Consider the following 221,734-nt stretch of genomic DNA (forward strand, 5'->3'; position numbering starts at 1 on the left):
TGAAGGAAATGGATTTCAGTCATCTTGGTCAGGAGTGTAGGAAACGCTTCCCATGGCTCAGTGCCATGCACTGCCGTTTGTGTTTCTTTTATTGCATGAATTACGTAAGATTCTGAGCTCCCTAGCAAAACAGGGCTACCATCACGCAGCCGCTTTCGTGGGATGAAGCAGTCATTTCCCCCAAAGGCCTGCAATGCTATTAGATAAGACAGATAAAAGGACAAGAAAACAAAGGAAAAGAGAATGGAAGTGACTCACCTGTGGGCTATCAGCTACCAGTACACAGATAATGGTGGTGGGAGTCACAACAGCCTGTGACGCAGGGGTGCTGCAGCATTGCTCATCCCTTGGCACAGGGTGTCAACCCGGTGGGGGGAAAAATTACCTGGATGTCCTTAAGGCAGGAGAGCCCCAGTCCTTTAGAGAAAAACCTTCTTGCCAAGCCAGACGAGAGTTCAAATAAAAACCAGAAGCCACATCCCCATACAGTGCCTTTACTTACTGGTAGCATGTTGAAGGCTTTACTTGGACTTCTATGATTTTTATACTTCTGGTGCTCTGTGTAGGTGCAGCTTTATCCCTGAGATCAGGCAATGCTTTTCCCCATAACTATCAGCACCCTGCATAAGCTGTCGCTGCCCCAGTGCGGGCCTGACACAAGAAAGACTTTATCTGGTGCACAAATACAGATTTGACATTTTTTTCCAGCTCTGTTCAGGTCACTAATGAAAAGCCTAGGAAGTGAGCACACATGAAATCATTCCTTCCGTACAGGCAGACAGATGGAGAGAAATTCCACCCTGTTTCCACTCTTTTGTCTTCAGGGCATTTTTGGAATTTCCTTCAGGAAGTGAGGTTGTGACCCAAAGCCTTCCTTACTGAGCACGCTGCAGTTTCCCACAGTAAAGCTTGCACAGTGATGACATACACTATGAGAAGGTGAGCTTTATCTTCACACTCCAACTGCATCCTGTACAAGTGCCGTGAAACTTAAAAGCAAGACTGAGCAGGAATGGCAGCAAGAGAGGAAATGGAAGTCAGGCCTTGGGAAGAAGTCATGCGGCATGTATTCAAGCACACGGTCACAGCGTGTGCTGCTGCACCAGGTGGAGCTCCAACTGGTCTGCTTCTTAAGTATTTCCTGATATTGCAATAAGCTAAGAATTAAGGTTATGAATGGTGTAAGTGATTTAAGGTAATAATTTCACTTATTCTACTCCAGGTCATGGCAACATTGGCAGGCACCTATTTTTTTTCTGCTTGTATTCCAGTAGCAGTTGAAAAAAAAACAAAAAACAAAAAACAACATTTGTAGGCATGCTACTGTAAAGATTCTTCTAATGGCATTTCATTGATGCAGTGCACACCCACGAAAGATCACAGTATAGAATTCATTTTGTATCTTACATGACCTTGCCAGTGGCAGCATGCATCTTAGGTCTCTACTGACCAAAAAGACATTCACAAAAATAGCTTAATCCAGATCGTACTGAAATCAAGGAATAATTTCCATGAGTTCTGTCAACAACTTCCATCAACATTACCACACGCAGTGCAAAATCCCCACAGCAGTACCAAAGTACCAGTACTGTGATAACAGAATCTTTACAAAAATCAGTTTATTAATGTTTAGAAGTCAATAAAGCTATGTGCAAATTGAACAACAGAAGTCAGAAACATATTAAATACTATTTTTAAACCAGAAAAAAAAATCAATTTAATTGCACTGGAAGTTTTACTACAAAAGCAATAATTTTTATTTTATTTTATTTTTTTTACAAAATACCACTTCTAGGAGTTGTCCGTAACTGTAAATCAGTCAGTTGCTCTCAGCTATCCCAGATATACCACTTTTGTTATAGTAATACTCTAGGTGCGTGAAGACTCCTGTATCTCATTAACTTATTTACATTGTACACATTCAACCCCATTAGCACAGGTTAGAAAACCAGAGAAGTAAAAACGATACTGTAAAACAAATACATTCATTTTAACGACAGGCACTTCTCCCATGAAGCCACGAACTGATAAAATACAAACAGATTTCCTGCAATTATGAACATTAATAAAATGTGCCAAAATGTGTTGCATTTTTGTTATGGAAGTGCATTTATCTATAGTCATTTCACTTGAAATCTTACTTGTCTGAAACTCCAGGCTTTCCTTTCAGGCGATGTAACCAATCTTTACCTTTTGTCTTTGTCACATGACACTAACCTTTGCCTTCAGTTTTTAGCTCTTTTTAACCTCAGTAAAAATCCTGCTGCTGTCAACAGAATTTTATTCTATTAGATTTACTCTCTGTCATCTTTATGAGAAGTGACCTTTAGTTCTACCTCGCATTTTGTCACAATAATGCAGTTTATTTAATGCTATATAACAACATGGCAAACAACACGTGGGGCCAAATGCTGCTCTGAGCGATTCCATGAAATCTGACACAGTCATGGAATTGTTTAAGTGAGTGTAACTACAGAGCCTGCTCTTGGTCTTCAAATGTAATATGGACCACCAACAAAAATTCACAGCTATAATCTTGCTAAATAAAACTCCAACAGCTTTGGACTCTGCAAATAAAACCTTACTATTTAACTAAAAACTGTGGAAGGTGATGTCAAATTATGGTTGCCCTTGGTATAAATTATACCTGCATGATCTCTTTCCTTGTTACGTGTTAAACAAACACTTCTGACAAACTATACGAGCCACCACTAAACCCAGTACAGAAAGAGCTTTGTGTCAGTGGTTTGCTGCAAGTAAAGGAAAAATAACTTCACATTCTTCTCACAGGGAAAAAAAAAAAAAGAAAAAAAAAAAAGATTCATTCTCCCTTTGCCTCTTCCCCGACTCTCATTCTCTTGCACACACCAGGCATCACTTCCCCAAGGCATCAGTCTTTCAGAGTTACTAAGGAGATCTCAGGATATGAATGCGCCTGACAATCCTGAGCTGCCTCAGTGCAAAGACAAAACATGCTCCAGGGAAATGGATTTTTGAGCCAGAACAGCGTGTCCCATTTCTTGAACTCCAGCCTCGCAAGTGCACCATTGGCCTCGTTAGAACTAATGCTACTCGCTTCTCAGCCCAGCACTGCTGCAGCGAGCAGGAGGTGCCTCGGCTCCCAGTTTCAGAGGAAGGCTCTAAACACCTCCACGGTCACTCCTAAGAAGATGAGGTAACGTTGCCTGAAGACATGATGGTTTCAGGACGGTCGCCTTCCTCCTTCTGTGGGTGGGAGGAATTGTCGGACTTACTCCGGCTGAACTCCATCCCTCCGATGATCGGCCTCTTGAATTTAGTCCCCGAGTCTGTGGGGGGACATCTGCAGCAGCACAGAATCTTGATGAAAGCCCTCCGCATTTCTTTGTTAGTTAAGGTGTAGATGATAGGGTTCGTGGCTGAATTGAGCACGGCCAGCACTAAGAAATACTCTGCTTTATACAGGATGGGGCATGTCTTCACTCTACAGCCCACATCCAGTAAAAGCAGGATGAACAAGGGAGCCCAGCAAGCAATGAAGGCACTCAGGACTATGATCACTGTCTTGAGCAAGGCTAGTGACTTTTCTGAGCTCCTGGTAGCTTTGGTAATGTTTTTTCGAAATGTCAGCCTACGGCTCCTAGTCCTCACCATGGAGTAGATCCTGCAATAGAGGACAACAATAGATAGCAACAGGCCAGTGAAAACTGTGGTGCAAAAGAGAATATAGTGCTTGTGGTAGAGCGGCAGCACTGTGGAGCAGTTTGACAAGAGGCTGATGCAGTTCCAGCCCATGATCGGGAGTCCTCCGAGTATCACAGAGATAACCCAGCAGGCACTGATCAGCAGGAAAGAGCGGAAGCTGTTGCTGCCATTGTGGAGCTTCATCTTCAGCATGGTGATGTATCTCTCAATGGCGATGGCCAACAAGCTGAACACAGAAGCTGACAAGGCGACAAACATGCTGCCCTCCCTTACGAACCACTGGGAAGGGGTGAGGCTGTAAGTTTTGTGTCCGGAGAGCAAGAGGTTGGCAGTGTAAGCCACGCCAGCCAGCAAGTCCGAAAGAGCCAGGTTCCCAATGAAATAGTACATTGGTCTGTGAAATTTCTTGGTTTTCCAGATGGTGAGCAAGACAAAAATGTTCTCTAAGATTATAAAGCAGCAAATGATGATAAAAACCACCGACGTCACTTTTATTCCACTGTCCGCATTCTCATTTAGCTTTCCCGTGTAATTATAGTGCTCTTTGATGACATAGTTGACGTCGGTGTTGGCGAGACTGCTGACCACCCTCACTGGGGCGGTGGTGCCAGAGCTCATGGTGCCAACAAGACACAGAGCACAAACCCGTGGTGGCCTCGCAGCTCCCAGCGCTCCTGCACACGCTCACAAGCAGCAGTCCTGAGAACAAGAGGCAAAGCCCATGTTACGGGATGGCAAAAAAAGCATGTAACAAACCAGAAACGATGATCAGCTGATTTGATTGTTCGTCAGAATCACAAGTGCAATCACAGAAAAGGCAGTTTTTATTCATCTGTTACGATATGCTTAAAAGATAGTTAGGCATACTAAATAGCTAAAGCCAGTAAGACAACTTTACCTGTACAGGTAAAGCTGGAGTCAGCAGAGACCGCACTGCTGGACTTCTTCCAGCGTGAAAGACCTGAAAGCTGTCCAGCAGCAGGTTCCAGCCTAACTTACTCTTCAGCAGGAAACAGTGCACACACAACAGCAGAGATTTAAAAAGGGAAATGGGCTTGACTTGCTTTAACTGCAGACGCACAGAAGCCTGCAAAGATATTTTTCGACAGGAGAGCTCGATTTGCCTCTGTTCTGAAAGTCTGAACACGTTTCGGGAGGGGCCGGGAAGCAATTTACTGTGCTGAAGGTAATTCAGCCATGTGCGAGAGAGCATCCAGAGCTGTAAACAGGAGAGGTGCCCCGGCCGAGCAGTAGGGGCATGCGTTAGGGAGCTGGGAGAAGTTGAGAGAAACGAGACAAGTAAGTAAATAGCCCGCACAGCAACCTGTTCTGTGGGTCTGACACAAAGGAAAGGAAAAAAAGAACTTCGTGTTGCAAATAATTAGCATCGTATGCTTTGAAAATGAATACGATTAAGGAATGCAGATGTAGAGGGAACTCCCTTTACGTGCAGGCCCTTTCTAGTAGACACTTAAAAGGAATTTAAGGTGCGAAATCAGGTAGGAGAAGAAGATCGTTCAGAGCCATCAAATTACAGCCTATGCGGAGCAAAGCCGGAGGGGCGAGTCCGGCGGCACAGCTCCGCGCTCGGCTGCCGCCCGCTCCCGGCTCCCGCCCGCCCGCCCGCCGCAGCCCCGCAGCACGGCCGCCCGAAGCCCCCCTTCCCGCTCCGCCGCCCCGGGTCGTACCTCGCTCAGCCGCGCCGCGCCGCCCGCATGCAGCCTCCGCATCGTGAGTGCCGTTCAGCGACTCCAGCGGCCAGCTGGGGCTCGGCCGTTTTAATGTTCCTGCGGCGGAGGCTCTGCACCCTTCTTCTTCTTTAACCACTCCCCGCGTATGAGCTCTCCGCCAGCGGGACCTGCACGCTTTTATAGAGCCCGCGGCTGCGAGCGAGAAGGGCCGACGAGGCCGGCCCTAAAGAGGCGGGACCGGCGGAGCCGCCGCTCAGTCCCATCCCGTTCCGTCCCGCGGGACGTCTGCTCTCACTGCCCGGGGAGGCGGCGTTGCGGTCCCGCTCCCTCCCTGCCCTGCGCTGCCGTACCGCCGCCTTCCCCGCTCCGCAACCGGAGTGGCTCAGCACGGAGCGGCGGCACAGAGGACGCGCCTCGTGCCCCGGCTCCGCCCGGCGCCTGACGGACGCTTGAACGGCATTTAAGGAAAGCGCTGATGGTGCTTTCTCAGTCTTCCCACCTGGCCGAGCTCGGGGCACACGCAGGGCCCGGCAAGCGTGGGGTGGCACCGGCGCTCTTTGCGCCCTGGGGAGCCTGGCTGCAGCGGCACAGCCACACAGAACGGGGCCTCTGCACCGACTGAAGCCAGCACTCGCCCCTGGGTGAGGGCTCATTTTATGCCCCTTGCCACCACAAACACCACTATTTATTTGGCTTTCAGAGAATTCAAAAGGTTTTTGTAAAGAGAAGTAAGTTTAAAATTTATTATTTTTTTTTTTAAACAGCAGTAGCAGTGCCATTATATAAAGACTGAGAAAGAAGCATGTTCAGGTTTTCTAACTCCTCCAAAAGCACCCACCTCAGTGTATGTGACTCTTGGTTACCTTGAGTTGCTCTTAGTGCAGAAACTTTCCTTCTCCTTTCGTACTTTGTTCTTTTTAATTCCAAATTGAAATGCAAAATAATATCACAATGGATCAGAGCACAACGTATCAGGTCTCTTAGTCCATGGCACCACACATCAGTAAGCAGCAGCAGTCATTACAGGGAAGCAGCTCTCCTCTGAAAGAAGCAAGGGCAGTGCTGCCCTGGGAAGAGTCCCCCTCTTCTTACATTTATGTGAATCCTCATGCTTCAGTTGCTCCACGCCTCTCCCAGAATGACTCAATAAATTACACTGGCAAACAGACGTCGACTCTCCACCACCAAGCTAGAAACTTGAAAAGATCTTCAGCCTCCTGAGAGCCTGGAGGAAAAAGTACAGCCGTTAAATTACAACTGTCAGAAAAGGCATGCAAGATAAATCATGCTCGAGGTTGACATATGCATCCCCTGCAACTGCCTGACATACCCTAGATACTGCAAAGCTTTCCCCCTTACTTAGCTAATCTATAGAAAATACTAAATAAAAGCGCATTTCTTAGGCACTCTCCTCTAGGAAATTTTTCTCTCATAATTTTAAGCAAGAGGGACATAATAAAGGAACACGCTTTAATTAAAGGACAGAGTGACTCAGGGTTTCAACAGCCAGATGTACAAGCTTTCATGTTTGAGTTATTGGTAAAGCAGCTGAGAGGGCTGCAGCCCAAAGAAGTGATGTCCAACAAATTATTTGTCAGAGGTTGTGTGAAATGGCTTGGCAATTTCAGTTTGACTCTAAACAGCTGAGCATCTGTATTACAAAAAGCACTGTTAAAATTAGATGATCACACACATCTGTAGCCACGTTGACACTTAGCAGTAAGGATGCTGAAATAGCACTTTGTCCTTTCCAGGCAAAAGTAGCTAAAGCAGCTGATTTTGCTCTGAGGGCTTTGTAAAACTTCAATTCATGCAGGTTCATGCGGTTCAGCTGCACAGATTTTAGCCTCCTCGCATAGACTGAATCACACAAACAGGTAAATTCCAGCTGTTCCAACCAACTCTAACAAAAGCACACTGATAGATGTTCATTGAGGAGATTTTTGCCAGGATTATACTTCATTCCAATCAACAGAGCAAGAATTCTTGTCTCAATACCTTCCATTTGCCAGATCCAACGTGAAGGAAACTTGCATTTCCACAAAATATATAAAAGAAATCCAGAGTATATAACGCCTTTGAAAACTGAGATTGTCTTCAGTCAGAGAAAAAGAGATGGGACAATATGATGAACATATGCTCTGTTATACTTAAGTTTCTTTGATGAACAAAAAGTCTTGTTTTACATACCCACTGGCTGCCTGCAATAAGCAGTGTTCTTGTGAAACTACAGGAACTCAGTGTGGTGGGCACTCCAGAATCCTGGCTATTTCACAGGGCAGTGGTGATAGGATAGCCCCAAGGAATCTCCATACATTTAGTTTCAGTGTCTTAACCCAAATCCCACAACAATCTGATGCAAGTCTAACTGATCATTTTATGACAATGAAACCAAAGAAAGCCATGCGTGCACATCTGACAGACTAATCAGTCCCAAGAAAAGGCACTGATATGATCCTTCACAAATTACACAATTTGTGGTGGAAGACTGTGCTGACAGCTGTCAGCACCTACTCATCCCACCGGCATGGGGAGCAACACTGGGAATTTCAGAATACTTTATGAGTACTTTATTTAAAAAGAAATACAAAGTAAGGAGCCTGAAAATAATAATAAAAAAAAAAACTTATCAATGAAATAATCTCCAGCATTATCCCTGGTAATTGTTAATTGAGGAAAAGGAAACAATGCCATCTTGCAGAAAAATGCAATATGGGCTATTCCCAAAGCCTGTGTCAGCAGCCTCTGACACCAGCAGAAGATAGCATTTTCACAGCGCTGGCACCACAGGACGACTCTCAATTGCAACAGATGAGTGTGTGAACATCACCCATCCTGAAAAGAGACAAGAAATCCCCACAAGACAGATTTCCAAAGGATTTTTCCCCAACACAACACCCTTATGCACCTTTGAAAATCTTAATCTATATATGCAGAAATCCTTTTATTCACCCTGACCATAGCTTGGACCACAAAACAGAGGCATTCCTCTATGACGTGCCAGGTCAAGAATGGAGATCCTCAGAATGGAATAGTTTTGCTTACTAAGGAAGTACAAAGAGTGGGCAGCAGAATCCCCCAAGTTCCCTTGACCAGAGGAAACACATAAATCAGCGTAAGAAGCAAGGCATTACTTCAGATCCAGAGTTTTGATGCAGAGCTGGAACAAACATACTCTATTTTGGATACATTTGTAAATGTTTACATCATACAAGTGAGAAGAGAATGCTATTCTTACTACATGGCCTATCACCTGCATGCTGAGATTATGATTCCTAAGAAATATCATAACTGAATTATTAATCTGAATGAAGTTAATGTGGCATAAATTTAGTACAGAGTATGAAAGCAAGGCCATCTTTGTACCATCTTTGATATCGTGAAGCAAGCTTGGTCAGAATCACCTCAAATATAACATTATACAACTGTTTCTTAAGCAGTGCAGACAACCTTCTGAATTAGGATATCTATGCTACTTTCAGCTCTGTAAGTTTTATCTCAAAGCCAGGTAACTTCTCAGAACTAAGAGATAAAACACCGGTGACAATAACATAAAGTGCAGGTAGAAATGACAAGAACTACTTTTCATAAGGACAAAAGTACCTACTCACTCCAATTTCTGTTAGTCACCCAAACAGTTACATGTGTTCTGCACATTGTAGCCTGTTTCCATCTGTATCTTGAAGTAAATAATACTTCACAAAATCTGTCAGAGAAAAAAGCACAACTAACTTGCTCAAAGGGGTTAAAATAACACCTTAAATTATGTACATGCAGGTAAAGCAACTTAATTATAATATTTTGATATAGCTTAACCCACACTGGAAGAACATGCCAGACAGCTTTGAGAAAACAGACAAAATACTTTAAGTAAGCATATTTGCATCTGCAAGAAAGCAACAGAAAAACAGAATACAAAATGATTTCATTAGATGGTCGATATGGTAGTAAGCACAAGTTATTATTACCAATTTTTGATTGTTAATTGGTGTTGACTAGATACTTTGAGTATCCAACAACTTATCCTTCAGTTTAAAATGAATTAAAGTTCAAGTTCACCACTTGTGAAGTTTGAAAGAATCCGTTTTTAAGTTATGCTTTCAACAATAGCTAATAGATCATTTGCTTCCTGTTGATATTCATGATGTTCAAAAATTCCACATCTTCTTCGCTCTGATTAAAATCGAAAACCTGTGTTTGGAAACAAGCAAACAACAACAACAAAAAAAGCAGACAATGAGAACACTACAAAATGAGAAGCACAAATGTGCTAAGTAATAGCATTCCATAATTTTAAAAGTTTGTTTTTAAAGCACTTACCAATATTTTTAAAAGTTTGACATGTTCATTTGTGAGAATTTGTATTTTACTTCTAGATCATAAGGTAAAGCTTAATCCCAAGCAAAAAGACTTGAAGTTGTTGGTTGTCATTGCCCTTTACCACTTCACTATTACCACAAAATCCCAAGACACTAATGTATCTAACATGATACATAGTGTTTCGTATGTGTTAAAATGTAGCTGGAGTGACAGAGCAATGAAACTGTATACTGCAGCATTTAAAAAAAATTTTGCAATTTATTTTTTTTACTCCAGTAAAACAGATCAATCAAGGAAAATCCTGCTATATATTTTTTGCTCTGATAAACTAAAGACTTAATGGTCATGATAATGCAACTTAACGTGCTACTCTGAAGGAACAGATGTTCTGGCTGAAAAATATGCAGTTACTGGGTGGATTTCAAATATTAATGATTGGTAATATGGAGAAAAGCAGAAAAACAAAACCAAACCACTCATGATAATTTTCCAAATTATTCAATGGAACTTGCCCCTGGTTTATACAGTGTTCATGACAATCATGCAAAAATCTCAAAAACTTGAGATAAAAATAGATACTTGCTGTTTCCTTAATATACATATATTATATAAAGATAATACAAAATGGTCTTTTCTTTCTTATTTGATCATCAAGAAAGTCAATTTATACCACAGTGGATGTATGACCCTCACAGTTCTGTCTTCTACCAACTTCACACTACACCCAAAGCCAGCGATTTACCACAGTCATCTTGGCAGCAGCAACTTATGGGTACTCAATGGGACTAGTCCAGGAAAACCATTTGGGAAGAACAAGTTCACAGAACAAACAAAACCAAAACAAAATAACAATCCTGGCTCTTTTTGTTACCAGGAAATAGAATAATTGTAACATTCCCCCGGTCCTCCTCCCATTTTCACAGACAAGATACGAACTTCACAGTAAATCATTATACCAGGATTCTGAAACCTCATATAAAAAGTCCTGGAAATATATTTTGCTGCAGAAAAAAAAAAAAAAAAAAATAGAGCAATCATTAATAGGACGATATCCCTACTAACTTGCTCTTGAATTTCTTACTGGTATTTCAAACTAGAGAATGGTTCTCAAAGGGCTCTGGTAAACAAAATCCATACAGAGATCACAGAAGATGAATCCTGGGTATTATGTACCGAGATTTGGCACAAACTAAAATCTGTGCAAGGTTGCTTAGAGAAGTCCATCCCACATAATGTTGGCATGTCTACCATGAGTTAGCAATGATAACAGACCATGGGAAACAGTATCTGAATCATTGATTTAAATTCATTTAAGGCTTTGCACTCCTCCTTTTTCAGTGGGTAGGCCCTTACAGAAAGTTACTACTATCCTCTAATGTCCTGGCAGTTGTAGTTTGTCCTGTGTAATGCTGTAGACAAATAAGCACTGATTAAGGACGAAGACTGCATCAAATATATCAGAAGCATGGCACAGGCTCACTTTAATGCAGTGCAAATACTTGATGTCTCCTTTCAGAAGCACAGACATCTTGTTGGAAGCTGCAAAAAGTGCCAAAAGGCAAGTCCAAAAAAAGACTCCCAACATAGCTAGGTTGGCTTTTCTGTTACTTACACCCAACTCTCTGTAGTCAGAGGTGTGTTCCTCTGAGCTCCAAAGCTTTGGCAACAATGTGGCAATGTGGAGGGAGTTAACTGTTTGCATTCAGTTAGTATCAGCAAGAGCTACTCCACTTTTGTCCCTTTTAACCTTGTAAGGTTAACATCAGCTTTCCTCTCAGTGTCCTATTTTATCAAGAAAATCATCTGGTGTCAAACGCAGCACAAAAAGAGGTGCAGATACTAATGCAACCTACTTGGCTTAGTGGCTCTGTGAGCTTACCAGTGTTGCTTCTTTACTGCATGTGCTAATCGAAAGAATAACGTATTCTGGGGGGACAAGTACAGTAGAAACACTTCTGCACCCCGACAAAAATAAAATCCTGAAGCACCCACTTAACAAAAACATTGCCATCACTTTCCAATTTAACATTGTGAGGTGCCTTAATAATCAGAGACATAAAAAATGAAATTCAGAAACAGGCTAGAAAATTAGAGATGGAGCCACTGCGAGCCAGACCAAAGCTACTTGGCTGCACACAAAATGGCCTCACCCTTCCACCAACTTCCCGTTTATTTTTTTCCTTTCCTTGTTTGTTTAAAAGAGTTCCCCTGTGCTACGGTTTAACCCAGCAGGCAGCTCAGCACCATCAGTCCATTCACTCACTGCCCAGCCTTGGGATGGGAGAAAAGGTAAAACTCATGAGTGGGGATAAAGACAGCTTGACAGGACAGAAAAGGAAGGGAAAATACAGTAATATATTTTCATATTACTAAAATGTAGCAATAGCGTTCAAAGACATTCAAAACAAGCAGTCCACAATGCAGTGAGTGGTGCCCAGCCAGTCCCTGAGCAGAGCAGACCCCCAGCCAACACCCTCAGTTTTATTGTTCATCACCATGCCACATGGTATGGGACATCCCTTTGGTCAGTTGTCCTGTGTCCCTACCAGCTCCTTGTGCCCCTGCAGCTTTTTCTGGCAGGGCACTGTGAGAACCAACAAGTCCTTGACTTAGTATAAGCACTGCCCAGCAACAACTAAAACATCAGAGTGTTATCGACTTCATTCTCATCCTAACTCCAAAACAAAGCACCACGCCAGCTGCTAGGAAGAAAATTAACTCTATTCCAGCTGAAACCAGAACACCTTCTATTAACAGTTATAGTGCTCCTCCTAAGAAGGCTGACTGCGCTTAGGTAGATAATACTGATAAATTGTTATCTTTTAAGTAATTATCTCAACTAGAGAGGATTGCCTCAATCAGTTACAACTGTAAAAAATGTACATAATACGGAAGAAAAAGGGCCTTCCATTTTCAGATATATTTCCCTGTTCCTGCTGTCAAGATGGTTAGCTGCAGTGATAAAAGACATGCACTGCTGTATCTAAAAAAATGGTCATTGTATGAAGGTAAAAGTTCTCTGGAGAAAACACGTCTTATGCGTGTACAGACAAAAGGAGGAATTTCAGCCCTGGGGATGAATGGGCATGGTATCACTTGAAGAATACACTCTAGGGATGAATTCTGAGCTTAAAAAACAAACAAACAAACCCACCTTTCAAACACGACTACCTCCAGGGTACTAAACAAAGAAGAAACAGACAAAAAAAAAAATGGAGTTAAGCTACCTAATTTTGTGTTCCACACTTCTATATCTCTACGGTTGGATAGATTTTGCTTCTGTTAGAGAACATTACTCCTCACTCCTACCCTTAAATCTCACTACTGTTCATTTTCCAATTTTTTATTGGTTATCTACACTGTTATCAAAGTTGGCAGTACTTCAGAAATGTTCATTTACATGATGTTACATGGACTTATTCTGTAGCAGCTCTTGCTTAAAAAGAAAACTTAACATCATCTTTAATGTCAAAGCAGTTATACAGAGGAGCATGAAACATCAGTCCACTGAGACTGTCTTTTCAGCAATCTGAACAAAATTGAATGAGAATTTGCTCAATGCTCCTAAATTAACTAAACCTAAGATTTGTGAAGCTGTAGTCAAAGGAAGAAGCTCTAATGATACATTTCAAGCACACAGGAGATAACAGGATTCCAGCCTCCTGGAGGAATTATAGCTTCTGGCTGAAAACAATGGGGATCAGTGATGGCACAACGTGCAAAAGAGCACACCTCACCTAGGAGAAAGATAACACAGATCACCTGAGTCCTAGCACTTCAATAGCTTGTGGTACGTCCAATTACATTCCGTACATCGTCATACCTAAACTCTGCTCAAGTTCTAAAGCAACTACCTGGTATCAAAGAAATCAGTAGAATAGTTTACAATAAATCAATAAAAATCCTGGGAAAAAAAGTCCTGAAATAACAATAATCAAGTCTGAACATAAAGGATTAGATTGAAACTGCTCCTTCACAAGTATGCTTATATAGTAATACTGTTTTTATTTGATGATTCACTGTACTGTTTAGGTAACATTACCTAGATAGAGAAAATTCTGGCTTGACTTTCTAGCAAAAGCTGATCCAAAAGCAAGAGCACATTCTCTTTGACAGATGGAACAATAAAGCCATCCTCATTGTAGCCCTTAGCTTCATCTATGTGTGAACCTGACTGTATAAGCAGTGCATCTTTTCTGGAAGAACATGTTGTACAGTTATCAGTGAGGCCAGCTTATTCTACAGTATCTTGGTTTTTTTAAGTAATAAATAATACAATAATGATTCAAGGGGCAAATTCAGTCAGTTTTTCTCTCAAAAGTTTACCAGTAATTGGTAAACAGTAGGTTTGTCTATACCTCAGTCAAGTTGTGTAGCAGCTCTGCTTTGAAGAAAAACACTGCAGGCTCGGGTACACGCCTGTTGTAAGCCATTTCTTGATAAAAAGTAAGGAGCTTTGTTTCACAATATGACTAAAGCTGAACAGCACTGGGAAAACTGCCTCAGGAAGTTCACTCACAATATAAATCATAGTCAGACTTTCCATACCTTTCTAGACACAGGAACTCTTAAAATATCAATGTGACTAGAAGCTCAATACTTAGTGGACAAAATACTTAGCAGATGTTCTTCTTAAAACAGATTTGTAAACTACATACACCTGTACCTACTTCTCTTTACACGCATACGTATTTTATAACAAAATCAGAGAAACAGTCCGTTAATGAAATCTCGTAGACAAATGAAAAGTGATAGATAACCTAATTTTCACTTTTTTAGTGAGAATGAAACTGTAGAATTTCCAGTAAGAGAAAAAGATCCATAACAACAAAGATGCCTCTGGTTCTTACTCTGGTTCCTGCTCAACTCTTACCCATGCAGTAGTACACAGATTTCTCTCGAGGTATTCTTACTTTGTTACAACTACAGGCCTGTAAGTAACATGCATAGAACTCTCTAGGTCAATGTAATTATCAAGCAATAAAACATACAAAATTCTTTCCTCTGATGTTAATATATTGCTTATTGCAGTGAGATCACATTCTTGATGGAGCTTTACACAGTATACTGCACACCATAAACACTATAACAGTTGTATTAACATTTTTTTCCACTCAGCTTTTTCTTCTGTGAATACTGCAACCTTCTAACAAAGTACCTGAAAAATTAATTTACAGCTAACACCTGTACCATATGCTAATAGGTAGCATTTTTTTCTACATTTAAAGAAGCGATATCTCCTTATGTTCTTGCTTTACTGGCCCGAGGCAAGGTGATGTCATTAACAGAAAGTTTTGCATGGGCTTCACTGAATTATGGATCAGGATTTTATACGCAGATTTAAGATCTCAGTACACAAACACTACCCTCAAAAAATCTTATCTGTTGCCACTCTTAAGGATTTCAGAAGTGTTATTATTAATATCAGACTTTAAGCTCACAATTATATTCTTATTGCAACCTTCACTTAATTTAAATTACATGGTGTGACTCAGTGATCACAGACAAAGGGAAAAGTTCAAACCTTCATTCACACAATAAGGCTTGGGTCCCAGGAAACATGTCTCCCATCGTGCATTCCATTTAGAATTTCAACATCATCTTCTGCTATTGTAAAATCAAATACCTGTGGGAATGCATATATAGTTAACACTATGAATACAGAAGCAATCAATAGCATTTCTATCATTTAAAACAAGACTCATTTAAGTTTGAAGGCAATATATATATAATTCTAATCTTCTGGAAATTATTTTTGTATTTTGTCATAGACAAACATCATTCTCTGTGAGAATGATAGGCTCCACTTGGCTCCTTTACTCTTTTTGTGACTCATTTTCATTTGTAGTTGGTTTTTGCAGCACTCTGGCCTCAAGCAAGGGTCCAAGAAAATAGTAGTATCTAAGGTCTCTTCCGCCAAGGAGAGTTATTAGAAGGTATTAGTACTTTTACGAAGCTAGCAAACCAAAGGCTTTATCATGGGTCAATTAATACAGAAAAAGACAGAGTTCTACAGTTTTTTAGTACTGATACTAACTTGAAAGCAACCATCTGTCTTCATGTACAGGTTCTTAGAGCCACAGGCTTCTCCTGTGGTGAGATCTGCAACACGCATGATGGTGACAGTGTTTTCTTAGCAGTTGTATTACTGGGACAATATCACTTCAGAACTGAATTTGCTTTCGGTTGCTCCGTCATAAAAAGATCCTGCAGCATCTGAACTGCTTCCAAATGAACTCCCCCCATCCTGCATTATCCAGCAATTGCTGCCTGCTCTTTGTAATCAAATTTCAGTCCTCAAGCTTTTCCAACCTAAACCATGGACAAATCACAGAACTATAAATACTATATACTATATGTTCAGGGTTCACTGAGGTCCACCTTTCCCCATTTTGACTAGAAATTGTAGAGACTCAGACCAACACATTGGCACATGGGGTTGGAGAAGACAGATTTGTCATAAATGTCAGATATCTGCAATTCCTTACTCTCTCTCCTCTATGATATGAGTTTTGCTGCAATACAATCCCTCAGTTGCATTAAATGAATTGGTGGGGTCATAGAGTTAACTCTGTAAAACACATAATTAATCTGGATTTAAAATACTGCAGGGAAAAAAGAATATAAAAGAGGAAGAAGAAATTTTTGTTTCTTCTCTCTGATTTGGTTCACAACACAGTGCCACAAACAGCTGTGCTTGTACCACAGTCACAGAGTGGATGTCAGAATAAATAGTCAGGGCAGGAGCTACATAAGAAGACATAGCACCAGGAGAAAGCCTCACTGCATGTCTGATAATTCACACTTAAAGCACATACAGTGAATTTAGCGACAGTCAGAAGGTTGCTGTCTTCTTGCTAAGTTTTTTCCCCAATTTGCCAAACAGTTCGTATTCCTAACAGACTTTCAGAAGAACAGTGTGTTTATGGTTTGATGTGTTAATGGTTTTATGTGCTTATGGTTTTCCCCCACCCTTACCCCCCCCCCCCCCTCGAGAAAGCTTTCATATTACAGAAATGAGGAGGAAGTTAATTAAAAACATTTAGTATAAAGGGAGAAAAAAAAAAAAAAAGGGAGGGGACAGGAGATACTGCTAATCCTCATTCCTTTCCCACTTCTTTGTGCACCCTCCGCATACTGGGCCCTTCTCTGCATGCAAGTCAGTGCAAGAAGGTAGGGGAAGAGTCAACTCTGACAGGATTGCAACTTCCTTCAGAAGTATATGGGATATCTCCAAAGGAGTTTTGTAGCTTTCATGTAATGCGTTTGTACTATGCATAGCATACACATTCCTTCATTTGAATCTATGAACCTATCACAAGAAAGAACCATAGCCAGTCCACAATTTTCTACAATAGATCAAGTAATAGATAAAAATATTCATAACAAAAACTCAACTATGAAAGTTGACTGTTCAGTATTCAGTATCCAGGAAGTCAGCGGATATCTTTCTTGTACATACTGATCAAATCTCCAGTTGATTTCTGACATTGTGAATGATATGCCCTAACTACAGGACAGTGGGCAGGTAAATCCAAATTCTAAAAACAGTTCAGACGTCAGTTGGACTTCAGTGTGTAACCAAATTTTACCTTGCAATTTTCCTGAATCCTTTCTGCTCTTGTGGACTTTGGAATAGTCACAATTCCATTCTGGAAAACATAATTCTTCTCATTATTCAAGCTTACATAATTTCAAAGAAAATCTCTCTCCAAATCCTTTCAAGACATTCCTCATGCTTTCTCAGGTTTTCCTCTCATTTTTCAGAGGACATTGTCATTTCCATAGGCTTTTTGTAATTGCAGTTGTATGCAGTGCATTAACTTCCAACACACATTATATAGTTTAAATTACTTCAATGCATTATTTCACTGCTTAGCACTTGTGTTGAGTAAGAGAAATCGAACAATGCTCCTTACCGTTTTTAAAATTTAGTTTAAAAACATCTCTTCTATTACAAATTTCTTTCATTCGCTACAATCAGATTATTTTCATATTTAAAGCAATGCCTTGTTTTGTGTAATACATCTTTCTGTACAGCACAACTAGATCATAGATCAACATACTAAAGGCAAAAAAAATTCAGTATATATTCTGGTTTGATGAACAAAACCCACTATACAGTTTGGTTTTTTTCTTCTGAGAGAGGGTTTTTATTACCACTCTCCATTACCTGTATACTCCACCGTATGCAAATCTGTGCTGGAGTTTTGCCATATTTCTTTGCCAGCTGAATGATACTAGGATGAGTGAGTGCTTCCCCTTTGGCTAAAGGACAGTAGCCTTCAAAAACAATCTCTCTGCTCCTACAATAGTCCACCAGCTCCTGAGGTCTTTGGAAAGGGTGATATTCAACCTTAGATAAACAGAAAAAAGCTTTTAGTAAAAACCTTCTAAGTACATTTAGCAGAAAACATTGTCATTGATAAATGAAAATATTTTTGCCCTCTTGCTTTAAAAGTGCAACATGAGTGAAGTCACTAGTAATGGGACATATATGGAAGCAATTAGTTTTAGAAGATGTGAAGGATATTAATCCACTTAAAACATTTTCCCTTTAATTGGCACAGTAGTTTGCTATGTATTTTATGTTTACCCTAGAAATAAGGTATTTGGAGCAGTTATCTTCCCTACCTGCAGTTGGACCTGTACTCCTGTTCTGCTCAGTGTTTGAGAAATACATGCAAACGCATACTGGGAGTCAGGTCATTTTTATGGGTGATTTGATACTCTTTCCCAAAAAGACTGCCTTAATGTCTTCTTGACTAATGATCTTTTTTGAGTTGCACAGGCAAAGAGAGGAGGTGGAGCTTCCTTTTGCAAGACACAAACCAAAAGAATTTGTCTAGGATGAGGGCCTGACCTCTGAAGCAGTGTGTTGGCATAGACTATACAGGGAAAATCCTGTATTCCATGAGCGGTGTCACCAACATATGGAGGAAGGAGTCATGCTGCGGAATGAACTGTGCAGGAGACCCTTGGTAGGAAGGAAGATCACAAATTGCCAAGAACCAGTTAAGAGAAGAAAAGCAACAAGCTGCAAGGGTATCTACTGGAAAAAAAAGTTATTAGAAAGGAAGAATCTCAAGTCACTTTCTGGGTTTTTAATAAAAGCTAAAACCAAACCTGGGTAACAGCAGTCCCTTACTCCTTTTACTTAAAAAATATTTCACAGCTTATACATGGTAAGAAACATACCTTCCTCTGAACTCAGATAAAAATGGGTGGCATTGACTTTTAAATAATAAAATACATAATCATGTGATGTGGCTTTAGCTCAGCAGCTGTCACCACTGTTCCAGTGATCTAATTCTTGCGCATTTTGAAGAAAAGTACTCTCCTGAACAATTAACACATGGAATCTGGAAAATTTCTTCTGCCATAAAAGGACAAATGAACATATCCTGTTTCTCATCTTTAGTACATGTTGTCTTTTCAGACAACAATAGGCAGAACAATAGGCTGGCGGTCATTCAACATACACTAAGAAAAAACCGTGCCTCTGGAAGGCTGGGCTGAGTCAGCCTAACACTGCTATGATCTAAATTACTAGGTGGACTCAGGAACAAGGTTCAAGCAGCAGACACATCCATGTCTTCAACCTTTGATGTTTCTTGACCTCCAAGTAGCCTTTGCATTTCGTGTTTATATTTAAAAGACGGGTGTTTAGGTCATACAGTTAGTCACTTGTTTGCAGCTGAGCTGACTAGAAAATATTCTCATCGTTTATTACGCAAAACGGAGGGGAAAAAAAGAATGAGCAAGCAGTTCCTTTCAAAACACTGATTAACAAAACCCAAAGCAAGTCTTATCTTCTAGTTCCTTATGCGACTGAACTGTAAGACTGAGCATCTTAGAGCAACACCAGGTACTCTCCCAGGTAAGTATTATTTTACACTGGTAATTAGATACAGATATACAGTATCTTCAAATGCATTAACACACCATGACTATTGGGATCTAATAAAAAACTTGTTAAGTACTGGCTAGAGGGTGTATTACTCAGCTATTTAAACAGAAATAAGCATTTTTAGAGAGGTTCTTTGCAATTAAGTGCAATAAATAGTACAGCCTTGAAAATACTAAATAAATACATATTTTTTTCTACAAATAAATACTGAAAAACCTGAAGCATCTCTATAGCATCAGGTGAGTTATTCAGCACTTATTGCTAATACACATGCAGTCAAAATTTAGTCACTTGTCTAATATGGGTTCAAAGCAGCACAGTTCCAGGCTGTACCTTAAGATTTAAAACCATGACAGTACGTTGAGATGTTCCCTGTTTCTCAAGTAGGCTTTACAGCAACAACCACGGGAACATGCATGGGAACATTTTACTTTGTGCCTTTTGCTGAAGAGACTTCCACATTTCACGCACTGAATTCTGTCACGTTTTTTGTCACACTCAGTTGTGTACTGATAGGAGCAAGTATTTTTCTTCTTAAAAGTGTGACTAAAATAATCAAGTGCATAAAATGAAATAATTACTTCTGTTTTTTTTGTTTTTTTTTTTTATTTTTATTTTTATTTTGAAACCTTTCTGAAAGACTCTAGCAGCATCTGAATGCAAGGCACCAGCATCCTGAGCCAGAGGAGACATAGGGCGGGGGGCCAGCATGTGCTTCCCCTCAAAATAATAATTCCTACTTCCTGGCCTGCCCCACCCTTGCTATTTCAGTCATCGAACTTCTCCGGCAAGGGATGTCCATCAAGTAGCTTAGAGAAAGATCTTGATCTATTCTGGCACTCTACCCTGAGTGATTTGTGTGTATAATCCGTCATACTTAATAGAAGAGTTTGCAGATCACATTACTGAACTCTTAACAGCTGCAATTTGGTCACTGCAAAAAAAGCACAGATTTTTACAACAGTCATGCTGCAATGGGAGAAAAGTTAAGCCTAACAGCAATCCTGATGCAGAGACCTAGACTCTCAGTAAGATCCATATGACAGTACACAAGCCTTACTCCTTCCACACCACTGCAGATCTTCTCATGTGGATCTTTTCCTGCATCTGGATTCCACCCAGCTTCTCAAGCAGAATGCATAGACTAAAAATTATTTTTCCTTTAAAAAAGTGAAATTTCAGCCCAGAATTGAGTTTTCTTCATAAAGGAACAGTTCAAGTCAGTCTATATACAAATGCCTGAAAATCATAGCATCAAATCCTAAAATGTATGTCTACCTTGTAAAAATTCACATACTCTGGCTTAATATCAGCAGTGACACTAACAATATTTAAGCGTTTCTGAGGTCACACCACAGCTAACTGAACTTCCATAGAAGTAAAAAAAAAAAAAAAAAAAAAAAACAACCGATGAGCACCCTTACACAGAATTTGGAGAAGATCCATTTTGTTTCAGTTTATTTATTGCATTAAATGTACAAATAAATTATATATTTTTGAAGGCACAAAGAGCCTTTGGGGAGAAAGCATTTTCCTTGAAAATAAATACAATCTTAGCACAGCCAGGTCAACTACAAATCCAGGAATACAAGCCTGTAACTTGTTTCATTCTACACTGTTAGAACAAAATATTTAGCATAGAACATTTGACAGTACTTTTAGTAGTAGGCTGCAAATTTAAAAGCGGCTTGCTCACTACTATATCAGAAAGCATTTATTCTTGAAAAGGCTGGTCTTTCCTACTTTGGTAAAGAACATCACGATAGTGTGTTGGTTTTTTGGGTTGTTTTTTTTTTCCACGAACCAAGAAGTAGCATTGCTTACAACTCAATTGGTATAAAAGAAACACTGCTGACCACCACATAAAGACAGCAAAAGTCAAACACAGAACTTCATTTCTCCTGTCTTCCTACTTCTTTCTCTTCACAGACAAATAACTTTCAGTTTTAATACCATAAGAACCGCTGGAATTGCATGAATACCCTAAATTCTTTATGATAATTTAAAATAGCTAAACAGAAGCGATTTTCCTTCATTCATGCTTTGAATATCTAGAATTTCAATATCATCGCTTGCAAATGTTTTGTATTTAGAAATAAGTTCGCTGAAAGAGTAGGCTATCTTGTGTGTATACACAGCAAAGTTCTTCGGTATCACAAATACTGGGCAATAAAGTTAGAACTAATAATAGCACTTGCTTCTATAGTGCTTCAGTGATCTCTTCATCAGACTCAGCAACTGAAGTTCCAACACTGAGCAAGGAACAGTATTAAATATTCTTTTGAAGATTCCATAGACCTGATAGTTGACAATTAATGCCATAATGAAAGTGTTAGAAGTTGAGCAGTTTGCTGCAGCAGTAGAGACATTTTTTATTTGGAAGTGCTGTGCACCGCTTTAAAAAAAATGACTACTTGAATACAGAGGGAGAAATGGGATAGACATGGGCACAGACACACACACTCAACACTGATCTTTCAGAACCACTACTGTTTCAACTTTTTGACTCCTCTTTCATCCACAAAACAAAAGACGCCATCAAAAATACATCAAGAGGTAACTTCTCTTCTGTTAGCAATGAGACCGGTAATGCTGACATTGTAGGTAAGAGGAAATTTGCAAAACAATACCATAATTATACATTTTAATTTGTAGAGATTTGGTGGGACACTGAAAAGCTACTCTTATTTAACACAGTAACAATGTCTGTTGAGCTCCAGAGTCAAGTTCGAAGAGGTCTATTTCTGAAAAGATGACACAACTCAACCTTGGCAAATTTACCCATTCTTAAACAGGCACAACCTGGTGCCTGGTTTATTTTGAATAACTGAACTTAAGTATTTCCCTTCTTTTTAAGTACATTTTATATTACTCACAATTGTCCCTTAGTAGCCTTCTGCCTAGTGATCAACAAAAAATAGAGACGTTATGTTCTGTCACACTCTGAGCAATCTTTTTATGCCTGTTTCGAACTTCACACAATAAAAACCTGCCAAAAAAAACTCAACACCTGCTAAAAAGGAAAAAGCGTGTGTCTGTACCTCAGCCATTCCAGTTCCCAGTTCTATGTTTGCAGAAGTGCACTTTCACTAGCAGCAAGTGGTAGGAGTTGGAGCAGCTGACAGTGTCCTGAAAGTCCGCTCATATGTAGGTGACAATTTAGTGCATCTCCTCATTAATGAGAGAGCAAATGTACCAGCACACTTGCATGGATATAGGATCACCTCAGTGTTGCTTTGAGAAATATTTAGTATTCAAACACAGGATCTCCAAAACCTTGTTTACTCTGGAGACACTAAATGTTTAGTGCTACTTGAAATGTTTTTTCCTCAACTGCTTTATCATCAAAAACTGACGCACTGACCATTTGTTTGGGCCTTAAATCCAGTCACTGACAAGTAGCTGGGAGAACATGGGGGAATGAAAGGACGAAAAGGATGAAGAATTTTTTTTCCCCAGTTCAAATCACCTTCCTGAGTGGTTTCCAATGCATGTATAGAAATGAAACAAAGGAAATTGCAGGACTAAGGCTAGTTATGTTTAGTCTTCCAGGCACCAGGATGACGAGGAGTGGGTTATTAACCCAAAACCATAACTAGATTCCTAAATCTATTTCTATTTCTCTACTCACCTGATTAACATGTGGGGTAACCACACAATCTTCCTGTAGTTGCTCAAGATGACTGATAAGGAAGTTGCTTACGCCAATTGATCTACACACACCTAACAAGAGAAACAGAAAAAAAAAGTTTTGGGATGATTCTGCTTGGGAGGATTGCTTGAAAAATATCATTTTCAAAAGACAAAAATATTTGTACATATCATTTCTGTACAGCAAAACACTGCAACGTAACACAGAGAAACACCACCAAAACGTACTTTGACAGCATTATCTGAAAGCATGGTTCTGTCAGTCACACTAGGAAATCATTTTATAATCTAAACACACTGGAAACTCCCCAGTGTATAAAAACTCTGGGCTAAATTCTGGGAAAGGCTCCTGCAGTATAAGCAAAGAACAATTGGATCTCACCAGAATGAAAAGAAGGAAATGGTGTTCTGAACAGCCTGCCAAAACTAAAGAAAAGTGGAACATTTTGCAGAAGACTAATAAGGTGTGAGCAACAAAACACAAGGACACACAGTTCAAATGAACTACATAACCCTGCTTTTATTTCTACTAGCTTATTACCGAGATGTTACATAAAACTCAGAATAAAAACTTGAAGTAATATCTATCAAGAACCAAGAAATTAAAATGCGTAGGAAGTAGAATGTGCAGTAGAATTAGAACAGCCAGGTTTCTCAGCCTGACGTGCCAATCAAAATACAACGGCATGAGTGTTATAAAGGCTTTTTTCTTTTTTTGAAATAAACCTCACATGTGCATGCATGTGAATTAATTAAGTGTTGACAGTTCTGAAGTTAACATCTTCCTTCAAACCCCAGGTATGATAAAGTACAACCCCCAGTACAGGCCTGCTACCACACTTCAAACCTGACTACTGTTTGACATGTTGGCCCTCTTCTGCACTAAACACAGCTCACAGGGAAATCACGTGCAGCCGGGCTAGCAGCAGTTTCCTTAGGATGCAAGTTCTGCAGAGTATTAATCAGACTCAATTCCTTAGTAAATGAATTTACTGACTGGATTCACTTTCAATCTGCAACTCTGCAGACGGAAAGTCTGCCTCAAGTTGTGTGCACATAGGAGTCCAATCCAACACTGCTCCCAGCTGATTCTATACAACACATAGCATGTCTTTATGCATGTCCTCTTGCATACAAATATCTGTAGCCACAAAAAGAAAGGAATTAAGCCAAAAGTTATAGTCATTGGCTAACTTCAGACACCTCATGTGAAAGGAATGATTTCTGGACTGAAATTCTCTTTATTCTGCAGTTTGAACTGCCCAGTTTTGAGGTCAGCTGAGAAGTATATGGAGTTGCCTTGATATGGAAGTTCAAATACAGACACACAAAAAGCAACAATTAATGTAACTGAAATGCAGGAATACAACAAAAAGGAAGAATGCTGCTTGATCCAGAATGAAGTTAATGAAAACACTGGAGGAAAATATATAACTATTCCTAAATGTTAGTTAGTAAACCATTCAGAAGATGTGTACATGTTTTATGTATTAAAAAATAACACACTAGTTACTGGTGAGTTCTTGGCATTTTTAAAAATCAAAAGGTTGGATTTACTTAAGCAAAATAAATAATTTTTTCTTGGCTTATCCTACGAAATTATTTAAGTAAAACAATTACAGTAAGTAAAGTTATAGGTAAAGTTACAGTTTACTGCTAGTTATTAAAAACATGCTGTTAAAACCCTTAAAAATAAAATTCGCACTACCACATACAAATATAGGCAATTTGACTACTCTGTTTTCACATATTTTAGCAGTGAAAGCAGACAGACTGCACAGCAGCAATACCTGCACACATACCATTGCTTTTTAAATGTTTTTTCCTTTGTAGAATACAAAAAGGAGAAAAAATACACGAGCAACTAAATACTAGGCAGCTATCACTTGCAGAAATAAACACTGTTCAGGACGCATAAAATAAAGTTATAATCTGCATTAGAGCAATTTATATAATCTGTACGTAATCTGCCAGAAGGAGCTAACTCAAGCTTTTGATTTCTACTGACAAATTAGCCTGCAGCATCAACATTAATAAACCATTTTGACAGAGAAGTGAGAAAAACATTTACGTTTTTAACACAATGGTGAACCAAAATATTATACACTATTGTTGAAAGCTAAGGAGTTAAAAAAGCATGCTGTTAATTTCCCCTTAAGAATAAGGCTTTTATTTCAGGCAGAATTATAACAAAAAATCTCTTAGATAAAAGATGAAAGCTCTTACTAAACTTGTCCATTCCCACAAAAAAAATCATTGCTTTTTTTTTTTTATACAATATTTTTTAAGATGTTTTGCTTCCAACTGACTCTGAGTAGGAGACTTTAAAGCCTGTCCCATATTCTCCTTGCATTCACTGGTAGGAGGTTTTTGGTTAGAGTTCCCATCAAGAAATTTCATATTAGTTATGCTTTGTTTTAAACCTTAGTTACATTTACTTAAACCGATATTAAGACTCTCCTATGTTTAGTTGCAAAGGCTAAATTCCAAACTGCCAAGAAAAATGAATATTTTCCCATAGAGCAGAAAAATGACTAGAATTTTCATGTTTTTGTGGAAACAGCACTTTACCACCTTTTTAAAGGGATAACAATTGAACCATTTCACATCAATTAAACATAGGTATTTTGTTTTGGTAAAATTAGAACTCTTCATTTCAACTTCATTGCTTTGGGACTGGCTACAGTCTTATACATGAAAACTGAAGTGCTTTAACTTTGATATTAAATTACAAAATGAAATAAATATGAAAATGATTAAAGTCCAACTGTATTAAAAACTTTATTTCAGTGCACGCTGGAAGCATGAATTTGAAACAACGGAATCTCCTGAAAAATTGAAAGTCCAGATTTCAACCAACAAGCAACAGATTTTACTTCAGAGAATTTTTTCCATTCACCCGAATGAATACTACCACTTTAGCCCTAAATTGTCCAAATATGGGAAAGATTGCTTCAGAGAACAAGATTATAGAGAGAATTATTTCCACACTGGCACTTGCTGGATTCATTATTATAAATGGGGATGGATTGATGGTCGGACTAGACGATCTCAGTGTTTTTTTCCAACCTTAACTATTCTATTATTTTATGATTCTAATGAAGAACTAGAAAACAATGGGCACAAAAATGAAGATCTAAACCCATCACTTGTGATGATGTATAACAAGCAAGATCCTTGAAACGATTACATCAGCATTGTAACAACAAACAAATAATACATCCTGAGAAACTCAGTTGTATGTAAGAGTTCTTTCAGTATCTCAAAATATTTAAGAACAGGTAACAGATTTCTTTGTGTGTAATTATTGTGCTTTGCAAAATGCACAGTATGCTAAGGTTTGGAAGAAGCAGCGGAAGACTGCTCTCACTTATGGGAACATTCAAGTAGTGTAGAAGGTTCTCTCTCATCTCAGCCTTTCCCTGACAGGAACAAGGTGATGGTAACACATAGCGAAGAAAGCAAGAAGGACCAGAATGTATTTATATCAGCTAAGCCTTTAAGATGTAAAGATTTTTATGAGTACACTACAAAATTTGTAGAGTAGAATTTGTATTAGGTCACCTTTGTGCGAACAAGAAAAGGTGAAAAATGGGTTAGTTTACTAGAGAATTAAGTGTAAATGCACACTTGCATATATGAAAATATTTGCACATGTGCACCAATACATTCAGTTTTGCTGAAAGTGGAGACCAATAACAGTTTGTGTCACAGGTCTCAAAAGCATTACAATGCTCCTGAAATTGGGCAAAACAAGTACATCTTCTAAGCAGGCATTGTGTTGAAATACCATTTCAGTCAGCAGATTGTTTGGAAGTTCAACTTGTTTAATTTAATTTGCCCAAAAGTTCACTCTTCTGGGATAAAAGCTTACAATGCACTAGCTGCAATCCTCTCTAGAAAGTATCTTTCTAAAAGATACACTGCCTTATTTAGAAAGTGATAGAGCTTTGATTCAGGGAGAGAAAGTATCCTCTTCACCTGCTTTTGGGGCAATGAGTGGTTTAGTCCATTGGAAGAAGATTTTGACAAACTGTGAGGTGCAATAAGCAACAAGTTTGCAAATCTCCGTTAGCTTGTAAGGCTTAGTGAGGCTTTGCCCTGCTCTGTGACTCTGCAGAGACTTCAAAGCAATGATGATGCTTCTACAACTGCTAAAAATTGACTGACCAGTGCACAACGGTAGAACAAAAATTTTCAGCCAGTTTGCATAATTACCACGAGACTCTGAAAGACACATTAGAAAACATATCGGAAGGAAGAGAAGTAATATCTTTTCCATCGTGCACATAATAAACTTGGCCTCCACCATACAGGTAATTTTACCACAGTGTTACTCCCAGTCTTTCTATTAGAGTGGTGGTTCACAAGTAGTTGTGTTAAGCATAAAGCATTCTTAAAGGCAACCTAGAAAGTGACTGGATATTTTGTCTTTTACTTAATGTAACATCATCGGAGTTCTATGGACACTGCTGCTGGAGCACAGCAAGTTCCACACCAATACGCAAAGGAACTTCTTCACAGTGAGGGTGACAGAGCACTGGAATAGGCTGCCCAGGGAGGTTGTGGACTCTCCTTCTCTAGAGACATTCAAGACACTCCTGAATGCCTTCCTATATAGCCTTTGCAAGGGGGCTGGACTCGATCTCCAAAGGTCCCTTCCAGCCCCTATGATTCTGTGATTCTGCTAGCCTTGTAGCAATGAAGTATGAATACACAGTCTGGCATCACAACACTGTTTTAATGCAATAGTTAGCCCTATCTTTCCCAAGAACAATTATCAAACCTCTAAATACTCTCTGTAACAATAGCTGTACAAAGTTGAGGTCAAAAGGGTTCTTTAAAGGACAAAATTGGATACTGGATCTGCAGAGCCAATTTTCCTCCCCCTCCCTGCTCCCTACACCAGTGAGAGCAAGGGAGAATTCCCACAGCACGAACAGTGCCTGTTCTGTTACACGTCCTGTTCAAGCCACAGAATAAAAGCACAAAGATCCACTTTTCACAAGAGGTCAACTGTAGCAACTGTATCTTTATTACAGGAGGTTACGCAGGTTGGAAAAGCCCACAGTCTCTGTGATATATAGGTTAAGAATTCCTCCGTAGGCAAACAGCATTCCTTACAGAAACCATAAAGCACAGATTTCAGCACAGCTTGCTAAAGCAGTGCTGCAGGCTGAGTGTGTCCCACAAGCAGGGTGCAGGCCAAAGCCTTCACAAACAGCATAGGTGAGTTTTAAACAGATCCAGTCAGAATTAAGTTCTAAATCTGTGATACAAGCCTTGCTCCCGTTTCACAGACAGACACCAAAGGCTGGCCTAATTGCATACAGGAAGATTGTGGCAAAAGCGATGAGAAGACCCATTTCCTATCCATCACAACAGTACAGGAGCATTACCAGCCTTGAAGCAACTTGCCTGCTACTACAACTCCATCCTGCAGATCACCTCTGAATCACGATAAATTGAGAGGAAACAAACAAAAGTCAAATTCCAGTTCCTGCGACTGAAAAGTAATTATGAACATTTTGTTTACACAACAGTTCAGTTGTTATTAAGTGGCATAATGCAGCAATACGAGCTAAATGCATTTTCAGTCTCCAACTCTGGGCTGCTCATCCTCATCACTTCAGTGCAACATCATCTTAGTTACACTGACATGTTTTTTTCTTGAATTCCGTCACACAACAACTTACATTAAAAAATGCTGCCAAAGGCTGTCTGATTGTCTTCAAAACTGAATCAATTCCTTTGATGTATATTTCCCTCTCTTGTGCCAGTTTTAAGCAAGATCATACTGCGACTAGAACACAGCTTTAAAAAAGCCTGAAAATATGTTTTTATATTGAGAGCATTTCGAAGCATCTGTTAAAAGCAGCTGCTCGTGAACAGATGGGCAGACAGAGCTGTAAAAGCAACTTGGTACAGAAACAACCCCTTAAGGCAATATTGTCACCATACACTAGGCTGTGAAGATGTGATCAGAATTACCAGCAACTCAGCTGAATACATAATGGCAATCACACTATGCACACTCTTAAAATGAGCACTCTGAAAGTAGCATGAGCACAACATAAATTCGAAATAGGTTGTCCTCCCTGTGGCTATGAAGGCACAGTTTCCTAAACTGGGATACAAGCAATACCTTTTCCCCAAATAATGTACATTACTTCTTGAGACAAAATGATCTTTTGGATAAGGAATTTCCACTGAAATGTATTTCCCAAGGCTTCTTGTGTTCAGGTGGGAACCTCTATGCACTTCTGTGTATATGCACATGGAATGTATATAAACATATACATTTTCTTTCAGTAAGCTAAATAAAAAGATTCACCCTAAATTTATCAAAAATAGGCTTAATGTGCTAGTAGAAAAAAATACAAATAACACATTGCAATAAATCATGAAACAGAAGTCTGAGAGCTTATTTTTGCACTTAGAATTGCACATGAAGCTTGTTACTAAGAAGAGCAAAATATAACAAAAGGGAGTAGACATTTGTGCAAATTTAGATTTGTTCCTGCTTTCACATCTCCACCAAAATGCCTGATTCAATGGCAATTTCTTATTAAAATGCTGCATGTTATGAAGACTTCTTTGGGATTTTCAACATAAAAATGTGTTGTCATTTCTTTTTCTATACGTCTTTTATTGCAGTCTTATCTGATCAACAGGGTGTGGTGCGACCAACATCCTCACCAACGGCAACCACCTTCAAACCATGAAAACACATTTCTGAACTGTTTCAGATAACAACAAGCCCAGAGACATCTTTATCTGTGTAAAGAGAATGCAGTTCATAGTGTGAAATAGACGTCTTGCTAAGTAAATAATTTACTTAATAAAAACTTTAATGCAATTTGCACATACATGTCCTTCCACATGATTTCTACCAGCATGAACATTTGTAAAATAAGTATTTGTTGAACCAGAACATAAGTTGCACATGAGTTGTTCAACATAAGATGATATCAACATAGATATAAAATTATTTTTCAGTAAAATAAAAGCAGAATACCATCTAGGAATGTACTAGAAATCTGTGCCACCTACACAAAAATGTATTTGGCTTACTTACCTCCTACCCATACCTTTAAGAACTGATAGATAATGGAGAAGGAAAAAATGAAGACTGCACCGGTCTGTGCCCAGAAAGGAAAAGGACATGAACATTATTAAGAATGACTAGATTTCTTCTCTCACTTGGAATTACGTAGAACAACTTTTTTCTCAGTTACACTTCAATGCTAGGCTAAACAATTTCTGCTACTTTATGGCACTTTCTTAAAATCATACGCAAATACTACTAAAACTAACAAATTAACAGAATAATTATTTTCAAGAGTATCTGTCGCAGATGCATTAGAACATTAAGGAATTTCTGATGCAAGCATGAATATCTCAGTAAGCAAAAGCTTCACTGCTTAAACTATGCAGATAAGGAAAAATCAACTTTTAGAAAAATGGCATTCCCAATTACAGTCAAAAACTAGCCAGAGATCCACATTCTTCCCAGTATTTTTAGATGGAGGGACAAGTAATCATGTGCATGTGTGTATGAAAAGTTTTCAAGATGATGGGCTAACCACAATGCCAAACTCAAGGTCATTAAAGACACTGCATATGGAAGGGATTATTTTGCTAGAAACAGACCAATTACCAGTGAGCATACATAATGACTATTCATGATGTCAAAGCAGTTTGCCCACAATGCTTTCATCTACTGGCAGACAAATGATGCCTATACAGGAATGCTGCAGTTGTCAAGGGAATGTTTGACTCAATGTATGTATCTTGGAATGGATTCTGTAGGCAGTCTGGCCTCTGTCCTCAGGAATCAGAGAGGATAATTCCACAAAATGATAATGTATGAGACCACAAAAACTCAAACCATAGCCTTGTCATTACAAGAATCCTAGCTGACTTCAGCTGTTACAACAGGAAGACCCAGTTATTACACACAAATGTCTCACTGACCAAAATAAGGTTTTATTCTGCATTTTTCCTCAGCACTGCTACCCCATCGGTCTTCAAAGAAAAGATCTATGAGTTCTGTTGAACAAAGACATGTCTAGAATTCTCTGCCTCTCAGTACCAAACAACACATACAGACTTGATTATTCTCAGTGACATTATGACATACAATGACAGTTGACTGCCTCCTGTGAAACTCCTACAATCAAACTGGAGCAAATTAACAAATCACCATTCTTAAAACATATGTACAGATAAAATATATATTAATAATATGTTACATTTCCAGGCTTAATAGCATTGGAATAAAGTAATTCTTGACATTCAAGTTATAGAGTACTTAATCCTCTGTTAGTAGAAATCCATTTTAATAGCAAGATCTTTCCTAATGTGAATAAACTGCTAGCAGTTTGGTCTTATCACTATTTTTAAATGAATCTATTTAGCACTGGTAGAGCCTTTATTCTGTACCATCAGATACACACAGCAATTCAAAAAAAAAAAAAAAAAGTAAATAAAATGATAAGTATTATCCCACAATCAATTGTTTCTAATTGTCAGAATAAAGTAGCTGCAACAATTGTTCAGTGGAACTTGCTACCACTTCTCAGGATTAACAAGCTCAGGTGCAGAGTTCCAACCCCTACTTACTCTAAAGTTACTACTAAGCTACTACTTACACCAAGGGACAGCACAATTCTCACAGCACAATTCTTAACCTGAACGTGAATACCTCATGAATCAGGCACTATTATAACTCATTAACATAATGACTAACATATGGTTTAGGGAAATGTATCTACAATTAATAAATTTTGGTTCTTGATAAAGAATGAAAAAAAAGCTATCCGTTTGTTTGTACGTTATCCAAAACGTACTCACTTTTACTGATCAGGACTGGAGCACATCCTTCCCTAGGTTATTGTGGGAAAACAGCAAATTTAATCACCAAATCTTGTTATACAACATAATATTTACAAAATATATAGCAAACTAAAAGCATAACCTTGCCTTGTTTGTAGGGAAGAAATGCTAGAGAGAAGAAATGTATAAAATATAGGATAACAAGGGAGAGATGCCATTAGGACCATTAACAGACTCTAAGAAACATACTGAAGGATTTAGTCAGGAGAAAATGAGCAATGTCTGGTCTGGCACAGACTCTATAGCTCAGACAAACAAACAAAACAAACAACACAACACAGGATTGACCACGTTTCACACTCAACCCAGAGGGACTTAAAAACCTGAAGTTGGTAAAACTTGCATCTGTCGTAGTCTCCTTACAAAAACCTCACGAAAATCACCTGGGACTCTAGGAAGTTATTTACCCTGAAGTGAGATTGTAAGACAATTGCTCAGTTGCATTAGGACGTTGGACACTGGATTCAAGCACAATGGAGAGAGCAGTCAACACTTTCTTCCAAGTGTGCCTCTGATACCCCAGCCCTGAGGCAGCAACCGGGCTCCATTTAGCTTGCAAAAATTTGCCAGAATGCTGAATTCAAGGAGCACTTCCCAAAACTGCAGTATGGTAACCAACTAGCTAGAAAGCGCAACAAGACAAATACTGACAAACAATATTCAGATTCTTTCCTATTTTAAGTTGTTCCTATTTCCAGTTAAAATCAAATCAGGACAGGTGATTCTTTTTCAGGAATGTTAACCATCAATTACTTTTGATGAAATGTTAAGCCACAGTGGGGATTTCTGGCAGAAAGCAAAGGAGATCTCGCTCTTCTGTCACCCATACCCATTGCTTTCTCGTTATTAGAAGCTTCTGATGTTACAGATAAACCTCAAACTTTCCTTAAGAGAACACAGAGAAAGCACTACAAGGCACTGAAATATTATGAAAAAGTAAAGTTAAGGATGCCTACATGTTTCAGTGAAAGCACATGTAGCAGTTTTCATTTGCACACACTGCTTTCAAATAACAACAAACCTGTTATTTCTTCTTCAGCCAGAAGTATTTGGAAATTTTCTGAAGTTGGGCTTGTTCTAATCTGAGGAGTTTTGCTCAACTTTTCATTCAAGTTTTCTGCTCCCTAAAATATTTATTCCAGTAATACTGAAAAATATTTTAGATTTTTTTTAACCTATCACACAGAGATCTTTTTCACCTGAGGACTGGGTTTTAGCACATGCTGACCCAGAGAGATGCACAGACTCAAGAATCGTACTCTCTCCTAAACTGGCTGAGAAAGTATTTCGGTCCAAAATGCCTACAAGTTCTGTTGCCCTGGGTTTCAGCTGCTACTCAGTGACTGAATGAAAATGAACATGGTAGAATCCATCTTTGCTTACACAACCTAAAAAAACTCATATCTATAAACCTAAATGCATTTGACCATTGTGACTAATATAAAATGTATTGTAACTCAAAAAAAAAAAAAAAAAAAAAAAAAAAAAAAAAACAACCACCCAACCTGCAAGGACTTTTACAGACTCAAGTACTAATAACTTATTTACCTGCCTGCTAGGGTGATATAATAAAAGACTATTAATAATTTACATTACTTTAAAATCTTGTTTGCCTCAGGTAAGTGGAATTTTGTAGAATAAACATCAGCCAGGACTTAAATAGAGGTTGAAAGAATGAGATTTTCAAATATCTCCAATCAAAGTATCTGTGAATACAAAGAAGTCATTAAAGAAAAATCTTGTTACCTCAGCTGGACCAAAGACTTTGGTCAATATTGAGATTTTTTATCATCTTACCAGTCTCTTGCAGATATGCATTGTTAATCCCATAAAACAAACCAGCTTTTCCACAGAGAATTATGTTTAATGTCATTGCATTTTCAGAAACTCCTCAGTGTGGATACAGCTAGTTGCTAAACCCAGAAGCAAGTTGAATAACTTCAATCTTTTCTTCATGAATGGATTGAGAAATATTATTCATTTTTAAACAGACAATCCTTAAACCTGAAGTTTTTATTTTCTACTGTTGCTTTGCTTCAAGCTAGGCCCCAGTAAGCATGTCCTAAAAAAACAGTATTGTGAACAGGAACCAGTGACTACTTGCACCAAAGCTGCATTCAGTGAAAATGAAAAACTCACCCTTTAGCCTAAAACTCTTTTTTTCCCCTCAAGTAAGGATTTTGACCAAGTCATATATTCAATTTGTACTGAGGCTAACACGTTACTCACATAACACATAGCAAGTCACAAAAATATGCAGTAATCATTCAATCTTCAGCTGAAAGTCTAGTGGTTAACCATGCAAACAAATTATTTAACATTTTCCTCAGGAATCATTGCATTTCCATCTCCAGAGTGGTTAACTTTTGCATATCATTTCAGTAATAGTTTCTGGTTATGGTCAAACATGCAGAGTCTGCACCCCTTAAAACAGAACTGTGTAGGCTAATGTTCAAAGGCACTTGATTCAATCAGACTAACAAATCATCTACAGGTGAGGGTAAATTCACCTAGGGTAAAGTAGACCACCAGAGCTGGAATACTTAGGCTAAACAGTGAATCATGAGCCTACAGAATGCTTAAATTAAGAAAACGGTAGTGCAAAGTGACAAAGAAACGTAACTGCAAAATAAATAAATAAATACAACCTCAGTATCTATGAAGAGATACCATGCATAGGAACAAAAAATAAAAAAGAATTCAGTGTTTCCATTGTCTCACTGAAGATCACTGAATAGCTCAAAATCTTTTGCATTGAAATACAAAAGACATGAAATAAAAACATCACAAATATAAGCAAAAGCAGAATAAACACATCAGGATAGGAATAATAACAGCAAGTGAAAATGTAACTTAGTTGCAGCAAATCACGATGGCATACCCAGGCACAAATGATAAGTGTTAGCCTAAACACCCATCAGAAAGCAGTGGAAAAACAAAATAGCTTGCTGAATGATCCAATCCATCTTTGGACTTAAAATGCCTTCAAACATGAGGTTGGTGGTTGGTGCAGTATTTCTTTCAAAACTAAATGTTGTAATCCCTTACACAGCAAAAAAGTACTTTTTGCAACTTCCCTATGCTTAATATAAAAAGCAGAAACCAAAGATGTATCAAAGATTATTTACTTCTGTGCTTCCAAACGCAAACCAAAAACACTTCAAGGGTAGAAGTGCAAAAAGTGGGTTTGTTTATTACTCAGATAAAACTGATAAAAGACATACAGCATGCCATTGCAGGCTGTATGGGCAGCACTCTATTGCTACAATCACTGTTTCAGTATAGCTGGCAAATAGACAAACCTTCTTCTCACAGTCCACATAAATTCTTTGAAGATCCAAACACAGTGGGATCACATTGCCTAAGAAGTGCATGACAGGACCTTCTTTTACATTGTTTCTAAAAATACTGTTCATACTTCAGGAGCAAAATCCTCCCCTCAAACCTACATGATAAATTTTGCTTGGGGCAGCCTACTCTTCCTACTGATATGAACATAAACAGAAGATTACCGTGCACCAAAAAAAACCATATTGACAGAAACCTCAACCTGAGAGAATAGCTCCCTCCTCTGAAAGTTTTTGAAAAAGTTAAAATCAAAGAATTTACAGTTTAATATTTGTTCCTACCTATCCAGCTTGTTTTGTTGACATTTTCTGAAACACAAGTAGTCCTATAAAGTAGCATAGTACAAGATAAAGTGGAAAATGACATCCTAAAATAAATTTTAAAAGATCAAAACAAAATAAAACTTGGTAGTGCGATTTATACTGACAACAGAGGAAGCTACTACAAACACATTCTGCTGTAACATATACATTTCATCATAATCTGTAGAATTTTTCAAGGAAGTATGCACATCATTAATCTCACAGGCAAAACCTGGAATCATATTACTTAAAAGCAACATAAAACTCTCTTAGTTTATCAGAACGCTAATGATGCAATTTTCAAAGAGGCTCAAATATCATCCAAATATGAGCACACAGCTCAAATGATTTTTTTTTTTTAAACACCTTTCATTATAGATTTTCCAAAGCCAAAACGCATCGTAATTCCTTCTGCAAAGACAAGTTTTTAATTATTACATTACCTTTCTCATAAAGCTCCTCCATTGCTCTCCAGGTTTCAGCTCGAACCTCCTGATTGCTTTTACCTGGAACATGAGTATCAGGCCAGTGTATCAAATAAAGATCTGGAAAAGAAACGGTATCGAAGTCTACAAAAAAATGTCAAATCACACGAAGCAGCACGTTCCCTCCACAGAGGCTCCTAACATACTATTATCGAAACACAACTCCATGATCATTACTAAATACATCCACTCAGTTTTAATTAATTAAATCCTATAAGAATTTATTAGTAAGTAAAGGTGGCCGAAGTCGCACTTTTGCTTCAGGCTTAGGTCACTGTAACCAGAATTCCATGGTCACGTTAGTATAAGCTTTCAACATACAACAGGTCCCATTTAAATTAAAGGGCTTTTGGTCACTAGTTAATTAAGACTTGACTACCACTGCAGTGCTACCAGTCTTGAAGTTCAGAGAAGGTAAATGCTTAGCACACAATGTTGGCATCATCCTATGATGCTTATTGTAATTTAGGCTTTTTTTTTTTTTTTACAATAAAAAATACTTTGGAATTAGAAACATACACATTTAGGACTAGAAAGCATCTACTAGATCACAAAATACAGCACGTCTGAGTTCGTTGAAGTGGGGAAATGGTACCTTATCTCTGATACACAGCGTAAAATAGTCTTTCTGCCAGTCATGCACTAACCACCACAGCACAGTTAGACGTGGAAGAATAGCAGAATATAGCAATAAGCAGAAGATCTGCCACTGTATTTGAGTAAATTAAGCATAGCTATTTTAAACGAGGATCTGTGTACCTCCAATGCATGTCAGAAAACTTTCCATAACACTTCTGGAGTGCTAAGAACAACAAGCACATCACAAACCAAACTCTATTATTTCACCTTCATTCATACACACATTCACACCTGCACCCACACATTTTCTTTTGCTGAAGGTATTTCTTCCCCCAGGGGATTACAAGAACACAAACATTCTAATTTCAGAGGCAAGAAATTAGTTTATAATAATAATCAAAACAGCTTAATATTTCATTAATCAAGAATTGCATAGCTATCAGTGGCCGTTTTTAAGAACAGACTACATTTTTTATCTGCTGAGAATGACACGGACATAGATTTTGCTTTGTTGTAGAGGGATAAAGAAATACTCTGAGGTCTCTTACAATCATATTCTTAATAATCCTAACTCAAAATTGTAAGTGATGATTCACGGTATCAGGATGCTCTTAAGAAAATCACAATCGATTGCTGTATTTATCAGCTTTTTAAAGCATGCTTTACAGACAATCAAGTTATGGTGGTGCAGTATTAAATGAGGGCCTAAAGTTCAAATGTCAAAACACAGCTGCAGGAAAACTAACCTTCATATGAGAACAGCTTTCACACATTTAAAACAGAGCGGTTTTTGACTTTTTAGTGGTTGTGGCACCTACAACCAACACAGTTTCTATTAATTCAGAAGGAAAGGGACTTGTCACATTTAAAGGCCACAGAAATTTAAGTCTATGATTCTATTCAAATTGCTATTATATATATGTATATATAATGATCAGCATGAAGCAGCCTCCAAAACGTTCTGTATTAATTTATGATCTGAATTGGGTGTATTATCATCACTAGGATGCAAGAAATTATCAAGACATGGTACACCAAATGTGCTGATGCAACCAAGATTAGTCCAGTTCCAGCTGTAGATCTGCAATAGGTTAAATTTGGTTGAACCTGACAGAATCAGAATAGGCACCAGGAAAAAAATTGTTTATGAACTCAGTAACCCACAAATCACATTCAAGAAGTTACTTTGGAGGTTTGATCTAAATCCCAAGGAATGTATTCTGCTGCTGCCAAACCCATAAGATTTGCTGCCATTTCTTATTGGTTTACTGTGACTGCTAGTTGGAGTACCACATTTAGAAAACAGAAGAAGAATCTCTGTTATAACCAGCGCCCACAAATTAAAAAAATTATATCCAGTTTCTCATGGATATTTAATCTAGTGATTCAAACAAAAACGCTGGAACACTGCTTTCCTAATGCCATTTGCCCAAAAGCATCTATCAGAGAAGTTTTGTAACAGTATTTACATGGAACACTTTCTCTTAAAAAGCAGTGACTGCCTCCTATCAGTTTCACAGATTTATCCATTAGCATTATATCACTCTTTGGTGTAGGCTACATGGACTCTTCAGGACATGAGTGGAGCTTTCCTTGAGACAAAGACCTTCACTGCACAGTTGGCTGCCAGGCTCCTACAGATCTGCAGCTCTGAAGGTCTGCAAACAAAGGTGCAACTTCACAGATATGTTACCTAGGATCTTGCAAGTTTCTGTATGAATCAAGTATTCCTATGGAAATACTGTGAATATGTATTTGATTAATATATGATGAAATCAGGAAATCTAGAGTAATACTCTGCTCTGCATTCCATACTTCTAATTCAAGAAAAACTGCTGGCTTTAACAGATGCTTGAAACTAAATAATTTACTATCCTAAATAAGCCTAGACATGAATAGCCCTGCTATTACTACAATTTTTCTCAAACAAAAAGAGAGCGAGGGTATCTAAGTTTAGGTCTACAAGCTTATAACTTTATTTTCCAACCAGTCTTCTGCATTCTTTTTGTAAGTCTCAAAACGTTAAACAAAAAGCTCCTGGCTTTCTTTAATCACTTGAAAAGGTCACGTTTCAACATATTGCTACTTTCTGCTTGAAAACCCCTCCACAGTACCTTCCACTTGGGTCTTTTCAGACAGGAGGAACACAGAACCCTAAAGCAGGATGCTCTTTGCAAACCCATGAAACACTGTGGATTGTACCTCTCATAAGGGTCTACTTCACCAGCACATGTAGCACAGAACATAGAACTCAACTGCACCTCTTTCACACAACCACAGAATAATTATTACACAGCCTTTTCTGTCTTCCCCGCCCTCTTGTAAAGGTCACCATCCTTGTTGACAGATCCACAAATTTCACACAAAATATTCCCCAATTCATCACAGTTTATAAATTGTTAAGTTAAAACAAACTGAAGTCGGTATTGGGGCATATTGTGCAGGCACCTATAACACTCCTAAATTTGTCTTAGTAATGTGAGCAAAAGAAGTCTCAGAGCTGGACACAGAATAAGGTTCTGTTTATTCCAGACAAAGGATTCTCTCGTTTGATGACAATATTAGTGCACTTCTTGCTCCCACATTTTTGTCCCCTTCAGTTCCTGCTGAACAGCCATGTCCAAAGTGAGTTTTTGCATGAGCACAGACTTTAATCAGTCTACTTACTACCTAAGAAAATAAAAGCAAATTACTGAGAGAAATCACTGAGAAAGATTTCCTGGAAGTGAGTCAAATTTTCCTCTCATTGGCATTCAGCACCAGTGCCACAGCAAGCAGAGGAAAAAAGAAAGCAAACAAAACAAGTAGAAAGAAGAGAGAAAGAAACATGCTATTTCTTAATTTTAAGGACAGAGCTAGGGATTGAAACTTTGATCATGAAAATCCTCTTATAGTAACCTCTATTTGCACAAGACTGAGAAAGAAATATTAATTCATTCTGCTTTATTCTGTGGTTGTGCAGGAAGCTCAGGAATACATTTCCACGAGGAATGGAGCCAAAAATCTGCATATAAATATACAGATCTTTAACAGATACAGGTTTTGTTCCTACATCTTGCAAAGTATCAAGCTAAATAGCCAGTGAATACAAGTGCACAGGGTAAAGCAAAAGAAGGAAATATGTGTTTTCAGGACACTAACAGGTAATAGTTGATCAATTAATCCTTGTCAGCATAAACATTCTCTACAACAATGTCATTAGTTTAGATGAGTACTTTAAATTCACCTTCTATTTTCCTTCCATTGCTCTACCTAGCTAGGAAGAACTGAAAGCATTTTCAAAGACACAACTTACTTTTTATCAAGTACCACCACTCCTGGGATCTGTTACACATAATTGAGGCCCCTACTGCTGCTCACTGCCTGTCTAATACAATAGCAAGGATACCACATCTTTGACTATGAAAAGTTTGTGACCAGGGTGTATTTTAAAGCAAGTCTAATATGGTGGCAGACTGAGACTTCTGATCTTTTCCCCCAAAGTGTACTGCATCAACAGATGCAGATATCCAGAAATTTTACAAGTATCAATAGTCTCACAAAATAACTTTTAGAAAGGACTCCCATTCCCTGAGATGTAGCAGACCACAAGAACTTACACATTTTTCTTTCCTTATTAAAAAAATATCACAAATCTGTGAATTCTTGTTCTTCCACAGGTTTGTAGTGTTTTCAGCAAAAAATACAGCACTAATTTATTTAGTGAATACTCAAATTAACAATGAAATGTACTTTTACTAAAAAAACTGTACCTTTTTCCATTTTAAAAGATGTGCAACAAGGAAAAAATCTGTACCCTCAGTTATATATACACAAATTTCCTTTAGAACAGAAGAAATTTGTGAATGCGTAAATAAGGGCAGAGTTTGACTCTTATAATTTATCTGCAACATAACATTTTTTCCAGAACTCATTCATTTCTCATCTTTACTCACATAGCAGGTATAGCAAATAAGCTATATCAAAAATGCATACCAAGATATTCAACACCAAGCCTTTCACATGACTCCAAGCAGGCTTTTTTTGCGTTTTCATAGCCATAATCACTGTGCCACAGTTTCGTAGTTATCCAGAGGTCCTCCCGCTTCACACCACTTTCTTTGATAGCTTTTTGGAGGAGAGATTCACAGCCATATCTTTTTGCTGTGTCAATATGACGAATGCCGCACTGCTGTAATGCATGGACCACAGCATCATGGGAATAGCCACCTTGATGGGAAGTACCTAAAGGAAATCAGAAGTGAAAGATGAGCAACACTGTTCACATATTATTTTGTTTTATAAATATTGCTTCAGAAGGTTGTTATTGAATTGTCTCTTCACAACAGTAAAGAAATGGGAACTGGTGAGCAGCGTGCCAATCAGATCTCTAGGATGGGAAAGATGCTGATGCTGGTCAGAAGTAACTCCAACAAAATCAAAGATCAAGTGGGGTCATGGACTAGGATGAAGACCATAAAAGAAAACAGATACTTCATGGCAAATCCATATGTGACATTTAGTTTTCAAAGAAGAGCACAAGATTTTCAGATGAAAATATTAACAATTTGAAAATTTATATTTAACTTGAAAACAATTCACTTTGCAGAAAGCATATCCTGAAACATTTACTCTGTTGACCTCCTAGTAGCTTCAAGTAATTACTGCATTGTACAAACCCAGGCTGGGCCATACTGCAGGTGCAATTCACATAATGTCAAACTCAGAAATACCCAAAACAATGGAATCTTACACAAGAGTTAGAGAATGGCTATACAGGGAGTCTTGGTAACAAAGTACTGTAACTCTCATTGTGTAGGTATTCACTGGATGTACAAAAAAGTGTATTTTACTTGTCAAGGGGACGGAAGGAGGAGGAGACTCAGCAGGAAAAGCAGTCAGCAGGAGGACTGCCAGATAAAGAATTGGTTGAGAGCGTAGAGGACGGTATTTCTCCTTACCCTTTCCTGTTAGTTGTTTTCCTTGCCATGAGCCCCTCACCCACTCACCTCTACTCAGACTTCTCACAAACAGTATTTTCTACAGTTTGCTTGAGGAAATGCTCAGTCAGCCTAAGTCACTGACTAAAGCAAGCTGCTAAGATGATGACTTGTATTTAAAGGCCCAGATTCCAGAAGCATCAATAAGCATGCAGATGGTTACGGCATTAACGTCAGGAGGGCCCTGTGCAGTTGTGATGGATAACAGCACCAAGCTCTTGGGCCTCTGCTGAATACAGGAATCCAGGTCAAATAAAGTGAAATTTGTCTCCAACTGTTAATTCGCTCCTTCGCTCCACACATAGCATTTATTCCTGGATTAAGTACATCACGAAATTAACAAGTGTGTAAGTCCAACCAAACTATCAGAAAGAGTAAAGAAACACAACTATCTTAGGCTCACCCTTAGAATTTTCCATGCCTGGACTGAGAGAGGATGCCCATAGTAATGTGTGTGACTTCCTTGCACACACTGTGACAATGCATGCAAGAACAAGCACTTACGCTGTCGCAAGGCATATAAAACAAGCCAAGTCTCCTAAACGCTTACTGTTTTTTAAATTCCCAATCTTACATGTAAAGTCTATGTTATTTCTATAATCTGCTATATTAAGATATAATAAAAGTGCGTCCAGAGGAGGGTCACAAAGACAACTGGAACACCTCTCTTACGAAGACAGGCTGAGGGAGGTAGGCTTGATTAGCTTAGAGAAGGGAAAGCTATGGGGAAACTTCACTGGGCTTTCAAAACTTAAATGGAGCTTACAAGCAGAAGGGGGACCAACTTTTTACTGGTCTGATGGACAAGGACGAATGGCTTTTAACTAAAAGAGAGGAGATTTAAGTTAGATTTTTGGAGGAAAATCTTTACTCAGAGAGCGGTGAGGCCTTGGCATGGTCTGCCCAGAGCAGCTTGGATGTTCCATCCCCGGAAGTATTCAAGGCCAAATTGGATGGGGCCCTGGGCAGCCTGATCTAACTACTGGCAACCCCGCCCAGGTCAGGGGATTGATCTTTAAGGTCTCTTCCAACCCAAGCCATTCTATGATAATATGATCTAATCTGGCACACAAAGACTTAGGGGATCATGATATTCTACTCAGAACGGGACAATCCCTGATTCATACTTGATTACTAAACTTGGAGTACTGAATTCTTCACTGATTTCAGAGTGAAGAAACAACAGTACTATATTCCTACAATTTTGACACGTCTGATTTTAAACAAAGTTTAAGAGTTTTAAAAGACAGAAAACTTTAAAGCTCTTTTCTCCAGTAACTGACAGACACTGTAACTGGTTCAATTTCTGCATCATCTAGAGATCATTTCTCTGTAACTTGTTTTACACCAAAAAGGATAAATTAAATTGCACTTCCAAAACTGCTATTTCAAACTCTGAATAAGTGGTTTTAGATTAATGCAATGCTAATCTATATCCATTTCTATACATGTAATTTTTTTCAATATTTAGATACTAAAGGAATTTTATTGAAAAATTATATAACTAGAATTTTTAAAAATTACTACGCTTTTACATAAAAATCCCTTATAATAAGCTGGTGTTAGTGCCAAATAAATTAGGTTGTAATTATTATGCCTGTTTCTGGCTGAATGGACTTCTCCAAGCACAGAATGAATGGAGTTCATTTAGAGGTCTGGCAAATGGACTCAGCCTCTTTTCATGCATAATAGATTTCAGTAAGAACATTCAGGACAAACAGATTTTATTTTTTTTTTTTAACATTAACCCTTTTAAGGTAAGGGGAGAGAGCAGGAAAGAAGGGAAAAAAGGGAAAAGGAGAATATATCTGTTATCGTTCCCCATTCCATGATGCACACTTGCTTCAAGGAAAATAAAGTAACAAAGATTCACTTGAGGAAACGATCCCAACTGCTCCACCTGCAACAGTTCCAATTCACTACATAAATCAATGTTTAATAGTTTTCATTTAATTTTTTCCTCAAAAAGGAATCAGAATCAACTTTCCCTCTTACCTTCTGGAGGAGCATGCCTTCACACTCTCTGAGAAATATGAAGATATTATTTATCTAAACATATTACAAACTTCCTCTGATGTAAGTAACTACTGCTACTTGGAATCAGCAGAACCACTTAATTTAGGAGAGTCCATATTAATGAAACTACAGGCTGGATAGAGATCATTTCCCTGACATCAGTTTGCCGTACTAAATTAAAACCCAGCTGACAAACAGAACACCTAGAAAAATACCCATTCTTTTGTACTTATTTTTTTTAAATCTTTAAGTAGACCTTTCAGAAAAAGAAATCTAAAAAAAAAAAAATCATTTTATCAATGTTTACATACTCATTGTATGGATATGGCATTGTATACTATAATGAGCTTGAAATAATCTTGTTCTATTAATTTTATTTCTATTATTCCAACATTACATAACAATAGGGTCACAATCTATCTTTGTTGATGTGATATAATGAATTCATTCAAGTTTTGGTATCAGTACATTACTAACATCTGATGATAAAACATAAAGCATTACTTATATGCACAGCCAATGAATACAACACATTTCAAGGTTCACCGCTCATCCATTCACAGAACCGCACGCCCGTTCCATAGAGCGGCTCACGGACGGGCAGCCCTTACTCATCATCATTGCTTAATGCTATTGAAAGAGGCAGCCGCAGTCTTCCCTCCTTCTGTATTCATATGACCCCTGACAAACTGATTCAGACTGCTGAACAGACAAAAAGAAAACGTTCACTTTATAATCGCTAAGGGAGCTGAACACCTTCCAGACGAAAAACCAAAACAAAAATTTCAAGAGATGGGGAGAAAAACTGAGCAAGTAAAACAATGCCTGAGCAGCAGTAGCTACGTAAATAGATATACTTTTTTTTTTTTTTTTTTTAACTTTTAGATAAACCTTTCACTACTTTAAGAGTTGTATTCAAGCCAATCACAAAATAATCTGAAAGTCTTTCTCTGTGAACTTGCCTCCTCAACAAACACGTTATACTGCTGTTAAACACAAGTTTATCCTCATCCACGCGTAAGGGCACAGCTGAATAAAAACTGCAGAAGTAACTGCATTTTGTGAGGTTACAACCCCAAAGGCCCAGTGCAGTGCTGTAACTCTGACCAACAGGTGCTGCTGCATATGGTTTTGTGTGAATATGGTGCAAGAGGAGCTGGAGCAGTTGAAGCATGTGTCAAAGAGTCATCTTCAGCTCTGCATTCTACTCAGGCACCAAGGAACAGACCTCAAAAACACAGCCTGGCCATGGTGTAAGAGTAATAGAGAGCAGTAACACATTTATTGTGTGTGCAGGGAAAGGGAAGCCAGAATTGCTCGTTTTCGCTCTTCCTGAGAGGAAGGAAGAAATGGCAGTGAGCCATTGTTGACAGAAGTACTGGTCCCTTCCATCCCAAAGAGGGGCTGATTGTGAAGGAAATTCAGATCACCTACTGCTAAACTGAGGTACTTCTCTGATCACTGACACACTATTCATCTAGCCAGAACTTCAGAAAAGGAGTTACAAAAGCAGTTTTGCACAACACCTCCAACATTAAGCACATAAACTTTGCAAGCTGCCCCTATTTTCAGTGGGATACTACGGCTCCGAAATCACCACTTCACAAAAGTATCCCTGGCAATAAAAATACCATTCAGAAAAGGATTTTTTTCCCCCTGTAGTAATAATGATATTTCTAATGGAAAATGCCAACTATTTCAATCATGCAGCTGTCATACACAAGTATTCTTATCATTGAGAACTTCTCAATTAAATTCATACAGAAGGACAAATCAAAAACCTGACCTACACATTTGAAAGGCAGACTCTGAATGTGCAATTCATGTACAAATTTCATAAGCAGAGCAGCAGCACACATTTAAATGCCTTTCCAGACAGACTGCCAAATCTTGAAGCCTTTTCTTTCACTCCACACTTTCCCACCACCGTGAGAACTATTTCTCATTAACAACCAAATTGGTTTCAGATGCTCTGCTATAAGATGTTACCTTAGAAACCGTTTGGTAAAAGACTGTGGCTTCCTTCCATAGAAATCTCAAGCAGTGAAAAGACAGATTTTCTGGCATAAATCAAATCCAATTTCTAGGGTTCACTAAACCTTTTCTCCTCAGAATAATGTTTTGTGACTAGATCTTAGCAGTTAATAGTGCACGAAGAACTGCTGGTGTGAACCAGTTTTAAATGATTTTCATTCTCCTCCCTTTGTTAGCCCAACTGAAATTACTTCCAGCACTTATACCTTGATAGAATCTTCAGTTTCATAACTAATAAGGATGATATGTGCTACATATGGCACATACAGAGACTGACTACAAATATTCATGTTAGTTTCTTCCGTTCTAAAGCATTTTCCTCAATTACTGTCTGATACAGATCGCATGAGCTGACTGACAACACCAGACGTTTGAAGAAGGAAAATACCATCACCAATCTGTCATTTATTGTGTAGTATTTCCAAACAACTTCCACAAAGAAAAAATGATCAAAAGGAACAAAAAAGACACAGATATTAAGTCCATACATACTCTGTACCTGAGTTGAACATTTCCATTACAATACTCATTCCTGCTCTACCTATAGTTTTCTATACAATTTACAATAAGCATAATTAGCATATAATAGTACAGGAATAATAATACTAAAATTTGTAATTAACCACCTGGTTAATAATTCAAAACCACAAAATGTCATAAATATGATAGAAAAAAAGTATGAAGAGAACTGGAATTTATAGTTATCTATAGCTTACACCATAAAGTGGATGTAAACCAACTCATTACTGTAGAACCCTAATTGATGACTAATTTTTAACATCATAATAGTGCCCTTCATACCTACCAAACTGCTAAGTGAATAAAACACAACTGTGATCCATGGCAAGATCCCACTGCTGCAAAATGAGGACACTGACAGGTCTGAGCCTTGCAGTGTCCCACTGATACCTAAGGACATTCATGAGTTCGAAGGGCAGCAGCAACACAGTTATCTGAACTAAAAAGCTACGTAAACTTAAACTGAACAATAAAGAACATTTCTAATCAAATGCTTTTTATTCTTATCATCTAAGAATTTTAATTGCCTTTTCACAAAGTTCCCAAGACAAACAGCATCTCTGATAGCCCCTCCTCTCACACTGCATACTCAATCTTAGGTGTAAGAATGCAAAGCACACCCATTCAGGGACAAAGCTATGGAGCAGAGCTTAAGCTATGGAACTGGCATGAAGCCACAATGGTAGTGCCCCCCTTTCTCTCCTCTCTGCACCTGGCAATGAGGTTTTTGCATCTCCATCCACTGCAGGTACTTCGTGTAAACGTGAAAGGACTGAAGACAGCTCAGGAACCAGTCCCTGCCTCCCACACACTTGGAGGCACAAGGAACTACTGCACTTAGGTTACAGCAGCATGCGACTTCACTACTCAGTGCTGCCAGGACTGTGGATGCTAAGGAGCTCCAGCAAAGAAAACATCTGTGATAGATAAACTCTGCTACATGAAGGCTGAAAGACAAAAATTGGGCTTTTTTTTTTTTCTTTCAATAAGGTTTTGTATCATTCTTCTACATTACAGGAACACGGTGAAAGGCAGAAGTTTAATATGCTGGAGCTCATTTCTCTCTTCATTTCAACCAGGCTGCAAATAATTTGCTCATCTAATGAGCAATTAAAAATGTAAGATTTAAAAGTACAACCAGTAGGGCCTCCTGCAATTTCTTTACAACATCTTCCCTCAGAAAACCAGCCTTGGGATTGTGGCTCCAATGACTCTCAAGAATCTGCATACTTCATTGTTGAAATGTGGGCCTTCATTACAGTAATTATTGGCATACAATGCACTTAATTAACATTTAGGCCATCCATTTCTTTGGCATCACATGCACATCTTTAAGATCCACATTTGTCACAAAGTGACAGCCAGTAGGTTTCTTTCACCAGGAAGAGGTCACAGTTTTCTCCGTACTGGCTACAAACATCCACCCACATGGAATACAGCCACGTTTTGTACAAATGAGAGAAGTTAAATATATGGAGGCCCTCAAAGCTCAAGTACAACTTCTCAAAGTCAGACCTTCTGAAATCGTACATGAATTGAGACAGAAAGATATATAGACGTGGCATTCTGTTCATCACAAGAGGCTATTAAGGAAACTTGGTAACCATGGCTGAGAAGTTAATTCCTGACAGAATTAGAAAAAGAAGAGGAAAAAAAAAGGTTGAAACACAAAACAAAGGGAAGAAATAAACGGCCAATTCTTATTACGGAGTAAGATTAATACAGAGGAGAGCCATAGGTCTTGGTACCAGGACCACTGTTCCATAAATTTTCTGGAAAAAAGAGCCACAAAAAAAGAAAAGCAGTAAGAGTAGAGAACCAGAAGTGAAGGCTTGATTCTGCTGACATTAAACTGAAAAGCAAAAGCACAATCTCATTTGATTCCAGTCCCAACTGGGTCTTTTTTTGTCTACAGTTAAGACTAACAGTGACTACGAGCAACTTTACGGTTAATAATCAAGAAGCAAATAACTGCATTAGCAGCGTATAATGGAAGGAAATGTTAAAACGCTTTTACTCAGCATTACGATTCAGGTTACATTTAGAATTTTAAGGAAAAAAAAAACAACAAAGAAACTTGAGGTAATGAAAGGGGAGTAATGGGATTTTTCTCCAGGAAAACAAACAAACAGCACCATCAGAGCAAAAACAATCACCTCTCCTGGAAAAAACTGAGAATAATACTAATTCAATAAGTTTTCTATGGTTGTGATGCAAATAATGCAAAGACTTAAACACTGCAATCAGCAAAGGAAGCAAAAACTCGGTTTTACAATTCATTGTAGATAAAGCTACAGATGAACATCAGGAATCTCATATATGGAACATCTTGAATTCAGGACAGGAGAGATGCTTCCCCTTGAGTATGAAGGGATCACATGTGCGAGTATTATTCTCCTGAGTTGGTACAACAGAGGGACAAATCCGGTAAGAATGCAATTAAAGCAAGTTAGTAGTGCTATAAATTAACTCATGTCACATTATTCATTAGGACCGTTTTTCATTCTCTCTACCAGGCTTTGGCTATTTGACTGTAAGCTGCTCAGAGCTGCACCTGCCTGCTTTCCCAGTCGCAGCGCCTGGCATAATGGCACCATCCATTATTGAATTCTGTAACAAACACCGCTGCTGCAAGCAATAAAACACAGGCTGTGTGGCACGAGTAGGGCACAACACGTACAAAAACGTGGTTCTCATTATTGAGGGCGTTTTTCCCCTGAAACTTCTTCCCATACAAAACTGTAATTCATTTTGTATCTTGATAGGAGATCATGAGATCATCTTTTTTTTCCATCTCATCAAGTTGTAATTAATTCTAGCTTTTTCAAGGATTTACATGGGGAACAACTTGACAAGAAAACATTCTATGTATATTTTTGGTACTACTAACACATCTTGGCAGGAAATCACATGCTATTTGACCAAATCTCTGCTTACTTATTCCCTTGATTACTGTCCCTCCTTTTTGTTTACATAACAAACAAGAAAAAGTTCTAAATCATTTTGCTTTGCAATAAAAACTTAGCTGTAGTGCATACTTTTACAGAAAGGTAGGCTGCCTTAGAATAATCAGCAGGCATCTCAAGAAAGACTGCTTGTTTCACCACTGCCAGCAGCCGTGGAGCTGTATTGAGTCAGAAGAAAGACAACAAAGAATGGGAATAAGCAAGTAAGTAAATACAGATAGAATTTAGAGAAAGTACAGGTTTGGGCATACTGTTCCAAGGAACCTTCAGACTGACATCAGCTGTGCAGGCTGCATAACCTGTAGTGCTCAAATCCACCACTCTCACCAGAGGTTGTGAACTAATGCTTAACCTCCTGCTTTCCTGTCTCCCCTACTGCATAAAGCCTTGACAAACTCACTGCTCTTCTCCTACATGTTTGGAAGACCAAGGGAGCTGTGAAATGAAAATCAATTTGACAAACAAAAAGCTCAGTTAAAAAAAAAAAAGTAAATAAATCACCTTTTGATATCTGAAGCTTGAACAGAAAAAGCAGGTATTTGTGACAGAACGCTATTCTAGACTGCTGTGGCACTCTCTGAGGTAACGTTCTGCCTGAAAACACATGAGATGTCTCATACGCTGACTCTTGCTGCTATAAAAGGGGTTTCATCACTTGGAAATAACTTGCATATCTTTCTAATCAGCCTTACAGCTGGCATGACTGCATGGATAGCTGCAACTATCTTAACACAGCACAACTCTCTTTCTCTGGAGCTTTTAGAAAGATTATCTAGCAACAAAGGCAGCATGCATGTTTATCATCTCAAAGTCGACTTACTCACAGATAACAATTATGTCTGCATGCTTAGAAGGATAAGACAATCAAATCTTAAATCCTGCAGAAAATGCCACGCAGAAAATGCCTCCTTATTGAGGAAAGTTTTTCTCCACATTATTGCTAAGTAAGCGTCACAGGAACCAAGCCGAACCATGACAGTAAGTTTTCTGAGCTGCAAATATTAGTTAATTGCAGTGAAGTTGTAATAAAAATAAGCCAGTAATTTGTAGAAGAGTATTAAGTGGGAACACCTAGCATAGATCCATAGATCCCATTGTGTTGGGCTGCATATCTTGGTATTTAGGGTTGGCCATAAAAGTGAGCATGGGAAGTCTTGAACTTCTTCATTTTTTTACTTTTAAATCTGCAATGTTTTTCAGCATTTGTCAGGAAAGTCTTCAAATTACCTTACTGGTTCCTACATATTACAAGATGCTGAAAAAGCTACAGAATGTATAAGAAATTTGTCAAGTTTTACTCTGTCAGGACAAGAACAGAATTGAGGTCAAAGAACCAAACCTCTGGAAAGCCACAGCCTGCAAAAAGCACTGGGCCAGAAAATCTCAAATGTAATTGTCTGCCACGGCATTATCCACTTACTGCAGTTTGAGTTCAGGCCTGACAATCAGCTACTCAGTACTAACTGAAATGACTGAAGGACAGCAAGCAGCACGCCATTTGAAGACTTTTTTAGCCTGCTTTTCCCAGTCACCTAAGTCGTGCATTACAATTTCCAACGGAAAAGTGAAGTGTCTGTACTTAATTCTGAAACACAGTTCAGCAAATACTGAAACAGTGGCCATAAGAACTCCATTCTCTAAGAAGGATCATTTAAATGTTTCTTGTATCTGTAAAAAAATCTCTAAGTCAACTAAATTGATAAAAAGCAGTTCAACAAAGGAATTCAGTGAAAGAAAAAAAGTCACTCCTTACAAAACAGAACCTTTTGCTCGTTGTATAGGGACTATAAAAGGGGCAGCTACATCAAGCAAGCATAATAGATGCTAAACTAAAGAGTTCATGCCTTGGGTATATAATACCATATCCTCACAAGCACACATGTGCACACAGTACAAGCAGTTATCAACACGCTGTAGATTTTTGGACCCTTTTGCTGATGACAGTGAGCTGCTAGGACTTTTTAATTCTGCTTAAGCGATTTTGGTACTTGGAAATGAGCACTACCAGCTCTAGCTATCCATCCTGTGTTTATGGATGAAAAAAACAACTCCTGTAGACTTAAGAGGCTTAACATGCTCCTAAAGCCTCAGCTCTAACTTTGCCCTCCTTTACACTTACGAGAATCCTAAATCATTGTTCTGAAATCAGATAGGATAAAGCTGAAAAGGGCACAGAGGCCATCTTATTTTATAGCCCAGCTTGATACTTGTGTGAGTGATTAACAACTCCAACAAAGCACATAAGTGCCCCTGATGGGTGCGTTTATCTGAAATAATGGAGCTCCTGGGCTACCAAACCGACCTGCAATAGGAGTGCATCATCCAACACTGATAGGTAAGGGTCCTCGTGCTGCAGAGCGTGCTGTCGACGGAAAAGGCTTTTGGAAAGATTTCAGAGGCAGAATGAAATCCCCAAATGCCATGTAGAGGCTTCTAAAGAGAAAATAACTCCTTACACTTACAATAAATAAAAGCAACGTAAACCTGTGGCCCTTCTCTCACTTAACACCCTGGCCTCCTAAACCACAACTGGCATCACCTCAACAAATGCGACCCCACGGAAATCTCTTTTTCCACACATTCACAAGCTCTTAGAGGCCTGAGGGCTCTCCAGCCGCTCAGCACCACCGCTTCGCAGCAGCCCGAGGCGGCCGAGGAGGACACGTCCCTCCAGGGCGCCTCAGGGCCGGCAGGCAGGACTATCGGGAAGCGGGGGCCGCCGGGACCCGGCAGCGAACGGGCACCGCCGCAGAGCGCTGGAGGAACCGGGGCCCCGCGGCCGCCTCCCACCACATTACAGCGGCGGCGGGGCGCGGCACTTACCGAGCCCCAGCACCGGGATGCTGCGGCCGCTGCGGAGCAGCACCGCGGGGCAGCCGCTCGGCCCGCCAAGAGCCATGCCGCGCAAAGCAGCTCCCGGCGGCCTCTGCGGGCCGAGCGGAGCTGCGCGGAGGGGCGGGACGGCGGGAGGGGCGGTGCGGCTGCGGTACCCGCGTTCGTTCTTCTTCCGTGACAGGGGGCAGTGGAACCAGGCCCGGTACCTCTGACACCTCCCCCCCTCTCCCTCCCCCAGGCCAGCATGCTGTATCTGGTCGGGCTGGGGCTGGGCGACGCCAAGGACATCACGGTGAAGGGTCTGGAGGCGGTGCGGCGCTGCCGCAAGGTGTACCTGGAGGCCTACACGTCCGTGCTCACCGTGGGGAAGGAGGCGCTGGTAGGTCGGTGCCGCCGGCCCGTCTGCGTGCCGTATTGCCTGCACGGCGTCGGTAACGGGAAAAGTAACGGCGCGTCCTCGGAAACAGCACGCGCGCAGCATTTGCTCGCTGTGCTTATAGGAGGAATTGAGAGAAGAAGATAAAATCTGCCTTCCTACGGGTCGTGTTGGCGTTTCGACCCCAGTTTTCATCTCAGAGCACTAGCCACACGTACACAGCTTGAGATATTGGAGAGCTTGGCGACAAACATGTCTGCTCTTAATTAAAAATAAAGCAACGCACCAGAAAACACATCTGGGGCCTTGAGCCGCTGTCAGGCCGAGTTGCTGTGCTGCCTGCTGGCATCCCTTGTGTCTGGGTGGGCTGCAGGCAGGCCTGGGTAGCGCCCTGCTGAACAACCAGTGATAAAAGTGACGGCAGGGCTGTCTGTGGTGCCCCTGTGTGTGCTGCGATGCAGCTGGGCGCTCACGTTGGCTGCTCCATTCAGCACACTGAAGCGGGTTGAACTGAAGTGAATCCATCCCGAATGAGGTGTTTTTGCTGTTATTGGCTGGTTGGAAAATTGCAAAGCGAAAATGACCTTTTAAATACTTTGTCAAACCTGCATCTGCTGTCAAAAAAAGATTAGATTCCTCCTGTAGTTTATCTTGGTGGCCTGTCTAAAACTTTAATGAGAAGCCATTAGAACTTATCTAAACCAGCCTTCTGTGTTTTGATGCCACACCTCCTGTGAGCCTACGTTTTAGTTTAGGTCAAGAGACCTAAAGGCTTTTTAGATCTGCAATCAGTATGCTTTGATTTCCATTGTAGAGCAGTCTCAGAGCATCATTTCAAAAAGGGACTGAAGCCCAGTAGCTGAGGTCTGATATCCAGTGCTGTATCTGTTGGGTGGGTGTTGGAATGAAGCACTATTTCTGTTCTGTACGACTATGATGGTTCTTTCATTAATTGCTTATGGGCAAAGATGAAGCTAGTACTGATGACATTGGAGAAGTCAAGAGTAAAATCTTTCTGGACTATAACTGACTTACCAGTTTTATGTAGCCATTAGTATTTGTTATGCTGCCCAAATTTGCTGAGTGCTGTTCAGAACAAATAACCCTTTTTGATCTATGCCCTGGTAAAAAAAAAAAGCAAACAGAAAAACAACAGACTTAAATCACGTAAAGAGAATGTAAAAAGCATGGTGAAACTACTTAGGTAGACATATGCTCAGTGTGGTCAGGCAGCATGTTTCTGTAACTAACTGAGATTGATTCTAACATGTGAATGAGGTGTTTAAAACATAGGAAGAGACCCAGTGATTAGTGAGCTGCTGAAGAGAAGTGAATACAATCAAATACGTATTTACCCATGTATGTGGCAAAGTATTTCATACAAAGAACTGAAGATGAAGGATTGGTATGAATTTATTCCTTAAGTGTGGTTAGTTACAAAGTGCTAAGAAACATAAAAGCTGTAAAGATAAGGTTATGGTGTAGCTAGTGTCATATTTGTATCTGATTTGATGTCACCATTATAAGTAGCCTGAGCAGTTGGCTCTGAGCTGTGAGGAAGGATACCCTGCAATAGGATGACTGGTGTAATTACTAGGCCTGGAGCCCACCTACTAGCTGTAAATGTGGGTGTGATTGAGCTACGTTTCCAGCCAAGTCCTTACTGGAATAATATGATTAACAGTAATTTTTGTCAGCTTAAGAGCTGCATAACAGGAACCTCTAGCATGGGGAGGCACGGTTCTCCTAAGATGCGGGTAAAACAGCTAGGGATAATTGTCCCGTTCTCCTTTCTGGTATCCGTGACTAATTACACCAGGAGATACAAATACACTCCCAAGTGTCTTAATGCTTTTTCCTGTTTATTTTGATATCCAGGAGGAGTTTTATGGAAAAGAACTGATTTTGGCTGATCGAGAAACAGTGGAACAAGAAGCAGATAGCATTTTGAAAGACGCTGATGTTTGTGATGTCGCTTTTCTTGTAGTTGGTGATCCCTTTGGGTAAGCTGAAGCAACATTATAGTTATTGCTCTAACTTGATCGCTTTCTTCTTTCAAGAGGAAATGGCCATTCTGCATAGCCGTAATTCTTAATGAAGAAACAGATTTTTAGTCCAGAAGCACTTTTGACGTCTTCGTATACTTTAATTGCATACAAAATATACTTGCAGTTGTCTATGCTTTCATCTTTCTTTGGAGATTCCTCACCTAGACATCCTTTATACATATGAATGTGGGCCTTCTGGATTGTATAAATCTTTCCCTTAGCAGTCACATATTCTACCTTCTATAGAAAATATTTTGTTCCACGTTTTATCTGCTAGGGGAAAAGATTCAAGGTTATCACATAATCAAGAAATGTACTGTTTTGAGAAAGTGTTCTTTTAGTTGTGATTAGTACATCTAAACTGCAGCTGTAATTCTCAGTTGTTTTAAATTGAACACTGACTGTTGATTGTACTGTGCTTATGCTTTGATATATGCTAGTCTTTAAAATGACTTAGGTAGTTAAAAATGTCTCCTCAGTTTGGTTTATTAAGCCTTTTGTTTCCACCCTTTTACTGCTATTGAAAGGTATAGTGTTTTCCTATTACCAGGAGGATCTCCCTTCTGTCTTTTTGGTCAGGCATCATCAATCTGTAATGTCAAAACACACAGAAGAGCTTTTAGTCTCCAGCTGGTGATTCAAGATTTATACCATAGTGCTATGGGGCACAAGAAAAATCAAATCACTGTGCACCCTGTTTGTGAATGAAAAAACAGAGTTTATGAAAAATAGGAGCAGTGTACATATCTGTCAAAAGTGGCTATTTTCTGTAAACACAGGTTGAAGGGAATCGGCAACAGAATATTACATTACACTAGTATTTAGAGAAAGGGAATGCTGCATTTCAGAAATATTCATTACATTCCAGTGCATATTTAACATCAACATTAGAATTAGTGTGGAGCTGCATTGCCCGCACCTTTCTGCTGTGATCCTGCGACAGATGTAAGACACTACAAAACTCTACATCTGTTGAAATGGAATTGCTACTTGAAAGCGGCATCTTGATTTGCCATGTGTATCAGTAGTTTCAGTGAAGAAATATTTCAATTCTGATTAACTATAACATACTGCATCACTGTAGAAAATCGCCCTTTCTTAGAATGAGTTGCTACTGTTTTATTGCTTAAGGCCTTAGTATTGCAGCTAGAACTGCTTCTTTGCTTATGTATGGCTGTAAGGATTTAGGTCTTCAGGTTTTTTGGAAAGAAACCTGAATGTTTCTGTCCTAAGAGAAGCCATATGAGAGCTGGGTAGAAGCCATGTGACTGCAGCTGTTCTTAGAGTTTCAAGTATGTTTGCCAGTAAGAAGAGTACTTGGCCATCTTAGGAAACCTCAGGTGTCTGTGGTTAATGATTAGTGATGAAATCGTGCTTGTGTTGAGTTCTCGCTGTTATTCACAGCATTTCTCCTGCAGACATAGTAACAACCATGGATGTGCTAGCTAGCAGGAACCTGACACTTCTAGTATTGTACTGGAAAGCCCACCTTCATCTAGACTGTGCTAATATTTATGTTATTAGTACTCATAAAAATCTTAGTGGCATCTGTGACAGAAAAAATACCAGCATAGCCTTGGGTGCAGAGGGCTGACTCCATCAAACTTTTGCTGATGTTAGCTGAACGTTCCATGTGGGCACTTCTGCTTTTATCTGCAGTCATTATGGACAGATCTACTGGGAGAAAGTGCTGGCTGGAGCAAATTTCAGTGAATAAAGCCAGCTGATCCCTTGGTCATTTGATTTCCTAAATCCAGAGTCCTCTATTTTTTTTTCCTCCAGTTAAATTGATTTCTTTTTTTTAATGACTCATCCCTACAGCCTTACCAGCTGCTGCCACATTTGTGTTCCTGATCTGCTGATTGGTGGAAATTCGCAGACCAAAAGTAAGGGAAATTCTTTTAGAGTAACTGAACCAGGCCACGGTGAAAGCAGTTTTTCTATTTAAGTATTCCGATCAGCATGTGCTGTTTTTTCCTTTGGAATGGCCAGAAATGTGTGGTACATCTTTGCGATGAGATGGCTGAAGTCATTCAAATTTAGGCAGGGGGTAGGTGCATTTTCATATTTTATGTGGAAAACTGAGTGCCCATCATGTACGTAAACACTTGTACAAGCAAGACACCTTTAAAAATTATTGCAGTTCAAAAATGAGGTTAGCTGGATCTATCTTTACTCAATATCTTAGAAGGACTCTAATCCTGATTTTGTTACCTACCACCCCAGTGACTCTTGATTCAGGCACTGTAAGATGTTTTCTGTGGGGTTCTTTGAGCATTGTACACCCAGAGCCAAATTAAGTTCAGCTGTAACCTTAACTAGAACTTTTCTTAGTTACTTCAGAATAAACTTGATCGTTCAAGACTAGTAGACACCCTTAGTTTGAGAAGTCCTTTGGATTAAATATTTATAAAAGCTGATACAGACAAAATCAAGGCATTGAGCACAGTTCACCTCAGTTTGTTCAAAGTTCTTGTTTGAGAGAATTGCTTTCCTAGCATTTCCTAAGTGAGAGAAGGACTGGCTGTGCAGTGAGTGAGGAAACGCTGGGGTTTTGCTGAAGTCTATGCCAAACACAGCTGAAGTTTACAGTTCAACAGATGTCCAGCAGACAACTGTAGAAGACAAAGGACAATTGAAACTTTCATTTTCAAGTAGTTGCCAAAGCTACTTTAAAAAGCAACATTTGTTCTAGTGTTAAGAGTTTCACCAGAAAGCTGCAGGGAATGGTAACATACTGAGGCTTTTGGTGTTTTCAGCTGCTGAAGGCTACACATTAAAATGTTATGTGAGTTTTTACTTTCCCTAACAATTAGTCAAGTCATTCTTGGCCTTTTGGCACTTTTGCATTGTCCTTTTTGAGTAGAGTTTAACTTTATTTTCAAAACAAACCATTATGCTAGTAATCCTTGGTTACTCTGTCTTTTCAGGCTCTAATCCTTTTCCCCTTCTTACCACAGGGCTACAACACACAGTGATTTAGTGCTACGTGCAGTAAAGTTGGGAATCCCATACCAGGTCATTCATAATGCTTCAATAATGAATGCAGTGGGCTGCTGTGGTTTACAGGTAATATTTTTGTATATATGGTGTTCCACAACTGCTAAACATAGAATTGGTGAACTCCTCTGCTGTTGTAAGCACTGTGTGTTGCAATCTCAAGTTTGAAGATCTGTAGCAATTGTACACTTCTGTTGCCAGTTTGTTAACACTTCCTTTTCAGCATGCTACATGTCGCTTTTGATGTGCCCCTATGTGAATAGTAACACTTCTGTTCTCCTCTGCTCCTGCCTCAGGAAAACTGTGATATTTCAATTATTTGGCAGGTAAAGCTGTGACAGTGGGTCACCTTCACTGGTGCAGATTTTTATGAGCGCAACATGCAGGTTCTTGTTCATCACCGGTGAAATAGTTAATGGTGGTGACTAAGTTGAGAAATTAGAAGTGTTTTGTAACTGATAATTTGCTCTATCAAATAGTTTGATCTGTTGTATCTTTGCATGCTGTAATTTTAATGGAAATAAATAGGAGGCATTACTTTTGGAGCAACATACATAGCTCTTCCTACACAAAGTTTGCTTCTGCAGTTGAACTGTTGACAAATAGTTTCTGCTACCAGCTAACTTTCTCCTGCTCTGGGAAGGATGACACTCAAAGAGCACAGAGTAAGTTTCCCTCACAACTCCATTTTAGGCTTAGGAAGCAGGAGTATAGAACTTCTAAGTTAATTTAAAAAAGGAGATAAGAAAATTACCTGGGAATACACTGCAAACAGTTGTATGTTTTCTCACGTTTTGACGATTAGCTTAGTATTTCCTTAGCCCATGCTAAAAGACCACAAAGGAAAAGTGGTGTTATTCATTCTGGCAATAATCCTCTTTTCCATTCTGGCTTGGGAGGGACTGCTTTCTCATAAGTCAACATTCCCAGTGTTGTAAGAAGCATTTTAGGAAATAGCGATCATGTTGTGTTACCTGACAGGACTATAACCAGCTGTATGTTTAATTATTCACTGCACCTCACAGACAAAATCAGCAAGTGAGGGGTATCTTACAAAGAACAGCCTGTGATTTAGTTAGAGTCGTGGCAGAGATTTATGACTTCTTCCAACAGTCTGCATTCAGGTCTTCATGTTCTTGGCCATCTCCTGCCACCATTTCAGTTTTGGAGGTATTATGTTTCAAATGAAGTGTAACAGGGATTCCTCTTTTGCTTCACCACAGAAAAGGCTTGGCTTTTTTTTTTGTTTTAATCTGATTGTGATACAAAACCTCTTTCTTTCTTACTAGAGAAAAACAGGAAACACCTTTATAAGCTATTCTGAAAGCCATGTGCGTAGTGAGCTGTAACTGTTGATTAGTAAAATGCAACTACAGCCCAGGCTGTTCACAGAAGAACATGTCGTTTGTCACCAGAGTGATGTTTCTGTGCAGCCAACAGCATTCTGGCGGTTGTGCAGTTTTCCTGTACAACAGAATTACTGAAGTAGCTTATGTATAATAAGCTCTGTGACTCCATGTGTCACAAATATTGTTCAGCAGTCTCTGCGTATGTAAACATTATCCATACATAATGTGTGATAAGATCTGATGTTTTGTCCCATTTAAAGAGCACAAATCTATTTCTTGCCAACTTGTGATGAGTGAATGTCTATTTTGATTTTTATTTTTTTAATTTTTTGATCTTTTATTGTCTCTCTCAACTTGAAAGCAGATTATTCTCCTGCTGTACTATTTTAAGTGGTGTGTTCTTAGTTTGGAATTAGCAATAAATAATAGTTTTATTTTCAGACCTTATATCTAAGAAAGGTTTCTGTGAAAGGAAAGGATTAGCATCTTTCATTTTACTAGAAGCCCTGTTCTGTCTTCTAGGCTTTCAGTTACCATCCTTACAATCCCTTCCATTTCTTTCTTCATTTTAATCAAGAAGCTAGTTAAAAACATGTCTACCAAGGACACGTTTCTTTTGAGATATACCCACTTTCCACCTGAATAGCTTTGGAACAAACATCTGCAAGTCCCCTCCTGTCTTTCAGTGGCTCATCTTGATGACTTTTTGTCTGCAGTCCAGGTAGCACAATTACAGCCACAAAGTAGTTTTGCCTTTTAACTACTAGCTGATCATTCAAACAAAAAAGCAGTGCTTGCTGTGTTATCTTTGAGTCTGCTAAATAGGTGAATAAGCTTTCTGTATCAAGTAGAGAAGTATTACTTATAGGTCAGGGAGCTCAAGGATGTACTCATAGCTTGGTGTGCCCATAGTCAAATAGAAAACCTGTAGTAGTTGCAGGAGCGGAACCTCTGTGTTCCACCTCCACCCTCTCTCAGTGCCTTAATCTTCAAAAATACTTTTTGCTGTCATAGGAGGGGCTTTATGCAAAATACTTTTTATTCACTAACAGTTAAAATAAGCTATTTCCTATCACTAGTTTTTTTTTTTTTTTCTTGACTACCTGCTTCTGAGCCTTTTAGAAGCTGGCATTTGCTTCTCAAACCAACTAGTGTTAAGTCAGTGTTAATTACATGACTTTATTACTCACATTTGCTTTGCAACTTCATTTGTCACAGCAAATTTGTCACAGCAAATATAGCCCAGAAACATCCATTTACTCCAAACAGATTTTTGTCTCTGTTCAGTCATCCTTTTTTCTGATTAGTAACTCAAGAGACCTGGGTGAGAAAGTATTGCTTGATATTTCTGGGATGTGTCTAAGGAGCCTACCAAAGACAAAGGTGTGTTCCGTTGGAGGGGAAATCCTGTCCTGTCCAAGTTTGCTTGGAGTTTCTAAGTCTTTTAATAGTACACAGATGCCAGGTTTGGAAAATGTACCTTTATCCCTTGACATGTTTCCACATCTGAAGCTTTAAGAGTTGAGCTAGGCTGTAAGTGAAGAATTGCTTTGTCACCATCGCAGCTGATGCAGCAGTAGTTCTGCAAAAGATTCTGTCTGCATTTTGAAATATATTTTTCTTGGTTTTTCTGCAGCTCTTGCCCTACTGCCCTTTTTAATGTTATCTTGCATCTTCACTCCTGCTTGCTTTAGTGCATTTTGGAGGGGATGGGGAAAAACTTCCTTTTTTAATTTCCCTATTTAGTCTCACTTGTTCTTTTCATGCTCTGTATTTTTGTGGTGACTGTCAACACCAGTATTTTAAGTGAGGTCTGTTGATCTGGACAGCTTCAAGTTTCTGATGTCATTCAGCCTGGTCATTAATGAAGTTGTTCTTCAGTTTTCCTGAAATTATCTTTGCACGCAGACTTTCCAAGCTGAGATCATGGAACTGCACTTTTCCTCTCATAGTTTACTCTGGCCTTACAATTAGCAATCGATCCTGCTTATACAAACAAGTAAAAGAAGAAATATCATTCATAGAAAGGTTGAAGATACTAGTAGAACCAGAAGGTGCCTGACATTCTTTCATATATGTGTGTAAATAAAGTATAAAGCTATAGCTTGTTCCGAGCTGATGAAAGTGTGAATTGAATAGCTTTCTGCTGTATATCATGAGAAGCAGAAAGCTCGAGCAGACAGCCCATGGCCTAGGAGTACAGTTCTGGCTTCCCTTCCTGGCTTTAGTTAGTTGCGTTGCAAAAGTTAAGTCACAAAGCTTTGCTTAAGCCAATTACTGCTTGGGCAGGGGGAGGGGAGTTTCCAGACAGGTCTTTCAAAATGAGCTTTTGAAATAATTCTATGAAGGCTTTGAGCAGTAGTGAAAAGGTAAAAACATCAGTTTCCAAGCTGAGAGCAGCAAGTGTCTATCCAGCCATTTCAATGAGTCCCTTTGAAATTGTGTCACTTTTGTACTTGAGCAGAATGTGGGCACTGTAACAAACCTGTTTTGTGCAAATGTGATGCTTGAAATGTTTTAGCTTTCACAGAACAAATCCTGCCCACTCTCAAACCCCAGCTGTTTGATGTAGGGTGCAGCACACACAAGTCTGCTGTGAAACTTCATTTGCTGCTGCCTGTCTTTAAAGTTATGCCAGCAACCACGCAACTTGATTGTTTCACTGAAAACATTCAGAGCTGTTGTTTGTTGTCATAAACTCCTTCACAATCTCAAAATGTAACATGATAACACAGAGCTGTCTTATAATACATCTCAGCTGACAAATGCATGTCCCAGTTTTACAGTCCCAATCATAGAATCGTAGAAGCACAAGGTTGGAAAGGACCTACATCTAGTCCAACTGTCCTCCCATTACCATTGCTAGCATGACTGTGGGAAGTTTGGGTCCCTATTCAGTCTTTTGTGGTTAGTGAAGAGCATTTTTTACTTTCTGTGGGTTCTCGCATTAGTGTCCAGTTACCTGCTGTCTGCCTGGCTGAGATTGGTAACAGATGAATCCTTCAGGTAACAGTGCAATTCTGGGTATTTACTGCTATCTCTACAGCAAGGCTTGTATTTGCAGTTCAGTACTTTGTTCTAGATTTCAAGTGGTAAGTATTAGCGTGCAGCACAAGAAGCTGCATAGATATGGGGATAAAAACTCAAAAGTTAATGTTCTGATAAAATTATGTGTTGTTTCTTCAAAGCAAAGCAGGCTTGCTCTGATGACAGAATAGCGCCTATGCTTGCGTGTTTTACTGGCTGCAGAGATCAAATGCTAGATGAGTGACATTTTTCTGTCTATATAATTCCTTACAAGGTAATCAATAACAAGTAGTTAAATACAATAGGAGTATCTATTTATTGCTTCAGTTTCACATAGTTGATAGATTGTGAATCTGAAAGTTTCCAAAGTAGTATTTTCCCCTCTTTAAAGTTAAAAAAAAAATATAAAATCATGAATTAATGCTAGGTAATACATTATTTAAAAGCTTATTTAATACAAGTGTGTAAGTTGTGAAGGCATTTCTGTGAGGTTAATAACATATGCCCCATTCTATCCTGTTAGTCAAATTTATATCCAACTTGGTTCTAATATGGAACAGAGTAGTTAGAAAGACCTAACTGCCAATAAAATGCCAGACAACATTATGCCCATTTCTGCACATCCTATTGCTATAGGGCAGTAGTGGAAGTTCCTGTCTTTCGGAGTATTACAGCCAATAAGGGCTGCTTTATTTGCAAAAGGAGACCTGTTGCTTTTTGGGAAAAGACTGTGGTGGCTTTCAGTTGGCAGGCAGCAGGCTGGCTAGCTTCTCAGGTGGCTACTGCACATTTCAGCAACTTGTGATGGCTGAAGGTGCCGCCTCAACCATGAGATGAAAAGCTATCTTTGTTCCAGCTGCTCCTGCAGTGAAGTTCCAGCAGTTTTGCTTCAGTTTTGAAAGAAAATGGAGAGAACTGCAGCCATGTGAAAAATAGGCAAAAACAGCTTGCTCACTCTTTCTCTTTTCTTTTTATCTTTCCCTAGAGTTAAGTCCTGAAATAGTTAAGTTGTTACAGCAGGAGAAATTCATTTGGTTCAACCTATATTTAGTTTACTGGAAGAACCTTTAGGTTGTGAAATGTACACTGTGTGTTCTTGTCTTTGTTCTAGAATGAAATATTTAAAAGAGGAAACATTTGCAGTAATGTTCCAGGAATCTTTGAATAAAGGCTGTGCCTAATCAGTGTGAATGGTTAAACTTTGAGCTCTTAGTCCTTTGAAAACAAACAACTTACTGCTTTGATTCAAATTCCGCTCTGCCAGCATTCAAGTGTTAAAACCAGAACCTCATGCCACAGTAAAATAAGTGTGTATAGGGGAATCCCCGGATGGCAGGGTGCAGCCCAAGTCACTGCTGTGCAGGGCCCTCTTTCTCTGCTAACAGCACACCCAGTGCCTCCTGTAGTGGGCTAGGAAACGTTCCTCCCTACAGATTTAAACAGAAAGTGGAGAGGATAGTCTGTGTAACCACTGTTTTTCTGGTAGGCTCGAGCAGACAATGTTGGCATGCTGTAAAATCCATTTTGGTTGGCCTCATTCCTGAGCTGAATTAACCAAAATTGATGTGTGTTTTTGCCCATTTTCAAGTTTGTTACAAAAAATTCCAAGCCCAATTCTGCCTTAGGTTACATCTAATGTTCACTTTTGCATCACTGGAAACAATTGGCAAGAGTATTGCTTCCAATGTCTTCACCACGATTAGGGATTTACAGTAATAAATAGCAAGCAGCAAGTTGGCAAATAAAGGCAGGGAGCGTGTTTGACATAGAATCTGTCAGCACTTTCTTCTTACCATATGTGCATTAAAAAAAACTGTCACCTCTCTGATTCAGGCACAATCTGTCCCTGTCTTCAGATCTTCGTATCAACTGTCTGTTCAGACAATAACAGCATTTGCATGGTACAGCTCCCATCTGCAGGAAAGTGCTGCTTAAATAATAAATCCTACTCTATCATTTGAATCAAAGCTTGGGAAAACACTGCAAGTGCTGTAGGTTTGCATGAACTTGACTAGCTTTAATATATATTATATTAAAATAAGAAATGGTAATTAATAGTTTTGGTGCCAATCTTACTAAGTTTTGCCTTTGACAGACTTCAGAATTAAGTAAAAAAAAAAACAAACAAATAGAAAGTAGACAGAAAGTTACTGAATGTTGGAAAGGAGAATGCAAATACAGGTAAAAATTTTACAGTAGTTCATTAGTCACTCTTTAATTTGTCTTACTGTCAGAGATTAAAAGAACAGTGCCCCTCTGTTAATGAGAAGAAAAGACAGTGTTAAAAAACAAAAACCTTCTCTGCTGTGCTCAGGACTTCTCAAGTGTTTCCAATTGTCTGTTATTTTAATACTTTTTTTGTGTGCACTGTACTGATATTTTGATTGTGTATATGTGTTGGATTTGCTTTGTTTTACAGTTGTACAATTTTGGAGAGACAGTTTCTATAGTTTTCTGGACGGATACATGGAAGCCAGAAAGCTTCTTTGACAAGATCAAGAAGAACAGGCAGAATGGAATGCACACACTGTGCTTACTTGGTAAGCAGCAGCAGTCCCAGTTCCTTAGCTACCATCTTCCAGTGCCCCAAAAGGCATAAGATGAAGTCTTATTAAACAGAGGTTCTTAGATAACATATCTTTGAAAATATCTCTTGAATTGGAACTTCAATGTATGTTTACTTAGAATCAATGTAGCCACTATTCATGCTGCAGTGGCTAGAAATTTCTTAATTCCTCTTGAGAAAATCTATAAGAAATGATGCCTTTGTAGAAGACAAATAGGAACAGCAGGCCCGTATTTGTTGTAATGATCAGAGTGATTTTAAGCTAGATCTAGCTCAGGATCCAGCCGAGATGGCAATGACTAGCAGCCATCTTTTATTGACTTAATTAGGCCAGAGCTTGACACATCTGACTTTCTGGGGAGCTAAATGGTACTTATAACCGCATTTCTATTTTGTAAGTTGATATTCTCTTTCCTAAATTATCTCAGCTGATGATGTTTTGGCAAAAAGTGATTGTCATGTAAAAAGCTTCAGGACTGCAAAAAATCCTTGCTCAAAAACATCTGTGGTAACTGGAGGAATCCAGAACATGAATATGTGTAATCATCACTGCACATCAAACTTTTCAGTGCCTTGAAAGTTGGCTGTTTTCCAGCTTTGTAAAGTATCAGAATATTGGCAATTGTTCTAAGGAAGGGTGACTTCACAAGTGTTTGAAACAAGGACTATTCCAACCACAATATATTAAAACCAAGTATTATTCACATTTTTCATATAATCATTTCTATGTGCTCCCTTTTTTTTTTTTTTCCCCTAATGCAGTTTCCTAATGCAGTGTGTTAAAATATTGAAACAATAAAATTTAATTATAAAACTCATGTTTCAGGGACAGTTGTAATACCTGCATCTGATTGTAGCTAACTGCTGAAAACCACCAATCTCCAAGTTAATTGTGACATAAAAAAGATCAGCTTCAATACTCTTAAAATTTCAAAGAAACTTCACTTACATGAAAGCAATTTGATGAACTGTGCACTAATAATCTTGCAGCTTTGCATTTTAAACCATTTCTTCAGAGTCACCTTGGCTTACAACATGATTAAGCAATACTTTTAAAATCAAGATTAAAAAAAATGTATCCAGCTTTTACTACAATCTTATTTCTCAGGCATTTAAGTACAGATAACATCTGATGGTCACTTGGAGAGATCATGGTCAAGTGCAGTTTCATAAACTTGCAGATGTTCAGAGTCTTACCTGGCCCTTTTTCTTTGCCCAAATCCTCCTTTTTCCCATAAGAGAAAGATTGTTCTAAATTTTGATTGGGACAGCGAGGAAGTGCTAACGAAAGTTCAGTTCCTGCATGAAGGTGATGTAATCACTGTCGATCAGTTGTTCAGTTTCACCTTCTGTAACCACAACATATTTATAATTTCAAAGTAGTCACAATACCTTGATTTTGCCTAAGCATGCAAGCATTTAGTTATCCTGTGGGAAATACGCCTACCGTTTTTAATACTTAGCAATATTTTTTACTGATCTTATCTGCTCCAAAATTTGAGACACTATACGTTGTCTTTGAGCAAAATCACATGCATGAAATCACATTAATTTCTTTATAATTAACGTATGAAACAAAATGTAATCCATATTCCATTTTCCTTTAAGAACTAGAATGTTGCTATAAAGTTTATAGAATAATATCTTAAAGTAAGCTGTACAGCTACATAGAAAACTAACCAGGAATTTTGTAAGGAACCTGTGTTTTATATACTGTTTTGTTCTACAGATATTAAAGTGAAGGAGCAGTCTCTGGAGAATCTAATGAAGTGAGTCACAACTTCGAAAATATATGGAAACAAACAGTGGTACTTACAAGGTTTTTTCTGTATAAGGAACAAAGGCTCTTTATCTGAAGCCTCGTAACGAACTTACCTGTCTTCTCTTGCACTTCTCAGTGGTCATGGTTTTTTGTTTCCTTTAAGCAGTAGAATTTTTCTGTTTGTTACAATAGGAATTGGCTTTATTTTCAGTAAATGATTGAAGCTGCAGCAGTGTATAATCTTTGTTCCTGTGAGAAGCAGGTCAGAACGGGATAAGCTTTCTACCTGCCAGGTCAAGAGTTCTTTTACTGCTGTTCTGTCTCATCCTGAAGTAAATTAATATCATAAACAGTGTTCTGAATTCATTCTTCCTTACAGTGGCTAGAAGCAGAGTGAAGTATGGAATACGTACCACTGTTTTTTAGCAGTTAAATAAGCAACATATTGAAAGTTCTTTTAAGCTCATTTAACTGTATCTGGAAGCTCTTGTCACACCTTAATCATCTCTCTGCAATCTGTATGCTTTGACACGGAGAATATAAATAGTTACTTTCTACATATGCTGTACTCTGGTCTAAATTAATATTTGTGAAGTCTCATGCTATCATTGAGGTTTGTTTATTTTAGAGTTTCAAAATAAAATCTGTTTGAATCCATAGTTGGCAAAGAAAGAAGCATTTCATTTAAAAATATAATGCTAGTCTGTAATAATCTGTCTACAAGGCATTCAACAGGAAAACAGTAGTTTGCCCTTGAATTTAAGCCAAAGGCATCTTTCCGAAATGGTCACAAAACCTGCACATTGCTTCCAGCAACTCAATTTGTTTTTAAGTTTCAAGTGATTTAACAGATGGAGGCCCTGCTGTTTCACAGGTGTATGAGAGCACAAGAGTCTTCTGTCTTCCTTAAAAATTCCACACTTGTCTCCAGGCCAGTCTGAAAGCCCGGGCCTGTTTAAGTTTGATCTGCTGGTCCACAGACTTCATTTGAAATAAACTGTAAAAATACCAGAGACAAATAAATGATTTATATTTAAATTACTTTTCTTTCCCTGCAGAGGAAGGAAGATTTATGAGCCACCACGCTACATGAGTGTGAACCAAGCTGCAGAACAGCTTCTTGACATTATTCGGAATAGGAGACTCCAAGGAGAAGAACCAGGTACTACTATTGCAATGCTGTTATTTGCTGCTCCTCAGTTCTCACTTAGTGATGAGTCACTGAACTCTACTGCCTTCCTCTTCATCTTAGCATTTTCTTGATCTGCAACAGAACCAGAAGATGGATTTGGCAGAGCTTGAACAAAGTGCAGTTAATTGAGCTCAGATGAACTAACACTAGCAGCTCCAGGAGATTTAGTCAAAACCTCAGTATAGTAACTACTGTTGGCTGTCCAGTTTTAACTGCGAGCTCTTGATCCATTATAGTTGCAGAAGCCTGCATCCAAGCATTTTAGCTCAGTCAAGCTTCAGGAATCTTAGCTACATGTTTCTTAGACTGGTTACACTATACTGTGCACGAATCCCAGCATGAATCTGGGTTGCTCCAAAGTTGCAGGACTGTGATTTTAGCCTTGAATCCTTAAAGAGGATCCTTCTATTAAATTAAATCCTTCAAGAGCCTGCTAAGGAGTTGTTTATCAAGACCAGACATGAAATCAGAGCAGCTATGAAGATGACTCCCTTATGTCATAGTAGAAAAAATTAATAGAAATGTATCTGTACTCCTTTTAAAATGTTGTCATGATGAAAAGGAAACAGTACTTTCATTTTATCCTTTATGTAGAGTTAATCTGAAGCAGTAGTCTCCTGAATGAATTTCACTTACTGCTGCTGCCTTCCCTTTCCTGCTGTTAAATAGATCTGAGATACACTTTTTATTTGTAGAACAAGCTTCTTTTTAAACTACTCTGACGATTAACTGGAAACATGAGACAGTGGTGTTAAGGTTTTAACACTGAGTATTTTTTTCCTCTATTTAATAAATTATTCTTTCTAGTGACAGTTGGAACATGGTCCCTAGAAGAATTCTATAAGAATCAATTCTTGGATGTTCTTTCTTACAGAAATTACTGAAAACACAATTTGTGTTGGCCTTGCACGTGTTGGCGCTCCTGATCAGAAGATTGCTTCAGGCACACTGTATCAAATGTCTACAGTGGAGTTAGGTGGTCCACTCCATTCCATGATTGTTACAGGCACTATGCATCCTCTGGAATTAGAAATGCTTAAGCTTTTTTCTGTAGATGCTTCCAATTTTGAAAATAATGCATTTGAAAAGACCAGTTAAATAAAAATGCGTATTGAATTTTTCATTCTGTCATTAATTTCATGTCAGCACATAGTTATTCCTCTGAATATTTAGAGCTTGCTTAGATCAAATGAATTTAGATTGTATATAGCTGCAGGAGATAACACTGTAAGAACATGGACTTGCTTTAACCTGAGGCTACAAACTGCAAAATAAATCTGCTGGTATCAGTTTCTGACAAGTAAAGATATCTCCAGCAGTCTTTAAACCTTAAGAATACTTTGTTTAGTTCAGTTCCTTGGCATCTGCATCAGTCTCAGGCTGACGACTAAGATAAGGTGTGCAAATACAGAACTGCTGGACCAGATGTGTATGCAGCATCACTTCTGCTGTAATAGAAGAACCAAGCCTACAGCATGCATGATTTTAAGTGCATTTTAGATGTTAAATGTTGCTTTTCAACTATCCCACCAACTGAGTAGTTCTCCCATCAGTAGAAAAATTGTGCAAACCCTCTTAGTCTGTATTCATTTTTACACCTGGGAGAATGAATACAGATGAGAATACGTTTACAAGAATTCATTCTCCTGCCAGCTGGTACAAGAGAGGGAGAAACCGCACAGAATTTCTTATTTCTGGAGGTTGCCACTCAAAATAGATCTGGATTTCCTCATACATTAATGCTAGCATTTATCAAGTGTTAGACTCAAACTACAACAACCACAGTTGAATTATTATCAACCAAGAATTCTCTTCAGAATCAGCTAAGGGGTGATGGTTGCTATTCCAGCTGGTCATACATACTGTTGAAAAAAACCAGCAGACCTATATGCATTTTTTTTTTTTAACTGAAGATTTATTGGAAAGAAATTTGATCCCATATCTTCTCAGCAATATAGGACATTTAACATTTCATATAGACTGTATTCAAGTAGAAAAGATTACATTAAAAATTTCTAATATTGCACTTGGGACAAGTCATGGCTAAGCTACTACATCAGCATTCCAGAACAAAATCATATAGAGTCTTCAGAATTTTAGTGAGCTGCCTTGCATTATCATTTAGATTTTCTTTGCAGGTATTTTGATACTGTACTATTCAATCTAAGCTCATTGGAAAGAATGTTCTTGTAGTTGAAAGTTAAAGGCAAACAAGCTGTATGCAAGCAATATTTTATGCTACCCACAATGATTTTGGCAATTTCTTCATTCACATTATTCCACACTTCAGCCACAGTACTGAAGCAAATCATTCAACTCTTGTTGATCCTAGCACAGGCATGAAAGAAAGACTTCAATGCACATGGAAAATGAAATACACAACTCCTTTTACACATTTCTGCCCGATTTCCACATAGGCAGGAACATACTGTGTCTCACTGAAACAGACAGATTAACCAGTATTCACACGTAGTGAAACGCAGTCTTCACATACCAGAGACAAGAGTAGAATAACTGGCACCTTTTCACATTATAGCAGTCTCTGGCCAATGAAGTCCCAACATATATGGTCACTTCAAAAAAAGCCTGAATGGGGAAAGAAATCCAGAAGGGAATTCCAGCAAGTTGCAGATAGGGATTTTTCTAGAGGTGTACAGGATAAACTAACCACTAAATTGGTGTAAGGGATCAGAGAAATGAATTATTAAAAAAAAAAATTAAAATCCCTTATGACTTAGTCTTACAAACACACCTCAAAGGGAGAAGGTCCTCAGCAGTCATAGAAAGTGGCTGTCAGTGGCTGCTGGGGAAAACAGGACAGGGCTAATCAGTAACTAAAGCTGTCGTTCTGAACTGGCATTGAAATTATCTCATCACATGAGTTACGTTAGGATTTGAAAGCATCAAGGTTTCAGCAACTGAAATCTACATTCAGTCTGGGAAAAAAGTCATGAAGTTCCCAATTTGATTGCAGCTTAAATATTCAAGGGTGGAAAACTACAGTTCTGAGGCAGCTTCTCTCACCTTGTCTGTTTACCTTCCTGAAAAAGGTTCACTGACCAACAGAAAACAGACACTTTCCTTCCTCTACCTTTAAACTCAAATAAGAAATAAAAATGATGTTAAAAGTCACTAAGGTCTATCCTACTAGTAGCAGCACATTTCAATTTCTGTGTAAAAATAGCGTCCTCAGCTCTAATGAGATTAAGCTTGACTTTTAGTAAACAGTATTATGTAGAAATAGAGCCATTTATTCAATTTGCACTTTCTCTCTTGAGCAAATCAAGCTCTCTACAAGGGCCACATTTATCACTATGATGAGGGCATTTTAAGCACAGGCATTCTAGAGCAGTTTTTTTTCTTTTTTAAGACAGTCAAATCTTTCACAGTATGCTCTCAGCAAAGTAAAATATCATTTTGCTGTACATCGTGTAAAAATGCAATTTGCAGGATTGGACTTTGGTCCAGGTAGTTTTAAGTTACTATTTTCTTTCACAGATAAAAATATCACTTAGATCAGAAACCCTACATTAAAATTCAGGTACATGAAAATGTAAGGAAAGCATACTTTGAGAACTTGGCTCAAACTTCCATACTGTTTGCTATGAAAATCAGTTTTAGCAGATGATCTGCAGACACATCCATTGCTAGATATCAGGTACCCACACAAGTCTGCTTAAACAAGGTGATGTATCTATTAATGTGCTAGAAGCAAAACCTCTTATAAGTCAATTGCTACATAATCAGCAAATCAAAATAACTGAGTTTTGATATTCAAGACAAAAAAGGCTACACTTTCAGCTGCATGGTTTGTACTCTCCTAAAGCCTCAGCAAATAGCCCCTCAGTAGCTGGTAAAGAACCAAAACAGTCAAATATCATCACTAGCTGACACAGGGGAGCTAAATGTGAGTGCAGTTAGCTACTGGGACAGGCCATCTACTGTCTTTTGTAGAACCTTGCAATGCTCACCCTTCATCAGAAAGGCTAAGAAGGCTTAAAAGTCTATTTTGAGTCTGATCCCCCTTAATTAGCCTCAAAACTGTATTTCACAAAGGATGTATTTCTTATAAAACATCAAGTCCTCCTGAAAAATTAAGGTGGTACACTGTTTAGAAATCAAGCCCTCCAAAGCAGTAAAAAGATATAAAAAACTATTAAAATCAACATTGTGTAATTATAACCACCTTATAGGCTTTTGCATTTCATTTCCTATAATGAAAAATTTTGTAGATCTGTAACTTTAAAAAAAAAAAACGCAGAAACCAAATGCCACTTGGGTAGATGCTCACTTTGAGAATCTTCTGCAGTTGCAGTAGTATAGTAGTTTTCATTAAGACAACTAAAACAGTGACCAAGCCCTACAACTTGAGCAGCACTACAATGTACTTCAGCAAGTCCAGGAATACTCAGACTCCAAAGATGCTCTGAGCTGCTATAAAGATGATTTAAATCAAACTGAGCTCTTTGATCATGACAGTTGTAATGGAGCTGGCTAGTGCTTGCTTTTGAACATTGACTACGACATCAAGAAACAGTTGTCAAACACCAACCCGCAGTCTACATGCATCTCTACAAAATGATGTAACTTCCAGCTGTCTTCTAATTACCTTTTCAGTGGTCATACAGGCAAATTATATCTTCAACTGATAAAATCAAATTTGCTCAACAGATTCTTTCACCCTGCCCCAGCCCATGTAACTTCATCCTCCAGTCAGGACCTCCAAACAGCTGACAGAGCATCTGCAAGGTGAGATGCAAGCTGCCCGATACAGCACTCTGCACCTGCACCCTCTGGAGAAATGAGTAAGAACAGAAAGCAGCAATAAGGATAAAGAAGGCTCTGAGGACTGGAAGGGATCATAAAGTTTATAAGAGGTATGTGGTTTTTTACTGCTGTTATCCTTTACTCCCAGTTTTCAGTTGCAAGATCATCATATAACCCCAAGCTTTTCACAAAATCAACATTAACATTTCTGTATTTCATTAGGAGAATTCAGGTACCAACGATCTATCAATCTGGCAACCATCAGTATTTTCCCAGAAAGAGAGATCAAAGTTCAGATCCTAAACAGGAACAACAGAACGAGTACCAGAAACTTCCTCTTAACATGAATTTAGTAACATCAGTGGTAAACAAACCATTTCTGCAAAGCAGCCTTCAGTACCTTCCTACCACTTACTACAGAGACACTGCCGGCTTCTACAGGTGTTGGCTGCCACGTTACTCTGAATCAGGTACCTGAAGAACACTTAAAATCTATAACTGGCATTACTGGCTATGATTTACAAGACAAATGGCTGTCTTGTTTCCCTCTCCACAATGTTCTACTTGTGAAAATATCATGCCTTCTTACGAAACCTTCTCTTACTAATTTATCTACAACAGCATAGTGGAATTATCTGTAATATCAAGTATAGCAGATTGTTGTTGAAAACAATGCTCAGATTGGAAAAATGACTACAAAATACAGCTAATGTATCTGGAAAAAACAAACAACTTACTCCACTGAGAATGTTTTTTCCAATCAAAATACAAAAGGCTACAGTGAAACTGTAAAATAAACATGACTTTTCATCCTGGAAAAGCTTAATCTTGAATAACATGAAGAATGGCCTTCATTTCCATTTCAGGTATAACCTCCAGGAACACATCTTCAGTATTTGGAACGGCAAAAATTACCTCACCAAACACTTTAACAAGAATTACTACAAGCTGTTAAAGAGATTTAGACTTTCACAAAGATAGGGGTGTAATTTTGTCTGCTCTTTCTTACAGTTTGGAAAATAAAAAAAAAGCTTCATGCATTGATTCCATCAACCATGGAAACAATTCCCTCAGCTATCTGTTTTTTGGGTGACTATGGACATGGGTAGCATCACATAACATCTCATTACTCTCACAGTACAAAGAGACTAAGGATTGGAGTTAAATCTAAATCTTTGACTAAAATAGTTTCCACAAGAAATGTGCAACAAAATACCCAGCTTGTTTTGGATGTCTCTTTACAGTGGCTTTGCCTTTTACCTTCAGAATTTTTCCTGTTTGGTACAATGCAATAATAAGGGAAGTCTAACATCTACAGTTACGCAAGTATACGAAGTCCCCACATATATCACTAGTAAATAATCAGACTGCATACAAGATATATTTGTATAAGTAATAAAACACTTTGATGCTTCATATTTTATGCTGGCAAATACCTCTCATGATATAAAAGGCACTTTGAAAACCCAATATGGTTTGGTTCATTAAGTTTGCAAAGTACAAACAATTGTACAAACATACAATTATATCGAAGCATGTCAGCCATTGTGACATTATGTACAAAACAAGTTTCCAATTTTTGATAACACTGGTTTTATGGGAATGAGCAGTAGTTTCAGCAGCTTTACTAAAGACATTACAGAATTTCCAGTACCACCATTTTAGTCTCCTAGTGGAACAAATGTAATAAGTAAAAAATGTTCAAAAACTTACAAGTTTAGGGGGCCACAAAAGACAAGACCCAGAGTTCATAACATTCATTCCATATTTACTCCTCAGAAGTCAACTTCATCCATAGCCCAAAGACATAAGTCTATTCAGTCAATTCCAGGCCAGTGGTAGAGGCAGGCTCTGTCTTGGGAAGTGTCTTGTTTTATACCATTACAGTACAAAAAAACTTTGGTCCAACAGCACGATTTCAGAAGCTCACTACATGGCTGCGACATCAATTTGTACGTAAAGCTGTCTTACTCCTGCCTATGGAAATGAGGAGACAAAAGAAAACAAAAAAAACACCAAACAGTAAAGCCAAAGCAATTTAACTGTCCTGATAAACTGTCCACATCAGTAAGCTGCCCTACAAAAAGCCTCAGAATCCTCATTTTCTCTAACTCACCTTCCACATTCAGCAAGACATTTGTTGAGATGCCTAAAAATTTTGAAATCCATGCATTTTTTAGAGAGCACTGCGTGAAACACGTGGTTCTTTATATAGTAAAGAGGTGTATATGTCTAAGTGTAAATAACCAAATAACTGTCACAAAGAAGCCACACAAATTTTCTCTTGTACAAGTTTAACTGCCTGAAAATAAGCTGCTTACAGGGTTGTAAGGCAGAAATGGAGCAAAAGCACAAGACCATAACACAGGATTTGTGGTTTGAACCAGCTCTAGTCTTCTAAGATTTTAGCAAAAAACAACAATGGCTATCTATGCTGAATTGACTTGATATGAGATGCTAGAAAAACTTTAGGTAAAGGTATGCAAATCACTCCAAAATATTTATTTCTTTGGAAATTCTATTAAACTAGGCTTAGATTGACTCAATTATACCATCAATAAAAAAAGCATAAAAATAATTTATTAACTCATTTTAACCTCAATGTCAAGCGAGTGCTGTGATGGTCACAAGGTAAGCTTGAAAGACTAAGCCGAACACTGTTAAAGAACAGATTGTCCTCAAACATCTTCAACTTGCTTTTAGCTCAGCTGAGCTGCAAAAACAATCAGCAGTTATATCAAGACTGATAAAGGCCAATATTACTGAAGAGAAAAATCTACTTGCTCAAACTTATTATCATCAGTCAGGTAAAGAGAGCAACAGACCTCGCTCCCTCAGTTCATCTCCCAGATACACAGCTCTAAAACTGCAAAGCTACAAGATAGTGGAAGAGTGAATGAGTCACTAGGAAAGCACAATGCTTTAGAGACTTGAGATTTAAAATCAATTTTGAGTATACATGACAGAATGTTCTGCATAGTCCTTCCCAGAAACTATTCCTTAACAGTCTCAAAGTACATAGTCTGCAGAGAAAACCAGGCAGACTAATTTGTACCTGATTGATAATCTAGAGCAGTATATCATGGAATATCTCCAAAATGACCCAACTTTATTAATAAAATTACATTTTAGAATATCTGTAACAAATTCTTCACTGAAACTAGTATCACAAAAACAAATATTTGTATTTGTTTTTAATGAGTTCCCCATGACTATCAACTTTAAAACTTATGCACATTGTAGGGCTGTCTTCAGTGGCATTTCCCCTCAAAGTGTAGAAACTGAGTATGCTAGATGCGTGCAAATCCCTAAACTATTCATTCTGGAATTTTTAAGAGAGGAGAAAAATAATTAAATAAAATAAATAATAAAAAAATAACAAGTCATGCAATAATAGAATGGTTTAGGTTGGAAGGGATCTTATAGCCCATTTAGGTCAAACCCCCTGCCATAGGCTGGTTGCCACCCACCAGATCAGGCTGCCCAGGGCCCCATCCAACCTGGCCTTGAACGCCTCCAGGGATGGGGCATTTACAGCTTCTTTGGACAAAGTCCCTTTATTTTCTTGGTTCCTCATATTCACTCAAATATACAAGTTTCATCTTCATTCAGTATGGCTCAGAAAATTACTGTTATTTCCACTAAGTGGCATCAGAAGTTAATGCAAAGAGGTACAGAAATTCAACCTACTCTACACAGAATTTTGAAATCATTCTACACAGCTGGAGAAGAGAAGCTTTTCAACAGTTAGAATGATACAAAAGAAAATAAACCTTTTTCTTAATAAGAGTTGCAGTGTTCACCCCAGGTGACTCTGCTGATGAGATACATACCTGAGTAAAAATATTGTGAGTTTGGCTTAGAATCCACCTTCCATCAGCATCAGGAGCTACTAATAATTTCAAAGTCCCTATGTAAACATCAGTACAGAGGGTCCAGAAATGTGGATCATGTAAACTGTAAACTCCTTGCAACTGCTGCACCTAAACATAAAAGCAACTTTATTTTTTTTTTTTTCCCTGAAAATACATGGGCTTAATTCCTTATTACAGTCTTTGTGATTGTCAAGAATTGAAAGCAGATTCTATGTATGGGTCATAATTCTGTATCTTTCTATTTGTACACTGTACAACTATTTTATTGGAACCATTTCTGAAAACAGTGGTGTCCAAGAGAGAAAAGTCATTTATTTTGTTGAATGCCTTCTCAAACTCCCACAGCAATTTCTGCAAATGCAGTACTTTTCCCATTAAAAAAGTAGAGAGATTCTAACTCTTAACAGGAATGTATTAATATGCCTGTAAATATTTTGTGAGGGCTTAAGTTTATTCCATCAAAACCATTCTTCTTCCAATTTTAGTAAAAAGCCTTGATGTGGTCACTATAAACTCAGAACTTTTTGAGAAACAATGACACTCACTCTACAAGCACATTAATACAACGTACTTTGTAAGCTTGCAAAGGTGCTTCACATGTTCAGATTATGACACATTATAAGGTAAGTCAGCCAAAAGTAACAGGACAAATCAAATCCAGATTGACCTCCTTATACACACTTGTCAATGTTATTTTACCTGAATTTCATAAAGACAGAACTGGATTTTGAGAAACTACCCTGGACAAAAGAAAAACATCATGCACTAGCAGCACAAGTGACTGTGAGGAAAGACTTTGGGATCTCTTTTTCTAACCTAACATAGCACAAGTTGAGCTTAAGCTACATAATATTTAGGATTTCAGAAAAATAATTCATCTGGCATCTTCACTTCTACAATCTAGAGAGCCTTTTACAGGCTTTACTTGAAAAAAATAAAATAAAATTATAACATCCTCATGTACAGTTGAGGTTCACTAATTCAGCAGTTTCCTCATACACAAATATGGCCAAAGTAAGAGCTTACCCTCTGATAGCATTGAGGCAGGGCATTTTCCAGAGATGGGGGAGTTCGCTGCATCAAAATTCCAATTGATTCTTTTAGAAGTGGAACAATACTATAAAGAAAAAAAGGAAGTTAGCTACCATGACATTTTCAGAAGTTGCAGAACAAAGGAAGATAACATTCCTTAATGCTCTTGAATAGTTCTTTAGTTGTTTGATCAGAAGATGAGAAAGTTATCATGAAAACCTGCCACAGATAATAAAAGAATAGACAAATTCCAATGGTGTCAGCTAAAGGCAAGCTAATTTCTCCCTCAATTACCGAGAGACAATCAGTCAACAATCAAAAAATAACTGGTTTAAATGTGGGATTTGGGATGAAATTTAAGTGTCTTAAACATATATGACAAAGTAGCTGATAAGCACTGCTTAAAACCAAAACCTACTTCAATGGCATATCACTTACAGGCAACCATGAAAATATGCAACTGAAACTGTTTTTCTTTTGTGTCTGGTTTAAGACATATCTTTCTTATGAACTAAAATAATAAGGAGATCATAAAACAAAATTAGTATGCACCATTCCAGCTATACCAAAGATATTTTGTCAGAAACAGAATACTTAGCATATTCTTGACATGAACTAAGTGTAGGGTCTCATCTGACCTCAAAGATTTAACATTTGGAAGCAATTAGAGGTTCCCGCTTTACTGCATGGTCTTGCTTAATCAGCAAACTAAAAAGATAATACTTTTTTTTTTTTTTTTAAAGCCACCAGTAAGATCATATCCCAATTCTGTCACTGAAAGTTTACACTTAATAAGCATTCAGTATGTTGATTTTTGTTTAGGAGCAATCTATCATGCTTGATTCAGTAGAACATGCTAAAACATTATTTTAACTATCTATAGCCTAATCTCAAAACTTTTCTAATTTCAAGAGCATGCAAGTCACTCAACTCTCTACAGCAAAAGCAATGATACATTTAAGAAGCCATAAACCGAGTTTTTGTGTCTAAAACCGGCATCATGGCTGGAGTAAGCAGAGCAACGGGTTCCATTTCTGTCTTGAAGCAGTGCCAGCGTATGCAGCTTCCACTGCTCAGCTCACTCTTTGGATAATCCCTGGCTACGGTAGAACGGAGTCAGAGGTTGCATGGCTCTTGTGTAATGAACCACAGGGAGAATAAGCACCCTAACATTCAAGTCTCTCTGGAAATATACCTATTATTCCAGTCAAATTCACTGCCTGACATACTCCATGTGGCCTCATACAATTGTGCTGCTACTGAATCAGTTCCGAACTAGGAAGAAGCAGTTAGGGGCAGACTGGAGATACTTATACTGAACTTATCACCCAGACAAACGTTTAGAAATACATTAGCTATCAATCTGTCTAAAAAGAGCCTTAATTGGAGTGTCACATTCTATAGACAGTGTATTAACAGATGTATAGGAAAAAAAGAGTCTCTTATCAATCAAACCGTCTCACCAAATAACATCAAAGGAAGCTGGAGCTTCCAAGTAATCAATTGCTGAATTGTTTTCAGTTTGACACACTACTTAAAAAAAGCAGGATTGCTTCTTAATATAAGCCTCAAAAGACCAACACAGAAGTTCTGAATGCAAACTGACTTTTGATTACTGACTCCATTCCTATAACAACATGCTTCTACTAAACGCATCCAAAGATTTAAAATTCAGACACACCACATTTTTCTCCCAGAGGAAGGATAGAAGGAATGGACAATTAGGAGCTTGCCTTTTTATTGAAAAAGATGAATAAGGGTGAAAAAAATACCCATGAAAAAGTCTAGCCAAAATATGGCTGATTTGCATACATTTAAATTATTTCATAAAACTAATGTGCGTTATCTGGTGGAATGGAAAAGAATTAGCAAGACAGTCTACAGGAACTCAAGAGTAGCAGGTGAGGCACGTTAACTTAACCCATTCCAAAAAAGAATTTGGTCAGTGAAATTGGTTAATACATTCTGGAAAAGGATACACATTGAAAAGATGAAGCTAAAACCTCATTAAAGAGCAGTTCTGCTGAAGATATCTTTAAACTTACTACTTGCTTCATTCTGCAAACCTGGGTCTGTGCAACCAACACAGTGTGCAGAAGCACAAACGCTGTCTCTTCTTGCCAGGAAATGGGGAGCAGTTCTAAGCAGCACATTGAAATCAGTTACTCAAAGTCAACTATTGTAACAAAGAGGTGAATGGCGAAAGACAATCCACTGTATAGGTGGAGCAGTTTAAATGAGGGTCTTCCTGCGGACAAGATTTGATCCATTCCAGACTTCGCAATGGTTCCACACTAATGCCTTTAGAGAAATTTCCTGACCAAGTTTCTGAAAATAGTGATGCATTAATTATCTTTCTTTTATCAAGGCTTAATGAGAAACTCCAAAGCAGAGTGTTTAATTAAATGTCATCATCTTAGAAGTACAAAGAATACCGGCAAATCAGGGATTTGTTTGATACTGTAGGTGAAAGTCAGAACGGTCACAGCTTTCTCATTTAATTAGGAAGACGTTTATCTCTTGCAAAGCTGAAAAGGCCAGAAGACAGCAACGCTCCCACAAACACTCTTAGAGCGCACAAGGCCATATGCATATCTACAGCCAAAGGGACGCTTTCTCTCACCAGGTAACCTTTACTGTAAACAAAACTAATATGACAAAGTATAGAACCCATTTTTCTCAAGACTTTGATACTCCACTGTTTCATGCATAGTATTGCAGTAGAAAGCCTTTGATTAAAACCCAGAATTCCATCAGTCATTAGTCTGAAATACATGGAGCTGCTCCTCCAGCAACGTTTGCATTCCTATGCATGGGTGGTCTATAAGCTTTGCTACTAAAGCAGATACAATTTGCCAATTATCTCTTGTTACCAACACTTGAATTCAAAATATCATGTTATGTTATAAGACAATGGAACCTGAAAGAGGCTCAGTCCTCAGGATAGAAACATATCCTCTCCAAAAGCCATAATAGCTATTATAGGTGGCTGTTGTGTACAAAATGAGTTAATAGTACGAAAGCACGTTACACTTTCACAAACAATGTTACTGAGGAAATGAGAGGATTTAACACAGATAAGATAATACTAATCTGATAAATCCATCCTGCCACTATTCCACACTGCTTGATTAACAATGAAAGCATTACAATCTTGACTGACTTGCATCACAGCCGTTCCAGCCTAACACAGTTTGTGCCACTGCTTTTCTAAGCACACTTAGCAAGACTCTGGCACCAGCATAATCTTAAACAGCAAGACTGGAAGTAACTGAAGAGTAAAGTATCTCTTACAGTTATTGTCATCAGATCACAAACAGGAAACTCATTTAGTGCTCTCAGCACTGCAAAATAAACAGGATTCTTGAGAATTTTTTGTGTGGAAGATAAACAAACACTGCTAAGACCCAAGACCTGCTATAGTTCTTCAAATACTGTAGCTGAAAATCTACAGCTGGATTTCAAAATAATTTATTTCTAGTCACCATCCACATATGCAGAGCCAGGACTGGGAACCTATTTCTGATTTTTTTTTTTTTTTTTAATTAGGCCATGGTGAATTTTAACTAGCATGAAGGCTTTATTCAAAACAAAGATCACAAGTTTAATATTTTCTTTTCTAATCTGAAGTGTTATTAACAGCAATAAGGAAAGCATTGCCAAGTCTACCTAGTCTACCTTACTAATACCTGTAACCAGAACTAGAACCAGAGCTCTATGCAGTTGATTATAATGGAAATGGACAATTTAATATACGTGAAGTCATGCATGACAGCTTGGGAAGATAAACAAATATAAATAGTATTGTATTTTAACCGATCAACCAACAAACTCCTGTAGGAAAGGACAGCACGTCAGTGCTCTAATGCAACCATACTCAGAAGCAGCAAAATTTTACAGTTCCTATTAGTGGAAAGTCCTCAGACAGCATTAAAATTTTCAAGTAACAGTTCGATCAGAACGACTTTTCTATCGCTGACTTAAAACTACTCCTATTTTTTAAATTAAATCCACAAAGAAAAGATCATGATATTTTAAACAACCACAATACTAGTCTCACTTGCTGGCACACACAGATACTCCTACTCCATTCCACCTTACAGAAGTTGGCTTAACTACTAAGAGGGAGATTTCTCAGATGAATGGACCACTCTGCGCAAAAAAAAAAAAAAAAAAAAAAAAGCCAAACAAAACAAGACATCATTGACAAACATTCCTCTGAAAAAACAACTAACCTTTAGTCTAAAATCAAATCCCTCCTGGAGTCATTTATAGAGGTTGCAAATAGGCCCATAGATGCAGGCAGGAATCTGCACTAGATACTGACTCCTCACCCCTCTAAGACACCAAAAGCTAGAGCCAGCTCTTGCAACAATCAGCTTCAAGTCTTTTCCAAACACTTTTCCCCCCTCGCATTTTAACTTCCGGAAGATTTCAGTATAATCATTTTCCTAAATTAAATTTAGATGTCTTGAAAAAGATAAGGACAAAAGTATTATATATACTGGCAATAACCAGTTGGCCCCTAGTATTACAACAAAAGTTCACCTTACAGTAAAATCTGAAGAAACTTGAGTCAATTCTAGAACATATCACACACAGCATAGTGAAAGATAACGTAGAATAAACAATTGTTTTATGTCCTGAAGGATAAATGAAAACTACTAAAATAAAACAAAGGTTGACTCAAGCACTCAAAACATTAATTTGAAACTACAAGTCATCTTGACCACCTTGTTCAGTGCATTTCAAGCAAATTCATCAGTAATCAAGTCCGTTAGACTGCTTGAGAAATAAAATCTGCAATTAGACTTTGCTCCACTGCTGTGCCAAAACATGCCAGATCTGAAAGAAACGCAGATTTGCTTTTACTGACTGAATGCAACTGCACTGAGACTTAACACAGTAATCCTAGAGATCGTTTGCAGTGTTGTGGACCAACAGCCCAAGTCAAACATCACGTCTGATATCAGGTCAAAGGACACATCAAACAGTGGAACTTTCCAGCCTTTTTAACAGAGGACACAGACCACATAAGCCTTCCTAACTACACTACAAGACCTATTAATAGCTTTATTAAAAAACCCCTATTATGGAAGTTTCAGCCTTCTTCCAACCTCTGTATGAATGCAACAAAGAACTCTTCTCATTCATATGGTACTTTCTGATCAGCATTCCACATCTGCTTTGCTGTACACAAAGGTACACCCTCAAAGAACAAAGGGTATGGAGAACAGTCTTCTACCCAACCATTAACTCAGCAGAAGCTTCTTTCCCCACAGCAACTTGCACATTTTCTTTCCAATTTTTGGAGATCATAGTCACATAATTGACTTTTTCATTTAAATAATTGAATTTTTAATAATTTGTCCTTAATGAAATTACAGGAGGTTTAAGACAAGCTATTGAACTTATATTAGTGCAATAATTTAATAGCGATGTGGATTTTTGTGTGCATTTAGCACCTGAAGAATACTGGCCTACTCTGATAAATAGGGAGATTCACATCAATAACTCTGTGAACACTGCCATGCATATGGTATAAACATGCCATATATGGTATAAACATAAGCGTGTAGCTGCAGTTAATCAGATGATATTTACCATGGGTGAAGAGACAAAGGTCTTCAGTTATGTTCTACCTGGACTTGTGGCACTGTCCCCTGTGCCACCATTTGAACTGTTGCTAGAAATACCCCAGTAACATCATCACTGAATTTATTTTACTTTCTATTTTACGTTTGCTTCTCCAAACTCATGTGAATTGCTTCACGTTTACAGTGATCTTGGTAAGCATCAATAGGGAAAGCAAGGAACTACTTGAAGCATTTCCACTAAATCTTAAAAGGAGTAAGGATATCTCAGATTACAAATACAAACAGTTTTCTTCATGGAAAAAAAGTACCAGTCTTGATTCATCAGGGACAAGGGCAAATCCTGTGCCAGCAAGCTCGACTCTGCTGCACTGAAGCCATTCTGCTCCATTTACTAAAGGACATTAGCTTACATAAGTGTGTACTAAATACAGAAAGGAAGAGTTCTACAGCTTGAACCTGAAAAACACATCTGTAGTACTGTGCCTACAGTGTTAAAACATGCAGATTTAAGAGCAAAAGCAGTAGCTGTAGAAAAGGAAAAACAAGGCAGCTCTTTTAAGAACACACCAAGACAACCACACAGAACAGAGATAATGTGCTACTCAGAATAAAAGCAGGCATTGTAAAACCTAAGCATAATAGATAAACATGTTCTGAGCCGTTATTTGTGCTACTGTAACTAGCATTAAAACGACTACCAGATATCAACACTTACCTTACACCTATAAGTAATGCTATCAGCATTGAACAAATAGGATCTGCTATCATTAGACCATAGTTCTGCATCAATATAGCAGATATGATTACACCAATACTTCCAAGCGTGTCTGCAACAATGTGTAGAAATACACCTACAAGAGATTAATTAACATCAATTTAGCTTGGTATTCCTAAAGCTAATAGAATTATTTCAAAGATACTTTGAGGAAGAGAGTTGCAAGACCTAAGTAACATGATTTATACTACACTCTTCATTAATTCTTGATCAAATACATGAAGAGCAATCACAGGGTTTCAACATCCTTAAAAACATAAAACACTTGAAAAAACTATATTATTTTCTGCACATAGCATGTAGGGGTATTTCATGGCATGCCTATTAGCTTAAGCAGTGATCTACAATTAACACTTTTCATTCATTACTCACCTATATTATAGCAAAGAAACATTAAAAAAAATGAACCTGTAAGACTTTGAAAGATGCTTATGTTTCATCAACAGTAGAAGCTGCTTGGCAAAGAGACTGAAGACAAGTGATTTTGCGAATTACTTATTGCTGCAAAAATGTACAAGTTCGCTGTTATTTTGAAGAACGCTCAAGGTAAAGAGGAGGAATCAAACTTTGCAGCTAGTCAAAAATCAGTCTTTGGCGCCCCCTGCTGGCAATAACAGGAATCGCCATCACTCAGAAACAGCTGGCTGAATGCAATTCTCACGACTGTGATATTTCTCCCTCACAAAAAATGAACTCAGAACGATAAATCAGCATTCTACTAATTTTCTTAAGCCTTCTTTGTGCTGGGTCTGTAATTCCCCTCTTAGTAGCCCAGAGTGCCAGGCATTAGGTTTGTGACTGTTAATCACCAGCATTTTAGCTATTGCTGAATGATCCTTATATAGCATCAAGGCCTTCTGCTTCTCACTCTGCCCCCATTCAAGTAGGCAGGGACTGGGCATAACGCTGGAAGGGGACACAGCCAGGACAGCTGACCCAGACCAGCCAGAGAGATGTTCCATACTACATAACATCATGCTAATAACTAAACAGAATCTTTCTAAAGCAGTTGTTGGCTGGGAGACAGCAAGTGATTGCCTCTGCACCAAACTTTGTTTCCTACTTTTTTTCCCTCTTCATTTATTGAACTGTCTATACCACATTCCAAGCATATTTCTTGTTTATACTCTTTTGATGCTCTCCCCACTATCACTGCAGGGAAGGGGACAAAGGAGCAGGTGGATGCTTAGTTGGTAGACAGAGTGAACTCAGAAGAATACTAGAAAGTTAAAATAAATAGTCTTTTTTTTTTTTTTTAAACACTATGATTTAGTTAAAACATGCCTTTCACTTGGAAGTCAGTAAGTCAGTCTTCTCACATCCATCTGTGAGGTATACATACACAAATTGGTGAAGATATAAGCACTGGAAGAGGTGGAAAATGTTCCCTTGGAAGGACCACAAAGAAGCCAGAAAACCACTCAATGAAATAACACAGAACATACATCTGGATATGTCAGCTAATTACATTGTACAATTCTTTCCCTCTAATTTTTGAGCACTTAAAAATGAAAGCTCAAAACTGTCATAATCAATAGTTTATATCCTCTAGCTTGTAGGAGATTATGGACTCCAATTCTCCTTCAAGTGATTATAGCTTGAATGATCATCTTGTCTAAACCAAGTGTAATAGCTTGGTGAAATTTAAGGCTCCAGTACCCTGCAGAAATTATTATACTGACTTGCATTTTTCAAATACACTCTATCTTAATAATACCACTTTTTCCGTTTCTAGGACGTACACTACACCTTAGGTTTCTTCTTTCAACCACTCTTTCCTCATTTCTTATTTTTTTCATTTTTCAGCATCATGATAGAATAGAAGCTGAGCCCCAGCTTCTACAACCTCCCTTTTAAGCCGTGTTGACACAGCATCGTGTTTATACCTCAGTGAATGTCTCAGTCTTAGCTATGCACAGCGTATGCACTCATCTGTTCAAACACGGAAGGAGACTTGACAAAATAAGAAACAAGTAGCATTTATCCAGAGGCACCACCCTCTGAAATAGATGTGTCATGAACAGCCACTAGCAGAATAGGATTAAATAAATAAAGTGCTGGATTTATTCTCATCATACCTTGTAAGATCTGCTTGCTAGAACCAGTCATCCCTTCAAGAGAATGGTCATCTGCGAAGATAATATTCATAGTGGCATATTAACACATGCAAAGGCTCTCTTCTAGTGGTATATTCTGTTATGTCTTCCTTTCTGAAATGTCTTGCACAGACAAGCTGCTCACTATGACTACTTTTTGCTCTAGCTTTTGTTTTTTAATGCAACAGCTAAGTCTTAAAACATAGTTAAAGAAAGCACAGCTTCACACAACTGTATATTTTATTCATATAAAAATATATGGCGTATCTATGTGCAAATAGATCTTTTTTAAATCAACTTTTTTAAAAAACAAAAATTGAGAAATGAAATCATTCCAATATTTAGCAAAAGAAGCCACCTCAAGAATACCAGTCATACAAAGGAGCAAGCAAGAGCACAATCATATTTGGTACCAAGGAATATTTCAGTTAAGCCTTTGCCACAAGCATTTAAAACAAGATAAGACTTGAAGCCAAAAGTGAATAAAAAAAACTCCCTCATTCAAGCAGATCAATGCCTCTGTGGCAATGTATCAGAAAGAAAAAACTTTTTTTTTTTTTTTTTTTAAGAAAAAACATTGAAGGATATAAAGTGAGGATATAAAATAATTTATGCAGGAATTGATTTGAATATTAAATTGCACCAAATATATTCTTTGTTCCACTAGGAGAGGGCTGGGAGAGCAATGGCAACACCAAATTCATGTTTTCCAGCCATATTTCAGCATCATTAATTTTCTAACACAAATATCAACTGGAAGGCGTAAATAAAGGTTTTTCTGTACTCTATTTCAGCTCTGTCACAAACTGCTGTGCATATTCAGAGCAAAGAACAGCATATTCTTAGTTACTTAAGATTTTAGTTCACCGCTCAGTCAGAAAAGGTCAACAATGCAGTACAGCAGCGAGGCCTTAATTCACATTGTTTCAAACAGCCAGCAACCCCACTGTCTTTCTCCTGTAGTAAAGGTTAGTGAACATATTTTGTGTGGATGTCTGATCAGATTGTTTGCCTTTAAGGAAAAGTATAGCGAACATATAGATTACCTTTCTCATAACCAGCTTTAAAATAGATTACAAGTGCACAAGACAATAAAAAGATCTTCTATTTAAGATCATACTCCATACACAACAAATTAATCCCCAAGTACTCACAACAAAATTGCTCACTTGTCTTCCCCAATATTTTAATCTGTGAAGTCAACTGAGAACACTGGCATAGTAGGGTTTTTTTTATTGCTTTCATAAAAAATTGAAATAAAGCACTTAATATCTGATTTCATTATGTTGCTATAGCATGCGTGCTTTTATCTTTTGCCTGCATATAACAAAGATGAAGTCAAAAAATTTAGGTAGAATAAAAACCTATATAACAACACTTCATTGATCACAAGTGGCAATCCATTTCTCTGCATACTTATACCAATAAGCAGTCAGCAACCTCTCTTCTGTTCAGAAAAATCAGTAGTGTCAAATTTAAATTGAGTCAAGTGATGTCCTATGACATTAAGTACTTACCATGGCAATAATCCTGACCATGAGGGAGTCCATGGCTATGGCCATGATCATGAGTGTGTCCATGTTTATGGCTGTGACCATGACCTCTGTGACTGTGCCCATGGCTGAGACCTCCATTAAATAGAGAATGGCTGTGCTCATGCCCTATAAACAAATATCCGGGTATAAACACAAGTGCTGAACAGAAGTAAACTTACATTTGTTTCTCAGCTGCGTAAAGTCTATTCATCTTTTAGGTCACCTCAAGGCATGGCTTTAAACAAATTTGTTAAGATTAAAATTAACACAAGCTGTTTGAAATATAAACCTTTGTATGTAGCTGTATGAATTATATCTGATTCAAGAAGTTATTTTAATACAGCTTGAAAAACGTGCACAAATTTTGTTAGAGCACATTGAAAGCAGATAGAAAACTGAAACACTACTGTTCATACATTAAAACTTTAAGCTTCTTCTTTTAGTCTGTATCACAGTTCAGAAGTTAAGCTGGAACTGATATCAATTAGCTTTGCAGAAAAAAATAGAAATAACATTTACAAGAAACATTTACACAAATTTTGCATTTACAATTAAAAAACCATGAAGTTGAAAGTACCTGAATCTTCATCCCATATTAAAATTTGATTCAGACATCTTGTTAATTCTTTCTCCAGGAAAGACACCTCCTAACTACAGTTTAATTTTATTCAAAAGACACTCTGCAAGAGAAAAGATTCTCTTCCAAGAACGTGCAGTAGAATTCATGTTACAGAAAGCACATTATGGATTTCTAGGCCTTGCAGGTCAATGGGTGAGAAGCACATGAAAATGCATGAGAAGTACAGAGGTTACATACTAATGCTAGTGTTAAAATATGAAAATCGATATGCAACAAGTCATTTGGATAGGATTGCCACTAAAAAGAGTTAAAAACATAATACTGAGGCTCTCACTGATGGGTAACAGTGTCCTTGAATACAGGATGCTTCCAATCTAAAAAAAAAACAAAAAAACAAAAAAACAAACCAACTGAAAATTATAAATGTCCTACCAGAGCCATGTGAATGCCCATGACCTCCATGTTGAAAAACAAATATTCCTATAAGATTTACAATGAATCCCAGTATAGAAACTGGAAGAAGTCTCTCATGATGCACATCAGGAGGCTCCAGTGCCCTCTAGAAATAAAAACAAGAACCAATCACAGCATTTCAGTCTCATCACATTAGTAAAAGGCAGCGAGAAAGGTTGCTCCTGTATCTAAGCAGTTTCGTGCTTTCTTAAATAAGCAGATATACATAAAGACATAATTAGGAATTATTCAGGAATTCCACACACTAAATCTGACAACGCTGATGTAAATCAAAATGCTGTTTAAACAGCTACCATTAACATATGGGAAAAAAATGGGTTTATGTCACAAAACAATTCCAGACTGCCCTATACTCTTGTTCAGATCCCAGATCGTTAAGCAATGATTTCAGTAATTTTATCTCCAATAAATACACTCTACAAATAGAAACTGATAGTACAGTTCACCTCATTACATACCTCAACACCTTCAGAAAAAATAAAGAATGCTGTAAAGATGAGGAATAAACCATTTACAAAACCAGCGAGTACTTCTGCTCGAACATATCTGCAAAAAAACAAAAGCAACAGCAGATATCACCACATCCACTTAACAGTGGGAAATTAAAAAGTGAAACTTCAAAATTGAAGAATAATCTTCTACTTCTCAAACAGTTGTATTACACAAGAAATTCCTAAATAAGACAGAGTATATAAACTATAGCCAACTTATATGTAATGAACTATTTTCCATGTTGACCAAGAAATTCACAACTACAGCCAACTTCTACTCAGCTTCCATATTTGTAGTAGAAAACAACAGCTCCTGAGATCATTTGAAAGGTAACAGTAACAAAACAGAGAAGTGATAAGTGGAGTGAAAGCAAGACAAGTACAGAGAATTAAGCAAGCAGGATACTACCTTAAAACAACCCTAAGCCTTAACCCATCCATCTAACTTAAGTATTCTTCCTATTCCAGAGACCCAAACGCAAGAGCAGCAAGAGCTTGCCTCTGCAGCCATTATCTGGCCTAGATGAAAGAAGATTTACAATATTTCCCATTTAAGATAATCTGTGCAGGAAGTTACAGTATAAATACGTATTTTGAAACTACAAAATTTGGTTATGTCTCACATACTTAAGATGGCTGATGAAAAGTTTTGTTTAATATCAAAAAAGTCACATCTTAATTTGTTTCTGTTTTAGAAGGGGATTTTTAGTAAAGAAAAATAAACATTTTCTTACGTATTTGTCCAATTAAGAAAAACATCATTAGATTAATATGTAATTCCCAAGTAGGAAACACCAGACTTAATAAATGGTAGCTGTTCTCTCATATGTGGAACACTAGCTGTTTAAGGGCAGAGCAGTATGCCAAAGCAAATTCCTCCTAAACTAATTGCCAGATATACCAATTTGCACCTTGATTAAATAGTGCTTTGAGTCTCAAACTACATGATGCATGCTTATACAAGACAGATGAAGTTAAATGATGACATTCAGGTCAGAAACACTATGAGCAGCAGCAACCCACCTTACAGCTCAGCTGCTGTTAATCAGTATGACTGATTAATACCATTGTATCGCCAGCACTGTTTTATAGGCACAACTGAAACAAGAGCCCTTGAAACAGAACCAACTGCAACAATTATATCCACAAAGGATACCTGGAGGACAGCACAGCTGTGTTAATGGCAGCCACAGCTGTTAACAATAACTACACCTGCTGAATTCTGCTGGGTCTGCAAGGCGTGGTTTATAACCTCAGGTGCAGCATCTGCTAGACTTAAGGCTTTCAGAGATAACTTTCAGAAGAAGGTATAGGGCAACAGCAGTCTGCAATTCCCTGTGATACACCTCAGCTCACAGTGTGGGCAAATCCATGACACAGTTGTCTTGCTATACCAGTGCTGTGCACATGACAAAGCATAGCAACTTTGTGTTCTGTAACCTGGTTACCCTAGCACTATTGCGGAGCTCTTAGCAGTGAAATGTACTCATCAAAAGCAGCACCTCTACATTTTTTTCCTATTTCTAGAGAAATACTCACATTAAAGGTTTAAATAATTCACCTTAAAAAGCATACATTCAGTACAACTTTTCCATGCTCTGCAAAAAGAGGTTTTGTGCATGCATTAAGGTAACAGCCTGAAGTTTCTTACCCATATGAGAAAGCATCATTTGACCTCCACTTTGAAATAACTGAAGCTGCTAATCCAGCCAGTAGAGCAGTACAATCAAAAAACATATGAAAAGAATCTGATATTAAACCTAAACTGGAAAAGAACAGAAAAAATATGTTATGTTGGGCACAAGAAAATACAGAGTATTCAATCTTCTATGCACTAGAAGAATACACTGCTTCTAAGCCTCTGGCACAGAAGTTCTGCTAGCTCAGGGGACAGACCCACACGAGACAAATATAAGTATGCTGACAAAGGCAGTTTGTGTGCTAACAAACCTGCTTTTGTCAGCCTGGTGAGGCTACTTTGACAGAGTGCTTAGCAAGAAATCCATCTGGCATATGTTGGGATGATGGGTGGGAGGGAATTCCACTGACACAATTCAAAGCCCCAGAGGTAGATACAGCCACAAATAATAAACACTCTGCTTATTAATACCAAAATAACCGTAGAATGGTGGACAAGACATGTTCATCCGTTGTCTTTATGACAGAACTCCCCCACAAGGTGCACAGAACTACTGTAACATCTGAAAACCTTTGAAAAGTCTATCAAAGAACTTAAATTTAGAAAACAGCTTACAAAAAAGCCTCATTTTTATTACATACCTTCTAAAGAACTTTATCTATTGCACCCAGTTACAAAATATCTTTCTACTCTTTCAGCAAATACTTAGAATCCTTAGAAAGCTATTACAGATTTTTAGAACACCTACTATATATACACACAGCAAACAAGACTCTTTTCTAAACAAAATTTAAGTTCAATTTCTCTGTTCTAGTAGTTCTACTTCCTGGTCATAACCAGAACAAATTCCGCCTATCAGGACTATGATCAAGAGCGCGTATACCCAAGGACTGTAGATATTTGTATTACAATGAAAATTAAAAATAATAGCAATAATTAATCAAGCCAATGTCTCAGCTAAGCCACAACCTAAATGAACAAAGTTTTGAACATTCACAAAATGCAGCTCACTAGCAATGTCAGCAACACAAGTAACACAAGCTCTGACAGCTGCCAGAGAAATACTCCTTCAGAGCACAGATGGCTCTTAATAGAAGTTTGTTATCTACTGTGATCAAATCAAATCCATCTTTTTAATATTGGGGTTTTCCTCAAGTTACATTAAAGATCTGGGTTATCCTAGGAAAGCTTAGTCTAATATTTATTAGAGAACATAAAATAAAAGTTTATGCAGAGAAATAAAATAGTATTTAATAAGTGCCAATTTTAAAAGGCTCCACATGATGAGAAGCTATCTTTTCAAATTTTTAGTTTAATTCTCACCCACTGCTAAGGTTCATTTGAGCTATTTTCAATAAATGGCTCATTTCACCTCTCAATATCAGCTGGTCAGTGGATACCAATAGGCAATCAGCTGCTAAGGATCATCCCAAATCTGGACCAGAACCACAATAAAGTATAGAATATCAGCACAACACATCATTGAGATGTGCTATTTCAGCAAATAAAAAAGGTAAGGCTATGCAGTGACTGTCTTGGAAGGAGTTTAATACATTGATTTTCTTCTGAAGTCCCAGCTCTCTCCCTCTCCAACTTCCAGTAGCACCCATTTGTTGTTAGCTTCTGATTTATAGCTTGACCAAAATTACTGGTGGCATCAGTAGGTGGAGGGCAGCTAGATTCACACCGAAGTCAAACACAAAGTTATTAAAGAAACTTTGAATTATTAATAAGCCAAGCCTTTTAGCCTAACTGAAATAAATTTCAGAATTAAGTATTGCGGACAAAAGAGGCAAAAGCAAAAGCGGGTTTGGAGGACAGAGAGAACAAAAGTCTTGTTTTATATATATTTTTAAATATATATATATATATATATATATATAAATACACACTTCACATACACACACAAACACATACATCTGTGAGACACTTCAGAAAGGGAATGGTATGATTAAAATATCCATAGCTGGTACAGCAAGAGACATTAAATCATTCTGGAAAAAGAAGTTTAAAAGAAGATAAAAGTCTGGACATGTAGGAAGCAACAGAGTCTAATTCCTTAACAAATTCTTTAAGGGTGGGGGTGACAGCTTCCTCCCCTCCCCAAAACCAGGTGGCATCTCTAGGAAAACAACTCATTCTCAATTTCATACTAAAAAATACAGAAGATACAATGGGGAAAAAAAAAAAAAAAAAAAAAACCCAACACATGCAGGTAAAAGGTAATAAAAGGTAATTAGGGTGACTATAGGCATCAGTTTGCAATGCTAATGAAGTGCCTTTTTTTTTTTTTTAAATAGTCTCTTGGAAAAGAGGAGTGTCTAAGAACCAACTGCTAGCAAAAAAACAAACACCATACTAGCTCTATAGCCAGAAGTCATACAGCCAATAATCATGGCACTGTGCTCATACCTACATGACTTACCACAGGTACAAAACCAACACAGCTCCACCTCTTTCAAGACTTAAGCAAACATCTCAGAGCACACGGAAGCATGTGGATTTATCAACATTGGTCAGGACAAATTGCCTGCAATATGTTTCATTGCATGGCACAGTATTATAGGTACAGCAATAAGTGGTTCTGCTGCACAAAGGACAGGAAGCCTAGTAAAAGACCAATCTGACTGCATATGATTTTTTTTTTTTTTAAATGATCTGTAAATTAAAGAGACACAAATAGTTGGTGCATAGTGATTGCTAAGGTAAGCAAGTAATCCTGTTAACCATGACGGATAGAAGACATTGCATGTAAGTGAGGACACTTCCACATCTGAATAAGTAACACAAATACACGTGTAGTGGTTAATATCTTAGAATAACTCAAGCAGCAGATTTCAACTTTAAGCTCTAAGCTAGGAAAACATGGCATCCAAATCCATGATGAACATCTTTATGATCATCAAGATCTCAGAGAAGTAGTACGAGGATCATATAACTTACTGTTTTTGTCATTTAAGGAAAAAGAAAACAAGAAGTTAGAAATATATAAGAAATAACAATTAAAAGGGAAAAACAAAACTGAAGCAATTTTTAACTTGTTATCAACAATTTTTTGGGATTAAATCATAGATTAATTTTGAAATAAGAGTAACGGAAATAAAGAATTCACAATTACGTGCTTAAATTTAAATGGATAAAAGCCTATTTTTCAGAATCACAACCAAACAAAATCCATAGTCTGGCAGCCAAGAAAAGAATTAACTGAATAATCATGGCAGCTTTTAAATCTTGCCACCCACCTCATTAGCATCATGAAGGACACTGGAAAATACAAGTCAAGATCATCTTCAACACGCTTCTAACGCCTGCAGTATCAAGTATCACTTGTCATACTCAAGATAGGCCCAGACAGCACTGAAATAAAGGTGTGCTCTAAGACGATACTGAAAATAGCCTTCAGAAGCATTCCAGTTCTGCATTTCTCATGCAGACAGCCAAAGGAGCTATGCTCTCCAGATATGAGAATTAATTTTCCCTACATGGCTCTTTGTTTATTACATATCCATTCTTTCAAGACACAAACCATCCACTTTGACATAGAATGGTAGGCGTAGAAACGCCTCTCTATCAAGGAGATACCTGATAAAATGCTTTTTTGTTTAAGTCTAAAACATAGACTCAATGTAAAGATATCAGAAACTCTTTACTTGAAATATAAACAAGAGAACCAACTAATGAATATTCAAACCCTAATTTTTAACTTCCATACCAAATGAATCAATACATTCTCTCAATTCCAGTCAAGTCAATTCTTCAAATTTCGGACAAGTGTCATTTCAGTTTCTTACCTCTGATGCAGGACCTTTTCTGCTACAGATTTATTTCCTTGTTACACTATCAAAAAATATTTTGCTTAAAAGAAAGATCAAAAATTTTTATAAACGCATACTAAAATGGACAGACTGTGTACACAAAAGTCCACACACAATCTGCAAAGTGAATCAACAAAATCAAAACTAAGTATATCCAAGGTAGTCTGCGCAGTGTGGAGACAGTTTGTGCCCAAAACAAAGTAGTGTTCTCACGAGTGTGACAGCAGCAACGTCTGTAGTCAAGGTTAAGCATTTCATCATGTGGTTTGGGAGACATAGAAAAAGACAACAAGTGGAAGGGTTCAGCTGTTTCCAGATCTGCACACTGCTCTTGTAAGACTCCTGATCAGAAGTTCCAGCAATCTGTGCTTGCACTGCAACTTTTGATGAGGGTCCTCGGGTTCAATATACGACACATCGTTGGGCTTAACACACACCCACGGCAGATCCCTTAGACTCAGAAATACCACCATTAAACAACTCAATCAAAGAATCACATTGGATGAAGACGCTACATGATCTGTTCTCTGCTTGTACACCGCACAGCTGTGCAGAAGTTACTCTACATTTCCTGATTACGTGTTACTATAAGTTCTCCAGCAGCAATTTAATCGAATCCCTACTATCCTTCCCAACTCCGCAGATTTACATGCTCTGCGGAGCACCACTTCGCTATACCAGAATGCTTCAATCCTCATTTCTCACTCAGGGCCGAGGACGGTCAGTTCCCACCACCCAGCTCGCACTTCACAAACCGCCACCCCCAAAAGGAACCCGCGGAATCGGTTACAGCTCCCGGCTACCGACACTCACCCCACGGCCCGGCTTCTCCTCCCTTACGTCGTGCCCACGAGAAATCTCCTCAGCCGCCGACGCTCACCACCCGCACCGCGGGGCTCCGGACGGGAGAGCGGCGGCCCGTCCCGCCCGCGCAACTCCGAGCCCCGCGAGCCTCCCCGTCCCGCCCCGGCCCCGGCTCCGGCCCCGGCCCCGCCGAAAGGAGACGTGGCAGCGGCCCGCCGAGAGGCGCCGCTTCCTGTGCGCAGAGCCACCCCGCTCCGGGCCTCGCCGCCGGTACCTGTTACTCCAGATGCCGTACAGCAGCTCCACGAAGGCGAAGGAGAGATTGAGGCAGAGGAAGAAGAAGAGGTTGCGGGAGGTCTTGTCCGCCAGGATGGACCTAGCAGGGAACGTGCGAGGGTCACGGCCGGGTCGCCGCGAGGAAGCGGCCGAAGGCGCAGCCGCTCACCCGGCGGCCCCGGCATCACCCCCTCAGCCCTCCGCGGGGGTTCGATCGCGGGCCCGGTCCCCGCGGCGCCCCGCCCCGGCGCCTTTACCTGAACCATCCCGACACCTTCCTGAGCAGGTTGAGCCGTGGCGGCTTGTACTCATCATCCTTAATGGAGAGTGGCAGCATGGTGCCGGGCCGCGACGAGCGGGGCCGGCGACGGGCGGGGCGGGAGGAGGCCCGCGGGCGGCCTCGGCACTCGCTTCCGGTCTGCCGCCCCGCGCCTGCGCGGCCGTGGTGCCCGGCGCCGCGGCGGGGCGGAGCGTTTTTTGCTGAGGTGGCGGTACGCTCCGGCCGCCGCGGGGGAAGGCGGTGCGAAGGTCGCGGCGGCCGATTACAAAACTTATAAGCCGAACGCGTCCTCGCCACTTCCCCGCCGGCCGTCCTTCGGCGTTACGTTTACAATGCTTTCGATGCGCCGCGGTCCCCGCGCCCGCTGCTCCCGAACCGGCCGCCGCAGCGTCCCTACAGAAAGCGCCCGCCCCGCCCCGCGCTCCAGCGGGCTGCGCCCCCGCAGGCTGCGCCGCGGCCGAGTTCGCGGTGCCCACGGCGGCCGGCAGGAAGCGCGGGCCGCCCACAGGAAGCGGGCGCGGCGGCGCTGCCGTGGCGCTGCCGGCCGGGCCGTCCCTGAGTCACCGGAGCGGCCGAGCTGCGGCGCCGGGCCCGGCCGTGCGGGGCTCAGCGGGTAGGCGAGGCTGCGGGCGGCGGCGCTGCGGGAGGCTGCTGGGGCGGGCTGCGGTAACGCTCTCGGAGCTTCAACGTCGTGTTTGCACCGGTTCTGGTCCCGCAGGGACACTGTTTTGTTTTTCATTCCACGTTACGATTTCGTAACTTAATTGTCAAAGCTGATCACAGTGCTTTCTGACTGGGAAGCACTGCAAAGCCGATTCTGCAAATTTTGTATGGACACATAAGTAGCTACTACGTAACACAATTCCTGCTTATTATTAATATGCGATTGAGTAAGAAGATATGGAAAGCTGAAAGACTTCATTATCACAGTTAACAACGTTTAGATTTCCACGTGCTTTTACACTTCTACTGGTTAATCATCACTTTAGTGTCGTTAAGCACCACTGGAACGGATGGCAACAGGAGGAAGAGAACCTAGGGCTCATCTCTGTAACACACACAACAAAAATATGCTGGGCTTCAGCGAAGCACAACAGCTGCTGCCAGCTGTTCCTAGGAGCCCAGCACATCCGTATATACTGTAAGGCAAAGGAACCAAAACTGGGGTTAATTTTAGGAAGGATTTCTGTGACTTCCGCAGCTGCACAAATTTAGATTGTGATAGAAGTGGACCTCAGGCTCAGGAGAACAGGCATGCTCACTGAGGGGCTGTGGACATACATGCACTATTATGTGGGCATTCAGTATTATCAACTACTGTGAAATTCCACATTTTAGAAACAATTAACAGAGCAATTTCTTGCTCTCTGAATTGCTGTAGTACCATCCTTAAATGAAAATACTCCCTTTCTTTGACTAATTTTAAAAAACTAAAATCCTCCCTAACAACCGAAGAAACAAATACAATTTTATTGGGTTATTGCCCTGTATTGTTGTGTAATCCTTACCTTCTGCATTTGCACTGACTTGTTTTCCCTTCTGCTACCTGGCATACCTGGTAGGAAAAACAGATTGCATGCTTTAAGCCTGTAATGCACCTGGTGCATTTAGTGGGAGGAGAGCCTGAAGGGGATGGGCCAGAAAGAAAGGAACTGTCAATGGGGCTGCTTGGCTTACCATGGTAGCCAAACTTTATCAGTGATTCCTGGTGAACTAAGTAATGCACTTGAGTTCTTTTCTAACCAACTGGTTTAGCAGTTTATTCTGGGAAAGGTCATTGAAAGGCAGAGACTATTACTCAGCTGTGCAATAAGAAAAGGGATTGGGTAATTGCCAAGAACATTCACAGCAATCAGTAGCAAAAAGAATATTAAAACACCAAAAAATATAGAGTGGCATAGATGTTAGCTGTTTATCATCAGTTGCAACTCCTTTTAATTTCCAGCAGATTGAAAGATCACAAACAACTGTCCTTTAAAAACAACAGGGAAGAACCAATCCCATCTGGCAATAATGAGGTAAGTTGAGTTTTTTAAATAATATAATTCATATCAGACACTGTTTATGCACTGTAGAAAAAACTGATCAAAACTTGTGAAGAAACAAGAATTTTAATTGCTGAGACTGTTCTGGATCACTTCATTTAACTAGAATTCTGCGATGAAAGCCTGAAGAAGTAGTGGAGTAATGTGTAATATTTACAGGTAAATAACTCCTTAGTAGTAGCTTAGAATATTTATCACATATCCAGTGTATTCCAACCGCACAACTAGAGGAAGAGAAATAGCTGTGAACAACACATCACTTGAGGTACAAATAGCAGGATGCAGTGACTGACAGGTCTTGCTGAGGCCTCAAAAACTGAGACCACCTAAGAGACTCTTAAGACTCTTAGTAGAAGAGACTACCTTTGTAGGAACTACTGTGTAAAGTCTCCTGCATAGCTCCAGAAGCAGGACAATCCAGGAACCCCGTCCTTATACTACAGTGGCAAAAGGTGCCTCAGTAACAGGCACCAGATCTCCCTTTTCCCAGCTAAGGCACAGCATGCACAGTGCTGGAATCCCTGTTCAAGTGTTTTCTATTTTCAGGTGGATGTGCTGGGTGAGGAGTATGAATGTTCAGCCAAAAACACTGTTCTGAAAAAATAAAAGATGGCAATCTAGAGTTAAAGGATTACTTTAAGTTAACTTTGTATTTCGCTGTTCTGCAAAAGTTAACAAAAAGTGAAAGTAAAAGGCAAGTAGATGTTAAAAATTGATTACCAGAAGTATCTCTCAATAGAGAAAATTGAGAAAAGTCCTGAAATTCTCTTATTATATAGTCATTTGTTTACCTGGATGAATTTAGGGTTATGCAAACTTTGCTCAAGAAAAAGAGAGATATCTGTACGTGCCATTAATAAATTTTCCTTTTCTATCACTTCTTTTAAAGGTATTTTTACCTCTGTAAGCTTCCAGGAAGAGTTATGGGAATCCGACTACTACGCTTTACTTCTGTGGTGATCATAATCTTACTTCTTGTGGCAGGAACTTTAACAGCTTTGCTCCCCAGTATCAAAGATGACAAAATACTTAATTTTAAAAGGGAATCAAAAACCCAGAGTCAGCCTGCAGTAGATTCATTTACTCTTATTATGCAGACATATAACAGGACTGACTTACTACTGAAATTATTAAACCATTACCAAGCCATCCCCCATTTACATAAAGTAATTGTTGTGTGGAACAACATTGGAGAGAAGATGCCAGAGAAGATGTGGAATTCCTTAGGCCCTCATCCTGTTCCTGTTATTTTTAAAGCTCAATCTGTAAATCGCATGAGGAACAGACTCCAGAACTTTCCTGAGCTAGAAACAAAAGGTAATGAGCAAGTCACATTTCTTTTAGTTATGTTTTTATAAGTAAAAACTATATACTTGTTCTTCCCACAAAGAATCAAAATTGCTCTTTACAGGTTTTCAGTAACAGCTGGTAAAGCAAAAAGTAACATAAAGAAGGAAAAGCTAAACTGTTAAATCCACCAAACTATCAACAGAGCTGCTCTAACTACACAGTACTCCCCATGAAGTAATCTAAAGTCTCCTAGCTCTAGAAGACATTCTCTCTTTAGTGGCTGGCCCTTATATGAGCCCATGAGCTCCACCCTGGATCCACCCCTTATGGTCAGGTGGGCAGCGCAGGTGCAAACAATTTGCCTGTATTTGTCACACCCCTTCAGCAGGTGCTCAATTACCAGTCCAAGTCCTGACCTAACAGTTCCCCTACAGTGCTATAAAAGAGAGATAGTCTAAGTTGTGCTATGTAGTAAACCTTGGAATTGTTAAGCTGTTTAATAGAATATAGATGATGTAAAAGCTTGTGATGTAAAAGTAGCTTGTATAATAGTATTTAGATAGTAGTAGGATAGGAGCCTTTTAGTAAGAGTAACAAGAAAAAAAATGCTCTATGCATTTTGTTGGGTTTTGCAGCCATATCTGTTCTCTATTACCTTTGCTCAGTATAGGTAAGCGGTTCAGTTCTCACGTTAGTGTAAACTGGAACTCATCATGTATGTGTTTGTTGAGTTTCTCTTAATTTTGGCTTAAACCATCTGTTTGATTTAGTCCATTAATTTTAAGGTAAGGTTTTCAACCATGTTTTGTTATTCAGATGAACTTGTTTTTCTGTCTGACTTTTTATTTCAAATCGTGTACTTTTTAACAATATTTTCCCTAGTCTTTGGCCATTCATCTAAATATTTTTCCTAAGTTTTTTCTAGGTGAAGCACGACAGTAAGGCCTATTTGTTTCAACTGGGGGGAAAAAAAATGTTGCATTACAGACCTGGCATTACTTTTAATTAGTAAGGGAAATTTTACTTTGTTTTCTTCTTAACATACCTCAACCTGTGTTTGCTAGTAGGATACTAGAGATCCTACTAGAGTAGAGGATACTTCACTTTCCCAGTGTTTTTTTCTTTTTTTTTGGTGTTGATTGTTTTTCAAACACTAATAGGATTGTGCTGACTGTAAATGTAGAGGCTTTAATGTATCTGGAGTTGGGATGTAAGAGTATTTTCCTTTTTCTAATAGCCCTTTGTTTGTAACTTAAAGATTTTTTTTTCATCTATGGTTAATCATATTAAATATTGCTAATGCAATTCACTAAGTTTGTTTATTTAGAGGAGGGAGGGAGGTGGGTAAAAACTTTGTACTTAAAATTTCTCATAAATCTCATTCACTAAAGAATGGTTTATAACTTTTTAGCTGTATATTTCACAAGCTTAATACAATCTGAAGTTGTTTCGTCAAGTACGTACTCCAGATTTTCCAACATGCATCCCTTGAGCTGCACTGCAGATGGTTAGAGGTTGCTGGGTTTTATTGTAGGCTAGTAAATAATGTAAAACTTAGTGTAACTTCCAGTTATTGTGAAGCTATAGCTAGCTTTGGTTTTGGTTTGAAATCTGTTTTCTGATTCTGCTTTCAAGGAGTTATGATTCAGATCATCAATATAGCTTACTTGTTATAGGAACTTCATAGTTTGTCAAGTACTGTATTGCATACTGTGCCCATGCATTTTAATCCTTAAAAAAACTTTCTTTTTCTTTAGCTGTTTTAATGATGGATGATGATACACTCATCAGTGCTCATGACCTTACTTTTGCCTTTTCTGTTTGGCAGGTAATGTTTTCTACCTTAGCAGGTAGCATTTGTGAGTTACAATTGAGATTAATGGCTTTAATTAGAAAGAGTAGTACTATATCTTAGTGTTCTACTATTGCTTTTCTTAAATTAGATTTTAAAATCTACGAAGATCAGATAGTAGAACTTGCAAAAATATTCTTCTATGTTACTTATACCTGTAATCTATAGTTTTCAAACTTGTAATTCTTATATATGTGTGCATTGGCTGCTGATTGCTGAACTTAAGTTACAAGTATGTTTCAAAACACCACTGAAAGTGTTTTCTCTAAGAGTTGATTGCCAAGTATGCAGCTGCAAATTGAAGGTAAATGTGGAATGAAGCAAATTGCATCAGTTTTGTAAAACCGTACTTAAATGCAAAGCTCCTGTAGATTGAAGGAGTGTATACCACCAGTTTTGTTCTCTCTTTTTCTGGCTATAAGCTTATGCTCCTCTCACTTAAAAACAAACACAAAAAAAAACACAAGTCTTTCATGAAAATATTTAATGTCTTTTGATTTCACAGTGTGCTCTTCATTTATGTGTTTTAAATTTCTTTTTCTTTCAGCAATTTCCAGAACATATAGTGGGATTCATTCCTAGAAAGCACATTTCTACTCCTTCAGGTGTATACAGTTATGGCAGCTTTGAACTGCAGAATCCAGGAATTGGAAATGGAGATCAATATTCTATGGTTCTTATTGGTGCAGCGTTTTTTCATTGTAGGTATTTAGAAGACTTTCAAAGACAACCAGAAGCTGTTTACACTTTAATAGATGAAACTCAAAATTGTGATGATATTGCCATGAATTTTCTGGTAGCAAGGCGTATTGGAAAGCCTTCAGGAGTGTTTGTGAAGCCTGTTGATATAAGAAATTTAGAGAAAGACACAAACAGTGGCTATTCTGGGATGTGGCACCGAGCAGAGCATTTGTTACAGAGATCTTACTGTGTAAATAAATTGGTTAATATTTATGATGGCATGCCTTTAAAATATTCTAATATAATGATTTCCCAGTTTGGGTTTCCTAATTATGCCAATCACAAAAGTAAAGTGTAAATCAATGAATTTAAGGGGTTAGATGGTAATACTCAGCGAGTTGTACCAAGTACAAGGAAAGAAAAAAAGTGTAATTACTGTATCTTGGCCATCCTTATTTGCAGCCTTTGAGTTCTTTCATACGGCATTATGGCATTCCCCCCTCCTACTCTTTCTTACCAAGGTAAATTTTCAGAATTTTTTTAATATATATCTTAATGTTTAGTTGTAATAAAATCTTCCTCTTCCCATAACCTGAGAGGTGTTTACAACTAGGCCACTTCTTCAGAAACATGCAACCAAAAATGTACCCCTATACTTGAGTGTTCATAATCTGATTTTTTATTTTTATTGTGTCCCTAGGTAAGTAAGCGTGGTTTTGCTGTGTGTGGAGAAGATTCCTTCCCCTGCTTTTCCCTCTCCTTCTCCTCCACACACTTCCTACTGAAACTGTAAAAGGGCTACAACAAACAGACTAGGCTCCTAGATTCCTGTACAAAACTCTTTTACATCTGTATGTAAGCTTTGTATTCTGAGATATTCCTGAAGCTGCTGTGAAGGCAAACCAGAAGAAGAGTACCCCGCTTTGAGCTTAGTCCTAAAACCATTGCCTACAATATCTACTACTGCTGAGGTTGTGAAGAAGGATCTCTTTGATACATCTTTTTCTCTTATTAATAATTAGCCTAGAGTTGCTGAGATTGCAAACAGTTGAAAGGTAAAACTTACCAGTTGGAAACGAAAGAAACACTTGAATACATGAAATATGAAAATTATATATGCAGTCTAATCAATGAGATTGTTTATCAATACTGTCTTTAGTATTTAGTTTTCTTTTGGTATATTGTGTGTATGTTGTTACAAAATTGTGCCCAAGTAAATCTTTACTTCTAAAATATGTCTTATTTCCAATTGCTAATGAGAGCATGCTGCTCTACATTTTTTCTAGTTTGTACACTTTGTAATATTACAGGTCTACTTTTTTTTTTGAACTGATCTTTCACATGAACAATTTGTGATTCCTTTTATCTCTGTTTTTGGCAGCTATGACAACAGAATTAAAATATGCAATAAATGTGTAAAACATGTGTTTTAAGGTACATGTGCTATGTGATGGACTGGACTATTATCAGTCTTTGAATTATGTGGCTTAATCTGTGGCAAGAAAGCAATTTTTAGTAACTTCTGTTTTATTAGAAACAGCGTTAACATAGGAAAAATTTCACTGTAACTACATAACTATTTTGTGGTATGGATGAAAAGCAAAAAAAAAAGCAGTGATTTTTTTTTTTGTATCAGAAGAATCAAATCTGCCATCTGATCTAGGTTTAATCCCACCTACATCAGTTTTAATTTATTTTCAGTACTAGTTCAGAAGTTGGTAATCAATAACAGCTCGTGTCTACAATACACCATCTATACAATTGGTGTATGATTATTTTTTAATAAATTACCTGGACGAAAACAGTCTTTGAAATATGACATTCTTACAGCTGTTTCTGGATATGGGCTTTTCGGGTTTCTTTCTGGAGAACAGAGGATTCTTTTGTTTTGTCATATCAGTGTTGAAGAATTTATGTTCAGTGAAGGCTTCCTAATATTTCTATAAGACTTAAGAAAAAAGCAAGCTTCTTATATCAAATTAAAGTCTATTCATTTTTGTTGTAAATTGTATTTACTAGGCTGTAGTGATAAGCAAAATCCAAACAAAACTATGTGAGAAGTGCAACTAGAAGTGCAACTTTACTAGTGGTAGCTTCCTGCATTTCATTCGTTTATTGGGCATCTTTAATTTCTGTTCTGTACAGTATTATGTTACATTTCCACGATTTTAGTTGTATTTTACCTTTTAAATTGTGAACTGTCAACTCAGCTGAATTTTAATCTTGAGGGTTTGTTTTTTGAGGGAAAAGGGATTGTTTGGGGCTTCCTGTTTTGTCGTCTTTTGTTGTTTTCTTTTTTAGCAGGAAGCTCTTCTGTATCAGTGAAGGAATGAATAGAAAAGCTTTTATTATTCTGGTAAATTTAATTTGTACCTTTGTCAAATAAAATACATTAATCGATTTGTTCTCTGTTTATTTCACAAAGTTTTGACCAAGTTTTCAGTGTTAGATGTCTGAAATAAGCTCATAAGTTCAACATAGATAAACAGTACCAAGATCTCATTTAAAAATAGAAAATATTACAGGTACTTGCTGGCATATGATTATTTAAATTAGGTAAGGCTTATGTGTGACAACTAATAGTACAAATATAGAAAACCTACTACCTGAAACAAGTGAACCAAAAAGTTCAAAGATCAGATTTCAGGTCTAGCCATTTTTCATTTTGCTTAGGAACAAAAGAGGTTTCTTTGTTTTAAAGGCTTATTTTTATTTTTATTTTTATTTTTATTTTTATTTTTATTTTTATTTTTATTTTTATTTTTATTTTTATTTTTATTTTTATTTTTATTTTTATTTTTATTTTTATTTTTATTTTTATTTTTATTTTTATTTTTATTTTTATTTTTATTTTTATTTATGAATTTGTCCCTTCATGGTTATAGAAGTACTTTGATATTCTTTGAGATATTTTACTAAAAATTTAAGTATTAACAATTTTTCTTTTATTATGGTAAGAGTTTGTGTAGATGTCATTTGGAAGTATCTTGGAGTCTAAACAGATTTATCACTGCCTCTGAGTTTAATGTTAGAAATCAGTGTTTGTATGACACAGGGTTTTATAAGTGGTATCTGAAATACATACTTAAGAAATATTTTATTGGGGAAAAAAAAAACAAACTATTTTAAAATATTTATTGAGAAGTACAATTCTGTAATTTTTTTAAGAGGGTGCAGTCCTGAAATTGTGATAAGGCTACAAGATTGCTTCTATAGTTCAAAAAAAAAAAGCCACTAGATGTCACTGTAGACTGGATCAAATGTTAGAAATAGCACTTGAAGTGATGAAAAGTACGAGGTGAAAACATTCTGAAAGCATTTTAAAAGGTTTAGTCATACTATAAAAGCTAAGAGGAAATACTAGAACTAAAAATCCATAACTATTTAGTACATTTTCACAGGGGAGAAGAGAGACTAAGTACTTCCTGTGCTTGAAATGTATGTAATTGCCACTAACTGTATCTGCATGCAACCAAAGGAATGTTTGTGATCTTACATGTCTTGTACAAAAGACATGTAAGCCATCTGTGAGCAGCTTTTGATAGTGAGACTTCAGTTGCTAGCTGTGTTTGCATCCCAGATATACCAACCTAGCTAAGATGTATTTGCAAAGAATAGATTCAAGCACAAAACTAACTAGCTTCAGATTCTAGATACTGGGTATGATCCTTGTTATGCTGTTCCATCTTTCCTTCTATTGGCTAAGATACCTTAATTCAGGTTCCTTTGAGTATGCTTATATATACTCTCAACACAGAGTGTGGTATGTGCTTAGAGATGTTGCACTGAGTCATAATGGATGTTTAAGTAAAAGGGGTGTTATGGGGATATGGTTATGAATCTGCTCCTTAGAGAATTGCTACCCTAAGACCTTGATTGTACTCCGTACTTCATTGACTTGATTTATTTAAGGATACAAGTGGAAGAGAAACTCATAGTAAAAGATGAGTACGTTGATTTACGTGACAAGCAAACAATACCCTATGACAACCTTTTTCAACTTAGTTCTAACACATGACTATGGCCTTGCAAGCATCTTCTACAAAAGAGTACTTAGTAAGAATAATGTTCCTTACCTAAACTCATAGAGGTTCAAAGGGAATTGTATTTACGTTCTGGAGCTATGAAGAAAAAAATATATATATAAGAATGAAGGTACAAATTATTAGAGTAGTACCAAAAATAAGTAAGGAATTGTGAAACTAATAAATGCATGAGAAGTGCTTCCTGTAATATTTAAGCACAGATTAAAAATGGAAGAGGGGAGTGCTTTGCAGTGCTGTTTGGCCTCACCTGCAGCACACAGAAGGGTATGAAATGGCAGTAACAATTATTTTTGTAACAAAAAGATGGTGGCAACAACACAGACCTCAGTTCTGAGTAGAACTTTGTATTGTAATGTCTTTTTAAGGTGTTTCTTTTTTTTTCGCCTTTAGGAAAGAGTAGCATCCTTTTTTCTTCTTATGGGAGCATGTCTCCTGTGCTGCTTTCTGTTGTTTGGGTGTGAGGATGAGCTGTCTGTGGCACTTACAGGCTCTTTCTGAAGAGGTGGGTGGAGAAAAGGCATTAATACGGAATGCTTTTAAAAAGTGGTTATTCGGCAGTTGGATGATTAAACTGTAGGCTAGTTCAGCTATTGAGATTCAACCACCAGAAGTCAATCTTTCACTTAAAAAAACAAACAACCCAAAACTTAGCGTAGTGTTACCACAGACTTAGCAGCGTGTGCGAAACGTCTTGCCGCTGCGAAACTTCTCAGTGAGAGGGAATCCCGACCTAACGTGTTAGAGGAGTTCCACACGCTAAGGCTGCGTGCTCTCAGGACCCCGTTCGCGCCTCGGAGCTTCTCACACACTGCGCAGACCGCGGCGATCCCCGGAGGCGGGATGGGGCGCTGTTGAGGCGATACCCGCCCGAGGGGCGTGGCTGAGAGCAGCCCTTTCTTCAGCGTGCGCCGCTCATAGGCAGGAGAGTTGGGAAGACAGCGTGTGATTGGTGGGTTGCCTGTCCATCCGGCAAGAAGGTAGCGCCTGCCGGGCCCGGACTTCGCAAACATGAGTCCCAGCTCGGGGCGTGAGTGAAAGGGCTCTTATGGCGCCGTGCCACACTTCCCTACTCCCTTTCCTGCACCGAGGCAGCCAGCTCGCTCGTGTCCACTCCTCGCCGGGGAGATACTAGCTCAGCTCGCTCCCCGCCGTCTCAGATCTCTCGAGCCGGTCACCGGAGCGCTCTGTTTCCTCGGGCCGCTCCGCAGAGCGCAGCCTCGGGGCGCGGAGGTGCCGTCCGGGCGCGAGGCTGGCCGAGCTCCAGCGGGACGCGGGCGGAGGGCGGGGCCGTGCCTGGCGAACCCGGGGCGCTGAGAGGCGGAGGGCGGGGCCGGGGGGGCCGTCCGCCCACCTCGGCCCCGGCCGGCGGAGACAAAGGCTCGGGATCGCTGTCGCTACAGCGCCGCCGGTCGCCTGGTAACCGCCCGCGGCCGCTTTGTCCGGGGGCGGCTCCCGGCCGGCTGGCCGGGGTGGAGCCGAGGTCCCTGTGGGCTACCGCCCGTCCGGCGGCTCGCTGCGTCCCGAAGTCGGCTCTCGCCCCCGCTCCGGTTCCTATGCGGGTGGTGGCGCTCCCGGCAGTGTGGCCCGCGGCGGGTCGCGTCCCTGCGAGCGCGCCTCAGCGCTGCCCCGGAGCGCCATGAGCTCGGAGCCGCCCCGCGCCTCGCTGCTCCGCGCCCTGTTTAAGATGGAGCCGGCGGCGGCCGCCTCCGAAGTGCTGGGGGGAGCCTCCGAGTTCGTGAAAGGTGAGAGTGAGGGCTGCGCTGCGCTGTGTTGTGCTGCAGAGCTTCCCTCGGGTTCCCTCCTCTTCTTCCCGTCGCTCTGCGCACTTGGCTGCCTCTGTCGGTCCCTTCTGCCTCGCGGTTCTCCTGAGCCGCTTGCCCCGCTGCCGCTGTGGGGAACGCCTCAGTAGTTTTTCCTCCACTGCTCTTGGCGGGCTGCGGGTCGGCACCTGTTGCTCGGCGGCGCTGTGCGCGGGGCCCGAGGCAGCTCTTGAAGAGGCCCGACGCAGCGGGAACCCCGGGGCCGGGCTGGGCCGCTCTGCGCAACACGGCCGTCCGCTGTTTTTCAGATCGCCTCTACTTCGCTACTTTGCGGAATAAGCCCAAAAGTACGGTGAACACCCACTACTTCTGTACTGACGACGAACTGGTCTATGAGAAGTAAGTGTTAAACGGCTTTTTTTGGTTTAAGTAAAAAAAATCTAAAAGTTGTCCAGAGCTACTAAAATAACTCTAAACGGTGGCTGAGCAGTTGCGTCGTAGCTGATCTAGGACAGAGGGTACCTGAGCTGTCAAGCTCTATTATAAGTTGGAGAAGATCTCTTAAAACTAATTACATCTTATTAAATGGTGTCTTAAATAGAAGGTTGGTGTGACTGCTTGTGAAAAAACAGATCGTTCTTGTGTTCTCCTGTGGCCAGAGTATGAAGTGATCATCTTTCTCGCAGAATCATCCAAAACTTTGATTTGTGTTTGAATCACATCTGCAACTTATTTAAATGTTTTTAGATAGCACTTCCTGTTGGCTTTTGTAGCTTTTTAAAACAGAAGAGAAAGCATTATGTGAAGTAACAGCTTCTAGTGCCTGGAAGACACTGAAAGAGCAGGAAACCAACAGTTAATTTAATTGTAGGTGGAGTTCTACAAAGAAACATGAAATATACACAAAGTAATAGCTCTGTGCTGTAGTTACAAAGTCATTGCTCTAGATTATGTTCTCGGATAGCTGTTCCTGCAGTTTACCACTTAACAGAGGGTTTGCACTACATGGTATTTCTAGTGGGACAAAAAGAAATCCTCTTATGTAGAACACAACTTTTTTTTCCCGTGGGCTAAAGAGTATCAACCACATCCTATCCCTGTGACTTCAGTGCTGCTTCTGTGAAGGTGCATAGCAGTTTTCCTCAGTTTGTAGCTTATCTCCTATGGAAAGCTTACAGTTCTAGGTTGTGGTTTGGTATCTTTTTTTAAACATGCATTTGAGTCTTCATTGTCTTCAGCTGTCTGTTTTCTAGTGGAGCTCCTGATGATTCTTTCTCAGAGTTAACATTTGTAACTTCCTGTTTGGGTTGGGGGTGTTTTCTGTAACAATCATTGAAGCAAATTCAATAAATGTACCCCCTTAATCAAACCCTTAAACATATCAGCTAACCATGTACCAGAATGTAACAAAATACCAGATAAACAAGATAAAGAAGTCTTTGCTTTCTTCTATTATTTTCTAGGGTGTATTTAAGACTTTAAGCATTAACTTGTGGTATGCTTTCTGAGTCAACAGCTATTGAGTCTATTGGGACTGTTTCTAAAGGTATCCTATTTTTGATATAGTAACAGTACTGTTGTATTCTCAAAATAGTAAAATGTAATATGAAGTAGAAACTAAGTGACAGTTGCCAGGTGCATGAATGCATCTGTATTATTACCTAGCTCTTCTAGATAAGCAGTGCTAAATATTCCATTGATATTTGCAACATGGTGTACATCTCTATTAGTGTATGCAATATTTGATAATAAAACCATGTCAACAACTTTACTTATTTTTCCTTTCACTCCCATCTCTAAGAGAGCTTGTAGTCTCAGGGAAGTAAAAGCAGATGCTGACAGGGTTACCACATTATATTTTTTACCAGCACCTTTCTGAAATTGGGAAGGTAGTAGTGAAAAGAAAAATAAAATACAAGTTAGGTAGTGCTTAGGAAAATGCTGGTTCTACTTACTATAGGTTCCCTTTGTGCTTTTCAGTGAGCTAAATGTTTGTCTGCTGGACTTCACAGGCTGCACAGCAAAAATAGGCCTTGACACTTAAGTTTGTCTCTAAGTGATAGTAGAACCCAACTTCCAACACCAAGTTTGAACTCCTGATAGCTCTCTCAAAAATGCAGCCTTCCTGAGGAAGTAATAGGAAATATTCATGTGATAGTGAATTGAAATTTGAAAGTTAACTTAGGGGTGTTGCACCCCAGAATGGTATTTTCTAGAGTCTTTATTTGAAATGACCTACCCATGCTGATTTTCCTCGTCAAAATTTCTTGACTGCTTCTGCTTTTTGACTGAACTAGTTCAATTAGTTGAGAGAAGGAGATGTCTGTTCAGGCACAAAATCCTCAGCACCTATGAGATATGTAAATAACTTTGCTAACACAGCTATTGATTGACTTAGTTTTGTTAAGATGTATCATACTAGTGACTAGACAGAGGTACTTCATTGTGTATGGAACTAAGCTGCTTTTCTTTGGGCTGGTCTATCTTTAGTGATAATTCAAACTGTGAAGTGATGCAGAAATTAATTTAGCTGACTATAGTGGGGTCAGTTTGCTTTCTTTGAGGCAGTACATGGTCTAAAAACCTCGTGAATATGGGGTTGTTAGTCTGATTATAGAGAGCATGTTAGTGGATCGCTTGGTACTTGATCTCCTTCCTGTCTCACTTCATTCTTTTTTTCTCCTTACTCTTCATGAGACATAAGGAAGTAATAGTGTAAATTAACAGTGTACTCCATTAAAGAAAAGAACTTTAACACTAAATTTGATGAGTCTGGAAGTTTTTGTCTGAATGCTGCTTCTTGTAGTGCATTGCATGATTTATCATCAGGTTATACCCAAAATGTGATTACGTAATACTGAATAGTTCAGCCTTTGCTTTTAACTCGAAGTTGTCAGCTGTTTTAACAAATTCATAAAATTATCTTATTTAAATGCTGCAACTTTGAAAAATGAAAAGGAAAGGACTTCCATATCAAATGCGATCTGACTGGGAGCTCACTAGTAGAACTGTCACAGTTTCAGTTGCATATGCTGCAATTTAACCTGGAACCTATTGCGGTAGAGAAGAGATGGCATGCAAATTTCCTGTTTGAATTTAGAATGAATTTATGCAACTCTGACTTCTTACAGCTTCCCCTCCCCACCCAGTTGTTTTGTTTCCGTAAGATTTTGTCAGTCTTTCTCTGAAAGTCTTTGAGGTCCCTCCTGAGTAAGTCTGCAGTACTACCTACAAGAGAATAGTCTTGCAAAATAATGTGTTTCAGGTAATGATTGCTTCAGGAAAAGTGAATTAATGAGAAATAATCCAGCTTGATGAGGACTGTCATTTGGCAAATGGACAAGCCTAGCCTTGGCAAAATCTCAATTAGTTAGTTAGGCAAGAATAAGAAGCTTTTTCTTCTCTAAGAATAGTGTCTTTCATGCTTTACCTTTCAGTAAACGGATCTGGGTTGGGAATATTACACTTGACTGGTTAACTTCACTGTCACCTCTTTTCATCAAAATGATTTGTAACATCCTTTCCATTGTTGTGTAAATTTTTCAAGCAAAATTAAAAGTTAGTTAAAACTGGGAGTATCATCTTTTTAGTAAATAATTATGACAATTCTCAAACTGTGTTTTTACTCAGTCACTTGTAGCTTCACATCTTTTTTTTTTATAAACAGATCTTATCTGAAACTTAGCGAGCAGCAGCAGAAGTAAATAGTATGATATTCCCTGTGCATCCTATGTTTTACAGTACAATTTTCAAGCCACAGTATGGTACTTGCTCATTCCACAGCAGTTTTAATGTTAGCAATGTTTTTGAGTTCAAGCAGAAATACAATAGAATTCAAAGCTGTGTCTTCATTTAATGAGCATTCTTTGGACTTTGACTTGTAGGACATGTTTTCTTCTTTGCATACACATATGCAATGCTGCTTCTCTTTCTGGTGATATGAGTAAGGGTTAGCTTGTTTATTTGACCAGTGTAAAATGCTGCTTTTCTATGGTTATCCAATAATGGTACTTGCATATGAAATCTGAACTTCACCATCCTTTTGCTCTATCAGTTGAAAGGAAAAGAAAACCTTAGCCCTGTTATAACAAACAGAGCTGTCACTTCACACAGAGAACAGAGAGTTCCTTGTTCCCTTCCAGCTTTTGGAAAGTTGAACTTCACTATCAAATGACCAAGATTACTTACCAAGTTCAAGTCCACTAAAACAGTGACAAAACCACATCATGTCTAAGAAACTTCCTCGCTTCCAGCTTTTATCAGTATGAATGTAAATATATAGAGAAATGAAGCTTCATTAATATCAGTTTTATTAACAGCCATCTGTAAAAATTGGCCATAACAGTACTGTAGCTTTTTTCTCTTTCATCTTAAAATAATTGTTTTTAAATTCACTGCAAGTGAAGTCAGGAGATCTGAAAACTGAGAGTATCATCTTCTGCTTAGAATAGGAGCTACTGGCATAATTTTATTTGGAACTCCTGAAGCTCTGCACCTTAGCATTGGAGCTGTACTCTCCAGTATTAATTTAATAAATTTTATATGCACTTTTGTGCCGCCTTCACCAAGTTGATGGAGGGACTTGAGAACCTTTGCTATCAGTAGAGACTGAGAGAGCTAGGATTGTTTAGCCTGAAGAAGTCTCAAGTAAGTAAACCTTACCACAGAGGGTGCAAAGAGGATCGAGTCAGACTCCTCGGTGGTACCCAATGCTAAGAGGAGACAGTGTGTACAAACTGGAATATGAGATTCTGCGTGAATGTCAGGAAGCACTTTTACTGTGTGGGTGATGAGGCATAGGTTGTCCAGGTGGAGCTTCCCTGAGTGATCTTCAGTATCTATGCTTGTGCAGGGGGGTTGCACTAGGTGACCTCTAAGCATGCCTTCCAACATTAACTGTTCTGTGATTCATATGGAAAAGATGAAAGCAAATTACAAAGGCATTGAGGATTTCTTGTTCGCAGTAAACGTGTACTGGAATAATCTGTTTTCTAGGCTCCAGTTTCCTACTGGACAGACATGTAGCTTGAAATAGAAAACCTTTTACAAGAAAGTTGGTCACTCTTAAGATGACTTTTATTTTCCATAGAAAGTATGTTTCTAACCATCTTAAGATTCTTGTACAATACATAGTGCAAACACTATGGAAGAATATCTTTGCTGCTACTTTGCTCTTGACATCTAGAAGTATTGTTTGAAAAATGCTTGCATCTGGAGTAGCTGTTTAAGTGTAGGTAACTTGGAGCTGCAATTTATTCTTAGATTTTGAATAGATGGGATTTTGGAGATTTGGAACATCTGAGGGGAAATGGAGTGAGTACCTGATGTTTTGTGTAATCCGTAACTTCTGTGTTATTCCTGTATCCAGGTGTAAGCAGTGGAGAGATATCACTTCTAGAATTCTGTTTGCTCTATTTTTGACATTCAGAAGTGTGCAATCTCTGAGTAGTGGAAAGTGTTGGGGATTGTGTCTTGGCCCAGATGAGAAAGCTCTAGCAGTTTATATGTGGCAGGAATTGGTGAGACTAGAGCAGCAGCTAATGCTGTTGGGCATCCTGCCTTCGTTTGCACGCATAGGAAGTGGGAAGGTGGGACATGCTTTGGGATGCAGGGTTGGGAGAAGGAAAAACAAATAGGTAAGATTTCAGGACCACCAGAGTTCTGTTGTAATGAATATGTGGATTTATACTTCTGTCTGTCATCTGGAAAATGTGTGGCGATTCAGCTTATGGTTTGTTTACCTGTAGCAGCCATTTACCACTTCTGCAGTGACTGGTTCCTGTGTTGCCTAATAACTGGATTGAGAGCCCGTGGAGCAGACATCTGGATGTTCTAATGATCCAGCCTAGGAAGTGGGGAGAGAAAAGCAGGTGGAGAATTTTTTTTTTTTCTCGTTCTAATTTAGTCTTACTGCTAAATTTTAATAGTAACTTAAGCAGGAAACTGGATCTCTGTAACATGGTTATAAATTAGTTTAGGAAATTGTATTTAGGAAACTGCATTTCAGCTGCTTTCTGCAGTTCTTAATGTTAAACTCTTGGCCCAAATAACAGCCAACTTGAGATACTCCAGTATGGTGGAAAAGAGGCTTTTATATAGCTGTTAGTCTCCAACAAAGCAAGCTTCTTGCAGAGAAGAGTAGTTGCATTCCCATTCTTGTATATGTGCTCCAGAAAGACTGCAATAGCTATACTGTGCTCTTGTTTTAAAATTACTAACTCAAACACCAAATAAGCTGCCATGCAAGTAACACCATCTCCTCTGAGCATTTGTGCATGGTTAGAACTGACTTTGTGAATCTGTTCTATCTTATTTTCCAGCATGGGAATTAGGGTTTGTACCATATTCAAGTTGCTGTAAATAACTATTACTGAATGCAGAATGTGTACATACCCTCATATTCAGTGTAGCAGCAGTTCCAAACTTATGCTGATCTGTCCTGAAGAAAAGAATCCTGAAATAAATCTTCAAATAGGAGCCTCCTATCTTCTCATGTGTGATATGTCATTTCTGTCGCTGTATCACAAAATCTGTAAGGGAATGGTAGTTTAAGTCTACTTCGTTAGTACATCTATCTTGGGGGGAAAGTTTGTGTACAGCTTCAGATTTCTGGGGCAAAGTTTAAGTAGTCCAGTTTGTTTTTGAAAGATAACTTAGTGCCTAAGCCATAAATTTGTTGATTGTGAAGTTAATATGGAGGTCATTATTAATTTCAGAGACTGCCTGTGTACGGTATTCCTTCACTGGCCGTAACTGGGCTCCATCCATTACTTGGATTACTTATTAAGTCTTTTATCATTTACTGCTGTGCTGGGGTCAGCTGAATTAAAATACTTGGTAAAGTTACCTTCTTCATTCAGACGAGGCGCCCACAGCTTAATCTGACTCATGGCGCCTTCACGTGGCATTGCATAGAAGTACAGTCAGAAACTTCTTGAGTTTCTGTCCTGAAGACTGTGTGGTCCTAGACTATCTCTATTTGGCATTTTAATTCCCTGGAATGAAGTACTTGCATGAAAGAGTAAATTAAAGAGCTGATTTGGGGCTGGCTTATCTAGGTAGGTGGAGATTTCTGTGATACAAACAAGTGAATATCTGAAATGATAGGCTGTGAGAGCTGATGAGAAGGGTGGCTCGAGGAGCTGATTCTAAGCAGAAACCTGAGCTTCTGCTCCCAAGTAGCATTATGATGGTATTTCTGAAGTAGAATATTTAAATATTCACATACTGGATTCAGGGGTTTTGCTGCTGTGTAGCTGGAGAAGCATAAAGATAGCAAGCTTCCATGGGTTGAGGGGGAAGAATAATTGTAGCTATCATCTAAGTACTTGATTAAAACAAAATATGATTAAATGTAGATTAATACCATACTTGCATTCTGTTCCTCATATCTGGTTCCCACCCCCACTGCAAATGACTGTCTCTTAACTGGCCTAAGTATCAGAGATGTGCTGATTTCTTGTGATGTACAAATGTTTACAAGAACATCTGGATGTAATGAAAATCTGTTATCTATGAAAGAGTTGTCAATGAATGAATACTGGTTAATGGTGACTATATTATGTAAGCAGATTTCATTTCCGTGTGTTTGTGGTTTTAAATTTCTGTCTTAAACTTTTGCTGGGTCAAACTCTTTGTTTAGAGGCTGACTCGGTATGCTGTTTCTCTTCATTGCTGATTTCCATTCCCCGATTTCCCACCTTCTACTTATATGTAGCTCTCAAAATTCTGTTCTTAAGAAGGAAATCCGCTGACTGGCTTGGGATTAAGTGACTTGAATTCAAGGACAAAAACAGTCTGTTACTCTAAAAGTAATGGGCACGGATAAGATTAAACTCTTCTGTTTCTGTTATGTTTATGTCAGACATATTCAGTTTTAAGGATATAAACTGAAGAGTTTTGTAGTTCACTGACTTCAGAACAGAGCCTTATGTTATTTGTCAGAGAACTCTTCTATTTGGAGAATTGTGAAATGCTTGTTTCACTTAGCCCCATGTAAAAGGAACGTTCAAGGTTAATTTAGTTTAAAGATATATAGTGGGAAGAGCTAAAATTATTAATGCATGTATCACAACATTGTGTCACTGAAGTCAATGGCTTGTTTTGGCTTGTCTATGCTGCCCCATGGTGTTGTGTAAAGGAATTAGGAGTTGCCAGTGGGTTTTGATTTTTTTTTTCCATGCGTGTGAATGGGCAGTAATAGTGGTGCACAACTGACTAAAAGTGCCTCTTCTTTCTGTGTTTGGATTTTGAAAAGTATCAGCCAAACAATAGTAATACCAGGGTGTTAAATATTGGTACATTTTTGGCTGTATTAAGAAAAGCATGGAGTGCTTAATTTTAGCAAATGATGGAAAATCACAGTAAATCAGAGAATCTGAGTAGCTTTAGTTTTTAGTAAGTAATAAGATATTACTTCTTGGATTAAATAAATAAATGTACCTTTTCTTCACACCCACCAAACAGTAAGTTTTGTAATTTGTCTGTTATGGGTAAATTGATTGGTGAATTCATTTTAATCTGCTTTTCCTGTGCTTCTGTTTGAGTTTAATCATGCAGAAAAGTAGAAGTGATTCTATGAGTTCATATGGCTGTAGTTTTAGCAAATGAATAGTAATGGAAACCTAAAGCACAGCTGTAGTTCTGTGTTTTAGATGAATTGTGTATTCAGTTACATCATTATGCTCACCAAAGCTGTATTAGAAACTATTATGTTCCACTGTTGTTTTTTTTCCCCCCCACCGCGATATTTTTTCAAGAATCTTAAAATCCAAGTTCTATCTTTTCATCATACAAGTGAATTAATACTCTAAAGCTAATACTGGAACAAGAGGTGTGGCTTTGTTTTTGTTTTGAGGTGTTAGTTCTGCAGAGTAAGAACACGTGTTAACCTGCTACCTATGGAGCTTTTCTAGAAGCCGTGTTCACTACGGTGTCTTTAGGACTACAGTTTTTAATTATTACTTTGTAAATCATGCTAGTTCTTTTTTCATTTAATCTCTATTAAGAACATAATGGGGAGTTTTGATTTTAAGACAGCTGTAACTGTTGACCATATTTGACAACCTTATCTTAGAAGAGATGAGGAATTCTAGAAGTTAGTGACTGCATTATTGCCACTATAATTTTCATTTGAGCTAGTTATGTTCTGTGAACTTACAGAAACCATCCTAGGAGTTGGACAGCTTAGTCTTTGACCCAGCTACTGAGCTACTGTATTTAAGCATTGTCATAATGTTTTGTGCTGCTAGGGATGAACAGATTCGTGCTATTATGTGATGTTGTAAAGTAGATGATATTGACATTTCATCGGTTGGCAGAAGAGTGCTCATTCTGGGCAGGAATTGGGCCAGTATAATTCACTCTTTTCACTGGGCTTTGTTTTTTTTAATGGTTTTTGTTTGTTTGAGAGAATATGTGTTTGAAAGGGATAATAATGAAGTAATAAGCCTTATGTTTAGTGAGAGAGAGCTCTGTGAATCCCTACTGGAAACTTCTATTTTGTGCAGTAGTTTTCCTGTATGGACTATTGCTGCTGTCTCTTATCCAATGGGCAGCGGTTGCTGCCTCAAGGGGTGTGTGAATGTTTAAGGAAAATCTAGAAGAGAGGAATGGGAACAATGAGAAAACACAAAATAAATGATAAACTCCTAGGAACTTTTCTTAGAAACAAGAGGACTGATGGGGACAAAAGGGAAAGCAGTAAAGCATTCTGTGTAAGGTGTGTGTGTATGTAGTTTCTGGAATAATGGAAGATGAGACTGAAAAAAGAAGTAGGCTTAAATTTCAGTTCCTGCAGCAGCTGAAACAAAGGGTTTATGTGGTACACTGTTTATACTGTTTATTCAGTATTCCTCATAGTTTATTACTGTGCAGCTTTAGCTATCAACACTGTGCATGTTGAAATTTGCTTAGCTATTTTGCATAAATAACGTCTTTGTTTTCTTTTCACAAAGTTTCTATGCAGATTTTGGACCTCTAAATTTGGCGATGTTATACAGATATTGCTGTAAACTTAATAAGAAATTAAAGGTAAGCATTGTTTTAAAAATATTGTTCCTATATTATTGTGCTTTCAAACTCAGATAAAACCTGTTTTGAAAGTGATTATTTAGTACTTGCTATCTATAGATAATTGCTACTAAGCTTAAGGCTCTTCTTTGCTCTGAATTCTTTTGCCTCTGAAGGATGAAAAAAGGGATATGCCATCACTGATGCTTAGCAGGTGAGGTGAGGAAAGGATGATTTCACCTTTATAATCTTAGTTTTGTAATGAAATGGTAAATAACAAGACTTAGTATGGCTGTGTGGATGTTTCATGGGTTTGCAGCTAACAAAATTGGTCTGTTGATATGGATAACTAAAAAACAAACAAACCCACCCCCCAAAAAACAAACAAACAAACAAAAAAAAGACAACAAACCAAACAGATATTAAGGCAAACATCCCTGCTCACCCTTGTCTGCTATGAAAAGAACAGTATGATCTCCAAAATCACAATGTTTAAATCTCACTCAGTCAAAAAGTTAAAACTTTGGAGTCTTTCATTTAAATAAAATGTTGCTTGTAATAATGGTGTTATAGAAAAGTCTTTTACACGTATAAAAATGGTTCTTTTTTTCTGTAGTACTTGCAGAATTGTCACTGCTTTCAGTTAGTTTGTAGAAAACTTGTTCTCCTGCTTCCACCCAAGTGTTGTAGATTTAAGGCAATTTTGAGTTGCTTTACTATAAGATGTAGAAAATGTATCTTCAGGTACCGTGGTAGCTTTTCTTTTGACTGCAAGACTTTTGTCCTTCCTTTATAAAGTGATCTTGAATATGGGAATGCAGCATTTATTTTGGAAGATCACACCAGCTGAGTTTTGTTCTAACACTACTGTCCTGTGATAAAGCCACAAGCCTGGAGCAGAACCAATAAAAACTTGTGGGTTGAGTTGAAGACAATTTAAGTAGGGCAATAAAAAGGCAAGACAGGGAAAACAGAACAGTTGGTGCTAGCAGCAGGCCATTGCCCAAACAATCTCTAAGCAACAGCTACTTTTGAACGACTACTACTTGATTTTGTTACTACACATGATGCTGTCTGATATGGAATATCCTTTGGTTTGTAGAGATTAGTTCCATCAATTCTGTTTCTCTAGCTTCAAACTGAAATCAGTTTGGGACACACTTTTATTTATCACGCTTGAAGCGTAACTTCATGCTTTGTACTTAAACTAGAACTCTTCACTAGAACTACTTTTAATGATTCAGTGTTAAAGTGAAATGCCTTTATTGTTGCATCATCTGCCCAGAGCAAGACAAGTTGCTAATTGTAAATGGTGTGTAATCACGGTATTCTAAAAATCGTGTATTCTAAAGGAGAAAAATACACAAGGGAGCCAAATTAAAACTGAATGATTAACTTTGATGTTTGCAGATTGGCTTAACAGTACTTAATGGTATTTTAATTTAACTTTCATATGTTTTGACAAGTTAAAAAAAAAAAAAAAAAAGCAAACTATCAGTGCTAGGCATGGAGTACAGATTGTCAGGACAGAGAAATCTTGAGCAGATCATCTGGAAAGGAGATGCTGTCTGTTACTGGTCCCAGAGGCTAATTCCAAGTAAGTTAATTTTAAACTACTGATACATAGTAGAGAAGGGTGATCTGATAGTGCAACCAGTGGAAAACAATATCTGAATTCAAACAGCTAGAGCTTGGAATGCCACCTGAGTAGTGTAGAAACTCTGGCATAAATAGATTCCAGTTTGCCTGATTGGAACTGCCTTTGAGATAGGCCGGTAGCTGCTAATGTAAACCTTGCTTCCCTAATACATAAAATATGTACTACAGTCTGTCTTAGTTTAGATACTATCTGCAAGGGGTAAACGGGCTTGAAAGGGCTTCATCCACAGGCTGAAGTGTGCATCTGATGTGTACTGTAGATGTAACTGCTAAAGACTTCTGCTCAACTTCACTAGTCAAGTGCACTGAGAGTGTTTTTCTAATGGAAAGCCTTTGCAAGAAGTGTGGAACAGAAAATATGTGCTAGGTGTGATAATTTTTGTGTGGATACGGTATTGCAAAACGAATTTAATGATTTGGAAGGCTTTTGTTAAATTTAAAATGTATATAAATGGAAGCAGGAGAAGTTTGACTATAGGATCTCATTTAAAATACAAACAAAACTCCACAAACTTCCTCTTTAAGTCTTTCAACTGCATCTATTTCTGTTTTGGTAGAGGGATGGAGCACGAAGGAGGCAGCGTTCTGCTCCCACCTCTCCTTTTTGGGGAGGCAGAGAGGAGGAAGAAATGCCTGATTTTAAAATGTTTTACATGACAGACCTCCACTTGAAACTGTTGTATCTTTCTGCTGACTGACTGTAAAAGCAGTGAATAATTCTGTTCTAAAGAACTGAAGAGTTTATTCAAATATCATTTTTTGTTGTTGTTGAAGGTAAAGCACTGAAAACCCCACTGACCTTACTTGTTATGTTTGTGATGCTTTGCTATGGAGATGATATTGACTAGCTGAGAAGACAGCAAGAAAAAATGCTTGGCAGTGCTGTCTTCCTACTTGTTCTCTGAATTCTGTTTTGTAGTTGCTTAGGCAAGCTTTTTTTTTTTTCCCTAATTAAGTCATGAGATGAATTTTTTTTCTTCCATTTCAAAATAAGTCTAATTTCATAAAATGATTTTAAGTACTGTGTTCTGAGCATATGTACGCTTTGCAGACTCGAATTAAGAAGCAGGCATAATCAAAGAGGGAGAATTTCCTAGGGAAATGATTTGATTTACTGAAGATGGGAAGGAAGCAGTAAGGGAAGATTCTGGCAGGCCTATGAACTGTAGGACTAACACTTCTTATGTGCTGCGTTGTGGTAATTTCTTTAGGACATCTGCTTTAGGACAGCTTAGGTTTTGAGGTAGATTGCATGTGTGTGTTTTTTTTTTTTTTTTTTTTTAAACCACCATTTTCCATGGCTAGTCTGCAAGCATTGCATTCAGTGTTACTTAGGTGAGTGCATTTGTGTGTATTTATTTAAGCAGTATTTGCATGGATTTGACTTTATTAAACACATTACAGCAATTTCTTGTAGATAATGTAAATAAATGTAAATGTAAATAAATCTCTCTTGAGTTCTTCAAGAAGCAAAAATTATCTATTATAACATTTTAAGTAATTTTAAAATGGAAAAAAATGTATTCTGGAATCCTTTCATACGCCAATGAATTAGTTTTATTGACTGAAACAAAACCTGCTGCACTTCTCTTATAGCTTCTGCTTTTATTAAAAAAGACTGTCTCTGAGTGAATTCCTCTGAGAAATATCTTGATGGTTACTGCTTTATTACAATTTTTGTTCTACTGAAAATTTCTTATTGACAAATATATTTGGTATTTCACAGCTCGTGTGTTTTAACTTCTAAGAAAATAAGGGATGAGTTGCAACAGTATTACTGTATCATCTGAAACTGTAGCTGTTCTGTAGAAATGTTACCCTGAGAGTCTCTTGAAACGTTTTTGATGCTTCTGAGTTGTGCAGAATCAAAGGAAACAAAATCTCAGGTGGAATTCTGGAGATACTTCTTCACTTAAAAACAAAACAAACAAGCACGCAAAAGAAAACACAAATTCCACAAAACAAAACCTTAAAACAAGTGTCCTTAACACTTGTCGTTGAATTTTGCCAGAACTAGACTTTCCTCATGAAATTTGGTCAAAATGTCAGTGCATTCCTTTAATTGTTTGGATAGGTTAATATTGATACCTAAAGTGTAACTGAGTAAAGAATTTGTGTTAGCAGTAATAGAAATATTCATGCATGCAGCAGGTCAGTTCAGCAGCATCTGCTGTGAAGTTTGATTTTCTGTAACTAGTGGGTAAACAAATAGTGAGTGATCATATCCTGATGAACTTTTGCTTTGCTTGCTATTCTGTAGACAATTCTGTGTAGAAGGTTATATTCAGGACTTGAAAATCACATAGTTGTGTAGCTCATAAAGATTAAACCCTTGCATTTTTGAAATTGAAGCGGTGATAATGCTCTACTTTCATTTTTATGTTTTGGGAGCATTTAAGGTGGCTTATCACTTTTTGCATCTTTCTAATACAAAAATATTTCAGAACTGGACTGACTTTATATATCTGTATAACAAAGAAGTCTGCTCTGTAACACAAAGCATGAGAGATGGTCTTTTTGAGTAGAACTTACTTCTGGACAGCTAGCAACTAGCATATACTTTTTGCACTTTCAAGTAGTATTTCAGGTGAACTGTGAACTGTTACAAGGAACTTTGCTTTAAAATAAGTAGTAGTCAACAAGTTATAATTGAAGTTCTGTCACTGTTGCATAACTACTGTGATGTGATCCCACCCACACGTCATGGGTGGAACTGCAGTTAGAGAACACTAAAATTAAAAAATTGAAGAGGGGGAAGAAAGGAGGAATCTTTAGATTTTGACAAGTTTTAATAAAAATTGAAAGCTTGGCTAATTAAATAACTACTTGTGCTCTGTATGTTTGTGTATACACAGAGAGATGTTGCCATTGATCTCAAGATATGACCTCTTCCAATCAATAGTGATCATCCCTCTTGGGAACTGTAATTTATTTAGATACACTCACTTGCATTGGTTCTCACAGCCTATGTGCCTATGGAACTGTGGGTAATGAGACCAGCTTGGAATGTGCTGTTAGAGTTGCTCTGGAAGACACTATTTCTCTGGGGGGGTGGGAGTAAGTACCTCACTGTGATGCATACAGCAGTTTTCTCCTGAATGCTTTGGAGGTGCCAAATTTGATTCTGCAGTTAAAGCAGTTCCTAAAATTTGCTACAAGAATAAGGTGAGCTTTCACTGTAAGTGAGATGCAGTGGTATGAGTTAAGTAACTAAAATGCAATCCTACAGTTACTTTATCTCCTGCCCCCAAGTGTCAACTGTGCCAAGGGCAGGAGCAGAAAGTTAACTTAAACTGTCAAGTAGGAGTTTGAGTACTGAACTTGAGTAACAGTAGCACTGGAATAGAGACAGTTCTTATAAGGGCTGCTCTGAAAGTAATGCTTTTTTATTTCATTGTGTTGACCCACAACACCAGGTGAGGATGTCAGTGGTATGACAGTAAGGGTGAACCTTCCAAACAATGTTCTGTTACATTTTACACGACTGCAACACCATAAAGTTAAGAGTGTCTCAATCAGCTCATCTGTGTGAACTGGCTAGTGGTGGAGACTGTGTTGGGAAATAGTGTTTTGTACCTGAGAATTTGCTCTATCAAATAGTGTGGTTGTGCTCTTTGTCTGTTAATTCCATTGAAACAAATAGGAGGCATTACTTTTGGAGCAGTCTATGTAAAAATATTGCACAATTTTTAAAAATGAAAATAGTTTTTCAAATATTTAGGAGTGAAGTCTGGTACATCTGTTGATGTCTTCCTCAAACAGTTACTGTACCACAGAAATCTACCTGGAAAAAAACGTGATAATGTTGCAAAATGTAATTAGAGTAGAAATTCATGGAGTAAAAAATAATTTTTTAAAGTTGCAATAAACTGTCTAGTTTGCATTTTTAGATGACAATTTTCTCTTTAGCTTTAAATACTTGCAGTTTGTCCTATTGTTCTTGTGCTCGTTGCTCTTGTTCTCAATGGCAGTTTTGTCCACAGAACTCTGACAGAGGCTTCTTTTCTTCTTAAGAAAAAAATTGCAAGACTTTCTAGTTTATTCTGTGCTTAACCTTTTTTTTTTTTCCTTTTCACAGGCTTTTCACTTGCACAGTTTATAAAAAAACTTATTATTGAAGCTTTCAAAATATGTTGTCTGTCACCCCATATGCAGGTAGAATAGAGGAAGATTGGTGTTTTGTTGGAGTTTTCTTCAGAGAAAAAAAAAGTTGGTTTTCTCCATAGAGTTTGGTACTGAAGACATTTAACATGGGAGAGTCTAACAATTGCATTGCCTTTCAACAGCATCCCTAAGCTATTGTTCAAATGTTTACATTAGGAAAAAAAGAAACATTTTATAATGACTGTTTTGATTGAACTGCAATTTATAGTGTGTTTTTGCACAGCAAAACTAATATATTTGCTCTGGAACAGCAAATGTTTCCCTGCACTTTTATCTGTAATGTAAGAAGATTGTCCGTGGTATCAGTAACTTTTTCTCCTTTAAGAAGCTCTCATTTACATGTCACTGTTGGAAAAACAGCCTCTAAAGGAATTTTTAAAATGTATTCTTAGTAAATATACTGTCTGATTATTTAAAAATTGTTTTTCATTTTAACAGTATTTCAGTCTGTCAAGGAAGAAGATAGTTTTCTATACCAGTTTTGACCAGCGGAAACGAGCAAATGCAGCTTTTTTAATAGGTGCATATGCTGTAAGTACTAATTGTTGCATGGACACTTCTAGCCTTCCTTAAGAAATATTTCTTGTGTAAATTAACGTCCCAAGGGTTGGCTCCTGAGGGAGGTAAGCAGACAGGTTGTCATTTAATTCTTCTCTAATCTATCTTTGACAATTCTGCTATCTGAGTGTTAGACAAGCCTTATCTTTGGCACTTAACTCCGTTTACTTGCAGAAGGCGTGGCACTGGGACATACATGTGTTCCCCTTGGACACTTCCTTGAATGTCAAAAAATGCAAACCACAAACTCTTCTCTAAAATTGCTAGGCTTACGATCAATTAATTCTTAAGGTTACAGTGAGATTCATGCTGGAATGGGAGAAAGCTTTCTCTTAAAGCCTTTGTTAAGTTGTAAGACCAGACCCATCTTGTTTTTTGTTTTTTTTCTTTAATTTCTCTTGTCTGCTGATAATAATGGAGGACCTGATGCATTTCAGCCCTCTAATATTACAGACTATGAGCAAAACACAGGGCTATCTTAGGTACACAATCCTTACTTGCTATGATGTCACACAAATCTTGATGATCCTAAGCTGAGATTTGCACAGCTGCTTGTGTGTTGTCGTAGCAGTCAAGCTCAAACTTGAACTTGCACCTTCCTGCTTTCATCTCCAGAACTGGAACAAACTTGCAGAAAGCTTAAAAGATTTGACACTGATACACTGCTTGAACTAGCAAGCTACTGGTCCTGAGCTGGCATCCATATGATCAGCTGATTTGTGGAGGTGTCTGTTAAGTCAGGCTGTGAACTGTGTGTATATTTTTCTCAGGACAGAGGTCTTGCTGAAAGCGAAGTTGAATAAATGCATATGATTATACTGAAAGTCCTTAGGTTGCAGATTCTTGTAATGAAACAAAGCGTTTTGCTGCGAGCGTGGGGTTAGTGTATAAATGCAAAGATGATCTATTTAAATTGAAAGATAAGGGGAAAAATAGATTTAAGTTAATTTTAAAAAATATTTGGGGTAGATTTTTAATCCTGGGAGTAAACCTGATGGATCAACTCTATGAAAAGAAGAATTAAAACAAGTGGCAGACAAAGGCAGGTAACACTCTTGTGGTGAAGGGGAAGGGAAATATATTAAAAAAAAAAAAAAGTCTGAATGGAACGACTGTTAATATTTTAAAACTACTACAATTAAATCTACAGGGAGAGCACCCGTTTGGCACATATAAACTGGAGCATCTGATTTCTTTCACTGGTTTGCTCTTGTCTGATCCTACCTTGACCTCTAAATAATCCTAGAAGACTTGGGATGGCTAGAGCTAGCATTTTCTGTTGTCTGTGGATGATGGGTTAAAAGGACTTTATATAAGCATTAGGTAGACCTAAGGAGAGCTACTGTTTATTAACAGATCTTCTTGCAAACCCAGACTTTAGGAACAAAAAGGTAAGGAGGGGTATGTAAGATATAAGACAGGTCTCCAAGTAGGGGACTCATCAGCTAACTAAGACTATTCCATATTTATGGTATTTAAGACGTGAAATCTGTAACAGTGGTATGTTTGGTAGTCTGAATTTGAATGAACTGTTCAGCAGCTAAGGGGAGAAGGACACATGCTGGCTGGGGGGTAGAAATCAGTCTAATGAAAATTGTGATGAGGAGCACATAGCATATGTACCATGATGTGACTGCATATGTACTCATAGAAGGTACCAAGTGGCACATCATACGTAAGAGGGGAGCCTTATGTGTGGAACTAGGTAAACTAGTGTGTCAGTACTGCAGGCACTTTTAAGCTAGCTTAGTATATTTTAAGCTGCTTATATCTCATAACTTCTGACATCTGCAAGCAATCCACGTGTGCATTTGATACCATTACTCTCCTGTCAGACTAGTAGGTATTCTGTGTGTCTTCTAATTATTAGAAGATACAATATATTTATAGTAATTCTTTACTGATATGGTGCTGTCAATGCAAAAATGGAGTTCATTACCTATAAACAACTTATTTGCAGCAGAATCACTTTTCAATTAGTTTCAATTTAATATAGTATTGGAAAAAAGTTTGCGCAAAGGTATCTGATATTATAAAAATTTCAGCCCAGAATTGTAGCTGTAGGTGTGTATTTCTAGACTTGCCAGTGTAGTGGAATTTTGCTCACATCCTTTTTTAGTAGTTGATTATAATACCAATAAATTCATAAAATGGGTATTCTAAAAAGTTTTTTATGAACCATCTCATAATCTGATTTGTATGATTGCTGTATTGTTGTTGTTTTTAACTATAGAAGTTTAAATTCTGTAATCCAGGTATATTTGTTTCATCTTTGGGAAATGATATTTGCAGTTTCAGAGCATTTTATCTCTAAGGACATCTAGTCACATGCAGCAGTTGTACGTTCTTGGATTATATAATAGGAAGACTTCAGATAATCTAGTCATACATTCAGTGAAGGAGTTACGTATAGTTGGTGATTTGATCATTTTATTTTATGTATGCACTCTTTAATTCAAGATCTGCGATTGTCTTGGTTTTGATTACACGAAGTTTCTGAGGCCAGGAAGTCTTACAGCTTTGAACTCTATCGATGTGTGAAAGTTAATTGAGAAAGCTTGTTTTATTTGTCCTGGTGCTAAAATATTAAGTGTAAAATGAAACTTGGAAAATAGTGGATCATGTTCTAGGAATGGGTTTCCATTGCTGATTATGCAAATTAGTGTTTTATTAAGCAGTTTCTTAGACAAGTTGAGCTGAAAGACCTGATAGCTATTAAAATATTTTAGAATAGTCTTAAGTTTGAGAGAGCTTAACATTTTATTCACAGTAACTTCCTTGATTGTAAATTACATATCACAAAGATACGTCTTCTATGTTTTGGTTTTTACAATAGACTTTCTATACATTGGTTAATTGTGTCCAGTTGCTAAATTAATGTCCTCACTCATAAGAATTCTGCAATAATTACTTTTGTCATAAAATTAAGATTAAGGAGAACAAATATTTCAAGTCTTTCAGGAATAGAAGAAAGTGAAGATTTCACTGGTCTTACATAGAAGGAACTCTGAACTACTAAATTGCTGGGACTAGTCCATAAAATGTTGTGTGCTGTCACACATGGGGGTGATACTGAATTTTGCAAAGTCCAATCAGATTCTGCAGAGAATGTTAGTATTGCTTTGCTCATCTCTTAGTCTGTTGGGAGACTTGTTTTAGGGTTGGTTTTTTTTGTTTGTTTGTTTGCTTGTTTTTATGTTTTTTATATAGTTTTCCACAGAAGTTAATTATTAAAAAAAAAAAAATGCTTTAAAATACTGTTACAAGTACTTTCATACCTACTCAAACTAAAGTTGCCTGGTTTGACTCAACACGTCCTTAACAGTTTTTGTCTGAAACTGAGAGAAGAGGGATGGAGGCAAGAGAGAATAGGTTTGACTAAATTATACTGAAGAGATTGCTTGACTCCTCACTTGTCAACAGAGAAATCGCTCTCTGAGTAATCATGAAGGATAGTGTGTATTCTCATGTCCTAAATGGGTGAGTAGGGCAGAGGTGGAGAATGCCTCTTTCACTAATGTTAAGGTGTTCGTTAGGTTTGTTTTTTTTTCTGATTGGAAAACAAGGAACCCCTATTTGACTGTGTTTCTAGTACTTGAAAAGTTTTGAATTCTCTGTGGAAGAAGTAATACTAGTCTGTACCCTTACAGCTACGGTTCTTCTAAGATCAAAACTTGATCCGTGGACCAAAGTCTGCCTTTTGAGTAGTCCTGGTGAAACACAACACTTACTGTGACGAGCTCTGAAAAGAAATCCACTAAGCTCTTTTTTCTTTTTCATGCAGATAGCAGCTGGGCTGGTCATATTTCTTGTGATTACTTATTTTAGTACTGATAGCTTTCTGCAATGCCAGAGAAAAGCCATCAAGTTCTGAAGTTTATAAGTTTTATCAGGTCAAATGAAACTTGAGAAATGGTTAACTAATAAGGAATCATCATTTGCCTGCCATTTGCAGGAGTGTTTTTTCCCTGGTTAAAAAAATATATAAATTACATTTCTGAGTCCTAGCTGGAGCTTTAAGAGCTTGTTCTCTCTTAATCTAAGTGTATTATACTACTGTTCAAGTAGTAATTCCTGCTTTGGAAGCAAGTACAAAGGTGTTTCAGTTGTGGAAGCATGTGCAGCTTTTTAACATCCTACAGAATATTGAGAATTCTGTTAAATTGAGATACAACTCTAGACATAACACAAATTGCAAGCGTTCTAAGAATGATTGCTGCTTGCTTCTGTTTCTATATGCTCGAGGTCAGAAATCGAAAATGAAAGTTTTTAGATCAGGACCTATGTTTTCGTTAAGAAAATCATTAATGCCTTATATTCAACAGTTAAATGTGCAAAGTGACAGTAAGTGCTGTCTATAAGCTGAGCTGCAGAGAAATGTATAGGCCAATTGTGTCACTTAGTTTTAAAAACATATTTGCAGCATATAAGGTATCACCTCAAACTGGATATCTATTTATAAATAGTGCACTTAGTATGTATTCCAAATTGGATTTATTTTATGAGCAATTTTACTGTTCACACTGTATTTGAAATGCAGTGAGGTGATTTCATCTTACTATTGCTTATTGTGGTGTTGAACCAGTGGATCGAATAGTGTTTAGTGATATCAGAAGAAGCCTTGCTTTAGTATCCTACATTGACTATAAGCTGGTCTCATAGTAACAGATTAACTTGCTGAATTTGACATCTTGTTTGCTCAAGAGTGTTTTGACAATTAGGAATCGGGAAACGTTTGTGTTGGAAATGTTTCCATTGAGCTTTGGTAGGGAAATGTTTCCTTTTTCAACTACTATATTTGTTTTGAATCATCTGAATTTGGGCAGACAGCTCCTGATATAAATGCTTGTTTTTGCATCCTAATACAATGGTGCATCTGCTTTAAAGTCTCCCAGTTGGGGCAGTGTGAGACTAAAAAAAAAAAAAAAAAAAGGTATGTGCAGATTACACAACAGATACTCACAGTAGTTCCCCTATCTCTTGATTTTTGAAGCTTTCAGCTTTCAGATGATGTGGATATGCTTTTCTGACCTGCAGATAGCACAGCAGTTGCTTGTTAAGCTGTATGGTATACTTGCTGAAAAGTTTAGTGGTTTGGGGGAAATAGTTAATGACTCTTCAGGCTCAGGGCTCATTTATTTATTTTCCTCTCTTCACCCCTTCTTCTCCTTCTGTTTAGGTAATATACTTGAAGAAAACACCAGAAGAAGCATACAGGACGCTTCTGTCTGGATCTAATCCACCGTATATTCCATTTAGGTATGTGAGCATCAAAAATGGGCCTAAATTTTGTTTTTGGAATTTGCTAAATATGCTTTTTTTCTAAATTCCTCTCCTTTCCTAGAAAATGGCTTCATGTCTGACACAGAAATGAATGTGTAATGCACAGAATTTTCTTTACTTCTGATGGAATTATTTGCTTTGCTTTTGGAAAAATAAACTGTTTAGACTTTAATTTTATGTGATATTCCCAGTTTTGCAAGCTTTCAGATTTAAAAAATACTTGTTAGCATGTTTGTGCTTTAGCTATCTAAACTTTACTTTGATGTAGCATGCTTTATTTGGAATTCTAATCTTCTCTACTGCTTAGCAGCTAACCCACTAGACTTATGCGGATGAATTTTTTTTTCCTGTTTCATTTTCTCAGTGTAACAGAACAACTACTGAAGTTCAAGTTAAGTTGCTCTGCCTTTGTTTTCAATGAGTAGATGATTTCTAATAATTTTTCTGTACTCTCTGGAGCAAAGTGGTTTTGAGACTTGAATCTGAGAAGTTTTGGCTGTAATAACTATCTGAATAAGGTTTCCAGTTTCTTTTTATTGTGTGGACTTTGAAATGTCATTGTGCTTTGCAGATGAATGTATCTGGCACTGTTCTTAGACAGAACCGAGTGATACAAGACAATTGTGAGAAGGTCAAGATCTGTTTCTCCAGGGGAGTCAGCAATTTATGAGTAGTGTTCGTTGTCATCTGATGCATTTGAAAATGTAGGCCTACCTTGTTTATGTCAGAAGGTTTGTTTGTTTCTACAACCACTCAACAAGGAATGATCCAATTGTCTCCATTCCACTAGTGTCCACAGGAGCCAGATACAGTATGAACTTCTGGGATGGCAGACTTAAATGTGAAGACCAGTTTAACTATAAAATCTTAAACCATCAAGCACTTCATTTTAAAGAATGGTATCAAATCAATGATTGCTTTTATCATCAGAGAGTTTATGCAGTCATCTGATTGCTGGTGGTTCTCCAAAGACCAGGAAGTTTACTGATTTGTTGACATCTCTGTCAATTATTATAAAATTGGCTTAAAAATTCACACAGTTGAAGTGCGTTTTAATAATAATAATAACTCTTATGTCAATGTTATTTTCTAACATCACCTCATTCTATATAAAATACAGGAATTATGAGTTAAGTTTAAGACAGTTTTCTTCACCCTTTTTAGGCTTGTTGGATTCTAATCTTCTCCTGATCTGAAATAATTGCATTGGCCATTTCCACTTATAGCAGGTTCAGCTCCTGGAATATTTCTGCAAACAGTTCTGAGGGTTGAAACAGTGTCAATTCTTTTGTCTGTGTTTTTTTTTTCTTTTTTTAATTTTTATTTTGAAGAAGAAACAAGTGAAATACTTCTCCAGAATTTTTCTCTTCTGGAGATTACAGCGCAGCATTTAAAGAGTCTAGAGAACTGCTTCTCTCTTTCCTATCAAATAGTGCTGTCTCAATTGTTCAACTTAGGCAGGAGATTAATAACAATCAAATAGTATTTTTCATATAAGAGTTTTAATAACTAACACTACCTAGTTTTTTCAGAATCTTAGCTTAGTTTATTTTTCTTTAAAAGCAAAACTTAGTAGTGTAGGAAGCCAAACTTTTTCAGTAGTGTAGGATGTGTGTTACCTGAGAATAGCTTTATTTTGTTCACCTAGTCTAGAAAACTTATTGTTCAAAATTATAGTAAATTGCTATGTCTTTAGGTTCCTTCTCTACTTCTTCCCTTGTCAAAGAAAAAATTAAGATATGTAGAAACAAGGTACTGACAAAGAAAAGAATCTTAATTATCAACTCCTGAAATTAAAAGACAGGAAACTTAGGAGCAATTGTCTTTTTCTTGCATGAAACTATTCTGAAACCTTTTTTCTTCAAGAAAAAGTCCACTACCTATACCTTGCAACCAATCCCTTATGAAGATGCAAGTAATATAGTAGAAGTGCTGTTTCTGCTTGACTGGTGCAGAGCAGTGAGAGTAATTGGTTCTGATTTCTTGTGAGACTGGTTAAGAACTACAAAGCAATTACGTTAAATAATTATTTAACTTCATAATGAAAATTAACATGATTGTAGTATTAATATATCATTAATATTGCAAGTATCAAACAAGCATTCACAGCAGAGCCAGAGTCAAAATTCACAAGATTCTATTCCAAAATAGAATAGTTAGCTACTCTGGGATAGGAAAAGAGAGGATTGAAGGGAAGCAATCTTAAGCAGGGCCTTCCTGTTTACTAAAGGAACATGGGGTTCTGAAGTTTGGGGAGAATTTTTCTATATGCTGGAAGAAATAAACATCTTGAATATTTTTTTCTTATTTGGTGTCAGGCTGGAAAGCACTTAAGTTTTTTTTTGACGGTGTTTTGCACTGTGTCAAGTCTTGGCACTGGGTAAAAGCCTAAGAAGATTCTGTTACCTGTGTGGTATAGTTTATCATGCTGGGAAATAAAGCTTTCTATTCTAGCTGTACAGGAGGTTAGAAAAAGAGGAGAGAGGAGATAGATTTTTTTTTTTTTTTTTTTTTTTTTTTTTTTTTTTTTTTTTTAGTTTAAAAAGATAGGAGGCTAGGTAGGAAATAGGGAGTCTGGAAGTTATGGGAAGGAGTTGGGGTTATTTATGAATTAAATTTGTAGAAAGAGGCTGGCATAGATGCATAAGGAGCTTAAGAATTACTGGGGTTGAGAGAAGGACAAGTAGATTTTGTGAGGGCCTGCAATGGGGCAATCAATGTTAGCTGAGAATAGGGAAAAAATAACATGTTTCTTTCTTGGTTTTCCAAGACTTTTCAGATGATTTTCAGCTGTGTTCTAGGATACTTCTGGCATCTGTAATGCAAAATACAGCATGATACAGAGACTTGAAGCATATGAGCTGCCTCACCTAATGTGAGCTGCCACATTAGGTACTATATCTGCTTGGCTTCAGACTATTCTGTGCAAAAAAAAACAAAAAAAAAAAAACAACCAATCTATGCAGTGAGGGTGTTTGTATTCCTACATAGGTAGGGTCTTGAATAAGGGCTAAAGTGACTTTTACGTAAAATGAAAATCAATACCTGAGTGCCCTGTCTTCTCTCTTATTCTAAGATCTGGGGAAGAAATAACTTGGGTTATTAATGATTGGAATTCAGTTCTTATTGACTTGAGTTTACACTTTGCAACCTGGCACTTAGATGTTATGTAACTTATGTAGTACAGCTTATCTCTGGAATAGTCTCTTCTGAGAGTTTTATCAGTGTGCAGTGATCAAAGGTTCAGTGTTACAGCTAGATTATTTAACAGGCTTGTTAATTTGATATGTCAAGTGTCTTCTATTTGGAAAAAAAAAACAGACAGCTTTCAGTAGGTAGAAGCCCTTCAGGACTGTCAGGTTCTTCTGAGGCATGTTTACATGAAAATATCACTGGGAAATTGATCTACTTTCATTGAGCTCAGTGACCTCAAAAGGCCTTAATCGGCTTAGATCTTCAGCTGGGTTTTTCATCTGAAGACAGTGTCAGTGAACATCATTCATGGGTGGGAAGAAGTCAGCATACTCCTCTTACAAGATGTATGGAAACTTTTTTTTTTTTTAATGGAAAAACCAAAGACAGTGCAGGAGGATTAGGCATTTGAGAATCTTTCATTTATTTTTGGCAGATTTTGCTGATACTCTAGTCTATTGAAGACCTTGTTCTCTATCCTTTTGCTTCCACTTAAGAAAACACCACTAACATCATTTTAAACCATGATAAATATCAGCTTTCTACCGTAAAGTTGTTTTATATTTTCATTTCAATCTACTTTGACTTCCTATACAAAAGGAAAAGAACAGATATTTTAACTTAGTTATGTTATGTTTCTAGATATGACATGAATTTACTTTTTTTTTTTTTACATTCATTTCTTTATTTGCAAGTTCTGTGAAAACAATTTATTCTCTTATTGATGGCATTTGGAGATTTGATGAAAGAGAAAGCATTATGCAGTATTGAGGTCAGCTCTGGTAACTGTGAAATCGGATGTGGGATTTGCAGCTCTATAATACCAGCTCAAAATCATGCTACATCTCTATGTGAGATATACGTGAATATTTCTGATTTTGAAACCAAATAGAACTGTCAGATAATAGTTGGCAAAACACTGTTAGAAAATCAAGATGGTTATGCATTTGGCCATTTAAAAAAAATAATAATAATACTGTAACAAAACACAGAATCAGCAACAGAAATTGGAGCTCCCACAGTGTAATACAGTGCAGGAGAAGTCTGTGTGTGCTCTTCTCTGTTGTTTGATCAGAAATGAGATCTTTTTTTTTTTCCTGTTTTCTTTAACACATGCTTCAGAGTTAAGCAAGAAGGTATAGCACTGTTAATCCAAATTCCTCTGTAATTCCTCTTTCCATCAATAAAACTCTTAAACATAATTGTGCACATTGGTTTCTTATAGAATCATAGAATGGCCTGGGTTGAAAAGAACCACAGCGATCATCTAGTTTGAACCCTCCTGTTATGTGCAGGGTCACCAACCGCTAGGCCAGGCTGCCCAGAATAGTGAGCAAAGGAGAAGAACAAGTTCAAGTAGGAAGAATGTATGCAGTTAATTGTAGTTTCATCTAAAACACTATTTCTTTGTAGTTAGAATTTTTTTATTTAGAGTACTCTTTCTCATAACTCTGGTAGTGTTTGCATCTGGTTTTACTGTTGCACAAAATGTGGATCACTGAGAATTTATTGCATTTTATACTGCTACAATTATTATTACCAATTATTATTCTAGAACTTTAACAACAGTGACAGATGCTTCAATGAAATGCATAATAGTGGCTCCAGTACTATGTAATTGGCTTCTCAGATTACTGTGGTATGAGAATAGTTGTGTTCACTTCTGTGAAGGTTACTGCTATTTCTGATAGAGCCCAGTATTTCCTGCACTTTGGCTGAAACCACTCCAGGCAACTCTTCTGTAAAAGAGTGATCAGGTGCTAGAACGGGCTGCCCACAGAGCTGGAGTCACTGCCCATGAAGATGTTCAAGAAACGTTTAGATGTTGTACTGAGGGACATGGTTTAGTAGGGAAATACTGGTGATAGGTGGATGGTTGACTGATCTTAGAGAGCTTTTCCATCCTTGGTGATTCTACCATTTTTAGTGACAGTCTTGAATTTTTATATGAAATCAAAAGGAAGAAGGGTTTACACAAAGAATGCTGAAGTTGAGGTAGCTATTCTGCTACCTCAAATCTTTCCCTCCCCCCCCCCCCAGTAAATGCTTTAATTTAGCAATGTTTGGAAAATAAGATCAAATTGTTCTTTAAATACTTACACAGATTTGTAGTGGTTTGACACAACTTATGCCTTCTGTTTCTGATCCACTGAAAAATTTGGTAACTCAGCCAAGTTCCTCTGCTTGAGGAGGAAGTTATTTAGGTGATTGGGGAAGGAAATGTGTTTTTGTTCTGCTTTAAACAAAGAAAGAATAAGAACAGTGACTTAAAATATCTTAGGCAACTCCTTATAAACAAAAGTATATTTTCACTGAGTAGCTTATTTGAAATGCTCAGGATATTAGATCAAGACAAGCTTTTTTTTTTTTTTTTTTTTTTTTTTGATTAAGGTCAGAATACTGGAAGTGTATTAACTTGAATTTATTCCACAGAATTGTTATCTAGTTGATAGCGAGACTGAATATTTTAAAAAGTTGCTGTTCAACTTTGTAGCAAAATGGCATAATATTGGACACTGCTAGAATTGTCTTCTTTTCAGATTTGTCTAAGTACTTAGTTTTGTGTTTGCATTGTTTTAGGTTTTTTGCTTGCTATCTCTTTTATCAAATTGTAGTAACTTCTAAGTATTTTTGTGATGTGTATGTTCCCATTTCGTCCCAATGATTTTTTTCTTGCTCAGATCTTTTTTGCTGAAATTTTTGCAAAAAAAAAAAAATAATAATAAAATAAAAAATGTCTTCTCACTGTGAAAAATAGATAGTCTTTTAAGCTTATTTTCTGTTGTGATATAATCTGCTTATTTAATACAGTCAAATTACTTCATATCTTTATATCTTGAAAAACCTTGTCATTAATTTTGGATGTTAAATATTCACTGACGTGTTAAAATTTCTGTTCTAAAACATTGTGATAATTATTTCAGTTAATAATCTAGTAACTTGGAAGACATTTTTGAGTGACCTGCTTGTAATATGAAACTGTAGTTCTTGTAGCTTCTCATTTTCCTAAAATATGCATTTTCTGCGAACCTTGCTTGCTTGAGACTTCTCTATTATTTGCTCGTAATATGTGATAGTATTCTACTTCTAGTACACTTTTGAGATTAAAGGACCATATCAATACTATAAATTTCACATTACTTATAGCAAGTAGAGTCTCAAAAGTGAAAGTATCTAATGAAAGAATTGAATAAATTATGGATTAAAGATTTATCTGTCTGAAATCCAGTACGCTTATTGTTCTGATAAGTTGCATTTCTTAACGTAAAGTAGCTCAGAGCAAAACTGTAAAGTATTTATTCAGTGACTGATTTGGAAGTCTGCCCAGGCAGAATTTGTTGAAATGCAAACTGGTCGGAAGCAAAGCTTGAGATGTACTTCTTCTTTTATTTCTGCAATTAGTGCGTTGCTGTTATTTTCAGTGGTAGCGTTTGTTTTTATGTTGATGTCTCTTCCTTCCTGAATATGTTTTGCTTTTTAGTGTTCTGTCATTTTTTTTTTTAAAGAGAAATTGTTTTTCTAATGGCAGACCCAATATCAAGTAACCTTCAATTTCCTGTCTGATTAATTTATAATCGTGTTTGGAATTGTGCATCAAAATGAGAGCCCTGAAGTGAAATCCAAACAAGTAGTCAGCTTGCCTTTTCTTTTTACAGAGGAAGACTTGAATAATGTTTAAAGCAAGTTTTGCTTTGTGTGGTACTGACCTTGTGCAACTGAAAGAGAATAGCAAAGCTTCCTGTTTGAGGAGAGCATAAATAATTTGGTCCAAGGCCATGTGGGTAGCTGACATGTAAACAGATACTGAAAATAATTTTGGTATCGTAACTGTATTCACACTGAGCTCTATCCTTGATAGAGGCGTGCTTCAGCATGGAGAAGCTGGTAAGCAATGTATTCTAGGAACTTCAATGAAAGAGTTCTCCAAGAGGACTGAATAACTTGATGATATTCTATTATGTGCTACCTTTTCCTGAGTTGTTAACAGGATACTTATATTAAATTAATTTGTTGAATTTATAGGGATGCTTCATTTGGGAACTGCACCTACAATCTCACCATCTTGGACTGTTTACAGGGAATAAATAAGGTAATCACTCTTTTTCTTAGAAAAACAGGTTTAAATTGACTTTAAAAAAAAAAACAAAACAAAAAAACAGCAAACAGCAAAGTACACTTAAAATACATTAGAAAATCTGTTCATGAAGCCTGAATTACTGAGAGCTCTGAGTAGTGACAAATGCAGAGGGCTATGTTTTATTTGGTTAGCACGGCTTTTCATAGGTTTTGTTTTTTCACCTTAAATAGGATGTGCAAAAATTCCAGTCCCAGATGGGTAGAATTTACAGATATTAGCGGGCCTAGCGCAATTAGTTATTTATCAATTGACATTATTCTCTTTTACCAATGTTCATAAACTGAAGTCATATGGACACATAGGTATTCTGAGCACTTAATACATTTTTTGCAGATACTTGGTTTCTTTTGGTTCTGGTTTTTTGATGCCAATATTTTGAAAATTGTTTGAAAAGAACGGGAACTAATGCACCTTACTGCTGTTTTAGCATGTGGCTTTCAAAATCTAGTTAACTGGCTTGTTAAACCTCTGCTATGGTTTCCAAGTACGTATGATACCCAGTGTAAATATTAGAAACCTACCAACAAAGTTAGAGAAAGATAATTGAAATTGCTAACTTATCAATTGCTAACTGATAACTTAAATTGGCCGGACAAGGGGATGAGGCCCTGGGCAGCCTGGTCTAGTATTAAATGTGGAGGTTGCTGACCCTGACTGTAGCAGGGGGTTGGAGCTTCATGATCCTTGAAGTCCCTTCCAACCCAGCCATTCTGTGATTGTGGTTGTGATCCTGGAGAAAATTAATCTAGTGCTGCTTTTTTCTTTTTTTTAAAGTTATTTTACACTTTATTTGGTAACCTTATACTACATTATATACTTTATACTGTAAGCAAAGGTCACTTCCTGTTCACCTGAATTCCTAGTGATCTTGGTGAGAAGAACAGATTATATAAATGGTTCTGTACTGATACTTTATAGACTATTTGTAATTCTTAAAAGAATGGCAAAACAAGTGTCTCTTAAAAACTGAAAAAAGGACAGATAAAGCTTAATATTTTTAGTTCTCTGGGGGTGGGAAAGGAACTGTCAGTTAGCAGTAAGACTCTAATTTGTGTGGCATTCTACGGATCCTGATGCTCTGTGAAGCATTCAGGAACAGTCAGTATAATATATCTGCAACAAACCCATCAAGAGAACTTTTGAGAATCAATTTTCCATCTTTCATCTCCGTGAAACTTATTATTGAATCTTTGTCCAGTTATCTACAAAAATAAAATCTTTTGGAGCAGAAACTGTATGGTTCAGTCTGAAGTAAATTTTAATCTAACTGGGAAAATTTCATGATTCAGATATACCATATATATATATATATGTGTGTGTAATTCAAGGAGTTTACTTATTCTGGAGTGCAGCCATCCAGCCATGCTTAAATGAAATAACACTTTTGTAGATCTGCTGTTTGAAGAAACCTTTCGGTATTGTAGGTATCGTGAGAGGTCCAATCATGAGACTGAATTGTCTGTTAGAGAAGCTGTTTTGTTTTTGCCTTAACCAAAAGAAACAAGTTCTTTACATGTAGCAAATAGTGACGTATGCTAAACAATAATGTGGTATGTTTTTAAAACACCTTAATCCTAGAATGTTGTGCAATATCTATACTTTTCAGAAAGTGTTAGATTCCATATAGATACAAGCCACTGAAATGTATTCCAACTGTTCTTTGAAAGAAAATTGTGCTATGAATTCTTAATTCCTAAAATTGCTTAAATATGCCATTATACACAAATTGCTAGTATAAAACTGACATATTTATTAATAGTAAAGTAAATGCTTAATAATAGTAAATTAAGTAAATTAATAGTAATCAAATACTAAGCAATTTATTTCTATCCTATTAATAGATCTTGTCTAATATAGTCTTGTTAACTTCATTCAATCAGTGGAATGTGCTGGGAAAAATGACATCAACAAATCACAAAGTTCAGGTTATACTTAGTACTGCTATCTGTAAAGCTTTATGCCTGGGTATTATAGTGATATAATCAGAGTATAACATTAAACTTAAAAGCAAGCAAACAAAAAAACTCCTTTAATGTTTTATTTTTTGATATGTCCAAAATACTAAAAACATACTCAGCCTAGAAATTATTGAATGAGAATATGACAAAAAGGGAATTACTTCTTAATTTGTCAGCTGCCTTACAGGAAAAACATGTAGTCAGATGGAAAGACTCGAAGATTTAAGTGATATGCAACAAGTGTACGTTCATCATAATGTCTTTGAAGGAGAAATGATGAATCTGATGTTTCTGGACATTGTTACATTTTTTTGTTGTTGTTGTCTGTGTTGTGGATATGTGCAAAACTTAATGTCGTCTTAATGTAAAGACTTCAGCAAGCCAGAAGCACAAATGTTTAGTAATTTTGTTTTGATTCTCAAGAACAGAACTGTAAAATGGAATTATAAACCATATTTAAAAATGAACTGACACCTTGTTACCTTTTAGGCCTTACAGCATGGATTTTTTGACTTTAAGACTTTTGATGTGGATGAATATGAACACTATGAGGTTTGTACATTTAATGTATCTGATTTGCCTAAAATAATTTAGAGTACATAGTACCTCACAACTTTAAAATGTATTGCAAAAATATTTTTATTCAATTAAATCTTAGTCTTTGTATGTTTGGTAAGTATGAGAAAGCACACCATTGTTCTGTTGGTTAGATATCCAATGGAAGCCTTAATGACAGATACTAAAACTGTGTTCTGTCTGTGAACAATGTGGAAGATGGGTATCATTACAGTGTGATGCACTGAAACACTGCAGGGCAGCTTCTTGAGGTGCTGCTAGTTCCACGTGTTACATTTCTTTTATAGCTGTATAGATTAAGCACATCTTGAGCTTTTTTTCACTATACAGCAGTACGTTTGATTAATTAGAATACATCCAAAATATTTACCTAGTGAAGTTGCAAAATGCTAATATAACATTGATTATTCTGCCATTTGTCCCACAAGTGAAGAATGCAACTCTGGGTGCTGCTAGGTCTTTGTTCCTTAACTTACGCAAACATCAACTGGTTGAGCTCTTTTTACCTCTGTCTTCAAGTAGTAGTGCTTTTCAAGCAACGTTGCTGTAGAGAACATTTGAAATACATCCTTGCTGCACCTACGAGCCAAAAATCTGAGGCTCAAAGTGTGTATTTATCTGGTCCAGAATACTTGGATGATCTTTTGTCTCTTATTTGCCACACTTCAAAAGAAGGGAGAGTATTTTTAAGGAAGTCAGTGACAGCAATGTGGTTGTGCCAGAACTTGCTTTTGGATTTGCCTGAAATTCTTGCTATTGCATTGGTTAGTGGGAAAAATGTATAAGCTAAAGATGAACTGAACATTAGAGTATGTATTAAGTTCTCTTTTTAGAGTTCATTGTTAATTTATTGTACATATATGTTTAGTACATGTAGGTATAAGCTATAGGAAATATTTCATAAACACTTAGGTGATAGGGTAAAACCAGGAGAGGACTAAATGGTGGGAAAACTCAGTTTACAACATGCATGTATGCTGTAGTTGGCAAATACAATAGGTGCCTTTAATATAAAGCTATTCACAAAGCTTATGGTATTTGTAGAAGGATTTCTATATACTGCAGTGTTCTGTGTTGACTGAGAAATTAGTATGGCCTTTGCTGAACTACTTAGATTGAATGCAGTAGTAGCTAAAACAAAGTATGAAATTGCTGCTTCTTGCTTGATCTGTGTATAACAACAAAATGTTTGTTATAAAAGGAAAAAATTTGTGGAAACTCTTAGGATTGTATGTGTGTATATACATGTTCTTGTGTGTGTATGTATGGTATATGTTGAGTTGCACAAAATAAAAACCAAACAGCAAAACAATTGACTAAAGCTGTATACAAAGCTGTCCTATTTTATTTAATTCTTAACATCATTTTATATTGCTCTGAGTTGTATGTTTGTGTGAATGAATCCTGCTTATTGTCTGAATTCCAAGAAGAACTTGTAGTCCTTTATTTTTTTTTTTTTGGCCTATTCTTTGTATGTCTTATGCTGCTTTACATGTGGCAGTCTGATGGTCAGTTTTGTATGTTTAGATGTATACTGTGCTGAATTTCTAAATGTAAATACTCCAGATATTTGCTGTTAACACTTAAAATATAGTTGTATGGAGAAAAGTTGCATGAGACTTAAAGGGAACAGGCTGGAGGAAATTTCATTTCTTTAAAAGCTAAAGTTCTTTCATTTTACTATGTTATCAAGACAGCTAATTCTCCTTTTGTTGGTCTTGATGAAAAATAATTAAGTTTATAATTTCCTATATTAATATTTGTATGTAGTGCTGAATACATATGTAGTTCAGAATTGTTAAGATTTAAATTCTCCACAAAAGCCTATTCTTTGAAGAATAATTTCAGACATAAATGCAATTACAAAAATAATTCAGATTTATTTTCAGAACTTATTAAAGAGAGCAGAGATTCAAATCACTTCCTGCTGGGAGCAGTCCTGACTTGGCACAAAGTTCTCTAGTCTTTATGCAAGCTCGTTATCTTACAGGAGTTTTCACTATGTGAGGACATTTGGAGCAAGCCTAATGGGGTTAGCTAAGCATACAGTTGTTGAATTGGTTACAGTAATGTCCATTATTAGAATCTTTCACTCATTAAAATGTTTTGATGAACTGGGAACTAAAAACACGAGCTTCGTAATGCAGTTGAACTGAGTGCCATGTCCTTATAAGTGATGCTGACAATAATTGTATGGCCAAATGAGGAATGAACACTGTTCTCTTAAAAGGGGGGGAAAAAAAAGGCATTTTGCAGTTTGGGCAATAAAAGAATTTACCAAACTTTTCTGAACAATTGGAAAGTGAGCACTGCTTTTACGAAGAGATATGAAACCTGATTTTCCTGATTTTGATTTTTTTTTTGTGTTATGTTTTATCCATTCCTTCTATGATTACTAACTCATCAGAACTACAACAAAATGTAAATTTCAGTATCTACGGATACTGAAAGAGAAAGGATAATTGTTTTTTTGCAAGCTAATTATGCTCTTAATTTGTTGTCCTTGAAGTGTGTTTTTTAGTGCCCACTTTCTAGTGCCTTACAGGGAAGATTTTTTTCCAAATTCTTTGATTAAAACATACGTATTTGCCAGTGCTGTTATAAGTCGGTGTCTTCAAACCCTGAACCTTCTATGGGAGAAATATCTTAGATATAGAATCTTTCTGTTTTATCTGATAACTTTAACAGAATTTGTTGTGACTTTGTTTTATTAAGAGGTTTTTGAAAAACATCTTCTGGTATGTTAGTCATATATGTAAGCTAAATAATTACGTTTGAAGTTCTTCAATGCATCAAGAATGCCATTATTATTAAAAAAAAAAACCACCCTTTTTAACCTTGTTTGTATAGTTATTAAAATGCTTTTTTTCTTTCTCTTGTAATTTTCTAGCGAGTAGAAAATGGTGATTTCAACTGGATTATTCCAGGAAAATTTCTGGCATTTAGTGGACCACACCCAAAGAGCAAATTTGAAAATGGTATGGTTCAGGATTTTAATGTGTCTATTTTGGTGCTACTCTTTGATTATTTTTTTTCAGCATGTTAAACATTAATAGCAAATGAGCAGAAGATCATAGAGGTTTATGGATTAACTGTCTTCTGCAGAAATAATTGTGCAATGAAAATTTTATGTACAATCATAGAACTCAACTCCAAAAGTGTCTTCTAACAATGATTTCCTTAGAGTTACAAAAGTGCTTGAGAAACTTGGGTCCTTTACTTTTCTTCTGATGAGCTCTGTAAAGTAAGGGAGAGTGTATTGAGGGTTTTGTAATAAAAGCCAGGAATGACTTCAAAAAGAAGGTTATCTTTCATACTTGGGATAAAGGGAAGAATATATGTAATTCTAATGGAATATAAAAGAGAAACTTGACTGACGAAGTAGGGATTTGTTCCAGCTCAAAGGAAAATCTGATGTAATTTACCTCATTCCTTGTGCTATGCTATTTTATTTCTATTAGCATATTTTCTGAATAGCTGCCTCTTCTGCTCTCTTGTGTTTCCTTTATGAATAGAATGCTGCTAATTGCACAATCTGTCCACTGAAGATTTAATCAAAATGTAGAAAATGCATTAGTTGGTTTGTTTCTTTCCTCTGGTCACTGTTACAGAACATCTTCAAAAATTTTCTATATTGTTCCACAGAATTTAGAAAAAAATGTTTTATTTTTAACATGTATATCACTTAGTTATGATTAAATTATCACTAGTGCTTGAAATGCAGTTATGAGTGTAAGTACACATTACAAAGCAAAGTTTTAACTCATTACAGCCGGATTGGATGGGGCCCGGAGCAATTTGATGCAGTACTTGATCTAGAGACTGGCAGCACTGCACGTGACAGGGAACTTGATCCATAAGATCCTTTCCAAGCAAAATCATTCGATGATATGTATATATGACTTGTAGAAATGTCCCATAGAATCTCCCAGAAACCTGTTTATTCAAGGAGAAAGTTGGATCAGCTAGTTGTAGTGTGGGAAATTAATGCCCTAATTTCAGCTGCAGATTCAATCTATGTAGATTGCTCTGAAAAGTAATGCTTTCTAGTTATTTCCATAGTAACTACAACAGATACAAAGAGCACAATGATGCTACTTAATTCTCAGCCACAAAACATTTTTCAATGTGATCACCACCATTAGCTGTGCTTTTTCACTACAGATGAACAGGAGCCTGCACACTGTGCTTGTCAAAATCTGCACCACTGGAGTTGGCCCTTTGTCACCACTACTGAAATGCACCAACCACCACTTTACTGTGCTGATGCCCACTGTTTGATTTTCATAAATGTTCAGCAAGTGTTGATGAATGTCTGTGGATTCACACACCCTTGCTTCATATTCACTTCCATGTCAGACACCATTTTGTCAGTGTCCCTCTGCTGCCATCTGTCACACAGCAACAAAATATAATAGAATATTGGTGGGAAGGTTCAGTCTCCACTGCCATACCACCAGCATCTGCCTCTGACATCACAGGCCAATATAACAGGAGGCTTTATTTTCAGAGCAGCCCTCGTACTTATTTCAAAATGTTAAATTCATAAATGTGTGCAGACATCACAATTTAATTTTTGAGTATAGTTGATATGCAGGAAAGTAACTGTAAACTATTTAGGAATCTGAAAGAAAATTGTATGAGCTGGGAGCTAAAATTTCTTTAAAAGTATAGTTTATTGGAAGCTTATCAAGAAAGAGTTGGAAAGAGAACATACTTGGCAACTTGGAAGTAAAGAAGTTGTTAATTAAGTATAGTACAAATATTTCTTGCACAACTTTGACTGTTGCTCTTGTCTATAATGTAGGTCACGATCTATTTCCATCATAAATAGTATTTCCTCTTAAAGCATGTTTTATTCTTGTGATCTACAGCTTTTCTACAGATAAACAGCTCTTCTGAAATGCTGAATTGATTTATGTCCTTAGCTCTCTAATGTCTTCAGATCTCTAGAAGTAGAGGGTTGTGTGCTAAAAAAGATTATAGTGCTTCAGAAATACTGTGCTCTAATTGTTTTTTCTGATTCTCTTTTAATGCATAGTAGTTTTCAGGAGTATTTTGTGAACTCTTTCAATATCAACCTGTTTCTGTATTATTCCAAATAAAACTATAGAGCATCTTCAGTACAAGAATGTTTTCTTACACTTTTCACAGAATTTTTGGAAGGATTTTTATTATCAGGGCATTGAGTCTCATCCTCGTAAAATGATTGTTCCCGCACATTTTGCTTTTTCTTTCTTTTTTTTTTTTTTACAGGCTATCCTCTTCATGCACCTGAAGCCTACTTTCCCTATTTCAGGAAACATAATGTCACATCAATTGTAAGACTAAACAAAAAAATTTATGAGGCAAAACGCTTTACCGATGCTGGTTTTGAGCATTATGACCTGTTCTTCATAGACGGAAGCACACCAAGTGACAGTATAGTTCAGAGGTTCCTGAATATCTGTGAAAATGCTAATGGTGCTATTGCTGTACATTGTAAAGGTATGTGCACTTATTTATTCCTCAGATTGAAGTTCAAGATAAGTATTAATGTGTGTAGTTTATTGTAGGAAAAAAAAAGCAAACACTAAAAGGTGAAAACTTTCTTTGAAAGTAATATTACTTTATAACTGGACTAAATATATAACAAATATTTTAATGTGCATATTGAGCTCTTTCATCCCACTCTACTTAAAAAACCTGACATTCTATTCTTTTTTTTTTCTTCTTTTTTTGCTTAGTGTCACTTGCAGACATGAGTTTTAGTTCTTACAGACTTCTCTTTTGCATTTTGCTTTCACAGTTAGCATTATACTAACGGGCTAGGAAATGCTAAAAACTGAAAGGTTTTCTTTGTACTTTTGGGACTGTTCTACATTTTTCTGTGGAGAAAGTTGCTATTGTGATCCTAGTATTTCAAACTAGTCTATGTCAGCATATCATCTAGGAAATATACAGAACATGCTTAGTCAAGAAGGATCAACAAAGGCTCTGAAGAGTTCAGCTTGATTTATGTTTAAAGAATTGTCTAAGTTCATTATAGAGACAAATGTCTTGCTGATCTGAAACAAGAATAGTGCTATTTGTCTGTATTTTATTTCCATGAACACTAAGCATGTGTATCAGGGTAAACAAGTTAATTTGCCAACAAGTTGTTAGTTGGCTGGAACCCCAAAATTCTGGCATTAATAAGACAAACATCTGCTAATTGACTTGAAGTATAAGTTATGGGGATAGCCTGTCAATCTCCAGGCTTAGTTGCTGAAAGACGGCAGTATACTTTTCTGGTGACTTATATGTGCACTTGCTAATCTGAAGTATTTTTGATCTTTCACCTGACTACATAAACCTCAACCTCTGCCCCTGAGAAAATTCACTTTTTAAATTTTTTTAAGCCCTTATAAATAAACATGCTCGCAGCTGATGTACTATCTGTAGATTTCTTGTATTCTTACTGTAGAATTATTCTAAGCACAGCTTCCACTGTGGACATTGATAGCCTCAGAATCTCCCTAATTATAAGCTTCTAACCTTAATCCTTTAGTCTGAATCATCTTAACTCTCCCAAAAGTTGCAGCAATATTTAGTTATTGGTTAAATGTAAAAAACTTTTAGTTCTGTGTAAAATTGTCAGTAAAGATAGTTAGCTTGTTAGATCTCTGATATAAATAGTTACTGATATATAAGTAATAACTAACTGAAAATGGAACATTGATGGGAAGGTTCAACCTCTACTGCCATACCACCAAACCACAAATAAAAACACTTGGGGAAATAGGGTATAAATGTGTAGATACTTAACCAACAGTTAAGACAGAGAGTTAAAAAGAGATAAATTATTATTTTATAGTTAAAGATTTGTCTAATAGTGAAGGCTAATTTTGCCTTCTACCCTTTCTCCTACCCCTTTCTTAAAACCAGGATTAGTTTATAGTTTTGGAGCGTGGGCTGAATTTCTTAAGCTACTGACATATATTATATGCTAGTCAACATGCATTGCTGTTTATACAGATAGATCATTTCAAGAAGAAATGCAGGAGAGGAACGTTCCCAGGCACCAGTATGTGCTGGGGATCACCTGGCTGAAAAGCAGCTCTGCAGAAAAGGATCTAGGCATCCTGGTGGGCTCCAAGTTGAACATGTCAGTGATGTCCCCTTGCCATCCAGAAGGCTAGCAATATCCTTGGCTGCATTAGGCCAAGTATCACTGGGTACATTCCTCAGCATTAGTGAGGATACACCTGGAGTACTGCATCCTGTTCTGGACTCCTCAGAACAAGGCAGATAATGGGCTTCCAAGGAAAAGTCCAGCAGAAGGTGATTAAGATGATGAAGGGAACAGGGCATCTCTCCTATAAAGACAGCATTGTAACTAGTAAGCATGGAAGGGAGGAGGCTTAGGAGGAGATCTTTCTTATCCAAGTCTATAAATATGTGAAGGGGACAGACCCAGGCACAGTGGGGTCCTTTGTCAGGAAAAGAGGAAATGGGCACAACCTGGAAAGCAAGAGGTTTCCTCTGAACATCAGGAATCACTTCTTTGCTATGCAAGTGACTAAAAATTGGCACAAGCTATCCAGAGAGGTTGTGGAGTCTCCTATCTTGGAGATCTTCTTCAAAAGTTGTCTGCATGTGAACCTGAGCAACCCTGGGTGACCCTGCTTGAGCAGGGGATTGGAACAGATGGACCCAAAGGCTCCTTCCAACCTCAATCATTCTGTGGTTAGTAGTAAATAGTTTTTATAGGCTGATATCACAACAAATCTTATTCAGAAAGAAAATCCCACTAGCTGAGAAGATGTTTTCTGCTAACTGTTGTGATATGTACATGTCATTTTCATGTGTTTGATTCTTAATTTTTAAAGTATTAATGTTGGCCTTTGTGTAAGAGTACTTTCATTTTGTTTTATTTGTGGTCTTGTAAGAACAAGTTCCAGCTTGGTCACAGATTTCTTAAATATCAACCCTTAAAAAAAAGTTTGAGGTAGAAGTGCACAACAGAATTACCAGTTGCATGTTTTCTTAAAGGTATTCATTTTTTTTAAAAATATGATATATTAAGTTGTGTAAGTACAACACTGAAATCCTATAGTGTGGTAAACAGAATATCAAATCAGAAATTGTTTCTTCAAATATTAAGGTTACATAACATTTCAAAAGTCGTCTTATCTTGTAATTGAATTTGATAATTAGGAAATGCTTACAACTTTGTATGTGAATGATAATATGTGTGTTTCTTTAGCTGGCCTGGGAAGAACAGGAACACTGATTGCCTGTTACATAATGAAACACTACAGGTTCACACATGCTGAAGCCATTGCTTGGATAAGAATATGTCGACCAGGCTCTATTATAGGACCTCAACAACACTTCTTGGAAGAGTATGTGCATGTCATTTGCTACTAGGAATCAACTGCTTTTCTACATACTTACAGATCTTTCTGCCTACTTGAGTTGTACATTACTGCCCTTCATAATATATTTTAAGTTAGTTGAGATTGAGATAAACATAATAGGTAGCAATCATCTTCTCTGCAGTACTGTACATTTTGTTGGCTTCAGGGACAGAGGTGTCAAGACTCTGTATGTTTTTGTTATAAGGGATTTGAAAGATAAAGCCAAATGTTTGGCAGTATCAATTTGTATGTTGCTACAACATTAAGAGTAAACATTTATTAAAATGTTAATGTAGGAAGGATACACTTTAAGCCTATGATGACACTTGAAATTACCATAGTAAAAACTGGTGTTACTTTTCTTTCCTGTAACTAGGGATTAAATAAGTATGTGCCGGAGAGTTTATAGTCTCTGTCAGTTTTCTAGCATAACGTATGAAACATTTTTTACTTGGAGCTAATAGCTGTTAGCAAAGCACAAATGTATGGCTTTAATGTGCTTTCTTCTTAAAATTGGCGTTATCCTTCATTTTGAAAACAGGTTACAGATATTTAGAATGAGAGATTCAAAATTTGATCCCGAGTGATTCTAACTGGAAATAATGGGCAAAATTATGCTGTCTTTATTGATGTTGATGTTTATTTGTTTTAATTTCATAGTGGCTTTTACATTGTGTACTTCTATGACATTCATGCTAATTTGAGTTGGTATCTTGCTGATATTTAGCTGATGGCATTTTCATTGTTGTGAGTAAATAATACTATGTAAATATAGTAAATCATTATCTGATCTTGTATCTAAAATGCATAGGTTATGAGAGAAAGAAGTGTTACTAAAATTCATAAGAGAAATGGAGCATGAATTAAGATTCCTGTTTGCTTTCTACTCTGGAATGGGTGCTCCTTTATTTGAGAGGAGGCCACCCATTGTTGAAAATACTGTGAATCACAAACCACAAGGGCTCTCTGCTTTGGATGATTCACAAATGAGCAAAATTGAGATAAAGATATTAAATGGAGGATTATCAAGTACTATTCACTTGAGAGATGAGAAAAACAGGACCCATGTCTTTTATGTAGTGGCCTTTAAATACTCAGTTTGATTTGGTAGATAGGCAGAGATCTTTCAGATTTTTTTCATTCATATTTATTTTTGTAGTGAAGAGCTGTAGTAAAGGTTGTGAATTTATTATCCTCGTGGCAACAGTTATCTATTTTTGATATTCAGACAAAATTCAAGTTATTTCACCGGTAGTGTCAAAATGGGAATGAAGAGGAAGGAGTTAACATCAGTTTTAGCAGTCTAATGTAAAATGTCTTGGCCTTGGGACTACAATGTTGCATCTAACAGAAGTCTTACAAAAGTGCCTTCACACATGTCTCTTGAAAAGGTGTTTTTTATTTTTTCCTTTTTTTTTTTTTTTTTTTTTGACACATCTCTCGGGTAAGAATGTATCACATGACTTAGCTATTGTGAATATAATTAATCTTAAAGATTTCCAAAGTATTCAAGTTCAAGCATGCATTCTAGGCTACTACTGTTAGGTGGATTAAGTGGTGCCGTTTTCTCCATCACCTCCACTTCATGTTTTCTTAGGATATAGCGAAACCTCTGAAAGTATTTACCTTTCCCATTTTTTGTTATGCAAGCTTGAATAATTGGCACAGGCTACTGATTAAGGTAAACTTTCCAGGGAAAATGTCTTCTTGCAGTAGCAGTAGCATAATTTCATATTGTTTGTGTGCAAATTTATTGATATTAATAATATGCTTTGAATCCAAAAGGAAGCAAGCAATATTATGGCTGGAGGGAGATCTCATACAATCGAAACAGAAACAACGAGTAGTTGATGGAAACATTAACAGAGTTCTCTGTGGTTTGAATGATATGTCGATCAATGACAGCTTGAATAAAGTGCAAGACTTGGATCAGTATGGGGAGGTAAGGATTCATAAGAAGTTTCAAGCAAGCAGAGATGGAGATGATTGTAATAACTAGAACATCTTAAGTTTTTTGTTGCTGTTGGACTTGTTATTATTTTCTTTTTAAAATGTGATGATTATGAGATCTCAAATTTTCTCAAAACATATAGGAAAAAGTTTGGATTATATTTAGAAGTTTTTTGTGAAGTGAGTGTATGGGCCACTAATTACACTTCAAGAAGGTGTGCATGATTTCAAATCTGCCCTCTATGGTTTTCAGTTTTTGTTGTTGTTGTTGTTGTTGTAGTTATTTATTTTGAGAATAGGGGGAAAAAAAAAATCATTTTTCCAACTGGAAATCTGTTTATTCTGAGTTTCTAGCTGATAACATGTGAGTGTACAGATGCCCATTCTTTTACTGCAGTATTGTAGATTACTGCTGTTATGTGTACACTTACAGTAAGAATTTGATAATTATATATTTTAAGGAGAAGCGTGGATTGAGAGCTACAGTGAACATAGTTCTGTTTCTTAGCCAGTAAAAACTTCAAACTGTAGCTTCCTACAGCAGTGAGAAGTGAGTTAGAGAAGCTTAAAATTCATTTGGTTAATCTGTCTTAGCTCTGTATTAACTAAAGAGCTTTTATATATGATGTATAAGACCAGGAAAACAATGGACATATTCAAATGGTACCTTTACAGAAATGCATTCAAGATATTCAGGTTTTACAGTGGATCATATAATAGAGGATTATTTTATACTGATAACTATTGCCCTTTTTGAAGTTCAATTTGTGGCTTAGAATCTGTAAAGTTAAGTATCTGGATTGTCAATGGGAGAATATAACACTGCACTGAGATGATCTTCCTTGCCTAATGAAAACTGCTGGCACATATCCTATGTGGATAGGTAAAAACAATGGTTTTGGATCTGAGCTATTCCAACTTTACTGAATCCAACATAGCAGTTTATGTACAGATTCACGGCATGAATTCAGAGCTTTTTTTCTACTGTAACTTTCTTTGTAATATGATTTTCAGGTTTTTACAGGTATAATATTAAAGCTGCTAACATTCTGAATGCTACATTTAAACTGGCATTTGATTCAAGCATCCTGAACTGATTCTGAGCTTAGAGTCTGCAAAAGGCCTCTGTGAACATGTGGTGCTGCACAAATACATTTTATTCACTAGAACCGTGCAAAGATGGAGTTATGCCCCGTCAATGCACAAGGTGGTAGATAAGCCTTTTGTGAAGGGGATATTTAGTACTTGGAAACTATTTTGCTCCTAAGACTTTTTTTTTTTTTTTTCTTGCATACTTCTTTTTTTTACCAGTATGATTTTGAAGACAAAGAAGGTGTGGAAACCAAGGATGGCCTGACACAGGGAGATAAGCTTCACGCCTTAAAGAGTCGGAGACGGCCATGTTCTACAACTGGAGCTCTGAGGTAATTGTGTAATTCTGAAGTGATTTGCAATTTTACATTCATAGTTTGCTATCAGATCTTTACAGAAAGCACACAGTTTTGTTTAAGCAGTTATACTAGTTGTGCCACTTCTGTGGTGGAAATATCCATGCATGTGTATATTAGTTGCAGATTTGTTTTATTTATATATTCTTTTGCTGTTTTTTTTTTTTTTTTGTCGTCCTGTTCTGATTAACTACTTACCATTTAATCATAGAAGATAAAGCAGAAAAATATTTTGAAACCTTCAGATTTCTGTCTATCTAGCGTTTTAAAACTTATATTCCTAACAAAAATGTTCTTTAATTTATGTAATTATTTACCTTTATTCTTTATATAAATTTTGAATCTTTCAAGATCTGTAAAAATGTAAACTTTAGAATTAAACCTGCAATTGTTTAAACCTTATAACTTCAAATAATCATCAATTTTTAACTCTTATTAGTTTCATACTTTAAAACCCATATGAAACTTGCAATTAGACCTTAAATAAAGTTATTCTTTGATTCCTAAGACTGCTTCTTTGGTTTCTTTAGGCTGCAAGAAATGAAACTGCACACCAGGTCCATATCACAACCTTTCAGGTTAACTTCAAGATCTTACCTATTGTATTAAATTATAATTCTAAGTGTTTACCACTCCAGTCTTCTATTTTCAGTGTTCTTGGTTATGCATATTATATCAGGTGATCAGCAGTTTCAAATTTCTGAGAAATGTCAGGGAACAAACTTTTTAAACAACTGGAAACAGAAAAAAAATTAACAGACAGGAGTACAGTTTTACTTCAGAGACACCTTGAATTGTCCTTGATAACTAGCATACACAAGTGGTTTCCCCAGTCATATTTTCTAATATCTATACAGTTGTATAGTGAAGGATAGATAGTTAATTCGTGACCACTTTATTCCTGTAAAAATAAATACTTATCTTAAAAGCCTAAATCAGTTAATTATTGCCTATGTATCAAGTTTTTCTTTGTAGATGAGATAGAGATACAGCTTAGTGCATAGAATACTTTTTTTTTTTACAAGAGATACCTGATGATTGTTTTTTGTTTCACTTCCTTTTGATAGTTTAATCCCTTACCATTGCATTTAAAATATGATATGAAAAACAAAATAATTGTCACTGTAAAGCATTAATATGAAAAAGAACACATTACCTTCAATTCTATTCCAGCCTGGATTTTTGAGGTCATAGAATGGTTTGGATTGGAAGGGACCTTTAAGAATCATCTATTTCAAACCCCCCTGCTATAGGCAGAGACACCTCCTTCTAGACCAGATTGCTCAAAGCCCCATCCATCTATACATTTCATATAACTTAATAAAAACTCTGCTGTCACCAGGAGAATTTGATGCTCTTCTCTTGAAAGCTACATTTTCTGTTTTCTTTTTACTATCTTTGTAAGCATCAAAATTATTCTTTGTCACTTTAGGTCTGACACAAAATATCAAGATGAGAAGTAGCATATAACTCTGTGATATAATTCAGAAGGTGGAAAACTTGGGAGGGAGTCATTAGGAAAAATGTTCCTTGACACTAGCAAATCTTCTGCAGTTGAGTTGTTAGTACATACAACTTAGTTTTTGAACATATTAGTCTATATATTGAGTAGCTATGTGTTTGAGATGTCTATTTCAATCATAATCTTGTTTCTTACTAAAACTCTGCTACTTTTAGACTGAATACTTCAGGCAGCACGGAAGGATCCATATCTCCGTTGAAGGCCTCAAAAATCATGACAGTTAACTCATCATCTGGAGAAAGAATAAGCAGAATTACTTCATCCTCAGGCTCAAATCTTAAAAGGTTATTTTTTTTTCTTATTTTGATACAAATAGTTATTGACTACTACAATGAATTTCAGTACATATGCAGTCTATGGAGAACTTCTAAGAAGGCTTTGATTTACTCGCAACATGATTTGCTGTTCTGCTAGCCAAATTTTGGTTACCTACACTTAAAGAGATTAATGAAAATTACTAGTGGTAAGAGATAATTGCATCCATTTAGAAACAGTATTATGTTGCTTAATAGAAGCTTTGCAAATATTCCTCTAAATCTGTATATTACTAATCTCAGAAGAATGCTAAGTAATAACTGAATTATTTTTATGAACCTTTGATTAATTGCCATTTAGTTCCATTCATATTCTTGTATGAGGTAGTTATGTATGTTAATTAAAATTTAGGATGATGCATTTTTCATAGCTTCTGGGCACGAATATTTTATTTAAAACAGCTAACTTAATCAAAGAGGTATTTCTGGACACCCTATTTTTATTCTCAAATTTTATTATTTTTCTTATTGGCTGATTGAAGACTTGTATCATGTCACTAGTTTAAGAAATGAGGCGTTCCTAAGCTTAAATGTAGACAAAATACTTCAGACTAGGTCAGCTATTGCCTGTGGCTTTAACACAATCTCCTGCATGCACACATGATTTGACAGAGATGAAAACTGGCAGTACTAACGCCTGAGTAAAAAATGTTTGGGAACTCCTGTCAAAGAATTCTGTTGTTTGTTATTCAAGAGTGAGAAGATGAAGTTATGGAGCATTCTGAAATGTGTGCACATATTATTCACCTAGTGACTTATGAATTATCTGCTATTTTTTGTATGTCTTTGTACATATATTCTCTGTATTTTTTCCCCACATGTGTTTTCCATTCAGCGTTTCTATAAACTCCAGATTAGCCAGTTCTCTAGGGAACCTGTATGCTGCTTCAGATGATGAGAGCAAAATGACATCACTGTCCTCTAGGACAGGTTTTTCTGTAAGCCAAATCTCCAGCCACTTGAATGGCAGCTTGCAGCTGCCTCGCAGAAATAACCATGAACTGAACAACAACTTGTACAACAGAAGCAGCAATAATGGCAACAACCTGAGCAGCCAAACCAGTTTTCACAGCACCGTGACAGATGAGTATGCATCAAGTCTCCTTTATGGGCCTTACAGCTCTTCCAGCACAATACCAGAGTCGATCAATTCCTGTAAGTTGGCAGTCACAACAACCGTTTCAGGCATCTGACCAATTCTTATCTTTCTTGATTCTCTGAGTGAAGCTGTTGCAAAAAGAAATCTCAAACTGGCATGATTTTCTGACTTCCTTTAATATTTCTTAACAGCAACTTGTCTGTTACCTTTTTTAATTAACTGTCATTTCAACTGCTTCTTTCTGCTTCTCTTGAGCATCTGGATCACAGAGATTTCACGAAAAGTAGTTCAGCCCTAAACTCAAAGTAATACCTTTCACGATATCTTTTTATGGATCTTTATTTTCTTTAGATTTTCATTTCAGATCATAACATTATTATGGATAAAGTTTATTATGTATTTTAATCTTCATGAAGTAGTAGATTTAAATAAAGTTTTGCATATATCATACTAAATGGAAGACGCTACATTCTGAAAGATAGGACTCACTTAAAAGATAAGCGTTCTTGACATGATACCCAAGTTCTTTTCTAACAATAAAGGAAAAGCATTTTATGTCAGTACATTTCCAATGGTCTCACCATTTTACAGAATCATAGGACTGTTTGAGTTGGAAGAAAACTTTAAACGTCATTTAGTTCAACTCCCTGCAGTGAACAGTAACATCTACAGATAGATCAGGTTGCTCAGAATTAGCTTTTATATCCTGTCAACTTTACTGCCTTGAGCTTATTTTGTGCCCCTTTTTTCTGTGTGAAGGAGTATGCAGAAAGAAGATGGATGAATAAATTAGTGCTCTTTACAAGTTGCAGAGAGAAGAGACTAGAAACAGTTCAGTTTTGAAATCAGAAATAAGCGTACCTGCAGATTATCAATTTTAGGGGGAAAGACATTTTTAAAAATCACATATCTGGCCTTCAAAGATTTGAGATTTGACATCCTACTAATTATAAAAGTTACTGCAGTGTTCTTAATAGAATGCATTGTCTAGAATTAATTGAACCCCTCTGCACCCGTTTACTACTCACACTTCATATTTTTCAGCCAAGGGAAATAAAATGACCTTCATATAAAAATTTCAGAATATTGCACCTTTTCTGTTTCATCACTACTGATACATTATCTGTTTTTGGTAGAGGAAAAGTGATAGTGTTATTCCTATTACTGGTTTTTGGTGTGGCGAGTCCCCTGTCTTATAACAGGCTATATATACATTGCATGCAATTTCAGCACAAAAGGTCAGTCATAGGTTGTTACCTTTTTTCCAAAGAGGTGTGAGATCTATCCGCTCATTAACAGTTTGTATATGGCACCACTTAGTGTTCAGAATTCACATTTGTAGCTTGGGAGTATAAATTTCATTCATTTACATTATTCTGTTGTAGAATTACTTTGCATTTGGGACTGAAAACTAGCTAGTATAAAAAGTATATTGAAAATGAAGTTACTGTGAGGGAGGGCACTCAATACCTCTTAGATGTTCGTTCTGTATTATAGTTTTGATGTATGTTTGCACTGGAAAAGCAATAGAGTTGCTGTGCTAGGATGTGCATCCACTACATCCACTACAGCTTCTCTGCAAAGAAATGTTAATGTTCCATGATCATAAGATCACTAAGTGTTCTATATTGAATTTAAATTTGAATTTGAACCATACTTTAAACATCAGCATTAGCTTATTGGCTAGGGACTTCTTGAGTATTACCACATCCTTTAAATTATACAAAATTGTTTTACCTTTTTAATAGGGCACTGTTTTCACCTGTTATATGGGAACTTATGAAGCAAACTATATAAATGAGATTTGTTTCAAGGTGAATGTATAAACCAACTTAGAAATCAAACTGGTTCTGAAAAAACAGAACTGTTTTGGTTGAACTTGATGAATTGGTTGAATACTTCCAAGCAGAGATGAGAAGGTTAGAAGCTGTTTAGCAAATTGGTGATGTTTTATCTAGGATAGAACTTTACCTCTCTATCATAAATTCTGATGATTTTGGGAAGTCAGCTGTTTTAGGTGATCAATTTCCTATTTTAGAGCATTCAGTTCTCAGAAGAGGATTGACAGAGGCTCCAGCTGATTATACTGGAACAAAATTCAATATGCAAATAAAGGTAGAGAGCATTCACTAATCTGAACTGAACATTGAAGTGGCAAAGCATCTCCTTTTTTGGGTTTCTCACCTTCAATATTGTTTCTTTTAAATATATTTGAGCAGTAATTATTTGGAAAGTCAGTCCATTCCCATTCTTTTCTGTTGTATTTTGTGTAAATGCGCTACTAGCAGCAATTGTTTTATCCAAATTGTAGTTAGAGCTGTATGTTATGCATAAATACATAAAACTACATGGAGAGCCCTAAGGGGAAGTGTTGATTTATAACTGTAATGTTGTGAAAAATAAGATGTCATTGTTCATAATAGCTCCAAAGTTAGTTACAGGAGTACCAAATGATAATACAAACCATTACAAGAACAGCAGACATAGTTGCTCTAAGAGCTAGATCTTTAGAAGTACTATATCTTAGAAACTTAACTATCTTCTAATCTCTTTGTACTTGTTTTTTTGGTAGTGAGTCTATAACTGTCTAACACTTGTCCTTCTTGACACTGGTTTATTTTGAAGACAATATCATTTTTTCTTGATAGTTGGTCTGACTGGTTGAATATAGTCACACTTCAAACATTTTCACATTTCATTTGAAACTTGGTATAGATTTTTATTATGTACTGTTACATTCCTGTATTTCCTTATTTAACTGTCATGAAGACATTTTATCTTAGCTTTGTTGTCTTTTAGTAAGTTGAACTCTTTGCATGTATGACTCTGGTTCAAACATCATTTTGATCATTTTAGAATCCTGTACTATTTTTTGGTGATTTTCTCTAATATGTAGAGGCAGCACTCAGTTTTCACATGCTGAAACCTACTTACCTAGTGGCATCCTGGTTATAAATTAAAAGCTTCAACCATACTGTATTGGAAATTCGTTAGGGTGGCAAGTCCTTGCATAAACAAGATATTGACTCTTACTATTTAATGTCCTGAATTCCTTGTTCTTTTTTTTTTCTTTGTAAAACTGTATTTAACTGAATAAAAGTATCATCTTTTTTATTTTTTTTTCCCCATTCCTTATTGGAACCCATTTGCCAATCATGAAAGATTTTTGTCATCTTTGGATGTCAGTGGTTGAAGTAATATTTTGCCTGTGGTGGTACTCATCAGTGGTCTTAGACTCATGGACAAAACAAAGTAACATCAAGCCTTAGTACCTGATCTTGCAGAATCCTGTTAAAAATAGATTTTTTTTAATGATTCCCACTTCACTGCTTTAGATGCTGAATTTACTTGGAGTCTTGTTAGCCAGACCTTAGTATTGATGCAGTGTGTTTTTATTATGTTGGACTTTTTTCTAATTGGAGAATAAAAGGTAATGCACTTGACAGAAGTCTACTACATACATCAAAAGCTATGTTTATTCATTTAACTTATCAAGGAACTCTTGAATGCTAAGTTATATTCCTGTGCTTTTTTTATGAGTAGAATTCACTTACCAGAGTCAGATGTCAAGCTAACCATCTGTAATTGCACAGGTGTTCTTATTTTAGAAAATCACCTTATCGTCTTTATTTCTCTTCAGTAGTTTGTTAGCTATTATACAACCAGTGGTGGAGGAGCATTTTAAGATGGTTAGGACAGTAAGTGTTCATTTCTAATCAATGCTCTTCAGTTTCATTAGTGAGAGAAGAAGGAACTTCATTTTAGGTGATGCAAGTACATAATTCTTTCTTCTAGTATGGAAGAAAACATTTTTAATACTCTTATTTTCTCTTTTTTTGTCATGTAAAATTTTACCACCCATTTATTACTACTCCTATTCCATATTCTAGTTAAAACAAACAAAAATAACCATTCCTGTCTCTTCCACTTGTTGTCAGCCATGTTTTTGTTCCCTGATGGCTTTTGTTCTTTCATCGGAGTAAGCCTGGAAGTGAATCCATTTCATTACATCATATTATATGCTGATGAATTAGGTGAAAAACTTGATTTCATAGGATAGACAATTTGCCAGTCTACCCAAGTAGAATACTTTATTTGCAAACTTAACTAGTAGGATGCTTTGACTTCACAATTATAAATTGCAGAAACTCTTATTGAGTATAACCATGTCTAAGGTACAGCAATAAGATTATTTCTTTGGATTTATAACTATTGTAAAAACAAAATATCACTCCTTTATCACTCCTTGTATTTTTTTTTATTTTTTACCAAAGAGTATGTATCTGGGTAGTCTTAAGATGAGTCACATTTTGCTTCTATAGCTGCCATGGAAACTGGCAAGATGTAAAAATCTCAAAAAAAAAAAAAATAAAAAATTGAGAAGCATTACAGTATTCTAAAGTTTATGTATGTGATCTTGATACTTGTAGAAGAGGCTTTCTCAACATTAGGGAATCTAGCGGGGTATAAGACATTTTGCATGATAGGTGCTACAGACAGTAGCTTATCTTACTGATCTGTAAATCTAGTAGACTGAAAGGATCATTTCAGGAGAATATGTAGATCCTTTATTTTAGTGGATCTTAAGGAGTGTTGTTTTTTTTTTGTTTTGTTTTGTTTTTGCTAATTCTTGTCTTCTATACCACTCCTGTTGCAATAACGCTTTGGATCATTCAAAAAGACTTAAATTACTTGTAAGTAGAGGCTTTTATCCTAAAAATATTACTACATAACATTAGAATTTTATTTGCTGTAAGAGAGTGTGTTCGTTTCCTGATAGATAGACATAAGTGATATAGGATTGTTGCATTTCAGATGTTAGTTTTCAGATGACTTAGTCCTGAATTTAAATGCATATGAGTACAGTTTTCACACCTAGATGGATCTGTGATTTATTTTCTTTTCCAAAAGGCTTTCAGTGTCTCTTACTGAGCAAGGAAAGTGATAATAATCTAAGCAGTTGCTTCGACATGAACCTCATTAGAAAGGTATCATTAACTACAGGGAAATCACCTAATTCTTAGTTTATTTAAATATCAGAAGCTTGGGTATAAAATGCCAAGCTTGATAGTGCTCAAGACCACCGTAGGACTGCACTGAGGATTTTACCCATTTAACTTTGTTCTCTCTTCATGGCAATTCAGCGTTTTTGATTTTGTTTTTTTTTTTTCTATCTCTATTTTAAGAAAGATTTTCTTAAAAACAACCCTGTGACTTGTAAAGGTAGATTGGGGCTTTCTGTTTTTAATAAAGCTTTCAGAATTACAGGCTATACTTTGAGTCACTGCAAATAGGAGGTAGGAATGTGAATTTTAAAATAGAAAACTCCTCCATCTGAAATCTAAAAAACAAAACAAAACAAAAAAACAGTTAACAGGTTTTGAAATATTAGTCAATCTCTTTGGACACTGTGAGATGTTAAGAGCATTAATTACTTAGCTGCAAAAGTCAGAAAAAAAGAAAAACGAATACCACAGATATATTTAGTTTTTTCAAATTGGTCTGTATGCTGTGTATGCTGTACAACAACTGAGTTGTTAGAACTGTCATCATGTTTTGGAACCTTATGGGAAGTATAGCAAATTAATCTTACTCTGGGAAAAAATGCTACTTAAACTTAATTATTCACTGTATTCCAGAGAGAATTTGAGACATTAGGAAGAGCTTTTTGCTCCTTTGAGGATCATTAATTGAACGGAAGTTTTAAGTAGACATTAATGAAGGGATCTTCCTTCTGCTGCTCTCTTACATATGTAATAAATGGCTCAACAAATGTTCTCACCAAAGCTCATGAAGTCAGAATGATTAGAGAACACAGAGGGGGGAAAAATAAACTTCTCTGACTGTGTATTTAATGCCTGTAGTGAAGAAAAAGAATGCTCTTTGCATCTGCTCTGTTTTACAGAAAATTTACTCTTACACAATACCTTTTTATCAAATCCATTTGGTACTAAAACCAGACCCCTATTAGTCAGTGGTGTTCAAATCTCTGTATGCTGACATAGGAAAGACTACCCAGATAATCTCAGACCTTGAAGATGAGAAACACGCATTTGAAAGATAACCTCAGAAATATATTTTGTTTAGTTTTGGTGGACAGCAGAAAAAAAAAAAAGTAGTGATACTGGAGCTCTAAAAGTTTATGTGCTTTTTCTACTTATAGGTTTTGTTATGGATGCCAGAGACCATTTCTACAATGACAAGTTAGTTATAGTGGAAAATCAGAGAAGACATCTAAGGTTCTGAGTTCTTAGGACTCATGTTGCTCTCTAGTAGTTTTCTCTAATCCTACTGATTTTATGCGGTTTTAAAATATAAGGGCAGTATGTAGAGTGTGGATGAGTTACATTTATTATTACTTATTTGTTTATAACCATGCCAGTAGAATGAAGAGCTCTCAAATAAGATTTTCTGATCATCACAATAAATTCCTGGCCACACTTGTATAGGAGGTAATAAAATATTTGGCTGACAGATTTCCTTCCAACTATTCTTTTTTTTTTTTTTTTCTTCCTTACTGTCATTCCATTCTTCCCTGTCTTGAAGTGCAAAATACATATTAAATACAAGTACTACCTCAATGAGTTTTAATCAGTTTTTCTTCTCTGTGCAGTCCCTTCAGTCTGAATATGTTCAGTACTAAAGCTTTGCTGCTTTGGTGAAACCTGCTGAGTTCTTACCGTGGAAGTCCTTCATGAAGAAGAATTTAAGGAAAGAAGCTGCTCATTCTGTTGAGGAGTTTTCAATAAAAGTTGTATTAAAACCATAACACCCAGGAACAACTTCTCAACAGACAGAAATTTCTTATTCATGACTACTGCAGATGCACTGAAGTTGTTTTATGGAAATTATTCCTCCGTGTTATATACAGATTTAAATTTTTAATGTTGAAACTACTTGAATATATTTCTAATTAATTTCATTATGACATTTATTAACTTGTGTACAGTCTTAAAATGTATTAAGAGAATATTTTATTAAGCAATATATATAAGAATTATGTAAAAATTAGAATGTTTTAATTTAGTTGTTCACTTTGCTACCAAAATGTGTATTTTAAATAATTTTTACACATTTATCAAAGATATTATTTTTTTAATGAACAAGAGGTTTTTCTTGTTTTATGGGTCCATTATTGCTTAACGGCTAATGTAATTACCTCTTTCGCTGATTGGTCTTCTGATAACTTAATGAAAGTCTAACTAATGAGAGACTAGTTATTATGCTATCAACTGAAAGCACTTGAGTACATAGTCTGCTTTCCACATTCAGCTGCTGATGTTTCATTAGGAGATGCTATGAAAGAAAAATGAGTTACATTGCAACTTAGATCTTCCATTGCAAATAGAAAGTAACTTAGCTGATGATTCAGTTAATTAATACTTTTTCATTTTACTTTAAACAAATCTTTTAACTTTTAAAAGTAGAATGTTAAATTTTGCTATGCAATGTCTACTGCAAAAATAAAGACAGACAAAGCATACTGACAAAGTAAGAACGTTTGAATTTGGCTGTGCAGCACACTTGCATCTTGCAAGTTTCAGTAGCAAAGCATACCGAAGTAAATGTTTGGAAGTATACTGAATTCTCACTGATTGGATGTTCCATAAACCTTTTAATTTGAAAACTATTGTCAGATATATAGGTAGTTTAAGCTGCTGTGTCACACAATAGTTTTGTTAGCAGAAAGGATATTCTTTAATTCTTTAATAAGCTGGTGCAATTAGGAATGAATCTTTGAATGAAATGATCTTACAGTGAAGTATTAGAGATCATGTATAAGTCTTTCACAATTCCACAAATGTGATCACAGCAAAAATAAAAATAAAAAAATAGCATCTGTGAAAACTTTAGAAGACAAACACAAAACAGATTTGTTAGCCATGAGTTTTTCTTAAATCAACAGGAACATGAAAATAGAACTTGTTGACTCATCAGTCTTTGTTTCTGAAGGCTTGTGAATTATCTGCATTTGCCCTGCAACTGAAGTTGCCACCAAATTGCTACCTAGTTATACTGAAAGTGTTAATAAGCAATACTGAGAGCAGCTATATAAATCACTGAATAAAACTTACTTGCAATATTTTCTTTTCCTCAATTGTGTATATGTAAAATACACACACAAAGTAGCATGTGTGTGCATATATATATATATACACAACATACTATATATGAATTATAGATTAATGGTAAGGTAATTCTACCTCTTATGAAAAAAATGTCATGTGCTTTGTTATAAATTTCCTTAAAAAAATTGTTTCATTTTGGAATGTAGATATGTACATGTATACAGCTAATTGATAATAAAATGCATATATCAGCCAGCTTCCTTGTTTCTTGTCTCAATTTTCCTTCATTGGAAAAGAAATGAGGGGTATCTTCTACAACTAATCTTTCTAGTTAATATTCCTGTATCTGTTTAGAAGTCTCACGTACTTGTGACATTTCTAATTACCATATTTTAAAATGTATCTTAATTGAGGAAACATTGTTTTCCTGGACAAGGATCCTTGTTACAAGTGTAGTGTAACTTGTCTTTTTTTTTTTTCCATATGCAATAGTTTGATTTAGCCTCACTAATGGTAGGGTCTTTATACACAAAAACACAACCAACCACATTTTCATTCAGCTTTTTCTTCTTGCATTGGTGAAAAAATTGTCATAAATGGTTTTGTCTTAGTTTAACTCTGCTGATGATTTTCAGCAAATTTGTTGTGTTGCAGGATAAATTATCCATGGTGCTTAATATTCCTGTCAGGTAAGTCTGCAATAGATGATGTGGATAGTGTGTGACTGTTGCACAGCAACTCTAAAGGAAGAGAAAAGTAGAAAACGTGCTTTAGAAGCTGCCCAAATTCTAGTGAATGTCTATTCCAATAACGCAATAAAGGGTCCTTGTCACCACAATGAAGCAATTAAAGGATGCTGATTTGGATATGTATAGGGTATACAAAAGAGCAGCCAATTTAAATGTGTCTAGTACACTGAAAGCAATCCTTCCCTTCCCCATTTTTAATTCTATTGATTTATTATATGATAGACAGCCAATGGACATCTTGTGTTCTTAAAAAAAAAAAAGTGTAATGAATATAGCTGGCACTCTAGCAATCAACAAGACCAAGATAAGCTGGAGACAGCCACTGGAGTCTTTACAATCTTTCAGCTTTTAAGAAATACCTTGAATTTTATTTTATACGCTCTGTTCACTCATCTTTGAACTTCACCGATTCCATTGTTTCATATATAAATGTATCATCTTGTTCTGGGAGAAAAAGTACACAAGATCTTTAAAAGGAGATTTGATAAACATGTAAGGATGAATTAAATAAACCTAGAGGTCTTTACTGGGCCTGTGATTCTGTGGATAACGCCTTATGGAACTGTTTCTTTATGCTTTGTGAAGCTTTTTGGTTAGTGAGATATTTCTTGTTACAGATTTAAAGAATATTTTTCAATTACAGCACTGCAGAAAGAGGAGGATTTCAGTTTCTATAATAACTGTTCTCTACTGACAGCTAAACAATGAAAGGCCTCAAAAGGTTTGACATTTGATTAGATCTACATAAAGCGCAGCAGGCAAAAAATATGGTAATCAGGGGCCTGATCAAGCACATTGCTCAGGTACGTCTTTAACCTTAAGTACATGAGCAATCTAGTTAATTAAAAAAGAACAGATACACGTTTGTAATACATTCATATTTGGATCAACAGTCCTATCAACTACAAACAGGAATCTTTCATTAAATAAAAGATACGCTACGTTGTAACAAAATAATCCACTGACCCATGCTATAATGACCTCCTAACATACTGTTTTGGTATTGTCATTTATCAGCATTATGATTTTAACAGTATCTAAAAATATCTTCTGATATCTTGGTCAGTACACAGATAATACATTATCAGCTGAAGTAATTAGTTTTCAAGCCTTAGAAAAGAAGCTTCTTACTTAACCTCACTGCAAAATTAATCAGCATTCCTGTTCTGAAATGCTTTTAAGAAGAAATCTCAAATGTTTTACTCAAGTTTCTTACTAAACCTTGCTGAGGTTAAGGACAGTTAGTGTTTTGTCGCTGTTTGAGCAAAGCACTGAAGTGTACCTGCAAGAATCCCAGCAGTCATTCTCCATCCTGAAAGTGAGAGCCAAGCCCTGCTTTCCAACCAGCCTTCGGACTGAGAGCCTTTCATTCAGTTCTCCGGGAAGGTGCTTTTGGAATTGATTTGGATGTACGCCACTGTTTCAAAGTCTGTCTAGTTCCACTTTACCTGTGTACCTAGAGACACCAACACTCACCTCCAGCGGGTTTGTGATGCAGGATGTCTCACTAGATAAGACAGGTTGAGCCCTCTATGAAGAAATACAGGATGTGGAGTTTGAGGACCAGCTTCCCAAAATAAAGTGCTGTCTTACCAGGAATCTGTGCATCTATAATGTTTGAAAGATTTAACTTGGAAGCTATATTCTTAAAAGAGCAGTTCTAAAAATGTTTACAGAAAGACAGTATGCTTAACAAAAATGATCAGAACAAAACAGCTTCAGTATCTAGTAGAGAAGTCGCTACAGTAAATGTGTTGTATTTCAGACAGAAGTGACTGACACTAGTTTGAAAGCTTGCTGAAAAATGAAAGTCGTTGTGTAAATGGGTGAGAACAAGGAAACCGGTACAGCAACGAGAAGAGAGTCAGACTCTGTAGTTCCAGTATTTCTGGAGCGCGATTGGGTTTGGTTTTTTTTCTTCTTCTTGATTTAACAAGATGAAAATCTGCTGAATAATTCATGAAGAGTGGAAGGGCTGAATCTTCCTGGAATGATATACAGAGTACGTACTGTGTCACAGGAGGAACTGCAAAGCTTTGTATCAGTTGCTGCCGTTTCTGCTACTGATTGCAAGGTGCTGCCGCTTTTGGCATTTTCACAGCTACAGAATCCTCAGCCGCGCTCTGGTCTGCTTACAGCCATCTGCACCCTATGGACCCACCTTCACTAGCTCCAGCCTCTGGCATTTCCTGCTACCTATCTGCCTTGGACACTGCTCTTTTCCGGGTCGTTACTGCTAACTGCATTTTCTGGACTTGCAGCTCATATGACTGAAATCTGCCTCGAATTCCCCGCCCGCACATCCTCTCTCGTGTTCAGCGGGGGGCTGCCGCAGCAGGATCTGATGGGAGGATGAGGATGGGATTTATGGGGAGAAGTCAGAACTGAGCTGCACTCAGCGCAATGCCCAACGCCTCTTCCTGGAGCGCGAGCTCGCCCCTGCTGCTGCTCTGGGAGGACTCCTCAGGGACCCGCATCTTCCTCTCTCTGCTCTATGCGGTCCTGGCTATCTCGGGGACTCTGTCCAACGTGATGGTCATCTACTTGGTTTTCTCCTTCAAGAAGCTGCAGACCACCAGCAACGCCTTCATCGTGAACGGCTGCGCGGCCGACCTGAGCGTGTGCGCCCTGTGGATGCCCCAGGAGGCCGTGCTGGGGCTGCTGCCCCCGAACTCCTCCTCGCTCCGCTCGGCCGAGTACCGCCTGCTGCGCGAGGGGCTGCTGGGCCTCGGCCTCACCGTGTCCCTGGCCTCGCACCTGCTGGTGGCCTTCAACAGGTACGTGCTCATCACCAAGCTGCCCAGCGTCTACCAGGCCCTGTACCAGCGGAGGCACACGGGCTGCATGATCGGGCTCTCCTGGGCGCTGGCGCTGCTCCTGCTCCCGCTGCTGCCCGGGCTCTGGTCGCCGGGCCCCGCCCCAACACCGCCCCCGCGGCAGACGGACGGCGGCTCCCGCTACCCCGCGCTGCTCCTCGCGCTGGCCGTGCTGGGCCAGACGGCGCTGCTTCTGCACTGCTACCTGGGCATCGTGCGGCGGGTGCGGGGCAGCGCCAAGCGGGTCAGCGTGCTCAACTTCCACCTGCTGCACCAGCTGCCCTTCCCCGCCGCGCCGCCGCCGCCGCGCCGCGCCCAGCGTCGCCTCAGCAGCGTCTCCGTCCTGCTGCTCTGCTGCGTCTTCCTCCTGGGCACGCAGCCCCTGGTCTGGGTCAGCCTCCTCGGCTTCTTCCTGCGGCCCGCGCCGCCCGCGCTGCAGGCCGCCAGCTGGCTGCTGCTTTGCTCGCTCTCGGCCCTCAACCCTCTGCTCTACACCTGGCGCAGCGAGGAGTTCCGCCGGGCCGCGCGCTCCGTCCTGCCCCGCGCCGAGGGCTCCTCCGCCGCCCCGCGACACGCCGCCAGTCACGCCGCCGGAGCCGGAGCCGCCGCCCCGCCTTGCCCACAGCTGCCGCGGCGCCGGAGCACGGCGGGCAGCGCCGTGCCGCGCTGAGCGGTCCCCGGGGCCCGGCCGAGGGCTCCTCGCCCCGCCGCCAGGGGGCGCCCGCGGGCACGCGCGCGCTGGGCGGGAGCTCGCGGCCGCCGCGTGCCCTCAAGGTGTTTCCCGCCGCTCGGCGTCGCGTGCCGCTGTTCTCCTCAGGCTCCGCGCCCCGCTGCCGAGATCCGGCGCCTCTCCCGGCAGCTCCTCGCCTTTGCGAGGCTCCCGTCGCTCCTTCCTGGTTCCGTGTGCCTCTTCCTTATCCCTCTGCTGCTCCGAGGCCGGGCGGCCTGGGGCTCCTACGGCTTCGCTAAGGGAAAGGCTGCGGGCTGAGGCCGTGCTGAGGTCGCCTACCCTCCTTGTCCCCGCCTCAGCACGGCCCGCAGGACGCTAGCTGGGCTTCAGCCAGCAGCAGAGCGCGCAGAAATCTGCGATGCCGGCTAACTATGGCAGTGTGAGGTACTGCATTTCAGCTTTAACGGTTCCAATGTGAGGCAGACACCTGGGCTCTGAGACTTCCTGCAAGGTTTTGTTTTTTATTATAAAATTCTGTCGGCATTTGAAAGAGCGATTTGAGCGAGTGCTGAGCACGGGGCTCGCTGTGAGCACTGCTGTCCCATCCCGTCCTCCGCACCCCGAGTCCCTTCTGAGCTGTTTCCTGTACCCTACTTCATCTCTGTGCTCTGTGCAGGACCCTCCTTGTCCCATCTAAACTTTCCGGTGATGCTATCTGTGGAAAATGATAAAAACAGATATCTTTTTAGTCTGCCGGTTTGGGTTTGGTTTGGTTTTATTTTTAAATGCTCCTTTGACAAAGGCCTCTGCCTGCGGTAATGCGCTCTGCAGAGTGTCTGGCAGTGTGGAGATGAGTGCTGCCCCCTGATCTTAGCATGTTTGTACCAGATTGTGTTTCTATTACATGCGCTGCTGTTGCAGTGGGATTTCACAGCTTCTGCTAAATATAAACAGTGTGCTCTACCGGGGCGGTGAGAGGCTGCCCTGAGTGCTGTCCTCCACCTTCCTGCCTCTGTGCTGACGTTGTTTCTCCTGCTGTTTGTACCTGGGACCCTTCGCCTTTTGCATGAAAGACTTGAAGAGGGCAGTTCTGTTCTGAATGCATGGGCACTGCTCTTTAAATCAGTCACGGTGCTGCCTGGGGAAGGTGAATGGACGTGGGAGCACAGCAAAGTTCTGTGCAAAAAGTTTGTTACGTTGGGTGGCAAGTATAAATATGAGTTTGGCAGCTCTTTCGAGAATGTTTGCATACTAAGACTATAGAGAAGAAACAAATACAGCGGGTATAGCATAGCGTGGCCATGTTTTACAGTGCTCCACACTACAATTATCTTACCTGATATGGCTTAATTTTCAACAGAAGTTGCTTTTGAAGGAAGGAAAGAATTTCATTTTTTTTCCCCAAACCTTAGACGTGCTAGTATTCTATGATATGTTGATGTATTTAAAAATCTTCATACCAGTGTTTTATTTTGCTAAAGTAAAAGATGTTGCCATTATCACAGAAAAGATTCTTGAGGTTGGGGTTTGACAAAGACAAGATGTAAAGTCGTAAGGAAAATTTAGGAGACATTCCTTGTCTTCCTAAAAATGTATCCACATCTTGAAAGCAGCTTCAGCCACTTACAAGCACCTGTAGAAAAGTAACAGAAGTTTTCTGGACACCTACTTGTGCGACCTGGTGTAGGGAACCTGCTTTGGCAGGAGGGTTGGACTCGATGATCTCTGGAAGTCCCTTCCAACCTCTGTGATTCTGTGATTCCTAGAATCTGAGGCTTAGAGACTTTCTTCCCCCTACTTGGAGGCAGCATGCCACCTGCATGACAGCTTCGGAAAGATCACAGGGGCTGGCAAGGAAACATGGCCATGAAAGATGTACAAGATTTATCTTATCACCAGAGTGCATCTGTCTTGGAGAGTACTATATCCTTGTTGTAATCTCACATCCTAATCACAGGGACTGTGCTTTTGCTAGCTTTGTGCAGTAAATGGATAAGGAGAATTTGCCAACCACACCTATACCAATTCTGGAAAATATTCAGTATCACTGCCAAAATAAAGCTCAGCCAAGGGCCGCCTGGGGCTAAGACCTGGTTCTGCTACAAGGAGTTCTTAGGCTGGAACCCATGACAGGAGGAGAATCACCATTTCCCAGCACAGCTGAAGGAACTGAAGGCAGTTGGCAAAGCTCAGTACTGGGACTATCAGCAAAGAACAAACATTAAAAAAATGAATTAGCAAACACCTTCTGTGTTTCTGACTATTTAGTCTGGGATTAAAGCAATAACCTGTTTTGGAATTCAGTGGCCAAACGTTATAACAAACTTCCGGGTTTCTTCCGTATCAAATAGCATGCAAGTTTAATTTGAAATGCCTGTGTTTTATATAGACAGTGTTTTAAATGCAAGTATATATTAAAAAAATGCCATAGTGTACAAAACTTCGTTCAGCTATCCTTTTGCTATGCATTACTTCCAGAGAACAGCTGGAAATCCCTTTGGAAGTTTGATGTAATTACATCTGACTGTGAATCTTTGACTGTTTTTTAACACTCAGGTGACCTAAGTAGTATTACACAGAAAAGTGTTTTAATTTAAAGTAATCAAGAAAGAGTAATTATCTCAAATTAAGATCTCAGTTTCTCTGAGAAATTACTGCACAGAAAAGTCTTGTATGCCTTCTTCTACAGCCATAATCTTTGTATTTCAGCATTTTAAATACGGTAACAATGGAAGCTCGGCTTAACTCATCTTCTCTTGGCTCTGTGTTACTGCTCCTTCGCTGAGACAATTGATCTGACTCAGTTTTTGGTATTTCTGTGTTATTTTTTTCAGCTAATTCAAGGGTGCTAGCAATCCTTTGCTAGTAACTTTTCTTCAGTATGAATTTCTGTCATATTCACACAGCTAATGTACAGGTGCCAGGGGTACATTGCCAACTGCCCTTTAAATTTGCAGGTACAAGGCACATTTTTACTTCTAAAAATTTTCCTTCAAAATTGTTCAACCAACCGGTCTTTACAAAAAATGTAAGGGAAGATGGTGGGAAATTCTACTCGCAAGTCAAGTGAAGTTCTCCTTTGCTCTCACATTGTGCCAAGCAAGGTGAATGAGGCCTAAAGCTCCCCAACCTACAATGACTGCTCAGCTTCACAAATATCAGGCATTGGATGTAATTTTGTCAAGTGTTGAATTTATGGTATTGTAGTGCAGATCTGTTTCATTCTTTGTGTGCAGTTGGTGCCTATTCCTTTGCTATTTTCTCAGGGCTTCTGGAAACAAGAGCAGCTAACAGTAACACCTGGATAGGTTGTGACCAGTTGTATTGGTCTGGTTTGAAGCAGTCATTTAGTTTTGTGGCCTTTATAAATTTGCCTGTAATGTAGTCATGTGTTTTGTGATTTGCCTGTACACAAACACAGCCTCTCTCTGGAACCAACTCTTTGGGGGTAAAATTGTGATGCCTCAGAACAATACCCTACAGCAGAAATACAGCTATTTGTGAAAAAGCTTGCAGAGGCTGTTTGTGAAGTTATTATATTTGTGACAGTTGTAAAAAGCCATTGAGCCGTGTTCAATAAAATGGGCTTCCACCAGAGCTGGGCACTTGCTGCCATAAGCAAAGGAGCAGTAGAAATGCACAAGCAGCAAAGTGAGGCTGGAACTAGTGGGCGGGAGGAGATAAAGATGGCAGGGCAGGGTCACTGACAGTGTGATCCTGAGAAACAGGACAGAAGGAAGTCTGAAAGCTGAAAGACGGCAGGGTTTATGGTGAAATAAACCCTCTTAGATTGTTTGGCTCCTTCTTTAGGTGTGGAAACAGGATTCTACACTTTCTTAATAGGTGAGATGCACAAATGTATTCTCAACTTTTTCTTTTTGTAAAGTATCCCACACACCAGCAAATTTTCATTGATCTCTGGAATCAAAAGAGACTAACAGTGTGAATTGCACCAGTGTTCCTATGGACCAGCCTTCTTACGCTCAGCAGTGTTGCTGGACATCTAGGCAAGAATAAGATCTTTGCAAGCCCCCGGATTCAGTCAGCCATAAGCACACTGTGAACCTTTTTTCCTGACTACCAGATTGATGCTATTTTTAAAAAAAAAACCCACATACAGATTATTTTCAAATGAAGACATTTAAGTGTAGCATTTCATTAAAGAAAAAGTGACAACATATACTTTAGCTTTCTATTTCATCTTAAATCACATAACTAGATTATTGCAGTATTCTTTAAACTCAGAAGTCCCTTTTCCAAATGGCAGCGAAAATAGCTTTTCTCGTGACTTCTAAGAAAGCTACCTTTTTTGCTCTTTTATGTCAATCCTTCCCATGCACTGTCATCATTTTACCAAGGCAGTAGTCTCTTTTCTTTCTTTCTTTTCTGCTTTCTTCAGGGTTTTTTTCTGTAGGTTCCTTCACTAAGGGAAAAGTTCTCAGTCCTGCTGGGCAGGGAATGACTCCTTGAGCAGTGTAAGCTTAGGGAGACAAATGTAAGATAAACCTGAGAAACTGAGGGACAAATGCCTCAGACTTCAGTTTCTACCTGAGTCTGAGTAGCTGTTGAAGATTTTTTTTTCATTCTGTTCCATAGTCTATACTACAGGTATTCATGTTTGATTAAAGCTGTTAAAAAAAAAAAAAAAAAAAAAAGAGTTTACATAGAAAAAAGAGGTACTTTGAAGGCTGGAGAAAAACACTTTGTAGTTGGTGTTCATTATGGCTGACTTTTCTTAAGAGACCTCGTTACGGAATACGTGCTTCTGTGCAAGTATTTAAACCTACTGCCATACAAGGTGATATAATGGGCTCTTGAGTCTGGAAAACATGAAATTAAAGGTAATTGAATCTGTTTTGTGAGCGTGGACCACCTTGTTTGATTACTGACTATGAGATCAGTATGGGAAGGCTTCCAGTGCAGTCTTTGCCTGGCGCCTGCTCCAGCCAGGTGTTCAGGTTATTCCTGAAACTAAAGAACTGGAAACAGAATACTGCTGAATCAAGCCTATTTGTGGCTGCTTTCAGCCCAATGCTTTGGGTTTCTGGGAAAAAGGGCTGAAACAGGGAATAACAAAAATGCATAGTATTCTTTAAATGCCTTTTTTCTCTGCTTCTGTTGGTTGAAATTCCGCTTCAAAAGTTTTCCTGCTCCTTTAGAGGCAACAGCAGATTAAACTCATTTTTAATATGAATTAGAAAAGAAATGCAAATGAAGAAAGAATTGTTATTCTCATTAACTAGCTCCTGTGGTTCAGAGACCAAGATAAAAGGGACAAAGATTAGATGCTATTATTCAGAAGATCCACATAAGACTAAAGATGCCTTGTGTTTGGGAGCAGCCTGACCAAGTGATGCAGCTGCTGGAGGAGTGCTGTCAGAGCCACTCGACAGGAGGCTGTCCTGTTTGCCACTTTGGGTACCAGTTTTCTGAATTGACACCCTAGTACTGTTTACTTGTGATGCTGTGGTTAGAAAAAGTATTAATAGTTGTGAATAATTACAGTGCAAAATGGGCTTCTCAGTAAAGTCGGGGTGAAATGTGATGTTTGCAAAGGATGTGACCTCTGTGTTCCATTCCCTTTCTTCTTGAGGGCTCAGAGAGAGCTGAGAGAAGAAAGTGGAGACGTAGTCCTGGGGGGAGACACAAGCAGGACGACCGCTATCCTTGGGGTACCTTACTTTTTATTTATAGGTTTGTGAAGCGGACATCTCAGATGGAAAATTCTTAATAGCTGTCTTCAGGCTGTTTGGAGTGTTCACCTGACCTGTGACATTCTCAGCGGAGAATTGAAAATGCAAATATGCATTAGGCAGGAGCTTTAGCCTGACTTGTTCTGAAGCTGATGATATGATGGGGACGCAATGCCAGCCTAAAATACTAATGCTCAACAAAGTGAGCATTAGCAACAGAAGAAAACTATTTTTAAATAGAAGAGTTTTGAGAGAGAAATCTGGTGAAGCCGGCAATTGCCAGTTTTGAACAACGTTACACAGACTTCCTTCCTGTTTGCTCCACCGAGGTGTCGCAGTGAGATGTCCTCTTTTTTGTCTTTTGCCCTTAGTCTGCTCACCTCAGGCACTGCCGTGCTGGAGCAGCCACCTTCTTCTCACCCTCGAATTCTGACACTGATCAATTCATACGTGCTGTTTTCCTGATTCCTTATAAACCTGATATTTATCATTCTGAAATCTAGTGAAGTGGCTGTAACAGTCTTGTAGCTGTGGAGGCAGATGCAGCAAGGTTTAACGGAGGTAATATCCAGAAATATTGTTAAGATACTTCATATTTACCTTTGAGACTCCTTTGCCTTCTGTTGCGTGTCATCCCTTGCATTTCATCTATACATGCTAGATTAGCTTTACTGCAGGAGTCTTCTTTTCCATAAACATTTCTCATTCAATTAATCCTTCTTTATAGAGGTAATGGTAAAGTCTTGCAGGATTTGAAGTGTGCAGCCATGTTAGCTCCTCTAGTGAGCGCAGTTACGCCTCTTTCATTTGAACGAACATCTTCCTTTTCTCTAGGTCAGTTTTTCCAGTTTGTGGCATTATTAAGGCTGATGAAATGAAGGAGTTGGTAGCATGCAACCTGGGGAAACAAAAAGCACAGCCTCACTACTGCTCTTGTTTGCCATCAAGGCAAAGGCACTTTTCATAACTCTTACTGTGACAATCAGCTTTTTGTACGATATTAAAGCAAGATAGTAGGACTACCTATAATGTTAATGAAAAGAGATAAACAGGAACACAAAAATTCATCATGAGTACGATGAGTAAATGTAAGCTCTCTGGATTTTGCAGTAGACGTCTTGCTTGCTGTTTATTGTAACTGTTATGTACATACTTATGGGATTAGGCAATTCACACTCAATGTAAGAAATGATGGATCTGAGCTGAATTAAAGGCATGAATTCTTTTTCTTCTATCTCATGCATCGTTAAATATTGCTATTGTACTGTCTAATGATTATCTATATTATACCTGTCACCCGATAGCAACCACGGTCGTTACGATAATGTCGAGATTATAATTACAGTTCCTTCTGTGATGCAGTCATACTATGCTTAAAAATGTATCCTTGATATGGTAGTATCTCTTGCTTGGCCTTGGCCCAAACACAAATGCATTTTGAGATTTTTGAGGGAGAAATAATCTATTTCCAAGTTACTAACATTCAAGTAACATCAATTACATACTGATATGTCTATATTAAACAAACAAAAAATAGCCATTTAAACTACATTTTTGCTTCATTTGGGATAAACAAAACTTGAAAAACTTCTTGTCCTTTGCTAAATAGCTCCTTATATGTGTTTTGGAATTTAAGAATATAAAAGACTGCAGCTGTTAGTCTGAGATCAACAAAATCACTTAAAAACTTGTTTGACAGCATGTGTCAGATAAGCCCATATCTTTTGTGACCTGATCTGATGCAGAATGCCCCAAACATTCGGCCTGGTCATCTGAGGCATCTCCTGTGGCAGGGGCTGGCAACCCCTGGCACCCAGAACTGACTGGGAAAGCAGAGGCAGGGGCTGAGCCCCGCGCTGTGGGAATGCGGGCAGCAGGGGCTGGCAGGGGAAGCCTTGCTGTGGTGTAAGAGACCGGCTGTCACAGCACGAGCTGGTCGCCACAGGAAGAACTCGGGGAATAAGTTGTATGTCATTGTCTGATAGCTTCTTCAGATTTTCTTGCTGTCATTAGTCTGTTTTAGATCTGTGAGACAACCGTTTATTTAATTCTAAAGAAAAACAATCTTCTCTTATATTTCTACAAATATATAAAACAGTTCTCTTCCCAAGTATGAAGTGGTTTCGAAGAAGCTGTGTGGAGGAATCTTTGTGAATGCCACTCTGAGTGCAAAAGCAAAATAAAGCAGCAGTTCAAAATAAAAACCCACTGCATGTGAAACAGAGGATCTTGTAACCATTTTCTAACATCAAACACTATAAATATTATGCTAAGCTACTGAGTAAAATAGCTGATAATCTGTTAATTGTATCTGTAACTTGAAAATAATTATGGTCACCACAGTCAGGATAGAATGGCATGTACAGTTTTTAGTATTTTAATAACATATCCACATAATTTTTTTTTTTTTGCTTCCTGTTCTCATCTGTGGCACAGTACTATATTGAGATCTGACTTTCCATTGATTTTAAAACAAAGAATGTTGATACATTGTTTCAATGCACTTTTGCTAATATTTTACATCAGTGTTTGATTTCAAGCATGAATCTATGTAGCTGTTTATATGCCAGCCATTCCTAGGGTGATGTAGATCCCTATTGTGCAAATACTTTTTTCATACACTATTGCCAAGAGTTTTGATTATAACCTTTGGTGCGAGATTGTCTGTAGGTGTTCAGGAAAGGTTTCTGCTGCTGATGGATGCTGTCAGCAGTGAGGACTGCTCGCTATGTATTTTGGGATCCAGACAGCTGTTTGCCTGTGGCCCAGTGTGTCAGCCAGCACAAAAGAGAGAAGCTGCTTGTTCTCCCATGTACAAGCCAGTTGCAAGATTCCACAGCTGCTGCATCCCTTTAAAATGTGCTAATTTATGCCTTTTTTACATGCTGAGTAGCACATTTATTCTCATATCTTCAGAGGCACTTATATGAAAGAGTACACAGGACAGTGGAATTTCAATTAGTTTGCTCATTATATAGGGCTTAAGGCCCGGGTTGTTACTAATTGTTTAATAAGTTTGGTGGATTTCATGGGAATTTTTAAATCTCACTCTGAAGTGAGAACTGAAAGTGTCACTGCTTACCATTGCTGAATGTCAGAGCAGTTCATGTAATGATGCTAGTTTTGACGAGTGGAACTGTGCTTATGAGCAGGAAATATCCATCCTAGCAGTGAAGAACACATCAGTGAATCGGGAAAAAAGATCTAGAACTCTAGGATGGCTCTCATGTATTCCCAGCTCATCAGAAGCTGCCAAGGGTACAAGCCAGACCCAGAAGAACTTTATTTGCTGTTCTGCTTTCTTACGAGCTTGTGCCTTTGCTAAGGGATCTGGATTTATTGCTGTGTGCTTGATAGAGTTACAGAATCGTTGTTACATCCTGTGCATCTTGCAGAGACAAAAGAAACACAGGCAGCATTGAGTGGGTCTCGGGTCCAGGTGAATACAGAGAAATCCATTTCCCCAAATGGGTTCCTATTTTCACACAGCTTGTAACAAGGAGTTACGGTAGATTATTTCATGCCTGCTTTGCAATTCTTGTTAAAGTCTTTGTTTCTAATGGAAGAGGTACAAATTCCCCCCCACTCCCCTCCCCATTTGAGCAGAAAGAGTTTATTTTATTTTTTCCCTTCTTGGCACACCAGGGGACCTTCCAAACCTTTCAAATATTGCTCCTTTGAGATCATAGATTGTTCTTTAAGAAACAACTGCTTTCAGCGATGTGAAAGGATTTAGTCATGTTGCTCTTGATGTCCTGCTGAGTTTGTATTAGTATTGGTATGGGGCCAGAGCTTCAACAAAGGTGTGGGTCTTTTGCCTAAGCATTAGTATGGATTTTGATTTTCAACTTTGGAGGAAAGGAGTAAGATGTGTTCCAAAGCAAAACATACTTTGTCTCCCATTTAAGAATGCATTATCAGAGGAATTTCTTGAGGAGCTCAGTGAGTAAGTCTTCCCCCTTCTTCAGCCGTATGCCTACATAAAGAATCAAGGCTATCTTAAAAGTTACGTTAACAATGGCTCCCTGGCACGTCAAATGATTGTGCTCAGCACAGATACTGAGGTCAGGAAAAGAGAAGCTAGATGGCGCTATGGTCCTGAGATCGTGTGCTGCTGTGGGGGGAGCAAGACGAACCCACGCAGATTTTCTGGTCTAAAAACCAGATATCGTCAAATACAGGGACAGAATTCCTAAATTGGAAGAACATGATTTCCACTGAGGCAATTATTTAGCTTTTGGTTTTTAACATAGGCAACAAGTTGAATTGTTTAGGAAACAGACTTAAGTTTAAGCTGTGGACATGAAAGAGAAGATTACAGGTGTAGAATGGCTTTGAAATTACCTACACAGGTAAAACTGTTAGAAATACGTTGTGCACCATTCTCATGACATTACTTATGCTTATTTATTTTAAGCAAATGCTTCTGCTCAAAGATGCAAGTAGGTATGAAAGTAGTTAAACTATGCACCACATCGTGCAGTTAAAGGAAAGACATCTGATGTGGCCTGGGAAATTGAAGGGGAAAAAATTAAATCCAGATCCACTTATAAAAGTTTTCTTTGAATTTTTAAGAATGGAGATAGAGAGATCTCCTTTGCTAATTATAAATGTACAGTAAATATCTAGAGTAGTTACTGCAAGACAATCATGAATTTATCTTTAGATACATATATTTTCATTTTCATTTGTTGATTTTCTTTTTCACTATTTATAGAACAATTTTTAAAATTAAGTTGTAGTCATTTTTAGTTAGCAAATGCACATCGTTCCTCCATTTGTATTTTTGGCAGTCAGACAAGAATATATTAATAATTTTTTTGTTAAAATTGTAAGGCCAAGCAGAGCTTTTACTTTTTACCTCTGACTAGTATTTAGGAGTACAGTTGGGCAGTAAGAATGCCAAAGTTATTACAAAAAGCAAAACACTTAAACAAAAATATCCCCAAGTTCTGGAAATCTGAGGAGGTCTGATTTAATACTGAGCTTAGAGGGAGTCTCAGCAGTTGAAAATAAATAACATCCAGGCAGCCAGATAACTTTGAGTTTGTAGTGAAGCCGGCCTCCAGGCTTTGTCAACACTATTATTTGGATCAGCAGTGAGGGGGCCAGCACTGAGACATTTCTGTGTTTGAACTGAGTTCTTCCGCTATAGGAAAAGGTTGTGGGTTTTGTTGTTCTTGTTTTGTTTTTGTTAGGGTTTTTTTTTTTGTTTGTTTGCTTGCTTGTTTTTTGTTTTGCCTTTTTTTTTTTTTAAAGGAGTTAATGTTTTAGAGGTAAGGTACTGTTAGACAAACATGCACCTGTAACAACACATGCAATAAATGGCTGATGTAGTATTTTATCATGGCAGAAGGTAGCCATGGGATATTGTACTGTTCCTTCAGTGATAGTAAAGGTGTGGAAAGCTACATAACAGATTTGAAAGTGCCAGAAATGCTTTGAAGTTAGTCAGTGGTAGGGAGGCCCTTGAGGAACTTCAAGGGAGCCTATAAAAAGGACTAGGAAGGTGAAATGAAAGGCTTAAGAGAATGACAGAATTTTAATCCTTACACAATTGTAAGATTTTGTACAAATAATACCAAGGACTAACAGCTTGAAGAGCTGAGGAATAAAACCGAAGACAACAAAATGGAGTTGGAAGGAACAAAAGAACAAATCACCCTTTGAGTGAAACTGAGGTGGTGGATGTAACCGAGATGAATGCTGGGAGGCCTCAGGAATTTCATAAGAGATGCTTTAAGGGAGGCTTAACAGGAGAGAATCATCTGTAAACAGAAGGTGTAGTGTAAGAAATGGGTTAGTTTGTAGAAAGCCTCCAGAGAAGCAGATCCATATTAATTGGCTGTGAGTTTGTAAGTTTGAAGAACCAAGCTATTAGAGAAACTGTATTCTTGAATAGCTTTCCCTTGGGCTAGCAGAGAGCAAAAGTCAATTGCTTCAAGTGTGGTGCTTTGCTTTAAAACAAACAAACAAATAAATAAAGTGAAATGAATTCCAGAAGAACCATTTGTGAGATCTTCCTCCCATTTCAAAATCCAGTGAATTTATCAGTGCCTACTCTATTGTGTATTTGATGATTCAGTTCATTTTAGCCCCTATGCTTATTGTTAGTGTACTAAGAGGTCATATTAAAGTTTTAGGAGGAAACTGATGCCTTCTGAAATGGCTAACTGGATTTAGGAAGAAAATTCAGAATAGATTATAACAGATTACACAAAATCTTTTCCTTCTGCCAACAACATGTGAAAAACACCAGTTCCTGTGAGTGCCTTCTTGAAACCCCACAGGCTTCCTGCTTTGCCCAGTGTTTGCACTGAACTGCCATCAATTGCACAGGCAGATGAGCATCCTCCCGTGAGTGGTATCATTCCTCCAATGTTCCTCCAATTAAATATAATTCCTCCAATTAACACTTGGCAGATCGTGAGTCTTGTCCTTATTTAAATACTGCTAGTTTGTTAAAGACCATTATTGATTTTTTTTTATTTCTTTTTAATCCTATGGGAATCACACATTTTCTTTCATGGAGACTGTACTGTGCAATGCCTTTTGAGAACTGACTTCGGGTTCCAACCTTCAAAAGCACTAAGGAATGCAATAGTGCTAGTACATATATAACTGTAAGTTTTATGCTGTGCTGACTCAGCAACAAGAAGGGCCATCTGCAGGGTACAGTCTGACCTAACAGTGCTTCTCTTCTTTTCTTTTTCTGTCATTCAAATGCTTTCCTCCAAGAACTCAAGGAAACTCAGAGTTTTTTCTTTTTTTTCTGGTGTATCAAATTGTTTTAAAGTAGTGCTGACGTTGGCTGAACCTTCTGCAGGTTCAGTCTCTAATGGATCAACTGAATGGAAGCCCCAAAGTTCTCTAATGCCTACTGTAAGTCAAGGGTCATGTTGTATATGGAGCAAAATACATGCATGGTGACAGGAAGCAGACTCTTCCCTATGTTTTAAATAGACAATAGAGGTCCAATGTCTAGTTATTGGTGATAGGAAAGTCTCCTTGTTCTGGTTTCTGTTTCCTGTAACACTGTATATAGTACATCTCCTTCATGTTTGTTGGTATTATTTATATTTAATAAACGTGTCATGCAGCAAATTCTTAAAAATAACTGTCAACTTTGTATTTGTTTTTGAGAAACTGCTGATGCTAAACAAAGTACTAATTTTGGATTGCAGCAACTACCCTAAAATGTATGCTCAGCAAGAAGTGTTTTTTTTTAATTTAGTGTTATAGGTGAACAGAATAAAACAAGAACGGATAAATTCAATGCATTTTAAATCTGTGAGAATGCAAAAAAAAGTTCTAAAAATTGCTATGCTTTTAAATTGCTTACTTTGCATTGAAAGCTTCTCATTTTAGCTCCCTATCCTTGCACAAATTTATCCTCAAGATTGTTTGTCAAAGCAGCATATGGTAAGGGGAAACAGCAACATATTTATAAAATACAAATAGTAGGATGGTTAAATTTTGAATGCTGCCTATTTGGAGGAAATCCAAACAGGACCTGTGAAACAGAAGTGTGGCTTTGTGAGCCTACTTGCATAAAGACCAAGAGAGTACATGAAAATGCTAATGTTTCAAAAGGGTGTTAATTGTTGTGAATTTGAGCAATTATTAATTATGAAAATACTGTGATAGTAGGAATGTGTTATAAATATGTAACATTGTAGTAGATGGGGTGTTGGACAGGCTCCTTAGTTGGAGTAGCATTCTTCTCCCTACTGGTTCTGAGCACTGGTTATTGTAAATGCAACTATATTGCAGTAGCAACTTTTAAAAATCACTTTTCTGTTTAAAAACCTCTTAATGTTAATTTTTTTGTTTAGCATTCCTGGGATATGCCAAATTGTGTTGCATTATATTTTTATTTTATTTATTTTCATTCAATACTCTGTGAATATTTGATATATTTTTATTTCCTTTGAAAATTAGAGGTTCCCAATGGTACTCAATATTTCCATGGGTACTTTAACACAATTGCAGTCATTCAGCTATGCCTTGTCTTCCAGGCTACTTCTGAAGAGAGCCAGGCTGCAGAGAAGAATAAGAGCTGAAAACTATTTTTCTTCTTGCCTTGGTTTTGGATGCAGTCTTTGAGTCTACTACTGCAATTGTAGATCAAGAGACACTTTGTGGAAAGTCACACGTCTTTCTTTTCATCTTCCATTGAAACTTAATTTTGCTGGCTGTAGTAATATTTTATATGTTAGTGTCTCCAGTCTGTCTGCCCAAGCATCTCTTTTCTTTACAGCTCTGAAATCAGCCACAGCTTCCTCAACTATCTGGAAGATACCTTCCTATGAGCAGCAGCCTTCCTTCCAGGGCCTGCTGTGCAGGGAAGAGCAAAGTTCAGCTTGTTACTCACTTGTGTTTCACACTCTTTTTCTGTTTTCTCCTCAAGTATAAGCTCTTAGTAGTTTCATGCTCTAAACTACAGTATTTCTTTTATGAGTCGGAGCATCTACAAACAGCTTTACTCCAACACAAGTGAGACCTAAGGAAAAAAGAAGAGAATGTTCTATCATCAGTAGAACAAGCTGGAGAATGAGCCTCACCTCCGCGTGTCTGCTCTGCTGTCTGCAGCGTTTGGGTGAGGCAGGTGATAGCCTGGCCATTTTCTTTCAGTCTTACTGTAGTCTTGATAAATAAAAAAAAAATTCTAACACTGTGGAAGGGATGAACATCTCAAACAGATTAGTTTTTTTTACTGGGAAAGAATAGTTAAATTATTTTTGTTTTTTTGCAATAATACAGACCCCTGTTTATCTCCACAAAACATCAAAAATTAATTTCTCTGTATTTCTAAACATTCCACTTCATCCGTGACTCTGATGTTAGTTTTATATAAATAAATTTATAATGCAGTAGTGGAGTGGAGAAGTGGAGATTTTCCTTTCCTCACTTCTACAAGGGTGTTCCCAGTTTCAAATCTCATTAAATACTTGTCTGCTTTTAGTTCATATGTTCAAAACATATGTTCAGAACTATTAAGATGTGATTGCTTTATTAAAAAGCTAGCTAAAATTTTTTGCAGAAAGCCTGTAAGTTACTGAGAGCCTGTGATTTCATTGTTTAATGCTCCAACAACTGAGAGGAGTGTTTTATAGCATTTTGTAACTTCATGTAGATTTACTCAGTGATACCATTGACTTTTCTCACAAAGCTCTTTAGGTGTATATGAGCCTTTAGTATGTAATAAAATGAAGCTAATTCCTTCACTGATTTTATTCATTCTTCTTTCCTTGTTCTCTCCTTCATTCTTTTGTGTTTTTTGTTTTTTTTCTTTTTTCTATATAAGTCTTCATACTCAGTATCTTAGATTTTTTTTTTCTTCCACTTTTCTGTCTCAGTTGATGGGGCATTTCCAACAAGATTACTGAAAGAAAGAATAGTAGGAAATCTTAATCAACTTAATTATACTATTTTTGTGCTAATGAAGTAGCTGGAATGACAGGAGGAACTCAGCAGGAAGAGAACAATAGCATGTTTACGCAATACTGGTGAGTAATTTAAGACTAAATTTGGGAAGAATTTGGAAGAGAGGAGTTTGAGAATTCAGTACTGGAAGTTATAATAAATGTAAAAAAAGGTTAAATAAGGTTAAATATCCTCAATGCTATGCTATGAAATATAGTTATTTTACTATTTGTACCTATGGGAAGGCTTCCAGATACATCAATAGCAGCTTGGACCATTAATGACTTATGAAAAAGTAGACAGCTGAGTGGTTTTGCTAACACTTCAACTATAAGCTTTTTCATCAAGCTGAATAGGAGATTAGCTGCAATTCAAAATTTTGGAAGCTTACTTTTGGTAAGGCACACTGGAAAAGAAGCAAGGGTGTTATTTCTGTGATCTTGAGAGGACTGGAAAAAGACACAAGATCAGTTATGCTAGCAGAAATTGTGAGAAACACTGGCGTAAAAAATGATTATTAAATTAAAAAACAAGTTTGGCGGAATTTAGAGAAAATAAATATGCAAATGGAATGTGCTGAAACACTTGTATAAAAAGTTGCAGATGTCTTCGTAATTAAGGAGAAAGGTAGTCAAACTACAATGCTGAAAATGAGATGAAGAATTAAATACTAGCAAGAAGAGGTTTTGAGTAACTGTTAACTTCTTGTGAATTTTAAAGATGAGAGCCCAGGTACCTATAGAGACTCTTCTGCAAGAAACGTTCAGAAGTGTGAGTGTAAATGTTAGCTTTTAGAAATGTTATATCAAAAGAGAATAGCCAAGGTTTGGTATTACACAGACTTGTTAAGGATAGAATGACAGAACAGCAAGTTGTCTTTATCATTTTAGGTTATTGCTGTTTCCTTTGACAAAAGTGCATTTGCTGGGAACCAGAGGCTGCTGAGGCATGTGATAAGTCGAGAAGGAAGTGGTAGTAAAGAAGGAGATACTTTTAAGTTCCTTTGGGCTTGAGAACAATTTTGTATATAGGGAGAAGTATATGCATGTGAGAAGTAGATCTTTCATGTACCTTTCAAACATGGCTTCCCCAATTTTAAACTTGCCAAAACAATTTGCCATTGCAGTGTTGAAGAACTATTTTGCAGAGGGACACCCCTCTTCACAGGGGTATATTTCACTTTGTAGCAATCTTTTGTAAGATTGTTGGTTTGTTTTAAATAAAAACAGGTTAAAATTTGCAGATGTTTTCAAGAACATCTTAATCCAGAAGGGGCTTTGATATTACCAGTCTATTTTATGTAGAATTTGATGAAACACTGATTATGTTTTTTAAAAACTAATATAAGCAGGCTCCAGAAGTTGTGTTTTCAAACTATGCTTGTAAAATGCTTATGTGTACAGGCATTCATATGCATACAGAAAGATAATGACTGAAAGTTCAAAAATATATCTAAAACTTTCAGAAAATATGAAATGTGATGCTGAGAATTTTCAGATTTTATTTAGAAGGTGATAATGATTACTAAGGAAATTGGTAGCACTAAAAACATAAAATTCAGCAGATTTATTAAGATGCTTTCAAAATAGTGTTAATTGATAATTTCTCAAAGCCAAAAAGCTTCTGTAGGGAAAAATGCAGTAATTCCCCTCAACCTGCTTTAATTCTTGTACTCTAAATTAGACAGTAAACAGGGACAGATTAGGATTTATATGTTTGAATCAAATTTAATTAACTTATTTATCTTTAGATCGTCACTAATAGGTGGGGATGTGTGTTCTGGGAAGAATATAGGGATGCTGTCCAGATATGCAGGGGTGGAGTCAGGAAAGCCAAGGTGTGGATGGAATTGAACATGGCAAGAGATGTGGAAAAAAAAGAAGGGATTCTTTAGATACATAGGGCAGAAGAGGCAGGCGAAGAATAGTGTACCCGCTCTGATAAATGAAAGGGAGAGCCAGCCTCCAATGGACATGGAGAAGGCTGAGGTACTTAACAAGTTCTTTGACTCAGTCTTCATGGACAGTCCAGCTTCTCACACCTTTCATGTCCCTGAGCATCTAAGTGAGAGTCATGGGAGCAAAATCCTTCCCAGTGTAAGAGTGGAGCAAGTCCAAGACTACTTTATGAGGCTGAATGTGTACAAGTCTATACGGCCAGGTGCCACGCATCCCTGTGTTGTGAAGGAACTGGCTGATGTGGTTGCCAAGCCACTCTCCATCATATTTGAAAAATCATAGCAGTCAGGCAAAGTCCCCTTTGGCTAGAAAAAGGGAAGCATCGCTCCCTTAAAGAAAGGGAGAAAGTAAGACCCAGCGGACTACGGACTGGTTGAGCCTCATGTCTGTGCCTTGGAAGATCATGGAGCAGATCCTCTTGAGAGAATTATTAAGGCACGTCCAAGATGTGGAGGTGATCCAAGACAGCCAGCACAGCTTCACTAAGAGCAATCATGCCTGACCAATCTGGTGGCCTTCTGTGATGGAGTGATGGCATCTGTGGAAAAAGGAAGGGCAACTGATGACATCTACCTGGACTTGTGCCAAGCCTTTGACACGGTCTTGCACCACATCCTTATCTCTAAATTGGAGATACGTGGATTTGAAGGCTGGACTATTAGGTGGATAATTAATTGGCTGGGTTTTTGTTGCCAGAGGTTTTGTCAGTGGCTTTGCATCCAAGTAGAGGCTGGTCATGAGTGGTGTCCCCTAGGAGATCAGTCTCAGGACTGGTGCTCTTCAGCATTGTTATCAATAACATAGGCAGTGGAATTGACTGCACCCCCAGCAAGTTTGCAGTTGACACCAAGCTGAGTGGTGCAATTGACCCAATAGGAAGGATGGACATCATCCATAGGGACCTGGACACTCGAAAAGTGAGCACATGAGAATCTAATGAGATTTAACAAGACAATCCCAGGTTGTATACAGACTCTGAGAACAACTCATTTAGATCGGCCCTGTGGAGAGGGACTTGGGAGTCCTGTTGGGGAAAAAAAGCTGAATATGAGCCAGCAGTGTGCTCTTGCAGCCCAGAAGGCCAGCAGTACCCTGGCATGCATCAAAAGAGGGATAGCCAGCAGGGAGAGGGAGGTGAATGCTCCCTCTACTCTGCCTTTGTAAGGCCCCATTTGAAGTCCAAACCTAGGGACCCTCATCCTAGGAAGGATGCAGAGCTGTTGGAGCAGGTCCAGAGGAGGGCCACGGAGATGGTCAAAGGGCTGGAGCACCTCCCCTGTGAAGAAAGGTTGAGGAAGTTGGGCTTGTTTAGCTTGGAGAAGAGAAGGCTCTGGGGAGACCTCATTGTGTCCTTCCGGTACTTGAAGGGAACTTAGAAGCAGGAAGGAGTCCGACTCTTTACATGGTCTGACAGTGATAGGACAAGGGAGAATGACTTTAAATTAAGAGGGGAGATTTAGGTTAGATATTAGAAAGAAACATTTTACTCAAAGGGTGGTGAGGTGATGGAACAGGTTGCCCAGGGAGGTTGTGGATGCTAGAGACATTCAAGGCCAGTTTGGATAGGGTCCTGGGCAGCCTAATATAGTGGTTGGCAAACCTGCCTGTGGCAGAGTGTTTGGAACTAGATGTTCTTTAAGGTTCTTTCCAACATAAACCAGTCTATGATTCAGTGATTGAAGTGTAGTAAAGCAGCATAGGCCTAATGGAATTTCCTGCTATTTGAGGCTGCATTTTGGAAACCATTGTGTGAGGACTTTGAAAAGAAATACAAAAATAAAATTGAAAGATAATAGAGTTCGAAACACATTGAGAACAATTATCTTAAACATTTTTATTTTACCCAAAGAAATTTCTGAGACCATTGAAAATCATCCTGAGAGCTTAGACACAATCTGGGAAGGGTAGTACTTCCTAAAAACTTTGGAAAAAGTGTCTGCTCTCTTGGTTTCATAAAAGCCTGAGTCATTCTCTTTTTACCAGAGAGAGAAAATGGACTAAAACAAGAGATGTATTTTGGAAGAGACCACGAGACAGATTTTGTTTTAACAAGTCGTGTCAATGCAGAATTTGAATATGTAATTTTTTTTTTTGTTGTTTCTACATATAGCTATTGATGTGGGAGTTTCTATGAAACAGTTTTTCTAGCAATAGTCATATTCGCTAGATCAAGTTTGGAAGTACAAAGCACTTCCATTTTTATTACCAGTATTTGATCCATGACTAATTGCTGTTATCTTATGAGGCTGTGTTTCCGTAAATACACATGTATGGTTTTAATGAGCATGTTGAAAGTCTAATGCTAACTCTACATCTGAATGAACAAACTCATCAATAGCTAGGAAACTAGTTCAATTTTTTGTTTTTTTTTCTTTTAACCTCAGAAGTTTGGGATGCTACGCAGTGGAAATGAGCAGGCAGGTCTTTTGTTCTGGTAAGTTCATATCAGCTTCTGATCTGGTGTGTATGCAATGGTCAGTTTGCATAGAATTCACAGCTTAATTTCAGTGATTGAAAGGGTTTATAAACATGGCATAGTGGGTGTAATAAGATGAATTTCATGAAGGCAGGCCTTCTAGTATTTAGTATCAATTGTTGAAGCCTTGAAAAACAGGGAACTGGTTCAGGGTGGGGACTCAAAGCATCTAATGTGCTTTGACATGGTTCTGTAAGATGCCTCTATTTCACTGACTGTCACATAGACATTTGAAGTTCTATATTTTTCTTTTCTTCCTCAATATTTTAATATTTTGCTGATGTTGATGTAACAAACACACTTTTACCATTTTTGAAGTAGACATCAAAATTAAACAAAAACTTGGAAATTACATTAAGCAAGCTATTTGGTAAAGATGTCTTCATGGCAGAAGGAGGAAGTTTGTCATGCTCCCATCACAGTCAATTCTTAGTACAGCCAATACAAGGCAAGGCTGACTTAAGAAAGATGAAAAAATGTTGCTCCAAAAAGCTGTACAAAAAGCCAGGACTAAAATTGTTCTTCTGGGCATTGGCTATATGTTAGTTAGACTTATGTGTAAATAATAATTACAAAGGAATCCATGAACAATCTCTTTGTGAATGCAGCATGACAGTAAGTTGACTTGCCCCCAGATGTAGCATTCTTCTAAGAAACTTAAAGAAATTCTTAGGAACTGCTCAATTCCACATGCCATGGCATAGTATGAAGTCTTGAAATGTATGAGGTCCTGCAGAATATGTAATTTTTTCCATATGTTTTGTTAACAAGTGTCATGCATGTATTTTACTAAAACCTGTTTTTCTCATTGTGTTTCATATGAAACAGTTCATTTTTAATTCCCAAAGCTCATCCTGTGGAATAGTGCAAGATACATTGCATGTACTTATGGCTGTCCTCAATCATTTTCTACTACTGTTGTTCCAATTATATTAAGCCTGGAAGATTTTTGTTCCATTCGGGACACAGAGTAAAGCTGAATAAAGTGACATAGTTCATGAACTAGGAGAACAGATTGTAGCAGCCCTCTGCTGCGTAATAGTATTTAGTTTCCAACTGTCCTAACAATATTTTTCCCTTTAAAAGATACTTCAAATCTTATTTGTTTTTTATTACTTCAAGTGAAAAACATTATCTCCCTGGCCTCTTCAAATGGTTACATTTAAGAAGTATTGGCGGGAAACTTCCAATGACCTGTTGCATTGTTTTAACATTATTTTTTCCCAGCAAAGTCTGTTTCTCTTGGCAGTCATTCACAGTTCTGCAGTTCTTCCAGAGGAAGCAAGGCTTTATCCTCTTTGAAATGGTCCAAAAAAAAAAACAACCCACGAATGAAATTCAACAGCAAGTGATAATCCTTGCAATAACTTTCTGAATTTATTGCAAATAAATAACTTGCATTGCCTGATTACTGGCGAGTTCTACAGGACTCACGTGAAGAAAATCTCCTGAATGTTCGTATGGCCTAATCACTCTGATTATGTTTCTCTGTAGAGAAAAAAATACGAAAATGGCATTATGTCTGATTGTCTTTATTTTTTTCTGAATGAGAACTATATCCGTTATTTTTTATTGGCCAGAATGTGAACTCACAAAATGAATAACAACATGATAGAGAATAGAATATATCACACGGGGAAAAAAAATCAATTGCTTACATGCCTCTTACTGGTAAATACACTACAATTATGTCGAAGTCAAAGCAAGATATGCATGAGTTATTGTTTTATCTAATTGAAAATGTTCTTCTAACAATTTTTTTAGAGAAAACTGATATTGTGGTTGAGCTTCTTATTTACTTTTGTATGGGGTTTATTTGCCCTGTAACTGATGCAGTACTTCTGAATACTGGCAAAATTCAGTGTGTCAGTACATTGGTTCAGCATTTTAGTTGTTTAGGATTCCAGTAAAAATTGGAATGTCATATTGTTTTCTTATTGTTTAAATGTAGGTCTTTTGTTTTCTGGTTTAGTTCATGTATGGTGAGTATTTTAATCCCAACATGAATAGAGACATATTTCCACTGAGTAAAGTCAAACAGGGAGTTTCCATTGGAAACAGCACGGACTCCATTTGCATACACACCTACAAGCTGATGACACTGGCATTCACCAGTAAAGTAGAAAAAATTATTTATAAATAGCATACAGTTGAGTGAATCTGAAGTAATTTCAGCTATAAATTGCTTCTCTTATGAGGAGCGGGACCAATAAATTCATTGTTGTAGTGAGCTGAGTTCCTCTTTCTTCCTGTATAATTTCTTAATGGTGAAAAAATAAACAAAAACCTAGCACTTACTTTGACACTGGGGAATTAATTGTTTATATTTTATGTAGCTTTAGTAGAAGATAAATTATGGGAGGTAGAAAGTCAGTAGTATAGATATAAATCATTAAGTAAAAACTTATGCCAGAAGAAATTATAATATTTGAAGATTCAGGTGTATATATTTTTTTAGTATATTATTATTCAGTACATGTGTCTTAAACATTGATATCTGTGTAAGTCTCACGTAATACAGGACATTTTTACAATATTAGTGCAGGGCTTATAGTAAGGCATACTGTAAGGGGGAAAGAAAATCTTTGCAAAGGGATATAACACGATAGGATCAAACTGCAGATCTAAACACCTAAGAGTAGGGTATTTGCAGTATATCTGTCTACTTATAGGCATCTGCATGTGAGCTCTCACAGTTATTCAAATTCAATACGACTGTTCTAAATTCTGCTGCTAAATGTAATGTATGTATGTTAAGTAAACACCGCCAACAAGAAAGCCCGCAGTTGTTTCATGACAAGTATTTTATCTTGTAGACTATCATAAACATTAGGTTTCAGTGTTATAAATATAACAGCATAGGTGAAATGAGGAGGATTATTTTTCTTATCTGAAGAGTAGCATGCATTATGCCTTTATCAGTGAGCATTCATCTCATTTCTAGTCAAGAGCTTCACATTTCCTTGGATTTATTAAGTTTTGATTTCATGTAATAATGCTCTATAACTACATGATACATTTTAGTTGGGAAACTTTCAGGAAACTTCTTGTTGTTTTTCAAAGATAAAATGCTGGATTTATTTATTTATTTATTTATTACAAATATATATGCTCTTGTGTTTACCACTCTTCATATATATTGTTCACTCTGCATGGGTTCTGACTTTTTTCTTTCCTTTTTTTTTTTTTTTCCCCCCACTGTTGAAGGAAGAATATTTGCAATAAAATAAGACAACCTAAAGAGGGAAGTAATTTCTCAAGTAACGGTACATGATATCCTGCGCGAATAAGGAAATTATTTGAAGCACTGCATGATAAACTTGGCCTTTTATGTGCAGTCTTCAGCATCCGCTGTTGACTATTACTCTGTTTTAGTGGACCAATGGTAAATGCTGCTGATGTGGCAAACAATCTGCTCCTCAGGCAATTTTGCCAGAGTACGATATAGTCTTTCACTTCTGGCCTGAGACCTATGGGTCTTTCTGTCCAGGTGGCCAACTCTGTCAGGGCAGTAAACTGATGTTCATTCTTTTCTGTCCCAAAGGAAGTGTGGAGGAGGGAAGATGGCCTTCCTTCCAAAGGATATTTGCCTTTGCCATAGTGATAGACAAAGCTAATGAATAAATCAGCAAGCAAGACAAAAAAAAAGAAAAGAAAAGAAAAAAACCCAAACCACAAAAAGAAGGGTCAGAAAACTTATGGCAAAGGAAAAAACAATGAGAATATTGTATATGTCAGGACACTACTTGCCATTTCATAAACAAATTTCTTCCTATCTTTGTATATTTTACTTGGATATCCTGTTTCTTTCTTTATCCACTGTGTGACATTAGGATTTCAAAAAGGACTGAGTTCGTAGTAAGGTTTCGCGTATGATATAGTTGGAGAATGTGGAGATTTTTATGCTAAAGTTGGGAAATGTTTAAAAAGTGATAATAGTGAAATGGTAAATGATGCTTTTCTTCCAAGAATGGAAAGAAACACATCATTTAAAAAAAAAAAAAAAAAAAAAAGTTGTTTTGTCTGTATGTGCTAGGGATGTACTATTTTCTGTATTTTCTTTGAAACTTTCTGGTATTTTGAGATAACATGCGTCTTTAAGTTGTATTGCAAAGCAAGCTTTCACTGTTCAGATTTATTCTTTTAAATATATTTATTATTTGTGATAAATTTTACAAACGTTTGTACTATGGCAGAGATAGCCTTCTGAACTGCAGCTGTGCTTCGTACTTGAGCATGGGCTTCGTGGTCGATCACACCAGGAGGTCCCCTAAGAAATACTTAGGATTCTTGTTCCTCTTAATTTCGGTTATACAGATCCTTGGCAGCAGAGTTGCTCTTCAGTTTTTCTGTCTTTCTAGTTTCTAATGGTAGTAAAAATGATGCTTTCAATTTTAAGAAATCAGTAAGACATTACCCAATGAAAGGGGACAATGCAAAGTTTGGTAGTGTGTCTAAAAGATTTTTTGAGTTCATTTGGGTTTTAGATTAGGCCAGAATGGAGTTCCAAGTAAGAAGATGACATGCTTAATTTTGTGAAAGCTTTCCTTCGTATATGGGTGATAGCAGTCAGCTTTATGCAGCATATAGTGTAAAGTCAGCAGAAGTTGCTACACAGAAGAAACAGCTGAAATATGGAAACAAGACTGTGGGGCAGTCTGGAAGCACTGTATTAGCGACAGCTGATGGACAGTAATAGTTGGTTTGGAAAGCGAAAGTTTGGCAGTCTCTGCAAAACTAAGATGCTCAGAAGAGGTAATTTGATGAAGTTCAGTAGCATCCCAAATTCAGAAATGATAAAATTGTTTTGTAGTTGCATGGAGAATACATTTTTATCGTAGGAGTTTAGAGGAGAGCTGTATAAAGTAGCAGCATTGGTTTTAGAGCAGCAGAACAGAACAGGTGTTTCTTGAGTTCTAATTAAACAGTGTTAATTAATATTATACATTTTTACGCTTATAACATCTTTAGGATAAGATTTTGTAAAGCTACAAGCTTTAGGAATGCATGTCAATAGATGTATGTTTCCAGTCTTAGACATTTCTCAAATTAATTTTCTTGTGCACACAGAATTTTTCTTATATTGAATTATACTCTCAAAAACACGTACTAAATGCATGGAAAACATTTCTTGGAGTCCTTGTGTAATCAACAGTATTAATTGTGCTTCCACTGTTCTTAAGCTTCTGCCTTTTCATTTACTTTTGGCCATGTCAAAGAGAGAATTTTATCAAATACATTAAAACTTGCAGGCATAATTTTATTTAGACAAAATCCGAAGTTTGATAAAATTTGGTGATATCTCAAAGGCTGGATTATGTCTTCTATCTCTTCCCTATAAAAATGAGCTGAAGAGTATAGTTAAACAAGATTTGAATTCCTGAAATATTGAAAATATTGTATTGATCTTGTCGGTCAGCTATCCTCTGGCCTGCTTTTCATGACTATAGCAAAGGTATAAAGAAATATAACTCTTATAAATCTTTTAAGTCAAAAGTTTTGGAATGAAGTTGTTTTTCTTCTAGTATATTTAAAACTACTTGCATGTGATTTCTGTAGCATAAGAGAGAAACAGTAGCAGCAGAATTTATGGATGAAAATGCTTCCTGTTTAGGTAAGGAGGCAAAAGCCCAAAACATAATGTTTTCTAACGTAAGAATAGGAGGCTATGAATATTCTCTACAACATTTTCTTTTACCTGAAATATACATGATAGCACCATTTGTCCTTCCATTTGAACTACCTGAGAAGATGAAAAAAAAATCCTAAAACATATGAGATACTGAAGACTTGAGACTATTTAATAATGTTCCAGGAAGAACCTTTTCCTTATTATTAATTTCCTGTTAGCCATGTTTTCTCCTTTTTTTTCCTACCTAATTACATTATCTATAGTGTTTTGTGAAGCAGTGCTAAGTGATTTCTGAGCAACAAACTGGAATTTGTTGGGAAAGATTTTAAGTTTTAAAGTAAGAAGATTCTCATAGTATTTGTTAGAATTTATTTTAGTGGACTTTCAAATAACTTCCCACTGTCCAGAGTCTGGATATTTTATGAAGAAGTTAGTGGCAGTGTCTGGCATCTGTGCTTATATTAAGCAGAAGATTTTCTAGTTTTTATTTCTCTGTAAAGTACTGCTGTTCATGGCAAGAATTGTAGATTGCATTCCACTTTAACAGTGACATTTTACAGCTGCCTTGGGCTCCTGGGCAATTATTCCTTATTCATTTGGGAATCACAAAGCTGTTCTCACTTGTACTGAACACTTCTATGTGTTGTAAACTGAGATGTGACAATGCAGACTACGCTCACTTTCATTCCAGGTTCTTGAAATGCCATATGCTTGACAGAGCTCTTCAATTAATCTAAACAGCTCTTTTTTGAGAGCCAGCAAGCAGTTAAAGGACAGATAAAACTGGAAGTTCTGCATCACATTTCAATTCAGGCTTCCATAATGTTTCATCTTCTTTGACCTTAAAAAAAATGGCTATGAAACTGATTCAGATTGGTCATAATGAGATTACCATGAAATTACAGTTGACTTCTTGCTTGATTTAATGTCCTATTTCTTCTAATTAGATCCTACCAGGATTTCCAGTTATTCACAATGGCTTGTTTAATAGTTATGTGCCAGAAAAGTCATGTGCAATACGTAATTGTGTCAGTGAAAGCACCAAAATTCATTGTCTGAGGTTTGGTCACTAAAAAAGACTGTAAGTAAAAAGTGAATCTTAAATGTCTAAATGTGCATTACAAATCCTGGTGAAAGTAGGTGAGTACCATAGCAGGAAATATGTTCATTAAAATGTTAATTTTTATAAGGAAGAGTAAGAAAATCAAATATCAAGGTAAGTTTACAAGTGATTGAAAAACAAAACAAAAAAAAAAACCAACTTTATAAGGAACATTATACAAAATATTCTTTCATCTCTATCATAATTTGAAGCTCTGGTCTAAAATTAATGGTCTTTTTCAATTGTATTGTCTACTCCTTTTGATTAGATTGCTAAGAGAGCAATGCTGGCACTCACATTGAAATATTAATCTAATGATCTAGTAGCTACTAGTAGATAGATCAGATTAAATGCGTAATTGGTCTTCTTCATGGTATTTATATATTTTTAAATACACTACTTTTCCACCTTGTGATAAATTTCTGTTCATTCTTATAGTCATTCATTACTATAGAATGCATCTGAAAAGTTATCCTCCTTTACATTAAATGTGAAAGCCTTTTAGTCATTTTGCTCAATAAATCTTATGAATTCCAATTTACAGGATAAAGGGAAATTATTTTTTCTTAATTTTTCTGTGGTCCTTATTTATTAATAGAGTATGCTTGCTATTTGCAAACTGTTTTCTGAACTTGTAAGTTACAGCAGAATCCATACGCTGACCTTAAAGTTAGAATGAACATCTTTGTAGCACAAAATTCAATACAGTCTTGGAACAAGACACCTGAGCAATGAGCAAAAAAAACCAGTCAGCTGCTGGATCTTGACATGACATAAGATGATTCAGTGTAATAAAATGTAGTAATAAGGATGATATTTTTATATCAAATACTTTACATCAGTAATACAGTAATGATTCATAGTATCCTTAGAGTTGGAATGGACGTTTTAAAGATCGTCTAGTCCAACTTCCCTGCAATGAACAGGAAATTCTACAGCTAAATCAGGTTGCCCAAGGCTCTTCTCTTGTCCATTGATGCAGTGGCAGCATCATAAAAGACCACTAGGTTGGTCAAAAGGGATTTGCCCTTAGTGAAGCCGTGCTGGTTCTCCCATAAAACCTCTCTATCTTCTCTGTGCCTTAGTTTAGCTTCCAGGAGGATCTGCTCCATAATCTTTCCTAGCACAGAGGTGAGACTGATAGGATGGTAGTTTCCAGGGTCGTTCTTTTTACCTTTCTTAAAAATCGGTGTGATATTATCTTTTTTTCCAGTCACCAGGGACTTCACCCGACTGCCATGACTTCAAATATCATTGAGTCTTGCTTGGTGACCACATCAGCCAATTCTCCTAGGACTCTGGAATGCGTCTAATTGGGACCTATAGACTTGTGGATGGTTGTGGTGGTGAATCTGATCTTTGCTTGCAATGGGAGTGACGTTGGTTCCCCAATTCCTTCCCACCAAAGCAAATGTTTGAGGGTTGTGTGGTGAGCAGTTATCAGAGAAGACAGAGACAAAAAAGTTGTCTGTTGTTACCAACAATTGCTAGAGTATATTTTCAGTGTAAGATAGCTGTGCTTTATTCATTCACTATAATTTTCTCAAAATCTTAATGAATTCATCTTTGAAAATGCCCCTGGGAACTCTTGTGCCCTGAAGTCATCTTGCTTCTGGTCTTTTTGTATTCAAGATATCAGTCCAGAAAAATTGTGTAGGTCAAGCATTTGTCTGGAGTTGAGCTACTGAAAGAGAGGTACTAATGTCTGTTGCTCATGCTTGAGTTGGTTGTAGTCAGAAACAAAGTCAATGGAGACAAAATTTATCCAAAAGAGTCATCTGTTCCTTATGAATTGGTATTCATATATTCTGGAAAATTTCAGGGAGAATCCTTCGTTGAGAAGCATGGGAATGCTGAAAGTCAGATATTTCTCAAGTAAATTCAGCACATAGCTTTATGCTGCCTGACAGCAATTTCAAATATGCATCACATTTCTCCAGTTGCCTCTCTTATCACTAGAGAGCAATGCGGTCTGTGATAGAAGCTGACACAACTATGAAAGTCATTCTTGCTCAGTTTTCTATCTGAGACACGGATTTGGGCTTTGATACTTTGCCAAGTAGTTGTCTTGAAAGGGAAAGTAAATCTAGAAACTTGCATTCTTACTTCTAGTTTGTCTATGAAAACTCAGGTGCCAGTGCTTTTTATCACTTGGCCAATCCTGCATTAGCATATTTCTTCCATGAAAGCATTAACGAAGCAAGTAGCTAAGATGATACTTACCTCTGGATAGAAAAAAGATAGTGTAAGTAACAAAACAGCATATTGTTGATTTAGGATAGAGTGCATTCAGGAGCAAATAGGAAGAGTTGCGGTATCCTTTACAGACTTGCAACTGGCTTTAAGTGTCACTTTGTTACTATATGTACACACAAACATATATTTTGCTATTGCAAATAGCAAATATTTCTCAGATATTTAACTTTTTGGCTCAATGAAAGTAAAAATCTGTTCATTTTTTCTTATTTCTATTTGGAGGGTTGCTTAATATAGAACTTCCAGTCTATTTCTTGAGAGGGAAAAGTGGCTTTTTCTAGAAAAAATAAATATATTTGCCAGTTATATGGAAATAGGTTTTGTATCCCCCATCGTCTTTCTTATATGGAAGGTTTGAAAATTATGATACTCAAATTGTGCAATGTAAAATCATTTAACTATTTCTGACATCCATGTAATACTTCTATCTGTTCATGAGGCAGTCTACTTGTAACTTCAAAGATAACATTTATATAACACATTGCAGCAAAAAATGACATCTATACAGCTGAACGCAGCTCTTCAGAATGAGAACCATCATAAGAGAATAAAGAATAGTCTGTGATAGACAAGTTTCAAGATCATCGTCAGCAGTGCAGCTATCAGTAGGCTGTCTAGGAGAGTCAGAATTTTGAATTTGTTTTTCATGTGTGCTGTCTGGCTTCTGATCCAGCTAGAACGATCTGCTACATAGCTTCTTGTTTTCATTCTCCTTTTCCTTTCTGGCTCCATAGGGACATACATGTACCCTCATGACTGAGGAGCAAGGAGATGGGAAATAAGAAGTAGCTGATTTCCATTCTTGCATGGTACAGTATGTACAAATGCTTTGGAGATGAGCTTTTGGCAAGTAGTAACAAAGGTTGGTCAGAAGTTCTCCTCGCCCTCTTCTTGATTAGCTTCATCTGATGATGTGAAATGTTGGCCTTAATGAAGTATACAACAAATTTACTGGTACTGGGGTTTTTCACAAGGAATGTTGGGAGAATTAAGTAACTCAGTCATGTTCTCTAAGTGTTTTCACTATACTTTATCTTGCCATATCCTGGGTCCTACCCGGTGTCTGCACTTTGACCCAAATTTCTCTTTATTTCTTTACTCCGACCATGCTGAATAAATTTTGTCTGAAGAGTTGTGATTCCAGTAAGAGTAACTGACTTGATTGTATCTCCATGTATTTGGCTCAAAATAAAACTAGATTTGAGCTCTCGCATCAAAATTCACAAAAAGATTTTGAATGCTCCAAGTTTCATATTGAATCTGGCTCTTGATACATACTTAATATTTGATACTAGAGCACATTTCAGGAAGAAAGCTTTTTTTTTCCCAACATATGTATTTATGAAGACAATGGAAGCTCAGTTACTGTAAGTGATTTTAAAGGATATAAAATGGTTTCACTTTTAGATCCAGTACTGCTCAAATGGTATATTCTTTTTTCAGAAATGAAACTTGGAATTTCCACAGCTTGGTTTTTTTCTTTTCTGCCAGCACAAGCTAAGACAAAAAGTAGGGACTTTTTATTAGCTGCTATTTTTTTGATAATGAACTTTTTGCTCCTTCTGTGAAATCAAAGAGCCAGTGCCTCTGAGAAGAAGTAATAAATTAGCTGTTTTGTTGCCTATGCAAGTTATCACACTTCTGTATCACGTTATCCGGCATTTTATTTGTATTCTGGGTATCTTCAAATGCTATGCAGTTAAACTAACCAAACAGGAAATGGCATGCTGGTGAACTGGTGCCTGAGAAAGATCAAGAAGGAAGTATATATAAAGTATTTCACAAATTCCAGAGAAGCAAAAGAAACATGAGAAATCTTTCTTGTTTCTTTTTTTACCTTTTTTTTTTTTTTCAGTAGATGGATGACAAAGTAGGTGTGGAGCACAATTTAAGATGTTATGTGGGTTACAGGATAAATGTTTGTTTGTAGTTAGAGGAAAGTTACAATCCCGGAAAATGACACAACCCCTTAAATAGACTGCAAGTAGATCTCATCCTTCCCATCCAGGTATGAAAATTATAGGGAGTCAGTGATGCTCTCCTCCCCAGCTTGGGGCTATGCAGAAATTGTACTATTATCAGGTGCCAAGAAAGAAGTTGAAGGGAGTTAGAGAAAGAAAAGGGTCAGGGAAGTGCTGGAATTGAAAAACCAGTGGGCACTGAGGAAAGAAAAACAGTATATGACACATGTAGCAGACTGTTGAGTTCATTGTGAACTGAAAAGCTGAGGCTAGCAGATTATCTGCTGTATAGGGCAGCAATATTAATGCACGTACTCCACGTTTGTGATTCCTCATTAAAGGTGCTTGGTAATAAATGTAAATATAATAAATATATTTCTGTGTTGGGGCCCTATGTAGAAGTAATTACTCTAGTAGTAGGTATTTTTAGGAGAAATCCCAAAAAGTGACTCTAGATGCTGATATTGGTCTGAAGTGCCATAGGCATTTTATTACAGGCATTGGAAATAGGTCTGATGAAGCCATTTTTCTTCTATCTTTTTTTTTTTTTTTTAATCCCCTCTGCCAAGAGAAGAGGACTAGCCCTCTTTTCCATAGGTCCTTGGACATAAATCACAAAAAAATCACAGAAAGAGTGGCAAAGGCCTTAAGATACCAAATTCTGCATGACTTTTAGCCTTTCAGCTTTCAGAATAGCCTCCAGTGCAGGAGACATGAGAAATGTAGTGAAGAGTGTTTGAAATGTTAAATAACTAAAATGTTGCATAATGCACATTTTGTTCGAATAGCTCCTTTAAGTCATCATGAAGTCATGATTTCTTTTGTTTAGCGGAAATTAAATCAAATTTATCTTAAATATTTAATAGGGTTGTAGAAGTATTGAATTAAAGCAAATGCTTATCACAGTTCTGAAATAGTTTTCTTTTACATTCCATAGCAAGTCTAAGCTAAGTTTCAGTTTCCTGAAGGATGTTTGTGTTTTCTGATACCAGGCCAAAAATGATGTGTGCAATATTTTCAAACTGCTTTCTGAGACAATTTTTTTTACCTTGGTTTTTCCAGCAAAGCCTGAGAAAAGTCTCTTTTGATTGCTGGAAAACATGTATTTACATTCAAGTGCTTAATTCTTTTAATTTCTTGTGCCTTTAATAATTTTTTTTTTAATACTGGTTGCATTCCAGCATTCATTATGCTCTGCATGTGTCAGAATTTCTTACAGTTGATCCTGTAATACTTGTAAATGTACCTCTATTTTTTATCACCAGCATTGTCCTCTGTGATGTTTGAATAAAAAGCTAGTTTATCTGAACTCTTGTAAATCCCTAAAATTTATCAGCTGCTTTTTGTTTTTGGGTGAAACAGCGAAGCAAACTTGATATCTGATTTCCTATTTGCAGATTGATGCTGAAGCTGGTATAGGCAACAATAAGTATATGTTCTTTTCAAAATACTAAGGAGGCTCACATCTGAGATATGGGAAAAAGCAAATTGTAAGAAATTTCTAATATCTTGGGAGATCTTATGTCCTTTAATACGTGTGGTCTAATCTTGCTCTTACCTGTACTGTCGGAGATAAATCTAACCACTCAGTATAATAACCCTTCTGGTGGGGATCCTACTTCTCTAAAGTTAATGGCAGCTGTCCAGCTTAATTTAGTGGAAGCTGGAACAGAGATATTTCCTGTCCCATGTTATCTGATGAAGAGTTTGATTATAGTTTTTCCAGCATGCGGATATTGCCTTCTATATTTGTATTTTCTTGTATCTAGAAACCAACTTCCCAGAAACAGGGAAATTTTGCCTTTTCTCCCTCAGCTTAGATTGTGATTATTAAGCTGTTGAAACAGAGGAGTTTCAACTCTTATTTCTCTCTACCTGTGATTAAAAAGTATTTATTTGCAACTCAACTGGGAGAACGTGCTTCCTTTTAACAAAACCTGATATGTGAAGTGAAATTGCATTCTGTGGTTGCTGTTATCTACTCCAGACAGATTTTGTTGTTGGTTTTGTTTTTTTTTTTCTGGATTTCATAAACAGTACTATCAGAACAGTGGTTTTTCATGTATTTCATGACAGTTTGGAGAATTTTTATATTTTTTCCTCTAATAAAAACAATAATAATGATAATAAATTAATATATTATGGGATAATCCATTGTGATAGTTTCAGCTTTAGTGAGTTTTGTTTAGGCTCTCTTAGCTGCTTCATATTTTCCTGTTTTATTTTTTTTAGGTGATTCTCTTGTTCATTTGTTTATTGCCTATATTGAAAAAAAAAAAGCTTATTATTTTACCTAATGTAAGATCTTTGAGAGAGACATAAACATAATAATCACAGTGTGCTTTGTTGTTTCTATAGCAGCTTGTACTGTCCAACCATCCTTTGAGGAAGAAAATGTAGGGGCAGTTGCAGTACTTCTATAGACTTTCTGGTCCTACTCTCACCTGAATCTGATATTTTAGAGCTTGTATTAGATTTGACTGTAAAATCTGCATGGCTCAAAAAGTATTAGGTCAGTGTAGTGCTAACTTTTCAGCAAGTAAATTTTTTGAGCATTGATGGCATTATTACTTCAGCCTTTATTTTTCCAGTGTGTTACTCATCTACAAAATAGCGAAAGAAGGCTATGCTCTTCTTAAAACCTGCTTCATGATAATAGTTCATGGATGTCAAATACAGTCAAACTTTTATATACCAAATGATTTTCCTAACACATTTTAAAGTGTTTTGCACTGAATTTCTTGCTGCTTTTATCTAAGTCTGCAGACATCTGTTAGCTAACTCCATTTTTAGGGATTAAAAATACTTAGCAACATGAGTAACATCACCTCTGAGAGTGGTAGTAGTCTTTAAAGAAAATACTGTTAGGGAACATTATTCATAAAATAATATTGTGAAAAGTTTTCTCAAAAGACACAGTCCTACAAAAATACTTGAACTGAAAGCAAATCTGAATAACATTTCCATCACATAGTCCCATTCAATTACTTATAATTACCCATATCCATTAGTTTTATTAAATGTTTGCAGGATCTGATCTTGTCTTGCTATTTTTAACTGTACTAGGAACTATATTACAAGTGTTAATATTTGTTATCCTGAACTTTAAATTTTGTACTTAGAAGAAAGGGGAAAAAAAAGCAGCAGAGGGCGCTGAGGCCACCACACATGGATCTCTTCCTGTTCTGGATTTCCCCGTGCAGGGATTTCCCACTCCACTGAAAGAAAAGCCTTTATAAAGAGCACTTGCAGCAACTGACAGTTGCGGAGCAGCAGCCTCTCAGTGTACTTCATTGCAGGAAAGAAAGCAAAGTTTTTGAACAAACTTTATTTTCCTAATAACAGCAATTATAAATGTTAAAACAGATGGGAAGAACAAGACAAACTGTGCTAATTATTTTGAATGTATTAATAACTGGTAAGTTGGGGAGCTTTATTTGCTTCATTTACTTTCAATTTTTATCAAATGTAAAGTGAACTAAAGTTTACTGTTTTGTTGTTATTTCTCTTTTTTGCATTTGCTTTTACATTTCAGTGAATACAATGTTAATTAAGTAGTTCTTTCAAAATGTCAAGAAGTTTATTTTGGCATTTATTTGTAGCTTTTCTCTGCGTGGTCACTTTCTTATAGAGTTTGACTAAAAGACTGTCTAGGAGACAACTGCATTACATAACTGTATGTTTGGTTTTTACTGTCATCTCTGACAATATCATTCCAGTTTGATACCAGATATTCTCTTGAAAGTTACTTACCATCCCTTCCCTCAAATGTTACAGAGTTTTACAACAAGATCTGCCTAGTTAGAAACGTTAGTTTATGCCTGTGATTGTATTTTCACTGGCCATATTGATTTATGCATTTTATGCAACAGAAGTGTCTGCTAGGGTCATCTCAGGCTGTTAATTTAGAAAAAAAACAAAACAATTTTTATGGAATATTTTGAAGATGTAAACCACTGTACAATCTGTATTAGTTTAACTTCCACACAAATGTAAAGTTGTAACCTCATGTCACAGTAGGCCATGAGAAAACAGGAATTTTAACAGTGTTGCTGAGTTTGCATTATTTCTCCCTGTTGTAGTTAAAGCTTTTGAAATGGAAGTTATACCAGCTGACAGAGTTGTTGCACGGATTGGAGAAACATTGATACTCACATGCAATACTACTGGCTGTGCATTACCAAAGTTTTCATGGAGAACCCAAATGGACTACCCCCTTGGAGGAAAAGTGTACAATAACAAGACATACTCTACCTTGACTATGAATCCAGTTAGTGCTGAAAATTATAACGATTATTTATGTACTGTCATCTGCAATAGAGAGAAAAAAGAGAAGAGTGTCAAAGTTGAACTTTACTGTAAGTAAAAATGCTCTTTAAGTAGTACTCATTTGCTAAGAAATTATATTTTAAAAATAAATGAATTGTTCTTAGATATTGTAGATGGCAGTTGTCTGATAGCGCTAGGGTAAGGAGTCTGATATAACTCAACAGATATTTCCTTGTAAAGATTCCTTTGTCTGTTTCCTCTCAGCCCCTTTCTGTTTAGCTTTTTACCCTGAAAATACTGTATATTCTCATTCTTGATAATACTTGAAAGCTAGAACATAGGCTCCCCCAAACGTTTATAGAAGTGGAACAGAAAGAAACGATGTGGTTTAGATGGACATACATGGGAAACCTCCAGGTGCAGAGCACTTAATCAAAATCTTGGCAGTATGCAGGGTTACAATTCAGATGTCTAAAGTTGCCAATATGAAAAAAGGGGTGCTACTAGTGTATCTACTGTTACAGATCCCTCTGCATATTTAGGTAACTTATTTAGGTGCCTTGCTGGATCTCTTTAAATAATTTGTGATCATATTCTAAAAAATTGTACAAATGCATTTCTTCTTAGTGTGTGAACTGCTTATAAAATACCTATATGTCTTCATATCAAGGTATGTCTTGTTATAGAGTCGATGTAAGGTTGATATGAAGTGATATGCACTTTTAAACTCGAGTTGTTTAATGTCTGGACTCTGCTCTGATGTTGAGTCTAGGGCCCATCTCCAGTAGTCTAAAGAAGTGGGCTTTGTTCTTTTAGCTTTTCCCAGTGATCCTGTCATTGAGACCACTGCATCTTTAGTTGTTGGAGAAACTGCCACTGTCGTCTGTAAAGTTCATGATGTGTTTCCTTCTGATCACTTGGAATTACTCCTAAAGAAAGAGGAACATATTCTTCATAGCAAAACTTTTGAAGGAGATGTCAGCACAAAAACAGAAACCAAAACTGTGACATACTCATTTAACCTCGTGACTGAAGACAACGGTAAAGAGATTACTTGTGTGGCCAGATTACAAATTGCTGGTATGGACTTTGAGCCCAAAGAAAGATCAGCTTCTCTGAAACTGAATGCACACTGTAAGTGTTTTTATATTAGGGTTTTCATATCAGCAGTGTTTTATGCTATATTTTGTGGAATGGATTTATAAGGTTTGTACATTTGTAATCTGTACTTCTTTATATTTCCATAATCTATTTTCTAGTATCTATATTTAGTTGCAAAAATATCAAAAGTAGGATATACCTTTTATTTATTAAATGTTATCTCTGAGCACGATCTTCTAACATTCTTGTGAAACAGATTGTGTTTTCAGGTTTGAAGCCTAGGCCATATAAGTTAAATGGTTTTATTCAGCAACAGTTAGTGAGAAACCTGTGCACATTGCCTTATGTATCTGTCACTATCTTACCCAGGGCTCTGGTACTCAGAAAGTGATGACCATAAGAACAACAACAATAGTATCCAGATAAACAATTATTTTTAAAATTCCCTTGGTATGCTTAGCACTTTCAAGTTTGTAGCCCTAAGCAATAGGGAGACAAGTGTAAGAGTAAATAGAAAAACAAGTTATTTGTATGTATTGTGCCTAGCTTAGCTTTCAAAACTACAAACTCAGTGTCTTATCAAGTCTGGAAAAATCATTCCACTGTGTTATTGGTATCCGTATCATTTTTTTTTTCTCGGTAGTGCATGCAGTATAACTGTAGAGAAGTTAATGTTAAAGATGTGCCTATCATTCTCCATTAGCATGCTAACCTTATCTTTCTTTTGCTCTTTTCCAGTTGGTCCACAAAATACTTTCATTAATGCATCTCCGGGAAACTTACTAATGGAAGGACACTCTCTGAAACTTACTTGTGTGACTGAGAGTAATCCACCAGCACAAGTATTTTGGAGAAAACATCTGGCAAAGGAAACCATTCAGCATTTCATAGAAAACAATGTTCTTTCTATTCCTCATGCCCATTTCACTGACTCAGGACAGTACATCTGTGAAGTAATTAATCCTGTAACTAATAAAACCGAGAAAGCAACTGTGAACATTATTATACAAGGTACAAGTCTGCTTGCATTTAACTATTATTCAGTAACTAGTCTGTGGTTGTGTATTGAGTTGAAAGTTGCTGAAACACTGATAAATAGGAAATTACTGGGCTTTCCTTTTATGTTTTCAGAATTTAACTTTTGATTCACTGCTGTTCTTTATGGGCTATGGTTTTCATTTCTATGCTTAATTTTCAGATAATTCTCTAGTGCTGTGCATGTGTGCTTCTATACATTTACTACAAAGCAACACTCAAAGCGATAAAGAAACCTGAAGAAATAGTGCTGTGGGAAGTTATTCTCTTGAAATGCCAGTGTCCATAGCGATTTCATAGGGACATCTCAGTCTCCTGCTTTGGGAAAGTAATCAAAAGGATTATATTTTGTTGTTGTTATTATCAGTGTTACTGCTACTGTTTCTGTAGAGCCAAACGTTTCAGATAGAATCTGGGACAAAAACTAAAATGACCAAATACTTGGGTGAGCAGTTCCTGATATTTTTAAAACACTTTAACTTTAGTTCTATTTTATCTCTAGCTAATTATTTGAAATGGTTGGGAATAGCTTACTGACACATCCCACATTGTGTTGTTTCATTTCTCCCATATTTATTTTTACCACATATTTGTAGACTCCACAATTTAGAAACATCACAGGTGGAAGGAGGAGAACTCTCTACTCACTATTATGCATTATGTTTATTCTGTCAAATTTTCTCCTTAAAATAATCTAAGGAGGAGGCTTTTTCCCAGCAGAGCATTGTATAGAAACATTTTTTTTCTTGAACTGTTGTAGAAGGTTCAGTGAAGAGTTCTGCAATATTTGGAGCACATGCATAATAATAAGATAAAATGGAGTCAAAGGATGGCCCTAGTGCTACTGTTATTTAGCTAGCTTTAAATAATAAAGTGTGAAATCTTTAGTACAGATAACTTATATGAAGTTGAATTTACCTCACTCTTTTTTAATGGCAAATGTATGCTTGAGGCAAAGAAGCTACGTAGAGAGGTGCTTGTATTCTCTACTGTTGGTACAGGATCCAGTTAAAAGCATACTATGCAAATAGAAAATACATTCTGAAGATTTTCTGTGGAGATTATATTGCATCTTTGTCTTTCTTTTCAGTTACTACTTTGTATCCTGTTCTTGCAGTTTCCATTCAGCTATGCCAAGTGCTGACTCCTCAACCTATAATCAATTACAGCAGAGTTTCATTTCAGTAGTAAGCATATTCTTCTGCTTTAGTCCTGCTGCTGCTGTTCATTCCATGACAACAGTAATGTTCTGTAGGTGTAAGGCTCATTTCTGGCACTAATCCATCTCTAACTTCTTTTTTTTTTTCCTTGTAGCTCCACCAAAAAATACAACACTGATGGTTTTCCCATCGAGTTCAGTGAAAGAAGGAGAAAGTGTTACCATCTCTTGCACAGCTACAGGTGTCCCAGCTGTTCAGATTACCCTAGAAAAGAAAATAGGTGATGTGATCACAACTCTTAAAACAGAAGATGGCAAATACACCATAGATAAGGCTCAGCTAAAGGACGCAGGAAAATATAAGTGCACATTCACTAACAAATTTGGAAATCATTCTCTAGATGTAGAACTTGATGTCAAAGGTCAGTTAAATAACTACTGTATAGAGTTAATATTATGATTTTTTTTTTTTTTTGATGAGATGACAATGAAATGTCTTTAAAAATACTGAGATGGATTGCACAGATTCTTTTGCAAGTGATAAGATATTAGTAGTTATGAAAATTTCTGTCTCAAATTTCAGAGCACAAAATAATAGCTTCTTCAAAATATTTCATAAATCCACTTCTCCCCCAGACTCTGAAAAAGGATTTAAAATTGTGGAACCTAGTGGAAAGATACTATTTTAGGACTCTTTCCTTTGCCTTTTGTATTTCTTTTCTGTTGAGAAAGCACAGCAACCTCTGGGTCTGTTGGTCTGTGTCCTTTCGTGAACACAAATGACTGAACAGTGAATTTAAAACCAGAGGAGAAGAAAAGGCTCAATATAATATAAAAGATAAGCAAAATACCCCACCAATTTATAAAATGCTATTTCTGTCAGCTGCTGTTGATTGCACTGTTTTAAGGATAGCTGGTGACAGAGTAGTGTCCAAAACTATGCACTTGGAGATTATAGCAAATCAATTAACTGGATTAGTGCTTTGTATATACAAACTTCATGAGATTGTTTTGTTCTTTTTGCTTCCATTTGTTGCTAAACTTTACCTTTATGTTTCTTTTCAGTTCCTCCTCAGAATGTTACTGTGTTAGTTTATCCATCGGAAAATGTTAAAGAAGGAGAAAATATCACTATTGTGTGTAGCACATACAGTAACCCACCATCACAGATGATCCTGAAAAAGGTTAATCAAGAGAAAGAAATAATTCTACCAGTAGTCAATGGAACCTTTACACTCTACAATGTCACCAAAAATGATACAGGCAGATATTTGCTTGATGTTTTCAATGAGGTTGGAAACAACATCAAAGTGATAGAGATAGCTGTTGTAGGTAGGTAAATCTATTGCCTAAACTTATTTTGTTTGTACGTTCTAGTAGATTTTGTGTCAAGGTAGGCAAAACAAGTTCATGGCTAATCTTTGCACAAATATATTGAAGTTAACCTAAAAAAAAAAACAACCCTAAATCAACAACAGGAAAAAAAAAACCACACAGAAACAACACGACAAAATCAAAGAAAAAAGAAATTGAATGAAATAACAGAGCAACTGATGAGGATCTGCTTTATTTAACCTTCTTATAGTGTGGATATTGTCTCTGTTACATTAGTTGGCACTGCAGCTCTAAGAACAGGGTTAGAAAAAGGTGGATTCTAACCATTTTTCTATGCATTTTGTGAACAGTGTAGCTAACCTAGAGAGATCTAAATATTGAGCTTGTTAAACATGGTCTTTTCCTGAAGCATTATGTTTCCAGGAGGTGGAAGTATCCTTATGTTATTTACTGGGTGAAATAGATAGTATTCTTTTGTTATTCTTCAGGAACTCCATGATATTCTTCATTGTTGGTGATATTAAGTGTGTTTGAACTTGTATAGCATGTCCAAGACCCAGATTCTGGCTAAGAATTATAGTGGTACTGTGGAGTTATTAAAGAAAAGAGAAACAAGGAAACGGTTTTGAAATGTGCTTTGTGGAAGAAAACTGAAAAAATATTCCAGTTAAGGTCACTAAAATAACTCTACTTTTAGTTATACATTAAAATTTTTATAAAAACTGATTCATATAACTTTTTGTATCCTTTTGTCTCCATTTTCAGGAAAATTGGAAAAAACATATCAAATTATGCCCCTGATTATTGCATTCTCCTGTGTAACAGCAATAGCTATACCTATGGTTGCAGTTTTGATCTACGTGTCAAGAAAAGCAAAGATAAATGGATCCTACAGTCTTGTTAAAGCATTGAGGCTGAAAGTGTGATTGTGTGAATATAAGTTTAAATAGTTCATAATAAGCAATGTTATTTATTGTTGTGACTCTTTCTACACCTATTCCAAAGCATGGTAACAAACAAATGATTTGAGAACAGTACCATGAAATAGCAAATGAAATTTTTGGGGGCTTTAAGAGGTATTTCAGAATTTAAATTAAAGGGAATATTAACATTCTGTCTTAGGAGTAAGTATAGCACTTCTGTATTGGAGCATGCTAAACCTAGAGTTCCTTGGAGAATTAGGTTTGTACATAATGTATAAATTGTTACAAGTATGTTTAACTGAATGTCAGTTTGTAAAATTGCAGTCTCTGCAGCTGTACATAGACATGTTGTTAATTCAGTAATATAAATAAGCATTATTTGAACTTATTGATTAATAATATTTTATTTTGTATTATTCTAAAGATTGAATGTTTTTAATATAGTCTTTTTTCTTGTGGCAATGTTTGGAAAATGTTCTCTTTTCACTTATTTTGCTGTAAACTGTGTACCTTCAAAGAAATTACACAATCACTGGGTTATACACATCTGATTATTTTAAATTAATTTAAGATCTCAAGACTCATTTGTGAAGGATTGTATTTTAGTTAGTGAAACATTATTATAAATATTACAGAGGAAGGGGCTGGGATTATAAAATAGATAGTTTTAGGACAGCTGAAGCATTTTTATAGGAATTAATCATTCACAAATCAGTGACAAAATTCTACTGTTTCATAATGAACAAATTAGACCCTTTACTTAGAATGTAAGCTGCCGGTAAGTATGCTTTAGAGATTTCCACTACAAAATACTACCAGTGTGTTTCTTTTAAATCCCTTAAAGTGATTCTTGCTTAATATGTTGTCAGAATACCTGCTTTCATGCTTTCATATTTTCATACCCAGAAATCACCTGCTGTGATTTTGTTAGTTTAAAATGTAGTTACTTTTTACCTGTGGACTTCCTCTGATATGTGTAAACTTAAAGAGATCTTGGCTTAGTAATACTTGGTTAGTTTTACTAAAGGGAAAGCTTGTGTAGTTCTTACGCACATTTCTGTAGAAGGAGTTATTGAAAGCTTACTATCCTTAGCAACAGCAACTTCTAGAGTCATGGGAAGTCCTCTTGGGAAAGACACAAGCAAAGCAGGCAGTTACCTAAGCAGAGAGAGAATCTATATGACCTCAGCCATGGTGATGGTTGTTTACTGAAGCAGTGTCCTGCTCAGGCTACTTGTTGTGGAAAACCAAATCACTTGCCTGACAATCAGTGCCTGTGTGCTTTACCCTCCTTAGTGCCTCTTTTCATCACATTATCTTTCCAGTGCTGGGAAAATGCCTATGAAAATAGTAAGTCTTCTGTGCAGAGGCAAAGATGAGAGGGAATGAGAAGTGGAATGAGAAGTTATTCTCCGCTACATCCTTGCCAGCAGTGCTGCTTTGACTCATGTGGTTAGTGATGTTCACTAAAGATAAGGCTCTACAAGGTGCAAAGCAGTATTAAGTGATCAGGCATTGAGGTGTTGGAGTACATTTACCCCAGCTGCCCGAGCCACTGTGTTAGGCACAAGAATGGGGTGCTGGCTGCTCCAAATTTGCATGAAAATACAAGATCAGAAATATATATGAAAGGAATTTCTCTGTGTTATTTAGTATCTACAAATGATAGCAACTGCCCCCAACAGCAAAACAAACAGATGTCTTTTGATAGCTAGCTGCAGTATGAGGTGGGGTACAGATCTCTGTGTCTTCTTCATAGCATGTTCAGAAGTGCTTTGTGAACAGTAAATCGTTTCGTGCAGGGTCCTGTGCTTGTCTACAGTTGGAAGCTTTGGAAAGTGAGAGTGTAGTAGAAAAACAGAAGTATAGACTTGGCTTGAAGGAATATGAGCTTGAAGTAGGAGGGTGAAGAAAAGATTGAAGACAGAAGAGGATGAGAGCTTTGATGGGCTCATGACATACATTTCTTGGAGGTAATCCCAAGCAGGTTTATTCATAATGTCAGGAATATCTCTGTGCTGACTTGTGAGCTAACCAGAAAATACTGAAGTATGAAACTTCAGTGCATATGCATTTTGTCTACTGGATATAATTCTTGTTGCTGAAGGACCTGGGGAAAAAAAAAAAAAAAAAGAAAAAATGCATTGGATGTTTCAGTTTGGAGAGCATTCTGAAGAAAGAGAGGATATGACTGAAGTTTTCTAAATTGTGAAAGCAGTTAATAGCAACTGCTATTAACAACACATGCAAAACTTGTTTGCTAAATCATATGATGCCAGGACTGCAGGACCCCTGGACGAGTGGGAGACCAGTTTAACAGCAATAATTGAAGGTACTTCTTAATGCACTAAATAATTGGAAGCTGCTATTGCTGGAGATTGTGATGGAAGGCAGTATCAATTGGTTTAGAAGGGAGATGGTGAAAAAATTAAGAACTAAAGCATCGAGAATAAATACTAAAGGGAATAGGCAAACATTCCTCAGGCCAGTTTTGCATGCTGTCCTTAAGCAGTCATTCACTACTGGAAACATACAGCCACAGTGGAATGATTGGTCAGACCTGGAAAAGTATTTCAGCCTTATGACTTTCTCTGAGTGGGCTTTAGTGATGTCTGCTTGGGTGAGGGATTTATTAGCTCTTGTGCTGTTTTCCTCTCTTCTGTAGTCTCTTAGAAGGAATAAAAAGAGAAGAGATGAGTGGGAGAGAAATACGAATCATCTTGCAACAGCATTTCTGCACTTCTGTATTTTTTCCTGGAAATTCCCCTCAGGTTCCCAGTGCATTTGTGATTTAGATGCACATCTTTATGTCTACATGACTTGTCTGCCCTCTCATAGTCTCTATACTTAATAGCCAATTAAGTCAATAGGGGTTGATCTTTGATTTCAGTAGGCCAGTTTCCATAAACATGAAGTGAGTAAGCAGAGCTTGCAGTGCTCATTTTAGGAGAGTCTGCTCTTGTGTGGGCAGCAAACTTCCTCTCCTCGAAATTACTAAGAACCTTACCAGGGGATCTTCTCTACAGCCTGATTTTTGGTATTTTCCAGGGCGTTTCTTCATTTGGGCAGCAGCTTGTTTTATAGGGGTTGAAAGTTCATTGTCAAGTAACTTATCTTTTTATTGAAAATCACAGAAGGATTATTATTTCTCCCTGTGCTATCTCTCATCAAGTGCAGAGCCTCTGCCCTGGCAAAAAGGCATAAACAACAGCTCCAGCCTAGCAAGTGCTTTCAGGAAGGGTCTCAGCTGCTGGAAGCCTAGGTAAGAGCCCCTGCTATAGGGCTTGCCTTCATGACTGACAGAATATAATCTGTAGAGCAGAGGACTGTGAGGTTCACTCAGGTTTTCCCTGCGCAGTTACTTCATAGCTTGTAGAGTTGCCTTTTACCCTGTCGGCCTGTGCTCAAGCACACCAGTTGTCCATGTGTTTATCCCAGCAATACTGTGGGACAGTGCTAAATGTTAAAGGTAAAATGAGTCTGGATATTTAAAAATGATTTCAAAATCTGATTCCCTATAGCCAGTTTGAGACATGCTCCTTTTAAAATGTAAAGTTCAAATAGAAAAAGGTAACTTTCTAAACACTTCTGGGAAATGCTTTCAAATGATTTTGTAGATATACTGAAGGGAATGTTTAATTTCTCCCATGACAGAGGTTTTAGTTCAATTTGTCTTCCTTTTGTGCCTTTCTCCCAACAAGACAATTGTATCCTGTAATCAAACTCTCTCTTATCTCTTTGATAAACTAAACAAATTGAACTGCTGTAAGCCTACCTTTCTTTATAAAATTATTTCTATGGTGCATAAATAATCCTCACAGTCTTTTCTAAATCCGCTCTACTACTTCAACATACCAATTAATACATTAGCAAAACAGCAGTATATGATCTTGAACATTCCTCCATTTTTTAGATTGTAATTTTTTTTTATTGTTCTTCCATATTTGTTAAGGGCTTACAGTGGGAGAGACTTAATTAGTATATTAGTTGTAACTTTTTTAGTTTATTAGTTTTAACTGTGATGTAACTCTGTGGCTACCAGTTAAGCCACAAAGCTCTTTGCCATAGCTAGTAAAACTTAGTAAATTGAACTAGCTTTTTACATTCTCATGCCCTTTGGTGCATGTGGGAGGAAAAAAAAAAACAAAAACCATAGCACTAAAAAAAAATATAGCAAAACATACGTTAGCACTATTTCTAATGTGCAGCTGAAAAGAAAACTTCAGGAAATTGAGGTATACTGGCATCATATCTTGACCTCCAGTGTATGGGCTTACCCTCCACAAATAATAGTTTTCTTTCTTCAATATCAGAAATAAAAATAAAATGGAAATAAGACTGCCTACATTTTTAAAACTGATAATAAATATAGAAAAATAAAGTAAAATTTAGGAATGTATTTTTCCCTCTATTTAGCCAAGTACTGTAACACTAAAGTGAGGTAAAACGGGATAATTCTTCCCAGTTGAATGATTCATTTAAGCACTCCTATCTGAAAAGTATACAGACATAAACATTTTAGGGAGATAATTTAGTTTTTGTAGATAAACTCTATGAAAAAAAGGGAAGAAAAAATCCTTCTCATATACAACATGCAATACTGGCACCACACTGTTGTTCTGTCTTTTGTTCTAGTTTGTAATCAAAATGGCCTTCATGCTGATAAATGAACAGGGATGGAGCAGATAGCAAGACTTTGTATTGATTAAAGAACATTGTTTCTTTTGAGAAATTGTGACAGTGTTGGAATAAACCACTCTTCCCATGTTGTCTAATTTAAGTAAAAAGCAAGAACATGGGAAAACAGTGCTCTTCGTACTTTGTCTACCAGCCAAAAAAGTAGTATAGCTGTAGAAGAAGCTGAAGAAATGTGTAGGATAGGAGAATTTATTTCCATGTTTAAAGGTTGTTGTTGGTTGTGGTATTTTGTTGTTGTTGTTGTTGTTAGCAAAGCCCTCTTGTTCCAGAGACAAGTGAATTAGATTGTGATCTAATGGATTATCCATCTGCTCAGTCTTGGGCATGATTGAATAGTGAAGTGAAGGTAAGAACTAGCTGAGACTGATGCTGGCTCATCCCCAAGGTTTCTGCCATTTTCTATGAACATATATGCACATTTGGAATCAGACCCAGGAAAGGAAGTAACAAAGCAATTCCAGAAAGAGACAGTCAAAAAGAAACTACATAAACTATGACATGGAGTCTAAGAGCAACCACACCGGTCAGAACAAGATATTTTAACCAGAAGAGGGTAGAAGTTAAAGCCTAAAATTGCTGTGGAAACATGAAGTGTATAGTAACATCTTCTCCAAATGCACTCCCCACTTCCAGCTCTTTTGAAACTCGGCCTTTTTGAGTTTGCTTCTCTGCATTCAGTAATTTGCAGTGGATTTGTTTTCAGTTTGTTTGTTTTGCCTCTTGATATTATGAAAATTCACAACATCCATGGCATCCTTGTTTGCAAGGCAGTAAAACACCACTTTGCAGGGTTCAATGTCCTGTACTGATTATGTCTGGGAGTTCGGAGTTTCTGTTTTATATTTTGGTTTGTCATCTTTTCAAAATGGAGGAAAGCTAGAGAAAATTTGTGCAATCTTTCAACACTAAACTATCTAGATTCCTAGATAACGTCGTGGACTTAAGAGAATGTAACATGAGGAACTCTGCACAGCATTGCTGGAAGCTGTCAGCAGCGGGAGGGAGGGATTTGACAGTGATCTCACAGAGTATAAATGGAGGGCTGAATGTGCAATATCTATTAAGGAATAATTCTCCATGCAATCTGTATTGCCAATTACTGTAGTTAATGTAGTACAAATGAGTAATCAGAATTACTTTCACATTTGAAGAATTCTCACTTAGATGTTTAATATTCAAAATGTTTTTTTAAAGCAAATGTAAGCATATTGGATAATTGCTTTTGAAAATAAGGTAGCATTTTGTATGATTTATCAAAATGAGTACGTGAAACAATAAAGCAACAGCATGCAGCAAAGATGAAATGAGCTCCTTTTGTTGGTGCCTGTTAAGAGCGTGTGATCAGAGCTCAAGTCTGTGACACTTGAAAAGAAAAGGTGTCAATTCTGAATCACAAAATTAGCATCCCTGCCTGTAGTTAGATGATGAATAACTCTTTTTAGTTGTATCTTTCTTGCAGTTAAACTGTCAAGCACAGAAATCTGGAAAATGTGTGATTTGAGTGTCTTTTAAAAAATCCATCCTTAAGTTCCAATTTTCTTCTGGAAAGAGACAGAAATCTGCAGTCTAGAGAAATGGAATGTAGTGCTGTGTATCTTCTAGATCACCCTGAGATATATTCCATACAAGAGTCATACAGTAGAGCACCTTAAATTTCATATAAGTCATTGATGCAATTCTTGATAATTTTCTAGAAGTTATGCTGTAGGATTTACTAACTTTAAAGAGGTCACAATTAGATTGAATTAAAATCATTGATTTTTTGGAGAATATACTGACTAAAGGTTTAAAAGCCAAAATATGAGAAACTTTGTAGCTAGAATAAGCCTACTTTTCATGTCATTTAATCTATTTTGCAACTTGAAGTTTGTAATCTACTGGTACGTTTAAACACCCTTGTCAGACAGATAAAAAACCGCAAAGGGCAAAGTGTGTTTTCTGGTCTTATCATAGTCTTTTTATATTCTTCCACTTACCAGGGCCTAGAGAGAACAGTGCGTTGTCTGTGGTGTACAATAAAAAGACAAGGGATTATATTCAAAAGATACAACAATGAAATTTCCAGTTTTATCTGAACAATAAATTGTTCATGGTAAAGATGGTTCAGCACCCAGAATGGGTTACTCAGCAGCAGTAGGACTTCTGTCCTTGAGGATTTCTGCAATCGAACTGGATAAGACCAAGGGTAACTTAACCTAACTTTAACTTTAGCTTTGCTTTGAGCAGGGCTGTGGATTTGATGGTTTCCTGTGGTCACCTCATCTTAATTTTTTCTGTAGCTCTGTGTTATGCAACTCTGTGTTACAGAGCCTTCATAAGTTAACCTGGCTTACTTCATAATGAACAATGTAATTGCCATACAGGATGAAATAAAAACCATTTGAACAGTTCTTTGTTAATAAGCAGCAACCGAAGTTTCTTAGAAGGATGTAAGAAGCACCCCTGAAGGCAGCCACAGGCTGAAAAGCCATACGCTTTTAAGGTATTAAGCATCTTTCTCTCTCCAATATAAATTGCTTAAATTTAAGTCTGCAGGCATAAGACTCTCTTCTAAATCACTAGCATTGGACATTTGTCTAAATGCCCAGTCTCTTTATGACTCCTGCTGAAGTACTGTCCTCAATTGCTTCCTGTGCATAACAGTTGCAGAGTTTAATTACATACTTTGTAAGAAGTATTTCCTTTGATCTGTTTAAGATACTTCTGTCCACTTGTTTCTGAGATGCAGGGAGATTTCTGAGAATACAGGGAGACAGTAGTTTGTAATCTGCCATTTTTCTACCGTTCATTAATGTATGCAATTCTGTCTTTTTCTCAATGAAAAAAACAAAACAAAACAAAAACCACCACTAAAATATCTCTTTTAAGCGTTTATGTTGAGAAATGCTTTTCATTTGTCAGTAATTTCTGTAACCCTCTTGAAAACTATTAGTGTAACTTCACCTTTCATAGATGATCATCAGTCTGGTATTTAATATTCTAAGTGAAGCCCCATCATTTTTTTACCTTAATGAAATAATAATTTTGTTTGTATTATTCTGCATCTCATTCTTTGTATAACCTCATATTATGGGGTATGGCTGTCTAAGGTCAACGAAGTCCAGCTTATACCGAAAGAGGATATTTCGTGCTTCCCATCCTTGTTCACCCATGGTAGGTGAAACAGAAAGTTGACTACTTACTGAGTACTAATATCTCATGCTCCCAACCCTTTTATTTTTCTTTTCTATTGGACTCACTTTTAACTGGGTAAGATCCTGCATCTAACTTGACACGTGGTCTTACTCCTATCTAGGCAAGCACAGCCAAGTTAGGGGTACTGATGATCAGCACAGTGGCAGAGACATCTCTCCCAAACATGCAGCACTTCACAGTCTCTGTGAATCCAGCTACTCTTGGATTGATGACCTGTTTTTTTTAACCATAGATGCACACTCAGCAGAGATCTTTACTGAGCTTAGAACAGTGGTTGTTAATTGCTTATTTAGTAAAATGTATACTAAACTTATAGCAGATTTTATAAACTCATCTAAATGGTCATTGTTCAGCATGTCACCCAGAAAAATTTCCTGTAGGAAATCGAAGGCAGTTAGCTTCTCTCTGCAAGTCTTTGATATTTATGAAGCCTGACCTGGATTTTCCAAGCTGACTGTAAAATATTTTCTACTTCTTTGAACATCTGAGTGTATTTGATATCCACATTCAGGACTTCCTTTAGAGTATCCTTTACTGAAAATTGTGTTCAAGTGAAAAGAATTGAAGGTTATCTTAACATTCTCTTAAATGTAAAGACCTGCACTGTATAAATAAATGAGATTAAGATGTGATGATGATTGTATCTCTCCTACTATTTCCCTGTACTTCTTGGCATCCATATCCCTTCTAGGATACTGTAAATGGCATTTAGGGTTAGCTATCCATAAATCACCTGTGTTATCAGAAGCCAGTTAAAATATTTATTTCTCACCATGGACATTATATGAACTTTTAGTGTGAGGGAGGGTCAGAATGTTTTGTTTTTATAAGAATTGAGTAAAAGGGAAAAGTTTTCTGATACCAATGCATTAGTACTTTTACGTTAGCACTAGCATTACATATAGAAGACACCTTTTCTACTGCGCTCCTGTTTGAAAGTTCTCACTGTTCTGGATTACCTATTTTGTAATCATACCAGTAGCATTCCAGGTGCAGCCCTGAACTCCAGTGTGTACTTCTTCCTGTTACTGATATACCACTTCTTGAATTTGTTCCTCCTCAGTAATGGCATTAACCAAGAGACAGGCTGGATGGAATGACTGGAAGCTGGGTACACAGGACAAACCCAAGGCTGTGAGCTTCGTCAGGATGGTTTAGTGTTTGTTGCCCCTGGAGAAAGCCTGCTGTGTCTGGATCCTGGTGCTTCCTCCAAGGATTTTGGTGAGTAGATCTAAAACTGTAGATAAAGGTGTTCCCTGAGTTACTTTCAGCAGTTTTGCTGTAAAAGTGAAATATATTGATGTGTCAGCAGCTTCCCAGCATTGTTTTGAAACAGCAAGTTGGTTAAGAACACATGCTATTTCTGTCATCCTGTATTCACTCACTTGTTCAACAACAAAACATAAAATAACAAAAAAGTTGTGTGAAAACCTATGACACAAGAACATAAATCTGCAAATTGCTGCTGCTTGTCTTCCTACTGTCTTCTCAAAAAGAAATTGCTTAGAAAATATTTTTCCTGTGATATCTAAATTCAACTGTTTTAAACACACATCTATGTAATGTCTAAATTTTTAATGTCAAATGTGTCCTCTTAGAGAAACGTGATAATAGTGTGAAATGTCAGCCATACTTGCAGCTATTTAATTCCCTGACTTAAATTTGGGTGTGTGTCACCACCACCAACAGTATTATTATTTGTTTCCAAGATTAAATGGGGAAGTAACGTCTCTATCTTCTTACAGTAGAAAAGCTGTCCCAGAATAGTTTTTAAGGGATCCTGAAACATAATTTTTGACTCGTATTTTCTGATGCACCTTTTAGAAATTGAGTTCAATTTTCTTCTGTATCCTGTCTTGTAACAAAGCATTGTCTTTCAGACATATAAAAACCCTTCATTTCTGTAAATCACTTTTTAGCCATTAGGAGAAAGATGATGGGACAGAACAGTGCTCTTTCTCCACAGCAGTTTGAGTGCAGATAGAGAAAATGTACGTAGTTTTTATGCTGGAAAAGAGAATTTTCTGAAAATTAAGTAAGTTTGATCAAGTTTTCTTTAGTCTGTTTTGTTTCTGTGTGTGTGCGCGCGCGAATTTTGCATATCATGGTTTAATTGAAGGTCAGTCTTAATTTATGAGAGAAAAGCCAGTTGTGTTATGTCCCTGGATAAAGCTGGAAAACCTCAGTAATGTAATGCAAGTAATTTCATGAAATTTCCATCAGAGATTCCTAGCTTCAGCAGTTTTGGCATATTCTGAACAATACTCTGTCACCTGTACAAGGAAAACTGAAGAACATTCTACTTTCAAAGATGTCTATTGTCTATGGTCCAATAGTTGTTATGCTAAAGACTGTGAGGTAGTTCCAAGCCTCCAGGTATACAGTGGGGATAGTTTTGCTAGAATGGTGTTTGTGTGTTCTAGACTTTATCTTGCTTGAGCCAGGACTCATACATCATGCACCTACACATTAAATCTCATTTTGTCTGAATTGGTTGAGCTAAAGACTTTCCAGGAGGAGTGACTCAGGCATAAAGACCTCCTGGCTCAAATGAAAATCCTATCCCTTTAGGTTTTGTGGGTGCTACTGGCTCCAGGAACCTGAGCAGAAAATCAAGCACAGCTGCAGCGTGACATATGCAAGCATGATTTCCTTCAGTTTTATGTGGTTTAAGCAACAAATCGCTTGATACAATATATATATATATCTGTAGGAGAATGTCTTTCTCCTCTGTAAATGGAGAAATAAGGTGAAATCCCATATTGCAATATTTCTTCAATTTCATGAGGTATCATTTACTGTAGCTCTTTTTGCAAGCATAGACCAGTGCTTCATTTCTGGAATTCTCTCTCCATAGAAATGAGACTCTGTCAGTTATACTATAGAAGAGGCTTGCAGAGATGTCCTTGAATGCTTTTAGCAGCAATTGTTGTAGTTTGCAGGAAGTAAAATAGTTTTGCAAGGACTAAGGCCAGCTGGAGCCAGTCTGCACTTCTAATTCTGCAGTTTAACAATACTATGACATTGTAATGCTTCAGTAAGCTGTTGTGAATGTGAAAGGAGGAAGAAGGTACGAAATAAAGGTAAATTTGGGGAGACCATGAGAAAAAGCTCACAAAGCAGGAAATAAAGTAGTTGAAAGCAATGTATAGCAGATAAAATAGAAAAAAAGAACTGAAAGTACAAAATGTGACTTTTTTTTTTTTTAATTTGATCTTACTTGTCTTAATTTCTCTGTTCTTCTGCAAGTGAGTCTGCAAGCTGGAGATGCTTTAATCTGCAGTGCAGAAAACGGGCAACCAGTTTTTCACTTCTTCTCAGGTTCACATTCTATAGCTAGTGATGTGAAGAAAGTGAATTGTGACTATGGAGTGAGAATGAGAAATAAAGAAAGGACTGTGTCAGAATGAGACTGTAATTCACATCAAAGATGGTGAAGGGCCTGGAGCATCTCCCCTATGAAGAAAGGCTAAGTGAACTGGGTCTGTTTAGCCTTGAGAAAAGACGACTGAGAGGGGACCTGATCCAGGTTTATAAATATCTGAGGTGTGGCAGCCATAGTGGTGAGGCCAGTCTCTTTTTCAGTGGTACGTGGAGACAGGACGAGGGGAAACGGACATAAGCTGCAGCATAGGAAGTTTCACACGAATGTGCGTAAGAACTTCTTCATGGTGAGGGTGACGGAGCACTGGAACAGGCTGCCCAGGGAGGTTGTGGAGTCTCCTTCTCTGGAGATACTCAAGTCTCGCCTGGACGCCTACCTGTGCGACCTGGTGTAGGGAACCTGCTTTGGCAGGGGGGTTGGTCTCGATGATCTCTAGAGGTCCCTTCCAACCCCTACAATTCTGTGATTCTGTGATCTGCTACATTTCAGAATCTTTGTAGTATGTTACAAGATCACAAGGGAAACTGCGTTTTTTTCTCAGTTATCCTTATTCTTTTCTGCTGAATTTTGGATTTGTTTATCTTATCCACACTGCTGATGTATCCAAGCTGGGAACAGTTTGTCAGTGAAACTGGAAATTGCATTTCTTGCAGTGATGTAGTGGCAGAAGCAGCTTTGGGGGAGCAATTGGATTGCAGTGGCTGGCTCTGAGACCAAAACTCCTGAAGAGTGAGAGCACTGGGCTTGATCTCGAGGCTCTATTGTGGAGCAGGAAACCAGATGAAGCCTTGCTAATTTCTACTGAGTTCTAAGTAGGGACCAATCACTGGGTATTTTCAAAACTCACATCTTCCTTCAGGCCTGCAGGGACAACTGTCCATCCATTCATGATCTTGTAATCTGTCAGACCATCAGCCTTTCCATCAGAAGGGTAGAAGGAAACACTTAAAATCAGGACAAGAAGTGGTAGGTTTTCTTCATTTCTCAATGTGCAAGTTAAAGCGCTGTCTGGGAAATAGGAACTTCATGTTTAATTTCTTCCTCTGTCAAAAGGTTTTAAATAGATTTCCCTCCAAATGTCAGTAACCACTAGATATTTATCAGGCTGTGGGAGAGAAGCTTTCTTCTCTTTCTGCATAATTACAAGAACAGCATGGGCATTTATATGAAAGAAGGTTTCAATGGTCCTGTTTGAACATCATTAAATTTCACTGAAAACACACATCTAAATTCTGCCTAAATCTGAGTTTGAGCTTGTCTCAAACTGATTTGTCTGATTGAGTTGGCAAAGCATTTGATTTATACTTATTTTACAGAGCATGTATTACATAATAAACAGGATACAGAAATCTGGCTTGCAGTCAGAGAACATAAATCTTTTGATCCTGGAGGTCACCATCTTCTGGGACGGAAGCAAACAAATGTGCCCAAAAGCACAGTTTCAAAATTATTTGTGCTGACTGGCCAAAATATGTTAAAAGCAAACTAGTTCAAAATTGCAGTGACCTTTTCTCTATGACAGTACTTACCATTGATTTGGTTACTGTAATTGCTTTCTGAAAGTACTAAAAATTAAATATATTTCTGATGTTATAGTGTTCTTATTTAGTATATGACTTTTGGAACTATGTTAACCAACTCATAATATTCTATTTCATTACTGCTTATCGCATCTGTTTTCAGCTGTGTAAGTTTTGCAGCTGATTTAAAAAAAAAAAAAAAAAAAAGCAAAACTTTAATCTGTTGATATAACCAGAAGTAAAACAGTAATGTCAGCATTTTCATTCTTTGTATGGTACCTCAGCTTTAGAGGATTGGGTCGCACTGCAATAGTTGCAAATTTCAATGGGAGCTCGAGCAGCCACTTCTAAAAATGAGACAATACAAGTGTGTATATATATATGTCTAGGAGTGCATTACTTGAGCTGTCCTACAGAAAGGTACAAACTCTTAAAAATTTTGCTTCAGTAGTACGCCAAGTTTTAAAACTTTGTTCCAGCTGTCATTAATAAGGTGGAGGAAATCAGCACACTGAATGATTTCATCAGTTAGCCACGTAGGTCTTTCCTTAGCCTTCCAGCAAAATCAGCATCTAAGACTGATATTTTCTTTTTTGCATTTGATTTTTTTTTTTAATTTAAGCAATTACAAATAAATAAATAAACAAAAATTAGACAGTTAAGAATTATTTTCAGAGATTTTTACATTTTTTTTACAGAAAGAGAAAAAACGATAATATTGTTTAAAGACAATTGTGTAGCAATATCACTGGTAAAGTCGAGTAGCTGCAGTTCAAAGTTCAGAGCTATAATGCAGGGGGTAATAAAAAGATGAAAGGTTTGAATGGGTGGAAGGCCTGGGATTTGCTGGGTTTTGCAGAATGTAATTATTTTTTAATTCTTCCTTTGAGCTCATACAGTTCGGCTTAACTCTGGTTCTTCCTTTACTGTTTTACATCTGATTATTTGATTATGAAAGTAAACTCTCCCACATAGAACAGAATGCTAGCAATCTTGTTCTGGTAAGAGGTATTTATACAGCATGATCAAATCACTTAAACATAATGGGGCCATGTGCTTATCCTCGTTTCTGATGTCTTGCCCACTGCCTAGGGTCTGTCAGCACATGTTGATATTCACTGCTCAGTATGGGGCCAGTGCTTTCCAGTGCTGCTTCAAAGTAACTTCTTTGACTTATTTTGGATATTCTGTGAATTTAATAGCAATAAATTGAGAATCTATTCAGTTATTATTTGAAAGCAGAATTTTCAATTCAAAGTTTCCTGTTCTAGTAGATAAGTTATCATCGTAGGATTAGCATACTGGATTTGGAAAGTACTGAGCAGAAAGACTCCTGAGCTGAGGATAGGCTATAAAACTACCAAGAGGCATTTGGGTGGTACAAAAACTGGAAATCATGCAGCTTATAGTGTGAGCTTCTCCATATTTTTACTCATTAAGGATTTTTAGCTTTTAAGTGGACTTACCAGTAGGTTTCCTAAACTCTGAACTTTGTTCCTGAATGTAACAATAAATCCGGGATTAAAGGAAAAATTCTGGTTCTGTTTAATTTTACAGAAGGCTGTACTCCTAGTTGTTTTAGCTCACCCCTTACAAACTTTTCTGCTGTCAAATATTAGGGAAAGTAGTAGCAATGCTTTTTGATTTACCTATCTTTCTTGATTTTTAGATACTAATTTTACTTCCTATTCTCTCTAATAATGAACATAATGATTTTCTGTGTTTACATTGACTTGTTTTTAGTTCAAAAAGATGTAGCACCACATTGACCACTGATTTCTTATATGAAGGGGTCCAAAACTGGATGCAGCATTTTCAACATGGTCTAGAAAACAGTAAGTACTTTATTGACATCTTAGTGAAGAGACTGAAATTATAAGCTCAGAAGATAAATAGTTACCAGCTGAAGTACATTTAAGGATATGAGAACACAAGGTTCAAAGATACACTTTTTGACAGTAATAGAGTTCAGTCAGAACAGAGTGCAGTATTTTCTGGTTTGTTGTTATTTTTTCCTTTTTGTAACTGGATGCATATAATGCCCGTAGTCTTAAGGCTTTGGTCTCTGCATGTCTCAGCATAGTGGCTTTCTCTGATCATTGCATTCACCTAAGCACAAGCCTCTTTCATGTAAATACACTACAGATACAGTTTGAAAGGATTAATCCTGTTTCTTCAGTATATAGAACTTCTGAGTCATTGCCACTACTTATTTAAGCATTATTAAATGTAAGCATCTTAGCTGTATCTTAACACCCACACTGAAGTTTTTATATAAGATTCTAATATGCCCTATTAGCATAAGAAAACCCGGTGCATATGTGTAGAGCAGGTGAAGCTGTGTCTCATCTCTTCCTGAACAAAAGGCTAATACATTCTTACAAGTGATTTAATTCACCTTATCACTAAAAACGATATGATTATAGATTGATAGAAATGAAAACTAAAAGGCTTCAAGTAATGCTCTATAATTATTAGCTAATATTCATAAGGTGCAGGAAGTTTTAAAAAAAATAGTTACAAACTGCATTTAATATGCCTTTCTGTATTAAGCAGCGATATGTAACTGTCTATAATTAATTTTTTGTTGAATTTCCTTAGGATTCTACAGCTTACTGAAGCTTTCCTGTTCTCAGCCGCCAGAGTGACCTGAGGATCTGAGTTTTTCTTGTAAAAGAGGAATCTTCTGAGTAGGTAGAATTGATTATATTGTTTTCTTCTGAAAGAACTAGTGAAGAACTGATAAATTGCTATGCACACCTTTCTAACGTTTTCTGTAGCAGAAAGTAACTTCCTTTTAAGACAC

The 221,734-nt window shown here is 37.4% G+C and overlaps 8 protein-coding genes across 21 annotated transcripts; 5 read left to right on the forward strand and 3 right to left on the reverse strand.

Moving 5' to 3' along the window:
• Positions 1-1,604: 1,604 nt before the first annotated feature.
• S1PR1 (sphingosine-1-phosphate receptor 1) lies at positions 1,605-5,948 on the reverse strand. The gene is made up of 2 exons (XM_085231407.1): positions 5,373-5,948; positions 1,605-4,383 (listed from the first exon to the last, which is right to left on the reverse strand). The coding sequence occupies exon 2, from the start codon at positions 4,300-4,302 to the stop codon at positions 3,163-3,165; it is 1,140 nt and encodes a 379-aa protein (XP_085087533.1). The 5' UTR covers positions 4,303-4,383; positions 5,373-5,948; the 3' UTR covers positions 1,605-3,162.
• Positions 5,949-6,088: 140 nt separating this feature from the next.
• LOC104912367 (putative oxidoreductase ZK1290.5) lies at positions 6,089-52,342 on the reverse strand. Of its 9 annotated transcripts, none has more exons than XR_014885167.1 (10): positions 52,206-52,342; positions 40,844-41,092; positions 36,248-36,349; positions 23,237-23,328; positions 17,869-18,051; positions 17,288-17,347; positions 15,220-15,321; positions 9,344-9,566; positions 8,987-9,081; positions 6,089-6,600 (listed from the first exon to the last, which is right to left on the reverse strand). XR_014885167.1 is itself a non-coding variant. In XM_085231405.1 (9 exons), exons 1-7 carry the CDS (start codon positions 52,279-52,281, stop codon positions 15,226-15,228), a joined length of 858 nt encoding a protein of 285 aa, XP_085087531.1. In that variant the 5' UTR covers positions 52,282-52,342; the 3' UTR covers positions 6,089-9,566; positions 12,850-12,876; positions 15,220-15,225. The 9 variants fall into 9 exon arrangements, 3 of the variants coding, with proteins under 3 accessions (XP_085087531.1, XP_085087532.1, XP_085087530.1); XR_014885166.1 differs by having other exon boundaries at positions 8,983-9,081; XR_014885163.1 differs by having other exon boundaries at positions 6,089-9,081.
• A 113-nt stretch (positions 52,343-52,455) lies between these two features.
• DPH5 (diphthamide biosynthesis 5) lies at positions 52,456-68,658 on the forward strand. The gene is made up of 7 exons (XM_010715636.3): positions 52,456-52,596; positions 54,472-54,596; positions 57,602-57,710; positions 64,437-64,557; positions 66,313-66,352; positions 67,404-67,507; positions 68,412-68,658. Exons 1-7 carry the CDS (start codon positions 52,462-52,464, stop codon positions 68,633-68,635), a joined length of 858 nt encoding a protein of 285 aa, XP_010713938.1. The 5' UTR covers positions 52,456-52,461; the 3' UTR covers positions 68,636-68,658.
• Positions 68,659-69,430: 772 nt separating this feature from the next.
• SLC30A7 (solute carrier family 30 member 7) lies at positions 69,431-95,684 on the reverse strand. Of its 3 annotated transcripts, XM_085231408.1 has the most exons (11): positions 95,551-95,684; positions 95,292-95,393; positions 90,411-90,524; positions 88,727-88,814; positions 88,227-88,353; positions 87,197-87,340; positions 85,662-85,712; positions 83,524-83,659; positions 77,206-77,296; positions 76,138-76,287; positions 69,431-74,281 (listed from the first exon to the last, which is right to left on the reverse strand). In XM_085231408.1, exons 1-11 carry the CDS (start codon positions 95,628-95,630, stop codon positions 74,234-74,236), a joined length of 1,131 nt encoding a protein of 376 aa, XP_085087534.1. In that variant the 5' UTR covers positions 95,631-95,684; the 3' UTR covers positions 69,431-74,233. The 3 variants fall into 3 exon arrangements, with proteins under 3 accessions (XP_085087534.1, XP_085087535.1, XP_085087536.1); XM_085231409.1 differs by lacking the exon at positions 76,138-76,287; XM_085231410.1 differs by lacking the exons at positions 95,292-95,393; positions 95,551-95,684 and adding an exon at positions 93,641-93,712.
• A 361-nt stretch (positions 95,685-96,045) lies between these two features.
• Positions 96,046-103,841, forward strand: EXTL2 (exostosin like glycosyltransferase 2). 3 transcript variants are annotated; one of them, XM_085231414.1, is made up of 6 exons: positions 96,122-96,186; positions 97,519-97,591; positions 98,508-98,935; positions 100,666-100,736; positions 101,308-101,461; positions 102,142-103,841. In XM_085231414.1, the coding sequence occupies exons 2-6, from the start codon at positions 97,587-97,589 to the stop codon at positions 102,147-102,149; spliced, it is 666 nt and encodes a 221-aa protein (XP_085087540.1). In that variant the 5' UTR covers positions 96,122-96,186; positions 97,519-97,586; the 3' UTR covers positions 102,150-103,841. The 3 variants fall into 3 exon arrangements, with proteins under 3 accessions (XP_085087539.1, XP_085087540.1, XP_085087538.1); XM_085231413.1 differs by having other exon boundaries at positions 96,046-96,186; positions 97,522-97,591; positions 101,308-103,841; XM_085231412.1 differs by having other exon boundaries at positions 101,308-103,841.
• Positions 103,842-106,815: 2,974 nt separating this feature from the next.
• Positions 106,816-161,824, forward strand: CDC14A (cell division cycle 14A). Its single transcript, XM_085231402.1, is given in 17 exon segments — positions 106,816-107,229; positions 107,556-107,646; positions 117,204-117,279; positions 123,520-123,612; positions 128,819-128,898; positions 136,138-136,204; positions 138,700-138,762; positions 141,677-141,764; positions 144,043-144,273; positions 147,014-147,152; positions 148,953-149,109; positions 150,429-150,541; positions 151,096-151,143; positions 152,243-152,371; positions 153,237-153,494; positions 153,496-153,556; positions 160,114-161,824. Coding segments are annotated over 17 exon segments (1,830 nt in total). The 5' UTR covers positions 106,816-107,123; the 3' UTR covers positions 160,144-161,824.
• Positions 161,825-164,170: 2,346 nt separating this feature from the next.
• GPR88 (G protein-coupled receptor 88) lies at positions 164,171-168,244 on the forward strand. The gene has a single exon (XM_085231411.1). It carries the CDS (start codon positions 164,722-164,724, stop codon positions 165,802-165,804), a length of 1,083 nt encoding a protein of 360 aa, XP_085087537.1. The 5' UTR covers positions 164,171-164,721; the 3' UTR covers positions 165,805-168,244.
• A 17,031-nt stretch (positions 168,245-185,275) lies between these two features.
• On the forward strand, positions 185,276-206,592 carry VCAM1 (vascular cell adhesion molecule 1). 2 transcript variants are annotated; one of them, XM_085231403.1, is made up of 7 exons: positions 185,276-185,315; positions 200,391-200,666; positions 201,394-201,711; positions 202,417-202,689; positions 204,028-204,294; positions 204,938-205,204; positions 205,973-206,592. In XM_085231403.1, exons 1-7 carry the CDS (start codon positions 185,291-185,293, stop codon positions 206,131-206,133), a joined length of 1,587 nt encoding a protein of 528 aa, XP_085087529.1. In that variant the 5' UTR covers positions 185,276-185,290; the 3' UTR covers positions 206,134-206,592. The 2 variants fall into 2 exon arrangements, with proteins under 2 accessions (XP_085087529.1, XP_010713931.2); XM_010715629.4 differs by lacking the exon at positions 185,276-185,315 and adding an exon at positions 199,524-199,726.
• The last annotated feature ends 15,142 nt before the right edge of the window (positions 206,593-221,734 follow it).

Source organism: Meleagris gallopavo, chromosome 10, assembly GCF_905368555.1.
Source record: "Meleagris gallopavo chromosome 10, MGAL_WU_HG_1.1, whole genome shotgun sequence".
Taxonomy (NCBI): domain Eukaryota; kingdom Metazoa; phylum Chordata; class Aves; order Galliformes; family Phasianidae; genus Meleagris; species Meleagris gallopavo.

Coding starts and splice junctions, on each gene's coding strand:
- GPR88 (XM_085231411.1), top strand. CDS start 164,722: ATGCCCAACGCCTCTTCCTGGAGCGCGAGCTCGCCCCTGCTGCTGCTC.
- S1PR1 (XM_085231407.1), bottom strand. CDS start 4,302: ATGAGCTCTGGCACCACCGCCCCAGTGAGGGTGGTCAGCAGTCTCGCC.
- EXTL2 (XM_085231413.1), top strand. Junction 98,936..100,665: donor TCCTGAGCTAGAAACAAAAG/GTAATGAGCAAG, acceptor CTTTTTCTTTAG/CTGTTTTAATGATGGATGAT. Junction 100,737..101,307: donor TTGCCTTTTCTGTTTGGCAG/GTAATGTTTTCT, acceptor TTTTTCTTTCAG/CAATTTCCAGAACATATAGT.
- VCAM1 (XM_010715629.4), top strand. CDS start 199,663: ATGTTAAAACAGATGGGAAGAACAAGACAAACTGTGCTAATTATTTTG. Junction 204,295..204,937: donor TGTAGAACTTGATGTCAAAG/GTCAGTTAAATA, acceptor GTTTCTTTTCAG/TTCCTCCTCAGAATGTTACT. Junction 205,205..205,972: donor GATAGAGATAGCTGTTGTAG/GTAGGTAAATCT, acceptor CTCCATTTTCAG/GAAAATTGGAAAAAACATAT.
- SLC30A7 (XM_085231408.1), bottom strand. CDS start 95,630: ATGCTGCCACTCTCCATTAAGGATGATGAGTACAAGCCGCCACGGCTC. Junction 88,354..88,726: donor TTTTTTCTGAAGGTGTTGAG/GTATGTAATGAG, acceptor TTTTATTTCTAG/AGGGCACTGGAGCCTCCTGA. Junction 77,297..83,523: donor GCATTACTTATAGGTGTAAG/GTAAGTGTTGAT, acceptor TTTTCTTTATAG/TATTGTTCCACTTCTAAAAG.
- LOC104912367 (XM_085231406.1), bottom strand. CDS start 52,281: ATGGCTCTTGGCGGGCCGAGCGGCTGCCCCGCGGTGCTGCTCCGCAGC. Junction 18,052..23,236: donor TTACCCCACATGTTAATCAG/GTGAGTAGAGAA, acceptor TGTTTATCTAAG/GTTGAATATCACCCTTTCCA. Junction 15,322..17,287: donor GGATTCAGGAAAATTGCAAG/GTAAAATTTGGT, acceptor GCATTCCCACAG/GTATTTGATTTTACAATAGC.
- DPH5 (XM_010715636.3), top strand. CDS start 52,462: ATGCTGTATCTGGTCGGGCTGGGGCTGGGCGACGCCAAGGACATCACG. Junction 64,558..66,312: donor GCACACACTGTGCTTACTTG/GTAAGCAGCAGC, acceptor TTTGTTCTACAG/ATATTAAAGTGAAGGAGCAG. Junction 66,353..67,403: donor TCTCTGGAGAATCTAATGAA/GTGAGTCACAAC, acceptor CTTTCCCTGCAG/AGGAAGGAAGATTTATGAGC.